This window comes from Sus scrofa, chromosome 2 (assembly GCF_000003025.6).
Source record: "Sus scrofa isolate TJ Tabasco breed Duroc chromosome 2, Sscrofa11.1, whole genome shotgun sequence".
NCBI classification, from domain to species: Eukaryota; Metazoa; Chordata; class Mammalia; order Artiodactyla; family Suidae; genus Sus; species Sus scrofa.
Window position 1 is genome coordinate 81371670 of NC_010444.4, and position 288358 is coordinate 81660027.

The 288358-nt window shown below is 43.8% G+C and overlaps 9 protein-coding genes, 2 long non-coding RNA genes and 1 other non-coding gene across 37 annotated transcripts in view; 6 read left to right on the forward strand and 6 right to left on the reverse strand.

Moving 5' to 3' along the window:
- Positions 758–18563, forward strand: RNF44 (ring finger protein 44). 12 transcript variants are annotated; one of them, XM_013994879.2, is made up of 11 exons: positions 758–797; positions 12977–13128; positions 13332–13521; positions 13912–14079; positions 14488–14664; positions 14770–14931; positions 15029–15153; positions 15468–15555; positions 15642–15763; positions 15875–15974; positions 16175–18558. In XM_013994879.2, the coding sequence occupies exons 2-11, from the start codon at positions 13022–13024 to the stop codon at positions 16235–16237; spliced, it is 1302 nt and encodes a 433-aa protein (XP_013850333.1). In that variant the 5' UTR covers positions 758–797; positions 12977–13021; the 3' UTR covers positions 16238–18558. The 12 variants fall into 12 exon arrangements, with proteins under 12 accessions (XP_013850333.1, XP_020940084.1, XP_005661521.1 ...); XM_021084425.1 differs by having other exon boundaries at positions 770–1005; positions 14491–14664; XM_005661464.3 differs by lacking the exon at positions 758–797 and adding an exon at positions 804–1005.
- On the reverse strand, positions 17850–29054 carry LOC106509473. 2 transcript variants are annotated; one of them, XR_001307045.2, is made up of 4 exons: positions 28880–29054; positions 24933–25009; positions 20700–20769; positions 17850–17936 (listed from the first exon to the last, which is right to left on the reverse strand). It is a non-coding gene; the product is annotated as an uncharacterized LOC106509473 (long non-coding RNA). The 2 variants fall into 2 exon arrangements; XR_002341732.1 differs by having other exon boundaries at positions 17858–17936; positions 20704–20769.
- FAF2 (Fas associated factor family member 2) lies at positions 30183–82603 on the reverse strand. Of its 3 annotated transcripts, XM_005661468.3 has the most exons (13): positions 82477–82557; positions 78919–78962; positions 78701–78785; positions 60241–60309; positions 53399–53533; positions 51579–51655; positions 48942–49080; positions 47149–47234; positions 46962–47053; positions 44143–44320; positions 42461–42632; positions 40956–41099; positions 30183–33430 (listed from the first exon to the last, which is right to left on the reverse strand). In XM_005661468.3, exons 4-13 carry the CDS (start codon positions 60286–60288, stop codon positions 33248–33250), a joined length of 1254 nt encoding a protein of 417 aa, XP_005661525.1. In that variant the 5' UTR covers positions 60289–60309; positions 78701–78785; positions 78919–78962; positions 82477–82557; the 3' UTR covers positions 30183–33247. The 3 variants fall into 3 exon arrangements, with proteins under 3 accessions (XP_005661525.1, XP_003123708.1, XP_005661524.1); XM_005661467.3 differs by lacking the exon at positions 78919–78962 and having other exon boundaries at positions 30541–33430; positions 82477–82579; XM_003123660.4 differs by lacking the exons at positions 78701–78785; positions 78919–78962 and having other exon boundaries at positions 82477–82603.
- CLTB (clathrin light chain B) lies at positions 93218–113043 on the forward strand. 4 transcript variants are annotated; one of them, XM_005661470.3, is made up of 6 exons: positions 93218–93620; positions 99524–99570; positions 106933–107050; positions 107253–107364; positions 109155–109208; positions 112547–113043. In XM_005661470.3, the coding sequence occupies exons 1-6, from the start codon at positions 93434–93436 to the stop codon at positions 112716–112718; spliced, it is 690 nt and encodes a 229-aa protein (XP_005661527.2). In that variant the 5' UTR covers positions 93218–93433; the 3' UTR covers positions 112719–113043. The 4 variants fall into 4 exon arrangements, with proteins under 4 accessions (XP_005661527.2, XP_020940090.1, XP_020940091.1 ...); XM_021084431.1 differs by having other exon boundaries at positions 99527–99570; XM_021084432.1 differs by lacking the exon at positions 109155–109208.
- On the reverse strand, positions 115221–116370 carry HIGD2A (HIG1 hypoxia inducible domain family member 2A). Its single transcript, NM_001097469.1, is given in 2 exon segments — positions 115221–115622; positions 116188–116370. Coding segments are annotated over 2 exon segments (321 nt in total). The 5' UTR covers positions 116342–116370; the 3' UTR covers positions 115221–115455.
- On the forward strand, positions 116522–126954 carry NOP16 (NOP16 nucleolar protein). Its single transcript, XM_013994885.2, has 5 exons — positions 116522–116728; positions 116818–116926; positions 118032–118101; positions 120695–120801; positions 122904–126954. The coding sequence occupies exons 1-5, from the start codon at positions 116622–116624 to the stop codon at positions 123045–123047; spliced, it is 537 nt and encodes a 178-aa protein (XP_013850339.2). The 5' UTR covers positions 116522–116621; the 3' UTR covers positions 123048–126954.
- On the reverse strand, positions 125154–134675 carry ARL10 (ADP ribosylation factor like GTPase 10). Its single transcript, XM_003354188.4, has 4 exons — positions 134395–134675; positions 133557–133758; positions 130317–130492; positions 125154–128622 (listed from the first exon to the last, which is right to left on the reverse strand). The coding sequence occupies exons 1-4, from the start codon at positions 134575–134577 to the stop codon at positions 128449–128451; spliced, it is 735 nt and encodes a 244-aa protein (XP_003354236.1). The 5' UTR covers positions 134578–134675; the 3' UTR covers positions 125154–128448.
- Positions 131154–131231, reverse strand: MIR1271 (microRNA 1271). Its single transcript, NR_049180.1, has one exon. It is a non-coding gene; the product is annotated as a microRNA 1271 (primary transcript).
- KIAA1191 (KIAA1191 ortholog) lies at positions 134738–167955 on the forward strand. 7 transcript variants are annotated; one of them, XM_013994882.2, is made up of 10 exons: positions 134738–135062; positions 135465–135556; positions 153584–153696; positions 153941–154028; positions 157544–157722; positions 160598–160724; positions 163262–163386; positions 165833–165939; positions 166050–166192; positions 166304–167955. In XM_013994882.2, exons 4-10 carry the CDS (start codon positions 154001–154003, stop codon positions 166510–166512), a joined length of 918 nt encoding a protein of 305 aa, XP_013850336.1. In that variant the 5' UTR covers positions 134738–135062; positions 135465–135556; positions 153584–153696; positions 153941–154000; the 3' UTR covers positions 166513–167955.
- Positions 168044–242036, reverse strand: SIMC1 (SUMO interacting motifs containing 1). Of its 3 annotated transcripts, none has more exons than XM_005661476.3 (10): positions 241760–242033; positions 211488–212993; positions 207397–207629; positions 206280–206349; positions 201916–202070; positions 196231–196383; positions 194982–195110; positions 184099–184255; positions 183872–183956; positions 168044–168888 (listed from the first exon to the last, which is right to left on the reverse strand). In XM_005661476.3, exons 1-10 carry the CDS (start codon positions 241886–241888, stop codon positions 168626–168628), a joined length of 2880 nt encoding a protein of 959 aa, XP_005661533.1. In that variant the 5' UTR covers positions 241889–242033; the 3' UTR covers positions 168044–168625. The 3 variants fall into 3 exon arrangements, with proteins under 3 accessions (XP_005661533.1, XP_020940088.1, XP_020940089.1); XM_021084429.1 differs by lacking the exon at positions 168044–168888 and adding an exon at positions 182593–183124 and having other exon boundaries at positions 241760–242018; XM_021084430.1 differs by lacking the exons at positions 168044–168888; positions 183872–183956; positions 184099–184255 and adding an exon at positions 192593–192862 and having other exon boundaries at positions 241760–242036.
- LOC102158524 lies at positions 245755–268475 on the forward strand. The gene is made up of 3 exons (XR_002341733.1): positions 245755–246221; positions 246378–246507; positions 267840–268475. It is a non-coding gene; the product is annotated as an uncharacterized LOC102158524 (long non-coding RNA).
- The window catches only part of THOC3 (THO complex 3), a 12261-nt gene continuing 10969 nt past the window's right edge, over positions 287067–288358 (forward strand). The window contains exons 1-2 of the mRNA XM_003123664.6: positions 287067–287432; positions 288309–288358. The exon at positions 288309–288358 is cut by the window's right edge and continues 107 nt beyond it. Of these exons, the coding sequence (XP_003123712.1) occupies positions 287166–287432; positions 288309–288358 (317 nt within the window). The 5' untranslated portion in view covers positions 287067–287165. The remainder of the gene's footprint in view (positions 287433–288308) is intronic.

Sequence of the window (288358 nt, forward strand, 5' to 3'; positions counted from 1 at the left end):
ATGTTAAGCACTTAGAACATTGCTTAGCACATGGGAAGAGCTCAACAAATATAAACTTTAAAAAATAAGTCGGCTTCGAGGCAGCGGGCTTAAAACAGCCCTCCTCAGAAGTGCCAAGTTCTAGGTTGAGAAAAAGGGTCCTCCTGGCGCCAGCCTCTGAGAGTCAAGACATGCAGAGACTACAATTCCCGGCAAGACCCTGCGGGAGTGGGGCGCGCTGGGAGTCGTAGTCCTCTCGGGCTAATTATACCCACGGATGCAGGCTGCTGGGATCCCCTCTGGGACTGCGGATGCCTGGCCTGAACAAGTATCGGCTGTGGTCCAGGCTCTAGCGATGGATATAGGCGTTCTTTTGTCACTAGAGTCTCCCTACCTCTGGAAGGCGGTATTATCGCTTCCATTTCACAGACCGAGGAAACTGAAGCTCAGAGAATGATTCATAGTGAGAAACCAAGCTTTGCGGGCCCCAGTCTTTGCTCTTTGTATATCGATACCTGACTAACCCACAAAATTCCGAGGCTTGGGGGAGCAGAAAAAACTGTCCGCGAAGCGAAGGTTCTTTAAACGGCCACGGAGTCATTATTATCTTTCCTATTTAGTCACACATCCAAGGTCACACGGGTAATAAGGTGGAAGCTGGTCTGTCAGGCCCTGGACGCTTCGTCCTTGCGCGCCCTTTGCGGCTGGACACCGAATGGGCGTGGCCGAATCACGCCCCGCCTCCTCCCACCCTCCGCTCCCGCGCGTTTGGTGTAGTCCAGGTACTTCCACACGCGCGCGCGGGAGCGAGGGTAAAGGTACGCAGCTGGTGTGGGCTCCGCGCGCGCGCGGGCGCGCGCGCCCAGGTGAAGAAGTCCGTGGACGGTTCCACTGTGTGGGGCCTGTGAGGCCTGAGGGGCTGCCGCGGCCGGCGGCGTTCGAGCCGTAGCGGGACCGGGACCCCCGGCTGCAGCGGGAGCGACGCGCCGGCCGCTCGGTGGGGGTGGAGCCCCGTCGCGGCCCCAGGTAACCCCCGGCCTGAACCCTACGCCGTGCTCCCCAGGCGCGGGGCCAGCGAGGACGGAGCGATAGGGGGCGGCCGCGGGCTGGCAGGGTAGCGCAGGGACTTCCAGTGAGGCCGCTGCCTGCCTCCGCAGGGCCACAGCTCGTTGTCTCCGAACCTGGCGCCAGAGCCCCTTCGCCCGCCAGGTCCAAGTGCCCCAGTATGCGGAGCGCCTGGGAACAGCAACTCCCAGCGTGCCCTGCGTCCCGCGCATGCCCCTCTCACATCCGCTGGCGGGTTTCGGCTTCGGCTGGGGCCCTGGCGTCCAGGCAGAGCAGCAGCTCTTTGGTCTCGTCACGTCTGTCCCAAACACTTTTCCAGTGCTCCATGTCCCAGCCCCTGAAATCCAGAGCGACCCGAACCCTGCCCCGGAGTGGCTCTGCCTCTGAGGAACAGACCACAGCATGCCAGCTGCGTCGTTACTACTTTGAGGGTGTAGAAAGGTGGGCGTTCCAGAGGGTCTGTGTCTTGCCAAGGTCACACAGCTGAGGGCCTTTGAGCCCGAGTGGAGATGTTGCCGGGGGCCTAGAAGGCGATGTGGGCGTAGGAAGCTGGCCTTGGAGTAGGCAAGACACTTAAGATGGAGGGAAAACGGAGAATTCGATTGGACTCATCTCTCTGGATTTGCCAGGCTCCCCCACTCTCGCAGCCCCCGATTTTCATCTTTGGATGATGTGACAGTACCTGCTCCTTCCTCTGCAGACCCTCTGAGATCCAGTGGTGAGACCTACACAGGGGAGGGAGTCAGATATGGGAGCCCCTCCCAATGCCATACCCTCAAACCTCAAGCATTCAAGTTCAGACCCTGACCCAGAAAGTTAGGCAGGTACCACAGAAGGTTCACACACAGTCAGAGCCACTAATGACTCACTGAGGTAGGTACAGTCACTCCCATTTTACACCTGGGCAGACTCACAGAGGCGATGACTTCCTCAAGGTCACCAAGATGTTGAAAGGCAGAGCCAGGGTCCAAGCTCAAGTGGGCTGGCTTCAGAGGCTCTGTTTTTAACCATCGTTGTATGCCTGCCGCCTCAGTAGCCTATAGGAGATGAACAGCATTGCTCCACACACTAAGTGCTCAGTAAATATCTATCAGTAGTGTCCTCATCATCCTGATTTTATAGATGACAGACTGAGAATGTATAACTGGAGTGAGGCCACATGGCTGACCAAGTCTCAGAGCTGGTGCCAGAGGGCTGCAGACCTGAGCCCAGACCTGGGAACACCTTCACACACACACCCCATCCTCCCACCCTATGCACAGACAACTTCTACTTTTTAGGGGAGCCAGAGCTTGGGGCTCAGGGATGTTCAGGGTGCCTCCCTGCCCTGAGCAGAGAGGACTTGGCAGGGAGCCTATCAGTCCCCATCCTAGAGTATGAGACTCTGGACTCAGGTCTGTTGCTCTGTGGTCACTGGGAGGTCCATGCTCTGAGCTACTAGGCTGTGCTGTGTGTCCCTGGATGGTCTTTCAGTCTCTGTTCTGCCAGCTCCTCTTTGGAAGGCTACTGGCCCCTGCATCTGGAGGAGGTTTTGAGGGGGTCTTAGAAGAAAAGAGTGGAGTACTTTCTGACCATGATGTAGGGAAGGAGGCAGCCAGCTGTCCAGGCTCTTAGGTAGGCTCATGGAGCAGGGGAGGGCCCCAGCAGGAACCCGTGACCCCGCCTTCTTCCTGCCTGTGCAGAATCCCTCCCATCTGTGGAGGAGGCTTGGGGGGTGGAAGCTGGAATGTAGCATCCAGTGCTTTGCACTCCAGGGACTAAGATTTGCATCCTTCTCTGCCACTCTTCCACTCTGTGATTTGGAGCCACCTGTCTCAGGGGCCTTCAAGGTCTCCTGCCCCAAGGACATCTGTGCTTTTGATTATTGAGCAACGCTTGGGGACCCTGTCTTGGTGTTTGTGTTGTATGAGTCAAGTTTAATGTTAGATTAACATGCGACCCCAGGTTTGCCCCTTGAAGGCTCTGTGACAGTGGGCGAGTCATATTCCCCTCTTTCTCAAGCTTCCTCATCTGTAAAATGGAGCAAACACTGGTACGTAGCTCCTAGGTCATTGGGAGGACCAATGAGATGGTGATCAGGGTGGGACTTGCCCAGATCATGCAGGAAACTCTAGAACCCTCATTTCTCCACAGAATTTCGAGGCAGATGCCTGGGCGGGAGTGAACCACCCCCACCTGTGGTTGCTAGAGCCTACTGGGCCACACTTCCTGAGCCATTTTCCTCATCTGTAAGAAAGTAACAGAACCTGCCTTCAAGGGTGGGATTCCAAAGCATAAGACTTGTCAATGAGCCTGAGAGGAAAGTCCAGATTTCTGGCTTCTCTGGGAAATCTGGTAAAATTAACCACTTGCTCCAGAGAGATCCTGCCTGTGCCCAGGGAGTTTTTTCAGGTCAGGAGATGTGTTGGAGTTCCCACTGTGGTGTAGTGGGTTAAGGATCCCAAGTTGTCTGTGGTGGCACAGGCCCTAGAGCTTCCATATGCCTTGGGTGCGGCCAGAAGAATAGAGGGGATGCATTATTGGCCTCTGGCCCTGGGGGGAACCCTGAGGGGCTGTCGGGATTTACTGAGGGCCTCCCACAGAGTCAGGCATGAGCAAAGGCAGGTCAGGGCCTTCCTGGCCCTGAAGCATCAGGGGCAAGGAAGGGCACTCCAGAACCCCTTCCTTGGGCACCCACTGCTGGGGATAGAGGCAGCAGTCCCATGGCAATACTTTGTGCTGTCCTTATGCGGTTGATAACAGCCATGCTGTATACTAAGGAAGCCAGAAGACAGACCAGGAGAGGCTTCGAGGAGGCAGCCTTTGAGCTGAGCCCCAAAGGTTGAGCAGGCTTTGGCCAGAGGTGAGTAGGAGGTGTTGGGGACATTTTAAGCTGAGAGAATGGCACAGTCAGGGGCTTGGTGGTTTCGAAGCAGCGACTGGATTGGGGAGTAGTAGCTAGTGTCGCTTTCTGAGGGTGGGGAGTGGTACGGGCTTCTCACACTGGGGCCTTGGTCAAGTCGCTTCACCACCTTGAGCCTCACATGCTCACCCATAATATGAGACTGGTGACCCCTGTGGTGTCTGCCTCAGTGAAGGCTGGGTGTTAGGGCACTTACAAATACTGAGTCCTCTCAGGCCAGGAAGAGATTATTGAGGCAGGAAACAGTCATGGCAGGGCTGTGTGCAAATTAAATGGCATGAAGAAAAGGTCAGGGTGCAGGTAGGTCTGAGGTCAGAGATAGGGGAGTTCTTACAAGCTAGAGACTTGACAGCTTCCTGTAAAAGGTGAAATGAGAGCAGAGCCTCAGGAAACAGAGAAGAGGAATGGATTGGTAGAAAGGAAGAGAGAGGACCTCGCAGGCAGGGAAAGCCAGAAGGAGCACTACCATGGTCGTGGGAGAGAGGCTGCCGAGAGGTGAGCCCAAAAAGTTTGGTGGGGGAAGTTTGTCTTACTAAGTGTCACGCCCAAGCTGGGCATTAGGGAGCCACTGCAAGTTCTATCCTTACACAGGCAAGCAGCGGGTGGTTTTCACAGTGCAATCCCCTTTGTGTGTGAGAAGGATTTTCTGATTGCCTTTATAGGATGAGAAAAATAAAAGTTTTCGAGGGATTTAGAAGAAGGGGGGGTTGATGATAAGGAAATGGTTAGAGAAAGGTATTCCCATTTATTCTCATGTATGTATAGGTTAACTGTGATGGGTAGAGTTTGGCATTCCAGGTAACATCTGAGGCACTATGTCGTGTATTTGACCTTCTGTCCTTAGAGATCTGCAAACAGCATGTGGATACCATCTTTAGTTATTGCATTGCTGGCTGCACATTCACAGTGTGGTGTGACTGTTGCTGGTCTAAACACTTGGATAAACGTGTCTGTTCCCCAAACTTCTGGATTGTTTCCAGTGGATACCTTCCTAAAGGAGGATTTCTAACTCTATAAAGGAACAAAAGTTTTTTATGGCTTAAAATACTTAAAACAGGAGTTCCCATTGTGGCTTAGCAGGTTACCAACCCCACTAGTATCCATGAAGATGAGGGTTTGATCCCTGGCCTCACTCAGTGGGTTAAGGATCCGGCATTGCTGTGGCTGTGGTGTAGGCCAGCAGCTACAGCTCCCATTCAACCCCTAGCCTGGGAACTTCCATGTGCTACAGGTGCGGTCCTGAAAAAGCAAAAAGAAAAAAAGATTAAAAATATTCTTTTAGAAGTTCCCGTCGTGGCGCAGTGGTTAACGAATCCAACTAGGAACCATGAGGTTGTGGGTTCGGTCCCTGCCCTTGCTCAGTGGGTTAACAATCCAGTGTTGCCATGAGCTGTGGTGTAGGTTGCAGACGCATCTCGGATCCTGCGTTGCTGTGGCTCTGGCATAGGCTGGCGGCTACAGCTCCAATTCGACCCCTGGCCTGGGAACCTCCATATGCCGCGGGAGCGGCCCAAAGAAATAGCAAAGAGACAAAAAAAACAAAAAACAAACAAAAAAAACCCTCTTTTACAGGAATTTTCTTTAGAATTTTCAGTAGGTTATATTGTATACGGTTTTTATTTATTTATTTATTAGCTTTTTTTTTTTTTTTTTTAGGGCCGCACCTGTGGCATATGGAAGTTCCCAGGCTAGGGGTAGAATCAGAGCTACAGCTACCTGCCTACACCACAGCCACAGTAACATGGGATCCAAGCCTCATCTGCGATGTACACCACAGCTGACAGCAATGCCAGATCACCAACCCACTGAGCAAGGCCAGGGATTAAACTATCATCCTCATGGATACTAGTCGGGATCCAAGTGTACAATAGCGTATACAATAAAAAATATGTTCTCCTGATCCAGTGCTCTCGCCCAGTCTCCCTGTATATAAATCAGTCTCCTGTATATCTCTATAGAAATATCCTATGCAGATACTGTATATATCCAATTTTTTAAAACACTGATACTGTTAGGCGCTGTTCAGTATCTTGCTTTCAATTTTTAATTTTTTTCTGTTTTTCTTTTTGTCTTGCTAGGGCCCCAACCATGGCATATGGAAGTTCCCAGGCTAGGGGTCGAATCAGAGCTGTAGCTGTGGGCCTACACCACAGCCACAGCACCACAGGATCCCAGCTGCATCTTCAACCTACACCACAGCTCATGACAATACCAGATTCTTAACCCACTGAGCGAGGCCAGGGATCGAACCCGAATCCTCATGGATACTAGTTGGGTTTGTTACCTCTGAGCCACAATGGGAACTTCTGAATTTTTAAACTTGAGTTTATGAAATACACCAAAGCAGCACAGAAAATCTCACAATCTCACACACACACACACACACACACACACACACACAGCAGCCCCACCACACACAGTCTTAACAACTGTCTAACACTTTGTGCTGGTATCTTGTTTAGGGCTGTCTTGGATGTAGCCCTATGTCAGTGCAGCTTCATATAGAGGAATCAGTTATTGGCTGTATGCTTATTTGGCCTATTCCCAGCTTATGAATATTTTAAGTATTATTGGGTTTTTTGTTGTTGCCGTTTTGTTTTGTTTTTTGCTTAAATACAAATGGGGAGGCATCCAGGCTAAGGAAAACGAAGCTTGGCTTTTGCTTGGATTCAAGTATCTTCTCAGCACCTCCTCCTAGCTGTATGACCTAGGGTGAGTGACGCGTCCCTCTTGATTTTTTTTTGGCCATCTGTAAAGTGGGCAGGGTGTAGTAATCAGTCTCGTAGTTGCTAGGAAGAGTACAGAAGAAAACTAAAGATTTCATTGGGTTTAGCTTCCCCAATCCCCCTAGCAGTGAGCTCTCCTAGGCCTTGCCTAGAGCAATTAGAGCGCGGGACCACGGCTGCTCTAGCTTCAACTTGTTCCCCGCCCCTTTCCCTGGCCACGTTGGGGGCGGGGCGGTTAAATATCTCTGTGACGTCAGCGCACACCGGGCCAATCCACTTTCCCGCTAAGCGTTAGCTTATTTGCATGGGTTGTCCATTATTGGTTCGTTGGGTAATCCAGGCTGTCCCAGCTTTTTAAAGCCACCGCGTAGTATAAACAAGGCGATGCCTGGAGCCCAGGCCATGATGTCATCTCGGCGCAGTAGCTCTCGGGGTTGACATCATCTCCGGAGAGGTTGCCAACCCAGGGCTGTTAGCGCCTTCCTAACCACTCGGACTAGCTTAAAAGGCCGCTCCTGCTCCGTTCAAGGTCTCAAGGTCGGCTCCATTGCACTTCGGTGTCCCGGGCGCCGCCCCATCCCGAGGAGGGAACCATGACACAGTAAGTCCGGGCTGCAGATCTCCGTGCGGGACCCATTTTTTCCGGCAAGGAAACAGTACTAGTGGTTTGCGAGTTTGCCTAGCAAGTTAGAGTTGCAGTCAATTTATCTTGCCCACCCCAGTGTCTTCCATCTTTAAGGGGCGTACGGCCCCGCCCCTTGCCTGTGATGGCTGCGGTCACTTTAAGTGAGAAGGTGGGGGCGAGAAAGAGGGTTTAAAAAAAAAAAAATCTGCCTAAGATGGCGGCCCACTAATCACGTGCCGAGTCGCTGCGAGTGATTGGCTCTGAGTGCCCCCGCAGGGAGGAGCTCTTTATAAGGGGCGGGGCCCTCGCGGGCAGCAGCCAGCTACTGTTTGCCGGAACCTCCCGGCGCGTTCCCGCGCTCCCCCCTCCCGCCCGGCGCGCGACCCCGCCGCTTCGAATGTTGTGAATCAAATGTGGGGTTTGTTACATTCCGCTGCCGCCGCGGACAGTTCTTAAAGGGCCAGCCTCCGGCAGCTGCGCAAACCCAGCAGTGTCCTGCCGCCGTCTCCCGCTCTCTGAGGGCCTGAGCCGAGAGACTGACCGCGCGTGGGCCTCGCGAGGCAGACTCTCGGCGGACGGACAACAAAGAAAGAGGGCCCCGGAAGGAGCCGGACTGCCCCCGGACCGGGGGGTGGGGAAAGGAGCACATTGTTTCGCAGGGCGGGGGCTCTTAAAGGGTCCAGGCTGCACACTCCACCCCCCCCCCCGCCCCCTGCCCACCTTGGCCGTCCTAGATCGGGAACAAAGGAGTCAACGTGTGGCCAGGTGGCCGAAGGTGAGTCGGGACCAGAACCCCCCAGCTCCTGATTTCCGCATCCCTGGAACTCCTGCCCCCCCTCCCCTGGGACTGGGGCTGTGGTCTAGCTGGCTCCGCAGGAGTTAATCACGGGCCATCCGGAGGGGGATCGCTAGGCCTCTAGAACCCGGGACCCCTTCCCACCCCCAGCGCCCCGAAGACCAGGCCGAGTCTCTCTTCTCTAGAGCCTGAGCGCTGCGGTTGGAGAGGAAGGAGCCGCCCCCTCCCCCTGCCGCCGCCACTTCCTTTGTTGTTGCTTTTGTCTCACGCCGAGCACATGGTCCGGGATCCTCGGCTCTTAAAGTCACAGCGCTCTGGTCCCGACGCCGCAGTCTGGCCTCCAGCCCCCGATGTCCCCCCCCGCCCCAAGCTCGGCACAAAGAAGTGAGAGGGGGACGAAGGAGGGCCCTTTCTAGTCGAGTATCCGCACAACAGCCCCCGCCCCATCCCCAGGGACGGATGGCTGAGGAATCTCCCCAGACCCCGAAACCTGCTCCTGGCCCACTCTGAGGAGGGGAGCGCCAGCCCAGGAACACAGGTTTCCTCCCCGACTAATGTGACCACCTGGTTTTCTGCGTCTTTCTGGCTTTATTTGGGAGCTCCCGGAGGGAGAGGTTTCCACCCCCATTTTACAGTTGTGGCAACTGAGGCTCACAGAAGCAGAGATTTCCTTGACCAAGGTCATCCAGGGTGTCTGGGCTGGCCAGGGTCTCTTAGCTTCCAGCCCAGTGGTCCTGCCCTCTGCTGCCTCCAGCCACCACAGTTGGGGAGCTCTGTTTGCCCACCAGGCAGTGCTGGGCCCAGCCTGCCTCTTTTGGGGGGTGGTGGGAGGGAAGGGAGCTTCACAGTCAGCCTGAGTCTGCCCCTGTTCTCAAGGCCTGACTTGGCATATTTGCAAAACAACCCCCTGTTCCTGCTGACAGCCCCCAAGCCCAAAGGATATGGCAGGGTCTCCCTAGACCAGGACGGGAATAGCTGCTTGGAGCACTGGGAAGTAAGGAGTTAGCAGCCTCCTGGGGGAGGCTGGATGCAAGGTGCAGTCCCTGCTTCTGGACAGGATCGGATTTAGGGATGAGACCCTCAAGACCTGTTTATACAGACCTGATTGAGAGCCCAGCTCAGCAGAGGAGTGGTGAAAGGCACAATAGTTAGTGGCCACCTGGGCACCCTTGCTGTTTGACCTTGAGCAAGTTACTAGCAACAACTCTGGGCCTCACTTGCTTCTCTTCATAGCAGGGCTAGTCAGGATGCCTGAAAGAGAAAGTTCTCTTGATCTCCTTTAGAATTGGGGTTAGTTCTATGGGCTGCTGATGGTAGTGAGAGTCAGGTGTTGGGGAATGGAGGCCTAACAGACCAGCTAGGACTAATTCTGTCCCTCTCTGGGTTTGTGGTCTGGAGCAAGTTACTTCCTTTCTCTGGATCTCCATTTCCTCAACTATGAAGTGTGTGTGTATTCCCCCTGGGCCATCTCTGTTCCCATTCAGGAACCAGGGCCCACTCCCTTACCAGCTGGGGTATTACTCAAGGAAAGCGTATCTCCCAGCTGCCTCCTATAGACCTTGTAGTGGCACTTGATTTCTGCATGGAGGGTGGGGGTAGAGGTCAGCCTGTCCTATTTCTGAAAGTGATCATTCTCACCTAAGGTTTCATTACAAATCACTGCTGTGGCCTTTGAGCAGTCCTCACCAGTCCACTGGGAGGTGATTATTGGGCCTTTCCCACTTTACAGATGAGTAAGCTGAGGCTCAGAGAGGCAAAGCAGTGTGCCAGATCTTCAGCTAAGACTGGCCAGAAGTCAGGGTATCACATGTCAGAATGCAGGCGTTGAGGAGTTTCCGTTGCAGCTCAGCAGAAACAAATCCAACTAATATCCATGAGGACAAGAGCTCAATCCCTGGCCTCTCGCAGTGGATCAGGGATCCAGCCATGAGCTGTGGTGTAGGTCACAGATGTGGCTTGGATCCTGAGTTGCGTGGCTGTGGCGTGGGTTGGCAGCTGTAGCTCCGATTCGACTCCTAGCCTGGGAACTTCCATATGCCCTAAGTGTGCCCCTAAAAAGCAAAAAAAAAAAAAAAAAGAATGCAAGGGTTGACACTCACCTTTGGCACCATCGGCCACAGCTAGAGGCTTTCTGTCTGGTGGTTGGGTTTCTCAGCTCCTTGCCACTTCCCTTTTCTGAGAAGTGGGTGTCTTTGAAGCGGCTAGTCTCTGCAGAGCAGATTCCCATGGGCCTGGGCCTCTGTGGTTCCACACCCTTGAGCCACCCAGACTTTAGCCAGACAGCCTGGCACAAGAGGAGCAGTTGAGGCCACTTCATGCACAACTCCAACTGACTGGCCTTGGACCTCACCTCCCTGAGCCTCAGTATCCCTACTTTGGAGGGAAGTATTATAGGTCTTATTAACATTCCTCATAGGCAGGACTGTGGGCTCCTGGGATCTCTGGGGTCTGTTAGAGCGGCAGTTCTCTGGCACCTGCCTGTGCTGTAGGAAACTGCTGGGGAATTTGGTAAAAATCTCGGTTGCCCTTGTTTTCCAGCCCTCCAAAGATTCTGATCCAAAAGCTCTGGGGTGGGCCAGGAGTCTGTTGTGTTCAGTTATTTGGGGGTTTCCTCTGAGTCTTTGTTTGCTCCACTGGATTATCAGCAGGAATCAAGGAGGCTGTGTAAGGATATGTGTGTAAGGATATGCACTTGACCCACACCAGGGGTCACGAAGCCAGTTGTTACCCCTGGTGGGCTGGCAGGGAATGGGCCTGGCTGGCTTGGAGAGAAAGCTCATGTTGGAGGCGGGGAAAGCAGAAATGAGGGCCCAGTGGGATCAGATTTTCTGCCCTCCCCCCAATCCAAGGCCAGATTTTTATGTAATCTTCCAGTTTTTAATCATTGGTGCTAACTTCACTGCTGCTAGACTGTGGCCTTAAATCTATGTAATCGGCTCTCCAGTGTGCATTTACCACATCAGGCCTGCCCTGTGCTGGACACGGGCTGGTCACTGGGCCCTGCCCACCCCTCTGCCAAGTGCTGAAGCCCAAGTTGGGTGGGAGAAGTATGAATTCCAGCTCTCCCACTTCCCGGCTGTGGCCTTGGCCCTGTGCTGTCTTAGCAGGTGGAGAAGAACCTCCATTTCAGGCTTATTTTGAGTGTTAGGACCCATGCATGTAAAGCCCTACCCAGAGGAAGTATTCTTCCAGCTGTTGGCAGGAAGGAACATGATGTTGAGACAGTACACCGGTTCCTTAGCTGTGTCAGCAGGGAGGCAACATGTAAAGCTGGGCATGAAGGAAGCATAGGAGTTTTGTTAGCTGGAGGTGGGACTCCCTGTGGCCAGAACTGTCAAAGGCTAGTCCTGTTGGATGCACCCTTCAGCTCTGCAGGGCCTGACAGGTCCCAGAGCTTTCCCTGCCAGGGCCTCATTCCAACCTCTGAAGTTAATGAATGGTCCCCCTACCTGGACCCCAGCTCCTCCCCCACCCCACTCCCACTCCACTTCCTCCCTTAGGTTTAAGTTCTTGCTTCCTCTTTTTTTCTCAGCAAGCCCCACCTCCCACTCGGGAGCTGTGTTGGGTCAGTTTTGTCAGCCTCCCCACCCCCCTAGTAAGAACCTGGCTGCAGGCCAGACCCACCAGTCCACCAGAGGCTGACTTCCTTCATCGCCTCCTGCCAAAACCCTTGAGCTAAACCCCTACCCACTGACAGCAGGGTACAGCAAGAGGCTTGTAGTCAGCCCACCTCCCAGCTTTGACACTCACTGTGGGGCCTTGGACAAGTCCTTTCCCAGTGGAGCTAACAGTACTTTCCATGAAGAGTAGGTGATGTCCCACCTGGGTAGGCACTGTGGAAACAGGCTATGGAAAGAAAGTATACCATTAGCCATCTGTACCCGTGAGTTCCACATCCATGGACTGAACCAACTGCACATTGAAAACATTTGGAAATGGAGTTCCCTTGTGGCACAATGGGTTAAGGATCCAGCGTTGTCACTGTAGCAGCTCTGGCCACTGCTGTGACATGGGTTCGATCCCTGGCCCAGGAATTTACACATGCTACAGGTATGCAGAAAGAAAGGAAGGAAGGAAAGAAAGAAAGAAAAGATTTTGGGGGGAAATATTCCGTAAAGTTGCAAAAAGCAAAACTTGAATTTGCCACTTATGTAACATTTACATTGTGTTTACATAGCCTTTACATTGACTGGGTATCATGAGTAATCTAGAATTGATTTAAGATCCATGGGATCTAACCTGCATGTAGGTTATATGTACCTGTTACACCACTTTATATAAGGGATTTAAGCAGTCTCAGATTTCGGTCTCTGTTGGAAGGGGTGTGTCCTGGAACCAGTCCCCCTGGATGTCAAGAGACAACAGTACTGACTTGTCACGAACTGGGAACCCCCAAGGGCAGAAACCCTGTCAGGACCACTCATCTGCTAATGGTGGAAGAGAACTGTGGCCCAGGCCTTGTTGAAATCCATCTTGAGCCAACCAAATGGAAGGGAGGAAGCTGGAGTCCCCACAGGAACCCCAGTTACCTGGAGGTCAGAGTTGTAGACCCCCACACCAGGACAAGGTTCCCTGGGAACCCCATCCTGAGGGAGCCATACAAGAGCCACCTGCCTGGAAACATGCTGACCAGTCCTCTGAATTTAAACCCTGAGGGGGACACTGATCTCATTTTCACAGAACAGGAAACAAAAACCTAGGCTCCCTGCAGGCCAAGCCTGACCCTGGTGTGTCAGGCCTAAACCATGGAGAGCACAGGGGCATGGTGGACATCAGTGGCCTCTGGAACCAGGTGACAGAGGTTTGATTCTGTCTCCCCAACCCCTAATGGAGCAAGGGACCAGACATCTCTGGCTTAGTTCCTTCGTCTGTTTGCCTCCTAGGGTTGTGAGCCCCAGCCCAGCCCCTCCACCCCTCTGCCACCCCTGATGCAACCATGGGCTCTGGCAGTGACTAGGTGGCCACCCTCTGCCCCTGTGGGTCAGCGGCGATTCTCTGCAGGAACCAGTAGCCACCCAGGCCAGCTCCGGGGAAGGTAGGAAGGAACCTCCCAGTCCTGCCTGGAGCCCCTGGTGCTGGGGTTGTCAGCTGGGGATGGGGCATGAGGGCCAGGGGTGGAGGGGCCCAGGGCCCTGAGCCATCTTCCTTCCCCAGTGGGTAGTGACCTTGGCTTCTCTCCATACTCTGTGAATGAGGGGCCCCAGTCAGTCCTACTGGGGCCTCCTCTCTGTGGTGCAGCCCCAGCCGCGAGGGCCCCCTGGCCAGCCCGCCTGCCCAGGATGAGCGCTTACCCTCCCAGCAGCCACCGCCCCGACCAGCACACCTCCCCGTAGAGGAGCGCCGAGCCTTGGCTCCTGCCGGCGGGAGCCCCCGAATGCTGCACCCAACTTCCCAGCAGAGCCCGTTCATGGTTGATCTTCACGAGCAGGTAGGCAGAAGGTTCTCTGCCCCCCCGCCCCCACCCACTGCCCCCAGCCTCTGGTGAGCCAGTCTGAGAAGCAGAGGGAGCAAGCCCTGACTTCACCTTGCTGAACTCACTCCACATTTGGGGAGGCCTTGTTGTACAGGTTGGTAAATTGAGGTGCAGAGAAAGGAAGGGCCTTCCCTGGGGTCACATGGTGGGTGAGTGGCAGAGCTAGAAGCCCCTCCCAGGTTCCCAGAAGGGTCTGCTCTCTGGGGTGGTGAGGTGGGGGACAGTCAGGTCTGTACCTGGGTGAGCTCCAGCTAGAGAAAGGAGGGGAACTGGTTCCCCAGGACCTTCCCACTTGGGGGCAGCTAAGTGGCCTCCCTACAGTTCCTGGGTCTCTCTCTCCTACAGGTGCACCAGGGACCTGTGCCTCTGTCCTACACAGTCACCACAGTGACAACCCAAGGCTTCCCCCTGCCTACAGGCCAGCACATCCCTGGCTGCAGTGCCCAGCAGCTCCCAGCATGCTCCGTGATGTTCAGCGGGCAGCACTACCCCCTCTGCTGCCTCCCGCCCCCAGTGAGTGAGCGCCCAGGCTTCCTATCCCACCTCCAGCTGAAAGCCCCAGCCAGTAGCAGAACTGAGACAAGCTTAGGATTCCCATCAAGGCTGTGAGCATCTACTCGGCTCCAAGCCACAGCCCTGTTCAGAAAAGTGTATGCATATTCACATACAGTGGGAGAGCATTTCAGAGTTCAGGGACCTCCCTACATCCCAGTGCCTGCTTTATGGTTGTGGTTTGGAATTGTGATGTCCCTATGGGCTTTAAGAGTAAGATGTCCTGCCTGGTGGCCTAGACCAGGGATGGATGGTCCAGAGGATTTTGGTTGGGACCTCTTGCTGGGTGGAATGGCTCCTGGTCTTAACCACAGACATAGACCCAGCCCATAGCCCAGAACATTCTCCAGCCTTCACCCCCTTTCTCAGCAGCTGATCCAGGCGTGTACCATGCAGCAGCTCCCTGTGCCCTATCAGGCCTACCCCCACCTCATCTCCAGTGACCACTACATCCTGCACCCCCCACCGCCAGCTCCACACCCCCAGCCCACTCACATGGCACCTCTTGGGCAGTTTGTATCGCTGCAGACCCAGCACCCACGTATGGTGAGTCTGGGTGATGGGTCCGACGCTAGAGGGGATGGCAGGAGGGGCAGGGAAGCAGGGGCTTCCCTCATCACCAGCTCTGCTGGGCCACCCTGCTTCTTCCAGCCCCTGCAGCGCCTTGACAATGACGTGGACCTTCGGGGGGATCAGCATCCCCTGGGGAGCTTCACCTACTCCACCTCTGCCCCGGGCCCGACCCTGTCCCCTTCTGTGCCCCTGCATTACCTGCCCCACGATCCCCTGCACCAGGAACTGTCCTTCGGTGTGGTAAGTGCTGCACACACACCCCCACCCCCGCCCCCAGGTTCTCGGGTGACCAGGAGGCAGGCCCACGATTGACTTGCACCTGGCCCCCCTTCCGCAGCCATATTCCCACATGATGCCTCGGAGACTGAGCACCCAGAGATACCGCCTGCAGCAGCCACTGCCCCCACCACCCCCGCCACCTCCCCCACCACCATATTACCCCAGCTTCCTGCCCTACTTCCTGTAAGTACCTGCACATCTGCTACAGAGCGGAGTTGCTGTGTTCTCCAGGGGCCTCCAGTGGTTAGACCCACACGCAGCCCCATGGGGTCCTGGGGCCTCTCAAGCCACCTGTCCTCCCCACCAAACCATACATGCACACTCACGCTCACCAGCTGGGTTCCCTGCCGTCCTGCAACATCCTGGGACAGACACACTGGGATCCCTGGTCTGAACAGGGTAGAGGCTTTGTTTCATGGCGGGAGTTGGGAGCAGCTCTGTGACTCCCTTACACCTACTGACCTTGACCCTGGGCCCGCGTACCTGTCTCCCCCTAGCTCGATGCTGCCAATGTCACCAACAGCAATGGGGCCCACCATCAGCCTGGATCTTGATGTGGATGACGTGGAGATGGAGAACTATGAGGTCCCGTGGAGCCCTGTCCTGGGAGGTGGGGGCTGGGGACCTCTAGCCCTGGCTGCCACTGACTCTCCCCTCTTGTCTATGACCAGGCCCTCCTGAACCTGGCAGAGCGGCTGGGAGATGCCAAGCCCCGTGGCCTCACCAAAGCAGACATCGAACAGCTTCCGTCGTACCGCTTTCACCCTGACAGCCACCAGTCGGAGCAGACGCTGTGAGTACCCTGCCCTGCTGTGAGTACAGATGGGCCTAGAGGGAACCCTTCCCCGGGGTCTTCGTGCTCACCTGTGAGCCTGCCCTCACCATCAGTCTGTCCTCCTCCCAGGTGTGTCGTCTGCTTCAGTGACTTCGAGGCGCGGCAGCTGCTCCGGGTCCTCCCCTGCAACCATGAGTTCCATACCAAGTGTGTTGACAAGTGGTTGAAGGTAATGCAGCCATGCCGGCTCCCAGGTGTTCCTGGTGTGATGAGGGGGGCAGACTGGAGGGCTTCCCTCTGCGCCCCTTGTCGGCATCCACAAGTTCTGGCTCCATTTGGGGAGCCAGGTCCCCACCAGGCAATGGAACAGCCCCAAATGGTTTGGGGGACAGGTGAGAGTGGAGCCTAATGTGTTGCTGCTCCCCCTAGGCCAACCGGACATGTCCCATTTGCCGGGCTGACGCTTCCGAGGTGCCCAGGGAGGCTGAGTGAGGCCCACAGCCGCCCAGGAGAACCCGGCCCAAAGCTCTGGAAACAGGGGGCCTGGGAAGGCCCGGGAGGGCGTGGCCGAGGTCTGCCCCACCATTCCTGCCTGCATCTCCAGAGCTGGTGCCAGGGTCAGCCCGAGAGAACCCCTGCAATAAGCCCCTGTGTTTGCCAAGCTCCAAAGACTCCCTCCCCCCTGCCTGCCACTCTGCCCGCCACTGAGTGGCCTGAGTGTCCCTAACTCAGTCTCTCTCCTGTTTGTCCTCGGGTCTGTCTCCTTTTCCTGCCGGCACTGGGAGCCTGGGGTCCATCCCCGTAAGTGCGGCCAGTGGAGATCCTTGGCCCCAGGATGGGCAAAGGGGCCGCTGTCCTGGGTCACCTGGTCTCTTGCACTGAAGTGGTGTGCTCTCCGCCCAGGTGGCACTGACAGGCATGGACAGATGGTGGCAGGAGGCCAGTGTGTCCTCCCGCCTAGACCCTGGACAGACTCAGGCAGCCAACCCCGCCCAGGCTGCTGCAAGGGGTGGGGCTTGCTCCCTAGAGAACCCTCACCCCAGGCACAACATTCCAGCCCCAACCCCAGGCTGGAAGGCAGCAGAGCCAGCCTCCCAAGCAGATGGGAGGCAGGCCCTGAGCTGGGGTGGCATGTGTCCTGAGGAGGCCTGGGCCAGGCCAGGGAGAGTGACCTCCCGTGTTGCTGGTGGCCACCCCTCCTGGCAGTGGCGGGGCCCAGACCCATGCCCGATCTCCCCTCTCTGTCGTTTTGCATGAACGTGAGGAGCAGCAGTTTTTGTTTATTCATTTGGCCCAAAATCGCGTGTAGGATTCAAGGGTGTGGATTTTTAAACAATTTCTTTTTGTTTAATGGGGGACTAGGGACCACCCAGGACCAAGTGCCCAGGGGGCCAGGAGCAGTGTGGTGGTGCCGCCTGGTCTGCATGCATGTGCGCGGCTGGGGCTGGGCCTGGCGGCTGGCAGTCATGGTCGGGGTTGAGGGGGGATCTGTGCTCAGCTGATAACTGCCATGCACTGTACTGCACACGTCCCCAGAGCCTACCGGGACCGTACGCTTTTCAGGGCATTTCTCCCTCTCCAGCCAGGGCCTGTCTCCCACCTGCCTGGATGAGCCTCCTCCAAGGAAGTCCCAGGAGGACAGGGACCAGGGAGGGCATGGACCCCACCTCCAGGGGCCCCCTCCCAGCCTGAGCCCTGCCCTCCAACATCTGGAGGAGCCCCTGTAGGGTCTGGCTGAGCTCCCCACCCTTGCCTTTCCCCCGTCCTGTTCCTTTCCTCTCTCACACTACCCCCCCCCCCCGGGGTTGCTGCCCCGAACGAACGAACCGCGTGTGGGGCCGGCACATCCTAGCAGGCAGCCCCTGGCGCCTGCTGCCTCAGGGATGCTCCAACCACCCTCGTTCTCCTGCAGCAGCCCTGGCTCCCCACCTCCCCCAGCCTGCCATGGGGCCCCATCAGCCTGGCCCCACCCCATGGAGAACCCAAAGTCTTACTGTATATAACTCCAGGTGACATTTCTATATTTATAGCAGTGTTGAAACCCCATGTGTTTTACACAGAGAACCACCCTCTCCAACCCCCTCCCTTCCCCACCCCCAAAAAAGTTTTTCAGAACCCTTCTGGTTCCTGGGGCAGGCGGAAACAGGCTCACGGGTTATGTGTTGGCTGCAGCAGTGATTCCAACGAGCAGCTATTGGGGGGGAACACAACAACAAAAAAATCATTAAAAAAAGATTTATAAAACAATTATTTAGGATGTTTGTGATTTGCCGACCTTGCTATAGATGCCATGTTACCAATGATTTCCTGTGGTGGGGGCTTGTCATTGTTTACTCTTTTATTTACCAACTTCTGGCCTAGGCATGACAGTGGGCACCATCCCCCAGCCCTGGCTGGGCCCAGCACCTGTGTTCTGTGTTAGAAAGGTCTTATATATATATATAATTACATATATATATATAAATATATGTAATTGGGGGGCCCTGTTCCTTGCACATTTTACAGTTACCTCATTTTTCCCATGTATGTATTTGAGAAAATGCTAATATATAGAGAAAAAAATGGTTCTTAAAGCTTAAATGTGTGGTTTTTTCCATTCCATTGGATTCACATTGGTTTGTAGCATTTAACATAACTAGTATGTTGTATTATATATATGTGTATACTGATTGAAATTTTTAACAGATTTGTACTTTTTTTAAAATGAAAGTTGCTAGTTCTGCTTGACCAAGTAGTGCAATCATTATTTTTTTTAATATTGTTGCTGATTTCAGAGGGATATTCACTAATAAATGTATGATGTATATCAAGTATTGCCCAAGCTGCCTTTGGCTGCCTATGTTACTGTTCTTTTGATGGGAAGTGGGGGAGGGGGCGAGGGGGTAGGCTACAGTCTGAGGGTGAGTAAGGGATGGCATGGGGCAGATAAGGTTGTTTGCTGTGGGACCTTGGGGGGAATGGTACCTCCATATGGAGCTATCTCGTTGATAACTTACTCTGGGCCAGTCTGCTTCGCGGGCAAATGAGGCAGGATTCAATGTTGGCAATTGACAGGATTCCATCTAACTGGTTTGAGGAAAGCAGCACTTATTGGTCTGTCATTTGAGCTCTGGAGGTAGGTTCTACTTCAGCCTGACTAGTCAGGCTCAGGCATGTCATAAGGAAGCGAGGTCTCCCTTCACCTTACAACTTTCTTCTGCGTGGTTCTTCCTGGTAGCTCTAGTTCAGTTTCTTCTAATTGAGTATCATCTCCATGCAAAAACTTTCCCCCGCCCCAGTAATTCTAATAATTTCTGGTCTGGAGTCTTTATTTTTTATTTTTTTTTAATTTTTGCCTTTTCTAGGGCCGCACCCGCGGCATATGGAGGTTCCCAGGCTAGGGGTCTAATCGGAGCTATTGCTGCTGGCCTACGCCAGAACCACAGCAATGTGGGATCCGAGCCACGCCTTCGACCTATACCACAGGTCAGAGCAACGCTGGATCCTTAACCTGCTGAGCAAGGCCAAGGATCGAACCCGAAACCTCATGGTTCCTAGTCGGATTCGTTAACCACTGCGCCATGACGGCAACTACGGGTCTGGAGTCTTTAGACCAGCAGGTTGTGTGCCCATCCCTGAACTTTGTGCTACCAGTGGGGAGCTAGACCAGCATGATCCGGCTCAGCCTGCATTATATACACATGCACCCATGGGCCCCTGTAAGGAATTGAGCCCCTCATCCTAAAGCTCAGTGGGGACGAAGGGCCTGAAAGCCACTAAAGGGACCAGACTGGTGATGTGGGTACATCCCCCTTACCCATGATGGTCTGTGGTGCTGCAGGGCTGCCCCCTGACTTGAGAATGTGTCCACGAAACATGGTCGGGAGCAGTGAGCTGGGGGCAGGAGACCTGCTCTGTCTGTGATGCTACTGTGGCCTTGGCTGGAGAACTTCCAGCCTTTGCAAATTAGGGAACAGACACAGTTGAGTGGTTTCCTAAGTGTGTTTCAGAGAGAATCTGATGGAACATAATGGGGTCAGGGCAAAAAACAGCTCTGTGGTAAAATGAGTTTGGAAGTTTGGGCAATTCCATGATGAAAGTGACAGAAGCCTGGAACTCCCCTTGTGGCTCAGTGGTAACGAACTTGACTAGGATCCATGAGGATGTGAGTTTGATCCTTGGCCCCACTTAGTGAGTTAAGGATCTGGTGTTGCCGTGAGCTGTGGTGTAGGTCACAGACGCAGTTTGGATCCCATGTTGCTGTGGCTGTGGTGTAGGCCGGCAGCTACGGCCCCGATTCGACCCTTAGCCTGGTAACTGCCATATGCCGCAAGTATGGCCATAAAAAGAAAAAAAAAAAAAAAGGTTAAAAAAAAAAAGTAACAGAAGCCCATAAGGGCCAACGTGTGTTGTAAATCTCTAGCAGTAGATACATACTCTGGGCAGCATTTCCCACATTGGGCTTTGGCCACATGCAGGGCTTAAGTGCATTCTCTGGAGCACACTGGGGCACGGTGGACTAGACCAGTGGTAGCAACTGAATTCCAAGGGTGTTAGTCTGAGCAAACTATCAGATGGGCAAGTCTCTAAGCTTTTTTCAGTATTTCAGAAAGGCTGTACAAGAGTTGCTGCTGTGATACCACTGGATCTGTGGCACCTCCACAGTGCCAGGATGCAGGGTTCAATCCCCAACCAGGCTTAGTGGGTTAAAGGATCCCACATTGCCACAGCTGCAGTGTAGGTCACAACTGCAGCTTGGGGAACTTCATATGTTACAGGGCAGCCAAAAGAGAAAAGAGAAGAAACAATAACAACAAATAAGCCTTTAGGAAAGAAAAATCACAGATCGTGTGAACTGATGCAAAAAAAATTATTGGCCAAAATTCAACATTCATTCATGATAAAACTTGACAAGGTCATTCGCACAAAAACCTTCAGCTAATGTCATCCTCGCTAAGAAAGACTGGATGCTTACCCACCCTGAGATCAGGACAAGGCAAGGATAACAGCTTTCACCGCTTCTATTCACCATTGTACTGGAAGTCCTAGCCAGCACAATAAAACAAGAAAAAGGAAATAAAATTAGGAATGTAGATTGAAAAGAAGAAATAAAACTAAACCTATTTGCAGATGATATGATGAAGATACATGTAGAAAACACCAAGAAATCTACAAATCGCTAGAATTGAGTTTATCAGGTCATAGGATAAAAGATCAATATACAAAAATTAATTGTATTACTGTATATGAGTAATGAACACATGGAAATCAAAATTAAAAACCTGATGATACTATTTACAATCACTTAAATTATACACATATAAATCTAACAAAGCATGACTTGTATGTTGAAAACTACAAGTAAAATAGACAAAGACCTACATAAATAAACATGTCATGTTCTTGGATTGGAAGACTCAGCATAGTGAGTTGTCATTTCTTCCCAAATTGTTCTCTAGGTTTAATACAATTCCTATCAAAATCCAGTAAAGTCTTTTTTTTTTTTTTTTAGGGCGACACCCGTGGCATATGGAAGTTCCCAGGCTGGGTGTCTAATCGAAGCTATAGCAGCCAGCCTATGCCAGAGCCACGGCAATGCCAGATCTGAGCCCTCTCTGCGAACTACACCACAGCTCACGGCAACACCGGATCCTTAGCCCACTGAGCAAGGCCAGGGATCGAACCCACAACTTCAAGATTCCTAGTCGAATTTATTTCCGCTGCGCCACGACGGGAACTCCAAGTCTTTTTTTAATACATATAGACATGCTTATTTTAAAATTTATATGAAAAGGCAAGCCAGAATAGCTAAGACAGTTTTGAAAAACAAGAACAAAGTGAGAAAAATCACTGTACCTGATTGTAAGACTTCCCTGTAGAGATGCATTAATCAAGATGTTTTATCAGGAAAGGGATAGATAGATAGATAAATCAATGGAATAGATTAAAGAATCCAGAAACAGACCCGATACAAGTACAACTAATTTTTAAAATGTTTGATGAATAGTTTTTTCAACAAATAATATTGGAGTAATTGCACATTCATAAGCAAAAAAAAAAAATTGACCTAAGCCTCACAGTTTAAACAAAAGTGAACTCTAAATGGATCATAAATGTAAAGGTAAAACATAAAACTAGAAAATGTTTAGAAGAAAACGAACGAAAATCTTCACTAGGATCTAAGGCTATGTGAAGACTTCTTAGATATGACACCAAAAACACAGTCCATCAAGGAAAAAGTCGATAACTTGAGGAGTTCCCTTCATGGCACGGCGGAAATGAATCCGACTAGTAACCACGAGGTTGCAGGTTCAATCCCTGGCCTCGCTCACTGGGTTAAGGATTTGGCGTTGCCACGAGCTGTGGTGTATGTTGCAGCCAAGGCTCAGATCCCATGTTGCAGTGGCTGTGGCGTAGGCCTGCAGCTGTAGCTCTGATTTGACCCCAGCCTGGGAAGCTCCATATGCTGCGGGTGCAGCCCTAAAAAGCAAAAAAGTAAATAAATAAAATAAATGAAAAGCAATATAAAAATAAGTTGATAACTTGAACCTCATCAAAAATTAAAAACTTGGTTTCCAAGTCACATATCTGACAAAGGACTCATGTCAGCTACATAAAAACTCATGAAACTCAATGAAAAACAATCCAATTAGAACATGGGCAAAAGATATCAACATACATTTTAGCAAAGAGGGTATTTATTGCATTCAACACTGTTCGCCGTTAGGGAAATGCAAATTAAACCACAATAAGATTATTATACATCTTAAAACAACTAAAATAATAGGGACAATGTCAAATTCTGGTAAGGATGTAGAGAAATTGTCGGTGGGAAGGGTAAATAGTATAGGTGCTCTGGAATACAGTTTGGCAATTTCTCTTTTATATTTTAGAACATTGTTTAAAATATTAGTGTTGATACAGTCGATTATAAATAAGCCAGTGAAGACCCATCCCTAAAGTTAAGCCCTGTGCCATAGGTTGGTGAACATCTGAACGATGTTCCAGCTCATCCCAATCAGAGCCCATACCTTCCACTTTGTTCCTGTCCATTGATTGCTTACAAATCTAGAGTCATTGATCTCAAAACAGTTGGCTTAGCCACCCCAGCATCTGCCTCCCTCTTAAATCCTGGGTAAATCATGACAAGAATAAAAAGCCCAGAGTGGGCATATTGGCCACTCTTTTTTATTATTATTATTATTTTTTTTTTTTTTGTCTTTTTAAGGCCACACCTGCGGCATATGGAGATTCCCAGACTAGGGATTAAATAGGAGCTACAGCTGCCAGCCTACCCCACAGCCACAGCAATGCCAGATCCAAGCGTCATCTGCAATCTACACAATAGCTCTCGGCAATGGAGGATCCTTAACCCAGTGAGGAAGGCCAGGGATCGAACATGCATCCTCATGGATCCTAGTCAGGTTCATTACTGCTGAGCCACAACAGGAACTCCTGAATTGCACTTCTGTTACTTAAAGTATGGTGGTGGGGCGGAATAGGAGGTCATTCTGGTTTGGTTATCTCTTTTCTATCAAAACTCTGCCTGAAACCAACACAACAGTGTCTGGAATGAATTGGCAGTAAAGCGAGTTTTTATTTTAATAACAGTTGGTATAACTGGCACTATCTGCCACACTACAAGTTGTCCTTGGAGGGAGGAGGGTGGAGCTCCAGGATTCAATGCTTTCTCATGACTTTTGACCTCAGTATCTGAGCTCAGCCCATATGCTAACAGGTAGAACATTCAGAGTTCTCTGGGCGCAGAGGGTGTAACAACCTAGACACCCCATAAAGGCAGATTAGTCGCCATGGGGTCCTCAAGGCCTGGTGGGGTGCTTGGCTAGTTGTTCCATAAATTGGCTGAATGCTTCTCTCCAAAGCCAGGCACTGTCTTGGGAAAACTCCAGTGAATGAAACAAATTTCCTGCCTTCAGGAAGCTGGTGTTCCAGAAAGAGGGACAGAAAGTATACAAGTAAACAACAGTTTCAAGTTATAACAAGGGCAGTGAAGGAGAATACAGAGGCGGGGTGCATCCTGATATAGGGTAGGGGTGGTCTTACAGAGGAGGCAACATTGAGATTAGTGAGACCTGAGTGATGAGAAGGAGCTGGTCAGGAGTTCCTCCAGAGGGAGGAAACAATGTGCAAAGGCTCAGAGGCAAGAAATGGGTTTGGGCAAGTGCACAGGGTGAAGCTGGAGAGGAAGGTAGGGGCCAGATCCCATAGTGTTTCATGTGCTCCTCAAAACCCTGAGTAGAGATATTTATTAGAGGAACTGAGGCACCAAGAGGCCTAAGTCCAGGCCCAGGTAGAAAACGAGAGAATCAGGAATAGCTTTGTAGTCTCCACTGTACATTCTCCAAGTTGGAGAATCCACTTCTGAAAAACCCTAACGGGACCCCTCCCCACTGCCACCCCCTGGATACAATAGGAAGTGGAAGGCTCTGTCCCTTAGAGGGGTCCTTAGGGGGCTGCCAGCCACAGAAGGAGTTTTTTTAATTTTTCTTCTCTTTTTTTGGGTCGTGCCTGTGGCATGTGGAAGTTCCCAGGTCAGGGATTGAACCTGAGCCACAGCAGCAATCTGAGCAGCTGCAGTGACAATGCTGGATACTTAACCCACTGTGCCACAAGGGAACACCTCTTCTCCTCTTCTTTGAGTGTGGAGGCTGACTTCAACCCCAGATATAAACCCCCTTTGTCATTTCAGAGAAAAACAGACTATGTCAAAGGAATGGGTTTCCAGGTTGTCTTCCCCAGCTTCCTTGTGGGAGGGCATGAGGCAGTGGAAGAATCTAGTCTCTCTCCTCCCTTCTTGCCGCCCCCAGGTACCCATGTTTTTCCAGCATGCCCTGCTGTTGTGCTGTTTTCTCTGCTTGGAGGATCACTCACATTTCGTGAGCACCCATCATGCTGCCGAGTTCCCTCTCATGGGATCTTTCATCTGTTTTCTTGTCTGTAAATCTGTTCCTACCTTCCTAGTTCCTGCTGAGGAAAGTTGGGCCTGAGGCTTAGAGATGGGAAGATGCCTTGTGACCCCTGCTCCCTTGGCCTGTGAATCACACTAAATTGCCTCAAATCCTTGAATTCCCTCCTCCCGGTAAGCATGCTCCATTCCCAAAGCCCAGCTTGATACGTCCCCTCCCTCAAGCCAGAGCGGGCCACACTCTGCTCTGGGTTTCCATCGCACACCACACAGATGCCTCACCTGTCGTGAACCCTGCCGGTTGCCCACATCTCTGCCTCACCAGACGAAGGACCATCACATTTGACACCTTCCAGACCCTAACAAAGGGGCAAGAACACAGCAGGCACTGGTGAGTATTTCCTGAATAGATGGCTGAATAAGTGAGTAAATAGGTGAGCTGCTGTGGGAAGCTGACTCCAGCCCCAGGTTCAGGTGATCTTACACAGGCCTTGCCCTCTCTTTCCAGTATCCCTGCATAATGAAATTAACTGTTTTCTCTCCCATTACCAATTATTTTTTGTATCATGGTGTCTACTCCCTGGACCTCTGCAGTTCTGAGAAGCTGGGACACATCCATTGGCCTCCATTGTTATTTTGACCACAGATGAATTCTCTGATAGAGAAGTGTATGCTGGGAAAGTCCTCTGAACAGCAGAGGCTCAAGGCCGGCCAGTCAGCATTCAAGGCCAAAGCAGGTCATCTGAGGGGCTGGAGCTGGGGCCCAGCTCGGCCAGAAATTATCCATATCCGATGACCATGAATGGATTTATTTTGGCAGATATATAAACATTTTGGGTGATTTTAACCAAAGTGTATGTATATTTTTTAAAAGCTAGAAGCAAATATGCCAAAATATCAATGTTAATGATTTGGGGTGGTAGGAATGTGAATAATAGTTTTCTTTATACTTTTTTGCACCTTTTTAAAAGAAAAGCTCTGGAGTTCCCATGTAGCTCATCGGGTTGAGGATCCAGTGTTGTCACAGCTGTGGCTTATGTCACTGCTGTGGTGTGTGTTCCATCCCTAGCTGGGGAACTTCCACCGGCTGAGGGTGTGGCCAAAAAAATTAAAAAAATAAATAAAATCTCATTGCTTTTAGCATTTAAACGTAATGAAACCTCTCTTACCTTAGAACAAATAACCCTTCCTGTCCTGGCTCTTCTCTGGCTTACTGTATTTCCCCCGTCATTTTACTGACAAACTTTAAGAGCTGCCCATATTCGGTCTTTCCACTTCACTTCCCATGCATTACTTCTGCCTTTGACACTGTACTCCTCCACTGAAATAGCACCTGCCAACGTCACCTGCAACTTTCTTTGTTCCTAAATTCAGCTGTCAGAAACCTGGGCATCATTTTTAATTTCTCACTCTCCTTGACCCTTCATTTCTAATCACCTTCTGAGTCTTGGTCATTGTGTCTTCTAGGTAGTGCTAGGTTCATTAGTCTCTCTCCATCCCCAGCCCACTCCTGATCCATGACTCCATCATGTCACTTATTAGTCTTCACTGCCATCTTGACCCCTCCCATCCTGTCTCCCAGTGAGAGAATCAGTTTTCTAAAACCCCAATCTGATGTGCTTTCCTTGTTTAAAGTCCTTCCATGGCCCTCGGGATAAAGTATGAGTTGTTTAACCCTCAACTTGTGGGAACGGAAACAAGGAGACACTCACTTTGGGTCAAGTATCAGCTGGACCACTTTTACATTCCAAAAAGTCTCATGAGAGTCCAATGAGAATAGCAATTAAGAGGTCATGGGTGACCATAAGAGATGGTCAGTGGAGATGATAGTAGAATGGACAGGGGGTTAAGAAAGAAGTGGAGGTTGGTTGTGCAAACTATCTTGGCAGGGAAGGGGACAGGGTGGTGGCTTGTGGGTAAGACAAGATTAAGGTTTTATAAGAGAGGAGAGGCCAAACATTTTTTTGGTGGAAGATAGAGATTCAAGCAGTTGAAAGGGGAATATCTGTTGGTACAAGTCTGGCGATGCTAACACAGATGGAGGGCCAAGCACACAGTGCTGGTAGGAGTATAAATAACTTTTCTGGACTATAATTTGGAGATAACACAAACATTTTAAAAAGTAAAAATTTCCACTCCTTTTTGACTCAGTAACTTCACTTCTAGAATTTTTTTTTTCCCTGAGAAAATAAACATGGATGTGCATATTTAGCTATAGGGATGTTTATCAATCTATTATCTAGAAAAGCAAAAAAAAAAAAAAATTTAAACAACCTAAGTGTCACAAGAACCTTTTGATCAATTTATGGTACATCCATTCATTGAAATGCTCCTTAGCCATTAAAAAAGATATAGACGGAATTCCCACTGTTGCTCAGCAGAAATGATTCTGACTAGTATCCAGGAGGACGCAGGTTGGATCCCTGACCTCGATCAGTGGGTTAAGGATCTGGCATTGCCATGAGATGTGGTAGAGGTTGCAGATACAGCTTGGATCTGGTGTTGCTGTGGCTGTGGTGTAGGCAGCAGCTGTAGCTCTGATTTGACCTCTAGCCTGGGAACCTTCATATGCCGCAACTGCGGCTCCCCCCCCCCAAAAGATATAGAATGTGAAAGATAATACAGTATTTACAATATTATCCCATTTCTAAAAAGGCTTTTATATGCAATGAAAATTCTGGGAAGATAAACATCAGAATATTAACAATGGACCTCCCTGGACAGTGTGGTATAATGAATTTTTTTTTCTTTGAACGTCATGAAGTTTCCCACCATGAAAACTTATAAAATCATACACACATACATAAGGAGTCCATTTATATGAAATTTAAGGACACAATAGACTTCTATGGTGAAAGAAGTCAGAATAGTTAGTCATCTCTGAGAGGCTATTTATTTACTGGGAAGATGCACGAGGGAACTTTCTGGAGGTGATGAGGTATTCTGCACCTTGGTTTTGGTGCACACTTAAGTAAAATTTTACCAAGCTGTGGATTTAAGAGCTGGACATTTTCCTCAGTGCAAGTTATGATCTCTTTTAAAAGAAAATACACCCACAAGGCAGAAAGGAAAGAGGAAGCAGGTGACATCACAGAACAATTTTGAGCCGAAATAAAGATGAGGACATTTTGTGACAAGACCTCAATTTTCTTAGGAAGTGAGTTGTTATAATGGGCTTGGAGCAAGGAAGACGCAGGCAGGCTTGGATCTAAGACAGTGTAGCAGTGCCTGTGGGGTAGAAACGTGTGGGGTTTCCTAGAGCTTGGTCAAAGGAATGGGCACCAACGCCGAGGGCTCCTCAGACCACTGTGATGCATACTAGGATTCTGCAGCTGAAGGAGCAAGAGAGAGAAATCAAACAGTTTACTTTGGGAATTTGACAGTCAGTAGTGGAGAGAAGTATGAAGACAAGATGATTCCAGTAGGGAGATGGAGACAGGGAAGAAACAGAAAGGCCTTGAGGGCAGAGCAGAGGCTGTGGAGTTGAAGCGATAACAGCTGTGGTGAGAGGGATTGGTTCTTAAGTGCTGAGAGTGCAGCGGTTCTGAGTGAAGGCCATGCTGAAAGTATGGCACTGCTGGGGTTGGGGGCCGGGAGGATGTGAACATTCAACTAAGTGTCCAAGCACAGCACCAAGCACTTTGCAGATATCAGCTCCTTTAAACAACACCCAGACTTTGCAAGAATGTACTGCCAGGTTTACATAGGAGGAAACTTGCCCTGGATCAGTCAGCAGCAACAGTTTCAAATCCAGATTTGACTCTAAAGCCTTTCCCACATTACTCAGCTGCCAAATGAGGCAAATCAGGATGGGAAGGACTGGAGTTTTAGGGAATTTACAGATGTAGATGTCATTGAAGTTGCACTCGGAGAGGAAGGTATCCGTTGCCAATATCTGGAGAATGGTCAATAGCAACCAGAGCAGGATAAAGTAGTCCAAGCAAATGGTATGTGCTTCAGGAGCTTGTCCATAAGGACAGTGCATCAAAGTGGCAGAAGAGGCACAAGGGATGCTGGGGGCTCGGGGCTCGATCAGGGTAAAAGCGCACATGGAATTCCAACCACAAGGACGGAAGTATGTCAAGAAAGCATTGGGCACTATCTACCCATAAGCAAAAGCTGCCACCCCTCCCCATTTCCCTCCCCTTTGATCCACAGGGGGTAAACTGCTTGTAGTGGGCAAACTACAAAATGAAAAATAGTGATAGGGGCTTTTACCCAACACTTACTGTGTGCCAGGCACTCTGCAGCAGCAATTCATTGAATCTTCATGGAAATGCTACATTTGGCCGTATTTTACAGACGATGAAACTGAAGAGAGTTGAGGTTCGTTGGCCAAAATCACAGCCAAAGCCTGGATTTGAGACCAGGTGTATCCAGCATCAGTTTGCAAGTTTCCGTGACTCTGTTAATTGATGGCAAAATCTTTATATATAAGCTTTACAATCAATTGTGAAGTGTTCATTTTTAGTAGATTCTGACTTAAGGTAAACTCTTCTTGCAGACTTACTAGATTGAGAAGACATTCTATGTACACTTAAGATGTGCATTTAAAAAATACAACTTTGGATAAGCAACAGAACATACTCTGAAGGTGACAAGAATCCCTAACAAAAATGAATTATTTGCCCAGGAAACATGGTGGAAAAGAGAAAGGCAAAGAACTAAGGCTTAATTTCCTCTTAGAAAGGAAAGTACAAGCAAAGATACCCTAGGAAGGGAGTTCCAATAGTCCGAAATCTGTCAGATCCAAAGTGACTCTTTTCCAGCCACTCATTTGCAAGGACATGGTAGGAAAAAAGTCATTCCTTAAGAAACTGAAATTAGCATTAAAAAACAAAAACAAAAAACCTTCAAAATACACTTCCTTAGAAAAAGAGGAATAAACACAGGGGCACCTCTGTGACAGGTGCTCCATATACATTTACCTGATTTAGCCTATAAACGTATTCTGAAGCAAACGATGTTAGTATTTACAGCTGGTGAAATTAAAGCTCACAGGCGCTAAAGAACTTACTGGGGTCACAAAGCTACAAATGACAGAGCCCCAATTTGAATGCAGATCTAAATTCCACTTTATAGCACACTGCCTGAGCTGCCTTTTTTTTTTTTTTTTTTTCTTTTTAGGGCCGAACCCGCAGCATACGGAAATTCCCAGGCTAGGGGGTTGAATCCAAGCTACAGCTGCCAGCCTACACCACAGCCATAGCAGCACAGTATCTGAGACACATCTGCGTGAGACACAGCTCACGGCAACTCTGGATCCTCAATCCACTGAGCGAGGCCAGGGATTGAACCCGCATCCTCATGGATACTAATCGGATTCGTTTCTGCTGCGCCACAATGGGAACTCCCTGAGTTGCCATTTTTCACAGGAACACAGTACTGGTCTATTTTACTCTTTGCTTCTGATTCTCTCTTGCTTCTTGGCAATGCAATACCTTGTTCCTTCCTCCCAATGTTTTCCAACCTTGCCTCCAGACAGAAAAACATCACATCTCCCCTAGACAGAAAGACCCACAACTTAAGGAATTTTGTTATAAAACATTTAATGTTAACCTACAATACAATGTAAACTTTTATGAAAAAAATTTAAAGTACACTAGATTTCTTCAGTAAATTATCACATAACTATTCAGGTGCAGTACAAGCTGGGGCACTGCATCCTTTATGGATGGATATTCTGTTGCTGCGTCCCTCAAAAGTCCTAAAAAAAGCCAGTTGTAAAGTGGAGCTCCTTGTTCAAGCACCAGATAATACTCGCCTGATTTTGCATTCTGGGGGTTATCACTCCTTCCCACAGTCATTTTCTGTAACCTTTTCCTTGGCCTTGGCACCATTAGCAATTTTCATAATGACTGCTCTGTTGAAGATTCTAGGTTCTTTTTAGTTTTTTTTTTTTAAGAGATAAATATTCTCCACTGGCCATCTCTTATCCAAACATCATAGTGGAGGCAAACAAGGAGAAACAAGTATTTGCTGCAGGAAATTCTGCAGAAGTGGAAAAGACCAGAAGTGGCCCCACTGAGGCTGAGGAAATTCAACTGACTCCAATTGGATGTCTTTTCTTGGTCATTTCCTATGGAAATTCAGCCAAATCTACTTCAGTCTTGGGAGTGCAGGACAAAATTGAAAACAAGTGTTTTTGTTTAGCTGATGACCTGCCATTTGGAAACAGCTGAAATAACCCGGTGGTGATTTGGAAACAAGAGCAAATGCTTACAGATCATGGGCTTCTCAATATTTTCTCACTTGCAGGTCCCATCAAGTTCCCAGAGGTCCTTGGGAGTAACATACAGATTGTACTGGCATTGACAAAATGTGCATCTATCGGGGAGGAAAGGAGATGGCACCTAAGCAGCAGCTCTAGGTCTGCAAGGAGACAGGAACTGGGTCTGAATAAAGCAGGGCTGTTTCAACATGGACTAGAAGGAGCATGAGCTTCATGTGGTGCCTCTTGAAACCTTAAGTAAATGGACAGGCCATCCCAAGAGCTGTACTGACATGAACAGACTTTTTCTAAACATTCTGGCGGCTCATCTCCTTTACTGGACAAGTTATCAAAAGGCAGGAGGCATAAAGTGCACATTGTAGAATAAGATGAATGTGGAATTATTTCAGAAAAAAAATTTACAACTTCGCAGAGATGTGGGCAAGATACTCAGTACACTCAGCCTAGCGAAGGTCTTTAATACCCCCGGTGTACTGCCAGGGAAACAGCTATGAATTCCAGACACGGAGGGAGGCTTTCAATTAAGAATTCCTCTCTGCATGGTTGTCAGCAGGAAGCAGGCTTCACACAAGGTGGATTGGAGAACATGGTTTATCCTGGTATTCACTCCGGATGTGACAACAGTCACTTATTTCCCACTCATCTGGGCTGGCCTGTGACATCAGGAAACAGTGGAAGAGTAATAAGCAGCCAGGAGCAGAATCAAAATTTTCCTGGAGATGGTGCTGTAGACGCCTGTGCCAAGGCCACTGAGACATTCTCAGGCTCCCCGGGTGATATCCATGAGGCTCTTCAACCTGCCCCTTGGTCTTTACCCCACCACGGAAGGCCAAAGAATATAGTAGCCACATCACCGCTACCTCAATGAATGGTCCTTAGGTTTTAGCTAAGCAAGAGAAAGCCTTTGGAGACTGCAAATCTAACAAGTTATACTTTATCTTGATATGAACCCCTGGCCTCATAGCATCCTAGGGAACTGCACTAATTTCAGTAGGTTGCAGTATTATGAGTCTGCACCAGTCTAGCTACACAACACTTTGGAATACTTGCCAGCTCACGCTGGCATCTGTTGATACATGGCCTGACCCATGTACCCATTACCATAAAGTCAACCACAGACATTCGGAGGTTAAAACCCCTATTACTTCAACATAGCAATAGAGAGGATAAAAACTGCCTCCAGCAGGTGGCAACATCAAAAACTGCAGTGTGCCCTTCAACAGTTTAAAGAGGCTGAGTTCTGTCTTGGCTCCCTTCAAGGCCTCAGTTTCTTTGTCCTTAAAATACACCACCACCACACTCCCAATGAGGCAGGGCACTCTTACGTGGTTCTAGTGGTTCCACTACAGGCCCTGCTAGTCCTCTGGAAAGGCACCAGGCTTGGCGATTCAGGAAAGCTCAGGGCTGGGCAGGAACAGCATTCATGTGTCAGAAGAGGAAGAGCTGCTAACCCTTGGATCAGACCCCATAATGATCACCTGGTACAGATTCCAAAGAAAAGCTGCAGTTGTGTGTACAGGTGAGTCTACATGGACTTCACACCACATATATGGGTGTATCTGTACATACAGGTTTTGCAGGGGTACAAACCCAGATTTCCTCCCACTGCTTCAAGTGGGGTGCATAGATGGAAAGAAAGGACAGAAAGAGTTGGACCAAAAAGAACCACCTCTCTGGGAACATGAGAGGAACAATTGCATAAATAAGCACAAACCAGCCCAGGGCACCTTTATTACACTCTGGTGGGGAGGAGCCCAGGGCATGAACTCATGGGTTTAAGAATTGGCTCTTTATCAAATAATGTTAAGGGAAAAAAAATACACCTATGTCAGCCTCATTCCTTTGGTCATTACAGAGCAACAGAAAAAAATTTAAAAGTTATTCATAAGCTGTTGGAAGTAAAAGGAACATCTCTGCTCTGTGCCTTCTCTTCCCTCTCTTCTCCAGAGGTGGGAGAAGCAAGTCTTCGGGAGATGCTGCAGTAGCTGGTTGATGGAGGTTTGTTTCACTTTTATATTCCATAAAAGCAAGAATGAATGAGAACTAGTGGGAATGTCCCCTTCCCCAGTTGAGACATGGCTGGGTTGGAGGTGAAGAGTCTCCTTTCGTTGGAAGGTGCGTGGTGCAGAGGCAGTAGGGAAGGGTGGGCTTGCCAGCAGGAACGTTCATTGCTAACCTCATGCACACACACAGGTGGTGACTCTTGCAGGCAGCATGGTTTTTGATCCTTCCTTAGGATGCAGCAGTCTTTTAAAAAAAATATTGTATTATAATAATAATAATATGAATTTCTCTTTTTTTTTTTTTTTTTGTTTTCCATTTCTTTTAGGGATTGGGGTGGGAGAGGAGGAGAGGAAAAAAAGTGTCATTCATCTGTTAGGTCCTGAACAAAGAGAACTTCTGTGTGGCTGAGTCCGGCCTCCTGCAGTGTGGGGGGGTTGGGCCACTCCTCTGAAGGAATGCAGGGCAGCACCCTCCGGGGAAAATTGGCTTCAATCTGAAACTTTTCAGGGCTTTCTTTCAAAGAGAATAAGAAGTCGTGGATTACCTGTAGAGGTCATACAAAAAAAAGGCAGTGAGAAAAAGACAGACACACAACCATGAAATCAAATAAATTCCAGCTCTTTCCAGGATGACTGAGACATGAAGTCATTACATCACATTGAAATTCCATTTCAAAGTCAATCCATTTCACAGAGCAAATACATAGGGCAGCTCTAAGAAATTTATTACATAGCCCAATGCTAGTCCTAATCTGAACTGACCTGTTTCTTCTTTGAAAACTTCTGATATAAAGCTAAACATTTTTTGTTAGAAATAATCAAGTTACAGAAAAGGTGGAAGTATGGGACACAAAATTTTTTATTTTGAAACCAGTTCTAAGTGAGCTACCAACTGAATGTCCCATCACCCCAGAATACTTGTGCATGACATGACAAGCTCATTCATAATACAACCCTCAAAATCAGGGTGGCACATTATTACAGTATTATAATAATATACATTACATTTTTATTCAGGACCCATTCTAGTTTTGACAGTTGCCTTTATTTCTATTTTTATCTTTCTTTGCCTTTTTAGGGCCACACCTGCAGCAAATGGAGGTTCCCAGGCTAGGGGTCAAATTGGAGCTGGAGCCATGGGCCTATGCCACAGCCAAAGCAACATCAGATCCAAGCTGCATCTGCAACCTACACCACATCTCACAGCAATGCCAGCTCCTCAACCCACTGAGCGAGGCCAGGGCACCGTGTCCTCATGGATGCTAATCGGCTGGTAGGGATCGAACCCATGTCCTCATGGATGCTAGTTGGGTTCGTTAACCGCTGAGCCATGATGGGAACTCCGACAGTTGCCTTTTATGGCAAAAAGAACCAGTTTACAATTGTGTGTTGCGTTTGGTAGTGACCACATCTCCTAAATCTGCTCCTTTAAGGCTTAGAAAATCTGAACATTGAAAATCGATTAAAAAAAAAAAAAAAAGACTTAGAAAATCCTCAGAATTCTTGATTTTCATGACTTTGACACATTTCTAAAGATTACTGGTCAGTTATTTTGTAGTATGTCTGTCTCCTTTTTGTTTTCGTTCAGCTGCACCTGGGCCAGGGGTCAAACTGGCGCCTCAGCAGTGACCTGAGTTACAGCAATGACAATGCTGGATCCTTAACCACTACGCCACCAGGGAACTCCTAGAATGTCTCTCAGTTACGTAATGTCTACTCATGATTAGATTCCAGTTATGGATCTCTGGCAGGAGTATTACGGAAATAAAATAATGCTGCATTGTACTCAACGCATCCCATTCAAGTGCAGTACCATTTCAATTTGTTCCATTACCAATGATGTTCACTTTGACCACTGGTGCCTGCCAGGCCTCTCCACTCTAAGTTATCCTTTCCTCCTTTGTAATTAATGAGTATTTTGTGGGGAAGTGTTCTGAAACTATGAAGACATTCTGCTCCTCAAACTTTCTTTACTTATATTAATATAGAGCTAGGAATTCCTATTTTTTTATTTTTTATTTTATTTTATTTTTGCCTTTTTGCCTTTTCTATGGCCGCTCCTGCGGCATGTGGAGATTCCCAGGCTAGGGGTCCAACTGGAGCTGTGGCCACCGGCCTACGCCAGAGCCACAGCAACGCGGGATCCCAGCCACGTCTGCAACCTACACTACAGCTCACGGCAACGTCGGATCCTTAACCCACTGAGCAAGGCCAGGGATCGAACCTGCGACCTCATGGTTCCTAGTCAGATTCGTTAACCACTGCGCCACGACAGGAACTTCGGAATTCCTATTTTATTCAATAGGTTATAAGGCGCAAATTGTTTCAGATGGAGTCCAAGGAGCCCGCTCAAGCTGGCTTCTGTATCTTTCTGACAAGTCTCCATTGTTCTTTGAATAATTCCTTGCTTTGGGGCACAAGGTGTTCCAGGCTAATCTTGTATTCCCCCCGTCTCTCCAGCCCTAGAATCAGCCATTTCTCCAAGGAGCCCCGATTGTTCTTAATGGACAATGGTATTCACAAGCCATGATTCAAGTGCTAGGTATGTTCATTACTATTGGGGTGTCAATCCTCCCAAGCACTCGTTGTGAAGAAAGCTAGAGAAAATGTGTACATACATACACACGTCTTTATCTGTATCTCACTCTATATGCTCATTTCTTCATGTACAACCCTCTCCTTACCCAGTTCTGGCATTAACACTCCCTCAAGCCCAGGGAATTTGGGCTCTGACTGGCACTGGACTCCCCCCACATGTGGGTACCTTCCTTAAAACTTACTTTTCTTTTGTCTTTTCTAGGGCTGCACCCTTGGCATATGGAGGTTCTGAGGCTAGGAGTCAAATTGGAACTGTAGCTGCCGGCCTACGCCAGAGCCACAGCAACACAGGATCTGAGCCGAGTCTGCGACCTACACCACAGCTCACGGCAACGCCGGGTCCTTAACCCACTGAGCAAGGCCAGGGATCGAACCTGCAACCTCATGGTTCCTAGTCGGATTCGTTAACCACTGAGCCATGATGAGGAACTTCACCTACCTTAAAACTTGACTGACCATTTGCAGCAACATGGATGGAACTAGAGACTCTCATACTGAGTGAAGTAAGTCAGAAAGAGAAATACAAATACCATATGATATCACTTATATCTGGAATCTAATATATAGCACAAATGAACCTTTCCAGAGAGAATAAAATCATGGACTTGGAGAATAGACTTGTGGTTGCCTACGGGGAGGGGGAGGGAGTGGGATGGATTGGGAGCTTGGGGTTAATGGGTACAAACTATTGCTTTTGGAATGGAATAGCAATGAGATCCTGCTGTGTAAGCATTGAGAACTATGTCTAGTTACTTATGACAGAGCATAATAATGGGAGAAAAAAAAGAATGTATATATGTATGTGTAACTGGATCACTATGCTGAACAGTGGGGAAAAAAAATGGTACTGGAAAAATAACACACAAAAAAAAACTTAGATTGAGATCTGACACCCACATGGATCTCTCCACTGTGGGAATGCCCTCTTCACCCTGGTCTGGCTCTGACAAGGTACAGATAAATTCTTAACATGAAGTAAGGCAACATTAGGAAAACTTAAAATGTGTAATAATCATGGAACAGGCCACCTTTATCTCCCTGTCTCTTAATACCACATTAAGAACAGGCATACAGCAGTAGGCACATGAAAAAAAAAAAGTTCAACATCACTAATTATTAGAGAAATATAAATCAAAACTACAATGAGGTACCACCTCACACAAGTCAGAATGGCCATCATTAGTAAGTCTACAAATAACAAATGCTGAAGAAGGTGTGGAGAAGAGGGAACCCTCCTCATTGTTGGTGGGAATGTAAGTTGGTACAACCACTATGGAAAAGAGTGTGGAGGTTCCTCAGAAAACTGAGTATAGAACTACAATGTGACCCAGGAATCCCACTCCTGAGCATATACCTGGACAAAACTATAACTCACTAAGATACATGTGGAGTTCTCATTGTGGCTCAGTGGTAATGAGCCCAACTAGTATCCATGAGAATGAGGGTTTAATCCCTGGCCTCACCCAGTGGATTAAGGATGTCATGTTGCCGTGAGCTGTGCTGTAGGTTATAGACGTGGCTTGGATCCTGCATTGCTGTGGCATAGGTTGTGAGCTCTGATTTGACCCCTAGCCATGGGTATAGTCCTAAAAGGACAAAAAAAAAAGCACCACTAGTTTACAGGAGCACTATTCACAATAACCAAGACATGGAAGCAACTTAAATGTCCATCAACAGAGGAATGGATAAAGATGTGGTGTTTGTGTACACGCATACACACAGACACACACAGGAATACTAATCAGCCATAAAAAAGATAAAAATAGGGAGTTCCCTTTATGGTTCAGCGGTTAATGAATCTGACTAGGATCCATGATTCCTGGCTTCGTTCAGTGGGTTGGGGATTCGGCCTTGCCGTGAGCTGTGGTATGGGTCGCAGATATGGCTCGGATCCCACGCCGCTGTGGCTGTGTTGCAGCCTGGCAGCTGCAGCTCTGATTTGACCCCTAGCCTGGGAACTTCCATGTGCTATGGGTTCAGCCCTAAAAAACAAAAAACAAACCAAAAAAAAACAACAAAAAAGAGAGATCAAAATAATGCCATTTGCAGCAACATGGATGAACCTAGAGATTAACATACTAAGTGAAGCAAGTCAGAAAAAGACAAATACCATATGACATATCACTTATATGTGGAATCTAAAATATAGCACAAATGAACCTACCTACAAAACAGAAACGGACTCACAAACACAGAGAAAGACCTGTGGGTGCCAAGGGGGAGTGGGATGGACTGGGAGTTTGGGGATAGTAGATGCAAACTATTTTTCTTTTCCTTCTTATGGCCACACCTGTGGCATACAGAAGTTCCTGGTGACCTAGCAGGTTAAGGATCTGGTATTGTCACTCCTTGTGGCATGGGTTCTATCCCTGGCCTGGGAAGTGGCCAAAAAAAAGAAAAGAGAAAAGATTTCTGGGCTGAGTATAATTTGGATTCTCTCTCTCCTTTTTTTGGCTGTGCCTTTGCCATGCTGAACTTCCCAGACCAGGGACTGAACCCATACCACAGCAGCGACCGAAGCCACTGCAGTGACAATGTTGGATGCTTAACCCACTATGCCACAAAGAACTCCTGGATTCTTTTCATTTCCCTTTTTAGGGCCACACTGGTGACATGTGGAAGTTACTCAGCTAGGGGCTGAATCTGAGCGGCAGCTGAGGCCTATGCCACAGCCATGGCAACATCAAATGGAAGCTGCATCTTCCACAGCTTGTGGCAACACCAGATCCTCAACCCACTGAGCAAGGCCAGGGATTGAACCTGTCTCCTCATGGAGACTATGTTTGGTCCTTAACCTACTGAGTCACAATGGGAACTCCTGGATTCTCTATTATATGCATTCATTTAAGACAAAATCAGCTGCCACATCTCTGCTCACTTATGGGTGCTGGAGATTCCTCTACAGTTTATCCTTTTTTCATCCTAGCACTTAACCATTACCACAAGCTGAGCATCATGTGCAAACTGAGCATTTCACTGAACATTCACTCACTGAAAATATTTGCAAAGGATAGAGCTCACAGAAAGATCACACAAAGTTTACATGAGCACCAAAAAACTGTAGTTCATTAGTTATATATTATAAGTTAAATGAAAGGCTAGCACTGCTACTACATCTCTCCTCCTCATATACTTCTTTCCCATCTCTGAGTTTTGTCCCCATTTACCAAGCATTTCTCTCCATCTGAAGTTTATTTTATTTATTGTTTACTGGTCATGCCCACAGTATGCAAAGGTTCCCAGGCCAGGGATCAAATCTGAGCCACAGCAGTGATGATGCAGGATCCTTAAGCCTCTGAGGGAACTCCTGAAGTTTATTTTGAAAATTTATTATTATTATCATTTTTCTTTTCAGCTGCACATGGAAGTTCCTGGGCCAGGGACTGAATCTGAGCTGCAGCTGCAACCTATGCCATAGCTATGGCAATGCCAGATCCTTAACCCACTGTGCTAGGGGATCCAACCCTCACCACCAGAGACAAGGCCAAATCCATAACCCACTGTGCCATGGCAGGTACCCCTTTAAAATTTTTACAAATTAAATAAATATCTTTTAGTGTGAACCTATTTAAAAGCCTATATGGATTAAATATTTAACAAATGGGGTGGTTCCCCTGTGATTACAAGTCTATTCTATTCAGTGGATTTTCCTCCAAAACTCAAGAGACTAAATTCTGGTTAGGCTTTTTACCATACATAATGGTAATGAGAATCTGAGGAGCAACAGCTCCATAAGAGCATGGTGTACTACAGAGACACTGTTATCCCACACGGCTACAAGCTAAAATCCATACGCAAACCGGTATTTATGAAACTCACGAAGGGAAAGGAATGAACACTTAGTAACCATCTACTTATGTGGTAGGTCCTAAGTGTGGCTCATTCATCTTATCTCAACTAAAAAATCCAAAGCTAGAGATGTAAGCAACTTCTCCCATATAAATCAATGTATAAACGAGAGAGAAATAAAATGAGGAAGCCACTGTTCTCTCACCGGGATGCCTCACAATGTTCTAATCTGAATTAGCGCTTTGAATCCTCCATAAATTCCTAAACCATGATTTACTCAACTGCACACCACTTAGGGTGCCTAGCACAGTGTCTGATATACCTTCACTTACCATTTTCAGAAGTAGATTATACTTCCATTTTACATGTGGGATATCTGAGGCCCTATAAAAGATTCTATAACTTGTCCAATGTTCTCCAGTTAAACAGGAAGAAATAATCGATGTGTTACCTAGCTTCCTCATCTGACTACAGAGCATCCACATTTCTATTATGCAGTTTATTCTGATTATTTCAAGTGATTAGGGAAACAGCAGAGTCTATTGTAGTTGTAGATTTGGAAAGGTGACAAACCAATTCTCAAACAGAAACTTCCTTTTGATAATAAACGCCAAAATTAACAGCATTTGAATGCTTACCAAGAGCCAGGAACAACGTTGAGCACTTTACATAGGAACTTGATCCTAACAATTCTATTAGAGAGTGCCTATTATACCCATTTTACAGATGAAGAAACTGAAGCTTTAGAGATTAAGTAAACTGACCAAGGAAACACATTTATTAACACTGGAAAAATGAGAATTTGATCCCCATTTTGTGAGACTCTGAAAGTCTCTGCTTTTGACTATATCCCTATGGAATGACAAACACTATTACCTATGGATACCAAATATACAAGGTGGCCCCACTTAGTGGCCCTTCTTACGAGCTAAATGAGTAGAAAGAGTGATAACTGCATGCAACCTGCATGTGTATTTCCAGTGTGTCTTGGGCAGTGTAGATAGAATTTTCTCTATACAGCAAGGGATTCTGGTGGGTGTGGAAGCCAATGCAACTCAAGCAGCATGGAAGAACCTTCCACCTCCAACACACAAGTCTTTTGTGGTACTTCTTGGTAAGGCACCTTTTCTTTGTAGCAGAGCTCAAACACGATGAAATGAAACCTTGATAACTGCTTTGAGTTGGCAGCTAGATCTGAAAGAACCTACAATAATTCAGTGCACTCTTCTCTCAGCCCCATCTCCCTTCCTCCCCTAGTCATCAGAAAAGCAGATATGGAGTTCCCGTCGTGGCGCAGTGGTTAACGAATCCGACTAGGAACCATGAGGTTGCGGGTTCGGTCCCTGCCCTTGCTCAGTGGGTTAACGATCTGGTGTTGCCGTGAGCTGTGGTGTAGGTTGCAGACGCGGCTCGGATCCCGCGTTGCTGTGGCTCTGGCCTAGGCCGGTGGCTACAGCTCCGATTCAACCCCTGGCCTGGGAACCTCCATATGCCGCGGGAGCGGCCCAAGAAATAGCAACAACAACAACAACAAAAGACAAAAAGACAAAAAGACAAAAAAAAAAAAAAAAAAAAAAAAAAAGAAAAGCAGATATACCAATGACATTCTTGAAAGTCCTTAAAAGTTTCCAAATCTACAGCCCAAACTCTATATACACTTCACACAACTTAGGCAGTCCTTACTGTTAGAGACTGTGAAAAGTGGAATCGTCTCTCTACTCGAGAATCATTGGGTAGTTTGAAAATTATTTTGACACTCTCAGGGTCATCAGGGGAAGGCTCCGGGGGCAGGCACTCCAACTTCCTTTCCTTCTCCTCTTGTAAATTCTGTAGAGACACAAATAAAAGTTGAGGCTACAGTTCCAATTAAGGAACAAAGAGGAGTTCCCGCCGTGGCGCAGTGGTTAACGAATCCGACTAGGAACCATGAGGTTGCGGGTTTGGTCCCTGGCCCTGCTCAGTGGGTTAACGATCCGGCATTGCCGTAAGCTGTGGTGTGGGTTGAAGATGTGGCTCGGATCCCACGTTGCTGTGGCTCTGGCGTAGGCCGGTGGCTACAGCTCCGATTTGACCCCTAGCCTGGGAACCTCCATATGCCGCGGAAGCGGCCCAAGAAATAGCAAAAAGACAAAAAAAAAAAAAAAAAAAAAGGAACAAAGAAACAAGAAATACATCATTATGTAGGTTAATTGGGCAGTCAGATGAAAAATCAATGACCAGTATCAGAAGAAATACTTCTTGGCAAGAGTCAGAAACACCCTAATTCAAATTATACTTATTGACTACATACTACTGCATCACTGTATTATTTATTAAGTATACGAAAGTACATAACTTTGAAAACAGGGAATAACTAAAAGACACTGTCTATAATCAAGTGACAATACATAATGAAACAAGATAATGAAATGTCAAGAGTTAACACTGATGCTAATGCTAAGAATAAATGCTTAAAAACTACTGCTGTGAATTAGCGTTTTTAACTGCTTACTATTTCTATTAGTAATTTTGCCTGATTTTTACTTTTTTTTTTTTTTTTTGTCTTTTCTAGGGCTTGCACCCTTGGCATATGGAGGGTCCCAGGCTAGGGTCTAATCGGAGTTGTAGCCGCCAGCCTACACCACAGCCACAGCAAAACCAGATTCGAGCTGCATCTGCGACCTACACCACAGCTCATGGCAACGCCAGATCCTTAAACCAATGAGCGAGGCCAGGGATCAAACCCGCAACCTCATGGTTCCTAGTCAGATTCGTTTCTGCTGCACCATGACAAGAACTCCCTCATTTTTTTGTTTTAATAAATTTTTTTTTTATGGCCACACCTGCAGCATATGGAAATTCCCAGGCTAGGGGTTGAATCAGAGCTGCAGCTGCTGGCCTATACCACAGCCACAGCAACCTACACCACAGCTCATGGTAATGCCAGATCCTTTAACTCACTGAGTGAGGCGAGGGATTGAACTCGCATCCTCATGGATACCAGTAGGATTCTTAACCCGCTGAGCCACAATGGGAACTTATGACTTTTTACAAAAAAATTCAAAAATACATTTTTGTGAAAGCATAGTAAATATTAAAATATCATGGAGAATTCGAATTGTTCTCAATCCCATCATCTAGTTATTTTCCTTCCCCAGTTAAGAAAAGACCAGCCTGGGAGTCCCACGGAGTAAAGACAGGTTCCTTACCCGCCGCCGCCTCTCCTCTGCCAACTTCTGCTGCTGTACCTCTTCCTCCTTCCGCCGTTTTCGCTCTCGCTCCTCCCGCTTCTTTCTCTCTTTCTCCTGGTCAGCCCTGAGAGATGCCAAGTATGCCTCATCCTGTTGCTGTCTCAGCACCTGGGTCTGGTTCCGTTCTTCCCTACAGACAGATCAAATGCATAGAGAAAAAAGGTAAATCTCACAAAGCTCTGTGTTTTCTTATGTTGAAATTTTGGGGGGCTAAAAGGTTTACAATCTTGGTGGATGACTATTTCACACTAGTATAACATATTCCAAAGCAGAGCATGCAGAATCTGAATGAGCCATCTCTTTCCTCAATTTGGCAAAAAAAAAAAAAAAAAGCAAGCTTTTCCCTCTCCTTTTAACTTTTCAAATCGTTTCCCCTCAATCCTAATAGAAATAACACAGTATTTTGCTATAAAACAATGATCAAGGAGTTTCCACTATGGCATAATGGATTTCAAGAATCCAACTGCAGTGGCTCAGGTTGGTGTAGAGGTGTAGGTTCCACCCCCAGCCTGGCACAGTGGGTTGAGGATCTAGCATTGCTGCAGCTGTGGCGCAGACTCGATCCCTGGCCTGGGAACTTCCATATGCTGTGGGTGAGACCATAAAATAAAAAGACCATCAAGATCATATTTTATAGATAAATACCTTTTTAGATTACTTCCTTCTTGTAGATGTCATTTTCACAAAACCAAAAAACTACATACACACATTCTAGAAGATTTAAAAAATATGTAAAATTTTATTCAGAATTCTACTAACCAAAGAGAAAATACTCTAACATCTTGGGATATTTCCTGTTTTCTCTCCAAAAAACTGGGTACCTATGTAGGAATATCATGTCCTATATCATGTTCACCTATTTTAAAAATAATGACTGGGGGAGTTCCTGTCGTGGCGCAGTGGTTAACGAATCCGACTAGGAACCATGAGGTTGCGGGTTCGATCCCTGCCCTTGCTCAGTGGATTAAGGATCTGGCGTTGCCGTGAGCTGTAGTGTAGGTTGCAGACGGGGCTCGGATTCCAAGTTGCTGTGGCTCTGGCGTAGGCCGGGGGCTACAGCTCCGATTGGAGCCCTAGCCTGGGAACCTCCATATGCCACGGGAGCGGCCCAAAGAAATGGCAAAAAAAAGACAAAAAAAAAAAAAAAAGACTGGATATATATTCCTAGGCATAGATTCCAGTATTTTTTATTTTTATTTTTTGGAGGGAGGTGTATCTGCAGCATACTGAGGTTCTCAGGCTAGGGGTTGAATCGGAGCTGTAGCCGCTGGCCTATGCCATAGCCACAGTAATGGGAGATCTGAGTATCGTTTGCGACCTACGCCATAGCTCATGGCAATGCCAAATCCTTAACCCATTGAGCTAGGCCAGGGATTGAATCTGTGTCCTCATGGATGCTAGTCAGATTCGTTTCTTCTGAGCCACAATGGAAACACCAGATTCCTGTATTTTGAATCACATCTCTAAGAACAGATGATCTGATGAAGAATTATTTAGTTCAAAGAATATGAATATTTTAACACTAACTGGACAAGGCTTTTTAAAGCTGTCTAACAGAGAAGTCAGGATCTGTGGAGCCCCAGGTAAAGTACCCAAGTCTACAGCTGGTCTCTCAGTCCTAGGGAGGAACTCCCCTGTACCTTTCTAGACGTTCTGACACTAGGTAAGTCTGGTTTGCATCCATGATAAATGTCAGCTGGTTAATGAGGTCATCAGGCTGGATAAGGCCTTCTAGCCGTCCTACCACAGTCATCCTCCGATCCTTCAGCATAATCATGGCCAGGAATGGATAGGTGTTTTCTCGTAAAGCCTGTGAGACTGACAGAAAGAAGACCCAACAGATCAAGGGCAGGACTAAGAGAAGAAACAGATCAACTCTTAGACTTTCCACAACAAGCAAGAGAGAACTGCTTTAGTCTCAGCTGGGAAAGAAGGTTAGTGTCATTTATTTCTCTGCCTACCTTTTCTTCCTCCCTAGTTTCTTCCTTTTTTCTTTTTCTTTTTAGCTGCACCTGCAGCAACGAGGAAGTTCCCGGGCCAGGGATCAAACCTGAGCCACAGCAGCAACCTGAGCTGCTGCAGTGACAACACCAGATCCTTAACCCACTGCACCACAAGAAAACGCCCCTCCTAGTTTCTTAATCTTTGTGTTGTTATACACTTGTGACCCTATTTCCCAGGTAATCTGATTAAAGTAGGATAGGCTTTTCTGGTTGAGTGTAGCTGTCATGATGATGCTGGGGCAGGCCACAGAGTTTAAGAACAATATCTGTTTGATGAAAGGAAAAGGACCTACAAAGACTCCGGCTACTGCTTAGTATAATTTTTCCCCGTGTCAGGGGTCAAGCCCACAAGTCTCAGTCTTATGCTACTGATGATGATCTCTACCATCATCTTCTGTCTTTTCTTCATCTTTTTTCTTTTCTTCTTATCCAATCCCTTCCTTACTTCTTTTTCCTAAGTCCCACCCACCCTCCCCAATAAGAAGGGGTTAGCTTTTCTGTTACAGAGGAGTTTTAAAAATTGGTCTTCCAAATAACAAAGATTTTACCATAACAGAGTTTTGCCTATGTTTTTTATAACAGTTTGAAAGAAGAGATTTTTAAGCTTCTATAAAAATCTATAAAAGGAGTTCCCGTTGTGGCACAGTGGAAACAAACCCAACCAGTATCCACAACGATGCAGATTAAATCCCTGGCCTCGCTCAGTGGGTTGGGGATCTGGCACTGCCATGAGCCATGGTGTAGGCTGCAGACACCACTTGGATCTGGTGTTGCTATGGCTGTGGCATAGGCCAGCAGCTGCAGCTCCGATATGACCCCTAGACCGGGAACTTCCATATGCCGCAGGTGTGGCCCTAAAAAAGGGCAAAAAACAAAAAACAAAACATAAAAAAAAAACCCACTATCAAAACCTCCTTCTATCCACCACCGCTCACTCCCAAAAATCATATTAGAATGGCAAAACATACTGCAGGATCTTATCTGATGTTTAAAAACCAACTAGGAGAGTTCTGTGCTGGCTCAGTGGTGAAGCATCCGGTGTTGCCACTACTGAGGCAGAGGTTCAAACCCTGGCCCAGGAACTTTCACATGCCATGGGGTCGGTCAAAAAAAAAAAAAGTCAATTAAAAAAACAATTAAGAGTAAAGATTCAGATTCTAGGATGTAGACAAAACATTTGCTGCATCTTTAGTCCTCAGCATCTAGCGCAATGCCTGATATGCTAGTATAGACTCAAAAAGTTGCTGAGGAGTTCATGCCATGGCACAGTGGGTTAAGAATCCGACTGCAGGGAGTTCCTGTTGAGGCACAGAGGAAATAATCCGACCAAGAACCATGAGGTTTCAGGTTTGGTCCCTGGCCTCATTCAGCAGGTTAAGGATCCGGCATTGCCGTAAGCTATGGTTTAGTTCGAAGATGCAGCTCGGATCCTGGGTTGCTGTGGCTGTGGTGCAGGCTGGCAGCTACAGCTCTGATTTGACCCCTAGCCTGGGAACTTCCATATGCTGCAGGTGGGGATATATATAAAAAAAGAAGTTGCTGCAAAGCAAGTACATTTTCCTTCACTGAATGCCTTTATGTCTTATACTGACTTCTAAAGATATTCACCTCCAGTTAAAAGTTAAAGTCAGCAAAGATCTGAGGTTTCTGAATCCCTATCAGCACTCAACAACAAACTCATTGTCCAAGAAGCTCTGTTAAAATTGCTGATAGAGTTTCCGCTGTGATGCAATGGGATGAGTGGTGTCTTGGGAGTGCTGGGACACAGGTTTGATCTCTGGCCCGGCACCAAAGGGTTAAGGATCTGGTGATGCTGCAGCTGCAGCTTAGGTTGTAACTGTGGCCTGGATCTGATCCCTGGCCCAGGAACTCCATATGCTACGGGGCGGCCAAAAATGGGAAAAAAAAAATGCTGATGAAAGAATAAACTCTTTAGTAAAAAGCCTATTAGGAGTAAAGGCAAGTTGGAATTCCCTGGTGGCTCAGCAGGTTAAGGATACAGCATTATCACTGCTGTGGTGTGACCACAATGGGTTAAGGATCTGGTGTTGTCACAGCTGCAGCTTAGGTTGTGACTATGGCTTGGATCTAATCTCTGGCCCAGGAACTTCCCAATGCTGTGAGCAGAGCCAAGAACAACCGCCACCACCACAAATACCAACCAAACAGGCTGTGGCAATAGTTACCTGTAATGGATGGGCTAGAGTTTGACATGTCTGAGCTTGCTCCAAACTTGCGAATAACTGTGTGATAAAATCGTGGGCCAGTGACTTACACTGCCTGATACTGTTTCCTAAACCATAACGTGGAGATAATACGATCCCCGTCTCCCAGGATTGCTGAGAGGATCTGTAGCAACTCTGCCACAGAATATTCATGCAATAGATGGCATGTCTTTCCAGATTACTCCAAAGATAGCCCAAACATCTCAATGGGGCAAAAGAAACACGACTTACCCCTGTATCCCTCAGGTTTGTTTGTGGAGCATGCCCAGAAGAGCATTCTCGTGTTTATTAGTGAAATAACTTCAGGTGCACATAGTGTGTTGCTGTGGAAAGGGATGAAAGGGACATGAGAAGAACTTGCTTACTACAAACTATCAGCAGATAAGATGAGAAAAGAGAAAAAAAAAATTCCACCTACCGACAGAACTCATCAGAGTCCTGGTGATCATCTCCATGAAGATAAACCAAAAGAAAGCGGAGTTCCCGTTTGGCATCATTAAGTGCCTGTGAGAAAAAGAAGATTACTAATTATTATAACTGACTTGAACTTTTAATTAGGTTAAGGGTCCTAATGGATACAGCTACGTATTTAGGAAGAAAAGAAATGAAGGAAAAAGCTAAGCAAGGAAACCAGAAAATTGCCAGGCTCCTACCTCACACCCTTGGTATTTCTCCCCCTTTAAAGTTCATGCTAACAAGCTTCGATGAAAAGGTTTTAGTATTGTTAAGATTTAAATTATATCAGGCACATAAAAGTAGACAGGCTGACAGAAAAAGTCTCCCCTGGAAAAAAAAAAAAAAATCACAGAAAAGTCAGCTCTTCCCATAGCCTAAAGGAAGATAAAAACAGGATACTCTGACCTGAAAAGGCAGATGAGAATTTTGCCACTTTCTGGCTATAATATCTTAGTAAAAAAAAACAAACAAAAAAACCTGCAAAGACAAGCCTGATCCCTGGCTACGTACCAAGTAGGGATGAGGGACTGACGCATCCTAAAGAGCGTGGGGTTTAAAAGATCTTCAAAGACAAGGCTAGTGTCCAAGATTCCTGTGTATGATTTTACATTTGCCAAATCCCAAGCTCATTACAAATCAATTAAGATTTCCTGACTGACCAATGGTGGTCTGCTCTCAGGATCACAGAAAGAGGGGTATGAGAGGTGCCCACCTCATTCACATATGTATCTCTAGCACTGAGCACAACATGTGGCATACAGTATGTGCTTAATGCTTGTTCAGTGGGGTGGGAGCAGCCAGTGAGAAAAAGCTGATATGGGAGAATGACAGCAGGAAGCAAAAGTAAGCAATTTTCTCCTTCTCCAGATAGACCCAGGAATCCTGGAGGCTGCAGAACAGAACGATCTTACACCTGGGCCCACAGTGTTATTTCTACCTTTTTCTCTGGTAAAACTACATATATGTCTAACAGCCACTCCTAATTTTCCTAACTCCTAACAGAACTCCTAATTTTCACCTTCTCCAAGGCCACTAGAATCCAAAGTCTGTGTGGCTTGGGTTGAATGAGATGTGCTGCCTTGAGTCTATGGTCTATGTCCTTATTCAAGTCTGAGCTGGGTCCAAGAAGACTTAGGCTCTGCCTCCTAGGGGCTTATGGTCTGGTATAGGAGATAAGACACGAACAAAACAACTATAAAATAGCGAAGACTGTGAAACGGCTATGGTTATAAGGTAAAACAACAACAACAAAAACCACTATGAAAGTACAAAAGGAAAGATTACTACTTTAGATTGCAAGGCAGGCAGGGTAGGACACAACAATCAGGAAAGGGTACAAAGGGAGTGACATGAGCTGTGAAGGATGGGCAAAATTCCAATTAGCAAAAATGTGAGGAAGACATTCCAGAGAGGGAACAGTAAAGCAAAAGCAAAGGCAGAGAAGTGGGAAAGTACAGACCATGTTAAGGAAATGGTTTAGCTTGGAACTAGGGCAAAGAGAAACAAGTTATGCAGGAAAGACCTCAAAAGGAGGTTGGGATTAGAACAAGGAAGGCCCAGTTAAATGGCCTGGTCTTGTCTTTTTTTCACTGCGCCAAGACAGGAACTCCTGGTCTTTTTTTGTGTGTAAACAGTGAAGAGCTTTTTTGGGATTTTGAATAAAAGAATGACATGATCAGTGCTGGGCTATGTTTTCCTTGAGGACAGAGTCATATCAATAAATTGGCATCTATATATGTGGTTTGTGGCACTGACCTGGCTGTACGTTCCCTGGTAGAAGACAGGGTGTGCCCTCCCATATTTCTCTTCAAAAGAGTGCATAAATGAAACAATGTCCCCAACAGGGTCAGTGACCCGGCTGCGAGGGTCAGGTCGTATAAAACGAAGAGCAAACCTGGGAAAGAAGGAATAAATATCACATGAATCAGCTTACTGTAGTTCATATAGAGTGGGCCAGTTTGTAAAGATTCCTATAACAGAGCCACAGGCACGGCAGAAGAGGGAGATAACGGTCTGCAAGTGGACCATCAAACCTGAGAGTATAGTCTGGCTCAAAAGCCACAAAGCAGCAGGTGTTGTATGTACCACTGCCTGTTTAGGCAGAATGCAATCTACTAGGATTATAAATTCCAACACTAGCCTAAACAAATCCTGAGTGCTTTTTGCAGAAAAATAGAGAAATGAAGACACGTATCCGAAAAGATCATGGGTTAGGCTGTGCCCCCAGACTTTTCAAAATGGCACTGTCCAACCCAGTAGTCCCTAGCCACACGTGGCTATCTAAATTAACATGAATATTAATTAAATGAGATATAATTTTTAAAAATTCAGTTCCTCAGTCATACCAGCCATCTTTCAAGTGCTCAACAGCCATGTGTGGAGCGGCTTCCACACTGACAGGGCAGATACAGAACATTTCCATCATCACAGAAGGTTCTATTAGACAGTGCTGCTCTAAAATAGAGCTTAGTCTCTTTCTCATTGTTCTATGTGCCTCTCCCTTTCCTTTCTGTTCTGCTGAGATTTTGAAGTTTTAGTCCACATTCTCAAACTATTAAACTCTGGACAAAACTCCAAATCTAAACTTGCAGTTGTGATTTACTTGCTCTTCGAGGGGCAAGTAAATTCTGCTCAGTGATATATGGTTGATGGCATCCACAGAGGAAGTTATAAAAACATCTAGACAATACTGGCTGAGTTCGAGCCCTGGCAGTTACTGTACTGTAAGGTTAAAGATGGTACCATACATCCATTTCTAAAAAGCCCATCTTATCACATGTGTATAGCACCATTTATTTATCCTTTGGGCTTCCATAGAAGGCAATGGAGCAGAGGCTTGATAAGTCAATGTGCTACATAACATTAAACAAGTTGCTTGGATGATACAGTTGCATTAAAATTAGTAACACATGCCATGCATTCCCCCCCTCAAAAAGCAAATACTCACATACTTAAGGAATTATCAGCATAGAAAAACTGACTAAACTATATCTTCTTTACCAAACCTGGAGCCAATTCTTTATCCCCTTAAAAAGTTTCCCATAGGTACACAATTTCATTTAGAATTTCTCCCGAGTAATCAAATTCATTGACACAAACATTCCAAAGTAAATTAAAAATAAACTGTAAGAATCAGTGTATGTGGGAGAGTGGTTAGAAATCCTTTAGAGATTAATGCTTTGACAAGCTTCCCTGCAATCAACTATTTTAGAATTATCTTATTAATTAGTCTTTTAAGTTTTCAAATTTTGATGAATGAATGGATGGATGATGGTTTTAACTTTTTTGTTTCTGATTACAATATATTTCCATAGCCAACACAATTTAGGACAATCAGTATAAAAAAGAAAGAGAGATGTCAACTCAGTCTTCGTTATGATTTTAAAGGTTTTTATAGGACCATTATTAAATAAAACAGTATGGACAGAGTACTAATCTTTTAATTGGTAAACAACAAGAACACTGCTAAAGCAAGGAAGCAGTAATTTCATAAAATACCAAGTGGCCAAAGTAAAAGGTATTGTCTGACCCTAACACTTCTGCAGTTGCTAGGTCCTTAACCTTCAGGCTCTGCTCCACAGAGCAAGGCAAAGATTAGCCTATATTTAGAGGGGGGGGGGTACAAGCTGCCCTGTATGAAAGGCCCAGACAACATGTTCTAACTCTATCTGTTGGCCTAGATGCCCGTAAACATTTTTGTTCTCCATAGTCTAGGTGTGGATTCATCTACTACTTAGCTCCAGACCATACTGCCCAGGTCCAATACGCCAGCAATTTGGCCCCTTGACATTTTCTAGCCTTTCTACAGCTTCCTAAACTGAGCTCTCTGAATGGTTACATGAAGGAAATGAGAAGGTGAAGGTGTGAAGCAAGGGGGTATATGTATGGAAGCTTCCAGTGCCAGTAAACTATAGGCTGCCAGGAAAGAGGGAAATATACAGAAGGTAGTCTAGAATGGTGAAACTGTAATAGGTGGAATCTAGAAAAAAGTGGGTAATCTCAGAGAATCTGTTGGGATTAAGAGCTGTAAATTGGTTTATGATAAAGTTACAAGGATTGTGAAGCTAGTAAAGATAGTGGTGGTTGGAAAGTAAGGGTGTGAAGATTAACTAGGGAATGTAGGGGGACAGAGTGGAATAGGGAGGATATGATAAATATAGGTAGACTCATTTGTGAAAATGGTAAGCAAGATTAACTTTAAAAAACTCCTTTTCACAACATGTTATTATGTTTGAAAAACTGCAAATATTTTCAGACTATACGAATACTTCAGGAAAAGTACTCAATCAGATGACAAATTGGCAAGTCAAAGTTGATAAACTTATTTTGGTCTATGTTTCAGCTCCAAAGTCTACCCTGTTGCTACCAACACATAAACACAAAGGTACGTACCTAAATATATCAAGTATTGTATAATAGGTAAACCGGAATGGAAGCATTATCAAGTAATAACCCCATCCAAGCAGCCCCTGAAATTCCAAAAACAAAGTTAGATTACCATCCTCTCAATCCCTAAGACCTTACAAAATCACTAGTTAAGCTTTGCATTCTTTTTTGTCCTTTTCATAAAACTTCCCTCTGTTGTATGTGGTTCCCTCTTCCTGGCTACCTCATCCTTCTTAAAAAACCAACTACCTTTGTTTGACCTCATTTCATCTAATATTGTTATATTTTTCTTTTATCACATAGTTTTTGTATTAAATTTGCTTCAACACTTTTTCTGTTGATATTTACATTAGTTGTCAAATTCAATTGCGAATTTTCCTCCTAAAATCATAAATATTCATTCTCTCCTCTTTAGAGTTAGTACATTAATATATGATACATACAAATAACAAGAAAGAGAACCATTATTGCTACCTTGGACATCTGTAAATAAATGGCAATTATATTAAGCACAATTATAAATCTCCACATAGCTGCTAATCTTAGTAATATTGTTAATTATTATTTTAAAAATGTTGATCACTGCTGCTCTTATTAACTAGCATATATTTAGGACTCTATAGTTTACAAAACATTTTTTTTCTTTTTTTTTAAATAGCCACACCTGTGGCATATGGAAGTTCCAGGGCCAGGGGTTGCATCAAGATCTGCAGCTGCCAGCCTACACCACAGTGTGCAGCAAAGCTGGATCCTCAACCCACTGAGTGAGACCAGAGATTGACCCTGCATCCTCACAGACACTATCTTAGGTTCTTAACCCACTGGCCACAATGGCAACTCCCAAAGCATTTATTTTTTATATGTCATATTATGTTAACCTGAGACCCTCTGTGTCCATGGCCCTCTGTGTCTATGGCTCTGGAACTTCATTAGCAGACATTAGAGTCCCAAACAAAGTCAAGCCCAAAACAAACTGAGGAAACCTGGGCATACAGAAAACTACTCTTTGAGTCATATTATAACTTCTTTAGAAATCTGTGCTTTTCTACTTCAGAATACCCCAAACCAGTTACTTAGAAATATTATTTTTAAAACATTACCAAGTACTCCACAAAAATGTATGATAATGGAGGAAATTCTAACTGTTGCACAGTTGAAGGGAGTATGTTCTTGAAATGCTAAACCCAAGTATAAGAGGTGAGTATAACTCTAAGAACAAGAAAGAGAAACTCTAAAAAATTTCTCTGAAATTCATTATCAGTATAATTTGACCGTGCATAATTTGAAGGGGGAAGAATGTATCTTTATTCATCTCTAGATCCCCAACAGCAAAATACCAAGTACTCTGGAAGATTCTTAAATACCTGCTGAACTTATTAACTGAATCACCTCCATGCTACCAGACCTTTAAGACTAATTTCAAAGATATGGCCAAGGTGCCTATAGAGATTCCAAGTATTTCCCTAGAAGTAGCTTAAAATTAAGTAAAATGAAGCAACAAAGAATTCAGTAAACAGTCTAATTTAAAAGTAGAAGATCTATTAAACATGTAGCAAACATTTTTAGACATGTAAATAAATCACGTTATAAAACAAGGCACAGAAAACTCTTCAAATAATTGGCACAGAAGTAGGGGAAAAAAAGGATAGTTACTATATTGGTTCATTAAGGAGTCAAGAAAAAATAATTAAACCAATAAATCTACCAAGGAGCTAGGTATACCTAACAGGCTTACGTTCTGAATATTTCTTTTGCTCCTATTATACAGAGATCAACACAACCAAGTGAATGAACAAAAAATAAATTCCAGCTATGAAATAACTTGCCCTTGGCTGTGGTCTTGAGACAACATAGCTGTAGATCCTGTGGTCAGCTGTATTAACCTGCAGGGGTCGGGATGGTGGTGGGTTGAAAACACTTGGTACACCCTCTTGCTCATTCAGTCTATCTTGTACAGCAGCCTAAGAAGAAAAGAAGAGTAGCAAAAGCTTCAGTGATGCTCAAATCAACTGAGGAGAGATCACCGGGGAATGTATATTCACGGACTTTTCTTTAACTTGCTGTGGTGCGAGGCAATGTGTGGTGATGACTCCAGGATTCATACACAGTAGAAGAGTCCAAGGAAATTGTCTGGAAGCTCCATTTATATAGCAAGCACACTGCTTTTCAGATGGTACGTGTTATTTAGGGTGGCTGGGATACAAGGTGCTTCACTATACATGCCTAAGGAAAACTATCCACAGAGAATACAACAATGTACACAGTGCCCCCAGAGCTGTGCGATGAAGCAGTCCTGATGGGTGATATTTGATGAAGGGGTTGGCTTTGGAGCAGAGAAACTTAGGTCTGAATCCTAGCTCCAGCACTGAGAAAAGTTGCCTGGCTTTTGTGCCTCAGTTTTCTCATACACAAAATGAAGAAACAATATTTCTCAGGGTTAATTTGAAAATTTAACGAGGTGATCATACATAAAGATTCTAATACAATTCCTGCAGACAGACGATATTCAGTAAAAAAAAAAACAAAAAACAAAACTCGGGAGTTCCCGTCGTGGCGCAGTGGTTAACGAATCTGACTAGGAATCATGAGGTTGTGGGTTCGGTCCCTGCCCTTGCTCAGTGGGTTAACAATCCGGCGTTGCCGTGAGCTGTGGTGTAGGGTGCAGACATGGTTCAGATCCCACGTTGCTGTGGCTCTGGCATAGGCCGGTGGCTACAGCTCTGATTTGACCCCTAGCCTGGGAACCTCCATATGCCGCAGAGCGGCCCAAAGAAATAGCAAAAAAAAGACAAAAAAACAAAAACAAAAACAAAAACAAAACTCAATCCTTTCCTCTGTTCCCCCAGGAATGTCTCAGTGTAGTAAAAAATTTGGCCTTACCCAAAGGGAGATCTGGTCTTTGCCTTGGGCTTCAAGAGATAATGTGTCACACCTGAAAGGAGTGTCTTTGTTAGGGGATCTTAAGATGGTGCTGACCACCCCAGAGAGACCATCCAAGTGATTTAGGCTGGGGACTTTGAACAGTATCAGTCAACCTGGAGACTGAGTTCAATCACACAGGCAACCAGTCAGGTCAATCATGCCTATGTACTGAAGCTCCAGTGAAAACTGGAGCTGAAGCAAGCTTCCCTGGTTGGCAATACTTTGTGCATACTATAACACATCCATGCCAGGAGGGTAACATATTCTGATTCCATGAGAGGAGTATGGTATCTCTGTGTGTGGGACTTAAGACTCCGCCCTATGTGTCTCTTTCTTTAGGTGATTTTAAGCTATATCATTTCTCTGTAATAAACTGTAACTGTGAGTTACAGCAACGTTCAGTGAGCTCTTCTAGTGAATTATCAAACTTGAAGGTACTCTGAGGAATGCTGTGAACTTGCAGTTACTGTCAGAAGTGTGGGTGATCTTTTGGAGGACTTGCGTGCCTGCTAATCTTGACAGGTGGCTTTAAAATTTGCCATATGGAGTTCCTGTCGTGGCTCAGTGGTTAACGAATCCAACTAGGAACCATGAAGTTGAGGGTTCAATCCCTGGCCTTGCTCAGTGGGTTAAGGATCCAGCATTGCCATGAGCTGTGGTGCAGGTTAGACACGGCTTGGATCCCGTATAACTGTGGCTGAGGTGCAGGCTGGCAGCTAAAGCTCCAATTAGACCCCTAGTCTGGGAACCTCCATATGCCCAGGAGTGGCCCAAGAAATGGCAGAAAGACAAAAAATAAAATAAAATAAAATTTGCCATGTGACTAACTTCAGGTAGTGCTCTAGGTTTCATGTTTTTAAGTATTAAAACAATGAAGGAGTTCCCGTCATGGCGCAGCAAAAACGAACCCAACTAGGAACCACGAGGTTGTGAGTTCGATCCCTGGCCTCAGTCAGTGGATTAAGGATCTGGTGTTGCAGTGAGCTGTGATGTAGGTTGCAGACATGGCTCAGATCTGGTGTTGCTGTGGTTCTGGTATAGGCCGGCAGCTACAGCTCCAATTAGACCCGTAGCCTGGGAACCTCCATATGCCACAGGTACGGCCCTAAAAAAGGACAAAAGACAAAAAAACAAAAAAACACAATGCAATGGGGCAAGAACAGCCTTTTGACAAATGGGGCTGGGACAAACGGATATCCACATGCAAAATGATGAAGCTGAACCCCTCAATCACAATATATACATGGAGTCGTGGTTCAGCAGTTAATGAACCTGACAAGTATCCATGAGGACACAGGTTCAATCCCCGGCCTCACTCTGTGGGTTAAGGACCCAGTGTTGCCATGAGCTGTGGTGTAGGTCGCAGACCAAGGCTCAGATCTAGCTTGGCTGTGGTATAGGCCGGTGGCAACAGCTCTGATTAGACCCCTAGTGTGGGGGCCTCCATATGCTGCTGGTTCGGCCCTAAAAAGACAAAAGGGAAGTAATTCAAAACACATCAAACACCTAGATGTGAGTGTTGAAATTTATAAACTTCTTTAAAGAAATACTGGTGAAGATCTTTGCGACCTTGATTAGGCAATAGATTTTCTTTCTTTTCTTTTCTTTTGCTTTTTAGGGCCACATCTGCAGCATATGGAAGTTCCCAAGCTAGGGGTCAATAGGAGCTACAGCTCCTGGGCTACACTACAACCACAGCAACTTGAGATCCGAGCTACATCTGCGACCTACACCACAGGTCAAGGCAACATCAGATTCCCGACCCAATGAGCAAGGCCAGGGATTGAATCCCCATCCTCAAGGACACTAGTCGGATTCATTTCTGATGTACCACAATGGGACTCCAGGCAATGGTTTCTTAAATAAGACACTAAAAAGCAGAAGCAACAAAAGAAAAAAAATAAACAAATGACTTCATCAAAACTGAAAACTTCTGTGCAACAAAGGACACTAGCGAGAAAGCCAAAGACAACCCCATGGAATGAAAGAAAATACTTATAGCTCCTGTATCTGATAAGAGCCTAGCATCTAGGACATATAAAGAACACTTATAACTCATCACTGAAGAGACAAAGAATCCAATTTAAAAATAGGCAAAGGACCTGAATAGACATTTCACTAAAGATAAACAAATGACCAAGTACATAAAAAGATGTACCATGCCATTAGCCATCAGAAAAATGCAAAAATCATGGTATACTACTTCACATCAACCAGAATGACTATAACATAAAGACAGATGTGGAAGTTCCCTTGTGGCACAGTGGGTTAAAGATTTGAGGTTGTCCCCATACCAGTCCAGGTCACTGCTATGGCGAAGGTTCAATCCCTGGTTTGGGAACTTTCATGTGCTACAGGTGTGGCAAAAAAAAAAAAAAAAAAGAGAGAGGGAAAGAAAGAACGGGAGTTCCTGTTGTGGCTCAGTGGTTAACAAATCTGACTAGGAATCACGAGGTTGCAGGTTCAATCCCTGGCCTCCCTCACTGGGTTAAGGATCCGGCGTTGCCGTCAGCTGTGGTGTAGGTTGCAGACGAGGCTTGGATCCCGGGTTGCTGTGGCTCTGGCGTAGGCTGGCGGCTACAGCTCTGATTAGACCCCTAGCCTGGGAACCTCCATATGCCGTGGGAGCAGCCCAAGAAATGGCAAAAAGACAAAAAAAAAAAAAAAAAAAAAAGAAAGAAAGAAAGAACAAAAGAAAGAAAAGATGGATATTACAGGTGTTGGTGAAGATGTGGAAAAACTGAAACCGTCATACATTATTATTGGGAAAGTAAAACAGTGTAGTCTCTTTGGAAAGAGTCTGGCAGTTCTTCAAAGGTTAAACATAATTATCACATGAGTCATCAATTCTACTCCTAGATATACACCCAAAAGAAATGAAAACATATGTACCCATAAATACTTACACACTAATGTCCACTGCAACATTAATGATAAGAACTAAAAATGGAAAACAATTCAAACGTCTATCAACTGATAAATGAATAAACATATTGTGGTGTATTCATTCAAGGAGTATTATTTGATACAAACATACATACATACATATAAAGTACTGATACATACTATGACATGGATAAATCTTAAAATATTACGCTAAGTGAACACGTCAGAAAAAAAGGGTTAAATATTGTCTGACTCCACTTACATAAGGTATCTACAACAGAAAGTGACAGAAAGTAGAACTGTGGTTACTAGAGGCTGTAGGGAGAGGGTAATGGGAAGTAATTGTTTGATGGAGTTCAGAGTTTCAGTTTGAGATCATAAAAAAGTTCTAAAGATGGACAGTGGTAACTGCTGCACAACAATATAAATGTACTTACTGGCACTCTATTGTGATGCCACTTAAAAACAGTTAAAATGGTAAACTACATACTTGGGTGAAGTCAAATTTTCTTCACATACCTCAACTAAAACTATACATCACAAAAGATTAAAGACAGAAGTGGATGTGGAAATCCAGCTGTTTTCTATTAAGTCAGACAAAAAGATTTGCAAACATTTATGTTAAAATGTAATGAGTTTATTACTGCACTAGGCCAGGGATTGAACCTGCACTGCCACATCAACCCAAGCCACAGCAGCAACAACACCAGATCCTTAACCTGCTGGGCCACCGGGAACTCCAAATTTATTATTTTTAAAATGAATTAATAAACTAAGAAAATTTTCAGTTTTAATTTGTAACATGGTAATAAGTATCAATAGATAATAACCCATATAAATAGAAGCTCTTTGGAGGTTCTCAAAATTCTTTTTTTTTTTTCATCTTTTTGCTATTTCTTGGGCTGCTCCCGCAGCATATGGAGGTTCCCAGGCTAGGGCTCCAATCGGAGCTGTAGCCACCAGCCTATGCCAGAGCCACAGCAACGCAGGATCCGAGCTGTGTCTGCAACCTACACCACAGTTCACGGCAACGCCGGATCGTTAACCCACTGAGCAAGGGCAGGGACTGAACCTGCAACCTTATGGTTCCTGGTGGATTCATTAACCACTGCACCACGATGGGAACTCCCATCAAAATTCTTAAACGTTGGGATTGGCAATATGCACACTGTGGTACATGGAATGATTGGCCAATGGGGACCTGCTGTGTAGCATAGAGAACTCTACCCAGTATTTTGTGATAATCTATTCAGGAAAAGATTCTGAAAGAGAATGGATGTGAGAACACGTATAACTTAATCACTGTCACATACTTGAAATTATCACAGCACTGTAAATCAACCATACTTCGATAAAACTAAAAAAAAAAATCTTAAATGTTAAAGAATGACACCAAAAAATTTGAGAACCTCTGGTTTATCTGGGGAAAAATATACACCTTTTTAGACATGCGCAAAAGTATCTGGAAAAAAAAAAAGCACAAAAAATTGTTGATACTGTTGTTAGGGGTACAGAACTGAGAAACAGTAGCAGGGAAGTGATTTCAATGAGATTTTCCTCATATTTCATTTTAGGTTTTGTTTGAACTTTTAAAACTAAAGTTATTTTTAGGTACTTTATGTATAGTTTTTACAAGTTACTAAAATAGACTAAAGGTTTAGAAAAATGTTAAATGGCATAATCCCATTTGTATAACAAGAAAATTATATATAAATCTTAACACCATATAGACAAACATAAATAGTCTAAAAGGATGATACACACTAAAATTTAATACTAGCTATCGATGAAATGATGGGATTAAGGATGAACGTTTTCATCTTTATAATTTTTGGAATTCTTTGCCTGTGTGGGTGCACACATGTGCATGGGTATTTTTGCAACAAATTTTTAATATCTGTGTAAGTCGTTTTCATGTTATAGGATATTTGATATTATATCAGATTAACTATAAACCAATATATAAACAAAGAAGAGGCAGCAATAGTAGGAAACAATTGCAATTTAAAGTAAAATGCATCATCCTGATGCTTTATTAACAAATGATACTTTTTCTTTTTTTTTTTCCACTTTTTTTAGGGCTACACCTGTGGCAAATGGAGATTCCCAGGGGGTTGAATCGGAGCTGTAGCTACCAGCCTACACCACAGCCACAGTCACGCCAGATCTGAGCTGCAACCTACACCACAGCTCATGGCAAGGCCAGATCCTTAACCCACTGAGCAAGGCCAGGGAGCAAATCTGCAGCCTCATGGATGCTAGTCAGATTCGTTAACCGCTGAGCCACAAGGGAAACTCCCCAAAAGATATTTCTTTACAAGAAAGTTCTAATAGCCACGTTTTCATATGTCTAACAAAAGTTAGAATGTTTCCCCACCAAATAAACATAGAACTTATTAGTGCATCTTATTTGAACTACATACTGCCTTTCCATAGCATGAAGAAAGCATTCTCTTTTTTTTTCCTTTTAAGGGCTGCACCCACAGCATGTGGAAGTTCCCAGGCTAGGGGTCAAATTGGAGCTGTAGCTATTGGCATACTCCATAGCCACAGCAATATCAGATCCAAGACACATCTGTGACCTACAAAGCAGTCTTTGGCAATGCTAGATCCTTAACCCACTGAGTGAAGCCAGGGATTGAAACAACATCCTCGTGGGCATTAGTCAGGTTCTTAACCTGCAGTGCCACAACAGGAACTACAAATTTATTCTTAAAGACCAAATAGTCATAAATTTGAAAAAAACCTATTGAGAGAAGAAGATTCCTGCTGTGGAAGAAAAACAAAACAAAACATTCCTTTGAGATCCATTATTAGAAAAGGGAAGAAAAATAAGCTCAGAATGAATCTTTTCATATACCTCTATGTTCCAGTTATGCTGTTCCAAGGTATGGCGACACTGATCCATAGATTCTATGCCAGTCAGATCCTGAAAGATAAAAACAATAAGTTACTTAGGGGAAAACCAATCGTACATATGTTTTTAGCTCTAATAGAATATTTATGAATACTGCTGAGAAAACACACTGAAGTGTTAAAGGCAGATGTTTCAGTACAATAAAACCTCACTATTCAGATTCATTCAGTTATTACAGATATTACTTCTCATACAAGAAAAAAAAATGGAAACTTCTTGTCTTTTAAAACTTCAAGGCTTTCAATTAAGATTACATGATTAAAATAAATATTCTCTCAAATTCAAGTTTAAAAAATTAAAGATTTCTTCAACTGCTGTGTCCAGCAAAATATTTTTTAACGCTTAATATCTATTCTATTTATAATACATAATATAATACAGGTTTCCTGCAAAATAAAATGCTTTTCATTAACTTACCTCATTTTACCTATTGGCACATAAATATAATAGCTTATAATATAAACTGTGTAAAACTTTTTATTAAGTGTCTATGGAGTTCCTTGTGGCTCAGTGGATTAAGGATCTGGTGGTGTCACTGGAGTGGCTCAGGTTGCTGCTGTGGCATGGGTTTTACTCTGTTTATGCTTCTTCTCTCGCTCTTCTTCCATCCCCTCTAAATGTAGAAATTTCCCTACAGAAGTGTCCTTGGTTTTTGCTTCTTCCTAGAAAACTCATTTAATCCTCAGCCTTCAAAGTCACTTTCTACTCAAATGATTTCTAATTTCTGTATCCACCACCTCTTCTGAAGTTTAGCAGCACATTTCCACCTAGATATGGCATGAGTACCTCAAACGCCTCATTTAAAACCACTCTGTGGGAGCTCCTGTTGTGGCTCATTGGTAACCAACCTGACTAGCATCCAAGAGGATGTGGGTTCAATCCCTGGCCTCACTCAGTGGGTTCACTATCTGGCGTTGCTGTGAGCTGTGGTGTAGGCTGGCAGTTGCAGCTCTGATTTGACCCCTAGCCTTGGAACTTCCAATGCTCCACATTCCACCCTAAAAAGCACTAAATAAATAAAATCACTGTATGTGTTAATGACATACCACCTTCCAAATTGTACAGGCAAAGATGATATGTGGAACCTCAGCCTCATCCTTGAGTACTCTATCTCTTGACCTACATACACACTTCATTAGTAATCAAGTTCTGTTTTCTTTTTTTGGCAATACCTGCAATATGTGGAAGTTCCCAGACCAGGGACTGAACCCATGCCATAGCAGCAACCCAAGCTGCTGCAATAACAATGCTGGATACTTAACCCACTGAGCCACCAGGGAACTCCCTGTTTTCTGTATAATATCTTTCTATATAATATCTTTTCTCTATAATACCTCATATTTATGTTATAGATATTATAACCCCATTTCTATTCCTACAGCTGGCATCTTTAACCAAGCTTTTATGACACCTCAAGTGACCTGTCAAAATAATTAATATCTCTCTCTCCTTCCAACTCTTCTCTCCTTCCCCCATATACTCTTACCTTTTTTTATGTGTGCTTTTTTTCTTTTTCCTTTTTAGGGCTGTACCCACAGCGTATGGAAGTTCCCAGGCTAGGGCTCAAATCAGAGCTACAGCTGCTGGCCTACACCACAGCCACAGCAACTTGGGATCCAAGCCACATCTGCAACCTACACCACAGCTCACGGCAATGCCGGATCCCCGACCCACTGATCGGGGCCAGGATTGAACCCGCATCCTCATGGATATGAGTTGGATTCATTTCTGCTGCACCACAATGGGAACTCCTATGTGTGTGTATAAAAGTTACTTCTCTGCTCAAAACTTTTCAGTTGACTGGATAATAAATTCCAAAATCCTTAGGCTGGCATTCGAGTGTTCCTATAATGTGGCCCCAACCTGGTTTTCTACATTATTTTTTATTTCCCTTTAGATGTCCAATACTCAACAAATTTAAAAGTTGATGTGTATATTAAATACTAGAATTTCCACAGAGCTAAATCCTAGCTTCAAAGTTTAATACAAAAGTCAAATCCGGAGTTCCCGTCGTGGCGCAGTGGTTAACGAATCTGACTAGGAACCATGAGGTTGCGGGTTCGGTCCCTGCCCTTGCTCAGTGGGTTAACAATCCGGCGTTGCCGTGAGCTGTGGTGTAGGTTGCAGACGCGGCTCGGATCCTGCGTTGCTGTGGCTCTGGCGTAGGCCAGTGGCTACAGCTCCGATTAGATCCCTAGCCTGGGAACCTCCATATGCCGCAGGAGCAGCCCAAAGAAATAGCAAAAAAAAAAAAAAAAGCCAAATCCACCCATCCATCCTTTCATGCAACATGTTTATTGCTATTGTCTATTCTGTTTATTATTTACTATGTCCAGGGATAAGTTCATCTGGACATAGTAAGTAATACACAGAACAGAAACTGTATATTACGTACATTCATCAAGAAACTGCTTTTTTTTTTTTTTTTTGTCTTTTTGCCATTTCTTGGGCCGCTCCCTCAACATGTGGACGTACCCAGGCTAGGGGTCGAATCAGAGCTATAGCCACCGGCCTACGCCAGAGCCCCAGCAACGCGGGATCCGAGCCGCGTCTGCGACCTACACCACAGCTCACAGTAACGCTGGATCGTTAACCCACTGAGCAAGGCCAGGGATCGAACCCGCAACCTCATGGTTCTTAGTCGGATTCGCTAATCACTGCACCACAACGGGAACTCCAAGAAACTGCTCTTAATAACTAGAAAGCAACAAGAAAAAAGAGAATGATCTCAACCTGACAAGAATGTGGTAACATGCACTACTAAGTAAGGAGCCTGAAATTCTTGCTTTGGTTCTATACCCTGTGATCAGAAACCAGATGCATTTTAATTCCGAATTCTAGTTTCCTTTATGTGCAACATGTGGGATTTAATATAGATTGGCTATCCTTTCCATAGCCTAAAAGAACAAAACAAAAAATGAAGTTTACATTCTTTAGGTATGCAGTTGTTTCCTTTTTTTAGAGGTTTTTTGGTTTTGGTCTTTTTAGGGCCGCACTCATAGCATATGGAGGGTCCCAGGCTAGGGGTCAAATCAGAGCCACAGTCACTGGCCTACGCCACAGTCACAGACAGCAACATGAGATCCGAGCCGCATCTGCGACCTACACCACAGCTCACACCAATGCTGGATCCTTAACCCACTGAGCGAGGCCAGGAATCAAACCCTCATCCTCATGGATGCTAGTCAGGTCCGCTACTTTTTTTTTTTTTGCCATGCCCATGGCATGTGCAAGTTTCCAGGCCAGAGATCAAACCCATGCCACAGCAGTGACAACACCAAATCCTTAACCTGATGAGTCACCAGGGAACTCTCTGTAATTGTTTATTTTAAAAAATAGTATATAAATTTTCCTAATAATATTTTTATGTTTAAAATACTGTAAAATCTTCAATTCTGAAATTAGAAAGCTCTGTTAGGAACTCTAGAGATCTATAAAGATCTATGGCTTTGATAGCTCTGCCAATTTAGATTTTGGCTTCCAACAACCTCTTATCAGCTTGGCTATTGTATTCTGGCTTGTAATAGGCTCCCCTTTAACTTCTGATTTCCTCATAGCCCACTACAGAGAACTGAGATGTCCAGCGTTTCACCCCCTCTCTATATTCTCTTTAAGAACTGGACTTTACCTTTATTTTCTCAGGGTGTGAATGACTATTCTGTCTTATGCACCTATAATTTTCTACTATTATCACTATTTACACTCATTCTACTGCCTTATCAGAGAATAAGGCTCCTAAAGAGCAGTGTACACAGTAAAGCCTTAAAAGACTGCAGAAAAAGTTAGTCCAAGTTAAAAAGACCTTTTAGTAACAACTTCAATAATCCTAGCTATTAAGTGAAACCCTCTATACATTTTTACCAAAACTCACTGCACATGAATACCTTGGTTTTGTTTTTGTTTTTTTTTTTTGGTCTTTTTGCCTTTTTCTGGGGCCACTCCTGTGGCACATGGAGGTTCCCAGGCTAGGGGTCTAATCGGAGCTGTAGCCATCGGCCTATGCCAGAGCCACAGCAACGTGGGACCCAAGCCACATCTGCGACCTACATAATAGCTCACGGCAATGCTGGATCCTTAATCCACTGAACAAGGCCAGGGATCGAACCCGCAACCTCATGGTTTCTAGTAGGATTCGTTAACGACTGAGCCATGACAGGAACTCCTACCTTGGCATTTTTATTACATTCCAAATGTTCTGACTAGATGCTAAGCTGATTTAAAAATACAAATTTGCAGAATCTTCCTGGAGATCAGTAAGTCAGAGATAGAGCCAAGGAATCAGTGCATTTTTCTGAAAGCTCCTTAGCTGATACTAATGCACAGCCAGGCTTGGAAATCCATGATACTGTACAATTCTTAAAATTCCACGAATTTTAAGTCATTTATTAAACCTAATTTGCAAGCAAAACCCTTTTGTAAATAGTGAATCAGGGTAAACCAGAAACCCAACTGAACAAGTCTGCTTTCAATCACTACTGATGAATATTAAAAATAGACACTAGAAATAAGCTAGGACAGGACTGTTCATTCATATATCAACAAATATTCACTGATCCAGTATTTCAGATCTCTGGGATATAGACAAAGTCCCTGCTCTTACTTAGTTTGTATTCTATTAGAGGGAGACTGGCCAAAACAAATCACATACACAGAGGAAATTAAAAAAAAAAAAAAAAAACTTAATCTAGACAATTCCTTAGGATTGGGTGCTCAAGGAAGGTCTCTCCAAGGAGATAATAATCTGCAAACATCTGAATAAATATAAGGGTCCAGCTATGGGGAAATATGTGAGAAGAGTATTCCAGGCAGAACAATGCAAAAACTCTGAGACAAAAGGATTTATTACACTAAGAATTTGTTAAAATCCACAGAATTTTACAGCAGAGTGGAACCTTTATGTATATAAAATAAAAAAATAATTTAGAAGGTCAGGAAATCCCAGAATGGAATTCAGACTATAACAAAAGAATCTAATTGTATTAAAGATATATGGGGAGTTCCCATTGTGGCTCAGCAGGTTAAGAACCTGACCTGTACCTACAAGGATGTGGGTTCAATCCCTGGCCTCACTCAGTGGGTTAAGGATCTGGTGTTGCTGCAAGCTGTAGCAGAGGCTGCAGATGTGGCTCAGATCCCATGCTGCTATAGCTGTGGTCTAGGGCGGCAGCTGCAGCTCCAATTTGACCCCTAGCCCAGGAACTTCCATATGTCGTAGGAGTGGCCCTGAAAAGAAAAAAAAAAAAAAAAAAAAAAAGATATATGAAACCAACTCACTAAAGGAGTTGTGGCGGGATGAAAGGTGATGATCTAAATAACTCTGGAAATGAGTGGAATCTGTAAGACTAAAGGCAAAAGGAACTGCATACAAGCACTATGCTCTACTGGAAAGAGTTGTTTCACACGTGGGTAATGTGTTAGTTTTGAAGCCACTCTATGTACATATACTGGAATTGGAACAATTAAGTAAATAGATGGTAAGAGCCAGTTTTCTCACTGCTCAAGTGGGAAGTTACAGACAATCAAGGGGAGATGGCAAGAATGATCCCTGTGGTAATGGATGAGAGATGCAAACATTTGAATCAACTCATGGTTAAGTTTAATACAGACAGATGGTTGCATACAGAACTAATTAACTTAGTATATGCCCAGGCATGTCCTTGCTTTGTCAGCTGAGAGGGCCTAGAAGCAACAACACACACCCCAATAACAAGCACACACAATGCCCACATTTGGGTTTCTGATATTGTTCTCCAATAAAAGCAACCAGATTCTTTGGAGAAATGGCTAATTCTAGGACTGGAATAGAAAACACACAAGATGAGCCTGGAGAATCTTGTAATTCCAGAAATTAAGATAATGCTCAAAACTCCCCACAATGATGTGGGTATATCAAAATGATACTGGAATCAAATGAAAGAGCTCCCAGGGGTCAAAGCTGGTACAAATTGAGCAACAAAATAAAGCAGTGACAGATTATAATCCAAAGTACAAAATAAACATCCATGAGTCCATATTGCTAGAAATACATGACAGAATAAATGGGGAGAACAGACAAACATCCTATACAGAATTTCAAATAATTATGTAGACAGGAGGTCCTGCTGTGCCACTTTGGCAGCATTTCTGCACACCAGGACACAGGTTCGATCCCTGGCCCAGCACAGTGAATTAAAGGATCCCGCATTGCTGTAGCTGTGGCGAAGGCCAGCGGCTACAGCTCCTATTTGACACCTAGCCTGGGAATTTCCATGTGCTGTGGGTGCAGCCCTAAAAAGACAAAAAAAAAAAAAAGGTAATAATTTTGGTACATTAATTGTGACAGACTGACCAAACTAGTAATGTGAGATGTTAATAGGGAACACACAGTGAAGGTAGGTATATGAGAAGTCTGCATACTATTTTTGCAAGTTTTCTATAAATCTAAATCTATTCTAAAATGATTTAAAAAACAGAAAAGTAAAACTGGGGACACAGCTGAGACAGAACAAATTTAGCAAGGTGGTAGATAAGGTCTGGGAAGTAGACAAGGGAGAAGGCGCTCATCTAGGGCAGTTTCTCAACCTTGTCTGCATCTTAGAGGGGAATCTACAATTATTTAGACTCCCCTCCCCAAGCAATTTAATCAGCTTCTCTGAATATGCAGCTTAAGCAGAGGGAAGGAGCTTGCAGGTGATTCTAATGTCCAGCCAGGACCCAGAATCACTAACCCAGAGCCTTAATTCTAAGTTCAGCAGGAGTGTCATGATCATACGCAGATTTTTTTTAAAATGTTATTTTGGCTACTGTGTGAAGAATTAATTGCAGAGGGTATGAAAGAGAGCAAGGCACAGCAAGGAGACTATATAGGAATCCAAGGGAAAGAAATGCTGGTTTAGGACTGGAAGGCAGCAGTGAAGAGGGAAAGAAGACAGAACTAGGGTTATACTGTCAATGTAGAGCCAAAAAGACTGGATAATATGTGCAAGTGAAGAGAAATATAATGAGATAGATTCATAAGTGAATGGGATGATAGTGTCATTTACTAAGAATGAGGAAAACTGGAGTTCCCACTGTAGCACAGCAGAAACAAATCTGACTAGTAACCATGAGGTTGCAGGTTCGATCCCTGGCCTCACTCAGTGGCTTAAGGATCCAGTGTTGCCATGAGCTGTGGTGTAGGTTGCAAACTTGGTTTGGATCTGGAATTGCTGGCGGTGGTGTAGGCTCGCAGCTAGAGCTCCAATTTGACCCCTAGCCTGGGAACCTCCATATGCAAGAGTTGGGCCCTAAAAAAACAAAAACATAAAGAATGAAGAAAAGTATTGAAATAATTCTGCTTATCTTAGTGAGAAAAATTTATATCTGGTAAAGAGTGTTTTGAAAAACTAGGGGGGAAAGTGGAACAAGGCTACCAAAGATGAATGCACTCTCACTTATTATATCATGATGCTAAATGCATCGTGTGGGAACAGATCTCTTGACCTCAGTGATAGCCAGTAGGATGGCTAGTGATCCCAAAGGTCAAAATAAAAACCATGCCAAACTCATCTGCCACTCATTGTCTGAAAATAGTTGTACTCACAACCTGGACACAGGTTGGCTACCTGGGTTTTCTGTTTTATACTTTTTAAAACCTAGTATGAATTAGGTTAAGAAAATTTAAACACTAGAGAAAGATGGGACGGGGGAAGGGGAAGTTTCTCTCTGGTCACAACTACTATTAATACAATTGGTTTAACATTTTAGTATATTTCCTTCTAGTTCCCCACACTCCAAGAAACAGATTAGAGTTTTGATTCAATCTCCTTTCCAAACTTAAAGAACAAACAAACAGGAGTTCCTGTCGTGGCTCAGTGGTTAACGAATCCTACCAGGAACCATGAGGTTGCAGGTTCGATCCCTGGACTTGCTCAGTGGGTTAAGGATCTGGTATTGCCATGAACTATGATGTAGGTTGCAAATGCGGCTCGGACCCCCTGAGTTGCTGTGACTGTGGCATAGGCCAGCGGCTATAGCTCCAATTAGAACCTAGCCTCGGAACCTCCATATGCTATGGGAACAGCCCCAGAAAAGACAGACAAACAAACAAACAAAAACCAAAAGAAAAAAAACAACAAAAAAAAAAACTCCAAAAAATATCTAGGGGAAAAAAACACCAAAAAACATCTAGGGGGAACTGATTGATGCGCTTTGCTTCTCCCTTCCAGACTTGATAAATATCCAAACACCTCTGCTTTTTGATCTTCCTAGGACTCTTCCATTGTTTTTTCTCCTGGGGTGGGAACCAATTGTTCCAACCCACTCTTTCCACTAACCAGCCCCACCTTTCACATCATTTCGTACAGTAAAGTTTGGGGAGACTCCGCTCTGCTAGATGTGCACAAATTTGAGCACTCTTATTTACTATACCAAATACTCCCTTATGCATTATTAGCCTTTGTAACTATTTTAATGGTTTTATATATATATAATATTCAAATTGCCTAAAACAATTTACATATAGATGTTACAACTGCTTCTGATTTTCTGCTATTAAAATATGAACATTTCTAAACCTGTTAAACTATTTTTTTTTTTTTAAGGGCCACAGTTGTGGCATATGGAAATTCCCAGGCTAGGGGTCAAATCAGAGCTACAGCTGCCAGCCTACACCAAGCCTACACCATAACCACAGCAACACAGGATCCAAGCCACGTCTGCGACCTACACCACAGCTCACAGCAACGCCAGATCCTTAACACACTGAGTAAGGCCAGGGATCAAACCCTCAACTTCACGGCTCCTAGTCTGATTCGTTTCCACTGCCCAACAACAGGAACTCCGTAAACCTGTTAAACTTTCTCCGTATTTAGGATTTTTCTCCTTAGGATCCAGTTAAACTTATGGGCCAAAGAATACACATATTTTTAAGTTCTTGGTATATATATGCCCTTCAAAAGGACTATTCCAATAGGGTAGGGCTGGTTTCACTGGGTAGGGCTGATTTCAATGTGAATCAAAAGCTAAATATGTCTCAAGCCAATAGCCATTTCAGTACCAATTAAATTTTGCAATGCCAGCTTTGTTCAAAAGGAAAGAATAAAAGGAAAGAATACTGCAGTTTTGGCTGGAGACACTACACACACACACACACACACATTGCTTTTTAGGGCCGTGCTTGTTGCATATGGAAGCTCCTAGCCCCCCCCCCACACACACACACATTGCTTTTTAGGGCCACGCTTGTTGCATATGGAAGCTCCCAGGCTAGGGGTCAAATCAGAACTACAGCTGCCAGCCTACCAGCCACATCAACAAAGGATCCAAGCCACTTCTTCGACCTACACCACAGCTCATGGCAACTCTGGATCCTCGACCCACTGAGTGAGGCTAGGGATTGAACCCTCATCCTCATGGATACTCACTGGGTTCACTACCTCTGAGCCACGATGGGAACTCCCTATAATTCTCTTTTAAAAGAAACTTTCTTTTGGAGTTCCCGCCGTGGCTCAGTGGTTAACTAATCTGACTAGGAACCATGACGTTGCGGGTTCGATCCCTGGCCTTGCTCAGTGGGTTAAGGATCTGGCATTGCTGTGAACTGTGGTAAAGGCTGCAGATGCGGCTGGGATCTGGCATTGCTGTAGGCCGGTGGCTACAGGTCTGATTAGACCCCTAGCCTGGGAACCACCATATGCTGTGGGTGCGGCCCCAGAAAAGACAAAAAGACAAATAAAATAAAATAAACAAAATAAATAAATAAATAAATCTCACTTTATAAAAAAAAAAAAGAAAAACTTTCTTTTGAGAATCCATTTATTTCTATATCCCCAAAACCCAGTGCAGTGACTTACCACACTAAAATGTTTGAATCCTCCCCTCATGCCAATGATCAACTTTATTTCTCTCTAGTTTTGAAATACTGTTCTTATTATCACTCATTTATTCCTACTCTGTGTAAGGAATTATTTTCCTCAACAATCTTATGAGACAGATATTGCCATCGTGGCCATATCAGTAGAGAACATTGAGACTCTTTAAAAAGAATTATGTGGAAGGCACTCCACACTAATTCAGGTACATAGTAAGCGCTCGATAAAGGTTAGATAAATCTGCAATCTCTCCTCACTGGATTGCTTTTTAGAACTTTGGTTTACACTCAGATCTCCAGACATCCAAGGTGACTTGAGTGGCACTAGACAAAACAACTTCAATGTATAGTTTGGCACCTCCTCTTCCCTCTAATTTCTCAGGGCAAATGTCTTCCACAAAGCCCTTATTGGGCAGATCCACCCGAGTCTGTCTTACTTAGAAATATCCCCTGCTCCAAGACAATCTTTCCCTTTTTCCTCCTCCCCTTGGAGCTAACTCCTCTTCCATGAATTGCCCTCCCAAAGATTTAGGAAAATACTACATTTAATTACATCAATTTTCACAAAAGTTTAACACACTAAGTTTAGCATTAGTAGAAGGGCAGCGTTTATCTTTAGGGCAAAAAATACGCTGAATCTCTCATTAGCAAAATACATGGGGAGATTGGAGGAAAGTGTATAAACTATTCTATCGCCTTCTCCTACTCCAGCCTTTGTCTAAATTCCTCCCCTCCCAAATCAAAACATAAGAGGATGTCAACACCACCAAAATACTGTGATCCCTGATCTATCTCTTGCTTAATGACTCAAGGAAGGTATCACCAACAATAGATGGTACAGTGTTTTAACCAGATGTCTCATTCAACTATCTGGATAGGGATTAGGTAACTAGAGGTAATTACAGTAATCACTGGAGTGCTTTCCTAAGAAGTGTTTATCCTTCCCCACCTCATCTGTTTATACTAACAAACACTGTAGGAGGTTGGTGAGAAATCTCAGTTGATACCTAAGTACTCTCTAAATTCCACTTGGCTTGCTGGCTCTAACTTACTGAGGATGTATACTAACTTTTGTTTTCAGTTATTACCAGAGAGAAACTTGGCAAAAAGCAGAGCTCTTTGTTCTCTCCTTTCTACCACACAAAGCTTTGCTTTATGCAATAAGCAGTATGCCCTCTCTGGTAGTGGCAGAAGAAATGGAATTTGAAATCCCTTCAGGAAGTGAAGTGTTCACCCCTAAGCTCTGATCTGTAGCTAAACCTCTCACATTCAGATCTTTTTTATTCAACTTACTTACTGATTTACCAAATTAAATACCAGCAACTCCTATTCACTAAGCACCTATGACTATGCAGTAGGCACTATGAGTAATAAAGCCCTCATTTTCACCATCGAGGATCCCAAGGATTCAAGAGCTTATGTACCTTGTCTAAAAATACCCTTGTTCAAGAATAATGACAAGTGTTGGGCTGAGACTGAAACCTAGAACCACCACCTCCATAGTCTAGGTTGTCTCCTATGCTATACTGCCTCCCATTACTATTTAATTCATGTTAGAAAACAAGAAGTTTTCAATAAATCCCCAATTTGGAAAATCTCAACAAAATTTCTGTCAATTGAGAATGAAATATCTGGAATTTTTCTAATTTTCACATTAAAGAGTAAGGATAAACTATTTCAACCACTCATTTTGCACAAAATGAAACTGAGGCTAAGCAAAGTGAACAAGCTTTACCATGTCACAGAGCCATGAGGGGGGCAGAACTGTCCAGTCTTCTTATTCCTAGTCTCTTCTTTTTTCACTGTACCTACTGAGAGCTAGATAACAGTTCACAGATATAAACATAAAATTTTTCTTCCTTATGCCCAGGGTCAACAACCAATTGGTGTAGTTTTGTTCTTTGAACAAAGTTTATTGTCAAATAAGACTGGTAGGAGTTCCCGTCGTGGCGCAGTGGTTAACGAATCTGACTAGGAACCATGAGGTTGCGGGTTCGATTCCTGCCCTTGCTCAGTGGGTTAAGGACCCGGCGTTGCCATGAGCTGTGGTGTAGTTCGCAGACGTGGCTTGGATCCCACGTTGCTGTGGCTCTGGCGTAGGCCGGTGCCTACAGCTCCAATAAGACCCCTAGCCTGGGAACCTCCATATGCTGTGGGAGCAGCCCAAGAAATGGCAAAAAGACCAAAAAAAAAAAAAAAGGACTGGTAAATGCTGCACAACAAACCCCACCCCCCATGGAAATTCCCTAAACTTTTTTTTTTTTTTTAATACTGGCCACACCTGTGGCATATGGAAGTTCCCGGGCTAGGGGCTGTATCAGAGCTTCAGCTGAGGCCTATGCCACAGCCACAGCAACACCAGATTCCAGTCACATCTTTGACCTATGCCACAGCTTGTTGCAGCGCCAGATCCTTAACCCACTGAGCAAGGCCAGGGACCAAATCTGCATCCTCACGGGCACTACGTCAGGTTCTTAACCTGCTAGCCACAGTGGGAACTCTGGAAAATGTTTTTCAAAAAAGAACACATGGAGTTTCCGTTGTGAAGCAGTGGAAATGAATCAGACTAGGAATCATGAGATTGCAGGTTCAATCCCTGGCCTCGCTCAGTGAGTTAAGGATCTGGCACTGCTGTGGCGTAGGCTGGCAGCTACAGCTCCGATTTGGGGAAAAAAAAAAAAGAAAGAAAGAAAGAAATATAATGTGCTAATATTAAGCTTGTGAAAAATGTATCTAAGGATACTAAAACTATAGGCTAAATTTGAATTTACTTATTTATTTTGTCTTTTTGCCATTTCTTGGGCCGCTCCTGCGGCAAATGGAGGTTCTCAGGCTAGGGGTATAATCGGAGCTGTAGTCACCAGCCTACGCCAGAGCCACAGCAACATCGGATCTGAGCCGCGTCTGCAACCTACACCACAGCTCACAGGCAACACGGGATCCTTAACGCACTGAGCAAGGCCAGGGATCAAACCCGCAACCTCATGGTTCCTAGTCAGATTCATTAACCACTGAGCCATGACAGGAACTCCTAAATTTGAATTTAAATGAAAAAACTCCACAGTTTAACTGGCAGCACTTTCAATTCCCCAATCACAGGATTAATTCTATAAATCTGAAAACTATCAGACAAGTCTTCTGTATGTAAAACCTTTTCTATATGTATCTTTTTGGAGGTCCTGCATTCCTTCAAGTACATGATAGGCTACTTGGTAAGTATTTATCTTCTAAATGCCAATTATAAAAAGACATTTTGGAATTCCCACTGGAGCTCAGTGGGTTAAGGACCTGATATCTCTGTGAGGATGTGGGTTTGATCCCTGGCCTGGCTCAGTGGGTTAAGGACTTAGCATTGCCACAAGCTGTGGTACAGGTCACAGATGTTGCTTGGATCTGGTGTTACCGTGGTTGTGGCAGAGGCCACAGCTACAGCTCTGATTCAACCCCTGACCTAGGAACTTCCATATGCCACAAGTATGGCCATAAAAAGAAAAAAAAAAGGGGGACATTTTTGCAAATTTTCAATTCTACCCTTTATTAATTATCCCCTGGGAAAATAAAGAGAAATGTAAGAGAACATATGTACAAGTGAATATTCTCCAAGACTGCCCCCCCTTTTTGATAGAGCCGTGCTATTTATCAGGTACTTTACATGCATTATCTCATATAACCCTTTTAAGAACCCATGAAACTCTTTCATAATAAAAACTTAACTGGGGGAGTTCCCGTCGTGGCACAGTGGTTAACGAATCCGACTAGGAACCATGAGGTTGCGTGTTCGGTCCCTGCCCTTGCTCAGTGGGTTAACGATCCGGCGTTGCTGTGAGCTGTGGTGTAGGTTGCAAACGTGGCTCGGATCCCGCGTTGCTATGCCTCTGGCGTAGGCCAGTGGCTACAGCTCCGATTCAACCCCTAGCCTGGGAACCTCCATATGCCGCGGGAGCGGCCCAAGAAATAGCAACAATAACAACAACAACAACAAAAAAGACAAAAGACAAAAACAAACAAACAAACAAACAAAAAACAACTTAACTGGGAATAGAAGAGAGTTTTCTCACCCTGATCTAAGAAACACTCACAGCTAACATAATAATGGTCAAAGACTGGGGAGTTCCCTGGTGGTCTAGTGGTTAGGACTTGGTGCCTTCCCTGCGATAGTCCAGGTTTGATACCCAATCACATCAAGCTGCTGCATTGCCCAGCCAAAAAAAAAAAAAAAAGTCAAATGATTTCCCTCTAAGATTAGGAACAAGACTAGGATGTCTACTCTTACCATTTCTATTGAACACTTTACTAAAACAATTAAGTGAGAAAAAAAGGGGGGGGGGCATCCAGATTGGAAAATAAGAAGTAAAACTGCATCTATTCACAGATTACATAATCTTGTATAGGAAAAAACTAAGAAATCTTCAAAAAACTAATAGAGAATTAATAATGAGTTCAACCAGGTGGCAGAATACAAGATCAATATACAAAAATTATATTTCTATATACTAGTAATAAACAACCTCAAAATAAAATTAAGAAAACATTTCCTTTCTCAGCACATCAAAAAGAATAAAATATGTAGGAATAAGTTTAATAAGAGAAGTGCAAGATCTGTACACAGAAAACTACAAAATATCACTGAGAAACTAAAAATCACTCGAATAAATGGGAAGATTTCTCATATTCAAGGACTGGAAGACAATACTGTTATGGCAATGTTCCTCGTATTGATTTACAGGGTTAACAGCAATCCCTATCAAAATCCCAGCTGCCAGAAATTGACACGGTGATCCTAAAATCCTAAAATTTATTTGGAAGTGAAAGAGATTCAGAACTACCAAAACAATTCTGAAAAAGAACAGAGCTGGAGGACTCATACTTCCTTCCTTTCACACTTATTACACAAGACAATGTAGTACGAACATAAGGATACGTGCAAATCAATGGAATAGAAATGAGAGCCCAGAGGCAAACCTTTAGTTATAATCAACTAATTTTCAACAAGGGTTTCAAGGTTATTCAATAAGGAAATCTTTTCAAGAAACAGTGCTGGGAAAATTAAATATCCACATCCAAAAAGAATGAAGTTGGACCCCTAACTCGCATCCATTAACTAAAAATGGATCAGACCTTATATGTAAGAGCTAAAGCTATGAAGTCTTTAAAAGAAATTCACAAGACACCATTAAGTGAAAAGACAACCCACTAAAGGGAAGAATATTTTTGCCAATGATATATCCGACAAAGGACTTGTATTCAAGATATATAAGAATTCCTACAACCCCAAAACAAAAGACAGCCCAACTACGAAATGGGAAAAGGACAGAAATAAATGCATACCTACAGTCAATTAACCTAAGACAATGGAGAAAAGAGAGTCTCTTCAGCAAATGGTATTGGGAAAGCTGGACAGCAAAACTTAAATCAATGAAATTAGCATACTCCCCTCACATCATGCTCAAAAACAAAGTCAAGATGGTTTAGAAACCTAACTATAAAGACATAATGCCATAAAACTTCTAGAAGAGAACATAGGCAAATCATTCTCAGACACAAATTATAGCAATGTTTTCTTAGATCAGTGTCCCAAAGCAAAAGAAATAAAAGTAAAAACAAATGGAACCTAACTAAACTTAAAACCTTTTGCACAGCAAAGGAACAAAACATCAACAAAATAAAAAGAAAACCTATGGGAGTTCCCGTTGTGGTGCAGTGGTTAACGAATCCGACTAGGAACCATGGGGTTGCGGGTTCGGTCCCTGCCCTTGCTCAGTGGGTTAACAATCCGGCGTTGCTGTGGCTCTAGCGTAGGCCAGTGGCTGCGGCTCCGATTCGACCCCTAGCCTGGGAACCTCCATATGCCGCAGGAGCGGCCCAAAGAAATAGCAAAAAGACAAAAAAAAAAAAAGAAAACCTATGGAAAGGAAGAAAATATTTGCAAATGATGTGACTGACAAGGGGCTTATATCCAAAATACACAAATAACTCATACAACTCAGTACCCACCCCCCAAAAAATTTTAAAAATTGGCAGAAGACCTAAATAGAAGGTTCTCCAAAGAAGACATATAGGTGGCCAATAGGTACATGAAACCATACTCGGTATCACTAATTATTGGAGAAATGCCCATCAAAACCACAATGAGGTACTACTGCACACCTGTCAGAATGGCCATCAAAAAGAATACAAATAACAAATGTTGGTGAGCATGTGGAGAAAAGGTAAACCTTGTACAATGTTGGTAGCAATGTAAATTGGTGCAGCCACTGTGTAAAACAATACAGATATTTCTCAAAAAACTAAAAAGAGAACTACCACAGGACCTGGCAATTGAAGATGTGGTGTGTGTGTGTGTTTAATTGATACACCCATAAAAAAAAATAAATAAATAAAAACACAAAATTTTTTGCCATTTGCAGCAGCATGGATGGACTTGGAGAATACTATGCTAAGTGTAATAAGTCAGACAGAGAAAGGTAAATACGGTATGATGTCACTTATATGTAGAAGCTAAAAAAATACAAACTAGTGAATATAACAAAAAGAAGCAGACTCACAGATATAGAGAACTAGTGATTACCAGTGGGAAGCGGGAAGGTGGAAGGGTGATACAGGGGTAGGAGACTAAGAGGTACAAACTATTATTTATACAATAAACTACAAGGATCTATTGTACAACACAGGGTATATACCCAATATTTTTATAATAACTATAAATTAAGTATAACTTTTAAAAAGTGTGAATCACTATACTGTACACTTGTAGCTTATATAATACTTGTACCTCAACTATAACTCAATGAAAAATACATACATTCATGATGGAATATTACTCAGCCATAAAAAGAATGAAACATAGCCATTTGCAGCAACATGGATGAACCTAGAGAATACCATACCAAATGAAGTCAGACAGAGAAAGAGCAATTATATCACTTATATGTGAAATCTAAAAAACTATACATATGAATCTATAAACAAAACAGAAACAGACTCATGGACAGAAAAAAAATCTTACCGTTACCAAAGGAAAAAGGAAGGAGGGTGAGGGATAAATTAGGAGTATGAGATTAACAGATACAAAAAAACTATACATAAAATAGATAAATAACAAGGATCTACTGTGTGGAGTTCCCATCGTGGCTGGGCAATAGCAAACCAACTAATATCCATGGGGATGTGGATTTGATCCCTGTCCTTGCTCAATGGGTTAAGGATCTGGCGTTTCCACAAACTGCAGAGCAGGTTGCAGATGCAGCTTGGATCCTGCATTGCTGTGGTGTAGGCTGGTGGCTGCAGCTCTGATTAGACCCCTAGCTGGGAACTTTCATATGCCACGGTGGGGCCCTTAAAAAAAAAAAAAAAAAAAAAAAGGAAGAATTCTTGTCCTATCAGATATTAAAACTTGCTATAAAGCTATTATTATTAATTCAGTAATGCTACTGGCAGATCAGCAAAAATAGAGTATGGTAAGATATTCTATGAGAAAGAGGACTACACAAATCAGTGGAGGAGGGGATCAACCATTCAGCTAACCTATAGTCTCTTCTGGAAAAAAGTGAAGTTGGCCTCTTAGCTCCTACAGACAAAAAGTTAAAATTCTACATAGATTAAAGGTCTGATTTTAAAAGGAAATCTGTAAAATATTTTGAAGAAACAAAAAAGAACATCTGTATAACCTCATTAAGTGAAAGGCATTCTTAGACAAAACAGAAACTCCAAAAGCCAGAAAGAAAAAAAATGGCAATGTGATGACATAACAAGTGTAAACAAATATAAATGAAAAGATAACAAAGATAAATGATGTCATGAAAGAAAATATTTGCTATATATGACGTATACATAAAGAACTCTTACAAACTGATAAAACGTCAATCCAACAGAAAATGAACAAAGAATTGACAGGCAATTTATATAACAACCAACCATAAATAGTCAGAAAGAGCTCAACCTCATCTGTAATCAGGAGTTTATGGAACAATGGGATTCAATCTTAAAATCAGCACTTTTTATTCTGCAAGTTAGCCAGAAAGCAAACCTTCCATATACTATGTGGACCAGCATTATCTATTTTTTAAAAACAGAGGCTGATAAGCCAATTCCCCAATCTTATATCTCTATTCTTTATCATTTAAAATAACTCAAAATAAGTGTTTACATTAGCTGTTCAAACCCAAGTGATTGCAAAACTAAAAACTACAACCACCATTACCACTAGAAATGCAAATCAAAATGAGAACTCTGAAAACTTAATTAGATTGACAAAAACTGAAAAGATATTATCCAAAGCTGGCAAGGATGTACAGAAACAGGTCCTCTTACATCCTCTTGGTGGAAGTGTGAGCTGCCAAAACTCCCTGGAAAGTAGTCTAGCAGTGGCTCTTAAAATGTACAAAGTACATTGTTTTGACCCAGTAACATTACATTTTTAGATTTTGTTTAGAATTAAAAGCCTTGTTATCTCTGCAATATTCCCAAGATCCTTAATTTTCCTGAACACTTCTTTTACCTTCGTGTTCTAACTGAAATTTGGCCTTTCCGGAAGATACTCCCCCTGAAGCCCTCTATCCCATTTCTCTCTCATACCTGTGGGTATGGAAGTGAGAGAACGGTCCTCCTTGTTCATTCCTACTTTGGGGGATTCTTCTTCCCTTCTGTTTAAAAAGTCCATCTTCATGTAGAGGAGATTAAGAGAATTAACATTAGTGATGATGTCCAGGATTAGAATCATACTTTTGGACTTCCTTTGCTACATTCTTTCTTAAAAGTGCCCCATACTATTTCCATTGGCCCTACCCACTTACCTGTAGTTGAAAACAAATCAATACCTAGGGCTGGAGAGGCAGTGCTAGGTGGGAGGAAAGAGAATCAGAGTTCTAGATTAAAATCTAAGCTTATCACTAACCTTAGGTAAATTATCTCCTGACCCTAGTTTACACACCAACACCAGAACCATACACTTTTGTTTACTGGGAAGACTCAATGATCTAGAGCACTTTGGATAAAGTAAATGCCCAGTAAGTGTTTAAACAATGTCAGAAACAAAAACACCTTCAAATCTCAAGACTTCTTTTTTCCTACACAAACAGAAAAAGGATCATTTCTTCCTCTACTGGCCACATGTAACTCCTTTAGTCCCTTCTCTCTTTGTCCATGTCATCCTTCTCCAGCTGTTCAAACAGTAACCTAGAGGCAGCAAACCAAGGCACCAGGAGAGTCTGCTACATTTGGAAATTAGGAAAAATGGACTTGGTAACAGCGACCTTCCCTATATTTCCACTAGCACCTCTCAAAACCCATTATTTCCCATTTGAAGCAGCCTAAAACAAATATCTGCATTAGCTATTCATATTCTACTGGTCCCCCCCCTAAAAAAAAAACCAGGAGAAAAGAATAACTAAAAAAAATCTTAGAAGACATCAAATGGGCTTAGAAGCCTGATAAATATACCCTAAGCAGTTCCAATCAAATCACATGCCACAAAAAAAGTGAGAGAGGAAACCTAAAATTTCTATCTTCCATCTCCAAACCCTGCTCAAACTGTTCCTCAGCTCTGCCCACCATCTGTTGAAATTCCACTGCTCCTTCAAAGTAGCAAAGTACAGTGGCAAGAGCCCAGCCTTGAAATCCAGATTCACACCCATTAACTTCTGATTCTACTGCCAATACTTAATAGCTTAATGACCTTGAAAAAAATACTTCAAAAGACCTGTTTCCTTCACCTAGGAGCAGGCATACCATCTGTGTCACTTTACAGGGCTACTGTGAGATTTAAACACAATGGTTAGGCACCATGCCTAAAGCTTGGTAGAAACTTAACAGGGTTACTAAAAAGCCACCCTTCTTTCCCCCTCCTACTTCCATTAATATGCTTATCATTCCCTAAATTCTCACAGCACTTTGTTTATATCACTGTGTTTTATTACACGATGAGCACTAACATAACTGCAGAATACTCATTATTTATATATGAATCTGGCTTCTCCATTAGACAGGATGGTTACAGACATGGATTTCTAAACCTCTGTCATTTACCACTTGGGCAAGTTATTTGATTTCTCAGAACCTGTTTTTTCATTAATAAACTGAATTAGGGTTAATACCTTACAGTGTTTAAAAGAGTTAATGTACATCAAATACCTGGTATAAATCTTGACACCTAGTAAATTTCAAACGTTACTGGTAATCTGGATGATGAACCTGATCCAAGCAACTGCTTAAATAGCATACAAACGTAAAATGCATTTGCTTTATGAAATACAATTTCATAAAGCAATCTTATTACAACTTTAATCTGCTACTCACCTCTCTTTCTTATTTTCCTTTTTTTTTTTTTTTTGGTCTTTTTAGGGCCGAATCTGAGGCACATGGAGGTTCCCAGGCTAGGGGATGAATGGGAGCCGTAGCTGCTGGCCTACACTACAGCCACAGTAGCAGTGGATCCAAGCTGCGTCTGCAGCCTACACCACAGCTCAGGGCAACACTGAATCCCCAATTCACTGAGGGAGGCCAGGGATCCAACCTGAGACCTCGTGGACACTAGTTGCGTTGGTTAACCACTGAGCCACAACAGGAACTCCCTCACCTCTCTTTCTCAGAGAAAATACCCAATAAAGACAAAAATAGAGGTTCCTATGTACTTTACTCAGAAATGCTACCACATATTCATGTTCTTCCAGGTCCAAACTAAGTACTTCATGACTTATAACTCATATCACCTCATTACATTCAAACAATATAGGGGCTTGTCCCTTAAGAGCTGTAAAGGGTAAAATGATCTGCCAAAGTTCAACAAAACTCTGAAATTAGTGGTCTACCAGGAAGTGGAAGCTAGCTGTCTGCTCTTTATTTACTACGATTCTAACTTGCTGTGTCATCAATTTCTCTAAGCAAAACTTCAAAGGCCAACTACTTCTATGATAGTAGTTGCCCATTTATACATTTCCAACCCACTGCTCAATTTAAGAGAAAAAACTCTTTGAAATTGACTGCGGTGAAATCTAATCAAGGAAATTACAGAAGAGAGAACTTGCCAAAAAAAACAAAGAAAGGACAATATTACAGCATCTGCATTTCACTCTCAGTTGTACAATGATACTTAACACAGGTTGTAGAGCACTCAAGAGCTCAGGAAAGGTCTTAGAAAGATGGACTTGGTTTTAAATCTGAGGCCACCACTTAATAGCTGTGTAACCTAAGCATGTGACTTCTTAAGCCTCATATCCTCACTTGTAAAACAGGGATTCTAACAGTGTGAATCTCACAGAACTGTAGGACTAAGTGCTATAATGTATGCTAAGTTTTAGCAAAGTACTTAAAATAAATGGGATTCTAACCACCTATTGTTATTGCCTGGGAAGGAAGGGTCTTGGTAAATACTGTGGAATGAATAAATATATTTAGCACATTTTGTGTTAGGAAATAAGTGTACCACTAACTTTAATTCTACCCCAAGCTAAATAATGATTAACATTAGCAATACTGTTTGAGAGCAGGTTACAGTGTACAAAGCCCTTCAGACATCCATAAACTCACTGCATCTCCACAACTTCCTTAGGGGGTAAACATTTTTAAGATATATATTTTAGAAATAAGGAAACTAGTATCCATCGGGGTGATAAAGAGCCAAGGTTACCTAGGTCTCCTCCAACGAGATTCTCCAGCTCAGAGATGAGGTGCTCAGTGCCAAAAGTTCTTAACCCAAAGATCCACTAAAGGGAGGCAGATTCCTTTTACCACCCTCCTCAAGCAGAGTCAAGCACTGAGTCCCGGAATAAGCCAGGGGTAACAAACCCTTCGGAGGCCACTGATGACATTTATAATGCTGCATTATTTCCTTAGGAGGTGTCCTCCCACACCTTTAGGGCGGGGGGCAGGCCTGCCCCCACCCCTAAGGAGATCTCCCAACACAGGACCTGGCACCCAAGAGGCCCTGAGTACATGTTTGTGGAAATGGCATGTGAGGCTGGTAGGAGGCTTTCCAGAGACCCGAAGCGAGGCCAACTCCGCAGTGGGGATTAAGCATCTCAGTACCGTCAGAGTCGTTGGGCCAACAGGGTCCGACCGGTAACCGGGATGAAAAGGCTGGCTAAGGACGGATTCAGCTAAGGGGAACCTGGGAAGCTGACCCTCTGAGAAGAGAATGAGGAAAGCGGGCGTGGCTGCAACCATTCCCGAAAGGCCGGGGACCGACAAGAGGCTCGGGGGCCGGGGGCAGCAGGGCAGTTGGCGTCTGGGGGGGAGGGGGCCGCCTGCTGGTCTGAGAAGAATCTCGGGCCCAATCTGAACAGGGTTCTGGGCTCCTCTAGGGACCCACTCTCTAGCACGCGGCGACATTCGCTGTACCGAGTACTCGCTGCTACCTGAAACTGCAGCAGCTTCTCGGTCTGCTCCTGGGTTAGATCCCGCTCCTCAGGCGCCGCCATTTTGCCGCCGCCTCTACGCTTCTGACCCGTCCGCACCGTCACCCGCCGGAAGTGACCTCAGCAGCAACCACATCCGGTCTGAACGGCCTCCAGCACGCAACTGCGTCTGCGCGTGCCGGCACACACCCCCGCCCCGCCACGGGGTGGGGGGTGCGGAGAATGCTGGCAATTCCTGCCGCCAGAGGGCGCCATTCTCGGGATGATCTCGAACGGTTCCGGAAATTGTCGAGAGACTGTACAAATCGCTCTTAGGAACAGACCTAACAGAGACTTGGACTCTGGAATAGCTTGCAGAGAGCCGAGAGGTCCCGAAAGCCACTCGGCAGCTTTCGGTTGCCCCCACGCCCCGCAATGTTTCTTAGGAAATTGTGGCAGTTCGCAAATATCGGCTGTTTGATACTTGATTCCTGCCGTCATGTTTCCAGAAGCCCCTGACAAACTATAGGGAGGTTCCAAAAGTCCCCGAATACAATGGTGGGGGTGGAAGGCATTTCCCACGCAGCCTTCGAACCGGAGGCTGTGGGAGGTGTGAAAATTGTTTTGGGCTCAGCCACACGGGTCTTTGATGGTTAGTGGCGCTGCCAGCCTTAGAGCTTTGAGTCCACACCTCCTGCCCTCTGCATCTGCGTACCTCAGGCCTTCTCGGGTCCCTTTGCCCACTGGCCCATCTTCCCTGTGACCGACAGAAGGGAAAGTCCAAGAGCTGGAGTTCCCATCGTGGCTCAGCGGAAATGAATCCGACTAGGAACCATGAGGTTGCAGGTTCGATCCCTGGCCTCGCTCAGTGGGTGAAGTCCTGCGTTGCCGTGAGCTGCGTTTTGGGATCTGGCGTTGCTGTGGCTGTGGTGTAGGAAGCTGTAACTCCGATTGGACCCCTAGCCTGAGAACCTCCTTATGATATGCTGCTGGTGCTACCCTGAAAAGCAAAAAAAAAAAAAAAGTCCCAGAATGGGATCAGGAGACTAGGTTCTGGTGTCCACTTGGCAGAGTGTTGGACGTCCCTGGGCAAACCACCTCCTTTCCAGTCTCCGTTTTGCTGTTGGTGGAATGAGGTTCAGCAACAGCCCCAGATATGCTGCCTCAGCTCCTTCATTTTAGAAGCAGTGGCTCACCCTTTTCACTGCCCTATCCCCACCCCTCGATGTCTGCTGCCTTCTGCAATTTCCTTGCCACTTCTAACCTGCCAGCCCTCTTTAGAGCTCCCATTTTCATTGCCATTTCTTTTCTCCTACCATTTGCCTTCTCTGTTCACCATCCAAAAGGCCTTGGGGGGCAGAGGGGTCACGGTCTGGTGACCACTTTTCCACTGACTACCTGTCTAACTCCTAGCCAGGCACTCAGCCTCTTGGGCTGGGTTGTGCTCTGCATCTGTGGAATCTGACCCCACCAACTTCATAGTGTTGAATCAGGTAAGACAGAACCAGAAGTGCTTTGATGTTCCATGAGGAGTACATTAAGGGATGGAAGGACTTAAAATTTGGCTAGTTCTTCCTTTCAGGCCTGAATCACGTCTTACCAGGTCTACGCAAACATCGTAATAATGTCCTGGAATTTTTCTTAGACCCTTAAAGTAAAATTGGAAACAAGTAGCAGGCACTTTAGGGATTTTTTTACGTCAGCTCAAAGCTCAAAGGAGTACTGTTCAGCCTCACTAAGAATGTTGGATCCTGTCAAACTACATGAGGGACTGCAAAGTCAGACGCCCTCTGGATTTGTTGCATAATTCTGATTGAAGATGTATTCTCTCAACAGACAAACTTTGTAGTTCTATTTAATAAAACACCATTGAATGTTCTTCACTTCCTCAAAGACTCATACACCTTCTGAGTCTACATTTCCCTTTTCTTTTTTGAATAAAGATATGGTTACAATAAATATCTTAAAAAACGCTTTACCGTAGAAATGCACTGATATATGTCACCCTGAAGAGTCTGTTCCCTGTTCAAAAGTGGTTTCTGCTTTTTAGGTATAGCTGTTGGCCTCCATGTAAGACCAGTGTTGCCACAACTTCCCATTTTTTAACAGCATCTAACAAATTTGGATCTGCATATGGATTCTCCCCATTTTGAAACAGTAATAACAAATTCAGTTCTTAAGAAAATTACTATGTCAACCATAACTGCAAGCCACATTTCGGCCCATGAGCTGCCTGTCTGCCCTTCTGACCTATGCAGAATCCTCATGGCTTCCTTTTGTCATGAGAGAAGCTGGACTGGGAAGAAACCTAAGCTTTTTTGATAAGTTCAAGAAGAACATATGGAAAATGTCATCAAATATTGGTTTGTCCTTTTCTTTAAGAATAATTTTTTTCTTTTCTTTTTTTAAAAAAATCTTTTTAGGGCCACACCATGGCATATGGAAGTTCCCAGGCTGGGGTCAAATAGGAGCTACAGCTGCCGGCCTATGCCACAGCCACAGCAACCTGAGATTTGAGCCGCGTCTGCAACCTACACCACAGCTCATGGCAGCACCAGATCCTTAACCCACTGAGCAAGGCCAGGGATCAATCTGCATCCTCATTTATACTAGTTGGGTTGGTAACCTGCTGAGCCACAACACAAACTCCCACGAATAATTTTTTTCTGACATTTATTTTCCATTTTAGAGTAGTGCTATCCAATCAAAATATGATGGCCGTAGGAGTTCCCGCTGTAGCACAGTGAGATCAATGGTGTCTCTGCAGCGCCGGGACACAGGTTCTATTCTCATCCTGGTACAATGAATTACAGGATCTGGCATTGCTGCAGCTAACAGTGTAAGTTACAACTGCAGCTCAGATCTGTTCCCTGGCCCAGGAACTCCACATGTTGCAGAGTGGCCAAAAAAAAAAAAAAAAAAAAGTCCTTTGATGTAGTTTACACTTTCTTATCTCTATTTGCACTGGCCACATTTCAAGTATTCAGTTGCCACACAGGCTTAGTGGTCATGTATTGGACAGTGCAGATCCAGAGCATTTCAAAGAGCTTTTTAATAGGTTTATCAATTATATTCATCTATAGATCTTAGGAGTTCACTCAGCAAATATTTAAGGAGTGCTTATTCTGAGCCAGGCTCTGGACCAGATGCTGTAAAGGTAAACGAGACACAGCCACTGTCCTCTAAGAACACACAATTTAATGGAAAATTAAATGAGGGAGTTCCCTCTGTGGCTCAGAGGGTTAAGAACCTTACTAATATCCATGAGGAAGTGGGTTTGATCCCTGGCTTCACTCAGTGAGTTAAGGATCTGGCATTTCTGTGAGCTGTGGTGTAGGTCGCAGACTTGGTTTGGATCCTCCACTGCTGTGGCTGTGGCATAGGCCGGCAGCTGCAGCTCCAGTTGGCCCCCTAGCCTGGGAACTTCCATGTGCCCCAGGTGCAGCCCTAAGAAGAAAAAAAAAGTGAATCATATCCTATCACCTCCCAGCTCAAAACCTTCTATTGGTTTCCCATTGGCTTCAAAATAGAATCCAAGCTCTTTCCTGTGGCTGACAAAGCCTACAAGGGCTCTCTGCTTCTCTGACCTCATTACTGCAAGCTCATTACTCTCAAACCTCCACCTCATTATTCTCATTCACACCTCAGGGACTTTGTAGCACCCTCTGCCATGGAACTCTTTCCTTGAGTCTTCACATGACTGGCCCCCTTTGACTTTCGGCTCTCAGTACATGTGTACAGCATCTCAGAGAAAGCCTAAAAACAGATGCTTGCTTCTAACCACTGGTCACTAACTGTTACTGTCTTGTTTACATGTTTATTGTTCATCTCCCATCTCTGAATTCCATGAGGGTGACCGGGCCAAGGTGGTACTGAGTCCCCAGTACAGAAAACTACACTGAGCACAGATTCATAGGTCTATAAATATGGGGCCTAGGCTAGATCCTTAGAGCAAGGACCTCATGAATGTGGGTGAACTTATGGGAGTAAAGGCGTGGGAACTAACTCAGGAAATAAACTACTACTGCTAGTGGGTTATAGAGGGAAAGTGTTTAATTAGAATATCTCAAAGCAGAGGCTACAAGAAGGATCACCTCAGTTTTGCATGAGGGGGGAAGGATGCTGATAAAAGCAACCTCTAAGCAGAGATTTTTTTTAAAAGCAGAGATACCTGGTTGCTCTTTTAAAGTCCCACATTCATAAAAAAAATTGCATGATTTGTGAACTGTGAACGAGTCCAAACAACACCTCAGTTGGCAGGATGGGAAAGGGAGGAAAAGCAGGAGACCTATTTGCAGATGGTTAAAATAACCCAGATACATTGAAATTGTCCTCACAATCTTAGACTCTGTCTGGTTTGGGGCAGGGGGAGGGGAGCATGTTTCCCGGGGCATATAGTGTGGGTTCCACTGAGCCAGGTGCCAGATTGGGATTTCCTGTCGTGGTGCAGTGGAAATGAATCTGACTAGGAACCATGAGGTGTCGGGTTCAATCCCTGGCCTCGCTCAGCAGGGTAAGGATCTGGTGTTGCCATGAGCTGTGGTCGCAGACACAGCTTGGATCTGGCATTGCTGTGGCTGTGGTGTAGGCTGGCAGCTGTAGCTCCGATTTGACCCCTAGCCTGGGAACCTCCATATGCCAGGGTGCGGCCCTAAAAAAAAAAAAAAAAAAAAAAAGGCAAAAATAAATAAATAAATAAAGATTACTTAAAAAAAAAAAGTTCTCTAGGAAGTTCCTATGTGATGCAGCAGATTAAGGATCTCAGAGCTTGGACCCTCATGGATCTCAGTAGCATGAGTTCAATTCCTGGCCCAGGAACTTCCTAGAAGAGATCTAGGCAGAGCCAGTATTTCAGAAAGATGCACAGGAATTGCCCATGATTCTATGGCCAAATAACAATTTGCATGTGGTGACATGACTTTACAAGTATTAAATCCTAAAGATCCCAAACACGTACAAAACTGTAAGAAGTAATAAATCAATTCAGTAAAGCAATAGGACACGAAGTCAACATACAAATTTCAGTTGCATTCCTTCACACTAACAATAAAAGTCTGAAAAGGAAATTAAGAAAACAATTCCATTTATAACAGCATCAAAAGGAAAAAAATACTTGGGAGTTAACCAAGAATGTGAAAGACTTACACAATAGAAAATACAAAACATTGCTGAAAGAAATGAAAGAAGATCTAAATAAATGGAAAGATATCCACTGTTCATGGATTGGAAGAATTAAATTGTTAAAATGTCAAGACTATCCAAAGCAGTCTATAGATTCAATATAGCCCCTATGGAAATTCTAACGAAATTTTGGGCATAAAATTTTTATGGAGTTTCCACTGTGGCTCAGTGAGTTAAGAATCAGACTTCAGTGGCTTGGGTTGCTGCAGAAGCCCAGGTTCGATCCTTGGCATGGTGGATTAAAGGATCCGGTGTTGCTGAAGCTGCAGATTCAATCCCTGGCCCAGGAACCTGCATATGCTTTGGGTGCAGCCATAAAAACAAACCAAACCAAAACAAACCTACAATAGAAAGATATTTATGGCACAGTTGGGGAAATCTGAATACTGAGTAGAGAATGGATGACTTTAAGTAATTTGGAGGAGAAGCTTTTTGAGATGTTATAATAATTTTGTGGTTATGTAAAAAAAAGATGAAGATGAAGGGTGAGGAGGAAGAAAAGAAGCTGCAGCCACAGCAGTGGTCACACCTGGTACATGGATCTTGGTTTCTTCAGTTTTCACTCAAAGATAGCAGAAATCCCATGTAGAAATAGTTTATTCTTAAGCCTGGAACATTTTGTTGAGCCAGAAAGTGAGAACACAGTTGAAGAATGATGCAGCCATATCAGAAACAAAGGAGTCAGTTTAAAGGGGCTCCCATTAACCCAGTCTTGGAAATTTGAGCACTAAAATAAATAATGATAGCAAAGTACTATAATCCACTTGGATCAAATGAGTCTATGAACCTTGCAGACATAGCAATCACTTTCCCTATAGTAGAAAGCCAACTAATAAATGTATAAGGACTAGTTGAATGAGAAAATTACTATTTGGCAACTGTCCTTATAATTCCTGAATCATGCAAAAGTCAGAAGTTCTTTTGGTGATGCAATGGGTTAAGGATCCGGTGTTGTCACTGCAGCACCTACAGTCACTGCTGGTGGCACTGATTCAGTCTCTGGCCCGGGAATTCCATATGCCTCAGGGGTGGCAAAAAAAAAAAAAAAAAAAAAAATTGCTATAATGCATGAATGAGTGGATGTAATTTTTTATGGGTGTAATTTTACAGAGTGAGATAAAATTTACACCACCTTAAACAATTGATCCATGTTAACCTCACCAGCAGCTGACACTATGTGCTTCCTGCTATGATGCATGGAGAGGAACTCAGCCTCATTATTATTGATATGAATAATAATTCATATTATTCCTGCCAAAAATGTTTAACCCGTATCTAATCAGGAGGAAACAAAGACAACTCAAGTTGAAGGATGAAATAATTGATTGGTAATCTTCAAGACATCAATGTCATGAAAGAAACACAAAGAGAAAATCTGTTCTAAAGAAGAGCTCAAGGGTTCCTGCTGTGGTGCCATAGGTTAAGGATCCGACATTGCCACAGCTGTGGCTTGGATTCGATCCCTAGCCCAGGAATTTCCATATGCCTTGGGTGTGGCTGAAAAACTTAAAATAAACAAATAAATAAATAAGAGATCAAACAGAGAAGGTAACTGAATGCAATATATAATCTGGAATTTTCTTTTCCTCTATTGTTGGGACATTCAGTGAAATCTGTAAGTATGTCAATCTGATAATGGTATTATATCAATATAAGTACCTTGATTTTGATAACTGTATAGTGGTTATGTAAATAAATTATTTTTAGGAAAACATAAAGTGAAATCTTTAGAGATGAGGGGATTGGTGTCTGCAATTTACTTTCCAACAGTTTAGGGAGAGGAGAGAGGAAAAAAGAAAAAAGCCAAAATGATAAAATGTTTTGTAGGGAATCTGATGAAAGGCCAATGGGAATTACATGGCAATTTTTTGTAATTCTGAAATTATGTTATTGAAAAAAGTGTGGCGTTCCTGTTGTGGCACAGTGGAAACGAATCTGACTGGTATCCATAAGGATGCGGGTTGGATCCCTGGCCTCACTCAGTGTGGGTTAAGGATCCAGTGTTGCCATGAGCTGTGGTGCAGACTGGTAGCTATAGCTCTGACTCGATCCCTGGTCTGGGAACTTCCATGTGCCCCAGGTGCGGTCCTAAAAAGGAAAAAAAAAAAAAAGGTAGGGAAAAAACTCTTAAAAATAAAATAAACAAATCAAAATGGGGGGGTGCATATTAGTGGGAATGAAGAAGGCAGCAGTGGCTCTGGAAACCAGTGTGATTATTCTTAAATAGGTTAAAAATAGAATTAGCATAAGATCCTGCAATGCCCTTTCAGGGTATATATATCTAAAATAACTGAAAGTAGGATCTCAAAAGATATTTGCACATCTGTGTTAATAGTACCATCATTCATAATAATTAAGGTGGAAGCAAACCAAATATCCACTGATGGATGGATGAAGAAAATGCGGTAGACACATCATACAATGGAATATTTTTCAGCCTTGGAAAGGAATGAAGGAAGGAGTTTCCTTGTGATGCAATAGTTTAAGAATCCAGGATAGCAGTGCAGTGGCTTGGGGTCTCTGCCGTGGAGCCGGTTAAATCTCTGGCCCAGGGACTTCCACATGCTGTCAGTGTGGCCAAAAAAAAAAAAAAAAAGGAATGAAATTCTGACATATGCCCACTGCATGGATGAACCTTGAAAAAATTATGTTAAGTGAAATAAGGATACAATATGATTTCACTTTTGTGAGGTATCTAAAGCAGTCAAATTCGTATTAATAGAAAGTCAACTGATGGTTGCTGGAGGCATTGAGGAGGGGAAGGTCAGGAATTGCTTAATGGCTAGAAAGTTTTTTTTGCACAATGAAAAAGTTCTGGACATCTGTTGTACAACTGCGTGAATGTACTTAACACTATTGAACTGTACACTTAAAAATAGTAAAGATCGTACATTTTGTGTATTTTTAACCACAATTTTTTTTCAAAAAAGCTCTAAATTAAAAAAAAAAAGATGTTAGGAGTTCCTGTTGTGGCTCAGTGGGTTGAGAACCTGACTAGTATCCATGAGGATGCACGTTGGATCCCTGGCCTCCCTCAGTGGGTTAAGGATCCAGTGTTGCCATAAGCTGTGGTGTAGGTCGCAGACAAGGCTTGGATCTGGTGTTGCTGTGGCTGTGGTGTAGGCTGGCAGCTACAGCTCTGATTTGACCTCTGACCTGAGAACTCCCATGTGCTGCAGGTGTGCCCCTAGAAAAACAAAAAAATTTAAGATAATAAAAATAAAAAATAAATGTTATAGTGAATGATTTACAGAAGAAATTATATAATATATGGGGAGGAATAAAGGTTGCAGATGAACCAAGACTGACTATATGTTGGTAATATTAAGATTCAGATGTTGACATGTGGAGATGTATACATCAATCTTTCTATTCTTCAGCATGCTTAAAATTTTCCACTAATAGCACAGGAAAATCCACTCAATAGTTTGTAATAACCTATCTGGGAAAAAAGAATCAATATATTTATATGTATGACTGCTTCACTCTGCTGTACGTCTAAAACTAATACAGCATTATAAGGTAAGTCAACTATACTCCAATAAAATTAAATTCAAATAAACCTAAAATATTAATCAGAAAAAAAAGTGTGTGAAAGATTTCTCCACTTCAGACTTCATAAGTTGGAATTTAGATTCTATGAGACTGCCCTGTATCTTTGCTCAACTTTATTTATTGATGTCTTTCAATCATTACTGAGTTTCACAATTAGGTGGAGAATTAGAAATTTATAACTGCATTTAGAGATCTCCAAAGATATTTAGGTACATGTCAAGAAACTGGGACTGTTCAGCACAAAGAAGTGATACATGGTTCAGAATATAGCTTTAATAATCTTTTTTTTCTTTTTCTTTTCTTTCTTTTTTTTTTTTTTTTTTTTAGGGCTGCACCTGAGGCATATGGAGGTCCCCAGGCTAGGGATTGAATCAGAGCTACAGTTCCCGGCCTATTGGGATCTGAACTGTGTCTTCGACTTACACCACAGTTCACGGCAATGCTGAATCCTTAACTCGCTGAGTGAGGCCAGGGATTGAACCCACATCCTCATGGATACTAGTTGGATTTATTACCACTGAGACGCAACAGGAACTCCTTAATAATCATTTTTAATATTGGTGTTTAAGAGTAAGAGATCATGTACAAGATCAAGGGTGGTGGCAGAGTGATCTGGACCAGTAACTTGTATAAATAAACATGGAGCTGAATTCTGCTGATGGCTAAATTAGGAAGGAGCAGGAAGGAAGGAGGAAGTAGTTGGAAAGAGTGCTTGCAGTGGGTTTACTCAGTGTAGTGTTGCCAGAGCTACTGACTGAAGTCTCTGGGAATCAGACAAGATGTCCAGGGGAAGATCACAGTGGGAGCATAGCACTCACTAGCCCTTGTGTTTCTAACAAATGGAGTTGACATTTATGGCTGGTTTGTTCAACTAGGAAATGTTCAAAGTCTTTTCAGTTCCTGAGCCTGTAACTTGAAATGAGAAAGAAGTGTGAGATAGACAATGGTGAACACTATGCATGGACCAGGTTGTACAGGGCCTGAAATTTCTTTCTTTTCCATACTACTAATAAATGACCATATTCTCATCATCAGATTGAAAACTACATCAAAGTATTACTGTGCAGAAGTGAAATTGCCCTTCAGCCCAACCTTGCTTCCGCTCCCCCCTAAGGGAACCGCTACTCACAGCTTGAGGCACTTCTTTCCTTTCCCTCTTGCAGTTCATAGTTGACCTTCAAGTCTCAAATCAGAAGAAGAAAATCCCAAAGGCCAAATGTGATGGTGGTTCTGCACCCTGCTCCCCACCACCCCAGTGTTTAAATGTCAGAGCACCTCCCACACTGTGCTGTGACTGGACACTTGCCATCTGTTAGTCTCCTAGACTGTAATCTCCCCTTGGCCAAGACTGGATTTTATTATATTTTGGAGACTGTTTCCTGAAGACGACTGGCTGGAGGAGTGGCAGGCTGCCTGGATAAATCAGACCTGTCTTTCTTAGGCTGGTTCTTACTTAAGGAATATTTAAGGGGCCCAGCCTTCGAGTAGGGACCCAGTCAGGTCACATAAACTCTGCTGGTGTGAAGTGAAGCCTCTCCAATGAAGAGAAATGTATAAAAATTGGACGGAAGCAACGTGGCCTTGCGGGAAAGGCCCAGGACTTGCAGGAAAGATGCCACGAAGGCATGAGACTTAATGCCACCTCTCCAAGGCTCCTAATAATGGGATTCATAATATCCACCCAGTTTAGGAGAAGAAATTTTGCAGAATGAATCAGGAGTCAGGTTGCACAGCGACCACCCCCTCCGTGCTCTCGAGGTCCTCCAGGCTGCCTTCCTCTGGTGGCCTGTGCTCACTATAATCCCTCTGTCCAGTCCGCTTCACCTCTAGACCGGGCCAGAGCTGCACCCTGTCACCACTGGTGCCCTGGAAATGCGCGCTGCTTGGCGGGAGTAGGGAGCGCGGCCCCGGCCTTCGGGCCCCTCCGGCTGCGCCTCCGTCCTGCTGACGCCCTCCTGTGGCCGCTGCGAGGCGACCTCCGGCCGTCCTGCGGGCCCCCTCCCTCGGCCGGTGACATCACCGCATTCCCGTCCCGGCTCCTCCCGCTTGCCGCCGCAGTGACAGGGAAGCCGGGCCCGGTGGCAGAGAGGAAGTGCGGGGCCGCCGCGCCGAGCCCGTCCCCGCCGAGGCCGGCTCCCCCAGGCGGCTCGGGTGACAGTGTCGCGGCCGCCGGGCGCAGCGCGGGGCACGCGCCGGGCAGAGCCAAGGGCCAGGCGGACGCTTCAGCAGAGACGCGGGGAAAATGGCTGATGACTTTGGCTTCTTCTCGTCATCGGAGAGCGGGGCCCCTGAGGTTGCCGAGGAGGACCCGGCGGCTGCCTTCCTGGCCCAGCAGGAGAGTGAAATCGCGGGCATAGAGAATGACGAGGGCTTCGGGGCACCTGCCGGCAGCCAGGCGGCCCTCGCGCAGCCGGGACCAGCGAGTGGGGGTGAGTCAGCGCGGTAGCCTGGGGACTGGGGCGGGGGGGGGGTGCTGCAGCTCGCACCCGGGGTACCGGTCTCGGGGCCCTGCGGTCGAGTGAAGAGGGCCTGCTATGTATGGCCAGCCGGGAGCAGGCCTGGGACTGTGTGTACCTGAGTGGACCTGGAAGAAATGGGGGAGGGGAGTCTTGTGGAGATTCCCCCATCTGAGGGCCCCCCTGGAGCTGTGGATCTGGTGGCTCCCAGGATAGAAATTCAGCGTGACATTTCATCCCCAAGCCAACTCTGCTACTGCCCAGCTCTGGAATCCAACACTGCCCAGCCCTGAGACTCTCTCCTGAGCGTCCCAGGAGGCTGGCTGGCCCAGGCTGAGCCCTGCAGTTGTGGGCAGAACCCAAGACCTCCCTGCCCCTCAGACTTAGCTCCTTCCTACGGCTGGGAGAGCAGGGGCACTGGCTGAGAACTCACAAACCTTCCCTGGGGACCACCTGCCATCCTGCAGTCATTGATCTTGGCATTTGACTTACATTTAATCATTTCATGTACATTCTTAAACCCATCTCAGAGATGGCAAAACTGAGGCTCAAAAGGTACACTACTGAAACAACTAGTAAGTGGCAGAGAAAGGACTCTAAATCTATTTCTTTCAGACTCTAAGCCCTTCCCACCTGACCACATTGTCTTCCAGATGCCTGGCTCTGGATTAGACCCCAGCATGGGGGCAGGGAGGTGGGGGTGTGGGGGGGTTTCAGTCAAATGTGGTCCTGTCCTCCTGGGGTTTGTAACTTAGTGGTTGTCCAAAGGTGGCCCAGGGCTATTGTGGATAGCTTCAGACTCAGGGTTTGGAGCCTGATCTTTGCACTAGCATGTTCATCAACAATATCCCTGCTCTGGTTCTGCTTGAAAGAACAATTTCTTGAAGTGTTTAGTAAAAAAGTAGACATCACCTTCATGGGTGAATCCCAAACAGCCTTTGCTTCCTCTTAATGTTGTCATTTTAGTGGGGGTTTATCAGCCTGTTGGAATAAACGGTAGCTCATCTGTTTTTAAAAACTGCTTACAAGAAAGTCTCCTTAGAGTCATGTTTGCATTCATTCAACATTTACTGAGCACCTACTATTGGCCAGGCCCAGTGGGGATGCAGATATGAATAAGATAGTTCCTGGGGCTAGAGGAACTGGGAGCATCTCTGTATTTCCTTGGCACAAAAAACCTAACAAGTCTTTTTTAACATATAAGAAACCAGAGGCCCAGAGATCTGAGTATCTTTCACAAAGTCGCACAGCCATGAGTGACAGATCTGGGACTTGATTCCAGGCCTCCCAACTCTGGGCTCCATGCTCTTTCAAATGCTATGACAGTCACCCTGGGAGGTGATAGGATATGAAGGTAGGGAGGGGGAGTCTTTTGCTACTCAAACAGGTCAGCTGTGGGGGTCATCTGGAGAAACAGCAACTCCTAATATCTCAGTATGGACCCTTATACATCCCAGGGAATTTCTAGGAAATGCGGGCCGACGTTCATACACCGGTATTCATTGGTCCACACCTCCCCCTTGAGACCACCAGCTTCCCCACTCTGGTTGGCCTGGGCGAGGCCTTGCTGGGAGAGCCCATGTTAGAACCACCCCAGAGAGAAGAAGGTAGAAGTCAGGTGGAAGGCAGCCGGAGGCAGCTGGGCGTTAAGCAGGCTGGGACCTCTCCCAGGAAAGTGGGACTCCAAGGTTTACAGCCTGGATGAGAAGTTCCCTTTCTGGCAGGGGTAGTGGTGCACTGATTGGCCCCAGGCCTGGTGGCAAGGGGAGAAGCAGGGACACCGCCCTCTCTGGGTCTCCCAGATGCACGACCACTGAAAACTGCAAAGGTCCAGCTGCTCTGCTGAGCAGCGCCCAGCGATAGGGGAGGTGTTATGGGATGGCAGCTCAATAGATGGGTAGGCAGGATGGAATTGATCTGATCCCCTAAGCCTAGATGCTACTGAGCAAGTTATCCCCCCAGACCCATGCTGAGTGCCAGAGGCCTGGCTGAGATGCAGAAAATGTGCCTCAGGCTGCTGGGAGCTGGGGCGGAAGCTGACTTCAGCAGCCAGCACCACTCATCACTTCTGAGTCTCATCTCGGAAATGACGCCCCTGCGCTGAGTGCCCTGATTTTGGGCCCCCAGCTATCCCTTGGGGAATGGTGTTTGGTGTAGACCTGAGCCTGAGCTCCTTTGAGTCTTCTGGGGCTGGAACTGTGGCCAGCCCGAGCAATGGATACTATGTTTCCATTCATCAGCCTTGGGAAGGGCCCAGGAGGTTTACATTTTCACACCCAGATTTCTATGAGCCAGCCCTGGCTCTGCCCTTGACTTGCCCAGTCATTTTCCGGCAAGCCCATTTCCCCTGATGGGCCTCAGTAAGCTCCCAGGAATGTTCTGGACCCTGTCTGTCCCTGTTCTGAAAGAGGTCAGGGATCTGAGACAAGCAACACCCGGTTTATCCCCGGGACTTGTGTCTTCACTCCTGCTCTGCTGGCTTTGGACTGTGGACACACGGTTCTCAACATGTCAGAAAGCAGGGTGGGAACAGACTCATAATTCCATGTGTGGGTGTGTGCCGATTCCCAAAGAGGCTGAAGCCTCATTTCCAGAGGAATGCCATGGGGCTGAGAGACTGGGGCACAGAGATTTTCTGGAGGCCAAGGTCAGCAGCTGGCAGCTCCTGTGAACAAGGGGCCTGAGACTGGGACTGGTCAGGGTGGAGTGCGGTAGCCCAGCTTCCGCTCCGGGAACTCCAAGCTCACAAGACCAGCATATTGGTGAGTGGACCCTGGTAACATAAGACCTGGTGGGAGAGATGTACCAGGAGAAGCCCCTTTGCAGAAGATGCCACAGATTTAGGGACTAGGCCTCCCATGTAGGAGAAACCCTATTTGAATGAGTAGGGAGGATGGCTGACAAGGCTGGGTCAAAAATCTATCCACCGATTCTGAAAACAGAGTTGATTCTAATTTATAGCAGCTGGGGATGATTTCCATGGAATTGCATATCCCTCTCTTCCCCAAGCTGAAAGCCCTGATGCTCATGACTCTATCTGATCGGTCAAGTGTACTTGTCCATCTGTGGTGATCCCCTGTAGCCTCCTGTGGTTCTTGGCTAAGACACATTGCAGTTTCTGAGAGTCCTCAGGTCTTACAGATAACAGTGGGCCCCCAGAGAGCAATTCAGCTTCTGTGTAGCCAACACTTAATGCTCACTCTTAGGAGTGGAAGCGGGTACAGAGCCCGATAAGGGAGGGCATGACCCCTGGGAGGTCACAGTAATTGCATAAGAGGGTGGGGGTTGCTGTACAATATTCTGGGATACCCCAGAGGTGAGACCTTCCATCAGTGCCCAGGGAAGTAGTGGAGGACTTCCTGGAGGATGTGACTTGTGAACTGGATCCAAAAGAGCATTCCTGGGTGTTCTCGGGGTGGCTCAGTGGCAACCAACCTGACTAGTATCCATGTGGATGCGGGTTCGATCCCTGGCCCTGCTCAGGATCTGGCGTTGCCATGAGCTGTGGTGTAGGTCACAGATGGGGCTCTCTGATCCTTCATTGCTCTGGCTGTGGTGTAGGCCAGCAGCTACAGCTCTGATTGAACTCCTAGCCTGGGAACTTCTATAAGCCTCGGGTGCGCCCTGAAAAAGCAAAAGAAAAACAAAAAGAAAAAGAAAGAGCTTTCCTTAGTGAGTGAAGTAATAAGGAAGGCATGGGGTGTGTTTGGGGAAGGAGGAAACCAGAATAGGGTTTGTGGGAGGGGCTGGTGGGAAGGAAGGCAGGTAAACTGGGCGGGGCCCGATTGTAAAGAGCCCCACGGCCTGCGGTCCCAGGTTCAGTGTACTCATTCAACAAATATTTATTGAGCCCCTATTGTGTGCTAGGCACTGTTCTAGATGCTGGACCCTGGCAGCAGACAAAACAAGTCCCTGTCCTCATGGAGGGTACATTCAAGTGTGGAAAACAGATAATAAGCACATACAGAAATAAACATATCAGGCTGTGGTAGGTGCTCTAGAGAAAATACTGCCCAGGGGAGGAGGTAGGGGTGCTGCAGGATGAACGTCGGGGGTGGGCAAGAAGGCCTCTAGTAAGGCGATGTTTGAGCAGAGGCTAAAGGGAGTGAGGGAGCAGCCCATGTAGAAATGGGCGGAAGAGCTTTCCAGGTAGAGGGGAGTCCCCAAGGAAGGAGCAGGCCCTATAGGCCACTGTTGGGCCATGGGAAGTGGGTTTCTTTTTGGTTTATGTTTTATATATATAATATATATATAAACACATATAAAATGTTTTATATATATGCTATATAAATGTTACATATGTTAATATATATAAATGTTTATGTTATATATATATAAAACATTTATATATATAACATATATATATTAAAAAATATATATATATATTTTTAGGGCTGTACCCATGACATATGGAACTTCCCAGGCTAGGGGTCGAATCAGAGCTGCAACTGCAGGCCTACGCCACAGCCACAGCAATGCCAGATCCTTAACCCACTGAGTGAGGATAGGGATCGAACCCATGTCCTCATGGATACTAGTCAAGGTCATAACCCACTGACCCACAACGGGAACTCCTGTGCCTTATATTTTCAACTAGAGGAGTGACATAGGTAAGTGTATGCTTTTCAAAACATCAGCCCTGGAGATTGGCTTGAAAGAAGTTTGAGAGAGGGTGAAGATGGAGGCAGGGATGCCTATGAGTGGACAAAAGCCAGTATTCCTTTTTTTTTTTTTTTTTTTTTTTTTTTTTGTCTTTTTGCCTTTTCTAGGGCTGTTCCCACAGCATATGGAGGTTCCCAGGCTAGGGGTCTAATCGGAGCTGCAGCCACCGGCCTACACTAGAGCCACAGCAACTCGGGATCCGAGCCGCGTCTGCAACTCACACCACAGCTCATGGCAACGCCAGATCCTCAACCCACTGAGCAAGGCCAGGGATTGAACCCGCAACCTCATGGTTCCTAGTCGGTTTCGTTAACCACTGCGCCACGACGGGAACTCCTATTCTTTTTTTAATGCATTGATTCATGTGTTTATTCAGCAAACTGTTTCTGAGTGCTTCCTAAATCGCAGGTACTGGGCGGGGCCATGGGGCGCCAGTGGTGAGGATAATGGACACAGGTGTTCCCCTCCAGGTGCTCGCCACCTGCAGGACAAAGTAGTTGTACAGGTGGGCCAGGCAGGGGACAGAGGGCAGAGGGTAAAGGGCAACTTTGAGGGACCCTGTTGCAGCAGAAGCCGTAGGCATTTGTGACTTCTTAGTCTATTGATGTCAGGGAAAGGGACTGGTAGGAGTCATTGTTGAGGGCAAAATAAAATCCTTCTGGGAGGGGCAGGAGGAGGAAAAGTAGGCCAGGTGCTGCCTGGTGGGGGCTTCGGTTCCCAGGTGGAGCAGTTGCTCAGGGCATGCAGGGGCAGCCCGAGACGCGCAGGGCTCTCTGCCTTAGACCTCTCGGACCCCGCCCTCAGCCTCCAGCACCTCTGCCTGCTCCCCTGGCACAGGTTCCACAGATAGTTGGGTCATTCCCAGCTGTGGCTGTGGGGAAATTCACTGCAGGTAGGTGAGGAGCAATTACTGGCTGGGTGACCTTGGGCAACCGCCTAGCCTCTCTGAGCCTCAGTTTGAGAATCTGTAAAATGGGTTGATAGCAACTTCAGCAGAGGCTGTGGTGAAAATCCGATGTGATAATGGCTGTGAGGAGGCTTTGTGGAGTCAGGGATGGAGCCCAGGTTATTTATTTATCCGTTTTGTCTGTGTCTGTGGGGTCAGTACAGACGTGGGCATACACAGAGCTTGGCTCGGGCGCTAATGTAGGACCATTTCCTGCTTGCTGTCAGGTGAACAAATGAGTGATGCTGTGTCCTTGTTCTCTTTCTAGCAGGTCCTGAGGACATGGGGACCACAGTCAATGGAGATGTGTTTCAGGTAAGTAAGAGTCTGTCCTAGGGACAGCAGCAGGTTAAGGATCTGGCATTGTCACTGCAGCAGCTCAGATTGCTGCCGTGGCAAGGGGTCAATCCCTGGCCCTGGGGAACTTCCATATGCTGTGGGTATGGCTAAGAAAGAAAAAAGGATTCTGTCCCAGCAGGGGGAAGGATGGACAGCTTGGGTCTCAGTAAGTTATGACCCTCACCCTGAGTAGGATTAGGGCTTTAAGTTCTGTTCATTGGGATGGGAACACTGGAAAGATTTTGACATGTTTTTTCAATTATGTAGGAAAAGGGGATGAAGAATAAGGACCGTTAGAGAGGGGGATCCATGGGCTGTGGCCTCAGGTTGCCCATGGTGGTGTCCAGCTTCCAGAGAGAGAGAGAGAAAGTGGCCCTCAGTGGCATGGACTAAAGGAAACACAGGGCCCTGCACACATATGTGCCACTGATGGGAGGCAGAACCCACGGCCCATATCCACCAAGTCGAGCATTTTAACTGGGCAGGCCTTGGATCCAGAGATTCCACGTCTCAGGATTTTCCCTAAGGAAATAACTGGACAAGAACACTCAGATCCTTTGCAGGATTATTTATAATCACAGACAAACTGGAAACAACCTAAGTGCTTAGCAACAGGGACCCGGGTAGGTCAACTGGAAAACCATGTTGTCGTTTATAAAGAGCCATCAGAGCTTTCTGTATTGATAAGAAAAGATGCCCATAATATAGTAAATGGAAAAGCAGCTTGCAGGATACTATGCAGAGTACGGTCCTGGTTTTTTTTTTTTTTTTAATTTTAGAAGTTCGTTTGCATGAAAGATCTGAAAGGATGTGTACCAGTTGTTAGCAGTGATTAGCCCTGAGGTTGGGGGAGAAGGGGGGAATAAGAAAAGGGCTTTTACTTTCATTGGATTGTCTTAAAATTCTTTGTAGTGATCCTCTAACACATGCACCCTAAAAAACAGCTAGTAAAGATATTTCTGGTTAAAGATTGTTTCTCTCTGCCCTTACCTAACCCCCTCACCTTATACATACACAAATGGTTTTAAAAGTACTTAAAGAACTTGGACCACAAGCAGCATCCTACAGATGCAACAGTCTTCACCTCCCCACCCAAAAGTGCCTGAGTGGGGCCAAACCTTCATTGGACAAGCCTTAGTTCCCACTAGACTGGGTCAAAGACCCTTGATGGCTGGGGCTGCAGCTTCAGGATTTCCTGAGCTCAGCCTCATTGAGGAGCTGGCCTCCTAAATCCTCAGTGAGAACAAACAATACTTTCTTATGTAAGAGGGATGGGCAGGTACCTTACACAGGGCAACGGGCCAAGTCCCATTTCTGGAAAATTATTCAACTACCAGCAAGCTAAAAAGTCAGTCTCTAGGACTTGAAGAGCTCTGTGTCTCCTTGGGCCTAAGAGCACCAAAGACACCCATGCAGTTTGGCAGAGCATTGAGATGCAGGCTTGAAAGGACTTGCTTTGACCCAAAAGGTCTGCATCCCAAAGTGACCCTGGAGATACACTTGAAACCACCGAAGACCAAGTTAACACCATGAGCAGGATGATTCTCCCTCTCTATACATTAGGATGTTGAGGGCTTCTCCCTCCCTGGCCCCAGCCTCCCTTTGTATTTAGTGGCTCTGAGGAACCCTGGGCCTCCTCCCCCATCTCTTATTCTCACCACTGCCAAGAATAACCCCAGGTCTGTTTAGCTATAAATCATTTCGTGGAGGTGCCACCCTAGCATCCTCACAGGCAGGGGAGGTGTCACAGATGAGGCAAGGCATTCAGAAGGCTAAGTTCTGGTTCATCTAGATCTCCTGCCTCTGGTCGGGTGCCCTCTGTACCACCCCGTTGTTGCTGGACGGGACAGGCCACAGAGGCCGGGTGGAGGATGGGAAGCACCTGCAGACTTTCCTTAGGATGGAGCGTAGAACTGAGTCTGGCTGGTGCTGGGGGTGGGGGGGAGGAGGAGGAGCCTTGCTTGTACTGCCGCCCCCACCCCCACCTTTTCCAAGGGTACTGGGTAGAACTTTCCTGTTTTCTTTCTTTCTTTCTTTCTTTCTTTCTTTCTTTCTTTCTTTCTTTCTTTCTTTCTTTCTTTCTTTCTTTCTTTCTTTCTTTCCTTCCTTCCTTCCTTCCTTCCTTCCTTCCTTCCTTCCTTCCTTCCTTCCACTTTCTTTAGGGCTGCACTTGTGGCATATGGAAGTTCCCAGGCTAAGGGTCGAATCGGAGCTGCAGCTTGTGTCAAGGCAGGATCCCTAACACTGAGCGAGACCAGGGGGGACCAGGGATAGAACCCGCATCTTCATGGATATTAGTCGGGATCTTTTCCACTGAGCCACAATGGGAACTCTGCTGCTCCCTTTCTTAATCACTTCTGGCAGCCTATGGGCTGCTAGGGAGTCTAGCTACACACCTGCTCCCTGCAAGGCCCAAGGATAAGCCTGCTGGCACCTATGCTCTTTCTGACCCTGGGAGGGACAGGGAGAGAAAGTCCCTATAGGTCTCCCTCCTCCTTCTCATGCTCTCTCCCTTCCCCCACCCACTCCCATTATCCCCCCTGAGCTACTTAGAGGAATCAACAGCTCAGCTCAGCTCAGCTTAGCTCTAGCTGGTTAATCCCAGAGATCAGGCAGGCCTCATGCTCCTGGCTGTCCCTGGAGTCACAGCACATGCTTGGCCAGCCTGGCCCACGGAGGGCTTTGTGGTGATGTCCAGTGTCCTGCAGTGGAGTCCCTCAGGAGAGGGGTGCTGCAGAGCTGGGCTGAGACAAGCCTGGCCCTGACTGCAGCCACCTGCCTCATGGTCCCAACCATTCCCGATTCCTTCCCTCTCAGCTGGGGAGGGGCTCCGAGCACTCCTGAAGGCCCTGGTGAGCCCTCCTGGCAGCTGACCCGATTTCCTCACTGGGACCGTTATTAAAGAGGAGCCCTGCTGTGGCCCACTCATGCTCATTGTTCACCAGCAGGGGCAGAGGAGGAAAGTAAGTCCAGAGCAGCCGGAGAAGAGGAGCCAGCTAATAGCTTCTCAGGACCTTGTCTTCGGGCATCACCCCTGTGCTTTTACTGGTTGTGGCAATGTGGCTGTGCAGGCTGGCTCACAGGGACACAGGGACTTCTCAAAGGTCGTACATCCAGTGAGAGGCAGGAGGGGACTTAAAGACCAGGGCCTGCTATGCTGTGTCCCAGGCTGTTCCTGCGCCCTCCACGTCGCTTTGCAGGCAGCTCCTCATTGCTCCCTTCAGTCAGCTCACTCTCTCTGGGTACGAACACACTGTGCTCAGGGCGGTGGAGGTAGAGGCAAATCCAACGTGCATTTGTCCTCCAAGAGCTTACTTGTTTTTTCTTTGTTATACATGGATATCTCTTCTTTTTAAAAATATTCTTTTTCATTGGGGTTTAATCACAGAATATCGAATGTAGTTCCCTGTGTTATACACTAGGACCTTGTTGTTTCTCCAGCCTATAAGTAATAGCTTGCATCTGCTAACCCCAAACTCCCAATCCTTCCCTCTTCCACCCCGCCCCCACCCTCACCCCTCTCCTAGGCAGCCAGAAGTCTGTTCTCTGTCTCTGAGTCTGTTTCTGTTTCCTAAAAGTTCATTTGTGTCATATTTTAGAGTTCACATATAAGTGATATCATATGATATTTATCTTTCTTTTTCTGACTTAATTCACAGTATGATCATCTCTAGGTCCACCCTTGCTGCTACAAATGGTATTATTCCATTCTTTTTCATGGCTGAGTAGTATTCCATTATATATGTGTACCACACCTTCTTGATCCATTCCTCTGTCCATGGACATCTAGGTTGTTTCCACGTCTTGGCTATTGTGAATAGTGCTGCTATGAACATAGGGGTGCATGTAAAACAACTCACTTCTGATAGAGGTTGGAGACCAGAAAGTCATGGTGGTAGCGCAAGATGTCAAGGGCTCAGGTATGGGGCTGGTATCAAAAGCCAGGAATGTGGTTTCTTACTATGTTATCAGATACAACCCAAAAACTTTACATGGATTAACTCATTTCATCCTCCCAGCACCCCTACAATGTAGGTTCTGTCAATATCCCCATTTTATAGATGAGGAGGAGAATGCACAGGAAGAGCTGGGACTTGAACCGGGCACAGGCAGCAAATGATGCATTGAAATCAAAAGAGTGCAATAGGAACGGGGACCAGAAGTGGGTTTCCAGCTGCCCAGGGGGATGTGGGTGGTCCTGGCTGAGAGGACAGCATGTGCAAAGGCACAGAGGGGAAGACAGTCCAGGGCTTGCCTGGAGCCTGGTGCCTGCTGCAGAGAAGTGTGTGCAGGGGGAACCCAAAGAGACTCCAGGTGCAGGGCAGGTGTACCTGCAGGCGGGAGGGACCTGGCTGGCTGGGTGGGGCTGGGACGGGCACAGCTCCCATCTGATGTACCTGGAGCACATCAGTGGGCTGTGCGGCTCGTGGGCCAGTGAAGGAAGAGGCAAGCCCAGCTTGGCCAGTCTTTGCACCCAGGGCCTGGGGCATGGCCACTTCTGGGCGCAATGTGCTTAGACCACACTGAGGAGTGCCGCTGGATGTGCAGTGTGGCTGTTCCTAGGGGCTTGGCGAAGTACTGGGGGTCCGAACAGTTTCTCAAGGCTGCTCCTACACCCAGACTGGCGCGCTGAGGTGGGCTGTGGCAGATGAGTTTGGATGGAGTTGAACAACCTGGGCCTCATTTCTGGCTTTTCCCAGATGGACCACTTTGCTCTAGTCACTGCCCTGAGCTGGATTTCTCATTTGTAAAATGGGGATTAGAGGTTTTCACTGGTCTGTTAGAAAAGTGCTCTGCAGCTCTGGAGGCTTCTTATAAACCTTTGAGGTAGCCACTAAGTGAGCCAAAGGGGGAATGTGCGTGGGTATGAGAGAGAGATGGGGAATGGGGTGGTGGGAAGACGGGGTACCGTCTCTAATCTTGGAAAGGGGGACTTATCAGGGAAAAAAAAAATCACATAACACAGAAGTGACTTTGGTCCCTATTGACTACATGTGGCCAGTATGCTTACACCCAGGAATTCAAGTTTGAATTCTGGCTCTGCTGGTTCCTGGCTGGGTGACCTTAGGACTTTGGAGCTAGACTTTTGCTACCTGGTAAAGCAAAAATAAACCCCACCATGTAGGGTTGTAAAGACCAAAGAGAACTGTTTAATTGCAAGTTCTCTGCAAGTTTTAAAGCATTATAACCAGTGAGTTTTTTTTTTGTTTGTTTGTTTTTAGGGCTGCACCTGCAACATATGGACATTCCCAGGCTATGGGTTGAATCGGAGCTGTAGCTGCTGGCCACAGCCACAGCCATGTCAGATCCAAGTCGTGTCTGCAACCTATACCACAACTCACACAACATGGGATCCTTAACCCACTGAGCAAGATCAAACCCGTGTCCTCATGTATACTAATTAGGTTTGTTTCCACTGTGACACAACTGGAACTCCTAACCTGTGAGTCTTAATGTAGGGCAGTCTTTTTTTTTTTTTTTTTTTTAGGGCCACGGGTGCGGCTTATGGAAGTTCCCGGGCTAGGGGTTCAATTAGAGCTGCAGCTGCTGGCCTACACCACAGCCACAGCAATGCAGGATGCAAGCTGCATCTTGTGGCAACACTGGATCCTTAACCCACTGAGCGGGGCCAGGGATCAAACCCACATCCTCATGGATGATAGTCGGGTTCTTAACCCACTGAGCCACAATGGGAACTACAATTTAGGATGGTCTTGATGGAGATGGTGGACGCTGAAGGATATTGCAGGATGACTTCTGCCCAGAGGACCCTCTTCAGTGCACCTGTCCCACCCCATCTCCTCCGCACCTGCTGGCATCTCTGTACTCAGATTTTCCCAAAGGCACTGGCCTCACGTGGTCCTTATATTGCTGGCCCTTGGTCTACAATGCCCTTTCCCTACATCTTCCCAGCCTACTCTGCTTCCAGGCTAGAAAGGTCATGCCCTCCCTGGTCCCTCCTCTTTTCCTGACCTATGTTATGCATGTGCCCTAGCCATAGTCCTCGTTTGTGAGGGACTCCCTCTGCCAGGCTCCCAGACAACCGACTGTCTTGTTGATTCCTATCCCTGAGCCTCAACATCTGTTCATCCATTCAGTCCAACGTCAGTGGTCAACTTGTGTTGTCCAGATTAGGACCCTGGAAAGTCCCCTTGAGATGTCATGAGACTCTCTCAAGTGAAGTGTAATATTGTGTAAGAAAGAGAAATAAGGGCAGCGCCCCAACTGCCACATCCAAGGGTGGGCCTGATCCAAGGAGCCAAGCTGCACCCCCCTGCCAGAGGCCTGCCCTTCCCTCTCCCCCAAGACAGCTGGAGATGTAGCCCTGAAGTTCCATCTGCGTGCTCACAGCTCATAGCAATGCCAGATCCTTAGTCCACAGAGCAAGACCAGGGATCGAACCTGCATCCTCATGGAGATAACCCTGCATCCTTAACCGGATGAGCCACAATGAGAACTCCAGAGTCTGAGTTTCTCATCACTGCATAACTTTAGCTGTGGCCGTCCACTGCAGGGCTGCTTGTTTACTCAGTAAGCAGTTACTGAAGGGAGTTCCTGTTGTGGCTCAGCAGTAATGAACCCGACTAGAATCCATGAGGATTCAGATTCGATCCCTGGCCTCGCTCAGTGGGTTGGGGACCCGGTGTTGCCATGAGTTGTGGTATAGGTCACAGACGTGGCTTGGATCCTGTGTTGCTGTGGCTGTGGTTGCCAGCTACAGCTCCTATTCAATCCGTAGCCTGGGAACTTCCATATGCCACGAGTGTGGCTCTAAAAAAACAAAAACAAAAACCAATTATTGAATACCTGCTATGTGCTAGGCACTGTGCTGGGTGCTGGGGACAGACAGTGAACAGAACAGGCAAGATATGCTGACACAAGGGTGATGTTCTGATAGAGGAGACAGGCAGTGGACAAGTAAGCATTATGATAAAGTGAGGCCATTTGGGACTGTGGGTTATTGGGCAAATAAAACTAACAGAGAGGGACTTTAATGATAGAAACACAGGGGACTCCCCATGTGACAAGAAGCGTTTGAAATTCTTTACACTTTTGAACTCATTTTATCCTCATCTTAACCCAATGGGGTGAGCACTGTTTTGTAGCCCATTTTATGAGGAGGAAAATGAAGCACAGAGAGGTTGAGTGACTTGCTCAGGGCCACACAGGGGGAAGAGTTGCTGGCGGAGGACACAGCAAGTGCAGAGGCAGGGTACAGTCGCAGGAGACAGTGGGTGCGAGGTGGTTTGAGATGTGAGGGATGTCCTGGTACTTGGGTGCCACAGACAGCTGGGCAGGTGGACAGGCTGGGTACACCGCCCTGTGTTTGCATCCTAGGATGCTAACGGTCCAGCTGATGGCTACGCTGCCATTGCCCAGGCGGACAGACTGACTCAGGAACCCGAGAGCATCCGCAAGTGGAGAGAGGAGCAGCGGAAACGGCTGCAAGAGCTGGGTGAGGGCCGGGCTGGGGCTGGGAGCTGGGCTGGGGTGCCCCTGACACTGGGTTGGCTGTTTGGGACATGGTTGGGGTGGGGACTTGGTTGAGGATGGGCCCTGGGACTCCCGCCAGGGATGGAGGGGAGAAGCTGCCAGGACAGCTGTGTCCTCATGTCCCTGCTGGAAAACTGCTGCTCATTCACCTGTTGGGGTCACAGATGCTGCCTCCAAAGTGACGGAACAAGAGTGGCGGGAGAAGGCCAAGAAGGACTTGGAGGAATGGAACCAGCGCCAGAGTGAGCAAGTTGAGAAGAACAAGATCAATAACCGGTGAGAGGATGTGAGGGGGCTCTGGGGACTGTGAGAGGGCTGGGGGGACAGCGAGAGAAACCATGGGGACATGAGAGGACCTATGAGGACACAAGGGGGCTGAGGGGGACAGTGAGAGGACCTATGGGGACATGAGGGGGCTGTGGGGACAGGGAGAGGACCTATGGTGTGGGGACTACTGAGGATGGTGATTTGGCAGCGAGAGCTGGGAGGAAGGAGAAGCTGAACCCCCCAGAGCTATTCCCTCAGCCACGCACGGAGGTCAGAGCCCTGAATCTTACCTCCTGATCATGACAGAGAAGATCGAGTTTGTCAGTCAGCAGATGAGGTCCCAGGACCCACTGGAACATGAGCCAAGCTGCCCTGGAGCCCAGTGGCAACAGCTTGACCTGGGCTACCTGTGGCCACGGTCAGCATCACAGGAACACAAGCCTGGCTGGGAGGGAAGAGCCAAGCTGTGTGCAGGATTTTATTGCTTATAGAAATGACAATGCTTTGACCCAGAGCAGCTAAGGAATAAAAGGCAGAATTAGTGGCCTATATAACTGGAAAGGCCAGGGGTGGGGATGCAGGCATGGTGGGCTCACGGGCGGCAACAAAGTCCATCAGCGCTTACTCTTACTGTCTCTCAGCTCCGCTTTCCTCTGCGTTGCTCTCCCTCTCAGGCACGCACACCTGGGATGGGGGCAAAGCTGGCCACCAGCAGCTCCAGGCTTCTGCTCTATTTCCTTGGCAACTTCAGCAAAAATAAACCTCTTGCTCCCATAGCTCCTGCCGAAGTCCTTGGGCTGACCGTCATTGGTCTGGTATGGGTCACGTGCCCATCCCGGCCCCAGTGACGGTCTCGGGGGAGGGACTCTCCTCTGATGGACGCAGCCTGGGCAATAGTCCCATTCCTTGGGTGGTGCTTGGGGTCCCATCCCACCCAAACCACAGGGACTGAGTGGGGGCAGCTGATGCTTCAACAGACAATTGGAATGCCCTTCCTGGAAGAAGAGGGACAGATGATGGGCAGGAAAGACAGCAGATGCCCACCCAGGGACACCTTTGCAGAAATGGATTCAGACTGGACACTGCCCAGCAGCCCTTGCCTTTGTGTTCTTCAAGGTACCAGGCCCACCAGGAAGGGAAAGGCTGGCTCTGGGAAGCCACCAACTTCTGTTCAAGGAGCTGCTGTGTATGAGGCTCTGGGCTGGGCAGTGGGGAGACAGAGATGAAAAGGAACCAGTCTGTGTCCTCACATAGCTCAGGGGAGAGAAACACACATGTAGAGCTGAACTCAGTAGTAGAGCCCTCTGCAGGAGGGCTATGGAAGCAAGGTTGGGGGGACTTCTTTCTCTGGAGACCTGGGCTTTGAAGGATGCTTAGGAGTTCACCAGGAAAAAGAAGATGGGGGTTGGGAAGGGTATTCTAGACCAGAGAACAGCATGGTATGAAAGAAAGGGACATTGTGCTCGGGCACCAGGGAGTGGGGGGAGAGAGGGCGGGAATGAGGGCTCACACATGCAGGGCCGCGAATGCCAGGGTTGGGCAGACACAGTTGGGGAGCCACTGACGGTTTATAAACAGGAGGAATAACATGATCAGGGCTGAGTTTTAGAAAAGACCACCCACTCGGGTGGGTGGAGAATCCCTGTTCTCTGGGCTGTGGGTAGTTGCCAAGCCTTCTAGAACTGAGCTTCCTAACTCGTCTCCAATGGAGGTACTAACGCTGTCTCTCTTTCTCTTTAACCCTCTGCCTGTCTGTCTTGCCATCCCGTCTTCCCCCCACCTAACCCCTTTCCCCTAAGGATCGCTGACAAAGCATTCTACCAGCAGCCAGATGCTGATATCATCGGCTACGTGTACGTGTCTCCTCTGCTCCTCTGCAAGGGCCCCTGTGTGTGGCCGGAGCAGTTTCTTGAGTCTCCCGCTTGTGGGGTATAAATGAGTGTGGCTGGGCCTGGGGCAATGATCAGAGCAGGCGGTGAGCCCGCAAGGCGGGTACAGGCACCAATCTTCACCTCCATCCCTCCAGCAAATGTTTATTGAGCCTCTACTCTGCCTGGAGACAGCTTTGCTAAGTCCAGGCAGAAGAAAGAAAAGATATCCAGGTGAGAGAGGCGAAGGGCGAAGCAGGCCACCTCCCTTCCTCTGAGATGCCTCTCGGGTGGGAGGTGGGTGAGTCTTCCACTGAACAAGACAAACATTGAGGGAGCTCCCGTTGTGGCTCAGCAGGTTATGAACCCGACTAGTATCCACGAGGATGCTGGTTTGATCCATAGTCTCGCTCGCCAGTGGGTTAAGAATCTGGCATTGCTGTGGCTGTGGTGTAGGCTGGCAGCTGCAGCTCCATTTTGACCCCTAGCCTGGGAACCTTCATATGCCACTGTTGTAGAAAAAGCAAGCAAGCAAGCAAGCAAACATTGAGTGCAGGTGCCAGAGGTATAAAGAATGCACAGCCATCCCCTCCTCCTGCCCCCAAGTGTACTGCTTAGAGCTTCAGCCTGAATTTGACCTTAAGCTCCTCCCCAGACCACCATGGGCCCCTCTCATGTGTTCCTGGTTTGGGGGTCTAATCATTTCTGTAACTAATCCAGACTTGAGATGTAGAGACTTCCTCTCATGCCACCCCAGCTGGTTGATAGTGACAGCCTGGAGGGTGCATTGGGGGAAAAGAATGCAGTGATGAACGTGTGATGACTGCCACGTGCGTATGTGCCAAATATTTGCTGTTCCTCATCCTGGGTACGCCCTTGGCAGCCTCTGACGCCGTCTGGGCTAACCCTTCCCTCACCGAACATGGGACACATCAGAGTAACAGCCTTCCGCCCCTCTTCCACCCCTCCCTTCCGTCCACTCTCCCATCTGTCTAGGCTTACCCTCTGCCAGTCTCTGGTCAAACAGGAATAAGACACACAAGGGTCTGTTCCCTCAAGTTGGGGAGGACCTGTTGTGATAAGAGCCACATGCAAGGACATGCCAGGCTCTGGGAGCCACCCTCTGCTGGGGGAGCCAGGGCAGGCTTCAGAGATGTGGAAACTTCAGCTGTCCTAAAAGTGTGGGAAGGAGTGTGCTGGGTTGGCAGGGTGAGGAGGGCATCCTAGGTGGGAAAACCTGCTGGGGCCAAGGCAAGGAGATGGGAAATGTCTGGCTGCCTGTGGTATCTGGGGTGGTGGGAATAGAGCGGGAGGTGGTCAGTATGGAGCCAGTTACAAAAAGCCTGCTGTGCAATGTTGAAAAGCTCAGACTTGATCCTGAAGGCGGTAGGGAGCCATAGGAGGTTGGCAGGAGAGTGGGGATGGCAGAGGGGTGTCGCCCCTGGGGAATATCACAGGGGGTTCAGTGCTCCTGTTACGCCTGAAGAAATGGCCCAAAGAGCACCTCAGGAAATCCTGAAGAGAGGAAGCATCTAGATCGGCACTTCTCAGACTTCCATGTGCCTGCAAATCACAGGGGCTCTTGTCAAAAGGGAGATTCTGATTCAGGAGGATGGAGGTGAGGCCATGATTCCGCATTTCAAACAAGCTCCATGCTGCTGCTGCTGCTGGACCACAACCCCCACTCTGAACAGCAAAGTCGGAGGAGAGTGTCTTGATCCGGAAGAAGGCGCTCGTACGATGGCTCCCCTCAGCCCCCCAGCTGGCCAACTCCGCACAGCACCTGACATTTTCCCAGGGCTCCACACACCTGCTATGCTCTTCCATTCTCAGACCAGTGAGACAGATCAGCCAGGTGGAGGCGCTGATCTTCAATGTACAGTTTAGGAAATGAGCACATGGCAGGGAAGCCGGATCACTAGGGAGGGGCTGGATCACCCATCCAAGGCTGGCTCATCCCTGATCCTGTAGGGATCACCTGGAGAGCTCCCTGCCTTCAGCCAGTGCCTGGCTTGTGGTAGAACTGGTCCTGCTTGAGGAGCAGGGGGTGCTTCCAAGGAGAAAGGGCCTTTAGGGACACTTGCTGTCCAACTAGGACACAGACCCCGCCCTCCCCACCCAAGAAGCCCTGGTTGTCTTAACAACTCCCACGTTTAGGTTTTGTCCTCTAAACTACATTAACTATATTTTGTTTCCTCATTGTTCCTTAATCAGTGACTTCTATAACTGTCAGCCAGAACTTCTGATGAAGAAACCACAAGTTTTCACCCTAATTTGATTCTAGCCAAATGCAAAGGCTCCCATAGAGATAGCAGTCATTCTGGGCTAAAAAGAGCTCTGTAGTCAAGTATGCTTGGGATATGGTAGATTCTATGTCCATCGCACACTCCACCGTGGAAGTTCCTGATGTCTGTAAGCACAACAGCTTTGAAAGTCTGCCTTGGAAGATCCTGTTTCATTCTTCTATACATATCTGACCACAAACCTTTTCAGAAAACACTTATGGGGTCTACAGAACCCTGAGGCAATACCGAACCAGAGACTTCAGTTAGTTAGGTGGTTAACTCAATGTCGTTATCTCTGCCCAGTTTTTGGAAATGTTGAAAATAGGTGAGGTACTGCATCATTAGTTCCTCCAAGGACCTTTAGGTGTCAGGAGCCCCAGTTTGGGAAGTCTTTTTTTTTTTTTTTTTTTTTTTTTTTAAGGGCCAAACCCATGGCATGTGGAATTTCCCAGGCTAGGGGTCAAATCCGAACTACAGCTGCAGGCCTACCCCGTAGCAACACGGGATCCGAGCCACATCTGCGACCTATACCACGGCTTACAGCAATGCCGGATCCTTAACCCACTGAGCAAGGCCAGGGATCAAATCTGCATCCTCATGGATACTAGGTGGGTTCATTTCCACTGAGCCACGATGGGAACTCCAAGTTTGGGAACTTCTGATGGAGAGGTAATGAACAGAGTGATGGGGCAGAGGTAGGGAGCTACTTGAGCGAGGGTGGCAAGGGAAAACCTATCTGAGGAGTTAAGGCCTGCACTCAGACCTGAATGATAAGAGGCAACAAGCCATGAGCAGTTCTGGGGGAAGAGGTGGCCATAAGTGCAAAGGTCCTGAGGCAGGACCAAACTAGGCTTCCTTTGCTGCCAAGGCTGTTCCTGGGGGCCTGAGGTCAGAGGGCACGGGGCTGGGGAGGAGATGTCTGGACAAAGTACCCCAGAGTGGGCTGGGCAAGGCAGCCTTGCTCAGTGGGAGCAGAGCATCACTGCTTTGAGAGAAGGGCAGACAGCTATGAAACCTCTGTCCTGTCTTCCCCTGCAGGGCATCCGAGGAGGCTTTTGTGAAGGAATCCAAGGAGGAGACCCCAGGTACAGAGTGGGAGAAGGTGGCCCAGCTGTGTGACTTCAACCCCAAGAGCAGCAAGCAATGCAAAGACGTGTCCCGCCTGCGCTCGGTGCTCATGTCCCTGAAGCAGACACCACTGTCCCGCTAGGAGCCTGTCACCAGCATGGCCGCCAAGCGGGGGCAGGGCCGGGCAGAGTAGGAGCAGCTGCTTCGGCCAGGGTGGGGAAAACGCCTCCTGTGGCTGCTACACAGCCTATCCCGTTCCTCCCCATCTCCCAGGGCTGGGAAGAGGGACGTTCACCCCTCTCGCCCATCACTCCCTCACAGCCCTATGGCCCAGCCCCTCACATGTCCTCTCAGTCCACAAAATTGACTGTCCCTCCTGATGTATTTTTTTTTTTCTTGGCTTAAAGGGTGTGTTGTTAACTCTTTTTACACTTATTTATTATCATTCTCATTTCTCTGGAAGCTGCAACTGGTGTCAGGGCTCAGTTTGTGCTTAGAATGTTCCCAGCTTCCTGGACTCGAGACGGTAGGGCTACTCCCCAGAAAACCCAGGAGTGCTCAGCTGGAAGTGGGGGGGGGGTCCCAATCTGTCTATGCTGCTTGATCCTTTCTGACCCCTGACCAGGCCTGAGAGAGGGATGCTCTTGTTCTGTCATATAGCCACAGACACCCAGAGGGGAGGTGACTTGGTGGGAAGAGGCAAGACCAGAGTTTCCCGATGGAGGCTCCCTCTGTGCCTGGGTGGGAGGCTGCTAAAGGCAGCCATTCCCAGTCACCTTCTTTGGGATTGGCTAGGACCCTGCCCCTCCCTCTGCCCTGCTCCTCTGTGGACTTGGGAGAAGCAATTGATGACTACACCATCTCCTGCAGCAGAGGCTGCAAACAGGCTATATTCAAGCCATTGCTACCTGAACAGTGTTAAAATACTGAGTAATTGCCAACCATATTCGTTTTCCAGAGCTGCCATAATTAAGTACCACAGTGTCTCCCTTAGAACAACATAAATTTACTGTCTCACTGTTCTGCAGGTCAAGTCTGAAATCATGGTGTCAACAGGGCCACGAACCCTCTAAAGGCACGAGAGAAGGAACTGCTGCAGCTTTCTTTTCTAGCTTCTGGCAGCCTCAGGTGTCCCTTGGCTTGTACCTGCATTACTACAATCCTGAGTTCATCTTCACATTGTCTCCTCTCTGCATGTGTCTGTTTTTGTGTCCAAATATCCCTTTTGTAAAAGGACACCACTCATATTGGATTAGGGCCCACCCCGATGACTTCATTTTAACTTGATTACCTCTGTAAAGACCCTATTCCCAAATCAGGTTACATTCTGAGGTAGTACAGTTAAAACTTCAACTAATCTTTTTGAGGGGGAAGGCAAACACCAGCCATTAAAAATAGTGGCCATGGGAGTTCCCATCCTGGCTCAGCAGAAACGAACCCAACTAGTATGCACAAGGACTTGGGTTCAATCCCTGGCCTTGCTCAGTGAGTTAAGGATCTGGCATTGCTGTGAGCTATGGCATAGTTTGCAGACACGGCTCAGATCTGGCATTGCTGTGGCTGTGGCTGTGGCCAGCAGCTGCAGCTCTGATTTGACTTCTAACCTGGGAATTTTCATATGCCGCCATTGTGGCCCTAAATGACGAAAAAAACAAAAAACCAAAAACCCAACAAGTGGACATTCTGGGAGTTCCCTGGTGACTCAGCAGGTTAAGGACCTGGCCAACGTTGTCACTGATGTGGCACGGGTTAGATCCCTGGTCTGGGAACTTAATTAAAAAAAAAAAATAGTGGCTATTGTCTTTAGAAGTGCCGTAATTCTCACCACTTCCCATCTGTTCCTTGTGGAGGCCAAGGGTCACCACAATATACTGTTCTACGTTTATAATCTCTGCTTTACAGCTGAACCATGGTGGGGGCAAGAAACTTTGTTGGCCTTAGTCATACATTTCTCCATTTAGAAACCTAGACTGTGTCAGGGGGCTCCAGAAGGGGGTGTGTTGTCTTCACTCCCTCTTTTCCCTCCTGGCAGCTTGCAGCTGGTGTTGAAACCGATGATGGAAGAAACCTGGATTCAAATCAACACTTTAGGGTTGACTGCAGACCAGGAACACCTGTTTGAGACTTTACATGAAAGCGAAATTCAGGCGTTGCCTCTCCTGGAGTTTGCTCACGTCCCCAACCTTTCTTCCTTAACTATAAAACACTGGGTGCTACCACAAACCACTGGCAAGCTTTGGGACCACGCACTATGCTCTGTTATACCATGCTGCTCCTCTAAGCCTCAGTTTCCTGTTCTGTAAGATGCCTCAAGAACCAAGCTGAGATGGTCTAGATCAGTGGAGCCTAAGGGGGTTTCAGGCAGTGGGAGTGGGGTCGGAATCAGCTCAGTGGAGGGCAGGAGAACCATGGCAGCCCTCATGTGAAGGAAGATTTTCTACTGAAAGTTTGAAAATTGTTGGAAAGATCAGTCTCCCCCCTACTTTTAACAAATTGACCAGGGGGTGACTGTTACCAAGAAAGTCTGGGAATCATTAGACTATACAGTTTTCTAAGGGGCCCTGCAGTCTTTAGTCTTTTGGTTTTACTCCCAAAACCAAAGACCAAAAACCATAGGAGTGAGATGGAATGAACTGACCAAACTACAAGTGGATCAGCGTTTATTAAGTAAAGAGTGGAGATGGTGCATTACAACTGAACCGAACCTGAGATTCCTGGGAAAAAATCTCATCTGTCAGTCACACAATTGGCCACTTCTGCCCCAACCCATACAGAGGCCTGTCAGGGGAGATGAGGAAACAATTCCGGTGGCAGGACTGGTGGCTGCTCCTGGGGCTGGGTCTGATCTCCGCAGAGTTTTCAAGGCCAGGCCATTGCCCTCAGGGTCGAGATCTCACGGTGGATGCAGCCAGACCCACCAAGATGGCTACTATCGTGAAACCCTGGGCGGCGATTCGGGTGCGCATCATGAGCTGGGAGCGCTGGCTCTGACCCCGGTGGAAGCAGTAGAGACCATAGGTAAGGGCAGACGCTGTGCCCAGGCAGCCTGAAGAGGGGACAAAGCAGGGGGGAAGTGGCAGGTCCGGCCTTGGAGGGCTCGTCCAGTTTTAGGCCTCCCTCCCCCAAAGTCAAAATCTTTTTTTTTCTTTGGTGGCCGCACCCGCGGCATAGGTAAGTTCCCGGGCCAGAGTCTGAATCCCAGCCTCGGCTGCGACCTACGCTGCAGCTGTGGCAACGCCGGATCGAACCCAGGCCGCCGCAGAAACGACGCCAGATCCTTAATCCACCGGGCCTCACCGGGAACTCCTTTTTTAGACTTTTTTTTTAAGGTCTTTAAATAGCAGCTGAGGGGAGGAGGTAATGGGATGGGGCGGAAGTGTGAGGGGTTGGCTATAGTTTGTGGAGGGGGTGTCCATAGAGTCGGCCCCATCCCAGCCTACTAATCCCGTCCAGCTCAAGCTCCAATCACATTCACCCCTCAGTGCCTGGCCCCTTCGTTACATCTCTTGTCCACTCTCATTTCGGTCATTTTGGCGTTCCCTGTGCTCCCCTATTTTATTCCCCCGATATCACTGTCCTCTTGGTCTACAGTTCCTACAGCGCCCACTTACCTATGGGTACCATTGGATTCTCGCGGGTCTTGCGAATAAACTTCTCCTTGAAGCTTTCCGAAGTGCTGTACACAGTGGGGCTAAAGCCCTCAATGACTGGGGGGTGCGACGGTTCAAAGGGTGCCTCCGGGGTCGCAGGGCCAGGAGTTGCCATGTTCTGGGCAACCGCTAAGGAGAGAATCCGGACGCTAAGCCCCGCCTCCTGATGAGGTCATAAAGGGGGCGGGGAAAAGGGCTTGCTGAGCGTTTTACGCAGGTGCCGTCGCTCATGGAATTCTGGGAGTTGTAGTAATCGGCATGCATCGCTATGAGGAGGACTACATTTCCCAAAAAGCCTGCAGTACTACGCGTACACTCGCCGGAAGGAGTGTGATACACGAGGTACTTGGATTGAGAAGCACACAGTCTGAGTTACCCATTCTGTGGTCAGCGCGATGCCCAAGGCCAAGGGGAAGACCCGGAGGCAGAAGTTCGGTTACAATGTTAACCGGAAGCGTCTGAACCGAAATGCTCGACGGAAGGCAGCGCCGCGGATCCAGTGGTGAGGGGACTAGGGTTCAGGAGGCAAAAGGCTTCGGCGGGGAAGCCGGCGAGATGACACTTCCGCTGTCGCCCTCTCTTTTCCCGTAGCTCCCACATCCGACATGCCTGGGACCAGACCAAATCGGTGCGGCAGAACCTGGCCGAGATGGGTTTGGCTATGGACCCCAACAGGGCGGTGCCCCTTATTAAGAGAAAGGTACTGACATGGAAGGGTCTCGGCCCTTGCCCCCCGCACCCCGCCATACTTAGCTGGGTTTCGGAGCCTGATCCTATCCGTTACCTCTCTCTAGCCAATTCAGCCAGCCTGTACTGACTGTAGTTGAGGGTCCCTTTACGACCTCCCTTATACTCCCTCCCCAGCAGAGATTGGACCTGGATTGGAGCTTCCTCTTTTCTTCTGCACTCACTTCTTTCTTCTGAAATTAACCTGCTTGGATCCCTAGGCATCTCAACGGTATTTTCCAGAATTTATCTTTTTCTGCCCTTAACTTTCCTAATAGAGAGTTTGGGATCTTTACTTACTGTTCTTTACACTTTTCCCCAGTTGTCCAGTCATTCTTGGTCTGAGGCTTCCCTAGGGTTAGTTTCTTCTGAGTAAGTCGTTTTCTGGACCACTCTCAAAAATAGTATCCCTTTTCACTCAGTAACTTCTTCCCTGCTTTATTTTAATTCATTGGCATTTGTGAAGACCTGATGGTATATTATATTATGTGTTTATCTGTTTATCATCAGTGTTCCCCCAACATAATCTCCTTGAGGACAAGGACTTTGTAGTGCATTCCTTACTAAATCCCCAGTGGTGACTAGGATGTGAGTAGTGCTCAATAAATAGTTAACCCAGTGAATGGGCTTGCTGATTGAATTTATCCCATTGCCTTCAGGTAGGTTTCTTTTTTTTGCTTTCATGCCAGAGGAAAACAGCACCAGTGTTTCTTGAACAAATAAGAAGCTATAGCCAAGCACTCTCAGCTTTTTCCTCCCCATAGAGAAGATATCTGATATCCCTCCTTCATCATAAAGTATAAAGTGCTTTCATGTGCATTGTTTCATTTGATAATCATAAGTGAAGTGAGGCAGGCAAAGGGGTATTATACCTGTTTCATAGATATGGACAGAAAGATGAATTGCTTGCTTGATCATCTTGGGAACCATGAAGCTTCAGGGCATTGGTTCTTCTTGTCATCTCTTCCTGCCTGGCCTTGTGGAGGGATTCTTATGGGAGGGCAGGAGCCTTTAGATTTTTTCCTTCATCCAAGATCTTTTCTTTTGTCTACTGGTCTCACAGTCTCTGTTCTCTGCAGGTAAAAGCCATGGAGGTGGACAGAGAGGAGAGGCCTAAGGAGCTTGTGAGGAAGCCTTATGTGCTCAATGGTGGGTGTGGGCCACATCCCTTTCGGTCACCATCCTGCGCAATCAGGGCTGGAAAAGACCCTCTGATGTTCTCATTTTACAGATGGAGAAACTGAGGTTCAAAGGGAAGAAGTGAGTTGGTCACAGAGTTAGGACTGTGTCCCTGCTGAGACATTTTCATGTTACTGACTCAGCTCCAGTGTGTGAAGGGAACTCAGAGATGTTCAGGGAGGATGTAACCAGCACTGAGAGGATAGAAGAGGAAATGTTGTCTTAGGCACGCATTTAGCTTCTCATGAGTTTAAGGATGAGCAGATTTTTAGAAATTTCACTACTTAATCTTTCCAAATCAGCTTCATGTATATTAAAGCTATAGAGGCTGAGTATTAATTTTTTTTTTTTTTTGGCTTTTTAGGGCTGCACTTGTGACATATGGAGATTCCCAGGCTAGGGGCAAATCAGCTATAGCTGCCAGCCTACACCACAGCCATAGCCACACCAAATCCTAACCTCGTCTTTGACATAGCTCATGGCAATGCCAGACCCTTAACCCACTGAGCGAGGCCAGGGATTGAACCTGCATCCTCATGGATGCTAGTCAGATGTGTTAACTACCGAGCCACGACTGGAATTCCCTTTTTTTTTTTTTTTTTTTTGTCTTTTTGTCTTTTTGCCATTTCTTGGGCCGCTCCCTCGGCATATGGAGGTTCCCAGGGGTCGAATCGGAGCTGTAGCCACCAGCCTACACCAGAGCCACAGCAACTCGGGATCTGAGCCGCGTCTGCGACCTACACCACAGCTCATGGCAACGCCGGATCGTTAACCCACTGAGCAAGGGCAGGGACCGAACCCGCAACCTCATGGTTCCTAGTCGGATTCGTTAACCACTGTGCCACAACGGGAACTCCTCCCTTTTTTTTAAATATAATTTTTTCCCCTTTTTTTAAGAGTCTGAATACTGAAAAAGAAGTGGGTAAATTCTGGAGGGAAGCAGGAGTACTCTGGAATTCTCTACCCATCCTTCATCTTTCCTGTCCAATATTTTTAACAGTTCTCTTGAAGGTTAAAGTATTTGAATGGTCAGACATTGGATATAGAATTCCATGAATTCCTGTCTTTAGTCTATTTCGTGATTCTCATAAGAGTTACTGCACAGGACTGTATATACAGATCATGTGTACTTAGTGTAGTCAAAGCTAATCTTGGAGTTCCTGTTGTCGCTGAGCAGAAACGAATCTGACTGGTATCCACGAGAACACAGGTTCAATCCCTGGCCTCGCTCAGTGGGTTAAGGATCCAGCATTGCCGTGAGCTGTGGCGTAGGTTGAAGGTGCAGCTTGGATCTGGCATTGCTGTGGCTATGGCATAGGCCGGCAACTACAGCTCTGATTCTGTCCCTAGCCTGGGAACCTCCATATGCTGCGGGTGTGGCCCTAAAAAGACAAAAAAAAAAAGCTAATCTTAAAAAGTTTTACTTTTAATTCTTTAATTAAAAAAAAAATTTAACCGTGGTTAAAAAAAAATGTAAAATTTACTGTCTTAATCACTTAAAAATATATAGCTCAGTAGTGTTAAGTATATTCACATTGTCATGCAACAGAGAACTCTGGAACTTTTCATGGTAAAAGACTGAAACTCTATACTCATTAAACAATAACTCCTGTATTCTCCACCCACCCCAACTCATGGCAACCAAATCAAAGATAATTTTGACTGTAAGCAGTTTTAACACCTAATCCCAGATAAGATTTGACTACATTTCTGTGAGGTTGCTATTTTTTTTTTTTTTTTTTTTTTTGTCTTTGCCTTTTCTTGAGCCACTCCCGAAGCATATGGAGGTTCCCAGGCTAGGGGTCAAATCGGAGCTGTAGCTACCAGCCTATGCCAGAGCCACAGCAACTCGGGATCTGAGCCGTGTCCGCTACCCACACCACAGTTCATGGCAACGCTGGATCCCCAACCCACTGAGCAAGGCCGGGGATCGAACCCATAACCTCATGGTTCCTAGTTGGATTCGTCAACCACTTCACCATGATGGGAACTCCAGAGGTTGCTCTTTCTTTATAGATGAGGAATAGGGGGGTGTTTACCTAAGTATTTTGGGAGGGAGGCCATTATTGGCTCTACAGCTTGGCTTTTCCCTTCCAATGGAGAAGAGAGATGCTTCAGGCCTTAATTCCTACAGCTCTAGTTCTCATTTATTCACACCTTTCCAGTTCACATATTGTTAATACTTAAAGAAGTTCTTAGGGAGTTTTAGCGCTGGAAGGGAGCCCTGCTCTATGGCCAGGCAATGTATCTTCATCTCTGTCCCCAGGACCTGGCACTAAATAGGGGTTATTAGTTTGGTGCCTTCCTTCCGCCTATCTCGGGCCTAGAGAGAGATGACTTGTTTTTCAGGTGGTTTTCACACTGATAGATGCTTGTGCCATAGGCAGAGCCCAGGACCTGAGGGGCTAAAAAAGGAGGGTTCTAGCACTGAATTTGGAGATGGAAAAGCAAAGCTCAGTAGATGGCTGGTGGAGCAACTTTTGTGGTTTAGGACTGACTGAGCAGCTCAGATTGTGCAGGAAGCAAAGCCTCATTCCCTGTTTCCTGGCTTCTCTCAACCCAGACCTAGAGGCAGAAGCCAGCCTTCCAGAAAAGAAAGGAAATACGCTGTCTCGGGACCTCATTGACTATGTTCGCTATATGGTGGAGAACCATGGAGAGGACTATAAGGTGAGTGGCTCAGGCCTGGCCGGAGGAACCACTTGGGGCCTCCACTGAAAGGGACCTGGACCATTCTGAGTCTGATCTGCTTGCCTAGTGCTTGTTTCCTGATTCTGAGTGGAAACAAAGGGAGGAGAGAGACCCTCTGGGATAAGGATCCCATTGACAGAATGCTTATAACTGGATAGACTGAGTGGTATGGTTCATATCCCACTCATAAACATACTGTTTTGCTTGCATGGTTTTTAAAATTTTTTTTTCCTGTATTTTGGCTGCACCTACAGCATATGGAAGTTCTTGGGCCAAAGATCAAATCCCAAGCTGCAGCTGTGACCTACACGCTGGGTCCTTAACCCACTGTGCCACATCAGGAACTCCTGCATGGTATTTCTATTTTTTTATTTTTATTTTTTATCTCTTTGCCTTTTCTTGAGCCACTCCCTCGGCATATGGAGGTTCCCAGGCTAGGGGTCGAATCGGAGCTGTAGCCACTGGCCTACGCCAGAGCCACAGCAACTCGGGATCCGAGCCCCGTCTGCGACCTACACCACAGCTCACGGCAACGCCAGATCCTTAACCCACTGGGCAAGGCCAGCGATGGAACCTGCAACCTCATGTTTCCTAGTCGGATTTGTTAACCACTGCGCCACGACAGGAACTCCATGCATGGTATTTTTAATGAACTTGAACTATAGGTGACCCTTGAACAACTTGGGAGTTAATCTGCATATAATTTATATTGGACCCTCCTAGTCTACGGTTCCTCACACCTGGAGATGTAGCCAGCCTCAGACCATGTAGTGCTGTAGTGTATACTATTGAAAAATATTCCTCACAGACTTTGAAAAACTTACCAAAGGGGACAGGTCGGGGGTGGGGGCGGTGGGAGGGATGGACTGGGGGTTTGGGATTGGTATATGCACACTGAGGTATGTGGAATGATTGGTCAACAGGTACCTGCTATATAGCACAGAGAATCCTACACAGTATTCTGTCATGATCTATGTGGGAAAAGAATCTTAGAATGGATATGTGTATATGTATGAAAGGGTCACTTTGCTGTATAGAAGAAATTACCACAGCCTTGTAAATTAACTAACACTTCAGTAAAACTTAAAGAAAAAATACCCCTGGAGTTCCTGTCATGGCTCAGTGATAATGAACCTGACTAATAACCATGAGGATGCAGGTTCGATCCCTGGCCTCGCTCAGTGGGTTAAGGATCTGGTGTTGCTGTGAGCTGTGGTGTAGGTCACAGACGTGGCTTGGATTCTGCATTGCTGTGGCTATGCTATAGGCTGGCAGCTGCAGCTCCGATTTGACTCCTAGCCTGGGAACTAACATATGCCCTAAAAACAAAACAAACAAACAAAAATCCCTGTATAAGTGGACCCATGCAGTTCAAATCCATGTTCAAGGGTCAACTATAGTTGCCATTTTAATTATGGGAGGTTTCCAGTTAAAGTCCTTATTTTGGCTTCTCTTAAAAACTGAAAGATCTGGAGTTCCCATCGTGGCGCAGTGGTTAAGGAATCCGACTAGGAACCATGAGGTTGCGGGTTCGATCCCTGCCCTTGCTCAGTGGGTTAACGATCCGGCATTGCCGTGAGCTGTGGTGTAGGTTGCAGACGCGGCTCGGATCCTGCGTTGCTGTGGCTCTGGCGTAGGCCGACCGCTACAGCTCCGATTAGACAGACCCCTAGCCTGGGAACCTCCATATGCCATGGGAGCGGCCCAAGAAATGGCAAAAAAAAAAAAAAAAAAAAAAAAAAGAGAGACAAAGAAGACAAAAAAAAAAACAAAAACAAACAAACAAAAACCAAAAACAAACAAAAAAACTGAAAAAAAAAAAAAAACTGAAAGATCTGGCTACACTGGGCCCCTGTGCCCAGATGGTATCCGTTGGCTATGGATGGAGAATGACCTACTTAGCTGGTCCCAGCTCCTGCCTAGTCTCTGAGGGCATTTGTACCCACTTTCCCACATATGCTATGGCTTTTAAGGTGAGGAATCTGGACCTCAGTGACAACGAAGTGGCTTGCCCAGCTCAGACCTAGGATTTGAACCTTTGCCTGTCCAACCCTCCTCAAGTGGCCCTTCTCCCTTCTTAGGCTATGGCCCGGGACGAGAAGAATTACTATCAAGATACCCCAAAACAGATTCGAAATAAGATCAACGTCTATAAGCGTTTTTATCCAGCGGACTGGCAAGCCTTTGTTGATTCTTTGGAGAAGAATAAGATGGAAGTTGATTGACTGGTTTATGCCTGCCCCACGTTGAGGCTTCCTTCTGGACCAGAGAAGCTGGAGCCAGGATTTAAGGCAAGGAGGGGTATGCAGCTCCAGATGAGGCTGACCAGACCCCCTGGGATCAAAAGGTTATATGCACACATAAACACATGCAATCTTTCTCACACTTTGCTTTGGGGAAGGTACTGTCTCCCGGAGGCTCCGATTTTGTTCTTCTGGGGGCTCTGGGAAAAGCCAGAACTTGCTGTTCTCAAGAGTGGGTAGTTGGTTGCATATAGTCTATATACAATAAAATACTCTATTTTACTTTTCTGATGGTTTTGTATTTGCCCCTCTCAGCCAGGCCCTGGGACTGCCCCTGCAAAAACCTACCAGGAGAGAGAGGCGCTCCAGCCCTTTTGTTCCACATTCACATGCCCTCCTAGCACAGCTTCCCTCTTCTGTGCCGTGGTTTCCTGCAAGCAGTTCCACTAATGCTTCTACAGAAGCCTGCTGGCAGCCCCCGGCTGCTGGCAAGGGGCCTGCATTGCCATTGCTAGCTCCCCTCCAGGCTGGACCTGTCTTCATGGCCCAGCTGTGGCTCAGTGCCAGAGGGTGAGGAGCTGTACAGCTGCCTCCTGGTCTGCCTTCAAGTGACCAGCCCTGGCTGCTTATCTTTCTTGAAGGGACTCTGAGCCCCCAAACCTGCTTTCTGAGACCATCTGGTGGACTGCTGAATACCACTGTGCTGTGCCAAGCACTGGGCTACATGCTGCTTGGCCATTCCGTGGGGCCAGCCTTCCTGATTCAGTGGCACGACCAGCACATAGCAGGATCACAGACAAGGGGCGGTCACTGGGCATTTTCTCATTCTGATACTTCATCCTGAGCAGTTAATACAAAAGTCTTGTTCCTATAGTTTCTCCTTAAAGCACATAAAATCTCCTCCTTAATGTTTTTGAAAAGAAGGGCTTTGTGGCATTCCCGTCATGGTGCAGCAGAAACGAATCCGACTAGGAACCATGAGGTTGTGGGTTCGCTCCCTGGCCTCACTCAGTGGGTTAAGGATCTGGTGTTGCTGTGAGCTGTGGTGTAGGTTGAAGACGGGGCTCGGATACTGTGGTGCTGTGGCTGTGGTGTAGGCCAGCAGCTGCAGCTCCCATTTGACCCCTAGCCTGGGAACCTCCATATGCTGCAGGTGCAGTCCTAAAAAAAAAAAAAGCAAGAAAAAGAAAGACTTATTATTACATAAAACATTTCACGTAGAGCCCTGAAGCTTGAGAAGTGTTAAAAAGTGGGGCTTGAAGTCATCTGACGACTCAGCTTAGACTTTTGGCTTGCTAACTTTGGCTTCACGGGCTGACTTTGGCCCCTGAAGGCAGCTCACCTGTCCCACGCTGTTAAGGCAGGCTGGAAACTGGACAGAAGCTTCCCTAACGGGCCCGGCCTGCTGACTCCAGCAGTGACTGGCCACTGTGGCCAAGAGCACAGCCTTCAGGTTGGAGTCTGCAGCAAGGCTCCTGAGGGCCCTAGTGATTTGGCATAAATCCTGTCCTTCACAGCATTCCAAATTCAGACCTTGACCAGGGTGGGCCCTTACCTTGTTTCTTCACCCAGTTTGGGTGCCAGCTTTATGAAGCTTTCCCTCCCACTCTCCCCCGCCTCCTGGCTATTAAGTGTCCTGGAGTCCCCACACCCCAGACTTCCTGTAGTGGTACCTATCACAGTCAAATAGCTTGACATCCCCTACCAGCCTGGCTTGGTTGCTAGGAACTTGTCTGGGAATCCGAGCCCAGTGCAAAGGCAGGCGCTAGGGGGGTATGGTGGAATGGCGTGGCCTCCATTCTGGCCTCTGGCACTGAGGCAGTCAAAAGACCTCCTCGTTCCCGTTTCCACAGCCTGGCTCTGGCCCCGTCAGCTACATGACCTCCCCCAAAGTACTGAGTTAGGTCAAAGCTGGTGATCCTGAGCCCCTGACCCCTGTGTGGACTGAGGAGCCAGGGGACTGGGACTTGCTGTTTAACAAGCTGTCACAGGAAGGGTTCTGGAACCGTTCTTCATAGCTGCCCATCACTGAGGCTGTAAGCACCAAGCACACGCCTCTCAAAATCAGGATTCACATGAAGCCATATCTGAATTTTTTGGCATTTATTGTGTACCTCAAACAGCCACCAACACTCCATTTTATGCAGTTTGTGGGTCCGGGTTTGCAGGGCATGGGCTGGGACGGCGAGGACTTCCAGATCTTTGATGAAAATCTTCCCCTTGTCCCTTAATGAGCCCATCTCCCGGAGGCCGCAGGAAAAATTGGAGGTTCCCTTTTTCATGAGACTAGGAAGGACTTGAGGATGAGGATGTGTGAGCTGACCTTCCAGGTCGGAGGTCTGGGGTGGCTGCACAAGGGCCACACCACAGGCGAGTTTCAGCAGCTGGTTCCATGGGCTGGCAGTTGCTACTAAACTAGCGTTAAGAACACAATGTTTAACAAATGCAACTGGAAACAGATTTTCATTCAGGCAGACAGGCTGGAGTTGTGGGATTTTTCATCAGAACTTGCCTGCAGAGGACCAGGAAGCCATGAGGCACTGACCTCACCTCCTCCCCAGTTCTTACAGCTGGATACCTCTGTGTCTACACAGGCTTACAACGGGCAGTTCTGGGCACCAAAAGGTGCCAGAGGAGGGGTCTTGGGATAGGCAGCCATTCCAGGGTACTGGTCCCAGCAGCCTCAAGAGCCCTCTTGCTCAGGCCATCCACATGTCCAAGCTCTGGGCCCTATTGACCTCTCCTCAAAGGGAGGGCAGCAGGTCAGAAGCCACAGCTTCATTTAAATAACTTCAGAACAGAAGCCCCCAGGGCCAGGGTGAGTGAACCAGGCAGTTTCCACCAGCAAGTAGAAGCAAAAGCCTCCTTCCCACATGAAGTGGGCACTGTGTGGTCAGCGCCCACCCTGGTCTCTTCGAGTCTTTAACTTTAGAGTATGAGAGCTGCCCAGCCATTTGCTCCTCAGTCCTAAGCTCAGGTAGGTGAGGAGCTGCAGAGTTGGGGTGGTGGGGGGAACAGTGTCACCCAGGCTAGCCAGGAACCTCACTTTGAGACAAATAGCTCTAGGTAATGGCTAGTTCCCCAGAGCAGTTATCTAGGCTCCTAAACACATCACCCTCAGGAACAATCAGGTAAGAGCACCACGAGGCCAGGCAGTTAGCTGTTCTGAAGAAAGGCCTCTCCCCTCCTCTGCCCAGTCTGGTCCTGGTAGAAACCAGAGCAGATGACTACTGGGCCAGCAGCCCCACCAGAGGAGCACACCCACAGGCCAAAAGAAGGTCCATACACTCTGCACAGGGGCCAGAGGAGTGGCCCCCTGGACTTTCAGGGCCCCTCAACTGCTCTATGTCCTCTGGTGTGGCACTGAGACCTGTCAGTTCCAAGTGGTCTCTGAAAGTTGCTCCAGGACATACTGTTAAACTCTATTCGAGTTCACCTCCCCACAGTGGGGAATTTAAAAAAAACTGTACTATATAATGCTACTCATTAGGCCAAAGGCAGATCTTAATTAGTAGAAAAGGGTACCCCCTCAGCAATGCTGGTTCCAAAGGTAACTTTCAAGGACTGGAGTTCAGAGAACAGAGAAGTCTCTCAACCCTCTAATGACAAAAGGAAGTGTCAGCAAAGTTTCAAAGGCGACTCTAAAACCCAAGTCATTCCTGAAATGTCTAAAATAAAAGCAGTCCAATCACTTAATGCAGAAAGTTAATCAGAATTGCAAAGAATGATTCTGAGACACCCGCACCACACCCTCCCACCCGGACCCCCTTTTGCACCAGCCACAGCATAGAACTCAAATATACCAAGTAAATGTCAAATGAAACAAAGGCACGTAATCTCTATTCTCAATTAAAAGGCAAACTGAGTTGGTTATGGCCTCAAAAAAAAATAAAAAAAAAAAAGCCCAATTGTGGCTGTTGACTATTCAGTGGTCCCTTGACAGACAAAAGGCTCCTTCTTTTGCCTGCACTAAAGAGAAGTGTCAATACACAGACAGTCCTTGAACTGGTTGATCACTGGGACCGGGAATCATGGAATGTATAGCAGAGAGGACACCAGCAATTGTCCCACGCTGCCTTAGCTGGGGAATCAGCAGGTCCAGAAAGGCTGAGTGATGTACCCAAGGCTACCCTGTTGGCTGGTCCATTAATTCTCATTTCTTTCCACCTGGGTTTCATGATGAGCTTGCCTCTCCCAGCGTCACTGGTTACCTACAGAGGTTGTGTCCCTTTGACGAACTGGACCAAGTGGTGGAGTTTAAGTTCACGTGGGTCGTTGCAAAGTGTTAGGACATCAATTACAGCCACAGAGGGGGAAGGGAGCTGGAGCTCTGTCTCTGTTGACACATGTAGCTTATCACACTGTCATTCACGATTCCAGCTATTTTCCTCAAAGATCCAAATGTTCTATGACAATCATCTGGGGTTTTGATAACAGCACCTAGAAACAGAGCCTAAAACTTTGGCCCGTTCCTTTTATAAATAAATAAATAATGAAATGCAGTTCGGAGGCCAACATCCCGCTCCACTGACCGTCTTCTCTCCAGGGACACAGGCGGGCTCCTTCCTTCCCCAGACTTATGTAAACATGGGCATTGGCACAGTTAGTGTAAGAGCAGCAGCTTCTGTCTCCAGACTTGGGGGGTGGGGAGGCTTCAGTTTTTCTGATTAGGGGGTGAATACCACTCACTCTGGTCAGAAGAGGCCTCAACCTTGGGGAAGCAGGGAGGTTTCAGAAAGCTCCTTGTAAGCTCTAAATTTATCCTCATGCTTCTTTCCTTCAGGGGAAATGCATCTCCAAGTTAGAAAAGACCATAGAAATCATCTCTCTCTAAAAGGAGGGCCCCAGGGCCCAAGAGGCAGGGACTGCACAAGGCCACTCGCCAGCTGGGCTGGAGGATGAGTGGGGCTGGGGGCCAGAGCTCAGGTCGTACTGCCCACAACCTGCCCCCACAAGAGGGGTGTGAAGTCACCGGGAGGGAATAGTCTCGACTGGGTGTACCTCGGACACCTACACCAGTCCTCAACCACTGGAACCCCTAGGGCAGGCAGAACTGAGCCTGCTGAGCAGCTCACTGTACAGGTCAGAGGAGGCGGCTGCCTTCCCTGGTTTAAGTGGGATTCGCTCCCAGCCCCGAATAAGCGAGACGCTGTCCTCTCCCATGCTCTGCCTCACCTCCCTCCCTGTTTCCCTCCAAAGCGACCTCACCAAGAAGGCTTCTGGGTGGTTCTTGGCCTTGCCCAGGATCTGCTCTTGAGAACACGAGGAGGAGAAGGGATGTGCTGCCACATGGCCCATGCCCCAGACCCAGGCCAGGGATGAAGAAGCAGGAGGGACAGAATGGGGGGCCCCAGGGCTGGCTGGTGAGCAGGTGGGTGGAAGCCTAGGAGAGAAGCTCCAGGAGCAGTTTCCAGATGTGCACGGTGCCAGGATTTTCAAAGCCGGATCCTGCAGGGGCAATGCTGGCAGCCAGGAGGAAAACTTCCCGCTGGCTATTGACAGCCTGCAGGCCCAGCTCCTGCTGCAGCTCCACCATACTCATGGCCTCACTTACATCCTGGGATGAAACAGAGACCCAGTCAGAGCTGCCAGTGTTTCCCAACAACCCACCCTTGTCATCTATGAAGTAAATTATTCTTCAGCTCCCCAGGGGAACAGTGGGCCCCTTGGTCTAAACTCTCTTCCTCATCTTTGACTTTTCTTTTTTACCAACCTCTTTTCACCCTGTCATTCTTACCCACAGCCACTGTGCTAAGAAACAGCACTTCCTAGAAGTCAGGCATTGGGACAGGCACCTACATCTTATTCATTCTCACAGTCCACACTTAGGTGATGAGGAAATCAAGTCAGGGAGGTGAAGTCATCTCATCAAGGAAACAGTGATAAGTGGCAGAGCCAGGCTACAAACCCAGGTTGGTTTGATGTCCAAGTTTATGATATTTATCAGAATCCAAGCTCAGTTTCCTAATAAACTCAGTGGCAGAGAGATCTCACAGTTGGGTCACTTCCAGACAAGGGCCTTACCTCCCCTAGACCCCTAGAAATCTGAAGAAAAAAAAAAAAAAAAAAAAAGGCCACTACACACCATGGCTGGTGATGTTACATTTTAAGTTCAAGATCAAAATGATTCTTCTTGGAGCAATTCATAGAATCCTAGGGCCTCAGACGTTGTTCCAAATCACTATAAATTGTAGTTTATGTATAGGATGAGGATGTGATTAATCGTCCAAACTGGGATACTTCTGAGATTCAAAGTGGGTGTTATTAAGAGTTATACCAGAGCCACAGGCATAAACGTGGACTGTCCCAGGTGGCCTAGGACATATGCTTACCCTATTTATAAATGACTGTCAACTATGTCCTGATACACACAGCCTTTCTCTAAGCCAGGCTGGAAATGTGAGTACAGGCCACAGGCTGTGACAGGACTCTACACCGTGGCAGTCTCTCCTGACTTCAAAAGGCACCTCAACTGTGTGATGCCGAGAGGAGCTGAGCCCAGGGCAGCTTTCTGGCACCCAGGAGAGTTATAGCTGAGGGTTAAGAGCAGGCACTCTGAGGAAGATCTGAGCTCAAGTCCTGGCTTTGCCACATACCAGCTGTGACTCTGGACTAACAGCAAGGCCTATCATGTGGTTTTTGTAGGACTGGAGAGAGGTCATGATTATTAGGTGCTTAGCATGGTGTTAGCACACAGTAAATATATCAGTTATTATCAACTATGATTACTAATTATTATTATCGTGTTAGTTGTTATTAACTATTCAGCTTCTTATTGCTTCCCAGCCGTAGCTCTCTGATCTCTAGAGTCAGAAATCACAAGGACATAGCAATGGAAGAGGTGCAGGTTTTATTTGACTGGTTTTTCACTATTTTTTTCAAAGTGTACAAAATCTCTCTAGCTTCAGATTTCCTCCCATCTGTAAAATGGAAATTATCTTGTGGGTTGAATAAGAGAAACATAATGTGAAATGTCATTCAATGTTATTCAAGGGGATATAGTAGATACTTAAAAATTATTTTTCTCATTTCTCCAGGATGACAGATAACAGGGAAACAAAGAGGAAGGTGGAGAGAAGATGAGGATTAGGAATGAGGAGACAGCACAGGCAGCGGAGATGGGGGGCGGTATCTCACCCTGCACTGCAGGTCACGGGGCTGGGCCTGAATCCCTCACTGTGCTCTCCACCCCCACCCAGGCACTTGTTGATCAAGCCCGACCGGCCTGAGCCAGCCTCCTGTGGCCCTCACCTGCTTGTTGGCCACCACGACGACAGGCAGGTCAGGGTCCTTGTCCAGCAGCTTGTGCAGCTCCTGTCGGGCCCAGGGCAGCCGCAGCCGGTCTGCAGAGTCCACCATGAACACCAGCACGTCCACCTCATTCACAAACTCCTTCCAGTAGAAGCGCAGATTCTGGCTGCCACCGACTGAGGAGAGGCCAGGGGCCAGCTCAGAGCCTCCCTGAGCCCCTGGCTCTCTACCTACAGTTCACCCCACCCCAATTCCAGCTTCCCAAGTCTCCACTGGCCAGAAGCAAGGGAAAGTCCACAGGTTCCAGAGCCAGAAGACCTGGGTTTAGCTCTAGGTCTGACACCTGGACAGATTACTACCTTTGAGCATCAGTCTCCTACTCACTGAACTTACCTAACAGGTTGCAGCAAACCTCAAGGGTTCCATATGCAATGTACCTTTCATAGGGCTGATGTATAGTATGTGCTCTATTTCATAAACTCTCTGGTTCTTTCTCCTGGGCTGCCTTGCCTCCTCCCAATTCCTAGCTTCCTCCTGGTTCAGTGGTCAGCAGCCAAGACTCCCTGCCCTGCTTATGCACAGCCATCATCCATTCAGCTTCTCTAGTTCCAACTGGTCGCCCCATTTCCCTTCCTTGGAAATACCACACTCAATGCTGCCTCCAAGCGGCTGCCTAAGTAGCACCCCCAACCTGGGTTGCGTTCCTGTTCCTCTGTCCCTCTGCAAAGTCCCCACTGGTCACCCTGCATCCCAGCGTTTCTGGTTATACTTCTCGCTCTTGTGGACACTAAGCTCTTTGAGAGTTAGAGCTGTTTACCTCTGGATCCCCTCAAAGCCCTCAGCACAATGCCTGGCACATAGCAGGCACTCAACAAGTATATACTGAGTGCTTACTAGGTGCCAAGCACTGATCTAGGTGCTGGGGATACAGAGGTGAGCAAGGAAGGCAGGGGCCCTGCTCTCAAGGAGCTCTCTCCGTGACCAGGACCGACATAGCAATAACACACAAACACATTTTGCAAAGGAAGAAAATAAAACAGAAAAAGCAAAAGTGGCAGTAAGGGGCTAGGTATATGCTAGGGGTTTTGGGCTGGGTGCTCTGGGAGGGTGGTCTAAGGTGGGGGCATGTGAGCTAAGTCTGGGATAATAAGGAACTAGTTATGAGAAGAGGCAGAGAAAATCACCACAGGCAGTGGGCAGAGCAAGATCAATGTGTTCGAGAAACAAGGCAGCCAGGGTGGTTGAGGTGCCACCAGAAGGGGAGAGGAAGAAGCCTCGACCAGCAAGGCTGGTCAGGGCTGGACACACGGGACCTGTAAGGCCATAGTGAGGCTGTGGAGAGCCCCTGAAGCATCCTGAGCAAGGATGACATACATGATCTACTTTGAGTTTCTGAAAGATAACTGCTGGCTAACACTGAGGACAGAAGTGGAAGCAGGAAGACCAGCAAGGAGACTGTGGTAGAACTGAGAGGTGTTGGTGGCTTGGACCAATCAGGCAGTGGTGGAAGTGGGGAGAAGTTGTCAGACAAGATGCAGAATCTACTGGCAGGTAGAGCTGACAGAACTAGCTAATGACATGGATTGAAGGTCCACAAAAGGCTCCCTCTCAGCCAGGCTCCAGGCCAAGCATGGCAGGAGACCACTGCAGAAGTAAAGGTTGTGGGACTTGAATGGGAGTCCTGGGTTTGAATCTGAGTTGAGTGACCCTATTGAGCTTTGGGTGTTAACTAGTTAGACCCCTGGATACCACAAAACCCCCAAACTCCTTCTTCCAAGCCTGAGAGAGGGGGATGTAGTCTCTGTCAGCCAGAGTGGGCTGCAAGTGCAGAACTCCCAGGTGGTTTTTCTGTGTCCCCGGCACAAGCAGTAGAGACAGGGAAAGCTTGCTGAAAGGATTGGATCCCAGGTGAATATCAGTGTCTACTACAATCAGGGAGGAAAGAAGCAGCCATGGGAGGCTAGCAGGCAAATCCCAGAGACCAGAGGAACTTGGCCCATTCAGGCCAACAGTCAGGTCCTCAGAGTCTGATCCCAGCACTTAACTAAACTCACCTGGTCTTTATGGTCTGTGTCCTTTGGCTGGCAGGGAGTCTACCCCTTCCTCCCCACTGACGGGCCGGACACAGGAGTTAAGTACTGCTGCCCTCTCAGTACCCTCTTATCCCCTCCTGGGGTCCCAAGCCTAACACTTGTGGGCAGGCGGCTGCTTAGACCCTCTCTGATCACTCACTTGACAAGCTCTCCCAGGTTCCTGCTTGGGGCTGGACCCCAGGAGCTAGAGTTGGATTGGATTTTTTTTTCTTTTTAGGGCTGCACCTGCAGCATATGGAAGTTCCCAGGCTAGGGGTCAAATCAGAGCTGCAGCTGCTGGCCGTTATCAGAGCTAAAACAACTCAGGATCCGAGCCACGTCTGTGACCTACATAGCTCATGGCAATGCCAGATCGTTAACCCCCTGACCAAGGTCAGGGATCAAACTAGTATTAATCCTCATTAACACTGGTCGGATTCTTTCCCACTGAGCCACAATGGGAACTCCTGGATCAGATTTATCTGTGCCCTAGAGGCTTAGTCAGGGACAGTCTGGTATGTGGTGGACACTGCAGCAGAAGGGGAGCCCAGAGGAGGAACTCCTAACCTGCCTGAAGGTTATAAAAGGCTTCACAAGGATATCGGTCTGACCTAAATCTTGAAGGATGAACAGTAGTCTATCAAGAGAAGAAGGGCTTTCCAGACTAGGGGAACAGTGCGTGCACAGCACAGAAGATAAGAAAACAGCAAGCACCCTTCAGAAATAAGCAATATATATATATGATGCTTAACATCCAGAGCCTAGAGCCAGACAATCTGCATTAGCAGACTGGTGAGCTGCGTGAGCTTGGATAAATTGTTTAACTTTCTGGGCTTCAGTTTCCTCATGTACGACATATAAAATGAGGAGAATAACTGTGTCTGGTTTTATGGAATTGTTGGGAGGATTTTTAAAATAATGTCTGTCAAGCCCTTGGCATACAGGAATCTTTAGCTGTTACATCTCAGTGTTAGGCACATAGGCTGCAGTATAGGTGAGCCAGAATACAGAGTTTGGGCTGTATCCTAGGCCCCAGGGAGACATGGGAAGGATTTTCTACCGAATGCGTCCTGCTTTTGGATAAAATCCCTGGCTTGGGTCCAGCTGACATGATGGGGAGCCGGTGTTTGTGCGTGGTGGGGGGGGGCGAGGAGGGGGATCTGCTCACTCTCCAGCAGGTCCACCTCGAAGTCCTTCGTGGGCAGCCGTACAGAGTTGAAGCCCCAGGTGGGGATGTGGCCTTCCAGCGGTGGCTTCCCGGCCAGCACGCGCAGGAACGTGCTCTTCCCAGAGCCATCCAGCCCCAGCACCAGCACCTCACGCTGCTCCAACTCCTCCAGCGCAGGCTCCTCGTCCTCCTCGTCCTCGGGCTGTGGGGCACGTGTCAGGCTGCGATCGACACCCTCCCGCCTGACCCTTCCCCAGGGTAGACAGAAGGCCCAAAGCGCCCCCCCGCCCCAAGCCCTCAAGTGGCAGCCAGGCCCGCTCTGGTGCAGAAGGACAAGTGCTGTCTATGGAGTCCTGAATCCCAAACCCCGTTCTTCTGGCTTTCCCTCAATGGCCTCGAGCAAACTCCTCCTCCACGAGCCTCAGACAATTCCTACATCCCACAGCCACAGGAACCACAAAATCCGGGAAACAAGCGAATGAGACGCTGGCTGGAGGGAGCGAGGGCGGGGGCAAGGGTCGGGGTCGCTTTTCCCGACATCCCCCGAGTCTTGCGCACTGCGCAGGCGCCGAGCAGGCGCGCGCTGGACCGGGCGCGGGCTCGACAGCGCTCCGGGGCCGCGCCCTCGCGCTCCGGCGCCAGCGAGGAAGCTCAAAGGCTTATGGCGGCTCAAGATAGCGCCACACATTACCCCCAAACGCCGGTCGGTTTCTCGGTTCTGGGACGCTCTAGCGCCCACCCGCGCGAGGCCTGCGGCGTCAATCCCCCCAACCCGCAAGGTGGTGGTCACACCCCTTGGCTGCATGCACGGAGGCGCAGGTCCCCTCCAGGCACTCACATCCCACTCGTCCCACTCCGGAAGGCGGGCGGGCTCCGCGCCCCACCAGGCCTCGCCTCCGTCCCAACGCCGCTCCCGTCCGCGGCCGAAGTAGGTCTTCCAGAGGATGAAGAGTACCGAGCCGAGCACGGCTGCCGCGCCGCCCAGCGCCAGCACCAAGGGGCTCAGCTGCCGCGGCGCCATCGGGCCGGGCGAGGGGCGCGGGCGCGGGAGCCGGCTGCACAGGCCGAGCCAGCCGGCCTGCCGAAGATGGCCCCGCTGCGACTGCCGCGGCCGCGCCCACCCACCCAAGCCAGCCCCGCACTACAAGCCCCACAATGCACCACCGCTGTCGCGACAGGCTGCCCGCGCCCCGGCGGCGGGAGCGGGGGCGCAGGCTGGAGCACAGGGACCTCCCGCCCACTCTGCAAGGTGTGGTGTGGAGCGAGAGGCTGTGCCTGGGCAGAACAAGAGGCGGTGATATTGGCATCTAGCGAGTACTTGCTGTGTGCCAAGGGGTTATCTCACAGCTGTTCTAGGTTACCCCTTAAAACATTGAGTCTTTGAAGGGGAAACCGAGGCCCAAGTTATACCATAGTGCGTTGGTGCAGCCTGCATTCAAACCCAAGCGATGTGTTTCCTGGGCATCCTTCAAGATTTGCGGGAGGAATTATTATGGAGTGGCAGAGGTCAGACTGGAACCCAGGTCCCTGACTCTTAGTGCTGTATACCTTCCTTTGTTTGCTTTCTAACTCTCAGGGGGTTTTGCTCTTTTGGGGTCTCTTGGCGTCCTGATGAAGCAGGCAGGGCCAGGAGTCACTATTTAGACCTGACTTGTCCTGGGTGTCCCCTGGTGACTGCCAAAATTTCTAGGCCTCGCACCAGAAGCAGCAGGAGAAATGGGGCCTGAGGTGCTTAAGAGAAGGATCCTGTGAGGGGCTGTGGGTTGAATGGGTGTATTTTTATTGTAAACCACCCCAAGCCATCTTATATACTGGGGGGCCTTGGGCATTTTTCTAGTCACCCACAGGTGTGCTCCCATCTTTCCTGTTTCCTTTGCCTTTGGTTACTACCTCTCCTTCGAATTTCAGCCCAACTTCCAGGTAATGTGCCTTTCCTATTCCTTGCCTCACCCACCCAGAGAAACTGTACTCACCAGGATCTCTAACAAGACTGCTTGTTGGTAAGTCTTTTGATAGTATCTTAGTTATATATATGTATATATATATATATATATTTTTTTTTTTTTTTTTCCCCTTCCTTTTCAAGACCCGACCTTCGATATGTGGAAGTTCCCAGGATAGGGGTCTGATCACAGCTGAACCAAATCTGTGATCTATGCCTAGCTTATGGCAATGAGGGATCCTTAACCCACTGAACGAGGCCAGGGATCATACCTGCGTCCTCATGGATTCTAGTTGGATTCTTTTTTTTTTTTTTTTTGTCTTTCTGCCTTTTTTAGGGCCGCTCCTGCGGCATATGGAGGTTCCCAGGCTAGGGGTCCAATCAAAGCTGTGGCCACTGGCCTACTCCAGAGCCACGTCTGGGACCTACACCACAGCCCACAGCAACATTGGATCCTCAACCCGCTGAGCAAGGCCAGGGATCGAACCTGCAACCTCATGGTTCCTAGTCGGATTCATTCACCACTGCGCCATGACAGGAACTCCTCTAGTTGGATTCTTAACCCGCTAAGCCACACCAGGAACTCCGCATCTTAGTTCTTATCTTGTTTGACCTCCTAGCACCATTTAACACTGTTAAATCTTAGCAGATGTCTTAGTCTCCTTGGGCTGTTATAACAAGATACCACAGACTGGGTGAAAAACAACCAGAGTTTATTTCTCACAGTTCTGTTGGCTAGGAAGTCCAAAGATGACAGTGTCAGCTGATTCACTCTGGCTAGGACCTTTGTGGCTTAGAGACAGCCACCTTTTCACTGTTTCGTCACATGGCAGAGCGAGAGCTCTGCTCTTTCTTCCTCTTCTCACATGGACACTGATCCCATGATGGGGGCATCCTCTTGATCTCATCTAAATTTAGTTATCTCCCACCTTAAAATACTACCACATTAGGAGTTAGGGCATTAGCATATGTATTCTGTCCATAACAGCAGTTTAATAAAGAATGTGTCTTCTCCCCAAGTTTGGAACTAGTGGAGAAGTAAGACAAAGGAGACAAATGGAGAGAAAAATGTCATTTTTTCCCCTCAATAATGCTAGATTGGAGAAAGTGGCTTAGATGTGGGGCCAAGATAGACTTGCTAATACTTTTCCCTTGAAGCAGATGGACTACCCACCAGGTCAGTGACACAACACAGCAAGCAAGGGCAGGACTGATATTAAGAACATCATTCTTATCCTTTTTTTTTTTTTTTTGTCTTTTTAGGGTCGCACCCTCAGCATATAGAGGTTCCCAGACTAGGGGTTGAATTGGTGCTGTAGCCCCTGGCTTACACCACAGCCACAGCAGTGTCAGATCCAAACTGCGTCTGTACCTACACTGGATCCTTAACCCACTGAGCAAGGCCAGGGATTGAACCTGTGTCTTCATGGATCCTAGTCGGATTCATTTCTGCTGAGCCAGGACGGGAACTCCTCATTCTTATTGTTCATAATGAACAGTGGAGTTCCCCTTGTGGCTTAGTGGTAACAAACCCAACTAGTATCCTTGAGGACACGGGTTTGATCCCTGGCCTTGCTCAGTGGGTTAAGGACCTGGCATTGCCGTGAGCTGTGGTGTAGGTTGCAGATGTGTCTTGGATCCCACGTTGCTGTGGCTGTGGTTGTGGTGTGTGCAGCTGCAGCTCTGATTCAACCCCTGGCCTGGGAACTTCTATATGCCCTGAACAGCCAAAAACAAAAACAAACAAACAAAAAGAATAGTAACAGAGCTACCAAACAGTCAGAAAGGGAAGTGAGAACAGAAACGTGCTGACCTAACAGGGCCAGGCCCTTCCTCACAGTCAGAGAGCATCCTGACCCACTCTCTCTGCAGATGGGCAGGGCAGGAAAAGAGCCTAGAAGCAGCTGGGTTGGACATACCTACTGCCTTCTCCCCAACTCCCTTTTCAAAGAAATCACTCCTCTGGGATGGAGTGATTCTTAGCAATGCAGAGTAAAAGCATGACTCCCGTCCTGTGTTTCCAACGAGTTCAAGACCATTAGTAAATAATGAAATCAATGTGCTAGGTAGCAAATATGTAAGAATAGAATAGAGTGAAAAATAACACCTTTTCATGAAATTTTCTTTACCCTATAAAATCATGTTCTTTTTAAAAATTTTTGTTGGTGTATTGTTGACTTACAAAGTTATGTTAGTTTCAGGTGTACAGCAAAATAGTTGTACATATATGCATTCCTTTTCAGATTTTTTGCCCATATAGACCAATACACTATTGAGATTTCCCTGTGCTCTACAACGGGTCCTTGTTACTTGTCTGTTTGAAATTTTACGCGCGCGCGTGTGTGTGTATATGTGTGTGTGTGTACTGGAACACTATGTAAAAAATCTATGCTTTCTTCATGCTTTTTTAGAAAATTTTCTTTCTTTTTTTTTTTTTTGTCTTTTTGCTATTTCTTTGGGCCGCTCCCATGGCATATGGAGGTTCCCAGGCTAGGGGTTCAATCGGAGCTGTAGCCCCCAGCCTAAGCCAGAGCCACAGCAACGCAGGATCCGAGCCGCGCCTGCGACCTACACCACAGCTCACGGCAATGCTGGATCGTTAACCCACTGAGCAAGGGCAGGGACCGAACCCGCAACCTCATGGTTTCTAGTCGGATTCGTTAACCTCTGCGCCACGATGGGAACTCCTAGAAAATTTTCTTAACCTGATCTTCATACTTGCTTATTTGGTCTTGGGTTACATCCACTCTTATTCACCCCAGCCTTTGAGGTCTTTATTCCATCTACAGCATTTTCCATATCTGGCTCTATAGTTGGTTTTCTGTACAACTTCTTGTTCCTCCTTCATGTTTCCCCAATCCTCTCTTTTCCATTTTAGAATAATGATTAAAATGTGTATTTTCATTTCCTGTCCTGCCTAGTCCATTAACTCTGCTGTGTCTGGATAAGGTCACCCTGTATGTTGTCTTTCTCTTGTTGGGTGTGTGTCCCTCTGCTGTCTCTTATCTGCCCTTGTGAGCTCCTCTTTCTTTGGAGCCAGGACTGAGTGCATGGGGAAGAGGGCAAAGCCCAACTGTAGCTTGAACTTTTCCTGTTGAATTTTGAAGGAGACTCTTTAGTATAGGATCTGTACCCCATGGTTCGTACTTTCCTGAGCAGACAAGTGCATTGCTGGAGAATCTGCCTACTCCTCTCTCTGCCCAGGTAAGACTCTTACTAAAAGCTGCCATAACCTAGTGCCTAGGGTATCAGGAGAGGGAAGAGAAGTAGTGGAAGAGAGGCTAAGCTACAAGCCAGTTCACTGCCCTGTAGTTGTTTTTAACCCTCTCTACCCTCAACCCAGAGGCTTTAAGCTACCCCTTTCTAGCCAGTGACTGCTCAGGCTGCAGCAAGGGTATGGTGGCAGCTATAGGGCTGGCCAAGTTCTGCTAAGGCAAGATGGGGAAGAAGAAAGCTTCTGTCTGCAAACTTTGATAGGGCTCTGTCCTCCTCTGTTCTGGGCTGCCATTGTCCACATCCTTACCTCGTCCTCTTCTGGTAGCCACAGGGCTAGTTTCTCAGATCTGCCACCTTCCCTGGCTGGCTTGAGCTGTCTGCCACCTTGTCAGCTTATTGCCATAAGCTTGTCAGCTTTTCTCAAAAAAGAGAAAACTGAAGCCTGGAGAGAGGAAGTGACTTCCCCAAGATCATGTAGTGAATATATGATGCAGCAGGTCTGTGTGATTGCAAAACCATGCTTTAAATATCCTGGATCCCCCTGTACTGTTGCTGGAACTTAGGTCCACTGACTTTATCGGACTCTTCTTTTGAAAAAGAAATGAAACTCAAGGGTTTGGCTCTGAAGTCTCTCACATGCATCCTCAGTTGGATTTTAGGATTGTTTCAGTTTCACAGACGTAGACAAGCTCTTGAGTTGTTAATAGTTTTCTAATTAATTGGCTCAATGGCTTTAAATTTTAAAATTATTAAATACTTCAAACCTGTTCAGATACCCATGTATTGACCTCCAATACTTGATAGTTAATATTTCGCCATGTTTTTCTGTTTTGTCTTTTTTTTTTACTAAAAAAAATGCAAACATAACTGAGATGCTACTCCTACCTCAGGAAGTGACCATTGCTTAGAAGGTGATGGGTACCATTGCCATTTATGTTTTGTTGACAAAAATAATAAAAAAATCTATAATATGGAGTTCCTGTTGTGGCTCAGGGGAATAAGAACCTGACTAGCATCCATGAGGATGTGGGCTTGATCCCTGGCCTTGCTCAGTGGGTTAAGGATCTGATGTTGCCACAAGCTAGCATGACTTGCAGATGCAGCTCAGATCTGGTGTTGCTATGGCATAGGCTGGCAGCTGCAGCTCTGATCTGCGATTCGACCCCCAGCCTGGGGACTTCCATGTGCCACGAGTGTGGCCCTAAAAAAATAAAATCTATAATAGGAAGAGGGCAGAGTTTTATTTGAGCCAAATTGAGGACTATGGCCTGGAAGATAGCCTCTCAGATTACTCTGAGGAACTGCTCTGTAGAAGCATAGTTTTCAGCATAGTTTGTATTTTGACAGAACAAAGAACATCAAACAGGTCAGGGATATATTCCTCCAAGGTTTTAAAGGGCCAGATCAGCACATACACAGTGAGTCAGTATGGCCTTGGCACCTGGGCAAGGAGTCTTATCGTCAGAGGAGTCCCAGGGAGGGAAGCATTTAATCTTTAACATGGACTTTTTTTTTTTAAACCTCTTGTCAATGCATCCTTTTCTTTAATAATTAAAGTAGATGTACAGTATGTTTGGTAGGCCACAAGCAAGCTGTTTTAGTTAGCATGAAATTCAAGGTAACTCATGTGTAAGTGAGAATGACTTCCCCATGTCCCAATATTTCTTTGATCAGTTTTTATATTTTCATTATATATCAAAGTTGTTTGTGTGTTTTAACAATTTATGTAAGTGGTAATATACCACTGTTGCCTTTTTTTTTTTAATCCAGCGTGACATTTTCGAGATTTACCTGTGTTGATACATGAAGATCTAGTTCATTCATTCTTAACTATTGTGTAGAATTTCATTGAATGAATATGTCACCATTTACTTTTTATACTGTTGTTGGTTGGGCTGACTATCAAATTTTTTTTTTTTTGGTTGTTGTTTTTACAAACAGTGATGTAATGAAGGTTCTTATATGTATCTCCTTGAGCACATTTGTGAGAGCTTTTCTAAAGTATATCCTGAAGAATGGAATTGCTTAGTCAATTCTATTTGTGCGTCTTCAACCTTATTCGATATTACCGAATTGTTTTCCAAAGTGGCTGTCCTAACTTATAATCCATTCTAGAAATATACTGAGTTCCTATTTCACCATATCCTTGCCAACATAAGGCATTATCAAACTTAAAATTTTTTTATAAAAATTAAAAAAAGGGAGTTCCCACTGTGGTGCAGTGGGTTAGGAACCCGAATGCAGAGGCTTGAGTCGCTGCAGAGGCTTGAGTCGCTATAGAGGCACTGGTTCAATCCCTAGCCTGGCACAGTGAGTTAAAGGATCTAGCATTGCCACAGCTGTGGCATAGGTTGCAGCTACAGCTCAGATTCAGTCCCTGCCCTGAGAACTTCCATATGCTGTGGGTGCAGCATAAAACAAACGAAAAACTCAAACTTGAAAAATTTTGCAAATCTGATGGAAATGAAGTTACATCTCTTTATTTTCATGTGTATTTTCTGATAATTTGTATTGTTCTATTGTTTGTATCATCATTATTTGTATTTCATTTGTTTTTATTTTTTCCCATTTGAAGTGAGACTGAGCACATTTGTATATGTTTATTCATCATTTGGTGTTCTTCTTTGAGTGTCTGTTCATATCCTTTGCCCATTTGTTTAATTAGCAGTTTGGATGAGTATCAATTTATTGCCTGTCTCCTCTGTTAGAAGGCACCATGAGGGCAGGGGCTGTGTCTCTGCCGTACCTCCAGAACCTGGCACAATTTCTCTCCTTAAGTATTCATCAATCCTTGTTCAGTGGGTGCTGATTATATCTACTATGTGCTGACACCTACTATTCTTTCTGTCCCTTCCCCCTTTTCCTATGGGAGATGCTTCTCCCATCCCAATCATAAGATTCCTAAGGAAGCTAATATTTTCTGATTAATCATGTCCTTCTGGCCACAGGTAATTGGTCAGGGTGAGAAGGAGCACTGACTCAAGTCTAGCCAGGCCTTTTTGGAGTTTTCAGACTGGAACTGAGGAATAGTCTCTTCTTGGTGGAAATAAAGCTTGAGAGCTATCGGTAGTCATGTTCCCTACAGACACTGAGAGAGAATGAAGGTAACATGAAGAGATGAGAAAAAGAAAATTTGAGCCTCTGGTTTCACATATTCAAGAGGGATTCTGTGAGCTAAGATGGTGGAGTTGAGTTTCCCTCCCTTCAACTAAGTGTGTTCTGACTAAGCCACCTTGCATTTGGATTTTTTCCTAAAAAAAAATTTCATACCTACAGAAAACAATTTACGTATAGCTTAATAAACACTTGGAAATTCTTCATCTAGATTCACCAGCTGTTTACATTTTGCATCATTTGATTTATCTATTTATCTCTCTTCATATGTATATATTCACACATACACATACGAATTATTTGAGAATTAGTTGTAGATGTCATGGCATTTCATTTCAAAATTCATCAGAAGGTATCTCCTAACAAGAACATGCTCCTATATAATCACCATACTAAATATAAAGTGCAGGAATTTTACTGCTGAAGTAATACAGTCCTCTGATATGCAGTCAATATTTCAAATTTCCCTGATTGCTCCAATAATGTCCTTTATAATTTTTAACAGAAAAGTTTATGATTCAATCAATTATCATGTTGTATTTTGTTGTCATGATTCTTTGGTGTACTTATTTATTTACTATAATCATTATTATTATTTTTGCTTTTGAGGGCCGCACCCATGGCATATGGAGGTTCCCAGGCTAGGGGTTAAATTGGAGCTGCAGCTGCCACCCTATACCACAGCCACAGCAACACTGGATCCAGACTGCATCTGTGACCTACACCACAGCTCAGGGCAATGCCAGATCCTTAACCCACTAAGCAAGGCCAGGGATCGAACTTGCAACCTCGGGGTTAGTAATTGGATTTGTTTCTACTGTGCCACAACAGGAACACCTATTTATTTATTTTTTGCTTTTTAGGGTCATCTCCTGTGGCATATGGAGGGAGGTTCCAAGGCTAGTGGTGGAATTGGAACTGTAGCTACTGGCCTACACCTCAGCACAGCAATGTCAGATCCGAGCTACATCTGTAACCTATACCACAGCTCACGGCAACACCAGATCCTTAACCCACTGAGCGATGCCAGGGATTGAACCTGCATCTTTATGGATACTAGTTAGATTCATTTCAGCTGAGCCACAAGAGAAACTCCTTTTTTCAGTGTACTTTAAACCAGAACAGTCCTACTTTTTTTTGCGGGGAAGGAGGTCTTTTATGACATTGACATTTTGGTAGACTCTTGGAGTCCCATAATTTGAACTTGTCTGATTTTTTCTTATGGTTAGATTTGAGTTTTGGATAGGAATATTACTTGGGTGACATGTCCTAAGGATGTCAAACCATGGACACATACATATCAGCATGTACTAGTATTGATGATGCTAATTTGATCATTTGGTTGAGGTGGTTGTACCAGATTGCTCCTTTTTATTTTATTTTATTAATTTGTTTTTAGAGCTGCACCCATGACATATGGAAGTTCCTAGGCTAGGGGTCGAATTGGAGCTGCAGCTGCCAGGCTATATCACAGCCACAGCAATGTGGGATCCAAGCCGCATCTGCGACCTACACCACAGCTTATGGCAATGCCAGATCCTTAACCCACTGAACAAGGCCAGGGATTAAACCCGCATCCTCGTGGATACTAGTCGGGTTTGTAACCACTGAGCCAGGATGGGAATTCCAGATTGCTCCATTTTAAAGATATCATTTCCCCCTTCTGATTAATAAATAGTCTATGAGGTGATTCTTTTTCTTTTCTTTGTCTTTGTCATTTTAGGGCCTCACCCTTGGCATATGGAGGTTCCCAGGCTAGGGGTCTAATCAGAGCTGTAGCTGCCCGCCTACGCCAGAGCCACAGCAATGCCAGATCCGAGCCTCACCTGCAACCTACACCACAGCTCACGGCAGCGCAGGATCCTTAACCCACTGAGCAAGGGCAGGGATCGAACCCACAACCTCGTGGTTCCTAGTCGGGTTCGTTTCCCCTGCGCCTAGACAGGAACTCCAGTGAGGTGATTCTTTGAGACTGCATGGATAGCCTCTTCCCCAGCAATTCTCATCCATTGATAATTCTTGCTTGGCTTATGTTCAGATTATTAACACTAAGTTCAGTCTGGGGGACTGGTTCTGTGGTCTCATTAGGACTTTTGAAAACTTCCTGGGGTTGGCCTAAAACAAGTAGGCTGCCAGATATTCCTCCAGCAAAGCTGGGTTTATTTGGGGTCAGCAGAGAATTGCAATTCAGGGTCTATAACCATTATGAGCTGTATGCAAGTTCCCACACAACAAGAGAAAGAGAATATTTTAATAGAAAAAGAAGTTGGGAGGCAAACAGAGTGTTTTTTTAATAGCTGAATCCTTGCCAGGAAAGAAGAGGGGTCTTTCTTCCCGTTGGGCTCTGCTGTTGTAGGGTGTGAGAGCTCCCCCCCTCCATTCTGGTCTCCCAACTCTATTTAAGTTTTCTGTTTATTAATTTTTTACATCCCCCCCTTTTAAACTCAGTGGATTTTACTGCATTTATAGTTGTACAACGATCATCACAACCCAGTTTTACAGCATTTCCATTACATTTCCCCTTTTGATCAAGATCTTTCTCTGAAAGGATCACTGATCAAGAGTTAGGTTTTCTAGCAGTTATTTATCCCTTAAATCAGGAAGGCCTTTTGCTGGGCGTAGTGTCTCATGTTGGAGGAAAAGTGCACATACTGGGAATCTATTGAATTCACATTCAAGTAGGAAGGAGTAGTGGGGGGGAGAATGCAGACATTTTTAAATCTAAAATCCATGTTATCAAGATCATAGACATGGTCTGTGCACTGTGGAGATCCGTGGAGATGGAGATCATCTGAAGTGTTAGGACATCATCAAAGTTTTGGCGACAAAACTCCAGCAGGCCTTGTCCGGATATTCTTGGAAAAACTGTCTCATCAGATGTTGTCTGCTTCAGAGTTCCTGTTGTGGCACAGCAGAAACAAATCCGACCAGGAATCATGAGGTCATGGGTTTGATCCCTGGGCTCTTTCAGTGGGTTAAGGATCCATCGTTGCCATGAGCTGTGGCATAGGTTGCAGATGCAGCTCAGATCCCACGTGGCTGTGGCTGTGGTGTAAGCTGGCAGTTGTAGCTCTGATTTGACTCCTGGCCTGGGAACTTCCATATGCAGTTGGTGTGGCCCTAAAAAGCAAAAAAAAAAAAAAAAAAAAAAAAAAAAAAGATGTTGTCTGCTTCATTTTTAGAAAATCTTTACTTGGGTTATCAAGTGATGTGCAGGTTCAGCCAGCATTCTGTACTTTCTTTAGGAGTGTCACATTAATCCAAGAGTCTATTACTTGGAATTTTGGTGGCACAAGGATTTATCAGCAGTACCTGCCAGGAGCCTTCCCAGAAGAGAGTTCTGGTGTCCTTTCTGATAGACCAAATATCTCAGTTACAAGGTGTAATGCTTAAGTCTTTTTCTCCCAAGGGCACACTGTGAGAAAATTGCTCTGCCACAACTTGTTTGTGTGTGTGTTTGTTTTAAATAGAAGCAATTGAGTCTTTGTGATATTGGATTCTCTCTCCTTTTGTTTGTTGTGGGTCAAAAGAGCAGGAGTCAAGTGTATTGGGTGTCCTGTGACTATCTCAAAGGGTGAGAGTTTATGACTTCCGAATGGGGAAGTTTCTTGGAGCCCCACCCTTGGGAATTAGAAGGTCATTGGAAAGCCTAGTTTGAGGGCTGATGGTGCCTGAAGTGCTTGAGTCTGCAACAACCTCTTTTCCAGTGCCCTGGCTCTTTGCAATGATAAGAGAAACTAGGAGAGTTTTGGTTTTATTTAGGGGACTTCATTTGCTGAAGTTGAAGATGAAGAATTTTGGAGGTTTTCTTTCTAAGTGACTTATCTAGACTGCTTATTAAGTCTGTGAGCTTCATCATATCACATTATCTCCCTGTTTATTCAACTGTGAATTGAGAATAATGATTGTGGCAGGCATTGTTGGTGGCCCACCAACACCATTCCTTTGTTTTTCTTGCTATCAGAACCCTAACTTTATTTGGTATATACCCAGCCTCTGGAGAAGACATGATTTTAAGCTAATTGAGTCGGGAGTTCGTGTTGCAGTTCAGCAGGAACTCTACATGGTGTTCCTGAGGATGTGGCCTTGATCAGTGGGTTAAAGATCTGATTTTGCCACAAGCTGTGGTGTAAGTCACAGATGCGGCTCAGATCCAGCTTTGCTATGGCTGGTGGCTGCAGCTTTATTCGACTCCTAACCTGGGACCTTCCATATGCCACAGGTGTGGCTTTAAAACAAAACAAAACAAAAACCAACCAAGCGAATTGGAGCCTTCTAGTTCCGGTTGATTAGTGTTAGTTTAGGGATGAGCATCCGGCTCAGTGAGCATCTGGCTGGCCCAGGGGATGTAGACAGAAGGCTGCTAGCCCTCCAGGAAGTATTTTTCCCCCTTCCTTCAGAGAGGGCCGTCACATGAGGAAGCTATGATTTATGAGCTGGGGTGACCCCATTGCAAACATGGGGTCCACACCTACAAATGAAACCTAACTTGCTGAAGGATAGCACAAAGGGGAAGGAAACCACTAGTGGTTAGGGACTTGGCATTGTCACTGCTGTGGCTCAGGTTACTGCTTGGGTTTGATCCCTGGCCTGGGAACTTAGGCATGCCAAGAATGTGGTCAAACAAAACAAAATAAAACCCAAATGCAAAGCCATCTTTATGAAAATTAAATATTATCATAAAGGAAGTTGATGTAATAATCTGTTGTGCAGACATTTAATTAGACATATTAATTCTGAGTCTGCAGTTTAAAAAAAATTTTGGAGTCAATCATTTTACTTTTAGTACTTAAAGTTTTTTTGTGGGTCCCTGAAAAGCCTGCAGGCCTGAGGAAATTAATCAAATGCCAGGTGCCCCTCCTGCTTCTCAGGGCTCTTAACCCCTCGCTTACCTGGCTCTTCCACACTTCCCTCTCTGATGATTCTTCCCAAATCGATTTAAATGTATTCAGACTGCCAGATAACATCCAGATAAACCCCAACCTAGCCTAGTAAAACCTAGCATAGCAAAATCACCTCAGAGCCCACTGCAACTATCTAACTTTCTAACTCCCCTCCCCTACTCACCCAAGGCAGACTTTGGAATTTTTTATACTATGGTCACCTCCAGATGCCCCTCACCCCCTGGCTCTCAGGCGGGGGGTAGGGGGGGACCAAACTCCATACCTTGACTATCAACATTGACCTGGCGGGGGCTCTGCCAGCCCAAGGATTCTGCTCATTGCTCCCCATCCTCCAGCTCTACTTCCTCTCTGTTCCTCAGACACAAGCTTTCTCCTGCATCTGGGCCTTTGTACTTGCCTTGGTGCCCCATATGGAGCACCCTCTTCCACCCGCTTCTTTGCCTCTATAACTCATTTCCCTGGGCACCCTCCCTTGATGTTCCAGAGTCAGTGCATCTATCACACAGCTCCTGGTACTACTGCTTCATTATACTTGACTTGTAATAATAATTATTATTATTTTTTGGCATGTTGAAATTCCTGAGCCAGTAGTTGAAACTGCACCACGACCCCCGGCTGCTGTGTAGTGACAATGCCAGATCCTTAATCCATGCCCACAAGACAACTCCATGACTTGTAATTATTCACATTTATTCATTGTTTTTCTCTTGATGTTAGTTTGCTAGGGTTGCCAGAAGCAAGTACCGCAGGCTGAGTGGCTTAAACAACAGAAATTTACTTTCTCACAGTTCTGGAGGCTAGAAGTCCAAGATCAAGGTGCCAACGGGTTTGGTTTGAGGGCTCTCTCCTTGGCTTCCAGATGGCTAACTTCTCACTGTGTCCTTACGTGACCTTTCCCCTGTGCTTGTGTAACCCAGGGGCTTCTTTCCTGCCCCCCCTCTCTTTGGCTGCTCCTACATCATGCAAAAGTTCCTGGGCCAGGGATTGAACCTGTGCCACAGCAGTGACCTGGCCACAGCAGTGACAGTGCTGGATCCTTAACCCACTGTGCCACCAGGGAACTCCTTCCTCTCCTTATAAGGACACTAGCTTCATTTTAACCCAACTGCCCCTTTACAGACCTCATCTACAAATTATGTTAAGTTCTGAAGCACTGGGTTTTGGGGCTTCAGCATGTGAATTTTGAGAGGACACAGTTCAGCCCATAATAGCCAGGGATGTGTCTTCCTCCCCAGTGCATTCTGAGTACCAAGCATAGGACCTGACACAAAGTAAGATACAGGAACACATTTTCTAGCTAACCAGCTTCCCTGGGATAGCTATGTGAATTGTCTGGGTTCCTTCTGTTTGCACCTTAGCTGCATCATCTGTGATATCAGGTGGGAGAAGCTGGTCTCTGTTGGGCACTCTTGACAGTTAACCAAGAATCCTTAATTTCTTCAGTGAAAACTTTCTCCCTCACCACTAGAGGGAGGTGTTCTAGTTGTTGCTTCCTTGGGACTGTGCCTTCAACTCTCTTGCTGAGGCCAGGGACAGCCAGCAGCCAAACTACCAGCTGGGCACAAGGCCCTGGGCTTGAATTTCATCTCTGCTGCCTCCTGGCTGAGGTACCTTTGCTAAAGTCCCCTTGAGAGTGTTAGTTTCCTCTGCTACCGAATGGGCAGTGGAAATAGATGATTCCTGAGCCCTGCTAGGTGGAATGCCTCATCTATGGTGTATATATATATATTTTTTGTCTTTTTAGGGCTGCACTGGCAGCACATGGAGGTTCCCAGGCTAGGGGTCGAATTGAAGCTGTAGCTGCCAGCCTGCACCACAGCCACACCAACTCGGGGTCCGAGCTGTGTCTGCGAATTGCACTGCAGCTTATGGCAATGCTGGGTCCTTAACCCACTGAGCAAGCCCAGGGATCAAACCTGCGTACTCATAGATATTAGTTGGGTTGGTTAACCTCCCCTCATCTATGATAATTATAGGGGGCAGGTTTACAGATAGAATGCCCAGTCTAGGAGTTCCCATTGTGGCTCAGCAGTAATGAACCCGACTAGTATCCATGAGGACATGGGTTTGATCCCTGGCTTTGCTCAGTGGGTTAAGGACCCGGCATTGCTGTGAGCAGATGCAGCTCAGATCCCGAGTTGCTGTCGCTGTGGTGTAGGCTGGCAGCTGCAGGTCCAATTCAACTCCTAGCCTGGGAGTGTTCATATGCTGCAAATGCAGCCCTAAAACTCAAAAAAAAAAAAAAAAAAAGAATGCCTGGTCTAGAGACCCCAGAAATGCAAATGCCCCACTTACTTCCATCCCAGTGACCAAGCATCAGTCTGCTGATAGGTTGTGAGGATGTTGGCAGGTCCCTCTAGGGAGTGGACCTTTCTGAGGGCTTGGGCTGGCCTGAGAGGACAGATGTCTAGAGGAAGGAGGGTGGGCAGAGTCTTGTCTCACCCTCCTCTCCTCCTCCATGAAGTAGAAATGCAGGATGATTTGGGGCATCCAGGGTGGTTACAAGAGAGCTTCTGGTCAACTCCAATTTCTTTTTTTTTTGGTCTTTTTGCTATTTCCTGGGCTGCTCCCACGGCATATGAAGCTTCCCAGGCTAGGGGTCCAATCGGAGGTGTAGATACCAGCCTACACCAGAGCCACAGCAACTCGGGATCCAAGCCGTGTCTGCAACCTACACCACAGCTCATGGCAACGCCGGATCCTTAACCCACTGAGCAAGGGCAGGGACCAAACCTGCAACCTCATGGTTCCTAATCGGATTCGTTAACCACTGCGCCACAACGGGAACTCCAATTTTTGAGGCTCCAAGTTTATTAAAGTATGAAATGCCCAAGGAGGTGCAAAAAGAAAATTCAGAATCAAAAGTATTTAGAAAAATTAGTTTCCTGGTAAGTGTATGTTGTAAACATACATAAAACAGGCAGCCAGATTCCCTGGTCAGCCACATACACACACCCCTGACAGTTGTCTGCCCCCAGATAAGAACCAACAGTTCAAAAAGACCAGCTTCCCAATGATGCTGCCACCCTTGGGATAAAGTGGCTGTGCACAGAACTGGAAGTGAGCTTGGCTGAGAACCAAAACCAGTGAGTAAAAAAGCACAGAAAAGGCAGTGGAGGGGAACCTCTATTGCTGCAAGATGTCCACTGGAGGAGCTGAGAAAAATGGCCTGAGATCAAATAACTCTGAAGGTGCCCTTCTTGAGCCTTATGGATTCAGCTGCGACTGACTGAATCCTCCTTAGCTATGCAACCAATGTAGTTTACTTACAAAGAAGTTTCCAAAGGAAGTCCAGGCTTTAGAAGAATAAGCTCTCCAAATAAACAAATATGATACCCATTTCACGGAGAAAGCTCTGTTAAGCTTGAGAAGGTTAAACATTTATGGCAATGGGAATGAATCCAACTAGTATCCATGAGGATGTGCGTTCAATTCCTGGCCTCACTCAATTGGTTAAGGATCTGGCATTGCCATGAGCTGTGATGTAGGTCACAGACGAGGCTCAGATCTGGTGTTGTGGTTGTGGTGCAGGCTGGCAGCTGCGGCTCTGATTCAACCCCTAGCCTGGGAACGTCCATATGCCCTGTGTGCTGCCCTAAAAAAAGGCAACAAAACAAACAAAAAAAAAGTTTGTAGCTAGTCTGCTCTTTGGGGAAAACAGAAATTTTCTCACATGGCGACTATTTGCCAACGTCACGCCACAGCTTCAGACATCAGTATTATAAAAGTCAGGGATAAGGAGTTCCTGTTATGGTTCAGCGGGTTAAGAACCCTACTAGTATCCATGAGGATGTGGGTTCAGTCCCTGGCCTTGCTCAGTGGGTTAAGGATCCCTCGTTGCGGTAAGCTGCAGTGTAGGTCGAAGATGTGGTTTGGATCTGGTGTTGCTGTGAGCTGGGGCGTAGGCCGGCAGCTGCAGCTCCTACTCGACCCCTAGCCTGGGAACTTCCATATGCTGCAGGTGGGCCCTAAAAAGACAAAGGAAAAAAAAAATCAGGGATAAAGTAGTCTTAGAGTCATTAACTTCCAGGAAAGTCTTCAGTTTTCATTAATTTGGGGATAAGAACAAAACAAAGTGATCCTGTTTTATGATTTATGTCAGGTTGAAAAATGCTCTTTCTTCCCCTCCTGACTGAGATGTAATGTGCCTTCCTTTTTTTTTTTTTTTTTTAATTAATTTTTCCGCTGTACAGCATGGGGATGCCTTCCTTTTGATGGAGGAGGGCAAGAGTCAGCTTTGCTTTCACAGAGGGTAAAAATTATATAGTATATTTTAGAAGTTCAAAATTTACAAAGTAACACTTTGAACAGAAACAACACAACAACAAAATCACAGGGCAATGTAATTGTGCTATTTATAAACTAATCACAGAATTTAGAAAAGATTCTAATTAACAGTGCACTCAAACAAGGGTCTGGTGATGGCACTCAGGTTTAAAGGTGCATGAGGAAAGCCTCTCAGTTTTGCCAGTGGGCTTGGCCTATGGTCAAACACTGAAATCTAAAAGTCAAATCCAAACCCCACTCCCTACAGCCCTCTTGAGATGTGCCTTGACCACAAGATTTGGACGTAGGGTAGAAATGTGGACAGATTTATTCCTTTACTTCCTCAACTTTGTTGCTTTGTCATATTTGTAAATCCTTTAGGAAAAAAGTCTTCCTTCAGGATGTGACATTTGAGTTGGCACCTCTCCAAGTGTCACTTTCCTAGTGTAAAAGGAAAATGATATTACGACCACGTTACCTAGGGGAGTCAGGTTCGGTTTGCTCCCCCTTTGGGTTCTGCTAATGGTAAACACTGCCTAACTCAGCTGTTCCTGGAAGAGGGTCTCTGCTCACTTCACATCTTTTCAAAGTGTCTTTGAATCTCTCTGAGCCTCAATTTCCCCTCTGTGAAAGGGGTTTGGTCGTGTCACTCCATCTGCCCTCAGTCTGAAACAGACCCGGGCATAGAGTGCTGGTAAAGGGTGCTTTTACTTTGGGAGCTGCTGGGTTCCACACACAGAGCGGAGGCTCCACCATCCAGCCGTGCAGCTAAGACACGGGGCTTTCCCGATTGTGGACTACAACTCCCAGCGTTCCTCGAGACTCACCCCCAACCCCGGCCAAGTATCGCGTGAAATGACGCGACCTCCGGAGGCTTTATCAGGCTGCGGGCTGGTTCCGCAGCCTGAGTTCACTCCCTGCTCAGTGCCTGGGGCCTTTGGTGTCGCCACGGGCACAGTGCCATTCACACCATGGCTTGCGTCTCGACTGCCCCACTTCCTCTCGAGAAACGTGGGTCCTTGGAACATCTTTAGTGTCGGAGCTCGGGCCGCAGGCAGCTCCGCGGCGGCGGCAGAACAGGTAACCAGATGAGCCGGGCCTGGGGCTCTGTCTTTTGCAGGTACGGAGGGGCGTGCCCTGGTCCCTCCACCGAGGTCCGGGTCTTGGGCCTCGCGGCCCCTCTCCCTTCTCCCCTTACCGGGGCTCAGATCTTGGCCAGACCACTGCGTGCCTCTGTCGCCCCGCCTTTTGTGGTCCCCTGTGGGTTTCGCTCTGATACCCAGGCAGCCCCGGCACTTGGCCTAGCCCCGACTTCACCGGGCCAGCCTAGTCCTGGACCCTCGCTCCTCGCCTTCACGTCTGAAGCCTCCTACTTGCCCTGCCCTGGGGAACCTTCGGCGTGGGCCAGGCCCCGACTAATCTGTTTAGTCTTTCTTAGCCTCTCCGGTTGAAGAGGCGGTTGACTCAGCCCAGGCCTTTCACATCCTGGTGTCATTGTCCTGTATCTTGTGAAGGAGAAGTCAGAGCCCTGCGGGGAAGGAGGGGGGAGATTGGCACCGCGAAGTGGAAGGGGAGGTTCGGGGTCAGAATGTTGCCCGAACCTGGAGGGTGGCCAGACTTTGGTTTCTACGATGCCCTTTGATGAAGAACTAACGGATTTTCTGACTGGAGCTCCGTCAGGATAGACGGGGCAGTGTAGCAAGTTGAAAAGCAAGTAAGTTGGCTTTCCTAGGGCTTTGTTTGAATTCCCCTGTAAAATGGGAGTGAAATACCTGTCTTATAAATGGGCCACTTATCTGTAACCTTGGACAAATCACTTCTGCTTTTTTAGTTTACTTCTCTTTAAATTGGGGATAAACAATGCTTGCTTTGCAGGGTCATTGCAAGGGTTAAAACACAAGATAAATGTATAAACTCCTCATTTAAATATCAGTCATCGTTTCAGCAAAGAATGAATTTACCCACTGTGGTACCTAGCCCCTTTCTGTGGGTCAGGTTATTTTGACCCTGAGCCTAACTTTAAAAACAAAATGAGGGAGTTCCCGTTTTGGCTCAGCAGAAATGAACCTGACTAGTACCCATGAAGATGTGGATTCAGTCCCTCGCTCAGTGGGTTAAAGATCTGGCGTTGCCACAAGCTGCGGTGTAGGTTGCAGACTGGGCTCAGATCTGGTGTTCCTGTGGCTGTGGCATAGGCCGGCAGCTGCAGCTTGAATTCAACCTCTAGCCTGGGAACCTCCATATGCTGCACCTGTGGTGCTAAAAAGCAAAAAACAAAACCACCACAATGAGGAGTTCCTGCCATGACACAGTGGGTTAAGGATCCAATATGTCTGTGGCATCATGGATTAGACCCCCAGCTAGGCACAGCGGGTTAAGGATTAGCCTTGCCACAGCTGTGGTGTGGGTCACAGCTGTGGCTCGGATTTTATTCCTGGCCCTGGGAACTTCCATATCGTTTGGGTGTGGCTGAGAAAAAGTGAGTGTAATACCTCTCCCTGGGTTGTTATGGGAAATACATGAAAGTACAGGAAGCTGTTTGACAGAATCTGAAGGGCTGTGCCAATGCTGGTTGTTGTTCTCAGGACCTCTGGAATGGATGGACTCTTCCTGAGCAGCTTGGCTAATTTGCAGCAGCTGGACAATGTTCCTCTTTAATATCTGTCTGTCAGCATAACCATCACATCGTTTCACTTTGGTAAGGTGACCTTTTTACTGTGTATAGTGTCTTTGTCTTATCACAGGTATTAAGATCAGTCACAGGTGTGGTGAGACCTTTGACTTTTTTCTTTTTTCCCCTCCCTTGGCATGTTTGTCACCCTCACTCCTTTATGTGTGTTTCAACCTTGTAAACAAACCATAAAACTCTGTGTGCCTGTCAGAAGAACAGCATTGGAGCTATTTGGTGTTCGCTGTAAGAAAATGCCCTTTATTTTTATTAGGTGGCAGGGACTCACAACTCCGAATTCTGTATAGAAAAGCACCTGGATCCAAGTCTTACAATGGCTTCAAGACAACCAGAAGTGCCTGGTAAACTTAATTCTTTTTTGGTAAAGTTATCTTTTGCCCTTAACGTTTTAAGCTAGGTAGAAACCACTTTTTGCGAACCATATATTAATATGACACCAGGAGAGTATTTAGACTTTAACAGATTGGCATCATTTAAACATCATCTTATTAACCACCCAGCCCAGGTGTGAACCCAAAACCTAACTTGAAAGAACAGTCATTTCATTTAAGGGTGTGACAGATTTGTCACTTTCCTATGTATCAAATAAATAGTCAGAATAAGTTGTGTAGTTCTTGTAGCGAAAGGATTAAACTCCCCCCCCCCCTTTTTTTTTTTTTTTGTGAGGAGCTGGTAGGACGGCAGGAGGAATGAAAGTCTGGGGAAAAGTTTCCAGGCAAATTGAATTTAGTCATGAAAATGCTCATTGCAGCATTTAGTGAGTCCTGGGTCTAGATAGGTGTTAATTTCTGGTTTAGGGAAATCCCTCCTTGGACTGTTAGTGGAAAGGGCCAGTGAGTTTTAAGATCTTTTTAAAAAGATTTAAACATTTAACATTTCAGTTTAAAAAATCAAATCATTCAAGTTTTGATTCTCAGTGAAGTATAGATATAGTGTCCATCTCTCAGGGTTGCTGTGAAGATCAAACATAAAATTCATGAAAATGTGAGGTAAAAGTTAATGATGAATAGGGAAATACTGTCCAGAAAATTTTTTGGTCTCTAATTGTAGGACTGTATTTCCTAGTAAATACCAGCTGGCTTTATTATTGTTAGGAAGGCTATTGGGCTGGCTGTGGGGAGGAGTCCTTAACATATTTTTGAAATTGCTCCCAGTTGAGTGGAGTAACTGAGTCTCCCTCGTCTCCCAGTATGGGTCCGTCTCTAGTCTCTCACTTCATCACCTTGTATTTTGGTTTGTCTTTCATCGTCGTCAGGATGACCACCAACTCCCTGTAAGCATCCTGGCCATGGGGTTGCTTGCATTACGTTAATGCTTGTAGAGTGGGGAGTGTGGGGGTGTTGCATGTAGAGTGTGAACACTGGCTTTGAGGTCTGTCTTCCAGCCCCCACCTCACACTTGCTAGCTCGGTGTCACTTAAGAACCATGCCTATTTGCTGAGCTGGAAAATGGGAAGATTTTCTGTTTAATGGGGATTAGGAAAGATGAGAAATGTAAGTGCCTGGCAAGGAAGGGTACTTGGTAATTATTATTCGCTTGTATGTTTAAGTTGAGGTAATTCACATACCATCAAATCCAGCCATTTAAAGTGAACAGTTTAATGATGTTTAATATATTCACGAGGTTGTGCAGTCATCATCACTGTCTAATTCCAGAATATCACCCTCATCCCAAAAAGGAAACCTTGTCCCTTTAGTCAAGTCCCTCCTCATCCTTCCAGTGGCTCCTCCCTGTCCACCCCTGGCTCTTGGCAAGGACCAGTCCTCTATTTCAGTGGATTTGTTAGTATTTGTTATTAATGTAGTCATGTAGCTGCATAGTCTCCTTGCTGTTTGTTTACACGGGGCTCTTTGCTGGTTTTGGATGTTATTACCACACAGGTTGATGTCTTGGAGGGTGTGATTGTGTAATTATAGAAACAAGAAAATGTCACACTGGAGGCAGGATCTGGACATTAGTTCTGCTATGAAAGGATCAGCAAACAAACAAAGTGAACTTTGCTTCCTTGGTCTGGCAGAGCTGAGAGTGCCCTGAGGTGGGGAACCTGTGTCACACTGGGGCATTCTGCCGGTCCATTCTGGTGGACAGGAATGGCAGGATCAGCTGGCAGTGCTTTGTGAGAATGAGTGTCAGCAGTTTGTGTGATGAAGATTGGCTCTGCTATTTAGTCATGTAGAACACTTGAAACTAGTGATGCCGCTGGGCAGCATATTGTTTTACATATTTCTTGTCATAGTGTTCTTGTTTTCTTTGTCTTTTAAAAATTTTTAAATTATAGTTGATTTACTGTGTTGTACCAATTTCTGCTGTACAGGAAAGTGACTCAGTTATACATGTATATACACTTTTTTTGTACTTTTCCATCATAGTCTGTCCCAGGAGACTGGATATTATTCTTTGTGCTCTGCAGTAGGACCTTGTTGTTTGTTCATTCTATTTTTTTTTTTTTTTTTTTTTTTTTTTTTTGGTCTTTTTAGGGCCACACCCGCAGCACATGGAGGTTCCCAGGCTAGGCGTTGAATTGGAGCTGTAGCTATGGCGTAGGTGGACATAGCTACAGTAATGCCAGATCCGAGCCATGTCTGCAACCTACGTGGCAATGCCAGATCCTTAACCCATTGAGAGAGGCCAGGGATTGAACCTGCATCCTCATGGATTCTAGTCAGATTCATTTGCACTGAGCCATGATGGGAACTCCTGTTTATCCATTCTAAACGTAATAGTTGTGCATCGACTAACCCCAAATACCCAGTAAATCCCACTCCTTCCCCTCTCCCCCTTGGCAACCACAAATCTGTTCTCTGTGTCTGTGGATCTGTTTCTGTTTTGTAGATAGGTTCATTTGTGCCATATTTTAGATTCAACATGTAAGTGACATCATATGTATTTGTCTTTCTCTTTCTGACTTATTTCATGATAATCTCTAGTTACATCCATACTGCTGTGGATGGCATTATTTCATTCTTTTTTATGGCTAAGTAATATTTCATTGTATATATATATGTACTACATCTTCCTAATCCATTCATCTGTCAGTGGACATTTAGGTTGCTTCCATGTCTTGGCTATTGTGAATAGTGCTGCTATGAACATAGGGGTGCGTATCTTTTTGAATTACAGTTTCGTTTAGATATATTCCCAGAAGTGGGATTGCTGGATCATATAGTAATTCTATTTTTAGTTTTATGAGGATCGGGCATGTTTTCCATAATGGTCGTACCAATTTACATTCCTACCAACAGCATAGGAGGGTTCCCCCTCTAGCATTTGTTACTTGTAGACTTTTGAATGATGGCCATTCTGACTGGTGTAGTTTCTTTGCATTTCTCTAGTAATTAGTGATGTTGAGCATCTTTTCATGGATAGTGCTTTTGTTTTAAGTGAGGTAGGAAAGACAGGCTTTGCCACCTCTGGGCCTTCATTTCCTCATCTATAAAATGGGAACAAGACTTTATTTATATCCTCAGTCTTGCCTGAGACACGGAAACTTGGGATTGTCATGGGGGGTGACTTCTGTGGCCTAAAGAACACAAGCTCTGAAACTGGAGAAGTTTGGGTTTTGATTCCTTACTGAACTTTGAAGTTGTGTGATGTCACAGGTAAATTGAAATTGAACTTTGGTTTTCCTAATCCGTAAACATGGATTAGGGCTGCTGAGCGGGTTAAGGGGAGAATCCCAAGTGTCAGGTAGAGAAGGAAGGCATTAGGACTATTCATCCTTTCCCTAACTGGCTTAGCTTCTCCAGAACCCTCCCTCCCAGAATAAGTGTTCAGAGCTTTCCTGTTTACAGATTAATTTAAAGCTACTGGGATGTTCAGCTGCTGAGCCCACCCTGACAGGTGTCTCTGTTCCTAGCTCTTGAGCCTAGTGGGCCTCTAGGCAAGATGTCCCTGCCCATCGGGATGTACCGCCGGGCATTCAGCTATGATGATGCCCTCGAGGACCCTGCGCCCATGACTCCTCCTCCATCGGACATGGGCAGCATCCCCTGGAAGCCAGTGATTCCAGAGCGCAAGTATCAGCACCTCGCCAAGGTATTTGACCCTGCTGACTGCTGCTGGCAGGCCCGTCCCCTTCATTCTCCTCCCCCTGTTCCAGAAGCTGCCAGTGGCTCCCGGAACCCATCGAATCGGGCAGCTACCAATCCCTGTTTATGTTATGTTTTCCGTGGAGTTGGTGGGCTGGCCTTTTTAATTCAAAACTAGAGGGAGTTCCCGTCGTGGTGCAGTGGTTAACGAATCCGACTAGGAACCATGAGGTTGCGGGTTCGATCCCTCCTGGCCTTGCTCAGTGGGTTGACGATCCGGTGTTGCCGTGAGCTGTGGTGTAGGTTGCAGACGCGGCTCGGATCCCGCGTTGCTGTGGCTCTGGCGTAGGCCGGTGGCTACAGCTCCGATTCAACCCCTAGCCTGGGAACCTCCATATGCCACAGGAGTGGCCCAAGAAATGGCAAAAAGACCAAAAAAAAAAAAAAAACTAGAATGGCCATGTTTTCTCCTACCTGAGACACCTCCCCCATCTCCTCTACCCACCCCCACCCCCGTCATTTCCACAGCATTAAATCCAAGCTCTTTTGTCTTGGTCTGGCTTTGCATGATCCAGGTGCCACTGCACCCCCCCAACTGCCAGCCAAATCCCTTGTGACCCACACATGCAAGTTACCTAAGATTTCTTGGTGCTTACTAGGATTTTGGATGCCTCTGAGCCTTTGCTTCTCACTGCTCCAATTGCCTGGAATGTTCATGATCCCCATCCTGTCATCTTCCTCCATCCGCTTGACACATGGTCTCCCTTAAGTCTTAGCTCCAAAACATTTCTTCTGTGAAGGTGTTCCTCCATCCTTCCAAGGAGACTGACCCCTCCTTTTGAGGTCTCCAGTGTACTGTGGAGCCCTGTCGTAATTCCTGTGTTACTTTGTCACCCCCCATTAGCTTCCTGGGGGCAGGGGCCATGTCTGGGTTGTACTCACCTGTAGTATCTAGCAGAGGACATGGCATAAAGTAGATTCCAAAACTTTGGCTCTTTCCTGTGATCTTCCTCATGCTGTTCCTCCTGCCTCAGATGCCCTTTCCCACTGCTGTCCTCTGCGGGAGCTGCCTCCTTCCTAAGGCCCTCCTGACACACAGGCAGGCACACACCTTATCTGCTGTCACAGCCTTGCGGTGCAGTTGGGTGCTTATGGGTGTGGCCCTGACGTCTGTGCTGCCTGATGGCGGGGACTGTGTCTGCCTTGTTTCTGACTCCCCAGCCACCAAGAATGCCAGGACAGTGGTCCTGTTGCCTGAATAAGACAGGCCTGCCCAGTTCAGATGAATCCTTTTAGCTTGAGGCTAGAATTTTGCTGCATTTCAAGCCATGTGACAGCTCAGGTCCTGACAGCAAGGACCAGGAAGCACTTGCCTATACAGTCCTCAGTGTGAGTCCCCCCGACAGCGTGTGTGGCAGCAGTGAGCTTGGGCGCACGGCTTCATGCCTCAGCCACTGCATCTCTGCGAGAGAGGTGAAAACACTTGATGTCGTGGAGGTGGTGTGGGGATTCAGTGAAAGGGGACTGAGAGGCTCGGCACGTATTGGGTGTGGAGGTGATGTGACTGCTGGCTCCCGGCTTACTCACTTGGTAGAGCTGCATTTGATCTTTGCTCTCTAATGAGTGTGCCCCCCCCACCTCCTTAAGCTCTCAGTACAGGGCGCTCCCTCCTATGGAAGCTGCCCCTACGGCCCTGGGGGAAGTTCACCGTGTCCGAAATCTGAGATCTGACCCAGTCAATTGTTGAGGTGGAAACAATTTGTGTAAAAAGTACGGGCAGTACTGGGAGAAAAGGGCCCCGGCAGCCTTGCTGTGCTGCCAAAGCAGCAGACTCCCGGGACCGGAGCAGAAAATAAACAAGGCTCCAGATAGTGCTTGGAAGGGCGGCACGCCCTTTTCCTTTATGAAGGCTTCTGCTTGCAAAGAATGGGCTTCTGGTTTTTTTGCTGCACCCCAGCTGGAACAGCTGACAGTGTGGAACAACTGCTCTAAGGAGAGCCCAACCTGACTCATGACAGGCATTTTTTCGTTTGGCCTAACCATCCGCATCCCAACCATCCGCTGTCCTCCAAGTGAGGAAGCAGAGGTTCAGGTGTCAGCTTAGTAGGCTGAGAAGTTTAAATCCTGTTCTGGATCAGGAATACAGCATTGCAGTACTTCTGCTCCCCTCCTTTCTGACCATCTTTCTTCTCATTTCCTTGGGAGAAGCAGAATCCCATTCTCTGCTTCCACGTAGTCTGTGCCTGGTGTCAGGAGTTTAAAGAAGGCAGCATGTTCCAGCTCTCATGTTAAAGATGAGCTACGAAGACTTTTTGGTTTTTTTAAAAGACTGTTCCTTGAACCCTTGGAGCAACGGTCCTCAAAGTGTGGACCAAGCAGCATCAGCATAACTTGGGAATTTTGTAGAAACAAAATTCTTGAGCCTCACCCCAGACCTACTGAATCGGCTCTGAGCTGGGGCCTAGCAGTCTGTTTAGCGCGCCCTCTGGTGGAGTCTGGTGCTCGGCAAAGTTTGAGAACCACTTAGTGAATGCAGTGATTGCTTAAGCAAGAGAGCGTTTCGGTGCTAGGTGTACGGTCAGCGCCTAGGGGAAGTGTTTCTTCTCATTCGAGGGCACAGTAATCTGGACTGTATATTCGACAGATGTAGTCTGGGAAGAGAGTAGAGCTCAGCTTCAAATCCTGGCTCTCCCACTTGTATAAACACAGGCTCTTCATATAATGTCTTATTGTTGTCGCTGCAGATTATATAAACCTAATGGTGTGGGGATGACCAGCCCCCTTTCGTGTGTTTCCTCATGCATCACGTTATTCCCAAAGGAGTGAGTTGAATCACGTGACACCCTTGTCCTGCTCAATGCCTCCTTACCCCTCTTAAACAGGTGGAGGAAGGGGATGCCAGCGCCTCCTCCCCTGCTGTACCCCTGCCACCGGCCACTGACAGTGCGGACAAGGTCCCTGTGGTGAAGGCTAAAGCTACCCATGTCATCATGAGTTCTCTGATCACAAGTAAGCACTCTGCGCCTTGGAAATAGGGAGAAGTGGGAGTGGGGGAGGGTTTAGATTTCCTGTAACCAGCCGCGGGGATCCTGCAACCCACCTGCCTTAGCCTGTCCTGACCAAGCCCCGCAGAGGTCAGTCTGGCTGCTGAGTCACCAGTATTGACTCTGTTTAGGTGGAAGATTGGCCAGCAATTAAGCATCTCAGTTGATTTAGGTGCACACCTGCTGCTTTGTTGACACAGCCTTATTTTCCCACCTCTGTCAGTGTGGCCTTGGGCAAGTTATTTGACTGTGGAGGCTGTTTCTCCCTCTACAGGTGGGAGAGGCAGGCGGGGAGAGTTAGATGGCACCAGTGCCCCTGGGGCTGGAAGCTGCTGCTGCGACTCAAGCTCTGCTGGAGAAGGAGACAGCACGAGGAGCTCCACCTGCCCCGTGGTTACTTTTTAATTGAGGGGCTCAAAGTTTTTCCTTTTCCTGGACCTTGAGGCAGATTTTGGGCCTCAGGTGTTTTTAATCTTAAGAACGTGTGATTTGTTGCTTTTGCTGCAGGGGTGTGGGTTGCCGGCACCGTGGGTTAAAGGATCTGCAGCTGGGATTCAGTCTCTGGCCCAGGAACTTGCATATGCTGCAGGTGCAGCCAAAAAAAGAACAAAATGTGTGATTTGTGTTCCTGATTAAGACTGGAAACAAGAGACCTTGAATTTTTTTTTTTTTTTAAACCCTTATAACAAGTTAACTAGACTTGTTCTGAAAGGCCCTTCTAGTTGCTGTGGGAAGTGAGCAGTTGTTAGACAGCTCTGCTTGTCAGCCGCAGCACCTAGAAGTTCCTCTTAATTGGCTCCGTTTTGAAGTCAGAAGCCCTTGTTTATTTGCTCTGGGAGGGCATCAGTTTATCTTGGACATTTCCTGCAGAACTCACAGAACTCACCCTGGAGCCAAAAGTCCAAACTCTTTGGACTTTTCCTTATTCACACATAAATGCACTATTTGAATCAGCAACTACTGCTTGTATTTTAAAAGCTTGAGAAAGTGTTCTGGCAGTGTTAGGAAGCTTAATCATTGTTTTTTTTTAGCACAATATAACTTCTTTATTGAAAATACAGTATACCAGAGTTCCCGTCGTGGTGCAACAGAAATGAATCTGACTGTTGTGAGGGCAGCCCTGAAAAGCAAAAAGAAAATAAATAAATAAAACAGTTTACCAACACCATAGAACATTTTAGCCCATCACTATATACGGTGATTCAGATACCTTAGTCATTTCCATACATATGCGTATTTTTATTTATTTTTATTATTATTTTTTTGTCTTTTCTAGGGCTGTACCCATGGCAGATGGAGGTTCCCAGGCTAGAGGTCTAATTGGAGCTGTAGCCGCCAGCCTATACCACAGCAACGCGGGATCCTTAACCCAATGAGCGAGGCCAGGGATGGAACATGCAACCTCATGGTTCCTAGTTGGATTCATTAACCACTAAGCCACGATGGGAATTCCCGCATATTTTTAAATAATTGTAGATATAATAGACAAGCCATTCTATTTTTTTTTTCAGTTAATACTGCCATGAACTTTTGATGTTCTACAATCTTAAATTTAAAAAACTGAATTTAAAATTCTGGTATTACTGTACCGTATTCATTAAATCCTTTCCTGCTTTTAAATTTTCCAGGTGACCACCTGGTTAGACTGGAAAACGTCTTTTTACAGTGTGTGTGATTTTGTGTTTTTCCTTTGTTTCTGTTTCTGATGGGAATAAAATAGCCCCTTAGAAGGAGAATGGCTAAGTCATAAAGGACATCTGGAGTCTGGACTTTTGGTCCACAGCTGCCACGTTCCTGTACACAGGGGTGTATTATGTAGTATGTGGGTACAGATCAAGCAGAAATCCTACCATCAGTCATTCTAGGGTATAACTGACATCGATGACGAGATAATCGGGACAGACTGGACCTCACAGGGAGCTGAGTCTGTCTGCCGGGCCAGGTACCTGCCAGGCCAAGAACCGTGGTGGCCAGATTCACACACGGGAAATGTTGGCTCAGTAGACCATGGCTAGCCCCAGATATATTCTCCCTGGTTTGGATTAATTGGTACCTTGGTGCCATCTAGCCTAAATGTGGCCTGTTTCTCTTTGGGGAAGGTCTTAACGAGGGTGGTTAAATCTCTCAGGGGAAACTTGATATTTAGAGAACTTGCCTTGTTTCTGAATGTCAGCTGCCTTCTCCATGTTGCTTTTCTAAGTAAAATGTCCCAGGGCACAAACGAGAGGCAGGTGAGGAGTGTTGCCTTGGAGGTCATCCGGCTGCCCCTTCAGGTGTAACCTGCTCTTTAGCTTGGTGTGAGGGAAGGCTTCTCCTGCTTACAGAAGCTTTGTGTGAGCTTCAGAATTCCTGCTGAGGTGCCTGTCTGGGAGAATCCTCTTCCCCAGATGGCCGGGTTGGTTTCTTGCTCCCAGGGAGAACCGTGGGTGTGTGTGTGTTGATCTCCCCTGGATTGTGATGGGAGAGGGGGATGGGCATGACTGTCGTCTCCTCTGTTCCCAGAACAGACCCAAGAGAGCATTCAGCGTTTTGAGCAACAGGCAGGGCTGAGAGATGCTGGCTACACACCCCACAAGGGCCTTACCACCGAGGAGACCAACTACCTTCGAGTGGCAGAAGCGCTCCACGTAAGCTTGTTTTCTTAGGAATTTTCAAAAAACAAAACCCAGAATTGGGAGTCCTCTTGTGGGTGCAGTGGGTAAGGATCTGGCGTTGTCATTGCTTGTGGCGTGGGTTCAATCCCTGGCCCAGGAACTTCCACATGCTGTGGGTGTGGCCAAAAAACCTAAAAAGTCAAACCCCAGACTGGTAGCGCAGTGGGTTAAGGATCCAGCATTGTCACTGCAGTGGCTGGGGGCACCGCTGTGGCACAGGTTTGATCCCTAGCTTGGGAATTTCTGCATGCCACAAGAGCGGCCCCCCTCCCAGAAACAAAACTGAAACCCCTAACCTTCATCATTCATAGCTTAAAGTGTGGCGCTGATTTGGAAGCTACCAGCCTACCTAGTTGGGGGCTGTGGAGAGTGATGGAAAGAGACTTGGGCGAGGAATTTAGAACCGGTTTAATCTCCCTTGTGGTCACGCTCTAGCTGAAAGCTCCAGGGCTCTTGGCCGCATAGTTTCTGCTCATCCGTCTGTGAAGCGTGCTGTTTCAGCTGGTTCTGTTGAGGCTGAGATGCGGTTCTGAGCTTATGCGTGTGATATGGGGAGCACCTGATATACGGACAGCAGAGCCAGTGCAGGTCTCTGCACCACAGTGATCCACACTGGGGGAGGGGAGAGCAGGGTGTTGGGGGCAGGGGGCAGTTGCAACAGAGGTAACCCTGCCTAGGAAGGAATAAATTATGCTCTATATTAAAAGCACATTGGGGAGTTCCCGTCGTGGCGCAGTGGTTAAGGAATCTGACTAGGAACCATGAGGTTGCGGGTTCGGTCCCTGCCCTTGCTCAGTGGGTTAACGATCCGGCGTTGCCGTGAGCTGTGGTGTAGGTTGCAGACGCGGCTCGGATCCCGCGTTGCTGTGGCTCTGGCGTAGGCCGGTGGCTACAGCTCCGATTCAACCCCTAGCCTGGGAACCTCCATATGCCACGGGAGCGGCCCAAGAAATAGCAACAACAACAAAAGACAAAAAGACAAAAAAAAAAAAAAAAAAAAAACCCACATTGGAATGTTTTTGCTCAGATGAATAATTTTCAGTGAGGTTAATGATAACCAAATACTTGTATGAATAAAATAGTTTCACTTGACTTTCTTTCAGGGAGTATCACTTTATACTTAATAGTGCTTCGGTGTTTAGGAAGTACTCACGGTCACTTCATCTTTGCATTAATTCTTTGATGGAGATACTCTTCTTGCTCATGTTTTATAAATGAAGAAATTGAGCTCCCGGGTTATGTATTTAACCAGTCAGAACCTGAACTCACGTCTCCTGAGGTGCTGTTTGCCCAGATTCCAGGGTTGTCTTGAGACTCTGGCTTCTGAGGGGGCTCGTAAGGAGGATTGTGTACACCGTACATGGGAGGGGGGACAGTGGAGTGAGTGGCCTGTGGGCAGGGGTACGAGCCATTGTGGACGCTTGCATTTTGTCATGAGCACCCCGGATGATTTCTACCCACTGAACTTAGAACCACTGCTGTGGGAGGTCAGGGTTGGGGTGGTTGCATTTTGTCATGAGCACCCCAGATGATTTCTACCCACTTCTACCCACTGAACTTAGAACCACTGCTGTGGGAGGTCAGGGTTGGGGTGGTGGCCAGCCTGAGGTCTCAGACAAGACAGATGCTTGTGGGGAGGGGCCCTGTCAGCCTTTGAGAACTTTCCAGGGCAAGTATCAGCCTGAATTCCAGTTGCACAACTCACCCTGTGTAAGGGTGGCATTGAATGTGGCCCATCCTCTGCATCTTGGCCACATGAGTAGAATGTGAGGATGGCTGGAATGCCAGCTCACCGAACTTGATATGTTGAGTGTTTGAGAACATTCGGATGTGGTTATTTGAAGTGTAGCCTTGGCTAAGCGCTGGCATTCTAGACACAAGCACAGAGTGTGTGGGAGCCCTGGCCTGGGAGCAGCGAGAAGTGGGCTTGTCGCCCCAGCTGGACTGCTGGTCTGCGTGTCTGATGTCTGTTTGCAGTGCTGCGGGGCCCAGCATGACTGGTTTGGGAGGGAAAGACTGCACACAGGGAGCATTTAGCTGGATGAGAGGGCCAGAGTCGGCCCTGAGGGACGGGGAGTGGCAGGGTTGCGCAGTAGGAGAGGCAGTGAGGAAGCTGCAGCTGGGGTGCCGGCCTGCTCGCTTACTGGCTGGTCCGTGTGCGAAAATCCAAAGCTCTGGTGTGGGCTTAGTAGAGAGATGGTTGAAATATGTTTTAGAATGAATTTTTTTAAAATGGAACATGGTGTAGTAGGACAAAAAAGGAATGTCTGTCCTGTAATGCATAATTATTCCACCTGTTAATGTTTTTTGTTTTTGTTTTTTTGCATGAAGCTAGTGTAAACCAGATTGTTTATACCCAAACTTGCTGTTTTGTATTTGCTGATTTTTAAAAAGCCTCTCATCTTACCCATCTGAACAGAAACTAAAGCTGCAGAGTGGAGAGATAACGAGAGAGGAGAAGCAGCCGGCCTCCACCCAGTCCACCCCGAGCAGCAGCCCTCACTCTTCCCCAAAGCAGAAGTCCCGGTGAGTCCTTCCTGCCAAAGAAAAGCTAGCGCCCCATCCAACACCTGAGGACAGCCTGTGGCTTCCAAGAAGATATGTGATGAGCATATGTTTTATTCTTTCTCTTCCAGAGGCTGGTTCACTTCTGGTTCTTCCATAGCCTTACCTGGTCCCAATCTCAGCGCCATGGATTCTGGAAGCGGGGATAAAGACAGAAGCTCAGCAGATAAGTGGGGTCTCTTTGCACCAAGATCCCTCCAGAAGTCGGATTCAGGTAAGGCAGCGCTTTCCCACAAAAGAAGGCGGTGTGGTGGGCATTTCACCATGTGTGCTGTGAGCTGCCTGCTGATTTTGCAGTCATTTGCTCTGTGGCTTCCTTCTGCAGGAAGTTTTGCCACTCAGGTGTACAGAGGAGCCCAGAAACCTTCTCCAATGGAACTGATTCGTGTGCAGGCCACCCGAATGGCTGAGGACCCAGCAACATTCCAGCCGCCCAAGATGGACATCCCAGTGATAGAAGGGAAGAAACAGCTGCCTCGGACCCACAATCTCAAACCCCGGGACTTGAATGTTCTCACGCCCACTGGCTTCTAGAGCCATCTGTTCCAGGGACTCTGGCTAGAGCGTGTCTTGTGCCCTGCTCCCTTTACCTTGGCTCTGACATAGGAAAGGTTTTGTTTTGTCTTTTTAAAAATCTCTCAAATGGAGGCTGGAGCTGGAGACATAATCCGTCTTTGAGAAACAGTGTGCAAAGCTTGTCCTTGTGTGGAAGAAGCCATCTCGTATCGCTTTAGTGTAGACAAAATAATGTCAGTAGGTGTACGGGGACCTCATTACTTATTTTTGGTATCCTTTATATACACAGAACAAATGATGTTTGTGTTGGTCCAAAACCAAGGCTTCTTGATTCCTTTGCCATGCTCCATGTGAGCATGGACACATGGGGGCCTTCACTGACTAGGGTAGACAACTTTGGTCTTCCTGGCTGTGCTGGCACCATGTGCTCCAGCCTTGCTAGTGAGGGGGACCCGAGATCTGTTGAGGTCTGGGTACACTTAAGAGGGAGACTTGGCAGGGATCCTCTTTTCTGAGCTGAAACTGGAGTCTGTGCTTTTAGGAAGATGCTGAGGATCACGTGGTTCTGTGGCCAGTACCTAGTGCAGTAGCTCTTAGGCCAGTGCTATTGGAGGGATGCTTCTCTTTTATGTGTCACTGAACAAAACACTAGTCCTGTATCCTTTGTTGCACTTTAAGGTGAGATTAGTTTAACTCATTTGGTCGAAGACTTCCTAAGGGAGAAAATTCAGTCTACTGGTTTGGTAATAGATAGATGGGTATTAAACTTTCTGCAAACTATTGCCTTTGGAAGCAAACTTGCCTTTGGAATAGATAAGCAATGAGATCTTGCTGTGTAGCACTGGGATCTATATCTAGTCACCTATGATGGAGCATGATAATGTGAGAAAAAAGAATGTATACATGTATGTGTAACTGGGTCACCTTGCCGTACAGTAGAAAATTGACAGAACACTGTAAACCAGCTGTAATGCAAAAAATAAAAATCATTATAAAAAAAACTTTCTTAAAGAAGGCAGCAACTGCAGTTGGAGGATAGTCTTGAGGTTCCCGTGAAACTAGCATTGCCCTATTTTGATTTTTATCGTTTAGGCCAAGGCCTGAACTTTTTTTTCTTTTTCCCTGGGAGGTGGAAGAATTAATCACTGCCCCCCCCCCCCCCGACACACCCCACCAAACGAGCCTCATACCTTTATAGACAAACATGTACCTTACTGAGGAAAGGAACTAGGGAACCACCTTTTCACTTCTCACTGTGTACATGTTCAACCACTGTCTTGAAAACTGTTTCAGATTTCTGCTGTCTTTTGCTTTGGACAGTGTTGCATCTAGACAAGGAGCTGAGCTGACCTTCCACAGAGACCTGGAGTCTGAAATGATCAGAACAATTAATTTATTTGTGTCTTCTGTTATGCTTGTATTTCTTATTTTGACAATAAAAAGCCTGACTACTTTCTCAAATGTGGATGGCAGTTTTTTTGTCCTGTTAAGAGCAGTTAATTCCATTCTGCCTTCTCACAGTTATGGAACCAAAGCGTGATAAACTTAGTATTTTGAAAAAACCGTTGCCTTTTTATTGTATCCTTTTAACATCAAATTTTTGTAACATACCCATCCTTTTGTTTCTGCCCCACTCCCCCCATTACATCAGATCTGAAGAGACTGGCCACAACGTCAAATTCATAGGCAATATAACAGGTCCAATATAGGATGTCTGGGTTCCATTAGGGAGAAATGAATGTCTTTCTCCTTCCAAATAGGTTTGTCAGTACCTTGAATGACATAACATTGATGTCTCGAAGTTGTTCAACACAGGGATTCTTTTTTCACAGCTCGAATGGAAATGTTAAACATATAGTGCATATAGTATTACCTGTTTCAGAAAAAGTATAGATAAATAATTTATTAAAAAATATATATACACCATATATATTTAAGCCGTATCTGAGAACAGGCTAGGATAGGATTATTAAAAAAAATTTGTAAAGAGTTAGAAAGTTATAGCCTGCAGATAAATAAGATAGGGTTTGGTCCTATAAGATTTCAAACTACTTTTTATACTTATAGAACTTCCAAGTAGTTGGAGGTGGAGTTCAGGAGGTATTCTTGGTGTTCAGTGCCTAGAGGGACCTCAGGGGCTGCTCCAGGCCTTTGCGGAGGGCTCCGTGTCAGGGTTCAGGTCCGCAGCATAGAAAAGCAGGAGCTTCAACAAGTGCACTTTGTCTTGGAGCTGTGGGACGAGTGGCTCCCCCAGCATCTGGACCAGGCGGCCGCGGAAGGCCTCGATCTGCTTCTCCACGTCCATCACTGTGATGTCATCTCCTTGCTGGGGCTTGGGCTTGATCCTTTTGATTATTAAGTCTTTTCGATCAATCACAGAACTCCGTAAGTGCTCTGCAAGAAGGAAAAAGTCAGCTGAACTGTTCTGAACTTTATTCCTTTCTGACTTGGGAAGATGAAGTCCAATTTTGGCAGGTAGGGTCTGGGCGGAGACTTGTTGACTAGTTACTGGGCTATCAATCAAGAATCCTGTGAGGACCTGTGGTAACTCTATTTCCAAAGGTCCTCTGTTCTCTCTGGACCTCAAGTTTTACATATTAAGAAGATGTATTTCAGTTTTTTCCCTTAAACAATGAACCTATATTAAATGATGAAAGTATTTCATTTATGTTAAAATTTTTTTTTGTCTTTAGGGCCACACCCACAGCATATGGAGGTTCCCAGGCTAGGGGTCAAATTGGAGCCGCAGCCACTGGCCTACACCACAGCGCATGACAATGCTGGATCCTTAACCCACTGAGCAAGGCCAGGGATCGAACCTGCGTCCTCATGGATGCTAGTCACAGTCATGAAACTGTATTTCAAATTGATCTAACCACTTGAAAAAATATTCATGTGAATACTGTGTGTTCTCATGGAGATTTACTCTAGGAAAAGAATTGCAAAGTAATATTAAACTTGGTAAGTTTGTTGTGATATTGGTTTACCGTAGTAATGTCTTTAAAAGAAACCATTTTGTATGTAATGTAGGATGACCAAATGTATAAATATAGTCATGTTGAGAATAAGAGAAGGATTCTTATTGTGAGAGAAGAGAATCAGTTATGGAATAGGAGGAGAGGAAGAATTCTTTTGGAGTGGAAACTGAGGTATCAGTATGAACTTGTATTTTTTTTTTTTTTTTTTTTTTTTTGCTTTTTAGGGCCACACTCGTGGCACACACAGGTTCTCAGGCTAGGGGTCGAATTGGAGCTGTAGCTGCCAGCCTACACCACAGCCACAGCAACACAGGATCTGAGCCATGTCTGCAACCTACACCATAGCTCATGGCAACACCAGATCCCTAACCCATTGAGTGAGGCCAGGGATCGAACCTGCAACCTCATGATTCCTAGTTGGATTAGCTTCTGCCGCACCAAGTCAGGAACTCCTAAACTTGTATTTTTAAAAAATTATGTAACTTTTTAGCTCTTGTCAGAAAGAGCCTAGAAGCAATAATAACTGATGCCTACCCCAGTAGCAGTGAACATACTTAGCACTCAGATCTTAGTTTCTAAATACTATTCCCCACTCCCTACTAAAAGAAATTAGAAATTTTTTGGAGAAAAGGCTGATTCTAGGATCATGGCAAGGAAATTTACAAGGTGAACCTCGAATATTTTTTACAAGAAAGTAAGAGATACTTAAAAATGGACAGGGACATGTCAAAAAGTTAAAGAAGCCAGCCCGAAGAGAGGTCCTGTTGGCCACATTCTGAACAACATGATCATAAATAATGACAAAAACGCATTACTGCACATGGTATTTTTAAAAGTCCCAAATCCACAGTAAATGAAAAAGGAGTGTAGGGAGAAGGGGAAGGTGCTTTTTACAGAAGACCATTTAAGGGAGAAGGAATCTGCAACTACAAAGTGACCACTTTTTAGTCCACTAAATTGATTCATGGAACAGCCATCAATGAATGCTAAAGCCATTGAGGGAAAGGCTGAGGAGAGGGCTCGGCAACATGGTGGAGCAGAAGGACTTCAGCTCATCTCTTCTCACGAAAATACCAAAATCACAAATAATGCTGAATAACCACTGACCAAAAATGCCTGGAACCTACCAAAAAAAAGAGGGAAAAAAAAAAAGATATTCTACATCCAAAGACACAAAGCCACAGCAAGACAGTAGGAGGGGTGCTTTTGTGACAACAATCAAATCCTATACCCACTGGGTGGGTGACCTACAAACTGGAAAATAATTATATCACAGAGGTTCTCTTGCAGAGTGAGGGTTCTGAGCCCCACATCAGTATCCCCAGCCTGGGGGTCTAGCATCAGGAGGAAGAGATCCCAGAGAATTTAGCATTCAAGGCCAGTGGGGCTTGAGTTGCAGGAGCATCACAGTTCTGAGAGAAATAGAGACCCCACTTTTGGAGGGTGCACACAAGGTTTCATGTGCAGTGGGACCCAGGACAAAGCAGTGACTCCACAGAAGCCTGGGCCAGAACTACCTATGGCTCTTGGAGGATCTCCTGGGGGAACAGGGGTTGGCTATGGCTCACTGTGTGGTCATGGAGGCCCCAGGGGATAGTCATCAGCATGAGCTCTCCTGGAGGTCTCTATTTGGGCACCAAGACCTGTCTCTACCCAAAAGCCTGAGGCTCCAGGGCTGGGAAGCTTCAGGCCATAGAGTCAACAGGGCAGGAACCCAGCCCCACCCATCAGCAGACAGGCTGCCTAAAATCATCCTGAGCCTACAGCAGTCTCTATCCACAGCCCTACCCACCAGAGGGACAAGACCCAGCTCCACCAGTGGGAAGGCACCAGTCCCTCCCATCAGGAAGCCTTCACAAAACCCTGGACCAACCTTGCCCACCATGGGGTAGACACCAGAAGCCACAGGAACTTCAATCCTGCAGCCTGAGGAACAGAGACCACAAACACAGAAAGACAAAACGAGATGGCAGAGAAATATATTCCAGACCAAGGAACAAGATAAAACGCCAAAAGAACAACTAGGTGAAGTGGAGAGAGGCAATCTATTTGAAAAAGAATTCACAGTAATGATAGTAAAGTTGATCAAAGATCTGGGGAAAAGAATGGAGACACAGAAAAGAAGATACCAGAAATGTTTAACAATGAGCTAGAAGATTTGAAGAACAAACAGATAAATAATACAATAACAGAAATGGGAAATACACTAGAAAGAATCAATAGAATAAGGTGGAAGAATGAATAAGTGATCTGGAAGACAGATTGGTGGAAATCACTGCTGTGGAATAGATTAAAGAATGAAAAGAAATGAGAAATGGGACAACATTAAACACACCAATATGTGCATATAGGAGTTCCAGAAGGAGAAGAGAGAGAGAGAAAAGGCCTGAGAAAATATCTGAAGAGATAATAGCTGAAAACTTCCCTAACATGGGAAAGGAAACACTCAAATCCAGGAAGCACAAGGAGTCCCATACAGGATAAAATAACCCAAGGAGGAACATGCCAAGATGTAGTAATCAAAATGGCAAAAATTAAAGACAAAGAGAAAATATTAAAAACAAGAAAGGGAACGTTCTTGTTGTGGCTCGGTGGTAACAAGCCTGACTAGTAACCATGAGGATGTGGGTTCGATCCCTGGCCTTGCTCAGTGGGTTAAGGATCCAGCATTTCAGTGAGTTGTGGTGTAGGTCATAGATGTGGCTTGGATCTGGCGTTGCTGTGGCTTTGGTGTAGCTCACCAGCTGTAGCTCCAATTTGACCACTAGCCTGGGAACCTCCATATGCCGTGGATGCGGCCCTAAAAAAAAAGGTAAAGTGATGAAAGGGAGAAACCTATAACCCAAGATACTCTACCCATCAAGGGTCTCATTCGGATTCAATGGAGAAATAAAAAACTTTACAGACAAGCAAAAGTTAAGAGAATTCAGTACCACCAAACCAGCTTTACAACAAAGTCTAAAGGAACTTTTCTAGGTAGAAAAGAAAAGGTCACATCTAGAAACAAGAACATTATGAGTGGGAAAGCTCACTGGTATAGACAAACGCAGTAAAGGTAGGAAATCATATGTAGACAAATATGATATCAAAGCCAGCAACTGTGAGAAGAGTATAAATGTAAGATATTGGAAATGCATTTGAAATTAAGAGACTAGCAACTTAAAACAATCTAGTATATATATGTAGACTGCTATATCAAAACCTCCTGTTAACTACAAACCAAAAATCTATAATAGATACACACACAAAAAGTAAACACAACACTAAAGATAGTTATAAAATCACAAGAGAAGAAAATAAAAGAGGAAGGGAAGAAAAAAGACCTAGAAAAACAAATCCAAAAGAATTAACAAAATGGCATTAAGAACACACATATCGATACTTACCTTAAATGTAAAAGAATCAAATTCTCCAACCAAAAGACACAGACTGGATGAATGGATACAAAAATAAGACCCATATATATGCTGTCTACAAGTGACTCACTTCAGATCTAGGGACACATACAGGCTGAAAGCAGAGGATGGGAAAAGGTATTTCATGCAAACAGAAATCAAAAGAAAGCTGGAGTAGCAATACGCATATGAGACAAAACAGACTTTAAAATAAAGGCTGTTATAAGAGAAAGGAAGGAAACTTCATAATGATCAAGGGATCAATCCAAGAAGAAGATATAACAACTAAATATATATGCACCTAACATAGGAGGACCTCAATATATAAGACAGATGCTAACAATCATAAAAGGAGAAACTGATAATGACACAAAAATAATGGGGTCTTTAACAGTCCACTTACAGCAATGGACAAATCATGCAGAGAGAATATCAATAAGGAAACACAGGTCTTAAATGACACATGGACTTAATTGATATTTTAGAACATTCCATCTGAAAGCAGCAGAACACACATTCTTCTCAAGTGCACATGGAACATTTTCCAGGATAAATCACAAAGAAACCCTCAGTATATTTAAGAAAACTGAAATCACATCAAGCTTCTCTTACAACCACAACACTATGAGATTAGAATTGACTACAAGAAAAAAACATAAAAAAAGCCAACAACACATAAGCATGTGGAGGCTAAACAATATGTTAAAAAACAACCAATGGATCACTGAAGAAAGCAAAGAGGAAATAAAAAAAGAGTCAAATGAAAATAAAACACGACTATCCAAAACCTGTGGAACACAGCAAAAGTAGTTGTAGAGGGAAGTTTGAAGCAATACAATCTTACCTCAGGAAATAAGAAAAATCTCAAATAAATAACCTAACTTTACACCTAAAGCAACCAGAGAAAGGAGAACAAACAAAACCCAAAGTTAGCAGAAGGACAGAAGTCATAAAGATTAGAGCAGAAGTAAATGAAATAGAGGTGAAGAAAACAAGAGAAAAAAATCAATAATGCTAAAAGCTGGTTCTTTGAAAAGATAAAATTGAAAAACCTTTAGCCAGACTCATTGGAAAAAAGGGAGAGGGCTCAAATCAATAAAATTAGAAATGAAAAAGGAGAAGTTACAACTGACACCACAGAAATTCAAAGGATCACAAGAGACTACTAAAAGTAACTATATGCCAATAAAATGGACAATCTAGAAGAAATGGACACATTATTAGAAAGGCACAATATTCCAAGACTAATCCAGGAAGAAATAGAAAATATGAACAAACCAGTCACAAGTACTAAAATGAAAACTGTAATTTAAAAACTTCCAACAAACAAAAGTCCAGGACCAGATGGCTTCACAGGTGAATTCCACCAATCAGAGGAGACTTAATACGTATCCTTCTCAAACTATTCCCCCAAATTGCAGAGGAAGGAACAGTCCCAAACTCATTCTAGGAGGCCACCATTTCCCTGATACCAAAACCAGACAAAGATACCAGCATAAAAAAACAATCACAGGCCAATATCACTGATGAACATAGATGCAAAAAACCTCAACCAAATACTGATAAACTGAATCCAACAATACATTAAAAGGATTATGTACCATGATCAAGAGGGATTTATCCCAGGGATGCAAGGATATTTCAATATCCAAAAATCAATCAGTATGATACACCACATTAAAAAAATTGAATAAAAACCACATGATCATCTCAATATATGCAGAAAAAGATTTTAACAAAATTCAACATCATTTATGACACAAACTCTCCAGAAAGTGGGCATAGAGGGACCAGACTTCAACATACTAAAGGCCATATATGATAAACCCACAGCTAACATCTTACTCAATGATGAAAAGCTGAAATCATTTCCTCTAAGATCAGGAACAAGACAAGGATGTCCACTCTCACTACTTTTATTCAATATGGTTTTGGAAGTCCTAGTTACAGCAATCAGAGAAGAAAATGAAATAAAAAGAATCCAAATTGGAAAGGAAGAAATAAAACAGTCACTGGTTGCAAAATCCCATTTACCATCGCATCAAAAAGAATAAAGTACCTAGGAATAAATTTACACAAGGAGACTAAAAAGACCTGTATATCAAAAACTATAAGATGTTGATGAAAGAAATCAAAGATGACACAAACAGATGGAAAGGCATATCATGCTCTTGGATTGGAATAATCAATATTGTCAAAATGACTGTACTGCCCAAGGCAATCTACAGATTCAATGCAATCCCTACAAAATCACTAATGGCATTTTCCAAAGAACTAGAACAAAAATTTTTAAATTTGTATGGAAACATAAAAGACTCCAAATGGCCAAAGTAATCCTGAGAAAGGAAAGCAGAGCTGGAGGAATCAGACTCCCTGACTTCAGACTATACAACAAAATTATAGTCATCAAAACAGTATGATATTGGCATAAAACAGACGTAGAGATCAATGGAACAGGATAGAAAGCCCAGAAATAAACCCACACGTCTATGGTCAATTAATTTACAACAAAGGAGGAAAGAATACACAATGGAGAAGACAGTTGCTTCAATAAGTGGTGCTGGGAAAACTGGACAGCCACATGTAAAAGAATGAAATTAGAACACTCTCTAACACCATACACAAAAATAAACTCAAAATAGATTAAAGACCTAAATATAGGACTGGATACTACAAAACTCAGAGGAAAACATGGGTGGAACACACTTTGACATAAATTGTAGCAATATATTTTTGGATCCACCTCTTAGAGTAATGAAAATTAAACAAATGGGACCTAATTAAACTTAATTTTTTTGCACAGGAGTTCCCCATGTGGCTCAGTGGGTTAAGAGCCTGGCACAGTATCCATGAGGATGTGGGTTTGATCCCTGGCCCCACTCAGTGGGTTAAGCATCCAGTGTTGCTGCAAACTATGGTGTAGGTTGCAGATGTGGCTTGTATCTGGTGTTGCTGTGGCTGTGTTGTAGGCCAGCAGCTGCAGCTCTGATTCGTCTCCTAGCCTGGGAACTTTCATATGCTTCAGGTGCAGCTGTAAAGATATTATTATTATTATTATTATTATTGCTCAGCAAAGGAAACCACAAACAAAAAGACAGCTCACAGAATAGGAGAAAATATTTGTAAATGAAATGACTGACAAGGGATTACTCTCCGAAATATACAAATAGATCATACAGCTCAATGTATGTGTGTGTGTGTGTGTGTGTATAATCAACCGAATTAAAAAACGAGCAGAAGATTTAAAGAGACATTTCTCCAAAGAATACAGACAGACGGCCAAAAAGAACATGAAAGTTCAGCACCGGAGTTCCCGTCGTGGCGCAGTGGTTAACGAATCCGACTAGGAACCATGAGGTTGCGGGTTCAGTCCCTGCCCTTGCTCAGTGGGTTAACGATCCTGCGTTGCCGTGAGCTGTGGTGTAGGTTGCAGACGCGGCTCGGGTCCCGAGTTGCTGTGGCTCTGGCGTAGGCTGGCAGCTACAGCTCCAATTCACCCCCTAGCCTGGGAACCTCCATATGCCGCGGGAGCGGCCCAAGAAATAGCAAAAAAGACAAAAAAAAAAAAAAAAAAAAGATAGTTCAGCACCACTAATTGTTAGAAAAATGCAAGGCAAAACTACAATGAGGTATCACTTTGCACCAGTCAGAAAGGCCATCAAATGGTGGAAATGGTGTGGAGAAAGGGGAACCATCCTCCACTGCAAATGGGAATGTAAATTGGTGCAAACACTATGGAGAACAGTATAAAGATTCCAGAAAAACCTAAAATTAGAACTACCATATGATCCAGCAATCCCACTCCTGCGCATATATCCTGAGAAAACTATAATTTGAAAGCATGCACCCCAATGTTCACTGCAGCACTATTTACAAAAGCCAAGACATGGAAGCAACCTAAATGTCCATCAACAGAGGAATGGATAAAGAAGACGTGGTACATACACACCATGCAATGTTAGGTATAAAAACGAATGAAATAATGCCATGTGCAGCAAAGTAGATGGACCTAGAGATTATTTGCTAAGTGAGGTAAGTCAGACAGAGAAAGATAAATATCATATGATATCACCTATATGTGGAATCTAAAAAAATGAAGGACTATTTACAAAACAGAAACAGACTCACAGACTTTGAAAATAAACTTATGGTTACCAAAGGGGAAAGGCTGGGAGAAGGATTAATTAGGAGTTTGGGATTAACAAATACATACTACTCTATATAAAACAGATTATCAACAAAGACCTACAGCATAGCAGAGGGAACTCTACTCAATATTATGTAAATATCTATACGGGAGAAGAATCTGAAAAAGAACAGATATACGTATATGTATGTATATATATATATGCGTGTGTATATATATATATATAAATAACTGAATCACTTTGCTGTACACCTGAAACCAACACAACATTGTAAATCAACTATACTCCAGTGTAAGATAAAAACTAAATTAAAATAAAAAATCCAAATAAAAAATCCAATAAAAATATAAGCAAAGAAAAAAAAAGGCTAAACAGGATATTGACTCTCCAAGTTTTATCCTCTGGATCACTTACTAATAACAAAGACAAAAATGGAGAAATCTGATAGACAGTCCCCAAACCAAATTGACGTTACTGCATTTTGATGTCATATACTGGGAAGGGTGTGCATCCTCATCTATTCCTGTTCTTGCTGATATGAGAGAATAACTATCCAACCTCGATTATGGGGCGTTCTATAACATAACTGGCCTGGACTCTTCGAAAATTTCCATATTATGGAAAACAAGTACAGGCTGGGATCTGTGTTAGATGCCAGGAGACCCAAGGATGAAACCACCAAGTACAATGTGTGATACCTGACGGAATCCCGGCTCAAAGCAAAACTGAACACCTAAAAGGATATTATTGGGGTGTATTAGATAATATTCTAACAAGGACAAATTTCCTCAGCGGCATGATGAACAGTGATATGTAGGAGAATATTCTCACTCTTAAGTTAAAGTATTTAAGCATGAGGGGCTATGACAGCACAACTTATTCTTTCTCAACTGGTTCAGCAAAACAAACAAACAAACAAAGAAAAAGGCATATAGATGGATCAATAGATAAATCAAATGTGGCAAAATGTTAACAGCTTGTGAGTCAAGATTAAGTGTATGTAGGTGTATATTGTACTACTCTTTAAACTTTTTGGTAGATCCAAAAATAAAATGCTGGGGAAAAGCACAAAGTTCTAAAGGAATCTCATCCCAAATCCACAGATCCGTCCCAACAGGGTTCTGGAAGTGTGTGATATTGAGGCAAAGGAACACATGTCATGCATATGACCAATGAACTGAGAAGAGCTCTGTGGACTTCCTAGCTCCCAAGTGCACCAGAGGTCACAATAGCATCATTTTCTCCATCTCATTGATAACATGGGGGTAATGGCACCTTCATTAACAGGGTTATTTGTAGGACTGAACTACAGTGTCCAGGAATTTGGGAAACAGAATAAACTTATTTTTAAGCAATATATTCGCTTATATTTTCAAATAATAGGCTCAATGTGTTTTACCTCAACCTTCAGATATTTTTTTCAGGTAAAGTCCTTCTAAATGTATTACAATGGCCTAACTGTAAATTGAAAAAAGGACAACAAATACACTGCAGAGGGTCCAAAAAATCTGGAAACGTAAGAGGCAAAGCTGCCTTGAGATGTCACTGCAGAGCCCTTTCAACATTCAATCAATGAACATTTACAGTGAGCACCTATTCTGTCTCTGGAACTGGGCTAGACTCCGGGGGTAGAGTGGGGTCAGAGACTGGGGCCCAGCCCTCATGGACTGACATTCTGGCTACAGGAAGCCTGACCGTGAACAAGCCAACAAAAACAATTACAGTTTTGGTGAGTGCAACCAAATAAATAAATTGGTTGCTGTGATAAACAGAAACATGGGGGAAATGAGGGAAGCAGCGTGCTCTGGTCGGGGAAGGGCCTCATCCCCAAGGATGAGAAGGAGGTAAGCATGTAAAGGACTCGTGGCAAAGCAGCCCAGGTAGACAGAATAAGCGCAAATGCCGTGACGCAGGGAAAGCTTGTTTGGAGAACTGGAGGTAAAGTCCGGGTAGTAAGAGGGCGAGTAGGACTAGATCAAACTGGAAGGTGGGCTGGGCCACAGAACAACCTGGAGTTTGGTCTTTGAAAGCAAAGGGAAAGACCTGAAGGGTTTTAAGCAGGGAAATGTGCTCTAGCTCACTCTGCTGCTGGGGGAGAAAGGTCAGAGTGGGACAAGAGCCTTTTAGTGGAATTTAATTTTCTTTTCTTTTTTTTGTCTTTTTAGGGCCGCACCTGCAGCACATGGAGGTTTCCAGGCTAGGGGTCACATCAGAGCCGCAGCTTCTGGCCTAAACCACAGCCGCAGCAATGCGGGATCTGAGCCCCATTTGCAACCTACAGGCAGCTTGCGGCAACACCAGCTCCTTAACCCACCGAGTGAGGCCAGGGATTGAACCTATATTGTCATGGACTATGTTGGGTTCTCAATCCGCTGAGCCGCAATGGGAGCTCCAGAATTTGATTTTCTTAAACGAAGCATGTGCTCCCTTGAAAAATATAAAAATGACTTTGAAAGAAGGGAAAGAATTGGCTGAATAGAGTGGGACAGGGAAGACCTGGATTGGGACCAAGAAGAGTGGAATTCATTAATGCAGGAAATCCAAAGAAGCAAAGGTTGGCCGTGCCCACCTAAGTACTGTTCAAGGGGAAGAAGTCTTGGCCAGTGGACTTGAACCATTCTGGTCCAGTTGGCAAGGCCTTGGATTTTATGCTTCAGTAGGGACGAGACTTCTTACATCAGAGGTTTGTGTGATTACTGTGTGAGGTGATCTATGCAAAGGGTTTAGCACAAGGCCTGGCTCAAGATATTTTGGCTGGTGGTATTATTAGTAAATCCAGGGTCAATACCAGGGTTAGCTATGATTTTATCTTCATCATCGCCACTGGAGGAGGACTCTCTAATCTGACAGTCACGTGGAGCTCTTTATCTGCCCTGCAGATTGTCCATTTCTTTCTGTGTCAGGACTGACAGGACCCTGGGAGTCATCCTCCAGCCTCGGTCACCCAAGTCCTGTCACACTGATCTTCAAAGTCCTTCTGATCCGTCCTCAGCCTTCCCCACTGCGCCACCCACACCCTCATCATTGTTACCCCTCCTCTGACCTCTCTGTCCTCGGCCACACTATTTGTCACATGTCAGGGAGAGTGCCCTTACTGAACACCACCTGGATGGACTCAAGGCGAAATTCCTTAATGCGCACTCCTTACAGGAAGGCCCCTCACACCCTCTCTTGGTGTCAGGGTCCCATTTTGTGCTCTCTTCCCCTTGCTCACTGCATCCTCGTCCTACCAGTTTGTTTTATGTTCCTTGGACTCATTAAGCAACTTCTTGCCTCAAGGCCCTTGGACAGGCTGTTTCTTTTTTCTGGAAAGCTTTACCCTTCCTATTAGCCTGGCTAACACCGGTACCAAGTGATCTCAGCCCAAGGATCACTTCTTCAGGGGGGTCTTCTCAGGTTCCTCCATGAACAGCTGAAGTCCTATTTTCTATACTTGCACTTTCCTTCACAGCATTTATTTTCACTGCAGTTCTGCTATTGGTATGACATATACAGAGATTTGTTCATAGGGTCAATCTCTTCCCTAGAGAGTTAAGCTCTATGAGGGCAGGGGCCTCTTCACTGAAGAGTCAACTTCACTGAAGTTGGTCTTCTTCATTGAAGTTTTCCCAAGGAGCCAGGCACAGAGGAGGCATTTGGTAAATATTGGATGAATGTAGGAACTGAACTGATCTTGCCTGAGTCTGCTCTTCTCCCTGCCATGGAAAGTGCTCTGCAGGAAGGCTGTGCAACCCTTCTTGGAAGGAAGAGGTGTCTGACTCCCATATCGCCTTGTCTAAGTGGACCAGCAGAGCAGAATTCAGGAAAGGCATACCTTTTGTTCCTTTAAATACTGTATGTTTAAATTCCTAGACTTAGAGGTTCTAAGTACTCACAAGCATCAGGAAAATACTTTGTAATTTGCTAAAGCTCAGACCTGAGGGGCATGGCTGTGAGGCTGGGGTGTGGGGGATGGATTGTCTCAGATGGGACGTGAGCTCAGCTGACAGCCCAGCATCCAGGTCTCAGTGGGGCTGCTCTACCCTCTATGGAAACATTTACAAAACATGGGGGTTCGAGATCTACTTCTCCCCAAGGTCAAGGGTCTACACAAAAGTCGTTTAATCATGTGTAGAAGGTTTAGAAAATGGGGGTTGGAAATTCCTTAGAATCTCACCTTCAAATTTCACCCAATGATTTCATAGAAAAATCTTCCCAGTGTGTCTTCATGGACATAGACTTTGGAAACAGACCTAAGTTTGAATCCTGGCTCTGCATTTACTTTTCTTTTTGTCTTTTTAGGGCCGCACGTGCGGCATGTGGAAGTTCCCAAGCTAGGGGTCAAATTGGAGCTGTTGCATCTGCGACCTACACTGCAGCTCATGGCAACGCCAGATCCTTAACCCACTGAGCGAGGCTAGGGATCGAACCCGCATCCTCATGAATGCTAGTCGGGTTCGTTAACCACTGAGTCACAACGGGAACTCCTGCATTTACTTTTCTCTCAGCCTCTGTTTTCCCATCAGTGAAAGGGGGATGGTACTCACCCCCACAAAGTTATTGGATTACATGAGCCAATATATGTGAATTTACCTATTCTCCCTCCCGCTCTTCCTCCATGCTGAGGGGTTCCCATAAACGAGGAGGAGGCTTGGGCTCCCCAACTTCTTCCTTTCTTCCCACACCCCTGGAGCTGGACAGCTCAGGCTGACCTCAAAATGCCCTCTACAACATCCTCAGCCCTCTTGAAGAGGATAGAGACAACTAAGAAGCCCTCACAGTAAAATGCCCACAGACGAGGCACTGGCCATTTCAGGGAACCATTCAGCTGTGTTCTTTGTAGGACACTGCTTTCAAATGATCGTTTCTAAATATTTTTTTTCTCTTTCTTAACTCTTGGTCTCCAAAGAAGCTGGAAAGGATGTTAAGGACAAAATAGAATTGGGACACATCCTGTTTATTCTTGGTCAATATATACTGGTCTGAGGCCTTCGTTTATTCAAAGCAGAAGAATATTCTGCAGTAAGGTAGATCCCATGCCCATCTTACGTCACTAGTGCCTATGACCCAGGTGTATTCCCTGGGAAGCAAAACAGAAATGAACAAGAAGTGTTAATGGTGAACTGTACGCAAAAACAGCCTGCTTTAATATTCAACTTTCTGCGAGATCTCCAGAAGAAGCAATTACATAAACCTCAGTGAGGCTGAGGACGCATGGCATTTGCCTGGGGCTTTGTTTGGAGAGGGATGTGTACCTTTCTTTAAGCGTGCTAAAAATGCACAACCACACACCACATGCTGTGGCCTTGACAATGCTCTCTCTTATGTTTTAGTTATAAGCGCCTGGAACACAGAAGAACCTTGTAGCTGACTCCTAGGGCCAGGCTACAGGCAGACGGAGGGTCTGCTAACAGTGCCTGAGCACTTCCTACTTTTTTCTCATGTCCATTAATAATCAGTCTTGGTAAGTTATGTATTACATTGCCCATTCTACAGAAGGAAGAAATTGAGGTCTAGAGACATAAAGTTAGCTGCCCGTGGCAGAGCAGGTAGTGGAGGAGGGATTTAAACGCAGATCTTTTGTCTTAAACCCAGTCCTTTTTTTTTTTTTCTTGAATGTTTCTGTAACACCTTCCTCAGTTCCAGGCCCAAGAGGGTATAAGGACCATCTTATTTTCTCAACCTCAAAATGATCACAGCAGGTAAATTATGTATATATGTGTGTCTACAGACACTCACACACACACTTTTCCCCCCCTTACTGTTCGAGAATAAGTTGGACACTGTGGCCCTCAGTACTTCAAGAGGGATTTCCTAAAACCAAGGATATTTACTTTCATAAGCCAGGATAAATTATAAAAAATAGGAAATTTAATGTTAATACAATACTATCACATAATCTATTTAAAATTTACTTATTGTTCCAATAATGTACTTTATAGCTTCTTTGTTCCTGGTTTAGGATCCCATCTACGGTCATGTTTTGCCTTTAATATTCATGTGCTTTAGTTTGTTTTTAATTTGTTATAGCTCTTCAGTCTTTCTTTGTTTTTAGGGCATTGGGACTTCTGAAAGTGCAGGCAAGTTCCTTTGTAAAAGGTCCTTCAATCTGGGTTTGTCTGGTGCTTCCCTGTAATTAGATTCAGGTTATGAATTTTGGCAAGAACACGGTATAAGTGACGCGGCATCCTTCTCAGGGCATCACATCAAGAGGAATGTCAGTGTTCTCCCCTGTAAACTTACTGTCTTTCCTTGAGAAATTAATAATTACATTCATTTTCCCAGGGGCCTCATTAATCCCTGGCTAATCAAATCATTCTTACTTAAAGCAGCTATTCCATCATTATCCTTGTCAATATTTGCCCCTGAGTGTTAATTAGTCTAAGTCTCCTAGATCCTCACGGATCACTGGCTTTGCCCGGGACTGGAGCAGAGCCACTTTCACAGATTTAAGAGTGTCTTACATCTTTTGCAAGATGTACATTTTTACCTTGCCACTGATTTGCTCTGACAATGTTTGCAAGGTCCACATTCAGTGAGCAATTGACCCAATCAAGACACTCTGGTGATGGGGCAGGGAAAGATGCCAAGGCTATGTCCCACCGTTAGTGAATCTTTCTCATGGTAGGATGACTTCTGCTTGCCTCCACAACCTAATGACTGTGAGGACTGCGGTGTTACCTGCCACAACAAAAATACTATGAGAATGCTCTTTTACAGCCGTAGCTCCAGCTCTGTCACCCCTTGTTCCTTACAGTTATACCGAGGAACAATGCTTTCCTTGAGCTAATACGTTAGAGTCCCTTACATGACTTTAATTCATACCAATGTCCACTGTGAGACTTCCACCCCTTGTTTGTGAATAAATGCTCCTTACCTCTTAAAACGTGTTGGTAACTGGATAGCAGAAACTGCAGATGCTCAACCAGCTCATCCCATGTCTGCCACTGGGTTTTATCTGACTGCAGAGAGAGCAAAAGCAATTGGCGATAAATGCCTTCCACAGTTAAAGGTTTTGTGCAGTTTTCAAGTCACTTTTATACAACGCTCAAGGATTAAGGAAAAGGTGGTCTGGGCCTGGAACTGAAAGAGGAAAAAATGTACCTGACACTTGAGCAGTGACGTGGAATTGTTTAGAAAATAGAGGGCCTGGGCCAGAGACAAGGGCAGGCGGGTGGGTGTTTCGCAGCTGTGGAGGAATATGATCTCCAGCACTTTGCAGCGCAGAAGGTGGCTTTCCATGGTGGTAAAGAACATCTCTCTGCGTGGAGAGGAGAGAGAGAGGGTTCACCATCACAACTGCTGTTTCAAGGAACATATACCAGAATTCTCCCTGAAGGCTCCAGCCTTTGCCCTAAAACAGAGGAGGCTAAGAAGGAACACAGTGAAGGCCTACATAATCACAAAGCTTGTGCACGGAGCAGAAATGGATTTGCTCCCGAATCAACCAGAGGAGGGAAAGTCTTTGACATTTGAAAAAGGCAAGTTTGGTACATGTTAAAAAAGAATTACAGGGAGTTCCTGTTGTGGTGCAGTGGAAATGAATCTGACTAGTATCCAAGAGGATATGGGTTTGATTCCTGGCCTTGCTCAGTGGGTGGGGCATCTGGCGCTGCCATGAGGTGTGGCGTAGGTTGCAGATGGGGCTTGGATCCTGAGTTGCTGTGGCTGTGGTGTAGGCTGGCACCTGCAGCTCTAGCCTGAGAACTTTCATATACCGCGGTTGCAGCTCCCTACAAAACAAAAACAAAAACAAAAAACAAAAAAACGCAAAAGAATTATATCATACTGTAAACCAAGGGAAATAATCATGAGATTAAATATTTCTGAATGCCCATAATGTGCCAGGTACTGTTTGGCACAAACAAGGAATATTAAGAGAAATAAAGGCGGATGTTGCTCTCAAAACCTGACAGCTGAACAGGGGCAAGACGTGTGCAGCGGGAACCAACATGAAGTACAGGGCATGTGTGCATGATGGGAGGAGGTGTCTAGGGCACTCCTGAGACAAAGAACAGAGCGCATTTGGTCAGGGGGCTGGAAGCAACTTCTTCTGGAAGCGGGGGCACTGGTGATGGCGGTCTAGGAGGAGTAAAGAAGGTCCAAGGCAGAAGGCATTTCAGTGGAGGCAGAAACATTGGCAAAAATGAAGAAAAAGATAGAACTGGGGCACTGCAGCTTTCTTAAATTTCAAGTCCAAGACTTGAGTCCCAGAGAGACTCTGGCCCTTGACATAGTCACTCCATGCAGTGCAGGGCTTGGCCAGCCAGGGTGGGATGGACCACATCCAGAGGCTCCTGAGCAGGACAGCTATACAGCCAGGGTTGTGCTTCAGGAAGGTGAATTAGACTCATTGTTTTAAAAGCAATGTAAGCTTCCAAAAAACGTTTTGAATCTTGGAGGCACAGGGTGCGTCTCCGGACTGCCCAAAGGCTCTTGCCAGAAGGTTTGTTTGGTGGTCCCTACCAGGTCTGCTGGTCAGAGCAATTTTGAGGAGCAGATGGCTCATGAGCAGATAAGGAGATGGCAGGAAGGGAGCCAGCCCCAGATCTAAGAGTTCTTTCTTCTACAACATCTTGCCCCTTTGCAGTTTTGCAACCTCTGGAAAAATAGGGGGCTCTTTGTATTACTGCCACATCTAAAAATGATAAATAACAAAGTATTCATTCATTTTTATTTTCCTTTCTCCCCTTCCTTTTGCTTTTCTACCAGGCATGCATATTTGTGTAAAAACAAAGTTTAAAAAGCAGAACAATTTTTTTTTTCTTTTTAGGGCTGCACCTGTAGCATATGGAAGTTCCCAGGCTAGGGATCAAATCAGAGCTACAGCTGCTGGCCTACACCATAGTCACAGCAATGTGGGATCCAAGCCGGGTCTGTGACTTACACTGCAGCTTGCAGCAACACTGGATGCTTAACCCACTGAGCAAGGCCAGTAGATTGAACCTGCATCCTCATGGACACTAGTCAGGCTCGTAACCCACTGAACCACAAATGGGAACTCCCATAAATATTTTTAAACCTATGCTTCTTACCATTCGAAAGCTTAAAAAAGTCTACAGTATTTGTGAAAATACATTTTATCTCTTTAATGTGTGTGCATGTATTTTAGTACTCTTCTATAACTTCTGGACAAATTTTCTTCTTTTATGCAAAGGACTCCAAATTACTACATTTGTAAGATATTTCCCAAATTCCTTTAAAATCTAATTTCTACTCTGCAAGTGGCCCATTACTCTCACAAGACAGTTTTCCTATTCAATAACTTCTATTTCAAACAACATTTCATCTTCCAATTTTTATTCCAGAGTTTGCATCTGTCCTGGCTTTATAATCCAACATGGCAAACCTAGAGATGAACAAAGGACAAGAACAAAACTTTAATGTATTGAACATAATAGGAAATGGAGGGACAATCATCTCTAGCAATTCAAATTCTTTTTTTTTTTTTTTTTTGCTTTTTAGGGCCCCACTTGAAGCATATGGAGGTTCCCAGGCTAGGGGTCTAATTGGAGCAACAGCTACCGGCCTATACCACAGCCACAGCTGTGCCAGATCCGATCCACATCTGTGACCTACAGCTCATGGCAACGCCGGATCCTTAACCCACTGAGCGAGGCCAGGGATCAAACCCACGTACTCATGTTTCGAGTTTGTTAACCACTGAACCATGACAGGAACTCCTGAACAGGTAAACTTTTGATACAGACTATGTTTGCAATGGGACCCAGCCTGTGACACTCTGTATCAAATCAGGGCTCAAAAACAGAAAAAAAAATTCTGTTCAAAAAACAAACAAACAAACAAAAAAAACCTCCCTTCAAATGCCAATTGAAAGTTCAGGCTGTCACAACCTGTGCTTGGAAGGTTCCTAGGACCTTCACCGTAGGTTTAATTAACTTGCTACAGTGGCTCACAGAACTCAGAGAAATACTTTACTTACCCAATTTACCAGTCCATTATAAAAGGATATAACTCAATGGAGTTCCCACTATGGTACAGAGGGATGCCCAGCATCTCTGGAGCACTGGGACGCAGGTTTGATCCCTGGCCCAGCACAGTGGGTTAAGGATCTGGCATTGCTGCAGGTCAAAACTACAGCTCAGATCTGATCCCTGGCCTGGGAACTCCATATGCCACAGGGTGGCCCAAAATAAAAAAAGAGAAAAAAATCCCAAGAAGGATATAGCTCAAGAACAGCCAAATGGAAAAGATGCATAACATAGGGGGAAATGGTGAGGATCTTCCATGCCCCCTGGGTACATTACTCTCCAGCAATCTCCACTTGTTCACCAACTGGAAGCTCTTTGAACCTAGTCCTTTTGGGTTTTCAAAGAAGTTGCATTAGATAGGAACTACTGATTAAATCATTGGCCACTTGTAATTGAAATCAACTTCCAGGCCCTGTTCTCTCCCAGAAGGTGGGGCTGGGGTGGGGAGAAGGGATGGAAGTGGAGGGTTGGAACTTTCAGTGCCAATCCTCTAACACTGGCCACCAGTCCTCATTTTTAGGTCACCTAGGAGCTTTCTGAAAGACACCTCATTAATGTAACAAAAGATAACTTTATCACTCCTATCACTTACAAAACTCCAAAAGCGCTCTGTTCCAGAAATAGGATGAAGATCAAATATATATATAGTCCTTATTATAAGTCACAATATCACAGATAGGTAGTATAAAGACTTTTTCTCCCTCATCTCTGAGTTTCTTTTAAAAACAACTAGATGTTTAAAGCAAAAATATGATTCCATCCATCTTGGAGTTTATAAAATATGTAAAAGTAAAATGTATGACAATAATAGCACAAAGGATGGGAGTAGGGTAAATGGAAACACAGTTATAAGATTCTTACACTACATGCTGTGATATAATATTAATTGAAGGCAGACTCTAGTAAATTAAGTAACCATTAAAAAATTGCTGATAAAGCAATTTGATAAAATCTAATATCCATTCATGATAAAAACCTAGAAAACTAGGAATGTTGGGGAATTTCTTCAATTTATTAATGAACATCTACAAAAACCCCTATAGCTAGCATCATAACTAATGGTGAACTGATATTTTAATTAATCAATAAATAATTAATGGACTGAATGCTTTCCCCTAGATCATGAACAAAGAAAGATGTCTTCTTTCTTCACTGCCATTCAACATCGTACAGGAAGTTCCAGCCATTGCAGTAAGGCAATAAAAGGCATGCATATTGGAAAGGAAGAAATAAAACTATCCCTACTTGCAGATGACAATAATGACCTACACAGATAATCCCAAGGAATCTTTGGCATGAAAGCATTTTCCATAAAAGAAAAAAGTGATAAGCTGGACTTCATCAAAATTTAACACCTGCTCTATGAAAGGTCTTGTTAAAAAGGATGAAAAGACAAACTACAGAATGGGAGAAAATACTTGCAAATTACAGATCTGAAAAAGGATCAGTATCTAGAATATATAAAGACTCTCAAAACTCAACAGTAAAAAAGCAAGTAATCCATTTAGAACCAGAGAAAAGAGATAGTTTAGTAAAGAGATGTTATACAGATGGCAATTAAGTACATGAAAAGATGTTCAACTTCATTAGTCATTAGAAAAATTAAAATGAAAACCACAATGAGATATCATCACACAGAATGACTAAAATAAAAAATAGTGACAACACCAAATGCTGGCCAAGATGCAGAGAAACTGGATCACTCATACCAGGCTAGAGGGAATGTAATATAGTAGAGTCACTCAAGGAAACAGTTTGGCAGTTTCTTAAAAAACTAAATAAGTAACTACTATATAATGCAAAAGTTGCACTCCTTGGTATTTATGTCAGTGACATGAAGATTTAGTTTATTCAAAAATTTGTACATGAATGTTTATAGAAGCTTTATTTGTAATAGCCCCAAAATGGGAACAAAGATATCCTTCGATGGATAAATGGTTTTTTAAAAAAATAGATGGTACATGCACACTATGGAATACTATTCAGCAATAAAAAGAATCAACTATTGATAGATACAGTAATTTGAATGGATCCCCAGAGAATTATGGTAAATGAAAAAGCTAATCCTAAAATATTACATATTGAATGATTCCATCTATACAACACTTGAAATGACAAAATAATAAAAATAGAGAACAGATTAGTAGCTGCCAGGACATGAGGAATGAGGGTGGGAGGGGAGTGGGGATGGTTATAAAAGGGCAAAATGGATAATCCTTATGGTGATGGAAATGTTCTGCATCTTGGCTTGTATCAATCTTGATATCCCGGTTGTGATACTTATGCTCAAGTTTTGCAATATGTTATCACTGGGCAAAATTGGGTAAAGAACACATGCGATCTCTCTGCGTGATTCCTTACAACTGCATGAGAATCAACAATTATGTCAAAATCAAATTTTAATTAAAAAAGTTTAAGAGCCTTAGGAGACAGACAATAGAAAAACAGAAAATACCTGATTGATGAAAAGAAGGAAGAAAAAGAAGTAAAAATGAACAAAGGACATAAGGGACAAATAGAAAACAAATAGTAAGATGATAGAAGTAAAATCAATAATTAAATGTAAATCGAATGAATAACTACAGTTAAAGGCAGGGATTGTCAGCTGCTTGAAAAAGCAAATCCAACTGTATGTTGTTTATAATAAATAGGCTTTTTTTCTTTTAATTTTTTGTTAAGATTCACAGAAGAGTTGCAGAATAGCACAGATAATTCCAAACACCCTTAATACTTTTTACCCAGCTGCCTTAAATGTTAAACATTTACCATATCTTCTTTATACTTCTGTTTTCTTTCAATTTTTTCCTCTGAACTATTAGTAAGTTGCAGACATGATACCCATTTATCCCTAAATACTTCAGTGTATGATTCCTACAAAGGACATCCTCTTAGAAAACCAAGTATAATGATCAAAATCAGAAATAAATCTTAATGCAATACTATTATATCAACCATAGACTTTAATCAGTTTTCCTCCATTGTCTTAATGATGCCGTTAATAACAAAAGAAAACCCCAGATTATATGTTGCATTCAGTTTCCTGTTTTTCAAATGTCCTTTGATCTGAAACAGTTTCTCAGTCTTGCTTTGTCTTTCATGACATTGACAGTTTTGAAAAATGCAGGTCATTGTTTTTTTTTCCCATAGAACATTTCTCACTTAGAATTACCCTGATACCTTCCCATGATTTGATTGAGGTTATACCTTTTTTTGGCAAGAGGGCTGCAAAAATGTTGTTTTTCTCAGTGCTTCATATCAAAGCGCATATGGTACCAATTTGCCCCATTGTTGGTGTTAATTTTGATCACCTGACTACAGTAGTGTCTCCACTGGAAAGTTGTTACCTCCTAATGAATGTCTTGTGAAAATATATTTTTGAGATTGTGAAAACATCTTGGTAGTCCACAAACTTTCACCATTTTAGTGCTCACTCATACCAGAATTAACTCATTATGATGGTTATCATATGGCATTTCCCCCTAATTCATTGTTTCCTCTTACATTTATTAGCTGGCTTTCTACTGTAAGGAAGATAGTCTTTCCTCTTCCTTCCTTTCAGTATTAGAGTCATGGATTCTTATTTTATTCAACAGTTCTGAACATTCTTTGAGCACTTCCTCACTTTCTGGAACAACAGGCTCTAGGCTCATATTATACTTTTCCTTACCTCAGCTCTGGTTCCTTTCGGTGTAAACTAGTATTTAGAAATTTACAAAGATCTGAGGACTAAGTGTGCTCACTGTTGCTAGGGTGTAATTGTTTCTATGCTCTCTCAGTGGGTAGAGGTAGGAGACAGACTATGAGTACACACGTACACACACACACACAGTATAGTATGTAGAAAACACACTCACACATGTACATTTATTCCTGTATCTAGCCATATTTATTAGAAACCACAAGTTCATAGCGATATCTCCAATTCCAATCCAGCACCACAGGCTTCCTTCTATCCTTTCCCCTTTTCATATGTGTAACTCTCTTCTCTGACAGTGAAAAAATTAGCTCTTGTTATCCACAATAAACTTATTTGTTTAATCATAGAATACACACAAGATAGTTTTTGAATTAACTTATACTTCTGTGAAAAAGAAATCTACTAACTAGATATTTATTCACCCGTCATTTTGTCTTTAGGTCTAGGGCATATAGTCCAAATATTGTGTGTTCGCTTACTTGGACAGACTAGTGGTTGCCAGGAATTGGGGAAGATGAATAGTTATGGCCATAAATGGGTAGTACAAGGGGTCTTGGTGGTGATGGAACAGTTCTGTATATCCTGACTGTGCTGGAACAGTTCTGTATATCCTGACTGTGCTGGTGGTTATGTGAAGCTATACAAGTAATAAAATTAAACAGAACTACATACAAGTGTAACCAGGCTGAAATCTGAATGTGTTCCATGGATTGTGCCAAAGTCAATTTCCTTTCGTGATACTGTACTATAATTATACAAGATGTAATCACTGGGAAAAATGTGTATAGGATCCCTCTGCATGAGTTTCTACAACTTCCTGTGAATCTGTAATTATTATTTTTTTTAAGTTATTTGAGATTCTCCTCCCTCCCACCCCCCACCCCATGGTCCCAGTTGTTATACATTTGAAACACAGGTTAATTTGTCTATTTACATTACATGTTAGGCTCCCCTCCAACTTCTTCACTGATTTATTTCTCTTTTTTGAGTATGTAAAAGATTAATTATGGCCCTAAAAGTATAAAAGTTATAACTATACAAGGAAGTGTGCTCAGGGAATTATTACATTATTGGTACCACCACTAAGGCCATTACCACTCCAGCCCAACACCCTAACTAACTCCTTTCCAGCCTGTTACCATCCACCCCTGTATGTAAGCAGTTTGATTAGTCAGCAGTTTAACTTTTTTTCCCCCACAAATGATTATAATCATGTATATTTAAAAATTTCTCCTTCTTAGAAAATGTACATATATTTACCATGCATACTCTTTTGTATTTTGCTTTGTTTACTTAACAATATATTTTGGAAAACAGTTCATAAAAATTTTGCTATTTTTAATTTTTGTTTTTTTTACAGATACATATCCATGTGTAGATATATGACAGCCATTCAACCACTGTCCCATGTATGGGCATGTGGGTTGTTTCCAGTATTTCACAATTACAAACAATGCTATTGTGAATATCTATATATATTTCATATTGTTAGAAATGTACCTTGGGGGTACATTCCCAGACATGAGATTGCTGGGTCAAGAGGTAAATGTTCATTTAGTTTTTTTAGATATTGTAAAATTCTCCTCCATAACGTTTGCATCATTTTGCATTCCCACCAGCAATGTATGAGTACCTACCTGTTTTCTCCAGCTTCACTAACAGAGTTTTATAGTACTTAAAATTTTTGCTTTTTAGATAGGTTAGAAATGTTATCTTAGTAGAGTTTTAATTTACAGTTCTTTAAATATGAATGTGGTTGAACATTATAAGAAAATAAAATTACAGATCAATGTCTCTAGGAAACATAGATGCAAAAGCCCTTAACAAAATATTAGCAAATTGAATCTGTCAGTGCAAAAAGGATAACATATCACAACCAAGTAGAGGGTTGTTTTTTTTTTTTGTTTTGTTTTTTTGTCTTTTTGCCATTTCTTGGGCCGCTTCCGCGGCATATAGAAGTTCCCAGGCTAGGGGTTGAATCGGAGCTGTAGCCGCCGGCCCACACCAGAGCCACAGCAACGCAGGATCGGAGCTGCGTCTGCGACCTACACCACAGTTCACGGCGATGCCGGATCCTTCACCCACTGAGCAAGGGCAGGGATAAAATCCGCAACCTCATGGTTCTTAGTCGGACTCGTTAACCACTGAGCCACGACGGGAACTCCCCAAGTAGAGTTTTCTATTCCAGGAAGGTAAGGTTGATTTAATATTAGGAAATTAATCACCATAATTCACCACATCAATGGAACACAGGAGAAAAATTATAACTATCTCAATAGATGAGGGAAATTACACTTCACAATTTTTAATACCTATTCTTCACAAAAACACTCAATAAATTAGAAGGAAGCCTCCTCAATCTGACAAAGGGCACCTATGAAATTTCTATAGCTAACATTATACTTAATGGTCAAAGATGGACTGTTTTCCCCCTAAGATCAGGAATAAGGCAAGGATGTGTGGTCTTATCACTACTCCAATATTCTATTGGAAGTATCAGTCCATGCAATAAAGCAAGAAAAAGAGGCAAAAGGCATAGACATTGGAAAGGAAGAGGTCAAACTTTTCATTTGCAGACAATATGTTGTATATGTAGGAAATCCCAGGGCAACCACAAAAAAATTCCTACTAGAATAAGTGAATTCAGCAAGGTTGCAGGATTTCTATAAACTATCAATGAGCTCCAAGGGAAAAATGAAAGGTTACATGGGCTATGTGTTTATCAAAATTCATGGAATGATAACCCATGTAAATTAGTTTGTATCATTTAACTGCATGCAAATTATAACTAAACTTTAAAAAAAATGAAAATAAACCAAGATAAAGGCCATATAAAGCATCTTTTAGTATAATTTAGGTGGTTGCCAATTTGCCTTTTCTGAGAAAATTTTGCTTGTTTATTTGGTTCCTTCATTCATTCATTTATTTATTTTTACGGCCATACCTGCAGCAGATGGAAGTCCTTGGGCTAGGGGTCAAATCAGAGCTGCAGCTGCCAGCCTATGCACAGCCACAGCAATGCTGGATCTTATCTGCATCTGTGACCTACACTGCAGCTTGTACCAACACCAGATCCTTAACCCACTGAGCAAGGCCAGGGAACAAATCAGCATCCTCTCGGACCCTATCTTGGATTCTTAACCAGCTGAGCCATTAGAGGAACTCCTCTGAGAAAGTTTTAAAGCAGGGCCAGGTTTTATTTAAAATATTTTTGTCTATGTTAAGTCTAAATTTGTTTATAGTTACCTATTCCTTAGATTTCTCATCTTTCACCAGAATCTGGACCTAAATGAATGAATGGTATGGGAGTTGAAACATGGGTTTAAATTTGGATTCTGAATCTGATTATCCAGGTAACCTTGGGCCAGTTATTTAACTACTTAAGAGTATTTTTCTCATTTGTTAAATAGGAATAACATTATAATGTTTTATGAAAACATTAGGTAATTAATGTGACAAGACTGCCACACTGTAGGGACCCAATAAACATTTGTCAATCTTAGCAGGGTATTTTAATTAAGTCTTTATTACAATACTATTTGTTATGTCGTTTTCTTTTAATAGAGGAGCCAGAACTGTGCACGAGTAGTCTTGGCTGCCAACTGAGAGCTGAGGGGATGGTAACAGGGAGCTGTAGAGATAATTTCCCCAAGGGTCACCAGCATACGATGGCTCTCACATAGTTGTTTCCTGTACTAGCAACTGTTCATGAATTCATATTCATTCCAGTTTATTTTTCTTTCTTTGGATTCTAAAATTACTGGTTCAAAGAAGGGATCATTGGTCTTAGCCAAGAACTCTCTTTCTTTATCTCTTCCTAGTGGAATGCTTTTACATTCTCAGAGAAATTGAATTCCTTATCCTTACTATCTGGGCTCATTCTAAAGGCGTAACCTTATTCATATTTGGGTCATCTCTTCTTCCTCTAATATTGGACATGCCTATTTTATTTGTCCATCAAGACTTTAGTGAACATTTATACCAGGCTCTATGGCTGAGGGTCAGAGGAGATGGCAGTACTTAAGAGCTGAACCTTGAGGGATGAGCAAAGTTGTTAGCCAAACAGATAAAGTGGGAAAATTTAGGCTGCATTTAAGGCTCTATCCCTCCTCCCAAGAAATTATGCCTTACTTGCAAATAGTAACAATTGGTTGAGAACCTCTTCCTTCCAAAATGTTAAAGAGACAGGAACTATCCTTCTATGTCTTTTTTTTTTCTTCCTAATTTAACTACTGTTTGGAATTTTTTTTGAAATTATGTTCCCAGACCCCCAAAACAAGAACAAAACTAAAACTCACCTCTGACTTCTCTCAGGAATGTCCAGCACAAACCCAAACATCATTTCAGCAATCTTATTAGAGCTACACGTGGGGGTCCTGTCCACCTCGACAGCTATGGACAGCATCCTCTGCAGCTGGCATACAATCCTGAGTCCAGAACATAGAACACGAATGAGCGGGAGGGTCTGACAAAGAGCTACCCTGCTGGCTGGGATGAGGTCCCCACCAGTGTACTAAAGGGTCTTAGAAAGCACATACTAGGTCAGGGAGAACTACTCAAGCTATCAGCATGCTTTTTTTTTTTTTTTATTTCTACTAACATCTACTTATAATAATTTTATTATTATTATTATTGATTATTATATTAGCTTTCATTTAAGAAACAGTGTCTGCCTCTCTTGGGCCTATACACTGGGATTCTAGGATGACCCTACTTTCCTAATTTAGGACTTTCCCTGATCTGCCCAAGCAAACGCTTCATTGTTCTAAAACATTCTCCCTTTAGACACAAGATTGCCTCCTCAATCAGTTGAAAGCAACACTTATATTTAAGTCAGGTCAGCACAACTAGGTTATAATATAGCCTTGTGAATTCAGGCACAAATGCTATATCTGAACTATCCAGGGTGACTTTTTTAATATAATTGATATGGAACAGTAGGTTACTTGCAAAAGGGCAACCCCAGCCCCTAAAATCCTGGCATTTTTCAAAAAAAATGTGTGAAGACCATATTCACCCCCAGAAAGATGTGCCAGGCATCTTTTTCTAGTGGAGTCAGAGGAAAATGGACCTGCCCTAGTCTGAGCCATTGTTGCTATAACCTGTTGGCACCTGCAGTTTAACTGCAATTCTTCTCCCAGGACTGGAGGAGGGAGACACAGGTCCTTGAGGACTGGAGGCTGCCAAACACCCACTCCCCTCACTCCTCTTCCATCAATGGACAGATGAAGTGAGGAGTAGCTATAACCCTGTACTGCCTCTTGGAATCCAGGAAAGGGCAGGCAGTATCCTCTAGCTTTTGTTCCACTTCAGCTTTGTGAATTCACTTAGTGAAGGCCTACTCATAGGGGGAAAGCGTCTGCTTTTGTTGTACCTTTGAAATTAGGAATTCAGCCTTTAGTCAAACTAAGATAGTCTTTAGTAAGAATCAGCCTATGTTACAAGCGCTTGTTAATTTGGGGAAAACTGTTCCTAGGGAGTTGCGCTGCTCTCTAAAACAGTAAATCCCAATAGCCCCAGGAACGATAACTTCTGCTTGCCCCTTACAGCTGACTGGTGTTCTTTGTCAGGTTGGGCTGGGGAGAAGGTTGGCTACTGTTGGCCTTCAAGATTCCTGTTCCTGGAGATGTCTGATTCTCATCTGGGGGCTGAGTTAATCTGTCTTCAGTTACTTCTTTGACCAACCACTTGATGACATCCCTGCAATGGAAAAAAGATAAGAACAAAAAAGTTTAAACTTCTGTCTTACTCTATGGTATTCAGAACTGCAACCTTAACATGGGCTTCTAGATTCCGAGATTTTCCTAACAGCAATAGAAAAGGCTCTTAGGCTATTTTTTTTTAAGAGGTCCTTTTCTTTTCTATTTTATTTTATTTTCCCATTGTACAGCAAGGGGATCGAGTTATCCTTACATTCATACATTACAATTACATTTTTCCCCCTACCCTTTGTTCTGTTGCAACATGAGTATCTAGACAAAGTTCTCAATGCTACTCAGCAGGATCTCCTTGTAAATCTATTCTAAGTTGTGTCAGGCTATTTTCAATATTTAAAAAGTCTAATGGAAACACTGCATTTAATTGCAGTAAGGTTACAAAAGCTAAGTAAAATACCAACATTTTTCTTGAAGTTATAATTATTGAAAGGTATCTCGAAGGTCAAAGCCCACTGTCTGTAGCTTCCTTATCAGGAACAATCCTTGACAAGGTGAAAGTTGGACTGGATGACCTTGCAGCTTTTCTATTATTAGGTGTCAGCCATTATTAATGTGAAGGTTTAGAGTATGTATAATGGAGTCACACTTTATACAGGCTGTAGGCTCTCAAGATCAGTAAGGTAAAAACATCTCATACAGTCAGTTACTTTTGGTGATCACTTAGGTAACCCAGGTAAAAACGATGGACTGAATATACACACCTAATTTTGTTCCCTCCTAAATCCCACTAATACGACGGTAAATAAAATTTTTTTTTGTCTTTTGTCTTTTTAGGGCTGCACCTGTGACATATGGAGGTTCCCAGGCTAGGGGTCAAGTCGGAGCTACAGCTGCTGGCCTACACAACAGCCATAGCAATGCAGGATCCGAGCTGTGTCTGCCACCTATACCACAGCTCATGGCAACACTGGATCCTTAAACCACTGAGTGAGGCCAGGGATTGAACCTGTGTGCTCAAGAATACTGGTCAGGTTTGTTAACCTCTGATCCATGATGGGAACGCCACAATAAATAATTTTTTAAAAAATCCACAAAGAAGGGAAGAAAAGGAGAGGAGATAATAACAGTGAAAATTTGGAAGCTGAAAGGAAAATGAAGTATATTCACAAAATAGAATATTATACAATTGTGAAGGTGAATAAGCTACAGATAGGTAACAATATGAACAAATAGTACTCTATCATATTAAGTGAAATATAAAATCAATTACATACATCATGATATTCTTATATACAGCTACAAGGAGCTAAAATAAAAATATATTCATTATAAGAATACATGTAAGTACACTAAAGCTAAGTGAAAAGGAAAGGAAAACAATGAACATTCAGGATGCTGATAATTTTGGGTGCAAGAAGGTGCAAAAGTGGGTGATAGGGGATGGATGTGTGGTTAGATGCAGGCAATTGTCAAGGTCCTAGTCTTTGATTTAGGGGATAGATTAGGAGATGCTGATTACAAAACTGAAAGTAACCAATTAACTAAGTAAATAAGGCAAATGTCATGTTTAGATGATGTTTAATCTAAGTCTATGACTTTGGCAAAGGGGCAAATTTTAACTGACTTAGTAGAATTGAGAAAGCTGAATCCTAAGCCAGCAGTAGAGAGGAGCAATCCTAAATAATTCCATTTACCAAAAAAGGGGGGGAAAAAACTTCCCTAAGTGCTGCAACTGGTAGTACAAGGTGACATACTCAACCATGAAGTAAGAATGAAAGGGGGCAAGTTAAAACAAATATGATGGCTTGTAAGTGGTTTAAGAAACTTCTAGACCCTTAGACCTTCTTCCAAACCCTGAAGACTTCAGGCTAACTCTGTGGAGAGGTCAAACAGATGGTCTGTGGACTGGGATACCTGGCACAGCTGGGAGGTGGAGGTATCAAAGCAGAAAACAGGGGCAGTAAGTGAACATATCCACGCTCAACGCAGAGACACCTGACATCTTCTCACACCCATCTTCCGAAAACCTGGCATCCTGATCTTCATCCTTCATGCAGAAGACTGAAAGTCTTTTCTGGAAAACTCATCCAGTCCAAGAAGAAAGACGTAAAGACACTGACAAGGTATTTTCTAAGAAACGGGCAGCCAGTTCCACCTACAGGGAAACTTGGAAATGACAATGTACTGCCATGTATTCAGAGTCTGTCAGCGTTTGAGCCTGTCCCCCTTAAACATGGATAGATTATCAGGGTTTACTAAACATCTAAGGATACATTCTAACACAAGAGAGAAAGATCAAAATATCAAAAAGCAACCCTCCTCTCTCCTTAAAAAAGCAACTTAGAGAAAAACAGACATTATATGGAGAATTACCAAAAACAAAAGACATCATCAGTATCATCAAAGATATAAAAAGATATGGATCCATGAAAGAAGAACAGAAAACTATTGATTAATTTTAAAAAGGAGCATTTAAATAAAAAGAGCTCTTAGAAATTAATAATATGCTAACAGGAAGGAAAACTATTTTCCAAGAATAAAAGACATGAAATGGCCCACTGAATGCTCAGCATAATGGATGAAACAAGCATACATGGTAAAAAGAGGATTCTATAAACATCCAGAGGGAAAAAAAATCAAGGTACCTACAAAGTACCTTGATCAAAGTAGCTTATGGCTTCTTAAAAGCAATTCTGGAAGCTGAAGACAATGGGAGATTTCCTTTAATGTTCTGTAGAAAAGTTATCTCCAACCTACATATCCATACTCATTAGTCAATCAGTGTGTGGGGAGGTAAAGATATTTTCAGATATACAAGATCTCAAAAACTTTACCTCCCACATGCCTTTTAAAGAAGCTACTGGGGACTGATCCACCAAAAGAGGGAGTAAACCGAGAAAGTGAAGGTCTGAAACAGAGATTCAACATGGAAACAAATGAAGGGAATTCTCACATTTATGATAAAAACTGGCAAAGATGACAACCAATCCAGACTGAAGAAGGTCAAAACATTCTATAACAGATCTTCAAGAAGAACTTGAAGACTACCCAGAATAAACATCTAGAGGATATTCAGATCAAACCACAGAGAACTTGGGGTTGACTTCCGAAACACACAAGGAATATGAGGAAACTTCCGATATGCCCAAAGAATATGAGGAAACTAAAGACGAGGCAATTATTAACTCTAAGGAAAACAAAAAGGTATGAATGAAAGAAAAAGTAATCATAGTTCAGTACTTGGCTCAACTCTGACTAGTACACATAGTTACAGTAATAGAAACACTGAATACTGATCTAAACAAAGTTATAATATCCTATGTTGATGGTATAGGGGCTGAGAAGTGTGTGTGTGAGGGAGGAGTTAGGGAGGAAAAGAAAGATAACTAACTCCTCATCTTTCGTGTAAGGAGTCAATAGATAATAGCTAATAATGAAAAACCAAGAATTAGCAACACAAGCAGGTTATTTAGCCACAAAGAGGTAAAAATCCAAAGAATCACTTAAAGAGTTGAAAGTAGTTATCCCTGTGGAAAAGGGAAACATGGGTGAGGGAATCTGGGGAACAGTACATTTTCTTTTCTTTTTGGCTTTTTAGGACTGCACCTGCAACAAATGGAGGTTCCCAGAATAGGGGTCGAACTGGAGCTGTAGCCACTAGCCCACGCCACAGCCACAGCAACGCAGGATCCTTAACCCACTGAGCGAGGCCAGGGATTGAACCTGCGTCCTCATGGATGCTAGTCAGATTCGTTTCTGCTGAGCCATGACGGGAACTCCGGAATAGTATATTTCTTAAATCTTCTAGAACTAGTTTACTCTTTGTATGCACAGTTAAAAAAGAACAGAAAATTACTTAAGAAGGGGTCATATGAAGACTGATTTCCCATCATTCTCTTTTGAAAAACTTATCTTTGAGTTATAACTTATATGAAATAAATTGCACATTGGTTTTTGTTTGATGAGTTTTTTTTTTTTTTTTTGAAGAAAGAAATGGAAAATTTTATTCAAGCCAGGCTGAGGATTATAACCCAGAAACAGCCTCTCAGAGACTCTGAGAACTGTTCTACATGTTAGAGGTCAGATTTATCTTTGATGGGTTTTGATAAATATATGCACACATCCGTGTAACCACAACCTCAATCTCTTTCCCTCCAGGTGGAACTTACTTTTTTCACCGAAAAAGCACAAAATGGAGGATGTGGCCTGCATGTAGAGGTCACAAAAATAGCTATCTTTAAATCCCAGAGTTAAACTCTGTACAGTGAGAGGCTTACACCATGAGACGTGTCATCCGATTGGGTTGGGTTCCTGTCTCCTATCTCACAATCCAATGCCTATGCTCGCTCACAAAGCAGACTGGTCAGGAGAGTTGCTCTTGTTATTTAAATTGTTATTTTTCCATCTCAAACCCAAATATGCTACTCTTTGCTCTTTGTAGATTCTCTCACTGATTTTCTACCCCCATGATCATGAACATTTGGGCTTTACAAAAAATACCACATCTAGAGAAATGAATATAAGCATGTAACCAAGGAAGAAAAAGCTGATACTCAAAATATAATGAAATGTCCTTTTAATTAAAGGAGTTATAATAGTCAATATCCCATATTGGTCTGTAAAAACTATTCTTCACAAATATGCAAGAACAGGAGTTCCTGTTGTGACTCAGTGGGTTAAGGATCCAATGTTGTCTCTGTGAGGATGTGAGTTCGATCCCTGTTCTCACTCAGTGGGTTAAGGATCCGACATTGCTGAGATGCAGCTCAGATCTGGTGTTGCCATGGCTGTGGCATAGGCCAGCAGGGCAGTTCCAACTCAACCCCTAGCCCAGGAACTTCTATATGCCACGGGTGCAGCCATAAAAAGGAAAAAAAACTTCCACAAATATGCAAGAATATATGAGAACGTAATACAAGTGAAAGGATTTCAATGATGCTCTGAAAACAAAGTAATGCTGGTGAGAAGAGTTTCCAAAAGAAGCAAGGGTTGTAGTTCCAGGAGGAAGATTCTAGCCTGGGATTCCCACCCTAGAAACCACATTTCCCCTCCTTGGTATAAGGATATGGTAGTTCCCCACTCTGAAGCTTCCAGAAGCTTCAGCCCTGATTCTACAGTAAAAGAACACATGCTTACTACTTTATTGCACCTCACTGCCAGCCATGGGACCTATTGTCATAATAGACTTCAGGAAGTAGAAGTGATAAATGAGATTTATCTTGAGTTACTCAAGGAATTTATGGATTTATGAAAATAAATCTCAGTTTATAAAAGCTGTGAGAAGCTTTACACACTTTGAGGTTTCCCCCTGGATCTCACGAAGCTGTCTGAACAATACTGAACTAGACTAAAGAAGTCAGATGGTCTTGGAAGAAAAATCACACAAGCAGTCGTGCCTGACACATAGTTGGTACAGAGAGGTTTTCTTGTAGGACTGTCTAGAGCTGTCATAACTACCCCTGTGATGCCACCTAGTCACTAGGAAATCTCATCCACTCAATGTGCTCCGGACTTGAGCAGCTGCCCACCTACAGCCCCTTCCTATTGTCATCCCAGGGCTCAGGTGGCTGGTTACCTGACATTGTGGGGTTGCTTGTCACAGGACAGCACAGTGCTTGCAATGGATTGCTGCAGGTGCTGTCGCTGCTTCCTCAGGATCTGCTGGAAATCATCTTCCAGGGTCTGCACTACGTAACGCAGAAAAAGGACACGCCCAGGCAGATTTTGTCCCTGGGGGAGAGAAAATGAGAAGTATGGCCTCTCAATCTCGATGGGTGATGGTGAGCATTGTGCTCTCATAAATACTAAGTCAAGGGAAGACCTTGAGTCAACATGTGTGTCTATCTAAAAGAGAGTCTTCTGGGAAAGAGCAGGCAGTCTAGGTCATACAAAAGAGGGCAAGTAGGGCAAGCCTCGAGCTTGAAAAGTCAGCCTCTATCGCTGAACCTGTCAGTCTTAGGATAAACCCCAAACTGTGGATATCTGAACAGAGAGACAGAAAAATGACTCTGCCAAGCTGCTAAATCAAGCAACCATGGTGCCTACCTCACTGCTAAACTTGAAGTAATATGAGCAGATGCACATCCTCATTACTTAAGCAAGACTGACCTGAGTTTTCTGTTACAGGTGAAATGATCCTACCTGTTGAAGCCAAACTGATGCACGTAGCAAGCATGGGTTTTAGCGGCACACAGACTTTTTTTCTTTCTGTTGGTTTGAAACTCAGCTCCATCCCTTATTTAAGTCAACCCTGAGTCTCAGTGTCCTGGTGATTTATGTGGTGATAACACTAACCTTACCAAAGCCATTGTATGTGCCTGTCACACAGCAGGCAGGCAGGCAGGATTTGTTGGTTTCCCTTTAATGATAATTCTGGACTTCTGTCCTTGTGCTATTTGTTTTCTATAGATTGTCCTTACAGGGTTTTTGTTTTGTTTTGTTTTGTTTTGTTTTTGTCCTTCATGTCCTGCATTACTGCCTTTTGTCTTTAGCTGATTTTTTGTAGTGAAGTGTTTACATTCCTTTCTCATTTCCCTTTGCGTATATTCTATAGCTGTTGTCTTTGTGGTTACCAGGGGGATTATATTTAATACTCTAAAATTATAATACTCTAATTTCAATTTATACCAGCTTAACTTCAATGACATACAACAACTCCGCTCCTTTACAGCTCATTCTTTTCGGTTGCCGATGTCACAGAACTACATCTTTATATATTGCATGCCTCCAGATAAACATTTTGTCTTATCTTATTGCCACATCCACAACACATGGAAGTTCCCAGGCTAGGGGTCAAATAGGAACTGCAGCTGCCAGGCTACACCACAGCTACAGCAACACCAGATCTGCGCTGTATCTGGGTTTTAGCGGCACACTGCAGCTTGTGGCGACGCCAGATCCTTAACCCACTGATCGAGGCCAGGGATTGAATCCACATCCTCATGGACACTATGTCGGGTTTTTAATCCACTGAGCCACAATGGGAACTCCATAATTATTTTAAATGCATTAGTCTCTTAAATTATGTAGAAAAAAATGTGGAGTTACAAAGTTATAGTAATACTAGCTTTCAGATTAACAATTAAAAATGTTTTAGTCACTTAAATTACATAGCAAACCAATGTGGAGTTACAAACCCCATTGTTACAATAATAGCTTTTATAACTGCCCATGTATCTTTATTGACATCTTTATTTCTTCATATAGCTTCAAGTTACCGTTGAGGGTTTGATTTTACCCTGCAAGACTCCCCTCGGCATTTCTTGCTGGGTAGGGCTAGTGGTAATGAATTCCCTCAGCTTTTGTTTATCTGGGAATGCCTTTATTTCTCCCTCATTTTCACTTTATTGAAGTATGGTTGATTTTTAAGATATATACTTTTTCAGATTCTTTCCCCAAATAGGTTATTATAAAATACTGAGTATAGTTTCCTATGCTTACAGTAGGTCCTTATTAGTTATCTATTTTATATAGTAGTAATGTGTATATAATACTCCCCAATTCCTAAGCTATGATGTCTCTTCATGTTCACTGATTTTTTTCTCCTGCCTGATTAAGACTGCTGTTGAACCCCTCTAGTGAATTTTTTTAAAAGCAGTTATTATATTTTTCAGCCCCAGAATGTGTTTGATTATTTTCTACGGTTTTTTGGTTTAATATTCTCATTTTGTTTAGGCATCATTTTCCTACTTCATTCTGTTGCCTATCTATGTTCTCTTTCAACTGCTTGAGCATCTTTAAGATAGTTTTCTGAAATTCTTTATCAGAACGTTGAGAGATTTATCTTTCTTTAGGGTCAGTTTCTGGAGCTTGATTTCATTCCTTTGATTGGGCCACATTTCTGTTTCTTTTTACGCTTCGTAATCTTCTTTTCAGATTTAAACATTTGAAAAAACAACCACCTTTCCCAGGCTTTATCCACTGAGTTCATGTAGGGCAAGACCTTCACCAATCAGCCTGGCTAGAGGTTCTGCTACCTCTCAGACCTTTTCTGGGGATGTGTTTTCTCTGAGCTTGTGTGAGCGCTTCTATCTGTCTCAATCTCCTAAGTGGTTTGCCCATATTTCTTCTCAAGAGCCCACGGTGTCTTACTCCACCAGTTCTTATTTGTGGAACTACATACTCTCTGCAGTGCTAAAATGCTGCAGTGCTCACTTCTCTTTTCGGCCTGAAGACATGCTACTGTTTACAACAGTGCTCTGAGTCAGGTGAGACAGAAACTATTCCCTTAATTAGCCAGAACACTGGACTCGACATCCACTCTTCTGTTTCTATCCCGAGGGAGAGACCAGGGTATGGGAGAGTTCCATGCATACTGTGCTATGTTGGGCGGGGGGCAGGGTACAGGCACACAAAATACCACAAAACCTTCCTACTCCTTGCAATGGTGTCCCTTCTTGGTTATGCATTGTCTAGGTCCTGTAGCTTCTCAACTGATGTCTAGAGTTTTCACACAAGTATTCTGGTCCACACATTGTTGTTAACTCGGTGTCTCCACTGGGGAATGAGGGTCTGGAGCTTTCTTGTCTACCGTCTTGGTGATCTTCTCAGATCATTGTTTCTTTCTTTTTAAAAAAAAATTTTTTTATTGAAGTATAGTTGATTTACCAGATCATCTTCTCTTAAAGCCCTGTGTTATTTTGCTCCAATCTGGAATGACTGCTCTCTAGGTCAGCTATTTGCGGTTATCTCAGGGCTTCTCTTTTGTACTCTTCTAGATTAGACTTAGTGCTCCCTGGATCCTGTGCCTCCTTTTTTGATTCTTCTCCTATTCTTTGGATGCATATCTTCAAGTAACCTAAGAAATGGAGTGTGTGTGGTTATTTTTTCAAGTTTGTACATGTCTGTAAATGTCTTTATTCTGCCTTCATTCTTGACTAATAGTTTGGCTGAGTACAGAATTCTAAGTCAACAATAACTCAATCCATCCAACTGCTTTTGAGTGAGCAGACAGAAAGGTGGCAATTAAATTTAGGGATCTCTAAAGGTCAGAATGCAGAGGTTTTTTTTCTGGAACACAAACTCTACACTAGCTACTTTCGTGTATGACAGATGGCTCATTCAATCTCTTTAGACAACGAATCCTCTGATTTATTTTTGCCTGAAGGATAGGTAACCTGACAATCGAACTTTCTATACTCAAAAATGGAGAGGTTGTCAGTTCCATCTACAAGCTTACAACAAATTTACAGTTGATATCCTACTCCAATCTTCTTATATATGGTGTTTCTGAGTCTAAAACTTCTCTACCTAAAGGGCAGATTTCTTCTCTCTTTGGCTACAGCCCTTCCTCATGTGTTCTAGTCTGTAGCTCTCTCTTCCTAGCTTCATCAGTCATCAGGCTTACATTTCCGTTAGCTCTTCAATCTTCATTCAAATCTACTGTTTTTGCCCTTATTTTCAGTGCCATGGGTTTATAACTTTTCCTATTCATTTACTGTTACTTTATTTATTTATTTATTTTGGTCTTTCTGTCTTTTTAGGGCCGCACTCGTGGCATGTGGAGGTTCCCAGGCTGGGGGTCCAATCGAAGCTGTAACCAGCCTACGCCAGGGCCACAGCAACTCGGGATCCGAGATGCATGTCTGCGACCTACACCACAGCTCACGGCAACACTAGATCCTTAACCCACTGAGTGAGGCCAGGGATCAAACCTGCGTCCTCATGGATAGCAATCAGGTTTGTTAACCGCTGAACCAGGACAGGAACTCCCATTTACTGTTACTTTCAATGAGATCTCAAGGAGAGTGATAAGTGAGTGTATTCAACCTTGAATTGGAAGATAGCACATACCATTTCAATAGGAATGTTTTGGTCAGGGTAGGGGGGTAGTAAAAGGAAGGAATAATGGTAAAGTTTTTATCACCAGATTTACTGTCATTTTTGTTTCAAGTTAAAACATCCACTGCAAAAGAGTCACACTGGCAATTGTTATGGTACCTCTTCTTCCATGACATATGCTAGCAGCTTCCAGTCCCACTCCACCGTCTTGGCATTAGCTGGATGTAGCCTGAAAGTCCAACGAGATCAATTAGAATTCTGGGGAGTTTAGTGTTAGAAGGGATGGGACCTAGAAGACGACAGAAGTAAGAAGCTTCCTCTTATCCTCAGTGCTCTTGCCCACCCTCTGAAACAATACCATGTCACCTGAGGGTAGTGGAACATCATTTTTTTTTTTTTTTTTTTTTTGCTACCCAGTATCCACTTCTCTTTTGGGAGACATTAGTACCACTGGCTTTACCCATTAGGACCCTGGCATGAAGACTGCGAATCATGTTGAGCTAATCATGATATTTTACCCCTCAGTTCTGACTCTAAGAGGGACTCATGTCTTATGCCAGTTAAAACCTCAAGACTCAATTTCAGAACTCTTGTGTCCTTATAAAGGAAGTGGACTCTCTCTTGCACTAAGAGTGTTCTAAAAGCTAGAGGCTGAGGCTACCATATGAAGCCTAAAAACAGAAACATAGTAGAGTTGAAAAATGGATCCTGGAGTTCCCGTCATGGTGCAGTGGAAATGAATCTGACTAGGAACCATGAAGTTGTGGGTTCGATCCCTGGCCTTGCTCAGTGGGTCAAGGATGTGATGTTGCCATGAGCTGTGGTGTAGGTCGCGGACGAGGCTCCAATCTGGTGTTGCTGTGGCTGTGGCATAGGCTAGTAGCTGTAGCTCTAATTAGACCCCTAGTGTGGGTACCTCCATATGCTGTGGGTGTGGCCCTAAAAAAAAACAAAAGAAAAAAAATTTTTTTAATTTAAAAAAGAAAAATGGATTCTGGCAACTATTTTTGAGCTAAATTAAGTCATATCTTATTCCTAGGTTTCTAGTAACATTAAGTCATGGAATTCTCTTTTACCACCTGCTAAAAGAGAATTTAACAGCTGGTAAAAGAGAAATTTCAAGCCAGTTTGGATCAAGTTTCTTGTCACTTGCAATCCAAATACTAATATACTAAGTCACCCTCTCTAAGGGTTAGCCAAATAAGGCTTAGGCAAGAGAATGTTGTGCCCGGAGTCCAGGTTCCCTGGAAGATTTGCCAACAGCTAAGGTTCATACTGTTGAATTTTCATGAGAAGCATGTAGGCCTCCTTTAGGACATCCACAGTCTCGGAGCCACTGAGCAGGATTTTCTGGATGATGTGAGCCACAATTTCTCTGGGTGGATAATGCTGAGGTGACACAAAGTCCATCAAAAACTGCACGGTCCCCAGGGGAAAATTTTCTTCAATGGTGTTTGTTACCATCCTTAGTCTTCGATGAGGGATAGGTTCTAATTTTTGACCCTTGCTCTATAGAGATAAAAATAAATAAATTAGGATGGGATTCTACAGAATAAAAGCAAAAGGTTTTGGAACAAGTTGAAGACAGCAAAACTTTCCATGCATTTGAAATATTCATAATTAAAAAAAGAGAGACAGGAAAACCTTATCTAAAAACCCTTCTAGGAGTTCCTGCTGTGGCGCAGTGGAAATGAATCCGACTAGTATCCATGAGGACATGGGTTCAATCCCTGGCCTCGCTCAGTTGGTTAAGCATCTGGCGTTGCCATGAGCTGTGATGTAGGTCACAGACAAGGCTTGGATGCCAAGTTGCTGTGGCTGTGGCGTATGCTAGCAGCTGCAGCTCCAATTAGACCCCTAGCCTGGGAAATTCCATATGCTGCACCTTCAGCCCTAAAAAGCAAAAAAATAAATGAAAAATAAAAGATAAATAAAAACACCTCTAATGACATGGGAAAATGCTTATATTAAATTAACAAATAGGAATTCAAAGTTCTACATATACATGATTTCATCTGTATTAAAATACAGCATAGAAAGTACAACATATATAAATTATTTTGATGCCCATATCCTTAAGGGGAACCAGTATTTATAGGGCACTTTTTTTTTATTAAAATATAGTTGATTTACCATGTTGTGCCAATTTCTGGAGGAGAAGGTTCAAGATGGCAGAGGAGTAAGAAGTCACGCTCACCTTCTCCCACAAACACATCAAAAAACTACATCTACATGTCGAATGAGTAGCACAGAACATCTACTAAACACGGGCAGAAGAACTTAAACCTCTAATTTCTGTACAGCAATGTTACCCAGTCATACATATATATATTCTTTTTCTCATATTATATTCCATCATGTTCTATCCCAGGAGACTGGATATAGTTCCCTGTGCTGTATGGTAGGACCTCATTGCTTATCCATTCAAAATGTAATAGTCTGCATCTAGTAACATCAACCTCTCCCTCCCCCTTCGCAAACGGAAGTCTATTCTATAGAGCACTTCTACAGGCCCTTAAAGGTGGCATTGTGCTTTTCTGTGTTTACCTTTAAGCCACACAACACCATGATATGGGTGTTAGGACTTATTTTAGAGCTAAACAAAAACATACTCAGAGAGTTAAGTCCAGTGGCTAGTAAGCAGCGGCATGGAGAACAGCTAAGAAATTCTTGGGGGGATTTCCTGTCACAGACAGGAAATTATATTCAATATCTGGTAATAACTGATAATGGAATATAATCTGAAAACTAACTGAATCACTTTGCTATACACCTGAAAGTAACACAATAGTATAAATTGACAATATTTCAATTAAAAATACTATAGCCATCCTAGTGGATGTAAAGTGGTATTATCCCATTATGATTTTGATTTGCATTTTCCTAATGAAGAATGGGTATAGCTCAGTGGTAGAGCAATTAACTGCATTTCCCTAATGACTAAGGATACTGAACATTTTGGAGAAATGACTACTCAAATCTTTTGCCCATGACTAATATAATATTGTAAATCAACTATACTTCAATAAAAAATAATGTGAAATTGACCCCAAACTCCAACAAACTTAAATAGAATAGAAAATACAGTGCATCACATGAAAAAAAAAAAAAAACCCCAACAAAACAAAAAACAGTTCTGGGCTGGGGGGAGGGGCACAGATGGACGACTTAGTGAAGAAGTACTTATGAAAAGCCCAAAAGTAATCAGAAGAGACAGAAAAGACTTACAGATGTATCCTAGATAGTGGAGGTTCTTTAAGAAGCTAAGAAATAAAGATGAAGAAGAAAATCCACTCTGTGAGGCCTAATTGCCACCTTGTAATCTGAGCTATGTGTACACAGAAGGTGATCTGCACCTAGTGATGGCTTCTCTAGTTGTGTAGCATCTATAAAGCACTACGGCCTTGACTAGGGAAACACAAACTTTTTCAAGTCCGCCAAGTGCTCTTGATAGTGGAATGGTGTATCACCAACCTGAGGCAAACCCACCAGAAAAAAGAGAATGAGCTAGTGTTGGGAAGAGTCATTCAGAAAGAAGAATCATAAAATCTATTACAAGATAGGGAGTTCCCGTTGTGGCGCAGTGGTTAACGAATCCGACTAGGAACCATGAGGTTGCGGGTTCGGTCCCTGCCCTTGCTCAGTGGGTTAACGATCCAGCATTGCCGTGAGCTGTGGTGTAGGGTGCAGACACGGCTTGGATCCTGCGTTGCTGTGGTTCTGGCGTAGGCCGGTGGCTACAGCTCCAATTAGACCCCTAGCCTGGGAACCTCCATATGCCACGGGAGCGGCCCAAGAAATAGCAAAAAGCCAAAAAAAAAAAAATCTATTACAAGATAGAATGATTAATATGAAAGGAAAAAAATTCACTCTCCAAGGCCAAGTCAATGTGGATGCCTGACACTGGCTAAGGTGGATCACTGATTGCTCCAAAAGGAGACTGTACCTTTTGAATTCTTAAACTACTTCAAGCCAGTCTGCTTAATGTTGAGAATGTGGTTATGTATAATGGAAAAAGCTCATTTTGTGGGACTTAGCCACAATTCTTTTCCTTACACATCTGGTTTAGTTCATATAGATCAATGAAGATTAATAAGTAGCATTCCCATTAAAATCTTAAAATTTAGCTGGAGAAGGTGTGAAGAAAAGGGAGCCCTCCTACACTATTAGCGGGAATGTAAATTGGTATAGCCACTATGGAGAACAGTGTGGAGGCTGCTCAAAAAACCAAAAAGAGAACTACCATATGATCTAGCAATCTCACTCCTAGCCATGTATCTGGAAAAGACAAAAACTCCAACTTGAAAAGATACAGGCATCCCAATGTTCATAGTAGCACTACTCACAATAGTCAAGGCATGGAAACAACCCAAGTGCTCATCACGGATGATTGGTTTAAGAAGGTGTGGGGTGTGTGTGTGCGTGCGTGCGTGCGTGCATGCGTGTGTGTGTGTGTGTGTGTGTGTGTGTGTGTGTGTGTGTGTAAAATGGAAAATTACTCATCCATAAAAAGAATGAATTAATGCCATTTGCAGCAACATGAATGGACCTAGAGATTATTATACTAAGTCAGACAGGCAAAGACAAATATTATATGATAGCACTTTTATGTGGAATCTAAAAATTAATAAAATCTAGACACAAAACAGAAACAGACTCACCTAGAAAACAAATTTATGGTTACCAAAGGGGAAAGGAGGTGGAGAAGGATAAATTAGGAGTATGGGATTAACAGATACAAACTAATATACATAAAATAGGTAAGCAACAAGGACCTACTATGTAGAAGAGGAAACAAAACTCAATATCTTGTAATAAAAAAATCTGAAAAAAATACATAGCTGAGTCACTTTGCTGTACACCTGAAACTAACACAATATTGTAAATCAACTATGCTTCAAATAAAAACATTTTTTTAAGTTGAATTTTCTCCCCCAAAGTCAAAGAGTAATAATTTTGAAGGCTCTGAAAAGTCAAGAGTATTATTTCTGTAACACAGTAGCTATAACGAGGGCATCAGGAAGGGAAAGGCGTAGCAATTGAAGTATTTGATGAAGCCCTATGATGAGCCAGGCACTCTAACAGGCACTTTGCACATTATCTCATTTAATTACACTGTAAGGTATGTTCTTATCCCCATTTTATAGATTGGGAAAGTGACTTCTCCACTACCAGTTTTTAAGTGTAGGGCTGAAATCTGAACCCAGATCTGATTCCACATTGAATGGTTCCACAAGTGGGAGAAAGAGAAAAATGTCAAACTCAACTGGGCCTGTTCTCTTGTGCATGGACTCCTTACAGCACACTAACCCTATGCCAGGCCTACACGAAGCACACCTAATCCCCAAGGGAGACATGTCAGCTCACCTCTCTCGTGTCTTTATCTGGTATTAGTGTCTGGAAGAAGAGGTGGTGCACCGGAGGTCGTAAGAAGTACTTCAACCTATGCAGGCACGGTCTGTTGTACAACCCACCTTGTGGTGTTCGCACTTGCACCTGGGTAGACCCGGGGTTGACAGGCTCTGACAGTAACGTCTCTTTTCTGGTTGGAGTTTCTGTGACTGAGAGCCAAGGAATTTTCTCTAAGGAAGTTTCAAACTGTGGAGACTGTGGGCTGGGAGAGCAGCTTGGAGAGGATGGGGCTGAGACTTCCATAGGCGTGTCATGGCTCTGCACATCATTTTGGGGTGAGTCAGGCCTGATTCGTGGTAAACGAGGCAAGTCTCTAAGTGTGTGTGGCATGTCTTCCGGTGAGCCTGGCACGTCTCCAGGTGAGCGGAGCACATCTCCTGACAAGTGTGGGACTTCCCTAGGTGAATGCGGTACACTTCCTGGTGACTGTGGCATGTCTCTTGGTGACTGTGGTATGTCTTCTGGTGACTGTGGCACATCTGCTGGTGACTGTGGTATGTCTCTTGATGACTTTGGCATGTCTACCAATGACTGTGGCACATCTGGTGATGGTGGCAGGTCTCCCAGGGACTGTGGCATGTCTTGTAGGTATGCCACATTTTGTGGATATGATATGTTTTGAGGTGGGCCTGGTACACCTTGAGGCAGGCCCAGTGAGTCTTGAGGTGGGCTTGGTGAGAGTTGAGAATGCCATGGTGAGTCTTGAGGTGGACTTGGCATATTCCGCTGAGGGCATGGCACATTTTGAGGACACAGACCATCTTGAGGAGGGCATGGTACATCTTGAGGGGGGCATGGCACTTCTTGAGGAGGGTATGGCACTTCTTGAGGAAGGTGAGGCAAGGTTTGTAGCTGGCACTGCACGGTTTGTGATGGGCATGACAAGGCTCGTGGTGGGCATGAGGAGGCTCGCGGTGGACATGGAGAGGCTCGCAGTGGGCAGGGCAAGGCTTGCGGTGGGCAAGGCACATCTTGCTGTGGGCATGGAAAGGGTGCCCTCTGATTGCTGCTGCTACCGTTATTGCTCATTGGGGAGAGGGAGTGAACATCTGAAGAGAGCTGCAGGCTTGCAAAGAAGCTGAGGTCACCTTTGAATACGGATGAACTACAATTCGGCTCTGCTGGATAAAGAGAGTCCCCACTGAGGGAAGTAGGAGGTTGGGGACCTTCAAATGTGGTTTCTTCCAAAAGGTCCAGATCCACAGGATCACTGTTAATGATTCTCCGAGCTGCAGGCCGAGAGCTTCTGTCTACCCGCCCTTCCATCATCTCTTTGCTGGAAAGGCTGGCACATGTTTGAAGACTGGCCGGCTCCTTCTGGGAAGGAGCGACAGGTTCTAGAGTCAAGTCAAGAGTGGCAATAGGTCTGTTTTCTTCCTCAGATCTTGTCAGGTCAATCACACAGAGTCCACTGCGATCCTTTGCCCTTGGTCTGGTTTCTCTAGTTAAGTCAATGAAATCCTGTTGAAGGATTGTGAGAAGATAAGAGGTCAAGTACGGATCTTAGCTTTTTCTAAGAGGGCTGAAATCTTAGCTTTTAAGGATACATAGTTTACCTTTTCACTTCACTAACAATTTACATATTTTGTATAATGTAAGCATAAGTTTGTTTCCTTTGGTCACAATTTTGCTACTGTCAAAGCTGTCCATTTCTGTACCTTCTTAAATTATCCAACGGCCATAAGCACATAATCGAGGGCACAGGGGGAAATGCTTTGTGATCCAAGAGGGACAGGGGAGTAGTAGGAAGGATTTTGACCTTAAGTCAAAGTGAAAAGCAACCTTTGGAAAAGCAGATACACAGGATAAACAACAGAAGATACAACAGAAGCTAAATAAGGGAAGCTAATAAAAGAGAATCTACTTTGTGCCAAGAAAATGTTGAGTGCCTTCACCTATGTTTAATTTTTATAAAGACCCTATCAAGAAGGCACTATCATTTCCATTACACAGGTGGGGAAACTAGAGTTCAGAGGGCTTAGGTTATGTACCTGTGGATTATATAGCTATGTAGCAGAGACAGACAGTCAAACCCAGGTTTTCTTCTTTCTCTGTTAGGACCTAAGAATGTACAACTTCATTCAATGTATAGTCAGCCCACAGTCAGATATAGAAGACAATACAGTAAGGGGTTATAAAACTAACAAGTATAAGTCTCAGCCTACATAAATTTAAAACTAAAAGCTTTCCTATCTTTACCCCCATTCTTTGGCAAAATGATTAGGCAGTTCACAAAGCCTGAGGATGCCAGTCAGAGGTATTGTAAACAACCTCTGTGTCATGAATAAGGAGCAAAATTGTTCTATCTCTCAGGTGTCTCCTCATTTTGTTGGGTACCGCAGCCATTGGTATATTAGGTGCCAACTGCTGGGCTAGCAATGCTGTTGCAGCTACCATGCTTATTTCTTTTAATAGATGTGAAGGTCACCACTGCCAATGGCATCAAAGCAGGGCAGAAGATTCTGGGTGGGTCAAGAGAGAAGTAGGCATGCACCTCATCCTGGAACAGGAACTGTGTGGTGAAACCTAATGCCTCATTCTTCGGAAGCAGCCACACAGCGTCAATGCCTCTCTACTGCTAGCTGAACTCAACAGAAATAGCTGCAAGGCCACAGAGGGTCTGAATTCAAGTCCTCTTCCATTGCCAACTCCTAAAATGTAACATCACCATGTCTCCCTCTCTTATAATCCACCATATGAGCTACAGGATAAAGGACAAATATCTTAGTAAGACTCATAAAGTCCTTCATAATTCAGCCTCTTCTTGACTACTCTTCCTCCTCATGTGATCAAATCACACAGAACCATGTCAGATCCCCAACTGTGCATGCTTTCTCAGGTATTTTTATCTTTATGTTTGCTGATGTTTTTTCTTTTGCCTGGAATGACTATTATCCCTTTGTTTGGATGTTTATTGTCTTTTAAGACCCAGCATAGACATCACTATGTGAAATTCTTCCAGATCACTTCACATCCCAGATTAAATTATTTGTTACTCCCCTCATATCCCCACTGCATCTATACAAACCTCTTCCTTAATCCCAAAGGTTTTAATGTTTTAAAATGATATTGAAAATGGAAATTTTTTTGACATTTTTCAATTACTTATTGCTAGTATATGAATACTACTGATTTATGTATATTATCCCTGTATCTTCTGACTTTGCTAAATTTCACTTATTAGTTCAAGTAACTTCTTCTTGTAGATTCCTTAGGGTTTTCCATATAAGAACTCATGTCATCTGCAAATAAAAGTTTTACTTCTTTGCATGACTTTTCTTTTTCTTTACTATTATAATGGCTAAGGATCCAGTATAATTCTCAACAGAAATGCTGAAAGCAGATACATGAGACTTTCATCAAGTATAATGTTAGCTGTATGGTTTTCATAGATGCCCCAGTATCAGTTTGAGAAACTTTCCTTTCGTTTCCTTCTTTTGTTGGAGTTTTACTTGGGAATGGATGTTAAATATTGTCAAATGATTTTTCTGCACCTATTGAGATATCTTATGATTTTCCTTTGCCCTATTATTATCAAAACTTTTATTCACTGGAGTTCCTGTTGTAGCACAGCGGAAATGAATCTGACTATCCATGAGGATGTGGGTTTGATCCCTGGCTCAGTGGGTAAGGATCCAATGTCGCTGTGAGCTGTGGTATAGGTTGCAGATGTGGCTTGGATCCCGTGCGGCTGTGGCTGTGGTGTAGGCCGGCAGCTGCAGCTCCCATAGGACCCCTAGCCTGGGAACTTCCATATGTTGCACATTCGGACTTGAAAAAAAAATTTTTTTTTATTCACCAATTTTCTAATGTTGAATCAATCCTGGGGGAAACTCCACTTGGTTATGATGTACTATACCTTTTCTATATTGTTTGGTTTAATATGTCAATATTTTGTTAAAAATTCATTCATATTCATTCATATTCATGAGGGATATTAGTTTGTAATTTTCTGTTCTTGTAATTGCTTTTACTGCTTTTGTTATCATAATAAAGCTAGCCTTTAAAAATGAATTGAGAACTATTCCTAGCCCCTCTATTTAGGTTGTGTTGGACTGGTACTATATATTCCTTCAACGTTTATAAAAGTCACCAGTGAAGCTGTGTGGGTCTGAAATTTGCTTTGTAGTTAAAATTTAGTAGACATACTAACATTTTCTATTCCTTCATGTGTGTTGTGACTTGTGGAATATGTCTGTTTCATCTAAATTGTCAAATTTATTAGCACAAAGTTATTCACAACAGTCCATTATCATCTTTCAAGTCTATACTCTGTATAGATTTGTTCCCAATTCTTTTTTTTCCCCAATATTGATAACTTACATCCTTTGCATTTTTTTCTCTGATCAGTCTGGCTAGAAACTTATCAATTTTATTGATCTTTCTAAAGTGACAGGTGTTTCATCTGTCTTTTGTTTCATTTATTTTTATTGTTATAATCATATCCTTTCTTCTACTTACAGTGGATTTAATTTGTCCTTCTTTCTCTATCTTCTTAAAGTGAAGCTTAGACACTTGATTTTTGAGATCTTTCTTTTCTGGCATTAGCACCTAAAGCTAAAAATTTGCCTGTAAATATGCTTTGGCTTCATCTCACAGTTTTTAATATAGTCATCTTATTATCATGTATTTCAAGCTTACTTTCATTATGATCAGAAAACAAACCCTGTAAGACTTCAAGCTTTTGAAATACATTGAGACTTGTTTTATGCCCTAACACACGGCCCACTTGCTGAATGCTCCTTGTACACTTGAAAAAAAAAAGTTCATTATGCAGTTGTTGGATATAAAAGCCAATTAGATCATGATTGTTGATAGTAGCTTTCAGATCTTTGATTTCTTCACTTTCTAGGGGATCCAGTTGTGCTTTCAAGTACTGAGAGAAGTGTATTAAAGTATCCAGTTATGATTGTGGCTTCAACAATTTATCCCTTTACTTCAGTTAGTTTTTGCTTCATGTGTTTTGAAATTCCACTTATTAGATATTGTATAATTGTTATACCTTCTTAATGTATTAACCTATTTATCACTATGAAGGATTCTCTTAGTCTCCAGCAATTTTCCTTGTATTGATGTCTATTATTTTTTTCCTGGTATTAACATAGCCACTTTAAATTTCTTATGCTGTTTGCATGACATATTTCCATACTTTTATAATCCATGTGTTTGTGTCTTTTTTTTGGCTACACCTGCTGGACATGACAGTTCTTGGGCCAGGGGCTGAATCGGAGTTGCAGCTGTGACCAGCATGCTACAGCTGCGGCATTGCTGGATCCTTAACCCACTGTGCCATAGCAGGAACTCCTGTGACTTTGTATTTAAAGTGCATCTCCTACAGATAGCACGTAGTTGTTATTATTTTTTTGTCCAGTCTGACGACCTCTGCCTTTTGATTATGTTTTGATTCATTTATACTTGTTGATATATTTTCTATTATATCTACAATCATGCCATTTGTTTCCTACTTGTCATATCTACTCATTGTTCCTCTGTTCCTCCTTTCCTGCCTCCCTTTGAATTAATCACATATATTTTTTGGAGTTCCATTTTAATTTCCCTGTTGGTTTTCTAGCTATACTTTAATATATTTTTAGTGGTTGCTCTTATGATTATATATGCAAACTCAACTTCTGAGGGCATAATTTTTATGATTTCAATTTTTAAAACATTTTAAAGGAGGCTCCAACCAAGACAGCAGAGTCTTAAGATATGGAACTCACTTCCTCCCACAAATACATCAGAAATAAATCTACAAATTCTCATAGAACACCTACTGAACACTAGCAGAAGACCTCAAACATCTGAAAGGACAAAAAAGATCTCCATGTAACCAGGTAGGATAGAAGGAAAAAAATAAAAAAAGATGAAGCAGGACAGTATGCATGCCCCTGGGAAGAACCTCATTGTTGAGAAGATCAGCCAGGTCAGAAAAGGAGCTTTAGAGGCAATACAGGCCTTCTTTAAGAAATAAGAAAAATATCAAATAAACAACCTAACCCACAACCTAAAAGAATTAGAAAAAGAAGAACAAAAAACCTAAAGTCAGCAGAAAGAAGGAGATAAAATAGATCAGAGAGGAAAGAAGTGAAATAGAGATTTTTTAAAAATAGAAAAAAAATAAATAAAACCAAGAGCTGTTTTTGAAAGGGTAAACAAAATTGACAAACCTCTGGCTGGGCTCACCAAGAAGAAAAGAGAGAAAACCCAAATAATCAAAATAAGAATGAAAAAGGAGAAATCACAACTGATACTACAGACATAGAAATAAGTCAAAAATATGACAACCTAGAAGAAATGGACAACTTTTTAGAAACATACAGCCCACTAAAACCAAATCAAGAAGAAATAGATAACTTGAACAGACCAATTACTAACAGTGAAATAGCATTTATAATAATAATAAAAAAAAACCTCTCTACAAACATATATATGTATGACTGGGTCACTTTGTTGTAGAGCAGAAATTGGCACAACATTGTAAATCAACTATATTTTACTAAAATAAAATGAAATAAAATTTCTTCCTCAGTTAAAAAAAAAAAAAAGGTCAGAATTTCTGTTGTGGCTCAGCAGTAGCAAACCTGACTAGTAACCATGAGGATGTGGGTTCAATCCCTGGCCTTGCTCAGTGGGTTAAGGATCTGGCATTGTCATGAGCTGTGGTGTAGGTCACAGACATGGCTTGGATCCTGCGTTACTGTGGCTATGGTGTAGACTGGCAGCTGCAGCTCCAATTCAACCTCTAGTCTGGGAGCTTCCATGTACCACAAGTGTGGCTCTAAGAAAAAAAAGAAAAAAAAAAAAAAAAAAAAAAAAAAAAAGAGCCCAAAGGGTCAACGACCAGATGGCTTCACAGGGGAACTCTACCAAACATACAAAGAAGAATTTACACCAATCATTCTCACACTCTTCCAAAAGATTGAAGAGGAAGGACCACTCCTAAAGACATTCAGTTAAATCACTATCACCCTGATATCAAAACCAAAGACACTTCCAAAAAAGAAAATTACAGGCCAGTATCTTTGATCAATGTAGATGTAAAAATTCTCAACAAAATGTTATCAAACTGAATCCAACAACACAAAAAAGATCATATACCAAGACTAAGTTGGATTCATCCCAAGGTCACAAGGATGGTTCAACATACACATATCAATTAATGCGATACACCACATCAACAAAAGTAAAAACCCACATGATTAGAATTCCCACTGTGGTGTGGTGGGTTAAGGACTTGGCGTTGCTGCAGCTGTGATGCAGGTCACAGCTATGGCTCAGATTTGACTCCTGGCCCAGGAAATTCCACATGCCATGGGTGCAGCCCAAAAGCCCACCCACCAAAAAAACACATGATCATCTCAATAGATACAGAAAAGGCACTTGATAAAATTCAACATCCATTCTTTTTTTTTTTTTTTTTTTGTCTTTTTAGGGCCGCACCCACGGCATATGGAGGTTCTCAGGCTAGGGGTCCAATCAGAGCTACAGCTGCTGGCCTACACCACAGCCACAGCAACACTGGATCCAAGCCACATCTGCGACCTACACCACAGCTCATGGCAATACCAGATCCTTAACCCACTAAGTGAGGCCAGGAATTGAACCTGCAAACTCATGGTTCCTAGTTGGATTTGTTTCCGTGTGCCATGATGGGAACTCCTCAACATCCATTCTGGATAAAAACCCTTATGAAAGTGGATATAGAGGGGACATATCTCAACATAATAAAAGCTATTTATGAGAAAACCGCAGCCAATATAATACTTAATGATGAAAAGCTGAAAGCCTTCCCACTAAAATTTGGAAGAAGACAAGGATTGTCCATTCACACCAATTCTCTTCAATACAGTATTGAAGTCCAAGCAACAGCAATCAGACAGAAAAAGAAATAAAATGCATTCAAATTGGCAGGGAAAAGGCAAAATTGTCATTGTACATAGATGACATGATACTATACATAGAAAATCTTAAAGACTCCACACAAAAACCGCTAGAACTGATAAACAAATTCAACAACGTAGCAGGATACAAGATTAATATATAGAAATTGGTTGCATTTCTTTACACCAACAATGAAACATCAGAAAGGGAATGTAAACAAACAATCCCTTTTAAAATCACATTAAAATTACTTAGGAATAAACTTAACCAAGGAAGTGAAAGACCTATATGTTCAGAACTACTAAACATTAACAAAGGAAACTGAAGACGACTCAAAGATATGGAACGATATCCCATGCTCTTGGATTAGAAGAATTAATATTGTTAAAATGGCCATATTACCCAAAGTAATTACAGACTTAGTATAATTCCTACAAAATTACTCTAGACATTTTTCACAGAACTAGAACAAATTATCCTAAAATTTACATGGAATCATAAAAGACCCAGAATTGCCAAAGTAATCCTGAGGAAAACAAAGCAGGAGGAGGCATAACCCTCCCAGACTTCAGATAATAAGGCAAAGCTACAGTAATCAAAACAGTGTGGCATTAGCATCAAAAAAGACATATAGATCAATAGAACAGAAGAGAGAACCTAGAAATAAACCCAAATACCTATGAACAATTAATCTTCCACAAAGGAGGCAAGAATACACAATGAAGAAAAGACATCTCTTCAGCAAGTCGTGTTGGGAAAGTTGGACAGCCACATGTAGTTAGAACACACCCTCACACCATACACAAAAATAAACTCAAAATGGCTTAAGGACTTAAATATAAGATAAGATGGCATAAAACTCCCATAGGAGAACATAGGCAAAATATTCTCTGACATAAATTGTACCAATGTTTTCTTAGGTCACTCTCCCAAGAAAATATAAATAAAAGCAAAAATAAACAAATGAAACCTAATCAAACTTATAACTTTTTTTTTTTGTCTTTTTGCCTTTTCTAGGGCCGCACCCGCAGCATATGGGGGTTCCCAGGCTAGGGGTCTAGTCGGAGCTGTAGCCGCAGGCTTACACCAGAGCCACAGCAACGCGTGATCCAAGCTGTGTCTGTGACCTACACCACAGCTCACGGCAACGCCGGATCCTTAACCCACTGAGCAAGGCCAGGGATCGAACTTGCGACCTCATGGTTCCTAGTCGGATTCGTTAACCACTGCGCCATGACGGGAACTCCATCAAACTTACAACTTTTGCACAGCAAAGGAAACCATAAACAAAATGTGGTGTGTACATATGCATATATATATATATATATATATACGCATGTGGTAGAATATTACTCAGCCATGAAAAAGAATGAAATAATGCCATTTGGTGCAATGTGGATGGGCCTAGAGATTATCATACTAAGCAAAGCAAGTCATAGAAAGAAAATACCATGTGATATCACATATATGGAATGTAAAATATGACACAAATCAACATATCTATGAAACAAAAACAGACTCACAGAGAGAAGAAGCTTGTGGTCACCAAGGGGGAGGAGGGATGGACTGAGAGTTCAGGATTAGCAGAGGCAAATTATTATACATAGGATGGATAAACAATAAGGTCCTACTATACAGCACAAAGATCTATAGTCAATATCCTGTGACAAACCGTAATAGAAAAGAATATGAAAAAGAATATATGTATAACTGAGTCACTTTGCTGTACAAGAGAAATTAACACAACATTATAAATTCAGCTATACTTCAATAAAATTTTAAAAATGTATAAGGTTTAATGACTTAAGATATGGACTATCTTGGTGAAAGTCCTATGTGTGACAGAACAGAATGTATATATTTCTTTGTTACTGGGTAGAGTGCCAACTATTTTTTAACAAATTTTTTAAAAAACAAATTAATTAAAGTTCATTTAGTGTTGTGTCAATTTCTGCTATACAGCATAGTGACCCAGTCATACATATATATACATTTTTTTCTCATACTATCTTCCATCATGTTCTGTCCTAAGAAACTGAAAATAGTTCCCTGTGCTGAACAGTAGGACCTCATTGCTTATCCATTCTAAATGTAATAGTTTGCATCTACTAACTCCAAACTCCCCATCCATCCCACTCCCATTCCCCACCCTGTTGGCAACCATAGGTCTGCTCTCTATCTGTGAGTCTGTTCCTGTTTTCTAGATAGGTTCGTTTGTGCCATATTTTAGATTCTACATATAAGTGATATCATATGTTTTAATCCAGTTCTTGGCCTAATGATGTACTAAGAATAAGAAGAAGAGTGACTCCCCTCTCTCATGCTAAAAAAGAGATTTTTTTAGTTTTTAAGTAAGTAGGACCAAACTTTGCAACCTTGGGAAATTTGAAAATTGCATTAGAAGATCAGAATCTGAAGGATTCTAGAGCAGGAGACCCTCCCTTTACACACCAGAGTTATAGAAATCTCACACAACTCAAGGTGAACTCATCCCCAATACTAAGATAGTAAGTATGGTATAGGCACATGTTACTTGGGGATTTAGTTCCAAAGTAGGCCAATAAGCCCAAACATAGTGCCTATTCAAAATTGCCCTGAACAGAAGCTTGCATAAAGGGGCTCCCACTGGCCCCAACTGGGTCAATTTGAGCATCAAATAAATAGTAATTCAACAAATGATGCTGGAGCAGTTAGACAACCAGAGGCAAAAAATATGAACCTCAATCTAAATCTCACACCTTATACCAAAATTAACTCAAAACACATTACAGACTTAAACATAAGCTGTAAAACTATAAAACTTTTAGAAAAAAATAAAAGAAAATCTTTGGGGTCAGGAAGAGGGTCAGGCAAAGAGGGCCAGGCAAAGAGTTTTTAGACAGCACCAAATGCACTATCTATGAAAGAAAAAATGAATAAGACAATCGAAATTAAAAACTTTTGCTCTGCAAAAGCCTGTGTGAAGAGGATGGAAAGACATGCTACAGACTGAGAGAAAATGTTTGCAAACCACAGATCCAACAAAGAGTTAGTAACTGGAATATATAAACAACTCACATACCTCAACAGTAGAAAAAAATTTGATTAGAAAATGGGTTAGATATGAACAGAAATTTCATATTTGAGAAATTGGGAACTGAGAAGGTACACAAATGGCAAATAAGCACATGGAAATATTTCAACATGATTAGCCATTAGGGAAGTTCAAATTAAAATCACAATGAGGTATCACTACATAACAGAATGACTAAAATAAAAATAGTGACAACAGTAAATGCTAGTGAGGATGCAGAGAAACTGGAGCACTCGTACATTGCCGGTAGAACTGTATGGCTGTTTTAAATTTATTTTGATTTTTAAAATTTTCAGTTTACTTTATATTGGGGTGTACTTGATTTACAATGTTGTGTTAGTTTTAGGTGTACAGCAAAATGATTCAGGTATACATATACATATATCCACTTTTTTTTCCAGATTCTTTTCCCACATAGGTTATTATGGAATATTGAGTAGAGTTCCCTGTGCTATATAGTAGGTCCTTATTGACTATCTTATATATAATAGCATGCATATGTTAACCCCAAACTCCTGATTTGTCCTTCCTCCTACCTTTCCCCCTTTTTCTCCATTTTTGATCATATCAATAGTTGCAGAAAAACATTTAACAAAATTCAACATGCATTTATGATAAAAAAACCCCACAAAGTGGGTAGAGATGGAAACATATTTCAAAATATGTTAGGCCACAGCTAATATGTTCAACAGTGAAAAGCTGAAAGCTTTTCCTCTAAGATCAGGAACAAGACAAGGATACCCACTCTCACCACTTTTATTTAACATAGTATTGGAAGTCCCAGCCAGAGCAGTTAGGCAAGAAGCAGAAATAAACAGTATCCAAACTGGAAAGGAAGAAGTAAAACTGCCACTATTTCCAGACAATATATTATATATGGAAAGTGCTAACAAATTCACCAAAAAAAAAAAACTGTAAGAATTAACGAATGAATTCAGTAAAGTTGCAGAATGCAAAATAAATGTACAACAATCTGCTGCATTTCTACACATTAACAATGAACTATCAAAAAGAAATTAAGGAAACAATCCCACTTACAACTGCATCCAAAAGAATAAAATACCTAGGAATAAATTTAACCAAGGAGGTGAAAGACCTGTACAGCAAAAACTATAAGACAATGATGAAAGAAACAGAAGAAAACACAAATAAATGGAAAGCTGTTTCATGATCACAGTTTGGAAGAATTAATATTGTTAAAATGCCCATATTACCCACAGCAATCTACAGATTCAATGCACTCCCCATCAAAATCCCAATGGCACATTTCACAGAAATAGAACAAACAATCCTAAAATTTTCATGGAACTACAAAAGACCCAAAATAGTCAAACAGTCATGAGAAAGAACAAAGATGAAGGTATCACATGCCCCGATTTCAAACTGTATTGCAAAGCTACAGTATTGTGGTATAAAAACAGATACGTGGATCAAAAGAAAACAAAACAAAACAGAGAGCCCAGAAACAAATCCATGAATATGTGGTCAATTAATTTATGACAAAGGAGGTAACTATACAGACTGTTCAATGTGGAAGGGACAGTCTACTTGATAAACGGTGTTGGGAAAACTAGACAGCCTCACACAAAATAATGAAACTAGACTACTATTTTATACAAAAATTAAGTCAAAATGGATTAGAGACTGGAATGCAAGGCTTGAAACCAAGGAACTCCTAGAAGAAAACAGGCTGTAAGCTCCCTGACATCAGTGATTATTGGTGATTATTTTTGTATCTAGACTCCAAAAGCAAAGGTAACAAAAGCAAAAACAAACAAGTGGAACCACATCAAACTAAAAAGCATCTGTACAGCAAAGGAAACCATCAACAAAATTAAAAGGCAACTTACTGAGAGAAAATATTTGCAAATTAATATCTGATAAAAAGTTAATATCCAAAGTATATAAAGAACTTATACACAATATCAAAAAACAAAAAATGTGATTAAGAAATGGACAGAGGATCTAAATAGACATTTTCTCAAAGAAGACATAGAGATGGCCAACAGACACATGAAAAATGCTCAACATCACTAATCATGAGGGAAATGCAAATCAAAACTACAATGAGACATGGAGAACAGTCTTGAGGTCGTCAGGGGAAGGAAGTGGGATGGAGGGGGTGTTTAGGGTTGGTAGATGCAAACTATTACATTTAGAATGGATAAGCAATGAGGTCCTACCGTATAGCACAGGGAACCATATCCAGTCTCTTGACGGAATATGAGAAAAAGAATATATATATATATATATGAATGTATATATGAATATGAATAATGACTGGGTCACTATGCTGTACCGCAGAAATTGACACAACGCTGTAAATCAATTATACTGTAATAAAAATAAAATAAAGAAAAATAGTTTATGCCTGATCCTTCTGACTAAAAGTATTTCATAATTATCAACCTTTCTTATAAAAATCTTTGACACAAATATTAGCCACAAATATTGTATTTATCATGTTTACAAATTAAATAGTGTTCAATATGCTTATAAATTAATGTTACATGATTTATGTCTTTACCTAAAGACTTGAATTTATAATTTCTATAATTTCTTTGCCAAAAGTTATCAAGGAAAAATTAACAAGCTTAGTCAACATAAATGCTACATTTTACTTTGAAAAAACACCACATTGAGCTATCACCTCTCACCTGTGTACAATGGCTCTTATAAAAGAAACAAATGATAACAAGGTATGTGAAGAAAAGCACACCCTCCTGCACTGTTAGTGGGAATGGTGCAGCCACTATGGAAAACAGTATAGAGGTTCCCCCCAAAATTAAAAATACAACTTACGATTCACCAATTCTACTTCTGGGTATTTATCTGAAGAAAATGAAACAATAATTTGAAAAGATATAAGCACCCCTGTGATCACTGCAACATTAGGTACAATACCCAAGAAATACAAACAACCCAAGTCCATTGATGGAAGAATAGAAAAAATATGTAGTGTGATAACGCACACACAATGGAATACTACTCAGCCACAAAAAGTACAAAATCTTGACATTTGTGACAATACAGGTGGACCTTGAGGGTATTATGTTAAGTGAAATAAGACAAAGACAAATACCATATGATTTCTTTTATATGCGGAATCTAAAAGCAAAAACAAACAAACATAAAAAACAAAACTCACAGGTACAGAGAACAGAATGGCAATTGCCAGGAGGATTGGGAGGGTGGGCCAAATGGGTGAAGGAGGATAAAAAGTATGAACTTCCATTTATACAATAAATTATAAGAATGTAATGTTTAGCATAGTGATTACAGTCAATAATATCTTAACTCATATTTGAAAGTTGCAAAGAGAGTAAATCTTAAATTCTCATCACAAGAAAAAAAAATTTTTGTAACTTTGTATAAGGAATTATGGTAACTAGACTTACTATGGAGATCATTTTGTAGTGTATACAAACACTGAATCATGCTCTACATATGAAACTAATATGGTAGATATCAATTATATCTCAATAAAAAATCATGAGGATTTTTAGAATATGTGACAAAATGACACCAAAATTCATTTATAATGTGTGAAACTTTGATTAAAAAACTTTGGTAATTAATTAGATGAGAAGAGTCTTTTCACAATGCCTATGTATGCGTATGTATATATAAAATCACCACCATGTACACTAAATATTTTACAATTTTGTCAATCATACATCAATAAAGCTGAAATTCAAATAACTTTAGAAAATGGAAATGTGACAAAACCTAGAAAAAAATCTGGAAAATAATGAGCTGGGGACTAACACTACCTTAATTTTCACTGTATACCATTCTCTAGTATTCGAATTTTTTGGACTAGTACATTTAAAGTTTTTTTTTAATCAATAAACATTATTTTTTAGAGAATGTTTAGAGCAAAATTTAGCAGAAAGTACAAAGTGTTCCCATATATTCCCTCTCCCCACATATGCACAAGCTTCCCCACTATCAGCAACCAGCATCACTGCGGTACGTTAGTTACAACTGATGAAACTACATTGACATTATCAACACCCAAAGCTCATAGTTTACATTAGGGTTTACTCTTGGTGCTGTACATTTTATGAGTTTTGACAAATACATGGATAATTACATGTATCTACCATTGTAGTATCATACAGAGTAGTTTCACTGCTTGAAAAATCCTGTGCTCTGTCTATTCGGTTCTCCCTCTCCACTAACTCCTGGCAACCACTAATCTTTTTACTGTGCCATAGTTTTTACTTTTCCAGAATGTCATTTGGAATCATATAGTATGTACTCTTTTCAGATTGGCATTTTCACTTAGTAATATATATTGAAGTTTCCTCCAAGTATTTTCATGGTTTGATAGCTCATTTCTTAAATAGTGCTGAATAATATTCCAGTGTCTGGATTACCACAGTTTACTTACCCATTCACTTAGTGAAGAACATCTTAGTTGCTTCCAAGTTTCAGCAATTAAGAATAAAGTTGATGTAAACATCTGTACCCAGATGCTGTATGTGTGTGGACATAAGTTTTGTATGTTTTTGACATAAGTTTCAATTCATTTGGGTAAATACCAAAAAATGCAATTATTGGATTGTGTGGGTAAGAATACATTTAGTTTTTAAGAAACTGCCAAACTATCTTCCAAATTGGCTGTACCATTTTGCATTCCCAAGAGTAATGATTGAGAATTCCATTGTTCCACATCCTCAACAGCATTTGATGTTGACAGTGATTTTGATTTTGGCTATTCTAAAATCTAAAGGTAGTAATATTTCATTGTTATTTTAATTTGCAGTTCCCAAATGGCTTATGATGTTGAACATCTTTTCATGTATTTACTTGTCATTTGTATACTGTTTTTGGTGATGTGTCGGTCTTTTTGCCATTTTTATTTATTATTATTATTATTATTATTTTTGGTCTTTTTGCTATTTCTTGGGCCGCTCCCGCAGCATATGGAGATTCCCAGGCTAGGGGTCCAATTGGAGCTGTAGCCACTGGCCTACACCAGAGCCACAGCAACGCGGGATCCGAGCCGCATCTGCAACCTACACCACAGCTCACGGCAACGCCGCAACGCCGGATCGTTAACCCACTGAGCAAGGGCAGGGATGGAACCCGCAACCTCATGGTTCCTAGTCGGACTCGTTAACCACTACGCCACGACGGGAACTCCTTTTCGCCATTTTTAAATCAGGTTGTTCCGGGTTTTTTTTTGTTGAGTTTTAAGAGTTCTTTGCATTTTTTAAAAAACAGTCTTTATCAAATGCATCTTATGCAAATATTTTATTCTAATCTGTGGTTTATCTTATTCTCTTGACATTGTGTTTCACAGAGAAGTTTTTAGTAGTTAATAAAGTCTAGCTTAAGAATTATTTCTTCCATGGATCATATCCTTGGTATTTATCCAAAACAACATTACCAAATCCAAAGGCATCTAGGTTTTCTCCAATGTTATCTTCCAGGAATTTTACAATTTAGTTTGAGGTCTATAATTCATTTTGAGTTAATTTTTATGAAGGGTGTAAGGTCTATGTCTAGATTTATTTCTTTGCATGTAAATGTCCAGTTGTTCCAGCATCATTTGTTGAATTGACAATCTTTGCTCCGTTGTATTAGTTTAGCTCCTTTGTAAAAGATCAGTCGACTATAGTAATGTAGGTCTATTTCTGAGCTTTCTTTTCTGCTGATCTACTTGTCTATTCTTTCAGTAATACCACACTGTTTCGATGACTGTAGTTTCTAGTAGTCTTGAAGTCAGGTAGTGGCAGTCCTCTGACTTTGTTCTTCTCCTTCAAAATTGAGTTGGCTATTCTCAGTTGTCTCTACATATAAACTTTAATCAGTTTATTAATATCCACAAAATAATTTGCTAGGATTTTGATTGGGATTGCATTGAATCTATAGATCAGGTTCATAAGAACTGACATCTTGACAATATTGTTTCTATCCATGAACATGGTATATATCTCCATTTATTTAGTTCTTCTTTGATACCTTTTATCAGTCTTGTAGTTTTCCTCAATTACATTTTATTACATTTATACTTAAGTATTTCATTCTTTAGATTTTAATATAAATGGTTATATCTTTTTAATTTTAAATTCTACTTGTCCACTGCTGATATACAGGAAAGTGACTGACTTTTGTAAACTGACCTTGCATTCTTTAATCCTGCTATTTACTTATTGGTTTTTGTGTTGTTGTTGTTAATTCTGCTGGATTTTTTCTACATAGGTGATTATGACATCTGAGTAAAGAAAATTTTATTTCTTTCTCAATTTGTATACTTTTTCTTATCCAATAGCATAAGCTAGGATTTCCAGTACAATGCTGAAACACATTGGTGAGAGAACTTGCCTTGTTCCTGATTGTCAGAAAATTTCAAGTTTCCTACCATTAAGTATTAGAGGTTTTTTGAAAATGTTCTTTATCAAGGTGAGGAATTTCCTCCTTTAATCCTAGCTTGCTGAGAAGCTTTTAGTTGGTTGGGTTTTTTTGGTCTTTGTTTTTTTTTTTTTTTGTTTGGTCTTTTTTTTTGTCTTTTTTTAGGGCTGCACCTGCAGCATATGGAGGTTCCCAGGCTAGGGGTCTAATCAGAGCTACAGCTGCCGGCCTATGCCAGAGCCACAGCAACTCAGGATTTGAGCCGCATCTGTGACCTATACCACAGCTCACGGCAACGCAGGACCCTTAACCCACTGAGTGAGGCCAGGGGTCGAACCCAAAACCTCATGTTTCCTAGTTGGATTAATTTCCGCTGCACCACGACAGGATCACCAGGTTGTTTGTGTTTTAAACCATGAATGGGTATTGGATTTTTTCAAATGTATTTTCTCATTTATTAATAAGATCATATGAAGAAAAATTTTCTTCTTTAGCCTGCTGATGTGGTGGATTACATTAATTGATTTTTGTATGTTGAACCAGACTTGCATACCTGAGAAAAATTCTTCTTGGTTGTGCTGTATAATTCCTTTCATACATTGTTGGATCCAATTTGCTAATATTTTATTGAGGACTTTTGTATCTATGTTCAATGAGAGATACTGGTCTGTTTTCTCTTCTTGTAATGTCTTTGTCTAGCTTTAGGGTATTAGGGTAATAGACTGAATTAGGAAGTATTCCCTCTGCTTCTATCTTCTGTAGAGAACTGGCATAATTTCTTTTTTAAGTGTTTAGCAGAATATACAAGTGAATCCGTCTGGGCCTGATGCTTTCTGATTTGTAGAGTTACTAATTTTTGATTCAAACTAAGAGATACAGGTCTATTCAGAGAGTTTAGACATATAACTTTTATAAAAAAAATTTAAAGTCTAAAAAGTATTGGCTACCTCCAAATTAATCTATAAATTTAATAAACTCCAAACAAAATTCCAATAGTATTTTTTTTTCTTTTTAGGGCTCTACCCATGGCACATGGAAGTTCCCCGGCTAGGGGTCAAATCAGATCAGCAGCTGCTGCCCTATGCCATGGCCATAGCTACATGGGATCTGAGCCACATCTGCAACCTCCATGGCAGCTTGTGGCAATATCAGATAGTTAACCCACTAAGTGAGGCCAGGGATTGAACCTGTATCCTCACGGGCACTATGTCGGGTTCTTACCCTGCTGAGCCACAATGGGAACTCCTCCAGTAGCATTTTTAAAAGGAATAAATAAGATGATTTAAAAGTTCATTTGAAAGAGGAAATCTCAAGAATAACATAAAGGGACTGAGTTCCTTGATGGCATAGCAGCTTAAGTATTTGGCATTGTCACTGCTGTGGCTTGGGCCACTGCTGTGGCATGGGTTTGATTCCTAGCATGGAACTTCTATATGACATGAGTGTGGCCAAAATGAGAATAAACTTAAGAGGAAAACAAAACAAAAAATTAATTAGGAGGCTTTGCCTGACCAAATATTAAGTCAAAATTTAAAACTATAGTAATTAATATATGTAAAAATAGGCCCCAAATTATCTGAAAATTTAGTTTAAGATACAGGTAGTTTTTCATATAATTGCACAGATTATTCAATACTATTAAATGAGCTAACTATGGGAGTTCCTGTCATGGCTCAATGGTTAATGAACACAACTAGCATCCATGAGGACTTGGGTTCCATCCCTGGCCTTGCTCAGTGGGTTAAGGATCTGGCATTGCCATGAGCTGTGGTGTAGGTTGCAGACATGGATCAGATCCAGCGTTGCTGTGGCTGTGGTGTAGGCCAGCGGCTACAGCTCCGACTGGACCCCTAGCCTGGGAATCTCCATATGCTGCGGGTGCAGCCCTAAAAAGCCAAAAAAAAAAAAAAAAAAATTAACTAATCATTTGAGAGTTTTTCCTTTCAGCAAAATTCTAGATAATTGAAAAATTAGACAATTACATTTGGTACAAATCTAAGAAGTCTGATAATATCTGGGTTGACCCAAAGTATAAGAGAACAGGTATTCTTTTTTTTTTCTATTTTTTTTATTACTCAAATGAATATATCACATCTATAGTTGTATAATGATCATAACAATCTGATTTCACAGGATTTCCATCCCACATCCCAGGCACATTCCCAAACTGTCTCCTCCGGAGACCGTAAGTTTTTCAATGTCTGTGAGTCAGCATAAGAGAAAGGTATTCTTAAAGACTGTCCATGTTAGAATATATATTATAGCCTTTGTGAAGTACAATTTGGTGATTATAGATCAACTAGTGATCTTAATTACAAGCAAAAACAAAAACATAAACAAAATTCTGACCAATTTAATCACAACAGGAACTAATTAAGGATAATAGGTAGCTCCTAGAATCTAGAAGAGAGCCTGAGAACAAAGTTTGGAGTCTACACAGTCAAAATTAATGTCTTAAACCATATTACACAACTGAATTTGCAATTATCAGTCTCACATGGCCAGCTCTACCTCACACCCTACTGCTACAGGATAAGGTAGACTCTATTTTCAAATGATATGATTGTGTACCTTTAAAAAAAACCAGACAACTCATTGAAGGATATAGGGTTCCCTTTTGGAGTGAAGAAAATGTTCTAAAATTAGATAGTGGTAATAGTAAAACAACTCAGGGAATTCTAAGAATTTTATGTATGGTACGGAACTTTATCTTCTTCTTTTTTTTTTTGCTTTTTATGGCTGCAGATGCGGCACATTTAAGTTCCCAGACTAGGAGTTGAATTGGAGCTGCAGCTGCCAGCCTAAGCCACAGCCACAGCCACAGCCACACGGGATCCAAGGTGCGTCTGTGACCTATATCACAGCTCACAGCAACACCAGATGAATCCTTCCTTAACCCACTGAGCAAAGCCGGGATCGAACCTGCATCCTCATGGATACTAGTTGGGCTTGTTATCACTGAGACACAATGAGAACTACTGGAATTTTATCTTAATGCTGTTAACAGGGAACGGAGTAAGTGATGTGCAGGCTTACATGGGACTGACCTTGATTTAAGATCCAAATTGGTTTGACATTTGATCTTTTTTTGTTGTTTTTTGGGGTTGTTTGTTTTGCTTTTTAGGGCTGCACCTGAGGCATATGGAGGTTCCCATGCCAGAGGTCCAATCAGAGCTACAGCTGCTTGCCTACACAACAACCACAGCAATGCCAGATCCGAGCTGCATCTGTGACCTGCACCATAGCTCGCGGCAACACCATAGCTGTGACCTAGGCCACAGCTTGTGGCAATGCCGGATCCTTTAACCCACTGTGTGAGGCCAGGGATTGAACCGCAACCTCATGGTTCCTCATGGTTGGATTTGATTCATTTCTGCTGTGCCAAGATGGGAACTCCTACATTTGATGTTTTAAATTTAAAATGTAGATGAATTTTTCCTTATACTCTATAACATATTCATATTTTCAGTTCCCCAAATCTTTATAAAAAACTTTTCTGGGATGGATGCCATTATTTACCCTTTGGTTTTCCCCATCCTGCAGAGGGTATTCTGCTATAACTGTACCATAATTTATCTCGGGAGGAAAGGATTCCTTAGGAAACCAGTAATAAAATTGTCTCTCCTTGAGTAAATAATTAATGAGCACCTATTATGTTTGAGGCATTAAGTATGTGGCTGTGTTCAGCAGTAAACTTACAATATTTGAAAGAAGGGATTGAGAAATAGAAGGCAACTTAAAAAATATTTTTAAAGTACATGATAAAGTTTAAAAAACAATTTGAGGAGTTCCCATTGTGGCTCAGTAGGTTAAGAACCTGATTAGCATCCATGAGGATGTGGGTTCGATCCCTGGCCTGGCTCAGTGGGTTAAAGGATCTGGCATTGTCGCAATTTATGGCATAGATCACAGACATGGCTGGGATCCAGCGTTGATGTGGCTGTGGCACAGGCTGGCAGCTGCAGCTTGGATTCAACCTCTGGCCTGGGAACTTCCATATGCCACAGGTAAGGCCCTAAAAAAAATAAAAATAAAAATAAAAAATAATTTTTGGAATTAAAAACCCTGGTGGGTCTATTCTGATAAAAATATACATTTGAAAAATAGAATTATATTTTGCAACTTGCTTTTTTCCACTTAACTATTTATTTCTAGCATCCCCAGAGGATGTTCCTTTGGAAACCTGGTGAGAGGTTTTCAAGTTCACTCCAGGATTTTCAGGATCACTAGTGGTGGCAAACTTGCTCTACCAATTAGTACCTTGTTGAACCGACCTCAGTTTCCTCATCTATCACATAGGGACAACAATGGTACCCACCTCATGGCACTGCAGTGAGGATTATATGAGTTAATCCTTGCAAAGCACTTAACATGACACCCAGCATAAATGCCAGCTTTTACTATGTGATGCTCACCGCGATTAACACAGTCAACCCGTTATAGCAAACAGTGCACGGGACAGCTAAACTAAGCATTCCACAGTGCGCAGGACAGCTTCCCACAACAAAGAATTATCTGGCCCAAAGAAACCTTGATCTAATGATGAGATGATTCTAAAATTCACTTGGAAGACTAAAATGGTCACAGGTGCCAAGAAATTCTGGGGGGGAAAAGAAGCAAGGAGAGGTAATTGCTCTATAAGATACCAAAAAATATTATCAAACTGTAAAAATAAAACAGTAAAGTTCTGGCATTGAGAACATGAAACAATAAAAAACCCAGAAAACCAATACAAACGCATAAAATAATATGGTGTTAAAAAATGTGTTTCAGGAGTTCCCGTCATGGCGCAGTGGTTAACGAATCCGACTAGGAACCATGAGGTTGCGGGTTCGGTCCCTGCCCTTGCTCAGTGGGTTAACGATCCTGCGTTGCCGTGAGCTGTGGTGTAGGTTGCAGACGCAGCTCGGATCCCGCGTTGCTGTGGCTCTGGTGTAGGCCGGTGGCTGCAGCTCCGATTCGACCCCTAGCCTGGGAACCTCCATATGCCGCGGGAGCGGCCCAAGAAATAGCAACAACAACAACGACAAAAGACAAAAAAAAAAAAAAAAAAAAAAAAAAAAAATGTGTTTCAAATTAACTCTTTAGGAAATGATTCTCAGACAATTGATTATCATGTATTATATATTCTATTATCCAGAATGTTTCCTTCATACATCTGCAAATCAAGATGTATCTAACAGTGTAAATATTTCAAGCAGTAGTTTCTTTTCCCGAAAAGCTCTCTTAAATTGATAGCAAGTCTCAAATTCAGTGCTCTCTTAGAAATAAGGCAATATAGTATATGGAAAATGGTAAGTATACTTTGTGCCATATAAAACAATTCAGATGAATTAAAGAAATAAATACTAAGAATGAGACAGTAAAATAATAATAATAAGGAAGTAACAGGAAAATATTCTCAGGACAGGAAAAATCTTTCTAAACAAACAAACAAACAAAAAACAAAGAAAAAAGATACACAAATATTTATGTAAAAATACAAAACTTCATTAAATAAAACATTATAAACTATAGATTTCTAAGTTTAGTATAATCTCAATTTCAAAAAGTAAAAATTATTTGGAAGTTGACCAAAATTGATTTTAAAGTTATCTGAAAGAATATGGCAAACTAGCTGAAAATTTTTAAAAAGAAGAGCAATAAAGTTTCCTGGAGTTCCCGTCATGGCGCAGTGGTTAACAAATCCGACTAGGAACCATGAGGTTGCAGGTTGAACCCTGCCCTTGCTCAGTGGGTTAACAATCTGGCATAGCTGTGAGCTGTGGTGTAGGTCGCAGACGTGGCTCAGATCCCACGTTGCTGTGGCTCTGGTGTAGGCCGGTGGCTGCAGCTCCGATTCGACCTCTAGCCTGGGAACCTCCATATGCCACAGAAGCGGCCCAAGAAATAGCAAAAAGACAAAAAAAAAAAAAAAAAAAAAAAGTTTCCTCTGCTTATTATTAAAACAGCATGTAATAAGGCCAGAACACAAAGTCCGCAAATAGTCACAAAGGTTATCAATTGATAAAGGTAATATTTCAAACCACTGGCTAAAAAGGATAGATAATAACCATCTTGAAAGAAAATATTAGATTATGATTCTATTTTTTTAGACTAAAATCAGGCAGATTAATGAATTAAATATAAAAACTATTTTTATAATCTTAGAAGTGAGGAAAGCCTTTCTAAGTATGGCAACAAAGAAATCATAAAAGGAAAAGAGTGACAGAATTGAGTACATAAAAAGGTAAAATCTTTGTAAAGAAAACCAAAGAGATAAAAAGTTGGGAAAGAGGGAGCTCCCATTGTGGCTCAGCAGTAACGAAACTGACTAGGATCCATGAAGATGCGGGTTTGATTCCTGGCCTTGCTCAGTGGGTTAAGAATCTGGCGTTGCCGTGAGCTGCTGTGTAGGTTGCAGATGCAGCCCAGATCCTGATTCGCTGTGGCCGCAGCTCTGATTCCACCCCTAGCCTGGGAACTTCCACAGGCCAGTGGTGCAGCCCTAAGAAGACAAACACACACAAAGTTGGGAAAGAATGTAACTTAGATAACACAGGGAGCTTTTTTAGATTCCTAGTACAAATTACTACAAACCAGCTGGCTTAAAACAACAGAAATTGATCTTCTCACAGTTCTGGAGGCTCAAAAGTTCAAAAGCAAGGAGTTTGCAGGACCATGCTTTCCTCAGAGGCTCAAGGGCCGAAGCTGTTCTGTGCCTTTCTCTTAGCTTCTGGTGTCGCCAGCGATCCTTGATGTTCCTCGATTTGCAGCTGCATAACTCCCATCTCACATGGTGTTCCTCCTCTCCTTCATATCTTATACGGGACTAAGGGCCCACCCTGCTCTGCATGATCTCATCTTCACTGATTATAACTGCAATGACCCGATTTTCAAATAAGGCCACCTGCTGAAGTGGTGAGGACTTCAACACTTCTTCTGGAGGACTCAATTCAACCTATAAAACATCTTTACTAAGTAAAACTGACAAATTAGTCAAAACAAAACAAAACAAAAAAACCCGCCTCAACAGGACAAGAACAGACAATTCTCTCACACCATACATACACACACAGTGTACATATATAAGTATGTATATTTATATGTATGTGTGTGTATATATACATGAAAGAGAGAGATCTCCAATATGTCTATCTCCAATAAACATGAGCAAGATGTCCAGCTATGCTATATGCCAAGCACATACTCTAACCTCACTAGCTGCTCCTCCTCCCTTTGCCTTCCCCTGGGCTGGGCGCTGTGGCATGCTCTAGGGCTACATCCTAGAAGCTCTTCCTCTTGTAGACTCTCAGCTATATGACCTCATCTAGGTCAATGACTTTACTACAACCTATGTGCTAATGACCCCGAATTTGTGACCCTAGTCAGGACTTGTTCCCTGGCCTCCAAACTCACTACAAACATCATACCTGGCATCTCAGCTGGCTATCCCACAGGCATCTTAAATTCAACACTTTTCAAAGAGAACTCTTGAATCTTTTCTCCAAACCTGTTCCTCTCCAAGTCTTTCAGTGAATGACACCAACTTGAATCCAGTCACTCAGGCCAAAAGCAGTGCATCATTCTACTTTCCTTCCTTTGCTCATTAAACAAATCCAAGGATCAGGTCCAGCTGATTTTACTTCATAAATTCTTTCCATATCCCTCCTGTCTCCCAGCTGCCCAATACTCTAGGCTAAGCTACCATTATCTCTGGTCTGGATTACCACTGCAGCCTCCAAGACGGATCTTCCTGATTCCACTTTTGTCCCCTCACTGTAAGGTGACCATACTTCTGGTTAATTTGAACAGTTTCAGTTTTCACCTGTTGCTTGACACCCTGTCCCGTTAGCACCTCTTTTCATTTGCAGAAGAATGCCCATTTGAATGATAAATTATATGGTCACCTTGCTCACAGTCTTTTCTTCTCATGGTAGCTAAGGTCACTTTTTTTTTTTTTTTCTAATGGCCATATCTGTGGCATATGGAAGCTCCGTGGCCAAGGATTAAATCCAAACTGCAGCTGTGACCTACACCACAGCTGCAGCTGCAAGCAACACTGGGTTGGAAATTGAACGCACACCTCCACAGCAACCTGAGCCACTGCAGTCTGATTCTGAACCCACTATGCCACAGTGGGAACTCCTAGAGTCACCTTTTATAAATGTAAATCAGATCATGTTATTCCCCTGCTTAAAAGCCTTCAAAGATTTCTAATTACATAAGAATAAAGTCCAAGTTCCTTACTGTGGTCTATAAGGCCATATATAACAGAGCCCACCTACTTTTCATCTCTTCCAATTCTTTCCTTCACTCACATTCTAGCCTTTCCATTCCTCCAATTAGCTATGCCCATTCCCAGCTCCAAGGCTTTGTTTTTGTTGTACTCTTTGCTGCTACTTGATTCCCCAAGACCGTCTCTTAACAAATCTGTTCTGTCATTTTGTTCTCAGATCAAATATTAACTCTTCAGAGACCCTCTTTGAAAACAAGATTTAATGTTTCCAACCCCAAGGAAGTTACTCTCTTATTATATTGTTCACTTGTTTGTTTATTGCATATCTCTCTCAACCAATGTCATTTTGTTCACCTTTGGTACCCAGGGTCAGAGCATGTACTCAATAAGTATGTAATCAGAGAATGAATCAGAGCCAAAGGAAAAAAAAAATTAAAGCTGTAACAGCTCACAGATCCTGGCTATCAAATCACCAAAGATTAAAAGAACAAAAATGCCTTACTTTTCTTCCTAACACTCAGTATATCATCTGACATGACATTCATATGATTGTTTACTCTTTGTTTCCCTCTGACTAAAATGAAACCTTGACGAGAATAGGGACTTGGTTTTGTTCACAGCTGTAGTCTTAGCACCTACAAGAGTGCATGGCATACAGTAAGTGTTCAATAAATATTCACTGAGTAAACTGACAATATCTAGGAGGGTCTAGCTAGTGGAGAAAGGGGCATGGTGAGAATATAATTGGTTCATGATTTCTACAGGAATTTGAAAATGTACATCAAAACCCCTCAAAAGAGGGCATACTTTTAAACTCAGCAATCTCAGAAGAGGAACTTATCCTAAACAAACCACTGAACAAGAGTAAAAAGATTATTTATGAGGAAATTTCCAAGTTCTTTTTTTTTAAATTTAATTTTATTGGAGTAGACTTCCTATATTGTATTAGTTTCAGGTGTACAGCACAGTGAATCAGTCATACATATAAATATATCCGTTCTTTTTTCCCATATAGGTATTACAAACCTTTCAGTAGATTTTCCTGTGCTATATCACTGAGTTCTTTTTTTTTGTTTTTGTTTGTTTGTTTGTTTTTGGTCTTTCTGCCTTTTCTAGGGCCGCTGCCTCGGCATATGGAGGTTCCCAGGCTGGGGTCTAATCAGAGCTGTAGCCACCAGCCTACACCACAGCCACAGCAACGCAGGATCCGAGCCGCGTCTGCAACCTACACCACAGCTCATGGCAACGCCGGATCCTCAACCCACTGAGCGAGGCCAGGGATCGAACCTGCAACCTCATGGTTCCTAGTCAGATTCGTTAACCACTGCACCACGACGGGAACTCCATCACTGAGTTCTTTATAAGAAAATTTATAAATGGCAGTATGATATCAATTTATGGAAGATAAATGTAATTATAAATCAGTATAATTAAATATATTAAAAAATTGGTGAAAATGTGTACTTATTGATGCAGAAAGATAAAAAGTATATGAGGAGAAAAAGACAAGCTAAAAAAAAGAAGTATAGCAAGACTTCATTTTTGCAAAAAAAATATGTTTGGGTCAAGACACATGGATACTATCTACACACACAGGCATTTACAGATAAAAGTTTAGGCAGGCATATTTCAAAACGTTAACACTGGTTATCATTTTTTTCCCCCCTCTTTGGCTGTGCTTGTGGGATGCAGAGGTTCCCAGACCAGTTATGAATCCCTTGCCACGGCAGGAACAAGAGCCATAGAAGTGACAATGCCAGATCCTTAACCCGCTAAGCCACGAGGGAACTCTAACATTGGTTATCTTTAGATGGTGAGGTTAAGAGCAATTTAAATTTTCTTCTATTCACATTTCTAAATTTTCTGTAATTAGGTCAATGAAACTTAGCTGAACATGTCCTGCTTTTATAAGTGGGAAAAAATCCAACAAATATTATAAAAAACACAGATACATTTCATCAACTTAATGAAGTCTAAAGTCTGGGTTAAGAGTTCAGAAACATAAACTTCAACACTGGAGATCACTTTCTGATTTCCTGAATTCAAGCAAGTTGTCTCCCCACAGTCAATTTTTGCAAAAAAGGAAAAAAAAGTGACAAAACTTGTTTCTTCATCGCTTGCCAAGCTTGGAAAGATCAGGCCTGAGAAACAGCACAAAGTGTAGCAAAAGCTATCATTTATGCTGGGCATTTTTCTTGCATTGCTTCATTTAAAACTTTCTAATGGTTCTGTCAGGTAGGTATTAATGTTCTCAAGTGCAAAAGCTGAGAGAGATGACAGAACTTGCCAAAGCTCACACAGCTGTTATGGGGTCGGGGGGGTGAGAGAAGTTTCCTGATTTGAACAGAGGTTTCTCTGACCTCCAGGCCTTGAGGAAAACCTGGGCAAAGGCGCTTTAGGCTCTATAACCTTGCAAGTCTCTTACTGCCTCTGATCTTTGTGTGGTTATCCTACCACCATTATCTAACTTGCAATGAAGGTAAAAGGAGAACCAGCCTGCAGTTTTTTGAAAGCTGGAGTAAATATCTGGAGAAGCCAGATTTACTTTGAGTACTACTCTGGCAATTAACCTTCATTTCTCTTCAACTCAAAAAGCTCTGCATCATGGAGTTCCCGTCGTGGCACAGTGGTTAACGAATCCGACTAGGAACAATGAGGTTGCGGGTTCAATCCCTGGCCTTGCTCAGTGGGTTAACGATCCGGCGTTGCTGTGAGCTGTGGTGTAGGTCGCAGACTTGGCTCAGATCCTGTGTTGCTGTGGCTCTGGCATAGGCCGGGGGCTACAGCTCCGATTCGACCTCTAGCCTGGGAACCTCCATATGCCGCAGGAGCGGCCCAAAGAAATAGCAAAAAGACAAAAAAAAAAAAAAAAAAAAAAAGCTCCGCATCAAAATGCTTGATTGGGTGCTCATGGGGAGGGGGGCAGTTTGAGAGTGCCCCATGTATGTATATAAAGGATCACAGTATACACATCTGGGCACTTGAAGAAGAAAGCTGGACCAGGATGAGGGAAGACGGACATCGATTGGCAGGAATGGAAGCAGGCTGGAAGGACAAAGTTAAAGGGGGACTGAGAGGAGGAACAGGAAAGAAGAGGAACTGGGAGAGGCAGTTGGGAGTTATTCTGCAGTTATTTTTTCCTTCCTATATTCTTTTCCTTGATTATCTCAGTCGCAATTAGGTCTCCAACGCTCCTTTCTACTTAGATTACCAAATCTCTCCTCTTATGACTTTCCTCCAGAGTTCAAGTCCTCTTGAACTTGGCATTCCCACCACCCCAAGTCTACACCCATTGTATTTGCTCACCCATCAAACATCTGTCTGAACTGCTCTCTCCCCATGCCCCCCCATTCAAATTCCTTCAAACATTCTTTCTTCCAACAAATTTTTTTGTGTGGATCTAGTATGTACCCCATACTGTCACAGCAGTAGGTACATCCCTTCACTTCCCATGTTGGGTCACTTTTACCTTGAAAATCTCTCGTCTGTCCATCTCACCTAAATTCTTTATTCAAATTTATTGAGAATCCCTCTTGGTTGAACCATGGCAACATAGCACCGAAAGTTAATTAGTTCTGCATGCCATTCATTCTACAGTGACCTCCTAGATTTAGCACTAACTACACCTGGGACACAGAAGTGGCTCTCTGTGGGAAGGGGACTGGAGAAGCAGAAACTAGATTAGTATGGACGGTGTATTTGCATATGAAGGAAGGCCTTTACAAATGACGTCAGCGTGACAATTCTGTTATTTCTGGGGTGTGGCTTTGGGCGGCTGGGAAGATTGTTGGAAGTCTGATGCTGAGTCTCCTGAGAGAACGCCGTCTCCCATCCCTTGAGTACTCAATAGCCACTTGTTGATTATCACCTTCTATGACAGGAGCCACGGATGCTGTGTTCTCCATCATATTCCGAGCTCCTAGGGCATCTGGCTCAAAGTAGGGGTTCAATAAATATCTGTGGAGGATTCTAGAAAGGCAGGGACATAGATGTTTTATTCACCACCTCAGGAAGGACAAAGACTAAGGAGCCTGAAGGAAAAAGAAATCGTGAGAGATGTTTCCCTCCCTTTAGAGCTTGGTGAATGTTTGCTCAGCGAAATAAATCACCCCCCCGCCCCCCGCACAACTCCAAAATCGGGCCCCTCACTCCGCTGCCAGGCCCTGGAGCGCAGCCACCATCTGGCCCAGGCCCTGGCTTCCCTCCCTCCGAGCCTGGGCTCCTGTTACCTCCCCTGCATACATCTGTACCCACCACAAGCCAAACAATTACACGCTCCCGCGTCCCCGCCTCGAGGTTCAGGACCTCGCGTCCCCACGGACCCCCAGCCACCGGTCCTGCCAAAGATCGGGGAAGCCTGCGGCCCGGCCTCCGCCCGCTGTGGGCTCCAGCACCCCCACCACCAGGCGCGCCAGGACCTCTTCCATGTGCTCGGCCCCCACTCTCCAGCCTCAGCCTGCTCGGGCTTGAGCCCGGAGCGCGGGAGGCCTGGCTACCCCGGCCCGGGCCCGACGCGCTCCTCGGGGCGGGACACGCCGGGAAGGCGGCAAGGCGGGAAGCGGCTGCAGCTGTGAGGCGCCCAGGGGCGGGCCGCGGGGCAGCCCGAGGCGGCAGGCCGGGCCGCGGGTATCCCTAGTAGGGGCGGCGCTCCAGCCCAGGCGGGGCTGGGCGAGAGGCGGCTCGCTCACTCACCACGGTACGGCGGGGCAGCGTGCCAGGGGTCCGGGACAGGGCCCGGCGGAGCCTCCGTGCCCGGCCGGAGCGATTCCCCCCGGAGCTCTCGGAGCCGCTGTCGTCCGAGATCACGATGAAGTCCTCCATGGCTGCGGGTCCCGGCCGAGCCAGCGCGCGGGCGGCCGGCGACCCAGGAGGCGGCAGCTAAGGGAGCGGCGGCGACTTCAGTTCCTGTGGCTGAGGCGGCGGCAGCGGCGGCGGCGGCGACAACCTGGGCCATCACCCTGCGCCCCGCCCCTTCCCGCCCCGAGCCCCGCCCCGTCGGCCAGGCCCCGCCCCGTCGGAGCCCCTCCCCCTGGCTGCGGGTAGCCTTCCGCTCGGTCGGAGCCGCGGTCACGGGGCTTGGCGGTGGCCCTCGTCCTTCGTTACTCAGGAGAAAAAAAGAGGGAGAGAGAGAGAGAAAATCAAGTCGCAGCCGGCTTGGCCCGGTGTTGGGGGCGGTCGCGCGGAACGGTGAGGCTGTGAGAACTTCCCCAGCTGCTGACTGAAGTGGGAAGTGAGGTGTGAACTGAGACCCCGGGAGAGAGGCCCTCCGGGTAGGACCTGGCCTCGGACTGGCGGCGTAAAGGGTGGCCTTGCCACCGACTGAGAGTGGTTGAGCTGGCCTCTGGCCGAGTGTGGGGAGAGAGGCTTCACTTCTTTGTACACATGTGCAGGTACCTCTGTAGAATCAATTCTTGGAAGTCTAATTACTGGGTCAAAGGCGATGTTTCTGTTGTTTCAATAAATGATGCCAAATGACTCCCCCAAGTTGTACCAGTGCGGTTTCACCAACAATCTATGTCGCTCACAAATTTAAACCGTGAGATTTAGAGATTTGTTCAGTTGGTAGCAGGATCAGAAATTGAAAAAATGCACAGAGAGAAGCGATGAAGGAGCAAACATCATAAATAATTACATGTTAGGAGTGAGCAAAAAAGATATACCCAGTGGAGGGAGAAGTGGTAGGTAGTCAGAGGACCAGATGGGATCTGTGTTACAATAAACGTGGGGTGGACACAGAATGTTGCTGCTCAGGCTCTAGCAATTTGGTGAAACGTATTAAGAGATCCAAAGGAAAACGTGTTTATGCAAAGGGGATTGGTTTCTTAAGCAATTGTTATCAGGTGCTCTTTTAGCACTGCCTAGAGCAGCAATTCTCAGACTTTAGTAAGCATCAGAATCACCCAGAGGCTTGTTAAAACACAGATTGCCACGCCCAACCCCAGGATTCTGACTCAGTTGGTATGAGGTGAGGCTGCCCAGTTTTCATTGCTAACAAGTGCCCAGGTGATGTGGATGCTGCTGTTCTGAGGACCACGCAATGAAAACCACTGGTCTGTGGCCCACTGGTTTCGGATGTTCTGATGGTGTGAAACCATCTTTGTGGTGAAGAGATTCATTGTCTTCACCAAATGCGATTAAACATTTAGCTTATTTAACTTATCTAGGCTTCTGGTACTCTTTACCTCTGTTACTACTTCTTTTCAGTCTCAGCTGACACTTGCTGCTCTAACTCCTTTATTTATTTATTTATTTATTTTTAATGATTTTTTTCCCATTATAGATGGTTTACAGTATTCTGTCAATTTTCTACTGTACAGCAAGGTGACCCAGTCACACATACATATATACATTCTTCTTTCTCACATTATCATGCTCCATCATAAGTGACTAGATATAGTTTCCAGGCTATACAGCAGGATCTCATTGCTTATCCATTCCAAAGGCAGTAGTTTGCATCTATTAACCCCAAATTCCCAGTCCATCCCGCTCCCTCCTCCCCTTGTCAGGAATTTGGCAGACTTGGCAACCACAAGTCTTTTCTCCAAGTCCATGATTTTCTTTTCTGTGGAAAAGTTCATTTGTGCCTTATATTAGATTCCAGATGTACGTGATAATCATATGGTATTTGTCTTTCTCTGACTTACTTAGTATGAGAGTCTCTAGTTCCATCCATGTTGCTGCAAATGGCATTAGTTTGTTCTTTTTTATGGCTGGAACTCACTCCTTTAAATCATGGTGTTTTCATGACCTTCATGTACTACTCCTTACACAATCTCAATCATTCCCATGCTTTAATGATAATTTTTATTCTGGTGACTCCCACATGTTTATCTCCAGCCCAGCCCAGTCCTCAAAGCTCCAGATGTACTTTTCAAATGTCTACTGAATCTCATAGGCATCTCAAGTTGAGTATGTCTAAAACTAAACTCAACTTCCCCTACCCCACCCTCCAAAAATAAAGCCCACTTCTCCTCTGTGTTCCCTACCTCAGTAGCTGGTCATACCAACAGCCAGCAATTGCTCAAGTAAGAAATCTGAGATTTATGCTTGGTTTCTATCCTTTCTTCATCAACAAATTCTGTCTGTCTTACCCACTAAGTGTTTCTTGCACTTACTATTTTCCGCCTCTACTGTTATGGTTCTAGGCAAGCTGAGATCACTTCTGGCCCAATCTACTGTCTTAGCCTCTTATCCAGTCTTCCTGAATCTATTCTTGTCCTTGTTCATCCCTTCCTCCACACTCAGTCAATGTGATCTTGAAGAAAGTATGTATTAAAGCCCTTTCTGTGGCTTCCTAATAACTCTATGTCTTAGTGTGCTCAGGCTGCCATAACAAAATGCCGTAGATTGGTGACTTAAACAGAAGTTTATTTTCTCACACTCCTAGAGGCTATGAAGTCCAGGATTAAGGTGCTGGCCAATTCAGTTTCTGGTGAAGACTCTTCTGGAGTTGCAGACTTCTGAGTTTATCTTCAAATGGCCTTTCCCCAGTGGGCGTATGTGGGGAGAGGGGAGAGGTGAGAGATCTCTTCCTCTTCTTGTAAGGCCACTAATCCTATCATGAGGGCTCTGTCCTCATGCCCTAATCTAATCTAACCTTAATGACTTCCCAAAGAACCCATCTCCAGATACCGCTCCATTGGCGGATAGAACTTCAACATAACTAATTTTGGGGGAACATGAACATAACATGCTATGAACTTTTAAATATCAGGACATAATAATACATATTTTTGTAGATTATATAAATAAATGTTATTTTATATAGCAAACATACGATATAGTAAATTTGTGATTTCATTGTAAGTAAATTTTGCCATAAAAATTTATGAGTGCTGTATCATATGAGTGCTGTAGTGCTAAGTGGTGAAGTATAATTGTCTGCAAGTTGCTTTGAAATGCATCAGAAACAAGATGGATAGGAGTTCCCACTGTGGCACAGCAGGTTAAGGATCTGTCATTATCTCTGAAGTATCTGGGGTTGGTTTGAAACTGCGGATCTGATTCCTAAGCCAGGGATCAGATGCAGGGTGGCCAAAAGAGAAAAGGAAAAAAAAAAAAAATTCTACTCTGGTCCCGCAGTCGTGCAGTCACTTTCAGCAACTAATATAGTCCCATTCCAAGTGTAATGACTTAGGCCTGCCCTTTTAAAATCTTTAATCTCTTATTTAATTCATAGCTCTTCCCATTCTCCTAGTGCAGGTGGACTTGTGGCTCAACAGCTTTTAGTGGAAAGAGGGCCAATGTCCTTCTCTTTCTCTCCCCTTGGCTCCTGCTGCTCCCAAGTAGGGATAAGGAGGAGGGAGAAAGAATGTTCTCTGCAAGACTGTCCAGGAAGAGTTGCCTGTTCTTTTTCTTCTGGTTATTGCTACTTCAGTAACAGTTCTCCCACTGTGACCGGAGTCTAGATGCCATCTCTCTTACTGGACTGGGTCTCTTACTGGACTGGACACATTATTGTTCTTTGGGGCCTCCCCTGCACACTGTAATGGTCAAGTTTCTTTTCTTTTCTTTTTAATGGCCACACCGGTGGCATATGGAAGTTCCTGGGCTAGGATTAGAGCTGCATCCGTGACCTGCACTGCAGCTTGTGGCAATGCTGGACCCTTAATCCACTGAGTGAGGCCAGGGATCGAACCCACATCCTCCTGGAAACTAGTTGGGTTCTTAACCCACTGAGCCACAGCAGGAACTCCAGAGGTCAAGTTTTAACTCTTTCTCCCAGACATCCCCACCGGCGCCTCCCAGGGGCAGCCTAAAATATGGCCTTTTATTGTTGGGAGATCCTTGTCTGGAGGGGCTTCTTGGGGAGTGCCAGCAAGGCCCCAAGTTTCAGCCACCTTCATGCTCTCCAGTTGACTCATATGTGGAGAATTTACATGCATAAGAACTCAAGGAGGAAGGGAATGAGAGCAGCTCCCATCTTGGGTGCCATCTCTGCAACTAGCTCTCCTCTCCCGTCCTTCACCCCCAGGGCATCAGGGGCTTTGCCAGGACGATGGTTCAGTGACTTTTAGACAAATTGTCAGCTTGGGGAGTGCGGAGAGGAAGTTTACTGCACTTTAAACTTGTGGAAAGGTAGTGGAGAACAAGATGAATGGCCTCCATCTTCTTCAGCTAGAGAGATGCAATGGATGGTTGCCATGTACAAGAGGTAATGTTCCTTCATGGATATATGAACTAATTGGAAAAAAATTCAATTATCTACCTGTGTTGCAGAATTTATGATAAATTGATTTTTGTTAGTAATTGACTTTCAAGCATAGAAATAATACAACAGTGTTCTGACTGTATATATCTTTCTAATCAGCCATCCTGCCTGAAACTCAGGAAACACAAGGTCCCTGGTTGTGTAATATGAGTACACTTGAAAGTTCCTCGTCCTTATCTGGCAACCCAGATGGATAAATACTGGCCCTGAAGATGCTTTTCTTAAAACTGTAAGTAGTGTCACTTATGTTTTCTTGGCCATCCTGCATCTGCCTTGAAATACGCTGTTTACCTAAGACTTCTAAACTAATGATGAGGTCTTTTTCAGAAGTTAGTATGTATGTGTATGTTTCTTTTCTTTTTCTCCTAGGTGACTTGTCTTATTTAATGTTTCCATATTTATTGAAATATAATTGACATAGCATTGTGACGGTTGAGGTATACTGTGCAATTTTTGTTTTACAATTTTATTTTTATTTTTACAATTTTCTTTATTTTTTAAAGTTTGATTGAGGTATAGTTGACTCACAATGTTGTGATCATTTCTGTTGTCCAGCAAAGTGATTCAGTTATACATGTACACGCATCCATTCTTTTTTAGATTCTTTTCCCACACAGACCATCACAGAATATTGCGTAGAGTTCCCTGTGCTACACAGCAGCTCCCCAGTGTGATGTTTTGATATATGTACATAGTGGGAAATATTTACCAAAATAAGGTTAGTTAACACATGCTTTACCTCACATAATTACCATTTTGTTGTTATTATGGTGAGAACAGTGAAGCAACTTTGAAGTATATAATACAGTATTATCTTTAGTCATCATGCTGTTCATTAGATCCCTGGAACTTATTCATCTTAAAATCACACTTTTGTACTTTTTGACGAACATCTCCCCATTCTCCCCACCCCCCGACCCTGACAACCACCATTCTACTCTCATTTTCTACGAGCTCAGTGTTTTTAGATTCCTTGTTATAAATGAGATCATAGAATATTTGTCTTTCTCTGTTTGAATTATTTCACCTAACCTCAAGGTTCATCCATGCCGTTGCAAATGGTAGGATTTTCTTCTTATGGCTGAATAATACTTGTGTGTTTATTTTTTAAGAGTGATACTTCTTCATAGACTTATTCCCCTCAACTCACACATAATTTGGGAGACTAATGCTATCATTTATTCATCCAATATATATCATATTTAATCAGTGCCTGTTATGTGCCCGGCACCTTGTTAGGGGTTGGGTATGAAACCGCCAACAAGACAGCCCTGGGCTCTGTCCTCACAGAGCTTAGCAGTGAAGAAGCTATCTCAAGATTGTGAATGAAGAAAAATCCCGATCCCTTTCTTTCCTAAAATAATTTTCAATTAAAAATTTAATAATAAGCAAAAATGCAAATCAAAACCACAGCAAGTTACCATTTCACATCCATTAGGGTAGCTATTACTTTTTAAAAAGGAGGGAGGAGTTCCTGTTGTGGCTCAGTGGGTTAAGAACCTGGCTGGTATCTATGAGGATGTGGGTTCAATTCTTGGCCTTGCTTAGTGGGTTAAGGATCTAGTGCTGCCACAAGTTGCAGACATGGCTCAGATCTGGCATTGCTATGGCTGTGGTGTAGGCCAGCAGCTGCAGCTCCAGTTTGCCCCCTAGTCCTGGAACTTCCGTATACTGCAGTTATGGCCCTAAAAAGAAAAAAAAAAAATTTCAAAAAGTTGGGGTGGAAGTTTTGGCGAGGATGTGGAGAAATTGGAACCCTCATGCATTGCCGATGGGAATGTAAAGCAGTGCAGCTGCTGTGGAGAGCAGTTTGGCAGTTCCTCAAAAAGTTAGAATTACCATAGGATTCAGCAATTCTATTCCTAGGTATTTTCCCCAAAACATTGAAAGCAGAGACTCAGATACTTATTCACCAATCTTCATAGCATTATTCATAATAACCAAAAGGTAGAAATAAGTATTCAAGTGTTCATCAGTAGATGAATGGATAAACAAAAATATGGTATAGCAACACAATAGAATTCTGTTCAGCCTTAAAAGGGATGGAATTTATGACATCGGCTACACTATGGATGAAAGTTGAGGAAATTATGCTAAATATAATAAGCCAGTCACAAAGGGACATTTTTTTTTTTTTTTTGGCTGCCCGGCAGCATATGGAGTTCCCCGGCCAGGGATCAGGTCTGAGCCACAGATGCAACCTAAGCTGCCTCTGTGTCAGTGCCAGATCCTTAACTTACTGTGCCAGGGTGGGGGTCAAACCTGCACCCCAGTGCTTCCAAGACACCACTGATCCTATAGTGCCATAGTGGGAACTCCAAGGGACAAATATTTTATGATTCTACTTATGTGAGTTATCTAGAATAGGCACATTCATAGAGACAGAAAAATAGGATGGACAGAAAAATTCAGGGCTGGGGGAAGGGAAAATGGGGAGCTCTTTAATGAGGTCAGAGCTTCTATTTGGGCTGGTGACAAAGTTTTAGAAGTAGAGAGTGGTGATGATTGCATAATCTTGTGACTGTGCTATGCTACCGAATTGTACTCTAAAAAAAAAGGCTATAATGTAAATTTTATGTATATTTTAACCACAGTAAAAAACATATGAATACTTTGCTTGTATTAAAAAATGGAAATGTTATAGACAAGGTTAAAGGCCTCTTTGACCACCTCCCCCATCCTGATCCCAATTTCCCCTCTTCAGTGCTTTCACGTTTACTCTTCTAGAGCTTTCCTGTATTTTTGCCTGTATTCATATGTACTCATTAAGATGGCATGTATTTTTAGCTTTATCCAGAGCAGTCTGCTTTAGTATGGAGATTTGAAACCATGATTGGCAGTAAGATGTCCCGAGAAATAGAGCTTCCTGCTTGATTAACACAGGGACTTTTTTGGCGGATATACATCTTTAATTTCTTTCCCCATTTTTCTTTTTTCTTTGTGGCAGGTTCAGTGCCTACAGACCCACTTTTGTTTATGTTGGAGCTAGACAGCTCAGGTTTCTCCCTGCCCGAGGGAACACTCTGTTCCCCTTGCTGGATTCCAGGTATAATCTCCCAGTTTCAGGCCACTCCTAGCTTTGCCACTGGGCTGCTTCAGTAGGCAACCTCTCAGTGTGCATACCTGTATTGAAATCATTTTCTTATCCTTTCTCTGTTTCCATCCCAGCTTCTAGTTGACTGAGATATCAAATAGATGCCTGAGATCTTATTAACATTTTGTCCTCTCCTCTGTGTTCAAAGATTATACATCCTCATTTTGAGTAAATTAAGGCAACTTAGAATGATTACTGAACAGAATATGTAACAACACTACACTTTGATAATGTCTTTCCAGACACTTCTTTATGTCAATACCCACAGGTGCCAACGCGTAATTTTACATAAATTGGATAACAGTATGTACATGGTATTGCGGTTGGCTTTCTTAAATTAAAAAAAAAAAGTCTTTACAGTTTTCTGTGTTAGGGACTGTAGATCCACATTATCCATTTTATTGTCTCATGATAATATTTTAAAAATAGTGTCAGATTTGTTCTTACTTTACAGAAAAGCACAAAGAAGCAAACAAAAGAGTATTATCATGTTCTCTCATCCCTGAGACCCTACAAGGAACAGTTTGTTAAAGTACAAGAAACGTATCTATGAGATTAGAAAATTCATGCTACAAAAAGTTACAAAATAAAAAATGAAAGTTCAGAGCCACCCTCTCTTTCTTAGTTCATTTTCCCAAGGCCAAATGCCTTTCTTAGTTTCTTGTGAATCCTTCAAAACAGCCCAAATTATTTACATATACATATTTCTATCTTTCTCTTTTTTGTTTGTTTTTACACAAAAAGGTCATGCTATACACAGTTATTTACTTTGATTTCTTTTCATTTAATGCATTATGGGAATAGTTCCCTAAATGCAAGTTATAATTTATAATAACTATATTTCTGAAACTGCATAAAAAAGTCATTTGTTAGAATATGCTACAATTTATTTAATCAGTTTTGTATCATAGTAATTTTGGTTGTTCCTGGGGTTTTGCTAGTTTATTTGTTGTGTGGTTTTGATTTTACTATTACCAACAACAAGAGTATCTATGTGCTTATCTTAATAAGTTTTCCACAGAGAAAATCCTAAGCAATGAGGACAGGGTTAAAGGATCTATGTGCTTTACTCTTGATAGAAATTACCAAATTATTACCCAGAATGGTTGCATCAAATAACATTCTGGCAGTTGTTGGAGTGCTTGTTTCCTAGCATTGCTTATCAAAATTTTTAGTTGTGGAGAGTCAACTATATTAAAATTGATATCTTGTTCTGATTTACATTTACTTTATTATGAATGAAGTTGAGATACTTTTAAAATGTTCATTGGCCATTTAGTTTTTTTTCTTGAAACTGTCTGTTCATACACATTGACTATTTTTTTCTCCTAGGCTGTTCATCTTTTGCAATAGCTCTCAGTAGAATTTGTATGAAAACCTAATGTTTACGGAGGAAAGTATTACATTATTTTAAGATTTATTTAACTAATGACCTAATAGTGAACACTTTGGATGTTTACATCATACTGCAACTTCAAGCATTCTTGTGCTTACATCTTTGTACTCTGGACCAAATCTCTGTTTGTTAGATGTCTAGAAATAGAATTCCTTACTTAAAGCCAAAGTCTTTGTCAAAATTTTCAAAATAGCACTGTTTCACGAGGGAACTGTACAAGTGGGAGAAAAAAAAGGAACTAAATCATTGCTCATAATTGCAAGGCTAATTAATCAACTCTAAATGACAGTGGAACTATTGGGCTAATTGATGATGTTATCATCCTAGTTGCTTTCATCAGTAAGCTTCTTAAAATCCTCAATCTCCTTCTCTATTTGTGTGCGCAGATCTCCTGGGAATCTGTGAATTCTTTGGGGGGAAAAAAGAAAAAAAGCAACTTTGTAATTTCAAAGTAAATAATAGTATTTAAAAATTATGAGCACATTCTGAATCATTTTATGACCATGCAGTTTTAGTGTTGGCTTTATATTTCTGTTTATAATTGTTTGAGTTGGTACATACTCCTTAAAAGAACATTTGGCATTATGGTAGTTCTCTTGAGTTTGAATTGAATGGAGGAAAGAAGTGGGAGAATTGAGTCAGTTACCTATGGACCTGGTGGGCTCCTGGGGAAGCAGAGTTCAAAAGAAACTATGCACCAAGCAATCCATCAAATTAAACATGTGTAGGAAAGTGTTTGGGGGAGGATGAATTACTTAAATCTGGTTTTTGTACCTAACAATTTGTTCATTAGCAGTAAGTGTAGCAGAATATGTAGAGTGAGGAAATTTTACATTTCTGATTTGAGTAATAATTGGATTAGGACACCAATTTAGGCCAAAATTACATTAATAACCAGGATGGCGACCTTAGTTTTATGGGAATTATCTAGTGACACTGCATTAAACTAGGCATTTTGGGACTGCTTGAGTGAGCCACCTTGCATGGAGTTTTTAAGACCATTTTGTACAAAATAATTGTCTGAAGAGATGTTTTCTGCCTTTGTGTTATTGTCAGACAAAATCAAATAGGAAAAAGTGGGTTTTTCTTCTCATTTGTTGGTCAAATATGGATTTATTTGATTATTATGAGGATACACACACACATATAAAACATTAACCTTTCTTTTTTCTTTTTCTTTCTTTTTTTTGTCTTCTTAGAGCTACACCCTCAGCATATGGAGATTCCCAGGCTAGGGATCGAATTGAATCGGAGCTATAGCTGCCAGCCTACACCACAGCCACAGCAAAGTCAGATCTGAGCCTCGTCTGTGACCTACCCCACAGTTCACAGCAATGCCGGATCCTCAACCCACTGAGCGAGGCCAGGGATCGAACCTGCAACCTCATGGTACCAGTCGGATTCGTTTCTGCTGCGCCACGACGGGAACTCCTCATTAGGTATTGAAAGTGAAAACTCGGAGTTCCTGTCGTGACTCAGTGGTTAACAAATCTGACTGGGATATCTACCACATCTTCCTTCTTTTTTTTTTTTTTTTTTGTCTTTGCCTTTTCTTGAGCCGCTCCCTTGGCATATGGAGGTTCCCAGGCTAGGGGTCAAATTGGAGCTGTATCCACTGGCCTACGCCAGAGCCACAGCGACTCGGGATCTGAGCCTTGTCTGCGACCTACACACAGTTCATGGCAATGCTGGATCCTTAACCCACTGAGCAAGGCCAGGGACCGAACCCGCAACCTCGTGATTCCTAGTCAGATTTGTTAACCACTGTGCCACGATGGGAACTCCTATACCACATCTCCTTAATCCAATCATCTGTTGATGGACATTTAGGTTGTTTCCATGTCTTGGCTATTGCGAATAGTGCTGCAATGAACATAAAGGGTGCATGTGTCTCTTTCAAGGAAAGTTTTGTCCGGATATATGCTCACAAGTGGGATTGCTGGGTCATATGGTAATTCTAGATATATTTTTCTAAGGTACCTCCATAATGTTTTCCATAGTGGTTGTACCAATTTACATTCCCACCAACAGTGAAGGAGGGTTCCCTTTAAGTCTATATTTGTATTAGATTTTGCTTTATATTTTTACAAGCTCAAACATGAGGTATATAGAAATTCAATCCTTCTTTGTCAGTGGTTCTTCTGTTGATATGAAATATCACTATGTGTCCTTTTTAGTGCCTTTTATCTTGAATTCTACCATTTGTTACATTAATATTGTAACATACACACCACAGTCTTTTGTTTGGTATGCTGGGAAAATATTTTGATATTTAAACCCATATGTTTTATACACTATGTTATTCTTTTCCCATTCAGATGACTAGACTCTTAGTCATCCTTTGCCATAAGGGAGGTTGTCACAATAGAGCCAGAGTACAAAAGAGGCATATTCTTGTCTAGTGAATGTCCTAGCTGAGGTTCAGGTATAAGACATTCTGAATCACTTTCTTCACCTTCACTCAGTGGAGAGAAGAGCCCAGTCTGTTTGCCCTATCAGTTATATTTCCTTAAGTGTTACTTCTCTCTTTTGCGTAGTTTCTCTCTCTCTCTTTTTTATTTTTTTGTGGTTGCACCCAGGGCATATGGAATGAATCCAAGCCATATCTGTGACCAGCTGTGACAATGCCAGATCCTTTAACCTACTGCACCGGCTGGGGATTGAACCCGCACCTCCACAGCAACCCGAGCCACTGCAGTTGAATTCTTAACCCACTGCACCACGGTGGGAACACCTATTCTTTCTCATTTTTGATGTTAGAATTTTCCTCAAAAGTTTTGTCACTCTTGGGTTGGGTGTTCAGCCCTAAGTTGATGCCAGCCTGTGGTTGTTAACTTTTCTTTTCTTTGGAGTACCCTTGCTTTTTGGTTACTGGGAGCTACTGCTGACCCTTGGGCAGCTTTTTCTTTGGAAAGTCATGCTCTCTGAGGTCAGTAGGCCTGATGGGTAACTGTGGGCCTTCTCCAGGGCTGGGTATTAGCATTGCAAATATGACTTTTCAGTTTTAGTTAGTAAGGTGATACCCAGAGAGAGAAGGAATTATGCCAACTAATGAAAGGTTCTTACTCATTTATACGCTTCCCTACCAGCAGGAGGTTTTCAAAATAGAGCCTCTGTCTTGGAAGGCTCTGTGCTCTCTAATCATCATCATCATAATTATTGTTATAAGTGTAATGTGAATTTAATTCCAGTCACAATATTAGGTATGCATAAAGTGTAATTTTCTTCTTTTTTTTTTTTTTCATTTTTGGCCGCCCAATGGCATCTGGAGCTCCTAAGCCAGGGATCAGATCCAAGCCGCAGTCTCAACCTAAGCTGCAGCCACAGCAATACCGGATGCTTTAGCCCATGTGCCAGGCTAGGGGTCAAACCCACCCTCCAGCGCTCCTAAGACACTGCCAATCCCCTTGTGCCACAGCAGGAGCTCCAATTTTCTTTATTTTTAATACCGCTTTGATTTCTGACTTTGCACTCTCATTTTGCATAATGGCAGAAAATTCCTTGCCCGTTCCAGTTGAATCTTAATCCTCTTCGTTGATCTCTTCTGACAAACTCGGACACTGTTGCTTCCCTAGATTCAGCAATGGCCTTTGCTGGAGCTGCTTCACATTTTGCCCATTGCCCTATAAAAGAATGTAGAACGTCTGTGTTACTCCTTGGTCAATTTTTAGTTGACATTTAAATTTTGCATCATAAGCGTAAATAGTTGCAAAATATTTACTAGGATACTGCATCTATAAGTATTTTAAAATACAACTATTAGGAGTTCCCATCCTGGTGCAGCGACTGGGAACCATGAGGTTGCAGGTGCAACTCCTGGCCTCGCTCAGTGGGTTAAGGATGCGGTGTTGCTGTAAGCTGTAGTGTAGGTCACAGACACGGCTTTGATCTGACGTTGCTGTGGCTGTGGTGTAGGCAGGCAACTGTAGTTCCGATTAGACCCCTAGCCTGGGAACCTCCATATGCCACGGGAGTGGCCCAAGAAATGGCAAAAAGACAACAACAACAACAACAACAAAAGGAAGGCTTCAGGTATGCACTGATTGGAGGCTATTGGCATAGGGAAGCTAGTGATGGGTTAACTAGAAGTGAACATCTTGTGTGATGGTTTGGGAACCATGTTTATATTTTTCTGGTCGGTGTTGCGTTAGAATCAGGATCAAAAAATAGGGAAACTGGGAGTTCCCGTCGTGGCGCAGTGGTTAACGAATCCGACTAGGAACCATGAGGTTGCGGGTTCGGTCCCTGGCCTTGCTCAGTGGGTTAACGATCCAGCATTGCCGTGAGCTGTGGTGTAGGTTGCAGATGCGGCTCGGATCCCGCGTTGCTGTGGCTCTGGCGTAGGCCGGTGGCTACAGCTCCGATTGGACCCCTAGCCTGGGAACCTCCATATGCCACGGGAGCGGCCCAAAGAAATAGCAAAAAGACAAAAAAAAAAAAAAAAATAGGGAAACTGATTAAATTCTGACCTTTGGGTAGATTGCTTCAAAGGTTGTGATTTGGCTTCCTAGACTGATTGCTAAAGAGATTGTGGATCAGAGTTCTATTGCCATATATGGTCTGGCTATCATCTATTTGTATATTCATTCTCTCAGACAACATGAACATATATGTAGAAAATTCAGAGGAATGTGTAAAAAAGCTCTGGAAATAATAAATAAGTTTAGCAAGTTCTCACGATGTAAGATCAATACATAAAAATTAATTCTATGGGCAAATCCATAGAGATTGAAGTAGATTAGTAGTTGACAATGGCTTGGGGAGGGGGAGTGAGGAGTGAGTCTACAAAAGGATATTGGGTTTCTTTCAGGGATGATGAATATATTATGGAAGTAGATAGTGGTGATGTTTGTACAACCTCATGAATATACTAAGCGCCACTGAACTATGTACTTTAAAAGGGTGAATTTTGGAGTTCCCGTGGTGGCGCAGTGGTTAACGAATCCGACTAGGAACCATGAGGTTGCGGGTTCGGTCCCTGCCCTTGCTCAGTGGGTTAAGGATCCGGCGTTGCCGTGAGATGTGGTGTAGGTTGCAGACGCGGCTCGGATCCCACATTGCTGTGGCTCTGGCGCAGGCCGGTGGCTACAGCTCCGATTCAACCCCTGGCCTGGGAACCTCCATATGCCGTGGGAGCGGCCCAAGAAATAGCAACAACAACAACAACAACAACAACAACAACAAAAAAGACAAAAAGACAAAAAAAAATAAAAATAAAATAAAAGGGTGAATTTTATGGTATGTGAATTATGTATCCGTAACAAGCATTAGTTGTATTTACATATAATAGTAATAAGCAATTGAAATTGAAAATTAAAAATATTTATAATAGCATTAATAGATATGAAATGCTGAGATAAATTTAACAAAATATATACAGTGAAAATTGAAAAATATCTCTGAAAAATTAAAGAAGACTTAAATAAGTGGAGAAATACACCATATTTGTGTATTTTGAAGATTCAATAGTGCTATAATATCCATTGCATTTATTTATTTAGTTTTTTCAGGGCTGCATATGGAGGTTCCCAGGCTAGGGGTCCAGTCGGAGCTGTGGCCACTGGCCTATGCCACAGCCACAGCAACGCAGGATCCAAGCCTCGTCTGTGACCTACATACACCATAGCTCATGGCAACGCTGGATCCTCAACCCCCTGAGCGAGGCCAGGGATCGAACCCGCCACCTCATGATTCCTAGTTGGATTCGTTTCCACTGTGCTGCTGTGCCACTCCAGGAACGCCTCCATTGCATTTATAGTGTCAATGCATTCCTAATCCCAGCAGTTTTTTTTTAAAGAATGACAAGCTGATTCTAATACATTAATTAGAATAGTGAAATAATTCATTAATAAATGTTATTAAGAATAACTCAGAATAGGAAAAATAATTTTGAAAAACAAAATGTTGGAGGATAAGGGCTCTGCCTACATACTGCCTAATTCTATCACTTATCAGTTACACATCCTTGATCAAATTTCTTAGCCATCCTGGCCTTGGTATCTTAACCAATAAAAAGAGAATAATAATAGTATCTACTTACATAGGATTTCTAAAAGGATTAACAGATAATCCATATAAAGTCCTTAGAAAAGTACCTGGAATAGAGTTAATCCTTCAAATGTATTGTTACTGTTATTATTTTTTCCTTGACCAATCTGGGCTAGGCAGAAACTGTACTGGAGAGACTCCAGAGAGGCTTGCCCAGATGTAACATGCTGCCCTCTTTAGCATGCCAGTGGTACAAGGGACATACATTGGGGTACTGCTTTCAAAGTGCCAGGCAGGACATGGTACACAAGTCTTATTCTTGGGTCCCCCACATTTCAATTGGCCTTTCATTGCTTCTTCCTCTGCCATACCTTAGATATGGGGGAGCTGGTGTGGAGCTTGCAGCAGTGTAATAACACTGCCTCTAATCTTCTTTATTTGTCTCCTATTTCTCTCCCATCTGTGGGGCTTTGTAGTCTTAGGATGGGAAGAATGTCTGCATGGCCTCAAAAATAATTTCTGTCTCTTAACTGCTAAATGCTAAGAAGTGGTGCCTTGTTCCCACAGTAGGACAGTGAGTAGCCCAAAATGCTAATTTTTAAAAATTGAATTGAAAGTTTATATACTGTAATATGTGTAGGTCTTATGAATTTTGATGATTGTATGCCCTCTTGTAAACCCATACCCCAAAAAAGATATCGAAAGATTTCCATCACCCAGAAAGTTCCCTTATGCCCCATTGCAGTCACTCCTCACTCCCCTTCCCCTAGTAGAGAACCACTGTTCTGATTTAATTGAAACTGGCTGTTTTGGCTCCCAGATAAGGTGCCTCTATCAGTTTTGAGGGACCAGTAATCTAGCAGCTAACATTTTTGAAGTAAGCCACAGCAAAAACTACCCTGTCACTGTGAGCCTTATGTGATTATTTATTTTGTACCAGTCTCTTTCAAAAAGACTTTATGTGCATTATCTCATTTAATTCTGATGAAAGCTCTGAGCCAAATCCTGTTATCATCCTCATTTTCCAATGAGGAAACTGAGGCTTTGAGAGATTAAGTTGCTTGCTAGATGTCTCACAGCTCTTAAGCTCCAAAGCAGAAATGAGAACTTTGAAGACACTTCAAGGGCAGTTCTCTTTATGAGGGGGACACAGATCTATATCTTTCATGTAATTCCAAACTTATCCATTTCTAGGTTAATAACTAATGTTACTTATATGTGTTTTAATGCTGATTTCTAAACATTTCTCAGCATGATCTCTATTTTTTTTTTTTTTTGACCATCCTGTGGCATATGGAGTTCCCAGGCCAAGGACCAGATCAGAGTCAATGTTCCATCCTGCTTTGCTGGATCCTTAACCCACTGTGCTGGCCTGGGGATTGAACCTGTATCCCAACACTGTAGAACTACCGCTGATTCACTTCACCACAGCAGGAACTCTTTAGCAGACTATACTCTTTCAAATGTCAGCATGGTATATCATGGTGATTGGCCTTCCTCTTAAGGTTTTGTCACCTTTCATATTTTGCAGACTCCTTTCATAGCTCTGGAATTAGAACCAACACTTATTAAAGTATTTAAAGGACACTGGTATGGAAATGCTTATGACATTAAATCATAATAACAAGTGAATGTAAAGCAGACAGATGAAAAGTTACACTGGCGAAATTTTTTCAGGGTTCTCATTGTGGCTCAATGGGTTAAGAGCCCGACATAGTGTTCTTGAGGATGCAGGTTCAATCCCTGGCTTTGCTAAGTGGCTTTGCTTTTGCCTACATCACAGCACATGGCAACACCATATCCTTAACCCCCGAGCGAGGCCAGGGATCGAACCTACATCCTCATGGATCCTAGTCAGGTACATTAACCACTGAGCCATGAAGGGAATTCCTTACTCTGAAAAACTTTTAAGCTTGTAAGAATAGTGCAATAACTTGCCAGAAAATGAAACAATGAACTCTCACCTTGAGTCACCAATTAATAATTTGCAAACTATTAATTGCCTCATTGATTCATTTTTATTATTTTTGTTGTCATAGACATTATGACTCTTTACTGCTATATATTTCAGTGTGTTTGTCCTAAAAATAGGAACATTCTCTTATACTACCACTTTATAGTGTTTGAACTCAGGAAAATTAATGTTGATACAATATTAACATTCAGGGTGTAATTCATATTCAGATTTTGCCCATTGTTTTAACGTCGTGTTTATTTTTATTTTTTTATTTTTATTTATTTTTTTTGTCTTTTTGCCATTTCTTGGGCCGTTCCCGCAGCATATGGAGGTTCCCAGGGTAGGGGTCTAATCGGAGCTGTAGCTGCCAGCTTACACCAGAGCCACAGCAACGCAGGATCCGAGCCGCGTCTGCAACCTACACCACAGCTCACGGCAATGCCGGATCGTTAACCCACTGAGCAAGGCCAAGAATTGAACCTGCAGCCTCATGGGTCCTAGTTGGATTCATTAACCACTGCACCACGATGGGAACTCCCTTAACGTCCTTTTTAAAAGTTGAAATATAATTCCAAGACTGTAAAATTCACCCTTTTAAAGTGTACAATTCAGCACTCTTAGGTGTAGTCATGAAGTAGTGCAAGCATCACCCCAATTCTGTTCTAATTTCAGAACATTTTCCAGAGAGAAACCCCAAACCCATTAGTAGTCACTCCCCATTTCCATCTCTCCCCCACCCCGTGGCAACCTCTAATATATTTCCTCTCTCTGTGGATTTTTTCTATTCTGGACATTTCATATAAGTGGGAACATCCAGTATGTGGCCTTTTGTGACTGGCTCCCTTCTGTTAGCCTGTTTTCAAAGTTCATCCATATTAGCATGTATCAGTACTGTATTCCTTTTTTATGGCTGATTTTTTTCTCTCTCATATTTATACATATTCTCTCCCTCTCCTTCTCATACACACAACTTACATATTTTGTTTATCCATTCCTTAATGATGGATATTTTGATTCTTGCTCTTCTGCTTAATAGCTTTGACATTTTGGCTGGTCTCTCTTATCTTCCATTTCTCTATCTGTAAAATGGGGTTAAAATGTATCTTAGAGAGTTGTTGTGAGAACTAGTGGGGGCATTTGTAGGTGAATGTGATGGACTCATAGTTGTGATGCATAAATGACAGTTCCCGTCTGTTGGCTAGAATCATTTGGAGTAAACTTTGAAGGAAAGAGCTCTCATCTTTTTGCCAGGATAGTGAAGTCAGCTTCTTTTAATCTACAGATTCCTTCTCCATCACTTTATTTTCCTTTGAAAAACCAGTGAACCATGGGAAATAATATTCCCATGACCCGTAGAGATTCTCCAAATCTGGATTTTTCTGATTCCATACTTCGGATGCGATTGGCCATGCTCCTCTGAGATACTTCTGCACATTGGCAGTTGTCTCTAGAGGCTTGCTCAGATTTAGCTTTAATCCCCTTGGCAAGATGTAGATGCTGTTGTATACTTTCATCAGAGGCTTGTCATGTCTGGCTGTCCCTTTTTTCTGTGTGTGGGTGGCTTGCAGCTGTTGGTGCTCATTGCCTAGACTATTAATTTGGGGTTGAAAAATAGTGGTACTGTGATTCTGTTATTTCTTTTTAACTTATTTGTTGGGCTGTTTTTATAAAGAGATGTTTATCCTCATGTGGTTAAGGCAGAGTTGTCATGAATGGGATCAATGATCTTATAAAAGAGACCTCAGAGGGCAACCTTGCCCCATCCGCCATATGAAGACATAGCAAGAAGACAGCTGCCTATGAACTAGGAAGTAGGCTCTCATAAGACACCGAATCTGCTGGTGCCTTGATCTTGGACTTGCCAGCCTCCAGAACTGTGAGAAATAAACTTCTGTTGTTTATAAGCCACCCCATCTGTGGTACTCTTTTATGGCAGCCTGAACAGACTAAAACAGATTCTTTGTAGATACAGCTTATTCTACAATTTGTATGAACAGAAATTGGAAAACCAAAACAACTTTGAAAAATAACCAAGTTAGAAGATTTTCACTACCTGATTTTAAGACACACTGTTAAGCTATAGTTGTTAAGACAGTGTAATATTAGTAAAAGCATTGACATACAGACAATGAAATAGGTATGCAACATGAAATAAACAGGGTTGACTGATTTTTGACAAAAGTGCAATGGCAATTTTAAACAAAGAGTGCTGGAACATCCAAAGGCAAAAAAGTGATTATTGTTTACCTACATTTCAAAACAAAACAAACTCTGCCTGGATGACAGAGCCAAGTGTAAAACGTAGAACTGTAAAGTTCTTAGAAGAAAACATAGGAGAAAATTCCTCCTGTTGGCTTAGGCAAATACTTCTTAGTGAGATCCATAAAGAAAAATTAATATATTGAACCCAGTCAGAATTAAAACTTTTGCTCTACAAAGAACCCTATTAAGAGAATAGAAAGGCCGCTCCATATTGGGGCACGTTCCACATAAGGAAAAAGTGCTTATATCTGAAATTTATAAAGAAATCCCAACAATATTTAACCAGATTTTAACAATGAGCAAAATATTTGAACAGACTTTTCACCATGGTGGATATAAGGACAGCAAATAAGCAACTGAAAAGATGTTCAGTGCCATTCGTAATAACTAAAACCACAATGAAGTATCATTATCTACCCATACAATTGGTAAATTAAAAAATACTGACATTGCCAAGTTCCTGATGACCCATGCATAATAACCAGAACTCTCATACATTTCTGGTAGGGCTGCAAAATGGTATTGTCACTTTGGAAAATAGCTTGGTTGTTTCTTAAACAAGTTAAACATGCCTTTATCATATGATTTAGCAATTCCAATTCTAAGGGTTTATCCCAGAGAAATGAAAACCTGTGTTTACACAAAGATTTGTATACATATGTGTAACTCATAATGCTCAAAAAAAAAGAAAGAAAAAGGAAGCCACTCAAATGTCTGTCTGTAGGTGAATGGATAAACAAACTGTGAAGTACTACTCAGCAATAGAGGAATGAACTATGGCTGCAAACAACAACATGAATGCAGTTCAGATATGATATTGTAAGTGAAAGAACCCTGTCTCAAAAGGTCACATAATATTTCATTTATATGATAGTCTAGAAAAGGAAAAAATGCAGGCACTGAGAACAGATCAGTGGTTGCCAGGAGTTAGGGTTGGGGGTTTGAATATAAAGGTTCAAAGGAATTTGTCCCCTGGTTGGAATTATTCTATGTTCTATATATGGTGGTGGTTATAATAATGCATGCATGTTTAAAATCTTAGAGAGCAATACATGGAAAAAGACAAATTTTACTTTTTGTGATTAAAAAAAAAAAAAAAAGCCTTCCTGGCTGGGTTGTTATTGGCTTTCAATAGAGTATAAGCTGTCTGATTCCTAAGGGATTCTCATCAAATAGTAACTGCTGTTACTGTTTTTTCTGGGAGTGTGGGATAGGGGTTCAGCACAGGCTCTTAGCATGTGTTGAGGTCCTGTGCTGCCACCTCCTGGCATGTGAGCTCCCTGCACCTTAGTGTTCTCTGTAAAATGGGGTAGTGAGCATTGAGTTATTAAGCAGAAAATAAGTTAATATAGGCAAATACTTCATGAATGTATACTTTTATTATTAACATCATTGGTTTCTCTCTGTTGATTTCCAAAAAAGGCAATCTGGGGAATGTGTAGATGATTCCGTGACTTTATGGTGGATTGCCATCTCAAAAGCCTCTGCTGGCATTTGCCTTTGCCAATCAAGATGGCAAACACGACAGCAGTCAGAAAGCAGAAACTGTGAAATTGTTTGGATATCCTAATTATGCTGGGTAGGAAGACTTGGCATAGGGAGAAGGGCCTGGCAGAGAGAGGCCTTCCTTTGTGTAATTAGTCTGGTCTCTTCTCTTGAAGTTGGTGGGCATCTTAAGTATTTGCAAATGGACTGCCTGAGTGTCTTTTCAAGCAGCAGAAAATTGTGGACTTCCTATTTCCCCAGCGTGAAGGAGGCCCCTCTTTTGAGAATGATGGTATAGAGTTATTGTGGGCTGATTGGCTAGCTGTTGCAGGCCAATCAACTAGGCTTTGGTTGAGGACCTCTTGAAATTCTATCTCAGGGCTTGGAGAGAGAGGGGTTTTGTTAGTGTCTATAACCTTTCCTTAGGAGTGACTTTGTTAGGCTTGCTACAGCTTGGCTATATCAAAATTCAGTGGTGTGGGTAGGGATAAATATGGAGTTTTTAATATCTAATTTTAATTTTAAAATGAAAAATTTAATATACAAAAATCTAAAAATATAGTATGTAAATATATATGCATATATACATACATATATATAATTTTGAGAATTCAGCATTTAATGAAAGTGGATCCAAGTCTAGGAGTTCTAAAATTGTTATTACAGGGAGATTTTATGGTTTTGCATTTTTTTTTTTTTTGTCTTTTTTGTCTTTTGTCTTTTGTTGTTGTTGTTGTTGCTATTTCTTGGGCCGCTCCCGCGGCATATGGAGGTTCCCAGGCCAGGGGTCGAATTGGAGCTGTAGCCACCGGCCTACACCAGAGCCACAGCAATGTGGGATCCGAGCCGCGTCTGCAACCTACACCACAGCTCACGGCAACGCTGGATCGTTAACCCACTGAGCAAGGGCAGGGACTGAACCCGCAACCTCATGGTTCCTAGTCGGATTCGTTAACCACTGCGCCACGACGGGAACTCCTGGTTTTGTCTTCTTTTTTAAAATACCTTTTAAGGGAGTTCCCGTCGTGGCGCAGTGGTTAACGAATCCGACTAGGAACCATGAGGTTGCGGGTTCGGTCCCTGCCCTTGCTCAGTGGGTTAACGATCCAGCGTTGCCGTGAGCTGTGGTGTAGGTTGCAGACGCGGCTCGGATCCCACATTGCTGTGGCTCTGGTGTAGGCCGGTGGCTACAGCTCCAATTCGACCCCTGGCCTGGGAACCTCCATATGCCGCGGGAGCGGCCCAAGAAATAGCAACAACAACAACAACAACAACAACAAAAGACAAAAGACAAAAAAAAAAAAAAAAGAAAAAAAAAAAAAAGAAGACAAAACCAAAACATTCATAAGAGAAGCTTCTAGAAATTCTTGAGAAGGCAGGTAAAACAAACAAACAAAATCATCCATAATCACAGCTCTATGTGATAACCATTACATTTTGGTGCATATCTTTTCATAGCTTTTTCTGTACTCATATGTGCATATAAAATATATATTAGTTTGTTTTATCATCATAGAAATCTTTGGGGGCATAGACAAAGCAAGTATGACATGATAAATCATGCACAGTATTCAATAGAGTTGTTAGCAATATTGTAGGCCAAATGTAAGCAAAAAGCCAGTAACGGTTAATAGACTATTTTCATTTATTAGGTGTGCCTTCTGTGCCTGGTGCTGTAACAAGCATTTTATAGAAGCTGCTACTCAGTTGTCACCACAGATCTCTCTCAGACTGGGTTACCATTGTTTTAGGGCTTCAGGGAAATTAAGTAACTCAAGGTTACTCAATGACAGTACTCAGATCCAGATTTGTCTAAAAGCCTATATGCCTTCTATTGTAGCAGGCTAGTCTGTCTCTGCAAGTGTTGCTTCTCATTTTACAGATTGACATGGCTCTGAGAAGTTGACTCTTGGCCAAGGTTAGGGAGGGATGGAGCCATGTGTTCATTCTCAGAGGACTAACTTGCACCTTCCTGGGAATAGCCAGCTCCCACTTTCCCTGAAGGATGTTGCAAACCAGCTTGCTGCCACTTTGTGCTGGCAGGATATTGCTGTTCAGATGCCTGGGGGACACTTAAGGTTTCAGTGAAAGGTCAGCGAGAGTAAACTTGGATGAATTTGCAAGCATCTGTCATTTAATGGCTGCTTGTGGCTCCACTTCTGTGAACATCCCCTTGGCATTGTGATAAAATGGAAAAGGTTTGTTCCAGGCATTATTTGACCTAGTGACAGCCCCTCCCCGTCATTATGGATATTTTGTGTGTGTATGTGTTTAAGGCCGAATTTCCCAAGGCTAGGGGTCCAATCAGACCCACAGCTGTCAGCTTACAGCCACAGCAATGCCAGATCCGAGGTGTGTCTGAGACCCTACACCGCAGCTCATGGCAATGCCAGATTCTCAACCCACCAAGCGAGACTAGGAATTGAACCTGCGTCCTCATGGGTACTAGTTGGGTTCATTATTGCTGAACCATGATGGGAACTCCTATGGATTCTTTTACTTTCTCCTCTGGATATGTGAAAAGTAAAAGTAGCAAACATTGCCACTTATCACTGAAACAAGAGGAGGTTCATTACTTTTAACTAAGGGTAACAGTAGCAATAGGAAAATTATTAATACCCACACCAGTGAAGAGGCTGCCAGTTTGTGGCAGCCTCAGCTGACTATCAAGGTCATGTTCCACTACCTTTTTTCCTTTGGCACACAGTCCTAGACAGCTTATTCTCCAGCCCCTGGGAACAGCTAAGAAAGAGGGTTATTTCCTTGTACTGTTGATGGGAATGTAAATTGGTACAACCACTATGGAGGACAGTATGGAACTTCCATAAAAAATGAAAAACAGAGTTACCATATGACCCAGAAGTCCCATTCCTGGGCATGTATCTGGAGAAAGCTCTGATTTGAAAAGATACATGTACCCTAGTATTCATAGCACTATTTACAATAGCCAAGACATGGAAGTGACCTAAATGTTCATCAATAGATGGATGGATAATGAAGCTGTGGTGTATATATGCAACGGAATATTACTCAGCCATAAAAAGAAGGAAATAATGCCATTTGCAGCAGCATGGATGGACCTAGAGATTACCATTCTAAGTAAAGTATGCCAGAGAGACAGATAAATATTATATCTATCACTTATTTGTGGAATCTAAAATATGATACAAATGAACTTATTTACAGAACAGAAAGTGACTCACAGACATGGAAAATAAACTTATGATCACCAAAAGGGAAAGCTGGGTAAGGTGATAAATTAGGAGTTTGAGATTAGCAGCTACAAACTACTATATATAAAATAAACAACAAGGTACTACTGTATAACCCAAGGAACTACATTCAATGTCTTGTAATAAACCATAATGGAAAAGAATATGAAAAAATAATATATATACCGAGATAACTGAATCACTTTGTTCTATACCAAAAACTAATACAATATTGTAAATCAACTATACTTAGATAAGTGATAGTGATGCATCTGACACGGCACCTGACACACAGGAGATGGTCATATATCCCTTCCGTGGGAGGAGGAGCAGCTTCTAACATGAGCCCAGGCTGCCCACAGAGACAGGCCATCAGTCCGCCAGCTTTCTCGGCTCCATGTGCCTAAGCTGAGCGAGCTGCGTTCATCATTCCGGGAGAAGGCGCTGTGCAGGGAGGAGACTTATCCATCACAGCCCGAGCGTGGTGGGAGGTCCAGAGGAGAGATGTGAGGGCTGCTTTTTTTTTCCCAGGATGGATGGCACACTTGGGAACAAGTGGAGTGAAAGTCAGGGCTGTGCATGCACGTGGGAAGGAGGGGCAGGAGGAGGTAAGCTCTTGTTAGCTGAGCTTGCTGGAAAGGGCCTGGATGGAGAGGAGGTGGACTCAGAGTCCCTGGAGCATGTGAATGTGTAACCTCGCCTGGTAGAAATGACATCGGATGTGTGATTAAATTAATGTTCTGGAAATGGGAAAACTATCCTGGATTATTCAGATGGGTCCAGTGTAATAATAAGGGTCCTCATAAGAGGGAGGCAGGAGGATGAGAGAGAGAAAATGGAAATGTGATGTTGGATCTAGAGGGTTAAGTGACACACTTGGAAGATGCAGGAAGGGATCAAGAGCCGGGGAATAAAGCGGACCCAAGAAGCTAGAAAAGGCAAGAAAAGAAATCCCTTTCTGGGCTGCCAGAAGGAACAAAGCCCTGCCAATACCTTGATTTTAGCTTTTAGCCTCCAGACTATAAAATAATATATTCGTGTTGTTGTTTTTTTTTTTTTTTTGTCTTTTGTCTTTTTGTTGTTGTCGTTGTTGTTGTTGTTGCTATTTCTTGGGCCGCTCCCGCGGCATATGGAGGTTCCCAGGCCAGGGGTCGAATTGGAGCTGTAGCCACTGGCCTACACCAGAGCCACAGCAACGCGGGATCCGAGCCACGTCTGCAACCTACACCACAGCTCACGGCAACGCTGGGTCGTTAACCCACTGAGCAAGGGCAGGGACCGAACCCGCAACCTCATGGTTCCTAGTCGGATTCGTTAACCACTGCGCCACGACGGGAACTCCCAGATTCGTGTTGTTTAAAGCCACTTGGTTGTGGTAATTTCAGGAGCAATAGGAAAATAATATACATGCCACACAGTTAATTGGCTCTTCATGTATTCTTCAAGTTGTACAGCCATTACCACAATCAATTTTAGGACATTTTATCACTGTCCCCCTTAAAGAAGATTATCCCCACCAGTGGTCACTCCTCTTTTCTCTGTATACTCACTCATGTGCCTTTGGGTAAGTTTCCTTACTTGTGTGAGCCTGTTTCCTTAGAGGTAAATGGAATACTGCCCAATTCCAAAGGATGTTGTAAGAATTCACTGAGAAAATGGGTATAAAGTGCCACGTGTAAGCTCAGTGCCTGCAGTCAGCATTCAGTGGGTTGGTTTTATTATTTTTAAAAGTATCCATGAGGAGGCTATTCAGAAGTGTAAGAGAGAACTGAAGGAACTGTGGCCAGTGGTTGAGGGGGTAGAGAGGAGAGGATCTGGTTTCTCTCAGATGATCCTTCCTCCTTGGAGAAGTTTTACTTTTCTGGCACTTGGAATTCCATTAAAGTCTGCTTGCTGGTCCCTGTCTGATCACTAGAGGGCAGTAGAGCCAAGCACACACATAGAAGGGGGCTTCCCGGGAAGATTATTCAGTTGTTATTTGTGGTCTGAAGCCTAATTGTGTATTTGCTCTGCACTGTCTCCTCCCTCCTTGCTCTGCGTACTTGCTGACATTTTTTTCCAAACATTTCACATCTCAGGGCACCCCTGAGTTCCTGTTTATCTATGGCCTGGGATTAGACATGACTAAAACCTCTTACTTTCAATGACAGCTGTGTTTATTTCTCAGGAGCACAAGTGGCTGCAGAACAGAGCTTGGGAAGAACCAGTTATTCTTCTGTCAGTTCAAAACTGGGGGCCCCTTCCCTCTAGCATTCATCCTCTGCTTGCCGGGGCATATCAATTTCACCCAAATCACGTGGACTAAGGTGGTGATGGTGGGCTGTGGTAGGTATGATTTCCCCAAAGAAAATTCAGATGAAGTCACCAGAGGGAAGAAGGAAGAATGGATGTTTATGCAAAAGACGCAGATGTCCACAACAGTTCCCACATGGGAAGAGAATAATCCAGGTTTAAGAGCCCTGGCTTGGGACCCCAGTGTCTGGGGATGGAGTCCCAGCTCTACCATTTACAAATTGTGTGACCATGGCTGGATCATGTCACCAGTCAGTATGGGTCTGTGTCCCCATTAACAAATGGGAGTGATGGTCCAGCATTGTGGGCCTGAATCAGAGTGACAGCACATTGCAAAGGCACCATGTAAGCTCCAGCAGGTGTGTCACAGCTACTTGTGGTGTCATGAAATCTGAAGTCTCTGATCCAGTGAATCAGCTTCTGAATATTTAATCAAAGGAAATTAAAACACTAACTCAGGAGTTCCCATCATGGTGCAGTGGTTAACGGATCCGACTAGGAACCATAAGGTTGCGAGTTCGATCCCTGGCCTTGCTCAGTGGGTCGAGGATCCAGCATTGCCGTGAGCTGTGGTGTAAGTTGCAGACACGGCTGGGATCCTGCGTTGCTGCGGCTCTGGCGTAGGCCGGTGGCTATAGCTCCAATTAGACCCCTAGCCTGGGAATCTCCATATGCCGCTGGAGCGGCCCTAGAAAAAGGCAAAAAGACAAAACAAACAAACAAACAAACAAAAAAACACTAACTCAAAAAGGTATCTGTACCCCCATGTTCATTGCAGCATTATTTACAATAGCCAGGATATGCAAACAACCTAAGTGTCTATTGATGGATGAATCAATAAAGAAATGTGGTGTGTATATGTAATGGAATATACTTCAGCCATAGGAAAGAATAAAATTCTGCCATTTTGCAACAACATGGATGAACCTTGAGGGCATTATGCTAAATGAAATGTCAGACAGAGAAAGACAAATACCATATGATCTTACTCATATATGAAATTAAAAAGAAAAACTAAGGTCATAAATACAAAAAGTAGATTGGTGGTTGCCAAAGATGGGGGGATAGGAGAATGGGCGAAATGACTGAAGGGGGTCAAAAGGTATAGACTTTCAGTTATAAGATAAATAAGTCCTGGGATATAATGTACAGCATGGTGACTGTAGTTAACACTGTATTGCACATTTTAATGTTTCTAAGAGAGTGGATCTTAAAAATTCATCACAAGAGAAAAAATTTATAACTATGTATGGTAACAGATATTAACTACACTTATTATGGAGACCATTTTTCAGTGTATACAAATATTGAATCATGTTGTATGCCTGAAATTATTATAATGTTATATGTCAATTATACCTAAATAAAAAACAAAATGAATGAAATCTGAAGTCCCTGGATTGTTACCTGCCCAGTTCCAGGAGAGCTGTCCACAGACAGGCAGCCAACAACCCCCACCCCCCACCTGGTTCAAGTCCTCAATCTGCCACTGACTAGCTTTGTTTTGCTTCTCCATGAAGTGAAGATTTTCGTTCTTATCTCCCAGGATTATTGGGAGAAGTGATGAGGTGATGTATGGACAGTGCCTGGCACACAGTGGGCTGGCACTGGTGACAGAAGTGTTCTCAGTTCAGTGGTTACTCCAGAGCACTTCAGGAGTCCAGGTGTGACCCTGGCAGGACAGACCACGTGCTCTGAGAAGAAACAACCGTCGTTCTGGGTAAAGGGTGCATTTGGCCAGCGCCAAGGGCCCTGGAGGCTTTGTGGAGCTGGGCCCTTCCACCTTCCTTTCAACTTGAGCTGGGTCCAACCTCCCAAAGGTTCATGTTTCACTCTTAATTACCCCTCAGGCTCTTCTCTCAGCCTGTCTTTCATTTCCACCACAGACTTGGAGCCAGACAGTTTGAACAGAACCTCATCTGGAGTGTGTTAACTCTTCTCCCCCGGCGTTGGCAGAGATCTGGGATCAGCTCTGCATTAGGACAAGTTGTAAGTAAACACGCATTTGTGCTAATGTGGCTCCTCCTCCCATCCCATAGCCTTATCTTAGATTTGTGCAGCTTCAAATCAGGGAACAGGAGTGTGTTTGGAAAAAACCTTAGATCTCATTTAAGCCAGCCCACCCATTTTACGGAAGAGCCAATTGAAGATGTTAAGTTGTTCATGTTCACGGAGATAACTTGGGGATGTGAACAGAGCTGGAAAGCAGGTCTTCTGACTCTTAGTTAACTTTTACCACAACCATGTACTTCAATTTTCACTCATTCCTTCAAAAAATATGTATTGAGCTGCTAACACCTTTTGCCTGGTCCTTCTGGGGGCATTGGAGAAACAGATAAATAAGAAATGAGAGGAGGGGACAAGATGGCGGAGGAGTGGGGGACACGCTCGCCCTCTCCCACAAACACAACAAAAAAAGCACATCTACAGAATAAATGACTCGCACAGAACAGCAACCAATCGCTGGCAGAGGAACCTAAACTCCAATAACGGCAAGAAGTTCGTGACATTACTGGGCAGAACGGGAGAAAAGAGGAGAGTGAGAGAAGGTGAATCCGAGCGGGATGGGCGCTCCCGAAAGGGAACTGTGGAGGAGAAAGGGACCCCGCACCCTGGAAAGTCACCTACCGGGGGAAAGATCAAACGAACTGGAGGAATCTCCAGATGCAGAGAAGAGTGTAGCAGTAAGTTGGAGTACGGAAAAGCCGATCAAGAACCGGACGGACCATCTGAACTACGGGCACAGTCACCAAAAATTGAGACGCCTGGGTGGGGGCTGGGCACCGAGACCTTGCCTCCGAAGGTTAGTCCCTGAGAAAGGGCCGGGGGACGCCTGGGTGGGGGCTGGGCACCGAGACCTCGGCTCCAGAGGTTAGTCCCCTGGAAAGGGACGGGGGACGCCTGGATGGGGGCTGGGCACTGAGACCTCGGCTCCAGAGGTTAGTCTGCGAGAGAGGGCGGGGCGGAGCGGAAACTGCTTGGGAGGTCTAGAAACCATTTGATGGGGCAGAGACTGCCTGGGAGACTAGAAAACAAAGCTGTCGCAGAGGAAGGGAGCAATACTCTAGGGGCGGGGAAGTGGAAAGCCACATCAGAGGGAACCTGGGAGAAGAGCCTGGTCTGCGCCCGTGCTGGGGAGGGGAGAGAAGAAGGGGTGGGTCCCCATAGAATACCCCCCACGCCACAGCAAGCTTACAGGCCCGCAAGCTAGCGGAAAGCTGTGCTTCCCAGTGCATCCCCTCCCCCCACCCCCGCCATCCCCTACGCTCTCGCCGAACCTGGGGCTGCCTGCCATCCAGGAGGGCTGGCCTCAACAATTGCCTGAAGCCTACCACCGCAGGGGCTGTCCCTGCACAGGCCTGCTTGCCCTTTGGAGGGGCTACACTTCCGCAGAGCAGCACCAAACACCACCAGCCCCCGAGAAAAGGCCTGCAGCCCAGAAAAGCTAGAACAAGCCTAGCCAGGCCGTGAATAGATCTGCCTAATTCTCAGATGGTTTTTCTGAGTCAGGCTGCCCTGGGGAGGAGCCTCTTGGGTTTCCAATGGCCCTGCTACCTGCCCAAGCCCCCAGGGGGTGCCCCACTCCCATGGAATAGCTGCTCAGCACCACCAGCCCCCTGGAAGAGCCCCTGCAGCCCAGAAAAGCTGCAACAAGCTTGGCCAGACTGTGAAAAGATCCAGCTACATTTGCAGGCCATCCTTCTGAGTTGGGCTACCCTAGGGAAGAGCCTCTTAGGTTCTCAGTGACCCAGATAGCTGCTCCAGCCCCCAGGGGGTGCTGCACTCCTGAGGAACATCTGCCCAACACTGCCAACCCCCTGCAAGAACCCCACAGCCTAAAAACATCAGAGCAAGCTCTGCATGACCAAGTGAAATCTGCTACCATCGTGGTGTGGACCTCCCAGTCCTGTCTGCCCTCAGGAAGTCCTCCTTTGCTTCAAAGAAACACTGTTAGCCCCATCAACACTCCAGAAAAGCCACACTGCCTCAAAAAAGATTGACCAACAACGCCAGCCCTCAGGAAATATTCCACGGCAGTGACAAGGAAAACACTGCCCGATAACGGAGAGTACAACTCCCTCAGGAGAAAGAAAACAACAAGCAAGATGAAGAAGCTGAGAAACCACCCCCAGTCAAACCAACAGGAGAACTCACCTAAAACAGCCAACAATGAAACAGATCTCTGCAGTCTGACAGACCTGGAGTTCAAAAGAGAAATAGTGAAAATACTGAAGGAATTAAGAGAAGATATGAACAGTAATGCAGATACCCTCAGGAAGGAACTAGAAAATATAAGGAGGAGCCAAGAAAAGCTAGAACATTCATTTGCAGAGATGCAAACTGAACTAAGGGCAGTAAAAACCAGAATGAATAATGCAGAAGAACGAATCAGTGATATGGAAGATAGAATAATGGAAATCACTCAATCCGGTCAACAGACAGAAAACCGAATCAAAAAACTGGAAAGCAATATAAGAGACCTATGGGATAATATAAAGCGGGCCAATCTATGCATAATAGGAATTCCAGAAGGAGTAGAAAAAGATAAGGGGATGGAAAATATATTCGAAGAAATTATTGATGGAAACTTCCCAAATCTAAAGGATACTGGGTTCAAGATACAAGAAGCACAGAGGGCCCCAAACAAACTGAACCCAAATAGACCCACACCAAGACACATAATAATAAAAATGGCAAAAGTTAGTGATAAAGAGAGGATCCTAAAGGCAGCAAGAGAAAAACAGAATGTTACCTACAAGGGAACCCCCATAAGAATATCAGCTGATTTCTCTACAGAAACACTACAGGCCAGGAGGGAATGGCAAGAGATATTTAAAGTGCTCAAAGGGAAAAATATGCAACCTAGAATACTCTATCCAGCAAGAATATCATTTAAAATAGAAGGGGAAATTTTTTTTCCAACAAACAAAAACTTAAAGAATACAGCAACATAAAACCCAGGTTAAAGGAAATATTGAAAGGGCTTCTCTAAACCAAAACAAAGGAAGGAAAGGGAAGAAAAAAGAAAAAAAAAAAAAGAAGAAGAAGAGGAAGAACTAGGACTGAGGAAACCGCAATCATAGAGCAGTCACTCAAATAAGCCAGCATACAGATTTAATCATGAACATGCTTCAAACAAAATAAAATTAAAAAGAAAAAAATAAAAAAGAGTCATCAAAACCATAAAATGTGGGTAAGGGATGTTAGGAAGTAAATAACCCTTTTTGTTTGTTTGTTTGTATGTTTCTCATCTTAATATAGTAATGAAGTGTTTGAACTTACAGGACCATCAGGCTAAAACACACAATTATGGGAAGGGGTTAGCATACTTAAAAAACAGGGCAACCACAAGCCAAAAGCAAATATTGCATTTGCAAAAAATGAAAAAAAAATACGTTCAAGCAGATAATAACAGGAGACCATCCAACCAAAAAAAAAAAAAAAAAAAAAAAAAGAAAGGAAGAATGGAGAACCATAGAATCAACTGGAACATGAAGTTCAAATGGCAATAAATAATCATCTATCAATTATCACCTTAAATGTCAATGGACTGAATGCCCCAATCAAAAGACACAGAGTGGCTGAGTGGATAAAAAGGCAAAAACCTTCAATATGCTGCCTACAAGAAACTCACCTTAGGACAAAAGATACATATAGATTGAAACTGAAAGGGTGGGGAAAAATATTTCACGCCAGTAGACATGACAGAAAAGCAGGAGTCGCAACGCTCATGTCAGACAAAATAGACTTTAAAACAAAAGACATAAAGACAAAGAAGGACACTACTTAATGATTAAGGGATCCATCCAAGGAGAGGATGTTACTATCGTCAACATATATGCCCCAAATATAGGAGCACCCAGATACATACAGCAAATATTAACAGACATAAAGGGAGATATTGATGAGAATACAATCATAGTAGGAGAACTTAATACCCCCCTCACATCAATGGACTGATCCTCTAGACAGAAAACCAATAAAGCAGCAGAGATCCTAAAGGAAACAACAGAAAAGTTAGACTTAATTGATATCTTCAGGACACTACATCCAAAAAAATCAGAATACACATTCTTCTCAAATGCTCATGGAACATTATCAAGAATCGACCACATATTGGGACACAAAGCTAATCTCAATAAATTTAGGAGCATAGAAATTATCTCAAGTATCTTCTCTGACCACAATGCCATGAAATTAGAAACCAACCATGGGAAAAGGAAAGAGAAAAAACCTACTACATGGAGACTAAACAACATGCTACTAAAAAACCAATGGGTCAATGAGGAAATCAAGAAGGAAATTAAAAACTACCTTGAAACAAATGATAATGAAGACACAACCTCTCAAAATCTATGGGATGCAGCGAAAGCAGTGCTCAGAGGGAAATTTATAGCAATACAGGCCTTTCTCAAAAAAGAAGAAAGATCCCAAATTGACAACTTAACCCTCCACCTAAACGAATTAGAAAAAGAAGAACAAAAAAGTCCTAAAGTCAGCAGAAGGAAGGAAATTATAAAGATCAAAGAAGAAATCAGTAAAATAGAGACTCAAAAAACAATAGAGAAAATTAATAAAACCAAGAGCTGGTTCTTTGAAAAGGTGAACAAAATTGACAAACCCCTGGCCAGACTCACTAAAAAGAGGAGAGAAAGAACCCAAATAACCAAAATTATAAATGAAAAAGGAGAAATCACAACGGATACAGCAGAAATACAAAAAACCATAAGAGAATACTATGAACAACTATATGGCAACAAGTTTGACAATCTGGAAGAAATGGACAATTTTCTAGAATCTTACAGCCTGCCAAAACTGAATCAAGTAGAAACAGACCAACTGAACAGACCGATCACTAGAAATGAAATTGAAGAGGTCATAAAATCACTCCCTACAAATAAAAGTCCAGGACCAGATGGCTTCACAGGTGAATTCTATCAAACATATAAAGAGGAATTGGTGCCCATCCTCCTTAAACTCTTTCAAAAGGTTGAAGAAGAAGGAATACTCCCAAAGACATTCTATGAGGCCACCATCACCCTCATTCCAAAACCAGACAGAGATACCACCAAAAAAGAAAACTATCGGCCAATATCATTGATGAATATAGATGCAAAAATTCTCAACAAAATCTTAGCCAACCGAATCCAACAACATATCAAAAAAATTATACACCATGACCAAGTTGGGTTCATCCCAGGTTCACAAGGATGGTTCAACATACGCAAATCAATCAGCATCATACACCACATTAACAAAAAAAAAGTCAAAAATCATATGATCATCTCAATAGACCCAGAAAAAGCATTTGACAAAGTCCAACACCCATTCATGATCAAGACCCTCGCCAAAGTGGGTATAGAGGGAACATTCCTGAATATAATCAAAGCCATTTATGATAAACCCACAGCAAATATAATCCTCAATGGGGAAAAACTGAAAGCCTTCTCACTCAAATCTGGAACAAGACAGGGATGCCCACTCTCACCACTGCTCTTCAACATAGTTTTGGAAGTCCTAGCCACAGCAATTAAACAAACCAAAGAAATAAAAGGCATCCATATAGGAAGAGAAGAGACAAAACTGTCACTGTATGCAGATGACATGATACTATACATAGAAAACCCTAAGGACTCAACCCCAAAACAACTTGAACTGATTAATAAATTCAGCAAAGTAGCAGGATATAAGATTAACATTCAGAAGTCAGTTGCATTTCTGTATACCAGCAATGAAACATTAGAAAATGAATACAAAAATACGATACCTTTTAAAGTTGCACCTCACAAAATCAAATACCTCGGAATACACCTGACCAAGGAGGTAAAGGACCTATATACCGAACTATAAAACTTTAATCAAAGAAATCAAAGAAGATGTAAAGAAATGGAAAGATATTCCATGTTCCTGGATTGGGAAAATCAATATTGTAAAAATGGCCATACTACCCAAAGCAATCTACAGATTCAATGCAATCCCTATCAAATTACCCATGACATTTTTCACAGAACTAGAACAAACAATCCAAACATTTATATGGAACAACAAAAGACCCAGAATCGCCAAAGCAATCCTGAGAAACAAAAACCAAGCAGGAGGCATAACTCTCCCAGACTTCAAGAAATACTACAAAGCCACAGTCATCAAAACAGTGTGGTACTGGTATCAAAACAGACAGACAGACCAATGGAACAGAATAGAGAATCCGGAAATAAACCCTGACACCTATGGTCAATTAATCGTTGACAAGGGAGGCAAGAACATAAAATGGGAAAAAGAAAGTCTATTCAGCAAGCATTGCTGGGAAACCTGGACAGCTGCATGCAAAGCAATGAAATTAGAACACACCCTCACACCATGCACAAAAATAAACTCCAAATGGCTGAAAGACTTAAATATAAGACAGGACACCATCAAACTCCTAGAAGAAAACATAGGCAAAACACTCTCTGACATCAACATCATGAATATTTTCTCAGGTTAGTCTCCCAAAGCAATAGAAATTAGAGCAAAAATAAACCCATGGGACCTCATCAAACTGAAAAGCTTTTGCACAGCAAAGGAAACCCAAAAGAAAACAAAAAGACAACTTACAGAATGGGAGAAAACAGTTTCAAATGATGCAACCGACAAGGGCTTAATCTCTAGAATATATAAACAACTTATACAACCCAACAGCAAAAAAACCAACCAATCAATGGAAAAATGGGCAAAAGACCTGAACAGACATTTCTCCAAAGAAGATATACAGATGGCCAACAAACACATGAAAAAATGCTCAACATCGCTGATTATAAGAGAAATGCAAATCAAAACAACCATGAGATATCACCTCACACCAGTCAGAATGGCCATCATTAATAAATCCCCAAATAACAAGTGCTGGAGGGGCTGTGGAGAAAAGGGAACCCTCCTGCACTGCTGGTGGGAATGTAAACTGGTACAGCCACTATGGAGAACAGTTTGGAGATACCTTAGAAATCTATACATAGAACTTCCATATGACCCCGCAATCCCACTCTTGGGCATCTATCCGGACAAAACTCTGCTTAAAAGAGACACGTGCACCCGCATGTTCATTGCAGCACTATTCACAATAGCCAGGACATGGAAACAACCCAAATGTCCATCGACAGATGATTGGATTCAGAAGAGGTGGTATATATACATAATGGAATACTACTCAGCCATAAAAAAGAATGACATAATGCCATTTGCAGCAACATGGATGGAACTAGAGAATCCCATACTGAGTGAAATGAGCCAGAAAGACAAAGACAAATACCATATGATATCACTTATAACTGGAATCTAATATCCAGCACAAATGAACATCTCCTCAGAAAAGAAAATCATGGACTTGGAGAAGAGACTTGTGGCTGCCTGATGGGAGGGGGAGGGAGTGGGAGGGATCGGGAGCTTGGGCTTATCAGACACAACTTAGAATAGATTTACAAGGAGATCCTGCTGAATAGCATTGAGAACTTTGTCTAGATACTCATGTTACAACAGAAGAAAGGGTGGGGGAAAAATGTAATTGTAATGTATACATGTAAGGATAACCTGACCCCCTTGCTGTACAGTGGGAAAATAAAAAAATAAAATAAAAAATAAAAAAAATGAAAAAGAAACGACCTGCTCTTGAAGTGCCTATGAACTCTGTTCATCCATCCTTCCATCTACCCACCCACCCATCCATCCAATGCATCTGTTTGTTCATCCATTCATCTCCCTTTTTTCCTGTTCATCTCTCATTCATCCCTTCATCTTCATCATTTTGTACATTTGTTTCTGTCCATCCATTTTGCATTCATCTCACCATATTTGTTGGTACATCTATTAATCTTTCTATCTGTTCATTTATCCTCCTACCCATCTATCATCGGTTCCTGTTTCCATCAGTCTATTTCTCTTTCAATCCACACATTTATCTCTTCATCCATCCACAATCTCTTGTGTCTATATGGCTCTAGGTTTTCGGCTGGTGCTCAGGACCTAGATAAGTAAGAAGCATTTGTATTCAAGTCTTTGTATAAACATATAACTTTCTTGTCTCTTGGTTAAATACCTAGGAGTAGAATGGCTACATCATGTGGTAGACATTTGTTTAATTTTTAAGAAATTGCTAAAATATTTTTCAATTAGTTTTCACTCTTACATATCTAGTAGTTTTTCTACCCCTTTCCCAACTTTTTGCATGGTTACATGTTTTTAAAATTTTATCCTCTTTAATGGATATAGTTTTAATTTTATTGTCCCCCTAATGACGAATGCTGGTGAGCACCTTTTCATGTGCTTATTTGCTATCCATATATCATTTTGGCAAAGTGTATGCAAATCTTTTGCCAATTTAAAAAATGGAATTATTTTCTTATTGAGTGGTATTTTTATTTTTTTATTTTTTGAGTGGTACTTTTAAAAATAGACATATATTCTGCATTGAAGTCCTTTATCAGATATATGCTTCGCATTTTTTTTTCCTGCATCTGTGGTTTGTCTTTTCATTCTCTTAATAGTGTTTTTCAAAGAGCAGAGTACATTAATCCTGGTGAACTCCAATGTATTAATTTATTCTTATATGGATCTTTATGTATCATATAATAAATTTTTGCCTAGCACAAGGTCACGAAGATTTTCCATTTTTTTCTTCTATATGTCTTATTGTTTCATGTTATACGTTTAGGTCTATGATAGGTTTTGAGGTAATTTTTCTATATGATATGAGGCGTGGGTCCCAAGTTAATTTTTTTGCTTATGACTATCTAGTTTTTTATCACCATTTAGTGTAAAAACTGTGTATATCTTAGCTGTGACACTGTCTCAGAGTTTCCCAGTTTTTTTTACCATCTTGAAATTTTTTTTGTCTGTACCTGCAGCATGTGGGACCTGAAGATCCCAGACCAGGGATTGAACCCAAGCCACAGCAGTGACAATGCTGGATCCTTAACCCCATGAGCCACATTAGACTGCCTGACGTTGAGTTTTGAGGAGTACTAGTCAAGTCTTTTGTAGATTATCCCTCAATTGGGATTCATCTGACATTTTCATGATTAGACTGCAGTATGTGTTTGGAGAAGGAAGACTTTAGAGGTAAAGTAGCATTCTCATCATATTCTATCAAAGGTCTATATTATCAACATGATTTATCACTTCAAGTTTAGCTTGATCACATGGCTGAGATAGTGTCTGTCACTTTTCTCCACTGTAAAATCATTCTCCCCCACACTCCTTTCTATACTGTACGCTTCAGAAAAAAGTCACTGTACACGGCCCCACTTAATAAGTGGGGAGTTATGCTCCTTTTCCTTAAAGATGGACTATCCACATAAATTATTTGGAATTCTTCAGCAAGAGAGATTTTTCTCTACTCTCCCATTTATTTATTTAATTATTTATATCATATAGGCTCAAGAATGTTTATTTTATATTTTGGGTTATAATCCAATACTACTTTATTTATATACCGTTGCTTATGTTGTTCAAGTTGGCCATTGGGAACTCTTTCAATTGGCTGCTATATTCTTTTGACAAACCCCCATCAATACACGATTTTGTTTTTTTCAGTACTTCCTTTCTGATGCTGCAAAATGCTTCAGGTTCATCTTGTATATTTCCTGTCTCAGTCCTAAAACCAGCCACTTCTCCAAGGAGTCCTGGATCCTTTTACTGAAGAATGGTATTAAAAACCAAGATCTGGGAGTTCCCGTCGTGGCACAGTGGCTAACGAATCCGACTAGGAACCATGAGGTTGCGGGTTTAATCCCTGGCCTTGCTCAGTGGGTCAAGGATCTGGTGTTGCTGTGAGCTGTGGTGTAGGTTACAGACGCAGCTCAGATCCTGTGTTGCTGTGCCTGTGGCATAGGCTGGTGGCTACAGCTCCAATTAGACCCCTAGCCTGGGAACCTCCATATACCACGGGTGTGGCCCTCAAAAGGCAAAAAGACCAAAAAAAAAAAAAAAAAAGAAAAGAAAACTAAGATCTGGAATTCCAGTCGTGGCTCAGCAGAAACAAATCCAACCATGAGGTTTTGGGTTTGATCTCTGGCCTTGCTCAGTGGGTTGAAGATCCAGCGTTGCCCTGAGCTGTGGTGTAGGTCACAGACATGGCTCGGATCTGGTGTTGCTGTGGCTCTGGTGTAGGCCGGCAGCAACAGCTCTGATTAGACCCCTAGCCTGGGAATCTCCATATGGTGCAGGTATGGCCCTAAAAAGACAAAAGACAGACACACACTAAAAACAAGATCTGGACACTAGGTATGCTCAACTAGTTGTGTTCATTGCCATTAGAGTTAACAACTAATTTTAAAAAAAGGTGCAAAGGCAATTCAGTTGGAGGAAAAAAAACATCATTTCTTTACTATATGAGGGCTATTCTCATTCATTAATCCTTCTTAGGTGAGCTTTGGTAAGCTTTTGTCGTTTGGTGAACTTGGCTATTTCAAATAAGTTGTCAACATTTTCGGCATAATGTTGTTCATAATATTCCTTATCATGATTCCATCTAAGAAACCAGAAAAAATAAGTGCTTACCCAAAGTAGGCAGGAGAAAATAATACTAAATATCAAAGCAGAAATCACTAAAATAGGAAACAGAAAGGCAGTAGAGAAAAATCAATGAACCAAGAGCTATTAGAGAAGATCCATTAAACTGATAAACCTCTAGAAATTCTAATCAATAAAAGTGAGAAGATACATATTACTAATATCAGGAATATTGGATGTGATACCCCAATAATATATAATATATAATATAATATAATATATAATATATAATATATATATTTGGACTATTTATATATATAAAACACCTCCGTTATCTGATATTAAAATAATTACTCTTTTCTGGGGGGCTGCAGCCATGGCATGCAAAGGTTCTGCGGCAAGGGATCAAACCTGTACCATAGCAGTGACAATGCTGGATCCTTAACCTGCTGAGCTACCAGAAAACTTCAGTAATGACTCTTTTTGACTACTGTTAGCACAATATATATCTTTTTCCATTCTTTTTTTTTTTAGTATGTATATTTGTTTTTTTTCCATTCCACATCTAAGTGAAACCATACAGTATTTGTCTTTCTCTGACATTTCACTTAGTGTAATACCTTCTAGATCCATCCACCTTGTCACAATGGTAAGATTTCGGTTTTTGTTTTTTTGGTTTTTTTTTAGTTCTTTTTAGGGCTGCACCTACAGCATATGAAAGTTCCCAGGCTAGGGTTCAAATTGGAGCTACACCTGCCAGCCTATGCCATAGCCACAGCAACGTGGGATCCGAGCCGCATCTGCAAACTATACCATAGCTCATGGCAACACTGGATCCCTAACCCACTGAGCAAGGCCAGGGAACAAACCGACATCCTCATGGATACTATTCAGGTTCGTTACTGCTGAGCCACAATAGGAACTCCGGTATGTATATTTGAAGTACATTTCTTATAGGCAGTGTAAAATTGAGTTTTTAAAAATCCAGTCTGACAATCAGTTTCTGCCTTTTATTTGGGATGCTTAGACTATTTACATTTAATGTGATTATTCATATAGTTAGGATTGAGTCTACTATCTTGCTACTTTTTTTCTATTTGTTCTATTATTCTCCTCTTTTAATAGTTGCTCTAGGGTTTAGAGTATACATATTTAACTTATCACAGTCTACCTCCAAGTGACATTATGCCATTTCATGTATAGTATAAGAATCTTACTGTATTATACTTCATTTCTTCCTTCTCAGATTTTATGCTATTATCACCATATATTTTACTTATACATATATTATAAACTCCACCATTTGTAGATATTTTTGTTTACATTGTCAACTATCTTTTAAAGATATTTAAATAATGAGAAAACAGTCATATATGTAGTTGTCACTTCTGGTGCTCTTCATTCCTTTGCGTAGATCTGCATTTCCATATAGTAATATTTTGCTCTGTCTGAAGGACTTGTTTGAGCATTTCTTGTAGTACAGGTCAGCTGTTAGTAAATTATCTCAGCATTTCTTTGTATTATAAAGCCTTTTTTCCCCTCCCCTCTGCTGTCATCTTTTTCTTTGTTTCTTTATATGTAGTCTTTTTTCCTTCTGACTAATGTTTTTCTCTTTATTACTGAGTTTGCATTTTTTAAATTATGTACCTTTGTTTAGTTTTCTTCATTACTTACTTATGCTTGGGTTTTGTTGATCTTCCTGGATCTATCAGTCCATAAATACCATCAAATTTGAAAAAATGTTAGTTATTATTTCTGTCCTCTTTGATACTTCCTTGAGGTAGTCCATTTACACATATACAGTTGGTCTCCATATCTTCAGGTTCTGTGTCCATGGATTCAACCAGCCATTGATCAAAAATACTATTTGATCGTGGTTGGTTGAATCTGCAGATGCTGAACCTATAGATATGGAGGGCCAATTGCAAGGGATTCAAGCATCCATAGATTTTGGTATTTACAAATGGTCCTGGACCAATCCCCCAAGGATACTAAACGGTGACTGTAATAGGTTCCTTGAAGTTGTCACATAGCTTACTGATGCTCTGAATTTTTCCCCCCTCTGTCTGTTTTATTTTGTTGTAGTAAACATTGCTGTATCTTCAGGTTCACTAATCTTTTCTTCTGTAGTGTCTAATATTCCATTAATCCTATCTACTGTATTTTTTGTCTTAGACATTGTAGTTTGCATCTCTAGAAGTTCAGTTTGGGTCTTTTAGAAATGTCATCCATGTATTTTCTTGAGTGTGGAGTGTAGTTATAATAACTATTTGATGTTCTTGTCAGCTTGTTCTGTCATTTCAGGTTCAGTTCAGGTTGATCCATTTTTTTTCCTCATTCTTGGTCATCTTTTTCTATTGCTTTCTATGCTGTCAGTCAGATTGGATGCCAGATATGGTAAATTATACCTTGTTTGTTGCTAGATTATATTAATACTCCTATAAATATTCTTAAGCTTTTTGGGGGGATATAGTTAAGTTACTTAGAAAAACATTGATCCTTTCAGATCTTACTTTCAAGAACTGTTAGGTTGGAGGAGAGCAGCATTTTTTCTAGAGCTAATCACTCTCCATTACCAAAGCAAGACCTTTTTGCTTACATTATCCAGAGCCCCATAGATTATTAGGGTTTCTAGTCTGACTGGTAGGAACAGGTACTCTTCTCAGCTTTCTGGACTCAAGCACTATTCTCACTCTTCCTTTTAGATAATTTCTCTCTCATCTCTGGTAGTTTCCTTGTACAACTGATCAGTTCTCTACTGAATGCCCAAGGCAGATGCTCCACAGATATCTGGAGTTTCCTTTCCAGTTTTGCCCTCTATGTTATTGTGCCTTGTGAACACTAGCTGCCTTGCTCTCCCCAGATTCTCAACTGTGTCTCTCCAACTCCAGGAGCCTGTGACTCCTCTTTGTTTTCCTATCCCTGTGCCTAGACAGTACTCAAGGCAGTAATCTGGGGCACTCATAGAACTCCCTCTATTTTCTGTCGCACATGGTTCATTACCTTATTGCCTGAGGTCTACGCTCTTGAAAACTGCTGTTTCATACTTTTTCTGTTTTTTTTTCCCAAGTTGTGCCATATGGGAGGTTAAATCTATTCCATCACTCCATCCCACTGGAAGCAGAAGTGTCCATTACCTTTTTATTCTATTATTTTTCTTTTAAAACTCACCTTAGAAGCAATCTTCCTCCATAGTAGCCAAGAGCTTGACAAAGTGCGTTCCATCATCCTATGATTGCTTTGCTTTTTTTTTTTTTCTCAAAGAAAGCCTGTGAGTTAGGTCTCAGATCCCACCAAGCCTCAGAGGGGTGAAGGGACTTGTCCAAAGTTACAAGGACTATGAAGAATTAAGCCTGAGCCTCACTACACTGTGCTGCCCTTGTAGTTCCTATGCGGGGAAACGGAGCTACATGAAGAAAGGGTTGGCACTGTTACATTTTTAAAAGTATTTTTGAGGTGGGGAGGGAGATAAATAGGTGGACTCGGAGAATAATATTTCAAGGTCACAGCACTAATGAGTCTGGTGCTTAGAGAGGGTCAGGTGTCTCAGTGAGTGGTCTTCCTGCTGCACCTCCTCCTGACTCACTTTAGAGGATGTCTTCTATCTAACGCATTCATCCAGCCAGACAGGAGAATTGGTCTTTTTGCCAGAGCTGTGGAATTAGGGGTCTGAAATCCTCAGGGAAAAGAAAGAGTTACTGGCCATTCCATGGCAGGATGTGTGTGGGTGAAGGGGAGGTAGAAGCACCAGACAGCTAGAGGGTGGACTTGTGGAAGCTGTGGGTTGAGTGTGCTGAAGTGGGGGTTGGAGTTGCAGCTGGCTCTCCACTGCTCTCTGCCCATCTCCTGGCTTGCATGATTCTCCCTGCTCCTCCCCCTCTTCTGAGTGAGAAAGGTGGGGGATAAAGTAATGAAGCCATGAGTAGGTGAGGTGTTAGGGAGACAGCTTGCCAGGGTGGGCAGCACAGATGACTGGCGGTGGGGGAGGGAGGTGGTGGGAGGCGAATGCACAGATCCAAGCTCTGAGAAAGTAGGCGGAGGAGCCTCAGCATGGGTGTCAGAGTTGCAGGTGGGGACACTGGAAGGTGACACTCCAGGGAAGGGTGCTGCCTGGGAAGAAGATGACATGGTCTCTTCTTGGACATGGGGAGGCTTTGAAATGTTCTTAGAGAATTTCTTTAAAGTGAGATTCTTCTGGAGTTTCCTGCTGGTGCAATGGGTTAAGGATCCATTGCAGTCCCTTCTGTGTCTTGGATTGCAGCTGTGATGCAGGTTCAATCCCTGATCCTGGAACTTGTATATGGTATTAGGTACTATATCACATATGTTCTTCATGTTTCAACTATCCAACATCAGCTCCCTTTTCTGTGGGAAGCCGAAGCTTCAATTTGTATATGAACTCTCCTAATTTTTAAATGTTGGCATCTAATTTAAAAGGTCATGTGGGTTAAAAAAGCTTTGTTGATTGCAGGTGAAAGGAGTTTTCGGTAATACAGCTCTTCCAGAGTGCTAGGCTCTGTGCTGGGCCAGAGGGAGCTGAGGGTAAGTCAACTTGTCCTCAGTTGTCCCAGGCAGCTTGGCTGCAGTTTCTTATACTGGGATTAGACCTGCATTATCCTTGGACTCCTTGGCCTAACCTGCAGAATGCTTTTTGTATTGGAAGTGGAAATAGATTCTTCTAGTGCAATTGTTTCCTATGTGGGGAGACAGATTCCCATTTCTACTCTGTCATCTTCCCAGAATCCTCCCTAAACAATTCTTATAATAGGTAGTGAGTTCATTATTATTTTGGGGGGGACATTTGCTCTGTTCCCAATATTACCTAGGTATACAATAGAACTGTATTACTATCAGCTTCCGAATTAAAGTTCTAAGCTGCTGAAATCAAGCTCTGTATCCTTTCCTTAGTTTTGTTTTTTTCCCCCATTTGTCTGACCATTGTAATGAGTCTACCTTGCCCAGGAGACCCTAACCTCTCTAGATATATGCTATTACAACAGTCTCAGTGAGGAGCAGTGGGATACATATATCACATCTGAGGTTCTAATATTTGTGTTTACATAATATAGGAAAAGAACACAAGGGAAAATGAAATTAAAAAGCACATTACATAATACAGAATTAATACAGAAATATTAAAAATGACATTTAAAACATAGAGGTTTCAGATTCTAAGAATCAGAGTATAGAATTTGAAGTCAGTATCACCTGAGTCCTAATCTTTGCTCTGTCCCATAGCGCTAATACCAGCCATGTGACCCAGAGCAAGATGTTTTACCTCTGTTCTTCAGTGTTCTTATCTGAGACCAGGAGATATAAATGCTCAGTGTATGTAGGGAAACAAAAATACTAGCACATAAAGAGGATTCCTGAAAATGAAAGCTAAGGGGGGAACACTGGATACCAAATATTCTCCCATCCCAAGATTTTAGTGGTGTCTAAAATCATCAGTATTCTTTGGAGTCTAAAAAGTTTAAAGTCTCCAAGAATTTCTAGTTTTAAAGGGGTGGGGAAGTGAATTGGGGAAAGAAAAGGACCCCATTTCCTAAGGCCCCTCTCAGAGCCAGCCGTATGCTTTACATGTGGACTCACTCACTTAGTACTTAGGACCTTAGACACTCTTCCAAGCCACAGGTATTTTGGCAATATCTATTCAATAAAAAAGCGCATATGTGCACAATAAAATTTGTATAGGGATGCTTACTGTAGTATTGCTCTAAAAGCAAATTGTCCTAAAAGCATTTAGGACATTTAGTATTGACCTAAAAGCAAATTGTGATGGACACAAAATGTCCATCAGAGGGATCAGCTCAATAAACTATTGTGCATCTATATTATTAAAGACTGCCTCCATTAAAAGACTGAGACATCTGCATATACTGATAAGAAATGATTATGTACATTTACCATTGAAAACAAGTTATGTAAGGAATGCTATCATTTTTTAGGGGAGGGTGGGATGCACATCTATCTACCTCTCCCAAGGTGCTTTTTTACACCTAAACTCTCTGGGGAAGGCCAAGCAAGAAATTTATTGCTTTTTGGAAGGGCAATTCAGGGATATAGGAGGTAAACTTACTTTTCATCTTATTCCTGTTTGTATTTTCTACATTTGTTATCAAGTGCATGTACTAACTTTTTAAAAATATTTGTTTTTGTACAAATGTCCAGCCACTTTAACACCAAAGCCTTCCCTCAGCCCTTCTCAAGCCCTTCGTCCCCGCCCCCAAATCCCTTGTCTTTTACTCAGACAAGTTTCACCAGCTGGTCCTTCACCAGCAAGAAGAGGCTTCTGCTCCGAGGAAGGGAGCTGAAGGGTGGGGAGCAACCCTAGAAAAAAGGTGTTTTTAACTCCTGGAGATCTGAGGATTAGAAGAACTGCGTTAATTTTTTTTTTAGATTAAACAGGGATACAGATATGACTACCGAGCTGTAGATAAGGGGAAAATAGGGACCCCCTCCCACCCCGCCAAAAACCTTCCCAATCATTAATTGCGAAGGAAATTTAAAGCAGAACCAATAGAGTTTGAAAAAGCGAAAGCGGGTGCGCGCTGCATGCCGGGACTTGTAGTCCCTTCCGGGGTGGTCCACAGTGAGGCTGCGCAAAAGAGCGGACGCTCTCCCGTGCGCTCTCCCGTGCGCATGCGTGCGACGGCGGGGGCGGCAGGACTGACTGCACCTGGACTGAGGAGGCCGAACAGGCGTCCGGGAGCTCGGCATGGCTGTACCCGCGGCGTCTATGGGGCCCTCGGCATTGGGCCAGAGCGGTCCCGGCTCAATGGCTCCCTGGTGTTCAGTGACCAGCGGCCCGACGCGCTATGTGCTCGGAATGCAGGAGTTGTTCCGCGGCCACAGCAAGACGCGCGAGTTCCCGGCGCACAGCGCCAAGGTGCACTCGGTGGCCTGGAGTTGTGACGGGCGTCGCCTGGCCTCGGGGTCCTTCGACAAGACGGCCAGTGTCTTCCTGCTGGAGAAGGACCGGTTGGTGAGCTGCTGGGGCCCGGCCCAGGCTAGAGAGAGGGGCTGTGGTAAAGCGAGGTGTGGTGGTAAGGAGGGTGGAAGGGAGGAGGGCGGAGGACTAAGAAGGGGTGTGGGGTCAGTGGCGTGCGTGGTGCGGAAAAGAGGAAGGGGTGTGAGGAGGGGGGGACAACGGGTTGGGGTGATGGGGGTTAAGGACGGGGTGGTGGAGAGAAGACTGGTAGTAAGGGGAGGTGGCGGTGTGCAGGGTTGTAGTAGTGAGATGTGAAGATGAGCGGGCAGTGGCGGTGAGGAGGATGGTGGGGGTGTGGGAGTGGTAGAAGGAATTGGGTGGTGGTGAGGAGTGGCTGGGGCAGCTCCCTGTGGTGGTAAGGAAGGCCTCCCTCAAAACGATAGGACCGCCTTCGCAGTGAGCAGGTGGATTGGGATCCTTGGTGGCAGAGTAAGGCTGGAAGACCTGAAAGAAGGAGAAAAGCCAGGGAGGGCAAAAGAGTAACAGTGTTGCTCCGGAACCCATTCCCAGATCAGTTCAGACTGATTGGGGAGCGGGGAGAGAGGAAGAATAGTGGGAAGAGATTGGGGGAAGAGGCTTTGAAAGACTGGACCCTTTTTTTTTTTTTTTTTTTTTAGTTGAAGTATAGTCGATTTATAGCGTTGTATTAATTTCTGCTGTACAGCAAAGTGATAAAGTTATACATATGTAGACATTCTTTTTAAAAAATACTCTTTTTCATTATGGTTTGTCACAGGATATTGAATAGTTCCCTGTTGGACTCTTTTTAATTATCCAAACTTTTTTTGGTCACAGGGTTTGAATAAGGTTAAGTTACATATGTTGGCAGGTACCTCTGAGTGTAGTGACATATAGATTCTGTTCTTTCAGGTCAAAGAAAACAATTATCGGGGCCATGGGGATAGCGTGGACCAGCTCTG

Bases quoted from the DNA above. Each gene is read 5' to 3' on its own strand.
- FAF2 (XM_003123660.4), bottom strand. From the start codon at position 82,539: ATGGCGGCGCCTGAGGAGCGGGATCTAACCCAGGAGCAGACCGAGAAG. The intron at 53,534-60,240 runs GTATATGAAAAG...TTTTCTTCTTAG, and splicing joins AGCATAACTGGAACATAGAG to GCTGCTGTACAAGATAGACT. The intron at 47,054-47,148 runs GTAGGTGGAATT...CCCTTTCCACAG, and splicing joins GACTCTGATGAGTTCTGTCG to CAACACACTATGTGCACCTG.
- ARL10 (XM_003354188.4), bottom strand. From the start codon at position 134,577: ATGGCGCCGCGGCAGCTGAGCCCCTTGGTGCTGGCGCTGGGCGGCGCG. The intron at 133,759-134,394 runs GTGAGTGCCTGG...CGTGCCCCACAG, and splicing joins CGGAGTGGGACGAGTGGGAT to CCCGAGGACGAGGAGGACGA. The intron at 128,623-130,316 runs GTGAGGGCCACA...GTTTCATCCCAG, and splicing joins TCGTGGTGGCCAACAAGCAG to GATGTAAGTGAGGCCATGAG.
- SIMC1 (XM_005661476.3), bottom strand. From the start codon at position 241,888: ATGGAGGACTTCATCGTGATCTCGGACGACAGCGGCTCCGAGAGCTCC. The intron at 184,256-194,981 runs GTGAGTTTTAGT...CTCTCCACGCAG, and splicing joins ATTCCTGAGAGAAGTCAGAG to AGAGATGTTCTTTACCACCA. The intron at 168,889-183,871 runs GTAAGGAGCATT...TCCTTCTTGCAG, and splicing joins TTACCAACACGTTTTAAGAG to AGCACTTACGGAGTTCTGTG.
- CLTB (XM_005661470.3), top strand. From the start codon at position 93,434: ATGGCTGATGACTTTGGCTTCTTCTCGTCATCGGAGAGCGGGGCCCCT. The intron at 99,571-106,932 runs GTAAGTAAGAGT...TTTGCATCCTAG, and splicing joins TCAATGGAGATGTGTTTCAG to GATGCTAACGGTCCAGCTGA. The intron at 107,365-109,154 runs GTGAGAGGATGT...CTTTCCCCTAAG, and splicing joins AAGAACAAGATCAATAACCG to GATCGCTGACAAAGCATTCT.
- RNF44 (XM_013994879.2), top strand. From the start codon at position 13,022: ATGCAACCATGGGCTCTGGCAGTGACTAGGTGGCCACCCTCTGCCCCT. The intron at 14,665-14,769 runs GTGAGTCTGGGT...TGCTTCTTCCAG, and splicing joins AGACCCAGCACCCACGTATG to CCCCTGCAGCGCCTTGACAA. The intron at 15,154-15,467 runs GTAAGTACCTGC...GTCTCCCCCTAG, and splicing joins AGCTTCCTGCCCTACTTCCT to CTCGATGCTGCCAATGTCAC.
- KIAA1191 (XM_013994882.2), top strand. From the start codon at position 154,001: ATGGCTTCAAGACAACCAGAAGTGCCTG. The intron at 154,029-157,543 runs GTAAACTTAATT...CTCTGTTCCTAG, and splicing joins AAGACAACCAGAAGTGCCTG to CTCTTGAGCCTAGTGGGCCT. The intron at 163,387-165,832 runs GTAAGCTTGTTT...CCATCTGAACAG, and splicing joins GAGTGGCAGAAGCGCTCCAC to AAACTAAAGCTGCAGAGTGG.
- NOP16 (XM_013994885.2), top strand. From the start codon at position 116,622: ATGCCCAAGGCCAAGGGGAAGACCCGGAGGCAGAAGTTCGGTTACAAT. The intron at 116,927-118,031 runs GTACTGACATGG...TGTTCTCTGCAG, and splicing joins TGCCCCTTATTAAGAGAAAG to GTAAAAGCCATGGAGGTGGA. The intron at 118,102-120,694 runs GTGGGTGTGGGC...CTCTCAACCCAG, and splicing joins GAAGCCTTATGTGCTCAATG to ACCTAGAGGCAGAAGCCAGC.